This window comes from Cricetulus griseus (assembly GCF_003668045.3).
Source record: "Cricetulus griseus strain 17A/GY chromosome 1 unlocalized genomic scaffold, alternate assembly CriGri-PICRH-1.0 chr1_1, whole genome shotgun sequence".
NCBI classification, from domain to species: domain Eukaryota; kingdom Metazoa; phylum Chordata; class Mammalia; order Rodentia; family Cricetidae; genus Cricetulus; species Cricetulus griseus.
Genome location: NW_023276807.1, coordinates 10,123,323 through 10,336,727, shown reverse-complemented (window position 1 = coordinate 10,336,727; position 213,405 = coordinate 10,123,323). Strand labels below are relative to the sequence as shown.

The 213,405-nt window shown below is 40.0% G+C and overlaps 5 protein-coding genes and 1 pseudogene across 18 annotated transcripts; 2 read left to right on the top strand and 4 right to left on the bottom strand.

Annotated features, from left to right (window-relative positions):
* Positions 1-2,288: 2,288 nt before the first annotated feature.
* Lyg2 (lysozyme g2) lies at positions 2,289-14,853 on the bottom strand. Its single transcript, XM_035452694.1, has 5 exons — positions 14,811-14,853; positions 6,311-6,451; positions 5,092-5,288; positions 3,878-4,013; positions 2,289-2,573 (listed from the first exon to the last, which is right to left on the bottom strand). The coding sequence occupies exons 1-5, from the start codon at positions 14,851-14,853 to the stop codon at positions 2,455-2,457; spliced, it is 636 nt and encodes a 211-aa protein (XP_035308585.1). The 3' UTR covers positions 2,289-2,454.
* Positions 14,854-36,604: 21,751 nt separating this feature from the next.
* Lyg1 (lysozyme g1) lies at positions 36,605-43,635 on the bottom strand. Its single transcript, XM_035452439.1, has 5 exons — positions 43,593-43,635; positions 40,925-41,029; positions 40,030-40,223; positions 36,909-37,041; positions 36,605-36,723 (listed from the first exon to the last, which is right to left on the bottom strand). Exons 1-5 carry the CDS (start codon positions 43,633-43,635, stop codon positions 36,605-36,607), a joined length of 594 nt encoding a protein of 197 aa, XP_035308330.1.
* A 24,246-nt stretch (positions 43,636-67,881) lies between these two features.
* Positions 67,882-80,222, bottom strand: Txndc9 (thioredoxin domain containing 9). 5 transcript variants are annotated; one of them, XM_027386816.2, is made up of 5 exons: positions 79,843-79,961; positions 78,403-78,611; positions 76,568-76,686; positions 71,377-71,631; positions 67,882-68,820 (listed from the first exon to the last, which is right to left on the bottom strand). In XM_027386816.2, exons 2-5 carry the CDS (start codon positions 78,589-78,591, stop codon positions 68,703-68,705), a joined length of 681 nt encoding a protein of 226 aa, XP_027242617.1. In that variant the 5' UTR covers positions 78,592-78,611; positions 79,843-79,961; the 3' UTR covers positions 67,882-68,702. The 5 variants fall into 5 exon arrangements, with proteins under 5 accessions (XP_027242617.1, XP_027242613.1, XP_027242615.1 ...); XM_027386812.2 differs by having other exon boundaries at positions 79,821-79,952; XM_027386814.2 differs by having other exon boundaries at positions 79,780-79,905.
* Positions 80,223-81,171: 949 nt separating this feature from the next.
* On the top strand, positions 81,172-135,862 carry Eif5b (eukaryotic translation initiation factor 5B). 2 transcript variants are annotated; one of them, XM_027386811.2, is made up of 24 exons: positions 81,172-81,353; positions 96,868-96,993; positions 97,087-97,171; positions 98,101-98,764; positions 101,006-101,223; positions 101,617-101,767; positions 111,833-111,931; positions 112,651-112,740; positions 113,508-113,582; positions 116,300-116,586; positions 116,996-117,103; positions 117,822-117,932; positions 120,925-120,992; positions 121,637-121,778; positions 126,613-126,744; positions 126,997-127,179; positions 127,311-127,472; positions 128,698-128,829; positions 132,040-132,171; positions 132,268-132,344; positions 132,433-132,597; positions 133,771-133,909; positions 134,800-134,961; positions 135,183-135,862. In XM_027386811.2, the coding sequence occupies exons 1-24, from the start codon at positions 81,319-81,321 to the stop codon at positions 135,288-135,290; spliced, it is 3,651 nt and encodes a 1,216-aa protein (XP_027242612.1). In that variant the 5' UTR covers positions 81,172-81,318; the 3' UTR covers positions 135,291-135,862. The 2 variants fall into 2 exon arrangements, with proteins under 2 accessions (XP_027242612.1, XP_027242611.1); XM_027386810.2 differs by having other exon boundaries at positions 81,173-81,353; positions 101,003-101,223.
* A 498-nt stretch (positions 135,863-136,360) lies between these two features.
* Positions 136,361-212,750, bottom strand: Rev1 (REV1 DNA directed polymerase). Of its 9 annotated transcripts, none has more exons than XM_027386802.2 (24): positions 212,633-212,669; positions 209,868-209,940; positions 194,393-194,456; positions 193,449-193,575; positions 183,132-183,300; positions 176,285-176,437; positions 172,695-173,401; positions 170,083-170,190; positions 168,208-168,324; positions 163,750-163,855; positions 158,851-158,979; positions 155,821-155,975; positions 151,338-151,457; positions 144,521-144,741; positions 143,154-143,326; positions 141,082-141,184; positions 139,974-140,139; positions 139,520-139,722; positions 138,697-138,930; positions 138,177-138,297; positions 137,622-137,836; positions 137,385-137,541; positions 137,148-137,250; positions 136,361-136,762 (listed from the first exon to the last, which is right to left on the bottom strand). In XM_027386802.2, the coding sequence occupies exons 2-24, from the start codon at positions 209,876-209,878 to the stop codon at positions 136,651-136,653; spliced, it is 3,774 nt and encodes a 1,257-aa protein (XP_027242603.1). In that variant the 5' UTR covers positions 209,879-209,940; positions 212,633-212,669; the 3' UTR covers positions 136,361-136,650. The 9 variants fall into 9 exon arrangements, with proteins under 9 accessions (XP_027242603.1, XP_027242602.1, XP_027242606.1 ...); XM_027386801.2 differs by having other exon boundaries at positions 163,750-163,858; positions 212,633-212,668; XM_027386805.2 differs by having other exon boundaries at positions 139,520-139,638; positions 163,750-163,858; positions 212,633-212,664.
* Positions 183,675-184,177, top strand: LOC118239621 (annotated as a pseudogene).
* Positions 212,751-213,405: the final 655 nt, after the last annotated feature.

Below are 213,405 nucleotides of genomic sequence, written 5' to 3'. Positions count from 1 at the left end.
TTACAGGTGGGGCAGGTAACCCACCCCTAGACTGGGGAAAACGAGGCCAGCCTGGGCTGCATAGCAAGACGGGTTCTTACATCAGATGGCGCATCAAAGAAGACACAAATAAAGTTTTATCAAAGCAACACACAGCAGGGGAATGTGTGAGGGAGCAGAGTTACTGACTTCATGGCGGTTGGGAATGAATGGGAGGCAAAGGAGGGGCTGGGGCTTGGTATCCACTTCAGGGAGTCCTCCATGGCTAGAAGACCTACCTCTCAGTAGGCCCCACCTCTTGAAGACTCCGCCTCCTCCTGCTGATGCCAAGTTGGGGCCAAGCATTTAACATAAGGGCTTTTGGGGGCCACTCCAGATCCAAATCATGGCAACTGTACTCACCCCAATTTGGAAAAAAATTTTAAAAGTGAAAAGTAAACTTTACAATGAAAAACCTGACTCATTATCTCTAAGAGGAACTCAGGCAACAAATATAAAGAAAATTGAAATGGATGAAGACACAAGAAAATTTAATGGTTCCATATTTGGTGATTAACATCTTTGGCATTGTTCTCAGTAAATTCCTGGAAATTCACTATTGTACTACAGATGCAAGACAAGTGGGGACTGTGATAGTTCGATTGTGTCTAATTAGTCGTTCTAATAGATTCTGCAGAAGCCCAGCACAGAAACCAGGAGGCATAGTAGACTTGTGTGTTCTTTCCAGATTATGTGTAACATGTCAGAGGTGCAAACAGGAAGTACTGGAACAACGTTCCCTGCTTTGTGACTCAGATGCTGTCAGTTCTTCCATGTCTCTAAATTCTCACTTGATCTGCCTGCTTGTGCTGCAACTCCTCGCTCTTGGAAATTTGGACAAGTGTTTTATATTTGTGCTTGTTTAGCAGATCAGACTAGCAAGAAGCCACACCCTCCCCATACAGGCAGATGCTTCATCCAGTGGCTTTCAGAGGTGCTGGGCAGAGACTCCAGTCCTGCACCAGTGAAGGCAGATAATTCTGAGATGAGTGTTTCACACGGCTCCACATTGATTTCCTGAAAGGTTGAATCCCATTGCTCACTAGGGTATTTGGCTTGCTGACACATGTTTTATTATTTTCTCATCCATATCATTGAACCACTCTATATCTGTTTTCTGGTCCCCCCTAAACTATTTGCACCCACATTTTTGTCATAGGTCAGGTTCTGAGGGAACCAAACCAAGACAACTTTAATACGTGGCCCTCTATAGGACACCTCTCAGTGTGTCAGTCAGAACAAGAACCCTGGGGAAATAGATTCAGGGTGCAAGTGTACTATTTCCGGTTTCATAAATTACTTGAAGCTTATCTCCCTACACATTAACTGTCTTTGCAACAGTGACATCAAAGGGGCAAGTGTTGAAGGAAATGAATGCTTCTAGGGGAAAAGTGAAAAGAAATCATCCGTGAGCAGCATGTACATCTGAAGAACACCTCCGACCAAACACATTTAGGGAGGAGAACGCAAATATTTAACAGCTGGTAAAGCTTGGGCTTTGTCAAATCCTAAGAATGATTACACAGCAGGCACGATGGCCCACAGTATAATACCAGAATTTAAGAAGCTGAGGCAGGAGGATTTCTATGAGTTTGAGAGCAGCATGGGATATAGAGTGAGGCCTTGTCTGGTTCTGATTTGGCTCCTTCAGGCTGGATTGGGTGCTCTTTGGGACAGAGAATGGTTCACCTGGATCTTTCCAAAGTGGCTAAAGGAAGGGTGGTAAAATTTTGGTTCCTTCTCATAAAGAGAAAGGACAGGCAGAAAATGCCCAGCAAATGTCTCCAACAAGAACAAAAAAAACCCAGAGTCACTTGGCAGGAACACGTAAAGCTTCACAATCCAACACATTATAGTGTCCTTTCCTGATGAGGCAACTAAAAGCCACAACCAGCACCCATCATCTCTTCTTCATCTGTTGCCTCAGAGTGGATCTGGCCTCTGAGACAGACACATCTCATGAGCAGAGTCCTAGCAATTGGGGCAGATACTGGAAAAGGGACAAAGGCTCACTTCTTATTAGTAATTCTGGTAGACAGAGTATAGGTGACCATTGAAATCATGGGCTGAAATGAAACCTGGCTAGAACATGCACGTGTTGTGTGCCATGTTCATATAGACCAAGAAATTATATGTACATCTATGAATATTTCCTAGGAACCATATGTGGACTTAGGGCTTTTTCTTTTCTTTTTTCTTTGTGATAAAGATGGAACCCAGAGCCTTGCACATGCTAGGCAAGAGCTCAACCAACTGAACTACATCCCCACCTCTCTTCCTTCTTTCTTTCCTTCCTTCCTTTTGCATGCTTTTATTAAAAAGTTTGGAGACAAACTTTCATAATTTTAACCATGTCTTTGTTCCTATTGAGTGCAATGGGCTAATATTAAACTTTGAAAGAGGGGCCAGTTGAGTTCCTCATCAATGTACCTCTGTCTAGAAGCCATGTCTTTTATAGAATTTAGCTCGGGCAATAATGTCATCGACTAAGTCAGCTTCTATGTCTGCAGGAGTGACAATGGTTTCCAATCCTGACTTAAAAGCAACCAGACCACCTGAAATGAAACACACAGGGTTAGATTACAATATTAGCTGTCAGCAGAGATAAGACATGAGCACCCAAAGACATAACTCACCACCCTCCAGGCAAATACTCCAGAGTAGTGAGGTTTCTGTTTTCTCTTTACAGAGCCCAGATCTGACAGAACTAATACAAGATGGTAACATTTTCTCATTTATTCAACAATGCACTCATTCATTCATTCATTCATTCACTCACTCATTCATGTTTTTAAAAGCACCTATTGTGTGTCAGAAGAGTCTCCTCACTGAGTGCAAGGTACCCAAGATTGATTTCTCATGGGGGCTTGTGTTCATGTATGTGCTATTTTTCCCAAAGTTCATCTTTGATCATTATTAATGTATTTTTAAAAATTGTGCTTTATGCAGATATTCTCCTTCCTGCCTTTGAGGACCTCGAGATAGAAAGACAAAACTCTTTGCTCAAAGTCAGACTGTTAAAGTGTGGAAAGAGAGTACACGTGTAAATATCCAAATCATGATCCTGTAAGAGGCAAACTGAGGAATTGGTGCGGCTGGAAGGATAGAAAGAAAAAGCAAGTGAGTCCAAGGAGAAAAAAATTCTTTTTCTGGCTGTGATGAGTGGCTAAATCAGTGTCTCTGAAAACAAAAATAAAATAAAAGCAAAGGGAAGATGTGGTGGTGGCCTAGTGAGTTAATTCCATCTGGGAGCTGCTGAACTTCAGTGCCTCTGAGTTCAGCCAAACAGAAATTTTCAGTTAGACTTCTTGGGGTAACTGAAGCTCTGAAGTTCCTTAGAGTAAAAGTTTATTCAAACAACTTGGAAAATAGTTAATAGTATTGGATCAGGAGGGAAAAAAAAGACCTATGAGAAGGTAAACAGTGTTTTTTGGTTTTCGAGTTTTTCGAGGCAGGGTCTCTCTGTGGCTTTGGAGGCTCTCCTGGAACTAGCTCTTGTAGACCAGGCTGGTCTCGAACTCACAGAAATCTGCCTGCCTCTGCCTCTGCCTCCAGAGTGCTGGAACTAAAGGCGTGCACCCCCCCTTCCCCCAGTGGTAAACTGTGTTTAACTTTTAGGGTATTAGGGTATTATTCAGTGACTTAGTAGTTGACCAGAAATTCAGTAAGAAACCTAGCATCTTGCAGGAGGGTAAAGGATAAGAAGTCATGCATGGTCCAGACGATGCTAAAGCATCCTTTAGACAGGCATGCCCTCCTAGCCAACCCAGTGGGGATGCTTCCAGGGGCCTGGGGCACAGTTGCTTTTAGTAGACTCATTCACTGCTCATTTAAGCAAAGCACTAGGCTTAAGACCTACCTCTGAGGTGCTGAGCCGCATTCCATGTGGGAAATTTTCTCTGGATTGCCTTAATTTTTTCTGCTAGAATCCCAACAGACTGTAGAAGGTGTTCTTTGCTGTCCCAGGAACCAATAGGATGGTGTGTCTTATCAAGCTAGAAAAGTCAAACAATGGAGTCAGTATCTGGGCAAGGTGGCACACTTTCTGCTATTCCCAGGTCACCCCCTTTGTATTCAAGTTCAAACACTGGGCCCAGTATCTTTGACCCACAAAAGTATATTTTAATGTCTTGTCTTTTCTGGACGAGAGAATCAGAGACCAGTTCAGGAGAATCTCACTGGGTGCTTTCTGATGCACAAAATGAGGGAGGAGGAGACCGAGAAGGAAAAATGCTTCAAAGTGAATAATTAGTATCAAACCTCTAGACATCCACAATGAAAATAATTATGCAGCTACTTCAAAGAAAATATTTTTTTTAGCTGGGCTTGGTGATACAGATAACCCCAGCACTAAGGAGGCAGAGGCAAGAGGGCCACCACAAGCTCCAGGCCAGCATGGGCTGGCTACAAAGCAAGTTTTGGGTTGGCCAGAGTTACACAGTGAGATGCTGCCTCAAAACAAATAAAGGGCCTAGAAACAAATATTTAAATAATTATGCTCCCCTTCCTTCAATTAATCCACATTCATGAATTTTACTACTCCAGAAACTCCAAGAGGTCAGCTTTATTTTTATAACATCATCAATTATTATAATTATTATTATATAAAGATTATTATTAAGCTTTATAAAATTTTCCCAATTGGCCGGGCGTTGGTGGCACACGCCTTTAATCCCGGTACTCGGGAGGCAGAGGCAGGCGGATCTCTGTGAGTTCGAGGCCAGCCTGGTCTCCAGAGTGGGTGCCAGGATAGGCTCCAAAGCTACACAGAGAAACCCTGTCTCAAAAAACAAACAAACAAACAAAATTCCCAATTGAAGTATAGTTCATGTTGTCTATAGTAGCTATAGATACAGGTATAGTTGATACATTGTGGTTATGATACACAGGAAACATTTTAAAGAAATGCCCAATGACTGCTAATTCTTGAATGAAACACTACAGAGCAAAGTGTCCTGAAGCCCCTATGCCCCGCCACTTGGGTATTCAGGTCCTGGAATGGACTTTAAGTTTGGGCTGAGCTTCTGCAAGAAGAGATAAAGTTGGGTTGATGGAGAGTCTCTGGTTATTTACCTGCATCAAGCCAAATTTCTGTCCCTTATGGTCCCAGCCATTTTGCAGAACAACTCCTCCATGGCTTTCTCTGGAGATGATGGCTGCAATGATAGCGGGGTCGATGCAGTATCTCTGCCCCACTTCTTTGATGAGGATACGGTAAGACTTGATGGCTTTCAAGTCCATCTCGGCAAACATTTCCGAACCGTGGATCCCTATGTTGGCAGAAAAGAAACCGTGTCCTCTATCCCAGAAAAGAACAGGTTCTCAGAGTTCATTAATTTAGTCTCAGCTTCTGACCACACCCACAGCTCAGGACCATAATTCTAATACAGCCTTCCGACCTCTTACTACAGAAATCCAGGCAGGTCCACCAACTCCTGCTAGATGGAGCCACCGCAGCTGCTTCTCCTTCTCCTTCCTGCCACGATGGAGCACCGACTAGGAGTTAGTGGAGCCAAGTTATACTCCAGCTCTGCAACCAACCAGTTCTGTGCCAGAGGATGTGACTCCTTGCTGAGCCTCTGCTCCGTGCATTGAGAACATGGGCTTACATGATCTTGCATGAGGAAGATTTTGAAATAGGGTTGCAAAGGAGGGAAGTTATATGAGACAGAGACTCTGCTTGCTTGGAATACTCATGCTGCAGCATGAACTGAGCACAACAAAGCTGGAATTGGACCTTTTATTTAAGGAATGGTTTTGCCATATCGAAATCAACACATCTGGACACAATTTGGAAAGAATCATGGAGGGGAAAAAAGTGGTTTATTAGGTTGGCTAGGGCACTTAAAAAAAAAAAAAACTTTTTAAGACAGGGCCTCCCTTGGCCGGGCATTGGTGGCACACGCCCTTAATCCCAGCACTCCGGATTATGCTGTGTATGGTGGTGCACACCTTTAATCCCAACTCTCCCAAGGTAGAGGAGAATGGATTTGAGGCTATACTCTATACTTTTGAGTTCTAGGCCAACCAGGAAGACCCTGTCTTTTTTTGTTTGTTTGTTTTGTTTTTTGAGACAGGGTTTCTCTGTGCAGCTTTGAAGCCTATCCTGGAACTAGCTCTTGTAGACCAGGCTGGCCTCGAACTCACAGAGATCCACCTGTCTCTGCCTCCCGAGTGCTGGGATTAAAGGCATTTGGTGTTGGCTCCTTTTCAAAACAAATTACCTACTAAGAAAAACTCTGCAAATGATAATTGTGATGGTGGACAGGACCCTGCTCTAGTTTGTACTTACCACAGTTCATCAGGTTGTTTATGTCACAGGGGGCCCCAAAGGTTTCCATAGTCATGATGTCTCCATAGCAGCCATGGTAAAGTCGGGGATGCAGATGAGGGTTCATGGAATGTGTTAATGGGTATGAGCCCCTGGAAGTGCCTGGAGAGCAGAATGATTATTTATGTGAAGCCTTCAAGAAAATATTGCTTGACTTGATCACACACACACACACACACACACCACAAAGCAATGCAACAGTAGAGACCATAAATTATTATTCCTGCTCAACTCCTTTTTCTACCAAGAATTCATCAAAGGCAAAAGTGACCCTTTCCCATTGATTCCAAACTTTGTTTTAACTTCTAGAAGTTATTCTAGAACACCATAAAATATGCGTGAAAATCAGTGCATATAGGTTACAGACACACACACACACACACACACACACACACACACACACACACACACACACATTGTAGTCCCCATCAGAATGAAAGTGGCCACAGGATTTTTCTCCCTGGTACTGAGATCAAACCCAGGTCCTCTCACATGTCAAGTATATTCTCTAGCATTGATCTGTGTCCCTGCCCAGCACAAGATTTAATGAAAGTTTTAAAAGCAACTTCTGATATAAACACTTCTGGAGTGTAAACAACTAAGTAAAAAAAGAAAAACAAGAAAGGTACTATGAGTAGTTGCATAGACTTTCATCTTGTGTCATGTTGATATAAGGCAAGGCTCTGGACCCATTTAACAACATTAGAAATAAATGACTTAGGTTACCATAACAACTTACATCAAAATTATGTCTGTTTTCTACTGTGTCATTGTGACCTAATTAGTTTGTTCAGGTCCCTCCGCTAAAGGAAATCTGACATTATTTCACATAATGTTATGAGTTTTCTCACATCAATCCAAGGCTCATTAGTTTATTTTGTAGTTTTGGCAATTTTTACATTTTATTCTTATTTATTTTTTGAGATTATAATATGATTTTATCATTTCTTCCTCCTTTCCTTCTTCCAAAAAACATCTACTAAGATAACTGTATTACCTCATTTATGCCAACAACTTTTTAAAGATAAGAATTGAGTTAACTTAGCCAGGTGGCGCATGCCTTTAATCCCAGCACTCTGGAGGCAGAGGCAGGTAGATCTCTGTGAGTTCAAGACCAGCATGGTCTACAAGAGCTAGTTCCAGAACAGACTCCAAAGTAATACAGAGAAAAACCTGCCTTGAAAAACCAAAAAAAAAATTGAGTTTGCCCACAATATATATAATTTTTATGAATATAACAGTATTAAGAGACTATACTTTATTAGAACTAGGTATATAACAAATAGAACTCTTCTTTCTACTATTTATTTTATTAGGAAACCAGAACAATTCTAAAGATTTTTAAAAGTATTTTAAGGTAAAATTCTGAAAAACAAATACAGGGATTTAGCAGGCTGTAGTTATATATGTAACTGTAAAGGAGAAGAGGTCCTGAATTTGAGAGGGATCAGGGAGGAAGACAATGGAGGATTTGGATGAAAAGGTGGAAATGATGTAAATTGTTATGTGAGATTTTTTTTTGTCCCAACTGGTCCCACTACCCTTCTCAGCCCCAAAGAAGTACAACGGATGCTATATTAGTTATAAATTTGTTGGCTGGTGACTAGCGTTTCTTTTTTTTTTTTTTTTTCTGAGACAGGGTTTCTCTGTGTAGCTTTGGAGCCTATCCTGGCACTGGCTCTGGAGACCAGGCTGGCCTCGAACTCACAGAGATCTGCCTGCCTCTGCCTCATGAGGGCTGGGATTAAAGGCGTGTGCCACCAACGCCCGGCTTGTGACTAGCGTTTCTTATTGGCTAGCTCTTTCTTAATTATTGACCCATTTCTATTAATCCATGTATTTCCACGTGGTCTTGGCTTACTGGGGAATGCTGGACCTGCAACTCCTTTGCCTGCTACATGATGACTGCTCAGTGTCTCTGCAGAGAAGAGAGCAATTTCCTGTTTGTCCTTGCTTATATCCTGATTCTGCCCAGCTACGTCACTTCCTGTCTGGCAATCAGCCAATAAGTGTTTTATTCATTAACCAATAAGAGAAATATATATATATATATATATACAGAAGAACATTCCCCATCAGTAAGTTGATGTAAATACAGTACTCATTAAAAATATTTAAAAGAGGACACAAAGTAGGAAGGGCATGGTTGTGGATCTTGGTGGAGTGGAGAATGAATATGATTAAAGTGTATCACATGCGTGTATGGAAGAATTAATAAAAACTGTTACTTAAAAAGAGCAACAAAAACACAAGCATAACCCATTTTCTCTAATTCACAAACAGACCGAAAAGGAATTGTGAATGGACCCAAAAAGTTAGGCAATGAAACCATTGCAGAAGTCAGGATACTGACAAATTATCCAGATGATAAAAACAGAAACCAGCAGAGCCATCAAGTACTGTGAGAAATGGATTTCTATGTGATACACAAAGCAGAACTACCACACAGCCCCTATCACACTATCTCCCTCTAAGGCTGTCTTTCTTGTGCCCATGAGGCGTGTAGTAAATATCAGAGACCTTCCCAGATTTGGTTTCTGCATATAGGAATTCAACCAACTATGGAAGGACTATGTTGTGTCTGTACTGAACATGTACATGCTAATTTTTCTGATCATTCCTTAAGAAATATAGAATAGGAACTATTTATGTAGTATTCACTATTACAGAATATTTGTTTACCCTGTGAAGATGTGTCTTTGCCAAGGTGCTTTCTGATTGGTTTAGTAAAGTGCTTTCTGACTGGTTTAGTAAAGAGCTGAATGACCAATAGCTAGGAAGGAAGAAGTTAGGTTGGATTTCCAGAGACAGGACTCTGAGAAGAAGAAAGGCAGAGACGCGAGGAGATGCAGAGCAATCAAGATGTTCAGGAAAGAGAGGTAACAGCCATGAGTCATGTGGCAGAATGTAGAGTAACACAAATGGGTTAATTTAAGTTATAAGAGCTAGTTAGGAACAAGCCTAAGCTATAATGTCTCCACGAATTGTTGGGACAGAGAAAGACTCATTACAGTTCACATTGCATTAAATATTAAAAATCATCTAAAGGAGCTGGAGAGATGGCTCAGCAGTTAAAAGCACTGAGTTCAATTCCCAACAACCACGGGGTGGCTCACAACCATCTATAGTGGGATCTGATGCCCTCTTCTGGCATAAAGGCATACATACAGATAGAACACTCATATGTAACATAAATAGATAAGTCTTAAAAATTAGGGCTGGAGAGATGGCTCAGAGGTTAAGAGCACTGACTGTTCTTCCAGAGGTCCTGAGTTCAATTCCCAGCAACCACATGGTGGCTCACAACCATCTATTATGAGATCTGGTGCCCTCTTCTGGTGTGCAGATATACATGGAAGCAGAATGTTGTATACATAATAAATAAATAAAATCTTTTTTTAAAAAAGTCTTAAAAGTTAAAAAAAAAACCTAAAGATGATTTAAAATACAAGAGGTGTATGGGTTCCTATGCAAATCATACTCCATTTTATTTAGATAAGGGATGGAGTATCCTCAGATATTGGTATTCACTAGAGTCATAAAACCAACATGCTGATACTTGGGAGCAAATGTACTTTTTAAAAGATACTTTATTTAGCTTTATTTTATGTGCATTGGTGTAAAAGTATCAGATCCCCTGGAACTGGAGTTACAGACAGTTGTGAGCAGCCATGTGGATGCTGGGTATTGAACCCAGGTTCTCTGGAAGAGCAGCCAGTGCTCTTAACCACTGAGCCGTCTCTCCAGCCTCACAACTGCACTTCTGAGTGAAAGAATAATGGATTCTCATAACAGAGATTCATGTAAAATCCAAAGTGCCTGGTTTGGGAATGAGCCTACAGAATAAAGACATCTATGCAGAAGCTGACCCCTTCTTCCTGCTGTGTACCACTATGGCCAAGACGGTGTCATTGCTTATCTGGAACTGTATAGGCCTCCTCGCTGACCTCCCAGCTCCACTCTCCCTCCTGGCCACCATACTGGGGACACCTATGGAACTTACCGGTCTTAAGCTTCACGAATTTCCATCACCATTCAGAGAGGTGGCTAAGTCTGCATACTTCATTCCCCTCTACCATATTTCACTGGACCCATGGCTCCTTTCCAAAGACCCCCTCCTTTTCTTGTATTCAAGTATTCCCTGTGCTTGTTCTTCGGCATACCGGCAGGCTTCTCTCATAAGCCCTTTGCACAGGTGTTCAGTTTGACCAGAGTCTACGTGATTTGCTACTGCACAGCCTTCCGTTATGTTCAAATATCACATGAACAGTAAAAGGGATAAACAGAATGCGTGGAGAAAAGAGAAAGCATCTTTAAACATACGAAAGATTGTCAAGCACACTAAAAGGAAGACGGCCAGATCGACACATTTCTACAACAGTATTTTCACACTCCATGTAAGAAAAGGAAAAAAAATGTAGTTATATGTTCATGTACAATCTACTTACATTTTCAAAGAAATAATACAAAGATGAACCAAAGACCAATAAGAATTGGTCGGGGAAGGTAAAAGGGCCAAAGAGACAGGGGTAGAGACTAGATGTTTCTAAATGATTTGAATGGTTTCGAATAGTTTTTACTTTGGAGGCATATAAATGCCGCTATAGTTTAAAAATGAAATTGACTAGGAAAAAGGAATTACAGAAAAAGAAAAACCTGACTCTATACAAAATTGGAAGACTAATTCACACATAAGAGAAAATTATTTCAGGTGAACTTATGCCAATGTAAATATAACCAAAACATCCTATGACATGCATATATGAATAGATTGGAGCATAAAGCAATCATAAATTATATTAAAAACTCACTGCTGATTATTTTGACACTCCTCTTCATAAATTGCAACATATATGCATTTAGAAACAGAAATTTTTATGTAACATTGCAGAGGTAAAGAAGATCTGGAAGAAATAGCAACCCTAACCAGTGGTGTACCCTTAGCTCCCAAACTGTAGTCTCTAAATACCGCTCCCTCCTAAGAGGATCCAGATCTTTTGGAAAAATGCCTGCTTCCTGACTTGGGACAGGAAATGTGAGAGTAAGCCAGGATCAGCATGTCCTGCCAGAAAAGGTCCTTACATTTAGCCGGTGAAATGTTATGTTTCTATTTTGTTTTGTGTATATGGTGTTTTGCCTGCCTGTCCATCTGTGCACCATGAAGGCCAGAAGAGGGCACTGGATCCCCTGGAACTGGAGTTACAGACAGTTGTGAGCTGCCATGTGATACTGGGTCCTCTTGAAGAGTAGCCAGTTCCTCTAACGGCTGACCTATCTTTCCAACCCAGGGCCAAATGTTTGATGATTTAGATTTGCTGCAAAAAACACCAACCAAACATTCATGTCACATACATACATGTTTGTGCATGCTTGAGCACACAAGCTCTCGCTCTCTCTCTCTCTTTCTCTCTCTCTCTCTCTCTCTCTCTCTCTCTCTCTCTCTCTCTCTCTCCTCTCTTTCTCTCTCTCTTACACACAGACACACACAGACACACACACACACACACAGACACACACACTCACTCACACATCAGACATCAAAGTCAAGCAAGGTAGGGGGCCAGGCTTGATAAAATAAGAGTGGCAAAGGGTTGAAGCTGCTAAAGTTGGTTATGAGCTTGTGAAAGTTCTGTTTTGTTGGTTTGAAATTTTCTACAGTTAAAAGAATTTGTAGGCCAGGTGACGTAGCTCAGTATACACCAAGTAGAGTGCTGGCCTAACTTGCCTGAAGCCCTGGGTTTTATCACCAACAAGATGTAAACTGCACACAGCACTCAATAAGATTAGGGGTATCAGGAGTTAAAGGCCATTCTAGGCTATCCAGGTGGTGGTCGAAGCCTTAGCTACTGTAACACTATCTTTAAAAAATATTTTAGAATATCGTTTCAAAAGTTACTTTATCAAAGGGAATGGGGTTTATTGCAGGGATAGAATGTGTGTTTGAAGTGAATGAAGGTTCAACCCTCAGTACCAAAAAATTTGCTTTATCAGAGAGCCTTTTGGTTCACCTATATTAAAAAGATGAACAAAATTATACTCATACTTCATTCCTTGGCTCCCAGTACCTTACATTACTATAAATATGTTGACAGGCTCACCCTCCATTCATAAAGAGGTAGCCTTTGTCATGTTCACTGTGTATCCACAGTCACTGGGATACTCATTTAAAATGCTTGCCCTGGGGCTCCTCATATCAGGTATACTAAATCAGAAATCTTATCTCCAAGACCAAAGAGCCCTCATTTTAAGTAGCATTCTTAGTTGACTTTTATGCATGCTTGAGAACCATTGCTTTAAGGGATCTACAATATGACCATGGACTCTTGTGCTAACATCAACATACCAGTCTTTTTAAAATTGGTCATCCTTCATTTGCACATAGATAGAATAGTAGCTCACAATTAATTCACGGGCTATTATACAACTCTGCTCCCAACTGGCAATTAAAAATGAATAAAAATTTAAAAACATGTTGCTCTGCTTTTAACCAAAAGTAACTGCAAATTATTGCCCTTGGGCTGGGTTCACATTTCCAAATTTAGAAGTAAAGACTGTCAAAGTACTCGTTTCTCAATTTAGCATGACAACTGGAACACTGCTTATAATGGGTCTTAATTTTTCTTTGTTTTTTGTTTGTTTGTTTGTTTGGTTTTTTGAGACAGGGTTTCTCTGTGTAGCTTTGGAGCATATCCTGGCACTTGCTCTGGAGACCAGGCTGGCCTTGAACAGAGATCCGCCTGCCTCTGCCTCCTGAGTGCTGGGATTAAAGGTGTGCGCCTGGCTTGGGTCTTCATTTTTCTTAAACTACTGTTTCCACGTTTTCTTTCCATCCATCCATCCATCCATCCATCCATCCACCTACCTACCTATCTATCCATCCATCTTTTTTGAGACAAATTCTCACTCTGTAGCCCAGGCTAATTTCAAACTTGTGGTGATTCTTTTGCATTAGCCTCCTGAGCGCTAGGATTATAGGTATGAGCCACCACACCTGGTTCATCTCTTCTTGTCCCACCTACCTTTTCCAGGACCACAGTTTGATTCCCAGCACCCACACAGTGGTTCATAACCATCTGCAGTTACAGTTTGGGGGTATCCAGTGTCCTCCTCTGTCCTACACAGGCATGTTCATGGTACACAGACATATACATGTAAGCAAAACACCCATACACATAAAATGAAATAATTGTAAAACAATTAAAAGAAATCTTCTGTTCTGACCTTACCAGTCAGCTCTCTTTATCCCAAATACTTCATCTCAACACTGTGCTTTTACTAAGTCATTGCTTCTGTCCATCAGGTTCTTCTCTTCCCATAGTAAATTGCCCTGCATCATTCACTCATTTTGTGACCTCCCAAAGGCTTTCAGGTCTGAGCTTCCTATATAGATGTGAACTTTTCATTCTAAACTCCAACACTAGTGGATTTTCCCTCTCCATGTACTCATCTAATAACTCTTATCCACTACCTGGCATGGAGAATTTTCTCTTCATGTGCCATACCCCTCTTTATAAGAATCCCAAACACGTAGGTGCATTGTCAAAGAATATATAGGCCAATAAGTATTTAATTATTTTAAATACCACCAGTATCTCCTTTGTGTGCTTAGCAAGCAGAATATACCCTTAAAATTAAGCAGTTGGGGACCAGGAGAGATGGCTCAGTGGTTAAGAGCACTGGCTCTTCCAAAGGACTCAGGTTCAATTCCTAGCACCCACATGGCAACTCAAGACTGTATCTCCAGTTCCAGGGGATCTGACAGCCTCATGTAGGCATATATTCAGGCAAAGCCCCAATGTACATTAAAATATATAAATAAATCTTTTTTTTAAATGAGCAGTTGGTCAAGGATGGGGGGATGCTCAGTTGCTTTGCTTATTGGACAAGTTTGACAGCTAGCTTGGCCAAATCATAAACTCCGGGTTCAGGGAGAGGCCTTGTCTAAAAAACGAGGGGCGATGATTGAGGAAGACACTTGAAGTCAATTCTGACCTCTCCCTCTGTTTGCATGTGAACACACACACACACACACACACACACACACACACACACACACACACACACACACACCTGTTCACATATTTATACACATATATAGATGGACACACACAAAGAAAAGCAAAGACAATCAATAAGCAATTGGTTGCCGGGCGGTGGTGGCTCATGCCTTTAGTCCCAGCACTCGGGAGGCAGAGGCAGGTGGATCTCTGTGAGTTCGAGGCCAGCCTGGTCTTCAAAGAGAGTTCCAGGACAGGCTCCAAACCTACAGAGAAACCCTGTCTCAAAAAAACAAACAAACAAACAAACAAACAAACAAACAAACAACAACAAAAAGCAGTTGGTTAATGGCCAGGCAGGTCAGGAGAGCCCACTCCTCTGTTGCATTTAATCGTTATCCTTTCTGACTATGCTAGAAAACAGACACCCTGCGAATAAGGGAAAATGCCAATCAACTACTTACCAATGAGGGCAACAAGTCCCCAAAACACCGCCGAGGGTAGCATGGTCGTGACCCTTATCCTTTGGGATCTTTACTGGTTTGAAATAGAAACAGATTAATTTTAAAACGTGAAAGTTTCTTAACAGGAAGTTCCTGTAATTTTTTAAAAAATGAGTTAAAAACCTTAGAATCATTTCCAATTCAACACCTATTTTCCTGTTCTCTGCCAGCATTTCTGCAGCTTCAAGCATGTGCATCCTCAGAGCTCTCTCCTACAGCGTAACTCCCAGTGCCTGTATCACGTCTTACATATATAACCCCACGCACACTTAACAGAGGTTTGCTGTATTCTATCTCTTCCCTTGGTTTTGTATACAAAGCATCTCTATGCTTCACAAGATACAGAAAGCTGGCGCTTACCTCCTTTGCAACCTCCCAGAGAAAACTCTCCTGTCTTCGAAGAAGCCTTTAGTGGCAGCAGCCTGCAGGTAAAGATTTCACAGAGTCGTGGCCTTTGCTGTAATATGTTTTATAACATAGTTGTAACAGTTGGAGAATTAATCAGGCAGTGGCTCGCTGTGCTTCTGGCTTCATCCAACTGAGCAGACCTCAGTGTGGCTCCACCACCAAGAAGGAAGCTTTTAAACACCGGTGCTTAGACTCACCGGCCTCGTCTGCTTTTGTCCTGTAGCAATGATTGGCAGAGGAGCTTTATATATGATTTAAAGGCCTCTCTTTAAACCATTGGCCTCATTAGACCTGATTATAGTCATACCTTGGATTTAGGTGGCTCCTTCCATAAAAGGACTTCAAAGTGTTTGTTGAGCATGATGAATTAATGAATCTAATGAACCCCCCGGGTTGTACTGGAGGCATCTATTTGGTGGACCATTTCTGGATACCTAAAATGACATTGGGCACGCATCTTCCAAATTTGAGAATCAAATACCGATAATTGGCCTAGGAAGTAGAAATAAACAGGAAATGCTAGCTCATTTCTGAATGGATAATTCGGGTAGAATACTGATTTCCACATTCTGGTATCACAGGAGTGCCACACAAAGATGTCACACAATCTTGCACCATTATGTCACTTGACTGTAATAGATGAACTTGGCTTCTGGCTCCAAGTTCATCTCTAACAGGGTAGCTGCCTGCAATAGAAGAGCAGGGAGTAGCAGTCTGGGTGCTCATTGTCACCATTGTTTTCTGTGTACACATGCATGTGTATGGAGAGGTCACCAGTCAGCATCAGATGTCTTCCTCTTTTGATCTCCACATTATTTTTTGAGACAGGGTCTCTCCCTGGACCTGAATTTCACTAATTAGTCAAGAATAGCTGACCAGCGACACTCTTGTCTGCCTCCCAAATATTAGCAGTACAAACGCATGGCACTGTGTCCAGCATCTTGCCTGGGTGCTGAAAATCTCATTTGCACTTTACTGACTGACGCTTCTCTTTAGCTCTGTTACTTCCCAAAGTTTCTAAGGAAGTAGGAGAAAAGGGTTTTTGCTGGCGGTAAATATATCTCCAAGGAGACAGCATCTTTTTCTTTTTTACACTTATAAGAGATGAAAGCACACACAGGAAATGGAAAGAACATTCTTACACTAGGCCAAGCACATTTCCCAGAGTGGGGGAAGAAGTCCAGGCTGCATACAATCCTTCCATCCACCAGGAGACAGAAGACAAAGGCACTGAGCTATCCAACTGTCCAGTTTCCTAAGAAGGAGGCAGAGCCTAGGAGAAGCTGCCTATATGAACCTTGGTCTCCCTCTCAGGACACCCACTTCTGTCCTGTGTGCTTTACTGCAGAGTAGGTACATTCGGGAAGGCAAGGCTGGGATGCTCTGAGCTGATGGCTGATCTCTGATCCCTGTCTTGAGTCTCAGGAAAATGACTCACAGAGGGCCTCCTCTATCTCCATTGTCAATACTGCAGTCAGGGCTGCTCATTAATAAAGGGTTTTGCACAAGACGAGCTGCCCTGAGGCCGACTTTAGAAACATGGAGGTTATTACTGGCAACAATGCCACCTTTCAGGTCACAGTGAGGCATTGTGTTTGTGGCCTTCCCGAGTGCCAGCCAGGGATGAGTTGGGCTCCTGATGTGAGGTTTCCAGGACAAGCACGAGAAAGCTCAGGAAAGGAGTAAGAAGGGATGGATAAAGAATTTAAAGGAAAAACTAGGTGGAGCTCATGCTGTCCCTAGATGCTCCTGGAATTACCAGGATTCATAGAGTACTGTTGACCATGAAGTACACCCTGGTTCTCTCCCCACCTTCAGAAGTGAGGCTGTGTGTGCATCTTTCTAGGTATAAGAATCACAATGTCCATGCCCTCTGCAACTTCAATTGCTTTCAAATGTGAACCCTTCTGCCTTACTCAAACTGGAGGGTTGGAGGTGGAAGAAAATTTATTTGAGAGTCTTCAAATGCCAGACTCCTTTGTATTTAGAGTATTCCATCCTCCAATAGGAGTGGGTATTGCTACTTTAGAAATATGGAACCCAGGTCCGTGAGACTCTCTGACCAATGTTTTACCACAAGAGCAGAGGGTCACTCTCTAAACTAACCACCCTGAAGAGTAACTGCCACAGAAGGTCTAAAGCAGCCTGCACCCAAAGCCTCACCTGTGGTCTGACTAAATAACACCAGTCCCAGAGAGTCACACCATTATCTCTGTGGGCAGTGCTGTGAGTTCTACGGCCCAGGTTAATGTGAATGGACCAAATCCGCAGTGCCCCATTTTCTCTGTAATGATTTGGTTAATATGTATTGAACTTGAGCAGTAGGCTTGGTAGAGTGCTCGAAAAGGCATGGCAGGGTGGCTGTGCGCATCAAGACGTTAATGCCTATAACCTACTGACCCAGTGGATGGCCAAATTTTTGTTGTTGTTTGTTTGGTTTTGTTTTTCTTTTTGTTTGTTTGTTTTGTTTTTCAAGACAGGGTTTCTCTGTGGCTTTGGAGGCTGTCCTGGAACTAGCTCTTGTAGACAAGGCTTGTTTGGAACTCACAGAGATCTGCCTGGCTCTGACTCCCCAGTGCTGGGACTAAAGGCGTGCACCACCACTTTCCGGCTTCTCATTTCATTTTTCAAGACAGGGTTTCTATGTGTAGCCTTGGCTGTTATGGAACTCATTCTGTAGACCAGGCTGGCTTTGAACTGGCAGAGATCCACCCTCCTCCTCCTCCTGAGTGCTTGGATTAAAGGTGTGTGCTGCTTCCATCTGGCCTGAGGATCTTAACAATATTTTGACATTTAAAAAGAAATCCACCAAATGATTCTCCCACACTTTCCAAGGATAGCAAGAGTGACTATTTTTAGGAGGGTCTTGAGGAGACCTTGGCACCTGATACAATCTCCACCAGTCCCTCAGGCTTTCCCAAATAGAAATGGAAAACATAGAAGCAACATCCTCGCTATGCAAACAAAACTGCCTGTGCCTAAGACTTTGGTGTAGCAATCTCTGGTAGCCTCTAATGAGTCTTGATATATTTGAGTGCTGGTCTTAGAAGTGGGGATCCAGTAGCCCCAGCATCTAACCGGCCCCAGAAATAGACTGAGAAAGATAACTGCAATTTCCACAAAACTGACTCTTTGGCCAGTCTCATTAGAGGCAGGGGTACGGCAAGAGGAGTCTGGTCCAGGTATCTCATCTGTGTCCCACACTAGCCAAACAATTGGTCCAGACATTGGTTTTCCTTATGTGTCTGGAGAGAATAGGCTGTACAAGAGCAGATGCCCCATGAGCAAAACTCTGCAGGCCAAACTCACTCTGCATGCCAAACAAGAGCTCTCTAGCAAGGGATACAGATTAGGGCTATGTTTTAATCCTCATCCAAACCTTAGTGACAGCTAAGTTACAGTGTGTTTGGGGTGGCTTTCAAAGTAAATTTTCTCCTCTATCTTGTAATTGATCAATAGTGGAAGTCTTTTATAACATGGAGGACCAGGATTTAAATTGAAGACCCCACTTTTTCCTCTTTTCATACTGAGAAGGGTGGTATAGAGCAGTTGTTCTCAACCTGTGAGCCAAGACCTTCCATAGGGGTCCCCAAAGACTATTGGAAAACACAGGTTTTTACATTGCAATCCATAACAATATCAAAACGACAGTACGAAAATAATTTTATGGTTGTGGGTCACCACAACATGAGGAACTGTATTAAAGGGTCACAGCCTTAAGGCATAGGGAGAGGTACTATTTGGTGACTTGATTGTTGCTCTCAGCCTTAAATCCCGATCTCCCTATCTGGCAGTCTTGGTCACAGCAGACAGAAGCATTGTCTCTGAAAGTGTTTAACCTCGAATGTGTCAAGAGTTACTTGGGAATTCTCCACATCAATGGAAGCACTGATGAATACATGGCATTGGAAGTCAAGATATTTTTCATCAAAGCTGTCAGTCCTGGTTGCTAGTGCTTATAATTTGAAGCCAGGTGGTGGAGGGGGTACAGTTTGGGTGAGTCTTTGTGGCACTAAGACTCCATTGCAGTTGTGCTCAAGTAAAAGTCAGCTGCATCTGAAAATTCTATAGAATTTCGACCTTTTCTCTTTGTGCCCTTCCCAGCCTCAAGTCGTATTTTCTCTAAGGTTTGTTGGATAGTACCATATCACTAATGGCTGAAAGAGACTTGTAGTGACATTGTTTTAAGGTACACTTGAGATTTCTTTATATCAGGGTATGTAATGCCTTGAGTCTTGTTTTTCCAGTGGATATCTAGTTAATTCATCTGGTGATCCTGAAACCAGAGAACAAAGATGACATACATCCCCGCAAAGGTCACTGTTTTTTATAGTAAAATGCAAACATTTGAAAAATCCACACCTTTACTATGGAGAAGAATGTGAAATCTGTATGGATATTTAAGACAAAAACAGCACCGTATTCAAAAGCATCTCTATCAGCTTTGTCTTGAGGCTTTGCTCCTAGTGCCCCCAGAGTGGCTCTAACAAGCTTCTACCATTGGAAAGCTACAATGGAAAAGCTTAGAGTCTATGGCCGGACTATCCTGAACATGCCCAATATCATCTGATCTCAGAACTAAGTATGTTCAGGCTTAGTTAGTACTAGCCTAATTAGTATGAGATCAAGAAGTACAGCTACTCCGGGCTAGTGAAGTCACGGATCTTGAAGGAGAACCTACAACCACCACTTTACCAAACCAACATAATCTCTAATTACTCTATAAATATTTGTCTAACTCCTCATCAAGGAAACTTCTCCTTACAATATACAAAGGCCATTACAGAAAACCACAGCCACTGCAGAGTTGTGGAGCCCAGTCCCAGGAGATATATCTGCAAAACACTCCCACACCTAAGGCTCATGGAACATTGTGGAAGAGGGGGTAGAAAGATTATAAGAGAATATCATGGAGCTTACTGTGAGATTGCCTCCTAGTAACATCAGAAGCTATGCCCATAAAGTCTTAGCATCATGACTGCATAAACACGAACTGAACAAAGACAACAACAATAGACACACTAAAGTGGATGAGGGAAAGACCGAGAGGCCTCAGCCCTACCCAAAGAACCACGGGCAACAAAGGAGTGCTGAGTGTAGGAGAAACAATGTTCTCCAGGGATGAAAATGCCAATTGGGTTGACCAATACCAAATGGTCAGCCCTGAAAACATACATACAAGTAGCATTATTCAGACTGAGCAGATTATATTTAGGATTGTATATGTACATACATATACATAAATGCATGTGACAACAACAAAAGGCCATGAATTTGGAAGACAGAAGGAAGGGATGTTTGGGAGGATTTAGAAGTTTAGTTGGGGCTGGAGAGATGGCTCAGAGGTTAAGAGCACCATCTGCTCTTCCAGAGATCCTGAGTTCAATTCCCAGCAACCACATGGTGGCTCACAACCATCTGTTATGAGATCTGCTGTGCAGATATACATAGAAGCAGAATGTTGTATACATAATTAAAAAAATCTTTAAAATAAAAAAAGAAGCCTAGTTGGTCTTGCACACCCCTCCCCATGGAGGCACATGCCTATAATAACTCTGACATCTAAGAAGTCAATTTAGGAAGATGAGGAATTCAAGAACACCTTTGGCTACAAAGAAAGTCTGAGGGAAACCTGGGCTACATTAGATCCTGTCTTAGAAACAAACAAATCAAGCAAAAAAGCATTGTCCTAACTAGATGCTTTTAAGCAATGATGAAAGCAGGGTCATAATTCATGCTCAAGGGAGCATACTGGGAGAGCTTCCTTTGTGTCCTGGCCTAGCCTTGGTTGGTATCCTTCAGGGTTGTATGGCGTCCAGCATCTAAAGCTCCCATTGTCCACCGTCCTTCATCCCCACCCACAAGTCAACATTGCTGTTTGTACCATGTTGTCATCTGTGAATCCCAGCCACAGACCTCCTTTCTCAGAAAGAACAGCTAACAATGATGACCATAGCACCTCCCTGAACCTCCCTGAGCCTTAATTTTCTTCCTCTGTAAAATGCAGATGATAATGATGCCTCCAGACTTTGAAGATAAAAATAAATTATACACATGGAAGCATGTTATAAACCACAGTGCCTCCTACACATGCCAGTTATTATGATGAGTTGTTCTCAGGCTTAGCTTCTTGTTGATTTATTCATTTGTTTGTTGATTTATCCATGGGCTCAGGAAAAAGAACTAAGGGTTGATTTACAGGGCAGGCAAAGCCTCCCTTTAGAGTCAAAGGAAATAGAGCAGGACACGTTGTTAGAACTCTGCAGTCCACCTGGTGGAACTCGAGGAAGAACAGTAGCAGAAATTGTCATACAGGTAAGGACAGCCAAAGCACCTGTCGCTCAGCTTAGACGCTGATGGAGGCATGCTGTCCAAGACATAGGACAAAAGGCAAGGCAGAAAGGGAGCTCTTTCATGAAAATCTCACTAGAAAAATCCATCTAAACCCTCACAATGCCAGTTTTAAACTGCTGATTGCTTGTGAAACATGACTTGTCCCAGGTAAACCTTTACATGAAAGGTGAGCTGTTGTATCATCTGGAGAAGTAGGTTTACACGGTGGTTTTACTCATCTGTCAGTCAAATACAGAGTCAGTCAAATACAGAATGTACATTTCAGAAAAGAAAATATACATATACAAAGATCCGAAACAGTTATGGGGGAGAATACCACACAGGGAAATGAAAATTTAGTTATTTCACATATTGGTAAAAATAAAAAGAACTCTCAAATACTATTGGGTGAAATGCATGAGCATCTGGCTGCTTTGGAGAACCACTTAGCATAAAAATGCCAATGTCATACAGCTTCAGAGAGAGACAGAGACAGAGACACAGAGAGAGAGATTATTCTAAGTCAAATATAAGTGGACATGACCCAGGAGCACAAATTCAGAAACCCTTGAGTACCATGCCCAACTGAAGAAGTGATTCCATGTCTTCCATGGTCACAGAACAAAAGATAATCATAAATCAGTGAGTTTCTCAAATACATTCTTGGGTCAGGCCTGCAGGCAGCCAAGCAGACAAAGAAAATGCTCTTGGTCCCATATGCTGTGGCAGTCTTAGCTTTGGGCTTGGTGGAAGCTAGTGGTCTCCTAAATGAAAACATTCTCAGTTTATCTAGTAACGAAAAGGATGCTAGGTCAGATGTAGGTGGTAGACAGCAATGGCTACTTAAGGGACTAAATACAACCCAAGATAATTTTGGCTCTCAGCATTCCAGCTTCCCACAATTACAAAATTCTAATCAGCCCATCTGCTGAAACAGTCTTTAACACAAATACAGGCTGTTTTCTCCAAAACTTATGTGAACAGTTTTCCCTGCCAGTAAAGGTAAACTGTCCATGTGAAACACAGCTTTCATCTCAAAAGTATATGAGTTAATTTGGAACCAACTCAAGCCCAGGGCTTGAGAACACAGATTCTGGCTGCCCTGAGTATTCTACCATGAAAGTGATTGCATGAACTTCTGTGGTCATAGAACAAAAGAGTCATAAATCAATGTATTTCCCAAATATACTCATGGGACAGTGGGTGGGCAGGTTATAGCAAAGCGGGGAAAACTCTACTGTAGGTCTCAGGTGTCATCTGAGGACATTTGTAGCTTTGGGGTTAGTGGAAGCTAGTAGTCTGCTAAATGAGTACATTGCAAAGGCTTTCCTGAAACTTGAAAGGATGCTCTAAGCGGGATGCAGAGGTGAACAGTAAAGGAATGCTAAAGGGACTAAAAATACCTCAAGATAATTTGGACTCTGGATCTGCAACATTCCTATTTTCCACAACTGCAAAATTCTAATAAATGAGTCGGCCTTTGTTCTGGACAGTCCAAAGAATGGTCTACAGTAGCCGAGCTTTCAGTTTTGAATGAGCAAGTTAATTAAGCATATAGGAAGTCAAAAATGCCTAGCAAACACCATCAAATCAGGACCTCACCACATTCAGGGCTAACGACTGCAGCAGCTCATCTGAGAGAGCAAACAGAAGGTAACATTGGGGTTTATGAACATCCAGCAGAAACAGATTGGGAAGCCCCATTGAGGCAGTCAGCTGGATTTCCCAAATGAGAGAGTTTTGGGTGGAGCAGAGTGTCCCTGTAGGCAACATCACCAAGTAAAAGAACAAATAGCAGCAGATAAACAGGTAACACCATTGCGTTGGGTGCTGATGCTCAACCAGCAGGAACAGAGTGGGCAAGTCGGGTCACTCAGCTGGAACTGCTGGTTGGTCGGTCAATCCTGGGTGATAGGTTCTCTTCCGCTTCCCCGTGGATAAGTTTCCAATGGCTGAAATGGCTTCCCATTTCCATGGGAGGTCTTTTTATATCACGGGATAAAGAATCATAACGCTTATTGGAAAGAGTTTGTCTTCTAGGTGCTTGTAGGAGCGCCATGTTTTTCATTCCCTAAGCTTCTTCTTGTTCTTCCTTTCCCTGTTACAGAGCAGGGAGGGGCTGGTTGGGGGTGGGGTTGTGGATGGGGATGAGGATGGGGATGCATCCTGACCCAGGAAAGGAAATTTTGGAGGACACTTGACGTAAATATGTTTGGGTCTGAAGTGGAAGCCAATTTGTTTCCAAAGCCAACCGTTTACCAATAAAGTATAGTATAATATAATACAATAAGGAGTTTATAACATGGTACTAGTTATTTTAAATGTTAGGTGTGTGTCTAGGCAGACACACAGTAAGTCAAATTGCATCTTCTATTATACCAGATAAGAATTGTTTTTCATGGCCTAAAAAGAAAACCAGGAGTGTTTTTCCACATGTGCACAAAAGTTTCCTTTTAGCAGACATAAACTGGGGAAATGTCTCACTTTACTGACTGAGGTTGGGCATCTTTTTTCCCCTTTATTTATTTTATTAGCATGTTGTGTGCATGTATGCTTGTGTATCACACGTATGTGCCGGATGCACAGGGAAGCCAGTAGGGCTTTGGGTCCCCTGGAACTGCTATTTGGTTGGTCAATCCTGGGTGTGGGTTCTCTTCCTCTTCCCCATGGATAAGTTTCCAGGGGCTGAAATGACTTCCCATTTCCATGGAAGGTCTTTTATTTTACCTTCTCTGAACTCCCTTTTGCACTGCATCAATAGCCTTTTTAAACATTTGCATTTCTGATTTGTGGGGGTGGGCATGTGAGCAGTGGCACACAGTGGGGGTCAGAGGACACTTTTGTGGAGTTGAATCTCTTCTTCCAACACCACTTGGATTTCAAAGATCAAATTTAGACCTCCATGCTTGCATCACTGGGTGGCAAGTACATTTACCCTACTGAAACGTCTTGTACTGGATGGGGGCTTTTGGGAGAGCCTGCTCCAAGGCTGTCTCCAGGGTAGGCAAAAAAAAAAAAAAAAAAGAAAAGAAAAGAAAAAAAATCCTCGCATGCAGTGAGGGCTAGACTTTTTCTATCTGAGGGGAATAAGAAACACACACCTTCTGATGGTAACCTTCTCTTTTACTTCATCTTTAAAAAAATCTCTCTTTCTTGACAATCTCTCTGCACAGCTACATCTCTTTACATACAGCCACGTAACACTTCTTTCTCCATCTCTCATACTTTGCTTCCTCCAGCAAAGCCTCTGGACAAATATGAATCACATTTTCAGGATCACACAGCACTTATTGAATAAACAATAAGAAGCAAAGTTTCTCTCAGGCTAGGGATGTCACACTCACTAACCAATAAGTATCTCTCAGCCATGCACATAGCTCTATGTTGTCAGAGTTCCCAGTCAGAAAATGACATTAAAATCAGGACTCAATAAACAGTTAGTTGGCTGAATCTTGAGGTTAGGAGTATGTGCAGAAAGGCCATTATGGCCGGGGGCTATGTCTACCAAAGTTCCTACATGCCTGAATAAACACCTGGGAGCTTAACCCTGAGCATTAATCTCCAGGAACAACCAGTCTGCTTTAAATTTGTTCTGAAGCCTAAAATTGGCTGTCTTTTGTCCTAGTGTTATTTCTGTTCATCAAATAGAAGTCATCTTCCTGATCAGCCACAGCTATAGGTGTGCCCATTAGATGGGATATCTACATGAGATAAACACACAAGCAGTAGGAAAACACCCATGGCTGTTTTTGGGGAAGGAATATAGTGGCAAATGAGAAAAATTACAGACAGAAACAAGTGATTCACAGTCAGTGACCCCACATTCTTTCCTAAGCTGGGCTCTCCATTAGAGAGTTATTCATCTAGTGGGTTGACTTGTTGAATACAGTTGTCACCTGCTGTATACTCCAACAGCCTGCAACAATCTTGCAGGTCTGAAAAGGAAGATTTCTTAATATATTACAGTTCACATTCCAGAAAAGATGGAGGGGGGAGGAAGGAAGGAAGGAAGGAAACAGTATAAAAAGAAGGAATTTTTAGCAAAAGATAAAATATTAAAACATAGTAATTCTCACCAGGCAGTGGTGGTGCACACCTTTAGTCCCAGCACTCAGGAGGCAGAGGCAGGTGGATCCCTGTGAGTTCAAGACCAGCCTGGTCTACAAGAGCTAGTTCCAGGACAGCCTCCAAAGCCACAGAGAAACCCTGTCTCGAAAAGCAAACAAAACAAAACAAAAAAAAATCCTGCTTTTTCTGTAAAGTTTGGCCAGGCATGACCCCAGCAACCTGATAACCACAGCCTGCATAGGGCTTCCATGGGCCCCAAGAGCATCTTCAGAATTCTACCCTCTTTGGTGCATGAGAAAGAGGAATAGCCAATCACAACTGTTCATACTTCTGGGGTTTAAATTGGAGGTTGAAAGGCTGAACTCTGAGTTTTGATGGAGTTCAATATAGGGGGGAAATAGCTTTATGTCCTCTTTCATGTCCCATGTAGCCCTTTGCCTAATTTACATCCCTTTTAGTCACCTACTATCACTCTCTCCCTCTCCTTTCTGAATTTAGGCTATACCCACCCTTTCTTTTCTTTTTTTTAGATTTATTTATTATGTCTACAGTGTTCTGTCTGCATGTTGCCTGCAGACCAGAAGATGGCACCAGATCTCATTACAGATGGCTATGAGCCTCCATGTGGATACTGGGAATTGAACTCAGGACCCTCTAGAAGAGCGGCCGGTGCTTTTAACCGCTGAGCCATCTCTCCAGGCCTATACCCACCCTTTCACAATTCATTTCCAAATCTGCTTTCATCTAAGCAGTGTCTAACCATCATACAAATGTTAAAACTGAAATCCATCATTTCCTCAAGTCTGATAAAGCTGTCCTTCGAGGTGTTCAACAATGAAATCTTGAAAGACTAAACCAACGATAAAAGGAGCAAAAAGGACATCCAACGTTTAGCCTTTGCCCTCCTGGGTTAGCCAGAGCCCAGGGAATCACAGAATCCTCTAAAAAGGCTCTACAAGGATTGCCAATTGTCTGTCTTCCTCATTAGAGAGGCCATGGAGAAACCAGGAGTTGGACTCTTAACAAATTCACATTCTTCAATGAAGAGGTGTGTGTGTGTGTGTGTGTGTGTGTGTGTGTGTGTGTGTGTGTGTGTGTGTGTGTGTGTTATCTCCTATGCATCCAAGGAAACTTACACAGTCAGCAGAATTCTGGACCATTCAATCAGATAGAACAATCAGCAAATAAAAAAGTCAAATGAGCAAAGGAGTCCCTCAGACTGTCTCTGAAGGGGTTAGCCACCTGGGTTCATTCAGCCCAGCTTCAGCCATTTTTAAGGGGACATTGCCAGCTCTTATTAAGCAAATCTATGGATCCTGATGTTGGAATTACCCAAGTGAAAGCTGCCCCGATAATACCTATACTTATCCTTACTGTGCCTCACTAGGCAAATCCTTTTTTATTGCTCTAACATCTTTTTCCAAATGTTTGACTGCCAAAGCTAGTTTGTCTGGCTCTGAGTAAATGAAAAATCCAACTCTCTGTTTAAGGTCTTCTTCATTATTACTAGGAAAAAAAACATCTCCATCGGAGCTGGGTCTGTCATAACCATCCTCAGGTTGGACTTGCACTCGCTGTTACTCAACTTTGAAGCACATCCCCGAGGAGCTGGAGAGGTTTGTTTCCTATCACCATATGTCAGCTCACAACTGCTGTAACTCTAGTTCCAGGAGATCTGTTATCTTCTCCTGATTTCCATGAGGACAAGGCACACACATGCCATATATACATACATGCAGGCAAAGCACCCAGGCACTTAAAATAAAAATAAATAAAAACTTTAAGGAAGTCGGGCGTTGGTGGCGCACGCCTTTAATCCCAGCACTCAGGAGGCAGAGGCAGGCGGATCTCTGTGAGTTCAAGACCAGCCTAGTCTACAAGAGCTAGTTCCAGGACAGCCTCCAAAGCCAGAGTGAAACTCTGTCTCGAAACCACCTCCTCCCCTAAAAAAAAAACTTCAAGGAAGATAAACATAAAGTCTACCCCTAATGTCCTCCTATGAGTCTCAAACCTCAGAAGATGCACCCCTACTCTAACTTCCGGCATCACCAATCATGATTATTTCCTGCCTTATATGGGCATCTGGGAGAAAACTAAGATTAAGCCTCTGCCACCATGGCACAGTGAACTCTCATCTCCCTCTATTCTTCACTAGGGAAAACAGCCCCTTCACCCCAGGCCTGGGATGCTGTTCTGTGCTCTATCCCCATTGCCAGTTTTGCCAGTTTTGTTTTACTGTTTAGATAGACATAGTGATGGCTTGTCCCCTCCCCCATCTAGTAATATCCCTTAGTCTTCAATGTATTTTTAGTCCTTGACTCCTCCGATGGCTAATCACATTTGTTTCTTCCACAATTTAACGGATGTCCTCGTTGGATGTCCCTGGTAACATCTCTAGACGGGTTTCAACTCCTTTCTTGTTTTAGTTCTGGTTTGTGATTTCAGCCCTCACTTATGTAACCTTCTGGTATAATTGGTATCTTTTGGATTGCCGGCCCTTGAGCTACAGAAGCAATTATCTTAGAGATATCCATCATTACCTTCAACACCAACACCTATCTCTAAATGAGGTCATGCTCTGGCCTTTTTGACCTCTTGCAATAGCCACTTCCTCTCCTCAAACTTAAGTCTTATGGTCCTACAACCTACAGCCAACCAACAATGTCAATTAGTGTCCTCTGGTGCTCCTGCCTTCTCAGCCCAAGGTAGCTCCAAAGACAGATTTTCCTCCCTTGACCTTACTGAGTAAATTCAGAGATGAAATGCTGGAAATCAAAACAAAATTCCTATACTTTCTCTAGCCTCAACATTTGGAGATGGACTCATTATGTCTTACATAAACATTTGGATGCCTTACACAAAAATGGACAAGTCTCAAGAAAAATACCTAGCTAAAAAATTTACCACTTACCAAGACAATGAAATGTCCATTTATTTCCTTTTATAGTGATAGGAGCCCACAGGAGCTCCAAGAAAATAAGGTCAAATAACCTCTTCCTCGGGTACTATTGAAAGATTTTAGTTTGCTGAGAGAAAAAGTTTTAAAAGATTTTAGTTCACAGAGAGAAAAGTTTTCCTCAGGCCTTGGCCCATTACAAGGAAGTTGGCCCCAGCCCCGGGCACATCCTATGGTTTAGACGGGGACAATCGCCAAGACAATCCTCTTTGGATCACACCTGGCTGGCCAACAGACAATCAAGGTCTTTCCAGGTTACGTTCTGTGGTTTTTCCTTTGTAGAAAAGCAGGTCATACCTGGGTGACCGCTCTAACATGAGATCATACTTTGTAATCACTCACTTTGTGCCCCTTGCCTGTATGCTGATCTGCAGTTTTTTCCTATATAAGGAGCCTGTAACCCTTGCTGGGGTGTGCAGCTTCCCCGATATTGCTGACACCCGAATGCACATTCGTTCAATAAACCCTCTTGCTTTTGCAGCTCTTGGTCTGGTTTCTGAGTCTTGGGGGCTCCTCAGGATCCTGAGGCCCTTAGGGGTCTGGGGGTCTTTCAGTATAAAAGAATTTCTGTTCATCAGTGGTACAATAACCTCTCCTCAGTCTGCTTCTGGTCTGACTACAAATGTTTGAGGAAATCCCTGAAAAACAGGCTTCCTAGGGGCAGAGTGCCCAGGATGTTTTCAGCATATACAACCCTACGGGTTTTATTTCTTCTGATAATAGCAGAAACCATGGATACTATTTTTATAGTTTCTTCTTCTCAGTTCCTATGTCTGGTAAAAAAAAAAAAAATGGTGCCATAGTCCTTTGTGTTTTCTTCTCAGTGATGATGCTCCTGGGTCAGCATTCAACTTAGGTGAAGAAAACCTGATCTGGTTAAAGGACACATCATAGAATCCCAGTGTCACTGTCAATGACGCTGATGCCACTGAAATGGGAGACCAACCAATCATACCTAGCCCTGTTCCTCAGGCAGGGTATGTCTCTGAGTACACATGAACTTTGTCAACATTCAGTTGACCTTTCATCTCCAAGAGGGGAAAGAGTGTGTGCTTAACTTTTATAATAATTTTTATTTTTGTAACTCAACAAGTTCCTACCACAGGTCAGGTCCTGCAACCAGCATTCATGTAGATTATGCCATTTAATCCTCATTGTGCAGATGGAGAATTCAAATAAAGAGATGCAATTACTTCCAAAGGTCATAATAGAAGCCATCTCTCTCTCAGTTCTTGAGGTCAATTGTCTTTGTTGAAGACACAGCAGGTATCCTTAACCTGTCTCATTAAATGTGCTTTGAGCTGGGTTGAATATGCTTTGAATATCCCCTGTGAGTAAGTTACAGAATTAAGGGTTTTTGTTTGTTTGTTTGTTTTTTGTTTTTTGTTTTTCAAGACAGGGTTTCTCTGGCACTTACTCTGGAGACCAGGCTGGCCTCGAACTCACAGAGATCTGCTTGCCTCTGCCTCCCGAGTGCTGGGATTAAAGGCGTGTGCCACCAACGCCCAGCCAGAATTAAGTTTTAAAACTGCCAGAATGGAGGTCGGAGCCGGTGGGAATCTGCTGAGAATGGATAACACATTCCTTCTTCCATTTAGTTCATATTTGAAAATATTATGGTAAAGGTATTCTGCCTTTTTTAGTGCACCTGGTGTCAGAATTCAGGCATTGTGCTGGCCTGCCCCTGTCACCTGTCAGAATGCACTCCGGTAGTACTCTGGTCAGCCCAGGGTTCCATGAGTATGCTCTCTTACTGTTCTCTCTGTTCTTACTGCTCTTTCTGCGCTCTCTCCTCTCCTCTCTTTCTGCCCCTGTCTCCCTCTTCTCTTCTGTCCTCCCTCTGTGTCTCTGTGTCTCTTTACCCCTTTCTAATAAAACTTCTCACTCACGCTCTGTCTGCCTGGAGTGTTTGTCCCATCCCCCACCCCCACCCCCATTCCCGTCCCTGTCACTGGCCACTGGTTTCCGCCATGGTCCCCCAAGCAGGATCCCCTTCCAGCTTTATCCTAGCATTGATGCAAAAGAACAACACCTGGTGCGTTTGAGACCAGTCAGATTTCAAGAGTGAGAGAGTAAAAAAGAACACACTATCCTTAGTTTTCTGTTTCCTTTTTGTAGCCTGTACTGGTCTCAAACTCGTGATTATCTGGCCTCAGGCTAAAAGGCTGGAAAAACACAGGTGGCCGGAGCTGAGTCCACAGACACACCCTCCGTGGCCTGAGAGTTTGCTAGCCCTGAGGCTGAAGCCAAACAACCTTGGCAGCCACTTGTCATCAGTCCCTTCCTTCCAACAGGTGAGTCACGCTTAGGATTCGAAACACTGCAAAGCTATGTGTGCCCAGCAGAGGCCCCTGCACACAAAGAAAAGCTGGTAAAGCTAAGCTCCAGCCCTCATCACTTGTCCAAAACAGGCCCAGCACTAGGACAAATCCCAGGGAAGACCAGAATTCCCAAATTTACTTCCAGATATGCTTGGCAAGACTCTGGTTTATACGGACCCAGAAAGAAGCCAGTCCAACAGGCTGTCGTTTGATTTGCTCCCACATGTGGGTTTTTTAGTGACATTTCTATTTCATTGTTTTTTGGTTTTTTGTTGTTGTTGTTTTTTTTTTTTTTTTAGTTTTGTGTTTTTCTATTTTATCCCCCTTTCTATATTTGACTAATCTGTCCACATGCTTATTTCCTTATTGGGCAATCATTTGTTTTCCCTTTTTTCTTTTCTATTCATTGTTTTCCTTGCAGTTTCCCAACCCCTTTTTTCTTTCTACTTTAACTAATATTTTGATTTTTTGAAACATAATTTCTTTATTGATTCTTTGGGAATTTCACATCATGCACCCCAATTCTTCTCACTTCCCAGTCCCTCCATATCTGCCCTTCACCCTTGCTGCATCCCGCTCAAAAGAAAATTTAGAAAAAATGAAAACCAAACCAAATCAAACTAACTAACTAACAACAACAACAAACACCTTTCTCCTCCTTCATTCCTACCGCTCCAACATTCCTTCATTTGTCTTAGTGGCACTGGGAGCTTCGTGGTGAGTCACACAGAATATCCTTTTGTCCTATCAGTATTACTTGCAAATGTTCTTTGCAACGAGTCATTGGTCTGGTTCAAGGCGTCTGGTTTCTGGCATACCATCATCATCACTGGATCCTCTCTGGAACTCCTCTAGGGTATCTATCCCAAGGCTGCCCTGAGTCATGGAGATTCTGTGACTATCATTTCACGGAACCACTTCCTTTACATGCTCTTAGGCACAGTATTTAAAAATTAAAACATAACTTTGTCTCTCATACTTGCCCTATCTCACACAAATAAATAACAAATGTAAAGAAAAACTTAAATAATCACCAGCCGGACGTTGGTGGCGCATGCCTTTAATCCCAGCACTCAGGAGGCAGAGGCAGAGGATCTCTATAAGTTCGAGACCAGCTTGGTCTACAAGAGCTATTCCCAGGACAGCCTCCAAATCCACAGAGAAACCCTGTCTGGAAAAACCAATAGTAATAGTAATAATAATAATAATAATAATAATAATAAATAATCATCTTTTTTTAAAGAAGACCTGCCAGATGGTATGACATGAAACAGAAAAGCTTCAGTACAGAAAAATGAATTATCAGCCGTAAATGTGCAGGAGACAGAATGAGAGAAAACATTTGACAATTATACATCAGAGTATTAATGTTTAGAATCTATAAAAAAAAACACAAAAGTTAAACACAAAACTTCCAAATCATCCAATTGATGAATAGTTTAATGAAATGAAGAGGTGCCTCTCAAAGAAAGAAATACAAATAATGCTCAATAAACACTTGAAAAAATGCTTAACACCTTGGCCACCAGTGAAATACAAACAGCAAGGGAAGACTTTAACGTCTGCCTTGTTTCACCCTTCCTAAGAGAATACTTGGCAGGCAGAAGATGTTCAATAGCATTTATTGATCATTGAATAATCAATACCCTATTTTTTTTGTTTCTTTATTTTATTTTATTTTTTTTGAGACAGGGTTTCTCTGTATTGCTTTAGAGCCTGTCCTGGCACTCACTCTGTAGACCAGGCTGGCCTCGAACTCAGAGATCCACCTGCCTCAGCTTCCTGAGTGCTGGATCAAAGGTGTGTGCCACCAATGCCCAGCTCATCAATACCCTCCTCCCTCCTGGACCAGCAGCCCATGATCCCTGAGAAGAAAGGAGACCCACAAAACAAGGTTGATTTTATCATTTTTTAGACCTATGGCAAAGCTGAAACATGATGGAAGCTTCTGGAAATGAAAGGGAGTCAAAGGAGGAGGTTAGGAGGCAGAGGGAGGTGGGAGAGAGACTGAGACTCTTCAGAGACACTCCTCCAGTGGCCAACTTCCTTCACTAGTCACTAAGCCCATTTAACTGTGAGTTTATCCACAAATTAAACAAATTATGATGCTACTGTTCTCATGATCCAATCACACTTCAATAGTGCCACCAGCTGAGGACCAAGCCCAAGGGAAGAGTTTAGCTGAGTGCCGGATCTTTTTTGTTAGAAGAAGATTTTGTGGTTTGAAGGGACCAGCTCCCCATTTTGGCAGCCATAACAGCCAAACACGTGCTTGTCTGACCTTGTCTTAGTCACTAAGGTCAGATGCATGACCCTTTCAGCAGCCATAACTGCAGAACACGTGCTTGTCTGACCTTGTCCTTTTCACTAGAAAGTCAGATGCCTGCATCGTGGCAAGCAACCAATCAGAAGTTAGCTGGTGGTGCTATGCTTTATGGCTCTGGGTGTGCTTTACGGACAAGTGGACAAGTGCACAGCAATGACGCACAGAGCATAGCAACCATCCTGGAAGGGCCTATAGGCCATAATAACCAGTTGACCAATCAACACAGGGCAAGCCCTCCAAGCCTGGAGGCACATCAATCCTGAGTCTGTGCATACCCCTAGACACTCCCCTTACGCTGCCCTATAAAATTTCTATGCAGACTCTTCGAGCTGTCTTTCCTAGCCATCCGCCATGGTGGATGGATGGAAGGCCCGAGCTAACGTGGGGTTGGCTCGTTAAACAACTTTAATAAAGCCTCGTTCAGTTTGCATCAAGCTTTTGCCTCCGCCTGGTGATTGGGGTGGCCTCGTTCCTGGGCTGAGATCCTGGAAGCCTGAGCTTTCCGGGGGTCTTACAGGTTCAGCAAGTAAAGTAGGAGGAAATTTTAGTGAATAAACAAAATGAGGACATGATGCTCCAAGATATGGTTGAGGAGAAGATTTATTGTAGATCTGAGGGATAACACAGCCAGAGGCATCTGGAAGGATCCAGATTGAACATGGCCGACACACTGAACCTGAACCAGGCTATGGGAGATAGGGTGCAAGAGAGGAGAGAGGAGAGGAGAGAGGTGGGCTAACAGTCCAGGAGTAAGCCAGGAGACTAAGAGCATTGTCTTAGTTAGGGTTTCTATTGCTGTAAAGAGACACCATGACCATGGCAACTCTTAGAAAGGAAACATTTAAGTGGGGGTGGGAGCTGGTTTACAGTTCAGAAGTTCAGTCCATTATCATCATGCTGGAGCATGGTGGTGGGTAGGCAGACATGGTGCTGGAAAGAGAGCTGAGAATTCTACATCTTGCAGGCAACAGGGAGTGGGCTGTGTCCCTGGGCGTGGCTTGAGCATCTATGAGACCCCAAAGCCCGCCTCCACGGTGACGCACTTCCTCCAACAAGACCACACCTACACCAATAAGGCCACACCTCCTAATAGTGCCACTACCTTTGGGGGCCATTTTCTTTCAAACCACAACAAGCACCAAAGAGGGCATATAGCCAAAGCTCAGGGTCTGGAGACGTTTAAGATGGGGGTTGGAGTATGCCAACCAGGGTGACTCTGTAACAGGTACCTGCATTGCTGAGAACCTGGCAGCTGGCGTCCCTTTGATATTTTAGCCATTTGTCTGGAGTTTGAGACCTAACACTTAGAGGATAGTGAGATGGCTTTGGAGTCAAGATGCTGCTGCACAGTTGTTAGCAAGTAACTTTTCCAAACCACTTTCCCCAGTATATATGACTGGTCACTGTTAGAACACAGGTCTACACCTTCAGGCTAGATCCTACAGCCCGAATCATGCTGTGCCTCCTTGGAGGTTTTTCTGAGACAGAGTTAAGAGGCAAGCAGTTGCTGGCTCCTGTTTATTTGACACATTACTAGGCTGAAGTAAATTGAGTCAAGTGGAACTTCTTGCCATCCCTAAAAGGTAATAAAAAGCCCAGTGGACTGACTTATAGGGGTGGAGTCTCTAGGCTGCAGCCTCGAGAGGCTCTTCTGGCCTCCCATAGCCATCCCTCGTGGCCCCGTCTCTCCCCATCTCTCCCTTATTCTCACTTATAATGAAGCTCCGTTCCAGGATTTATAGCAGTGGTTCTCAACCTTCCTAATGCTGTGACCCTTTAATGCAGTTCCTCACGTTATGGTGACCCCCACCCCCCAGCATAAAGTTTTTTGTTGCCACTTCATGACTGTGATTTTGCTACTGTTACGAATTATAATGTGAATATCTGATACAGAAGACAGCTCTATGTGACCTGAAGGGTTATGACCCACAGGATGAGAACCATTGCTTTGAGGGCAAGCCTCCCCTGCCCTTTAAGGCCTCACTATGTTTAGATTTTCCACATATTATATATATTTTGAAAATATACTCCTTTCCACCTTAAGACCTAACTGTGTCCTCAAGGTCTTCTAAATCTAAGACCTCATTGCAGGGAATTGTGTCAGATTCCTTTTCAAACCAACTGTCCATGCTTCATCTTAATCACCACCATCTTACCCTAAAAAATTGAATTTTTTCAGTTAAACATTTATCTAAGAAGGAAATGGTGCCGGATGGTGTTGGCGCACGCCTTTAATCCCAGCACTCAGGAGGCAGAGGCAGGCGGATCTCTGTGAGTTCTAGACCAGCCTGGTTCACAAGAGCTTGTTCCAGGATAGGCTCCAAAGCCACAGAGAAACCCTGTCTCGGGGGGAAAAAAAAAAAAAGAAGAAGAAGGAAATGGCAGAGCAGCTAAGAAAAATAGAAGAAGCCCACTTAAATTGGAATTTTAGACAGTGAATAATTTCCTAGTGCAAATTTTGTTCCAAATATAGTATGAAGTTTATACTAGAAATATTGTTTGTTGGGGATAGGATGTTAGCTCAGCCGTTAAGAGCACTTGATGATCTTCCAGAAGTCCCAGGTTCAATTCCCAGCACTGACAAGGTGGCTCACAACCACCTGTAATTCCAGTTCCAGAGGATTCAATGCCCTTTTCTGACCTCCACAGGCATTGCATGTTCACAGACATACATGTAGGCAAAACAGCCACATGCATTAAGTAAAAATTAAAAATCTTGCTGGGTGGTAGTGGCACATGCCTTTAATTTTAGTACTCGGGAGGCAGAGGCAGACAGATCTCTGAGTTCAAAGTCAGCCTGGTCTATAGAATAAGTTCCAGGATGGCCAAGGCTACACAGAGAAACCCTGTCTTGGAAAAAAAAAACTTTAAAAATAAAAAAAAAATATTAGTTTTCATTGAGGCTGAAGTAGAGTGAGCCCAGTGGTAGAACAAGTGCTCAGTATACATGAGGCTCTGGACTCAGTTCCCAATGCTGCCCCAAACTCAATGCTTAAATGTGATTGACATGTAACCTGGGTTTCCTGAGCCTTTATTTGCTGGACTTGGCATTTGGATTCCTTGAGACATAGGAGTCATCTCACAGAAATCCATACTAGAGCTAACATCTGGGGAAGAGTTTTAAGACACAATTCATATTAGAGCTAACATCTGGGGGAATGTTTTAAAAAGACACAGTCTATGTATAGTGCAGATAATGACTTTTCTTTTATTATGATTCATGATATTTTGACAGCTTTCAGATCCAACTCAGATTCGAGGTTGCAGTCTCCACCCGCTAGCCAAATGAGTGGAATAGGTGAGCCTCGTGTATGGGTAATGAACTTGAGTTGCATCTGAAGTGCTAGAAGCCGTGGTTCTTGAAGTATTTGGCTCGTGCAAGGACATCATTGCAGAAGTCACAGTTCAGATCCTGGTTGCTTCGGACAAAGCTAGGACCCTTACTGTAGGCACAGAGTCCACCTGAAATTCATGTGACAGGTTAATCCTCACCCAGCTTGAGAACACTCAACAGGAAGCTCAGATTCCCTTTCCTGGCTGCCCACATCAGGCAGCTGTGGCCTGGAGAATCTGGTTTTTATTAAGAGATACACTTGTATCTCTTAATTCCAGGCTAAGAAACAACTGGCCAACAATGGAACACATACCTCTCAGGTACTGGTCGGGGGTCCAGGTTGGAAACCTAGTCTGGATTTCTTTGATTTTAGATGTCAGAATCTCAGTTTTCTGGGAAACCCAGGACTCACTCTTCCAGGATGTGGGAGGGTAGAAGTTTGGGTCCTGGAGGGATGGAGGCAGAGGAGAGGCCTGGTGAGCATCCTTTCCTGAAGGATCCCTTCATCTCCCTTCTGTTCTCTTTCTACTTTCCATCTCCCCAGAGATTAAGTGAAGAAACTACCTACATTTACAAGAATTACTATCCAAAACACTTAAGGCAAATGTTGTCAAGGACATGGAAAAATTGGAACCCTATGCACTGTTGATGGGAATGCAAAATGGTGTCACCACCATGGACTAAAATAAGGGAGAAAAATAAGCTACATCGTTTAGGCTAAAGAGGGACAAGCAATCATTTCTCTGTTGCCTCAGTGTAACAGAGAGAGGTCAAGTCAAAGGTCATATAGAGGTCTGTCTTTTCAAAATTAAAATTAAAAGTGCCATACAATCTAGCAGTCCCAGTTCAGAGTGTTTATCCAAACAAATTGAGATCTGGAACTCTGCCCACGGTGGTGGTGCACACCTTTAATCCCAGCACCAGGGAGGCAGAAGCAAGGAGATTTCTGGAGTTTGAGGTTAGCCTGGTCTACAGGGAGAATTCCAGGATAACCAGAGCTGTTATACAGAGAAACCATGTCTCAAATACCCAGGGAAAAAAGAGAGGGGGGGGAGGAGAGACGCAGAGAGAGAGAGATGGATCTGACAGAGATAAACACATTCTCCTGCTTATTTCAGCACTACTCACAATAAATAGCCAAGAGATAAAAATGACCTAAGTGTCCTTGACAGATGAATAGATAAAATGAGATATATACACACCATATAATATATTTTAGCCTCAAAAGGAAGACAATTATATTGTGAAGTACAGATAATTTAGATGAAATGTGAGGGTGTTATATCAAGTAAAATAAGCCAGTCACACCACACACATACACACACGCCCTGCATGATTCCACTTACATGAGGGGCATAAAAAGTCAGATTTATAGTTGCCAAGAACTGAATAGGGTGACCAACAGTGGCCGGTGGTAGGAAGAAGTGCAGTTGCAGGTTAAGGTGTCTAGACTTTCAGTTCTACAGTAAAGCTTTTCTAGAAAAATCTGGTGTACAATATTATGTCTGTAATTAACAATATTGTGTGACCCAGAATTGTGTTTTAAGTGAAACCCATTAAGAATCTCATTTTACACATTCCTATCAAAAATAAGGAGGGGGATAAACTACAGGGTTTAGGCTAAGGAGGTGTAAGCATTCTCTCTCTGTTGTCCCAGTGTAACAGAGAGAGGTCAAGGCAGAGGCCAAGATGGCTAATGCATTTAGAATCCAGTGTGACGCCCTTCCTCCATGCTGCAACTCTAACTCCAAATGAAGCAGGAAGAGGTCCTTCCTGCCTGTGCTTCAGGCCCCCCTGCAGGCCACCAGAAGGTCTGAAGGTGATTCTAACCCTTCTTGGATGCCATAGGTCACCATTTTTAAAGAGATATCATCAGACTGAGGAGAAATGGCTGAATTTAGGGGATTTTTTAAAAATTTTATCTCAAAGGAGATAAATTGATCCTTCCCCCCAAGGAGTAGATTTTACAAAAGAGAAAACCAAGCACAAACAGGGAAGTAGATGACACCATTCCTAACAGCACAAGGTGTCATTGGTTCAGGTTCTCTCTTGGCCAGTGTAACTTGACAACAGTGACTCCTCTGTGAGCTCGTTTCCTTATTGGTGGCTCACTGCCCCATCTCATCAGATTATTGAATGTATCCACAAATCAAAACGAGATAAGGTATCAGGAGATACTTTTATTTTTTCTTGGTTTTTTCAAGAGAGAGTTTCTCTGTGTAGCTCTGGCTGTCCTAGAACTCACTCTGTAGACCACAATGGCCTCAAACTCACAGAGATCCAGCTACCTCTGCCTCCTCCTCCCCAACACTGCCAAGAACAAACTGAGTGCTGGGATTAAAGGTGTGTGCCACCATTGATTCTTTATAATTCAACTGGAATGGCATTTAGAGGCTGGAGTAGAGATCAGTAGTAGAGCATCTGCTTAGAATACACAAAGTTTGGGGCTGGAGAGCTGGCTCAGAGGTTAAGAGCACTAACTGCTCTTCCAGAGGTCCTGTGTTCAATTTCCAGCAACCACATGGTGGCTCACAACCATCCACTATGAGATCTGGTGCCATCTTCTGGTGTGCAGATAATACATGGAAGCAGAATGTTGTATACATAATAAATAAAATCTTTAAAAAAAAGAATACACAAAGTTTAACTCCCCAGCACTGCCAAGAACAAACTGGGCAACAGGCCCAGTGAACTAAGATGACCCATTCAAGGTCACACATAAAGACTACAGAGCAGAGATGCAATCTGTGGTCTTTCTCATGAACTAGTTAGTGCCTCACAGGGAACCCAGAGTAAAGTATCAGGGGTGGGGTGTCCTAGAAATAAAGCAATGTTCACTCTGAAGAGAAACTGTGGCTCCAAGTGCAGTGGAAATGGTCCCAGAATTGCTACAGCTCTCATAGACCCCAGGCGGTACCGTCATTCACTCTGTTCTGTGCCACTGTGCCGTCTGCAATGAAACCACAATCATGTTCCCTTGGAGTTGTGTCACAAAGCAGAATGGCCATATTCTCATTCTCTCTCTCTCTCTCTCTCTCTCTCTCTCTCTCTCTCTCTCTCTCTCTCTCTCTCTCTCTCTGTGTGTGTGTGTGTGTGTGTGTGTGAGTGAGTGTGTGTTCAGATGGAATACATGTAGGTAGATGTGCGTGTGTGTAAACATGCCTGTGGAGCCCAGAGATCAACACTGAGTATTTTCTTCAATCTCTTACTGAGCCTGGAGCTCACTGATTTGTCTAGTCAGCTAGTAAGCTCCAGGAATCCATCTGCCTCCACCTTGAGAACACAGCATCGAGATTTCGGGCACACACCACCATGGCTGGCTCTCTGGATGGGTGTTGGAGAGCTGAACTTAAGTTTTCATGCTTTTCCAGGAATCACTTTGCCAGCTGAGCCATTTCCTCAGCACCAAGCCACCTTGACTGACGGTGCATTACCTGTATCACCCCGATTCCATTGCCCACGTTGTCCATGTCGACCACAAAATTGCCACCCTGAGACTCCCTTGACAAGACGCCAGCGATCACTGCAGGATCCATACAGTATTTCCGGCCAACAATTCTCATCGTGGGTTGATATCTCAGAAGATATGGCCTGTCTATTTCAGCCAGCCTTTCAGAGGCACGGACTCCTAGAGCAAACACAGAAAGGACTATGTGGCTGAGTGAGGCTGAGTTAGCCTTAGACTTAGATCTGAAAATAACAAATTTAAACCACTAGTAGCCATTTCCTGACCTCATATTAAGACCTTTTCTGTAAAACAAAATCCTCACTCCATGCATGCATCTCCTGATGCTAGAGATCTCTGTGGTCACCAGTGGCTATGAGCTAAGCTTCTCCCTTCCATGACAATTCTGTAGGCACAAGCACCAGTGGTCGAATCCTAAGAACCCCAGAGAAGGTTTCATGCCACTGCAACAGGTCACTGTGTGAAGGAGAAAGTCCCCTAACCCTCTAGTAAGTTTTGGCAAATCCCCCTGGACAATTTTGCTTACAACTGCCCCATCACATCACTCCTATGTGGTGGCAAGAAATCATATAAGTTTAAACTATGAAAATGATACCAATTTACATTACACTGTACAAGAAACTAGAAACTAGCTTTGGTTCTAGTTTCTTCCACAGTCCGAGAAGCACTCTCACCCCATGATATAAAAGTTTACAAAACTTGAAAAACTATATGGTTTGTTTAAGAAGTAGAGCCAGGGCCCTCACAAGGGCTTTGGACTCCATGTTCAGTGCTCTTTCCTTCCACTCCTTCCACCATGAGAAACAGTAGGAGTCAAGAGGACATGTCAAGAGGAAAGAGTAGACACAGAGATTATTAACTACCACAATAAGGCAGGCCATGGCGTCTTCCAATCACGCAAGATGCTCCTGGGGTATTCAGGGTTCGGATGTTTCCGTAGCATCCCCAATTGCTGCTTTCAGAGGAACCTGCAGATTGAGGAAAGTTTAACCTGAGGTACTGAGCTAGAAGTCTGTGAATGAATTACATCAATAAACCAACTACAATAAAATCAGCGGAAGCTCGAGCAACACTCTACATTTCAACCTCCTTGGGAATTTAAGTAGTAGTATCACAACACTACTTTGATTTGAAATTCTTACCTCCTTCTCTGCAGACACAAGGAACTGTTGGAGCAGTTCCTTCTCTGAAAAGCTCAAGGGTGTCTCATAGCTCACTGGTCTGGTGAGGTATTCATGTTTGCATGTATTGAAACATGTATTTTAAAGCCAGAGTCTCCTTAGCATCTCCATCCAGACCCCAAGTAAAAGTATGGTCTATAAACAGGGACCAGAGTTGGTTTCAGTTTCTCCCAGAGCATTCTGGGCAGGGGGCAAAGATTACAAAGACAGTGTGTGCAGACCAGTTATAGGATCAGATCTCTATATAAGGTCCCCTCTTCCTGCATCATTCTTTTTCGGTCTTATCTCCCAAGAGATCTGTGTTATTTTAGTCATCATGGGATAGGAGACATTGCTTTAATTAATTACTTGACTAATGTTTTTTGAAACAGGATTCATGCAGCCCAGATTGGCCTTTGTGTAGGCAAGGATTATCTTGAACTCCTAGTTTTCCTGTCCCAACCTCCCAAGTACTGGGATTACAAGTGTGCAATGACCAGTCAATTCCAGGATCCCTCCTGTCTTAGCCTCCCAGTGTCATCCAGGCCCCTATGCCTTGATGTTTACATAGGTGAGGATCAAACTCAGACCCTCATACTTGCCTGGCAAGCACATTACCAGTGGCCTTATCTCCCTAGCCTCTAGACTGTTCTTTCAGAGTAGATTTCATTCTTTGACTAAGGTAAGTGGTATCATTCACTCAATGACTGTCAGTTCTTGGGAATTCTATGTATGCCACGACATCATATGATCCCTACATGTTTCCATAAATGCATTTTAAGATTATATGTTTTGTGCATGTATGTGTGCACATGAGTTTATGTGTACCACATGCAAGCAGGAGCCTGAGGAGGCCAGAAGAGGGCACTGGATCCCCTGGAACTGGAGCTACAGGCGTTTGTGAGCTGCCACGTGTGTCAGGAACTAAATCCAGGTCCACTGCAGGAGCAATAAGTGCTTTTAACTGCTGAACCGTCTCTCCATCACCAGATTTTGTTTTTATAACAGGTTCATGGAGCTGACATCTGAAAACACTAGTATTTTGGAATAGATGCTTCTACTTCATAGATGTGGATGAGTTAATCTGAGAGAAATGTTATTTGTGGAAAGACCTTGTGATTTGTGTATATAGTCACAATAAAAAAATAATCAAGTATCCCTTCTAATGTCTTAGGCAGTCCATTTCTGTCTTCATGATTGTTGACATATGCCCGTAATGTGGCAGTTGATGGTGTCATTGCTCTCTCCCTCACTGACCTTTCCCTAACCACACTATACCATCCTCAGAGTTCCTTGTAGTTAATGCTTTGCACTTTGTAGGAGCTTTCAAATATTGGTTGAATGAATTAGCTCATATACAGCAAATAAATAAACCTTTCAAATAAAAAACGAATACTTTCCCTTTTTGCTCTAGCTGAAACCAACGTTAGAACCAAAGTTGAAATTAAAGACTGTGACTATGTGCCCATCAGTTCTGTCACATGTGGATTCTCTTGGCGCTGCTTTCCTACTTGAATTATGTTAGTCATACGGCAACCACCCAAATCTCTCTTTGGAAATATATAGTCTCTAAACAAATTCAGTAGTGTGGTGTTGGATGATGGATTGATCTTTAGTGCCTGGTTGATGAAGATTCACAGTTTACATGGAAGCAAATCCCTCATATGTCTGAGGGATTATCCAGATTAATTGAGCTGGGAAGACCTATGCTAAATGTGGGCCGCACCATTTCATGGAATGCTGTCCTGGACTGAATTCAAAGGAGAAAATGAGCTGAACACCAGCAATATCTCCCTCCTCTCCCTGATAACAGATGTTACGTGACCAGCCATCTCAGATTCCCACTGCCATGACTCAACCACCATGATTGACTATAATCTCAAACTGTGGTCCAAATTTAGCCCTTCCTTCCTCAAATTGCTTTTGTCAGGCATTTTGTCCCAGCAGTGAGTAAAGTTACTAACAGGGTTTAAGAGTATTTATAGCAGCAATGAGTAGTTATAAAGATGAATATTTAAAGCCTGATTTTGTTTGTTTGTTTGAGACGGGGTTCCTTGGTAGCTTTGCAGCCTGTCCTGGAACTCTCTCTGTAAACCAGGCTGGTCTCGAACTCACAGAGATCTGTCTGCCTCTGCTTCCCAAATTCTGGGATTAAAGGTGTGTGCCACCACTGCCGGGCCTTTTATGAGACTCTTGGAATAGGCTGCTATCAGTTGTTATTCCTAACTCCAGGATTTATCAGACATCTTATGAGAAAAAAAAAAAAAACCAATGCTTTCACTTTGGTTATACAACTGGAAGGTGTAGCTTTACCTTCGTATGCTTTTTCTATCCATTTCCAAGTTATCTGGGAAAAATGAAACACACTCACCGGTCAAGGCCAGGAGGCCCAGAAGCAGCCACAGTGGAGACATGTTGAATAGCTGGTTCTAAGGCACCTGCAATACTTTTAAAATTAAAATGAGTTTAAAGGAATAAAACACTGATCCTTGTCATAACAGCACACTATCTCTATCAGGAGAGGTGTGAATGGAATGAGCGTCCCACATCCAAAGTAGAAAATGAGGGATTGGAGTCATAATGGAGAAGCAAAAATTGGACGGGTGCACCATTTAGCCTTTTAATTAGTTCATGGGAATGCCGAGATACTTGGCTTCTCAGCACCGAGAAACACAACGACCCCACTCAGGATGCTGAAAAGTCATTTACATTATGAAAAGCAGCATTTGATAGTGATGGTTTCCATGAATTGGGCCCTTCTCTCTTTAGGTGGAGAAAAGGACACACCTTCCCCGGTGCCTTGGGATACACCCTGATTCTCTACTTTGGATGAAGGAAGGAGGGAGAAAACTTGACTTGCTGCTCTGACCCTCATCTGGGGAATCTCAGGTGCCCTGGGGCCCCTTGAACTGTGTTCCTCGTTCTCTTTTTGTAGCACTCCTGGGTGAGAACCCAGGGAGGGTGGATAGACAAGGCCCCAGAAAGTAGGTCATAGGCAGGGCCCAGGGCTGGAATCATGAGGCTCTCAACAGGAGAACTGGTATCAAGCATGTGCTGCCATGATGATTCTCTTTCTCACCCCAACCAGTTCTTCCAGAAACTTTCATAACACCTATGTACAAGCAGTTGTGGTTCCCTCCAACTAGCACACTACACAAATGTCGCAAACCCCACCCACTACAGGTGCTTGCTTCCTATCATCTCCCCTGGTCAATGCCTCTTTTAGGTTTATTCCTAGATGGGTTCTTCCAAACGTCAAGGATGAGATGTCTCCAGATGGAGAGGCATTCAGGGGAGAGCATGGGATGCTCCAGCAAATCATACTTTCTGCTGATCTTTCCCACAGCTCTGAAATGGTCTGTCTGATTTCCCTTGGCTCGGCAGACAATGTTATGTTCAGTGGTCAGAAATGTTTAGGAACTTGGAATGCAGGAGCACTCAGCACCCTTCCCTCAACAGAAAGAAACCATGTGCCCAGTGTTTCTGGTCTCTCAGGAATGAACGAAAGAGAGGACAGTGGATCTCCAAAAAGAATTGGAGAAAGAGCTTAGGTGCAAAAAGAATGTTCATAGTCTCACAAAAACATGCCCTTTCTCCTAGTTTGCTTCTGTTGCTGTGATAAATGCTTTGACCAAAACCGATTTGGAGAGAAAAAAAAAAGAGGGGTATATTTCATCTTACAGCTTAAAGTCCATCATTAAGGGAAATTGGGGATAGAAACTCAAATAGGGCAGAACTCCAGAATGGCACAGACTTGAAGCAGAAACCATGCGGGCACACTGCTTACAGGCTTGCTCTCAAGTTCACACTCAGCTACTTTTCTTACAAAGCCCAGAACCACCTGCCTTGGGATGGCAGTGCCCACAGCAGGCTGGGCGTCTCACTTCAATCATTAATCAGGAGAATGCCCCTGCCCCAGACATGGCCACAGGCCAATCTGATGGATTGAGTTTCCCACATATTCCTCAGTTGAGGCTTCCTCTTCATAGGTGCGTTAAGTCGATAACTAAGATTAGCCATCAACTTTATACAGATATCTCATTGGCTTTCAGAAAGGTCCTTTAGAAAAACAGCCCTGCTCACACTCAGATGCTGACTCTGGGGCATTTCAAGTGTTTTTACTGCTTTTCCAGGAAAGAAAGATACTTCCTATTGGAAACCCAACAGGAAAGATGTAGTAGCTTCCATTGCAATATAGGAATTGTCCTGTTTTCCAAGCATGGAACCAAGTATCTGTGTTGAGCGTGCTCCAGGCAGTCTATGTAAACACAGGCATCAGTTACTTAGCAACACGAAGTCACTTTCTGGTGCCTGCTGCAGTCAGATACGCAAAGCAATTACTTTCAATTGTATTAGGTTCAGAGCAAAAAATGACAATGGATTTCTTGTATGGAAAGATAAGGTAGGCCATTCATAAACAGCTTGGAGAGTGACTCAAACTTCATGGCCCATTTTGTCCAGGTGTCAAAATGTACTCTATATTTAAAAGCTGAGGTGTCTCCGGGTGTGCTCAAGGAGTGTCCATTGGCTACGTATGACTCATTTGCTAGAACCTCGACCACTCCCCATACTCAGAGTCGTTTTGAAAATGTCAGCCACGGTAAGTATGATGGATGGCCTGATATCCTTCACAATTTTTACTATGACACTGTTTTCCCAATCTAAAGAACTAAAATGTAAAGGCGGAAAGGGAGTGTCAAGCTGCAGCAACAGGCCACCTTTGGAAAAACAACCTCAGAGGCTATCTGACTTTCTTCATGGCCTCAGTCAGGACTGTCTTTTTTTCTGACTTTTCCCCACTGAGTATTCTGTAATCCCCAAAGCATTGTATTGACCTTTGATGGATAAAGACCATTTCTTCCTCAGCTCTTAATAATTGGGGCACATTTATAGTCGGGAAGTCCCAATCATTTTCTATGAATGTCAAGGATCTTCACCCTAACCTTGAAAGATAGAAAGTCATGTCCTTGGGGCCCTCCAGCCAGCCTGGAAATGTGCTGCCTCAACACCCTGGCGTCTGAGAGATGAGTGTGGCCCTGCCTCATACCCCTCCTGGTGTTCTGTTCTTCTCCTCACTTTTAACTCGTGGTAAAGACCCAGTGCCTTGCAGACTGCTTTGCCCGACGGTCCTTAAATTAAAATGACAGTAGCGGTGACAGTCATAAACATAAAATGCTTCTGCCACCAGGGTTGCATTTCTAGAGAAACAAAATCTACTTTTTAGACCACAGTATAAAGGCGGCAACATTTCAGATTTTTGCTAGCTTGCATTTTGTGATTGGGTTTCATAGCTTGGTCTAAAACTTGCCATATGGCCCAGGTTGGCTTCAAATCTACAGTGTTCCCACCTCTGCCTCCTGAGTGCAGAGATTACAGCTATGAGCTACCATGTCCAGCTTGATTGTATGAGATAGGGTCTTGCCTTGTAATCCAGGCTGACCTGGAACTGGACATCTTCTGGCTTCACCTTCCTTAGTGCTGGGATTGCAAATGCGTGCCCATGGATGTTTTAGACTGTTTCTGTTCACAGATTGTATTTTTCCACCATTCCTGATCGTGTGCACCTGCTGAGTTTGGATTATGAGCTGTGAGCACCAGCCAGGAGAACTTAGAAGGTTTGAGAAAGTCTTCTCCTCTTTTTTGGCAGATCCACGGACACTTACTTTACTGTGGAGACTGTCTGAAAGGGGCTTCTTCTGTCTGTGTACCTCTGTTCTTGCTCTTTCTCATTTTGCCAGAGTTAAGAAAGAAGATGGGAAGACCATCGCCCTGTATGAGCTTAAGAATACCCCCTTCTGGATATTTGATCAAATAGATCCAGGCTTCTTCCATCATAGATTCTTAAACTATGCCTGTCTTTTAACTCTGATAGCCAAGACTTAAACAGTTAGACCAGCTGTTCCCAACTGTGGATCACAACCCCTTTGGAGGTGGGGGTTGTTAAATAGCCCTTTCACAGGGGCACCTAAGACTATCAGAAAACACAGATATTTACATTATGATTCTAACAGTAGCAAAATTACAGTTATAAAGTAGCAAAAAAAAATTAATTTTATGGTTGGGGGTCACCACAACATAAGGAACTATATTAAAGGAATGAGGAAGCATGAGGAAGGTTGCTATTTCACAGTTTCAGAAAAACTAGGACTTCGCCCCCCACACACTTGTGATGTCTGGGTCAATGTTTCATTCGCAATATTGAGCATGAAAGGAGAGAGGCTTGCCACCTGGCAAGGTACCAACGTTTTTGTCCATTGGTTTTAAAAGAACAAAAGAGACATTCTATTTGATCTATTGTCAGCAGTGGGAGGGCAGACAGACACACAGATCCATATTCTTACCCTCAGCAGTCTGAGGAAGTCCTTTAATCTTTTAGAGATCTCAACCCAGGCAAACCCAGGCTTCACGGCTTTGACAGAGAAGAATTGTAGGACTAAAGAGTATGATGTAGAGTTGTTGATTTTAATAAAAATGTTTTAATATAGGCTGTTAAGCATAAGGGTTAGGAGAGAGAGAGAAAGGCACTCAGGAAGAAAATAAGGCATGCCTAAGTGTGGATATTGGCTTCCCACAAGAGAATAGCAAAAATTAGGACATGGCCAGACGGTGGTGACACTTGTCTTTAGTTCCAACACACAGGAGACAGAAGCAGGTGGATCTCTGTGAGTTCAAGGCCAGCCTGGTCTACAGAGAAAGTTCCAGGATAGTCAAGGCTACACAGAGAAACACTACCTCAAAAAAAAAGAGAGATTTAAGACATATCCAGGTATGGATATGGGCTCCTCAAGGAAGAGCTTCAAATAAATGTTTCATGGTTAGCCATATATGCCGTTTTGGTGACTCTCAACTTATATTTCAGAAGATGGTTAGTAATCCCCCTTTTCTCTCTCTTCTGATAAATGAGATTATAAGGCAGCTCTGGAGATGCCTTGAATGGAATTATAATCTTATGAGGTGAAGCCAGAAGCCACTAAGATTACCCACGGCATTCAGGACATCTTTCCATCTAAATGGGTTTCTGGTGAGGTTTCTAGAAAATCGTGGGCTTAGAGGTGGTAAGGGGACAAAGCTGATCATGCTGGAGTTCTTGCTTCTCTGCTGGTGAGAGACCTCAACCAGGCCCCAAAGTGAGGGGCTCTTTCCCTTATCAATGGTCCATAATTTCCCATCTTTCTAAATGGCCCCACGATTACTGTTAGTGTTAAATGAATATATATTTCTGTCCTCCTATGCCTGGTCTTGTGTATGTGCACATATTCAGAAGAAACCCTGCACATACATCAAAAGATATATAAATTTATGTAACAATTGCACTGAGTAGGGAAGAATTATTGTATCATCTCACTTTTCTAAAACTTGGGTTTTTCTTGCAAGGTACTTACGTTTCATTTGATTCAATCTTATTTACTCAGAAGCAGAGACACAACCATTATCAACTGATTAGCATATCCTGGAGTTTTCGTTCTAAATAAGGTTGGAACAAGTCCAGTGTCCGTTTAACACTCACCTGCCTTCAGTCAGCTCTTCTTCTTGGAGTCAGTGAGCACACGGCACTTTATATAGGGTCTCATCTTGCTTCCTCTTCTTAAAAGTGTTGACCTCATCTTATTATGAGATTTACAGCTAAATCTCATAAATTACAGTAATAATCATAATAATTACAAATACTTTGAACTCATATAGGGATTTATTCAAGAATGTCCTGGCATTCTGCACACATCAACCAATTAGTTCTTTACCACACCTTAGAGGACACATCCTAATTGCAGGTTCAAGATGGCACATTCAGGCCCAACATCTGCCTATATTCACACCCATTTGTTGGTATGGTGTCAGGCAAAGAAGCAAGACAGGAAGGGATGGAGAAAAAGGTAGAGGAGGGGAGGGAGGAAGAAAAGAGGAAAAGGATTTGGAGGTTCATAAACTCCTAGTCTGTACTGGCGGTGAGTAGAGCTTCTTGCTGAGGAGTTTACAATTCAGCACCCTCAGCTCAGATTTTGAGGATTTCTGTCCAGGTCTAAGCTCAAATGCCAGGAAAAGAGTTGGGACTACAGCACTCGGGAGGCAGAGGCAGGCGGATCTCTGTGAGTTCGAGACCGGCCTGGTCTACAAGAGCTAGTTCCAGGACAGCCTCCAAAGCCACAGAGAAACCCTGTCTCGAAAAACCAAAAAAAAAAAAAAAAAAAAAAAAAAAAGGGTTGGGACTATAGGAGGCTGAGATATTGAAGAGAACATGAGGAATCATAGGTAGATAAGACATACTTTATTCACCAGCACACAGTCTGTCTGACTGTGAAGCAGACAGACACCAACAAACACCCAGGCACATATCAACATGTGGTCTAACAGACAGACAGACCTACAGACAGACAAAGAAGACTGTGAAGGTGAAGGAGAAGGCCTCTGATCTCAAGGCCATTTTTTTCTTCTTTTTTGTTTGGCTGTTTCAAGATAGAGTTTCTCTGTGTAAGTCCTGGGTGTCCTGGAACTCACTCTGTAGACCAGGCAAGCCTTGAACTTCAAAGATTCGCCCGTCTCTGCCTCCCAAGCGCTGGGATTAAAAGCGTGCACAACCATACCCGGCTGAGTCCATTTTTATACAGATTCACACAAAAGTGGCATTCTCCCAGAAATATTGCAGATTATGTTACTGTTTACTTTGGGGTTCCCAGGATATTCAGTGTCAGCCTTTTATTTCAGACTCATAGCTCCCCATGTCCAGTGTCAGCCATCTTGGCCCATGCCAGATATCCATATCAGTGCCATGTTGTCTAAACATAAATTGGCCATTAGGGCCCTGTTCGCTATATTCTATTCACTTTAGACGAAATTGCCTTATTAGAGCAGGCCCCTGGGGATATAGTTTAAGCCCATAATCCACAGTGACAATATAGAAAACTTTTTAAAAATGGTCTGTAGGATCTCAGAACCTCTAGTTTCCAGGCTTTCATTCTGTTGCTTCTATAAAACAATCTGACCAAAGGCAACTTGGGAAGGAAAGAGATTGAAGTCAGAGCAGGAACTAAATCAGAAACTACAGAGGATCAATGATGAATGGCTAGATATCTGGCTTGTCCCCTGACCTATGCTAAGCAACCTTTTTTTTTTTTTTAAGATTTTATTTATTTATTATGTATACAACATTCTGCTTCCTTGTATATCTGCACACCAGAAGAGGGCACCAGATCTCATTACAGATGGTTGTGAGCCACCATGTGGTTGCTGGGAATTGAACTCAGGACCTCTGGAAGAACAGTCTTAACCTTTAACTTAACCTTAACTCTCAACCTCTGAGCCATCTCTCCAGCCCAAACAGCTGCTTCTTCTTCTTCTTCTTCTTCTTCTTCTTCTTCTTCTTCTTCTTCTTCTTCTTCTTCTTCTTCTTCTTCTTTTTTTTTGAAGCAGGGTTTCTCTGTGGCTTTGGAGGCTGTCCTGGAACTAGCTCTTGTAGACCAGGCTGGCCTCGAACTCACAGAGATCCACCTGCCTCTGCCTCCCAAGTGCTTGGATTAAAGGCGTGTGCCACCAACGCCTGGCTGCAACCTTTCTTAAATAGCCCACCTGCCTGGGCTAGACCCTGGGCCCTCCCACAGTAATCATCAATCAAGATAACCCCTCATAGCTATAGCCACAAGTCAATCTCATCTGGATAATCCCTCAATTGAGATTCTCCCAGATTACTCCAGGCTATGTCAGGTTAACAGACAAAGCTATTGGGAACAGATGGCATGGCCACAGGCTGGGACATTATGAGGATGGTTATAGACTTGAACACCCAGGCATTCCTGAACTCTGAGAATGAAGTATAAGAATCCATGGTTTTTCCTTGCTATTGGCAAACTTGGAGCTAAAGGGGTTGGGGGCAGAGATCATGTACCTCCCTGAAAACCATCTCCCTCTCTGCCTTCCCAAATAGGGCCTAGGGCCTTTTCTCTATTTTGTTCAGAAGCAGCAATTAGGACACACAAGCAATTCAATTTTTTATTACACTGTGGGGAAATTTAGGAATTCCCTGGCCCCACCTACAAAGACACCACATCATCTACACCAAGGGCATACTGGCGTCCTGGAAATGTGACTCTGGTCAGCAGCCAGCATGTTGCCTGGCAACAGCTCCACAGAAATGATGCCCATCTTTTATCCTCGGGTTTGTTCAGTTCTTGGACAGTTCTTTCCTGTATAATCGTCCTCTCAAAGAGGACAAAGGGAGGAGTCTACTGTGGCTGTAGAAAAGGAAATGTAGCTTGGCTTAGTGATCTACACTATAGTCCCAGCTACTGGAAAGGAGACAGACAGCGGGAGTATGGCTTGAGCCCAGAAGTTCAAAGGCAGCCTGGGAACATAGTGAGGCCCTGTCTCAAAAGTGAATGAAAGAGTGAGGGAGGGGGCAGAGTAGAGTGGAGGAGAGGAGGGGAGGAAAGGAGAGGAGAGGTGAGGAGAGAGAAGAGAAAGCAGGCTAAGGTAGAAAAAGGAATGGCTTGTGTGGTGGCACATACCTATAATCCCAACACTTAGGAGGCAGAAGCAGTAGGATTACACATTTTGGCTAACTTGGGCTGCACACCAAGAAACTAACTTAAAAATAGCTTGAAAGAAGCATGCTTCACTTGGACTTAGGTGAGAAAACTAGAAACAGCTCAAGATATTCTCTGCTTCAGCCCGGGACCAGATTGGGGCGGGACAGGCTTCCCACCCCACCTTCTCCGTGTTTGTCTTACTTCACAAACCCAGGATCTTCTACTCAGTTTGAGTTTGTGTCTCAAAGCTGGGTTCTGCACTTGTCTACAGCCTCTCAATAAACGAAAAGCTTTATAGAAAATTATTTGGAGGAGCTCCCAAAACAGAATTGCTCTACCCATGCCAAGAACAAACAGAAAACAAACAAAACAAAAAAGCTTCCTAAAGGAGCTTTGCTTTTCTGTCTCTCCAAAGCAGCAGAGAGTATCTGTTCCTACTCACTCATGTTTTCTCCTCTGTAGAGTCTTGATAGCCTCCTCCTCAGTCTCCTCACCTCCCAACACGTGGTATCCCTCTGACTCTAGTAATGGAATACATATCACACAATTCCGCTGTGTGCAAATTTATTTACTCTTATTTATTTATTTTTGATTTTTCAAGACAGGGTTTCTCTGTATTGCTTTGGAGCCTGTCCTGGAACTTGCTCTGTAGACCAGGCTGGCTTCAGACTCACAGAGATCCACCTGCCTCTGCCTCCTGAGTGCTGGGATTAAAGGCATGTGCCACCAATGCCCAGCTTACTATTATTTATTATCTGTGTATACTTACCCATTATTGACCTATGCTCCATTTATTCATTCAGAAATTTCTTGGATAGCTTGCTTTGTATCAGGAGTGATGCCAGAGATGGGAGATAGAGCAGGGAGCAAGACAGTCATAGTCCATGGCTGTGTAAAGCTGACACACCAATATAATGAGTTTGGTTTGCAGTTTTGTGGGAGACATCTAAGTAAAGACATTACTATGGCAGTCACAGCTCAGAAATGAGGTTGGATACTATAAATTTGAGAGTCATTGCTATATAAAGGGATTTAAAGACAAAGAAACAGAAGTCATTGCCTAGGGATGTTAAGTAAGAAGCAGAGTGTGTTGTAACCCGCCCTGGGAGAACTCCAGCATTTTAGGATTTGCTAAAGGATTTAGTGAAGGATATTGGATAAGGGAGAACATGGAGGAGAAACCCCATAGAGTATGAAATCAAGGAACTCAACCTAAGAGGCTGAAGGGGTGAAATGTGTATTTTTTGTCAAGTACTGATGAGCAGGGAAGACATTGATTTATTTTTTTCTTTTTTTTCAAGACAGGGTTTCTCTGTGGCTTTGGAGGCTGTCCTGGAACTAGCTCTTGTAGATCAGGCTGGTCTCGAACTCACAGAGATCCACCTGCCTCTGCCTCCCAAGTGCTGGGATTAAAGGCGTGTGCCACCAAAGCCCGGCAGGGAAGACATTGAAAAGAGACCATTGTATTCAGCTAGGTGGAGGTGGAGATCGCTCTTAAATAGGCAAGAACAATTCTGAAACAGGAACATATGGATTTGTTTTGTTACAAGAAACTAAGAGTTGGCTTAATTGACTAGCACACAAAGGAAGATTTCTTAGGCTGGGGAGTTGTCCTCTGGTGCCTGTGTGCATGCTGTGATGTGGGCTTATACTAACACTCGCATACACACCTGTACTAACACAAACATAAACACACCAAATAAATAATTTAAAAGAATAGATGTCTTAACTCGGCCAACAGGAAGTCAGAGGTAGGATGAGTTTCAGGGATAATTTGGCTCAGTGATTCAACAATGTCATCAGGGACCTGGAATCTCGTCTCTCCACTCAGCTTTCTTGAATGTCAGCTTCATGCCAAGGTTCTCCCTTCCCCCTACTAACCACCCAGGATGGCTATCAATGACTTCTGGGTTCACACTTCCTCATCTCAATCCAAAAGAGAAAGAAATGATCTTTTTAGAAATTCTCAGAAATAATGAGTATGTATATTTCCCACAAAGAGTCAGCAAACCCTTTCTCATGGCAGACTGGCTCCAATTGAATCAGATGTCCCTCCCTTATTGGTTACAAACAACCAATATAACTACCTAGGAAATGTGATATTGTGATTAGACGAGACCTGGACTTAGAGTCTAGACAAGAAAAGATTCTAAAATGAAATCAGATACCCCCAAAGTACCTGAACTGTATGTCAGATGTTCTTGGACAAGCCAAAGAACAAAGAGGGACAGATTGAGGGTGAAATTCTCAATAAGTGTGAAGTTCTTTGAGTAGGCGTGGCTATACTGAGAAGCAGACGGATGGATGGTAACAGAGATGGAGAGACAAGCACTTTATCCCTTACTTTTACTAGATCATCTCTGAACACTAAAAGAAGGAGCCCACCCAGCAGCCAACGCTCAAATGCACCAAGGACACAAGAAAAAGAGCAAATTGTCTGTGAACATGAGAAAGTGTGGACTTTTGAGATTGTGAAGGGAGCTAGTTTTTACTGGGAAAGGGGGCAGAACACTGAATTTGAAATTGGAGTGTTTGGCTGGCCACGGGCAATTTCGTGTATTTGAACTGGGTCTTTGAAACAGAGACATGCTCTTATCTCAGGGGACTCGATGAGAAACAAATGAGACAATGTAAACAACTCAATGATATTTTCTTTTGCATAGCTTCCTTCACACCTTCTCTTTTTTCTCCCAACTCTGACCAACTCCACTAACTTCTTTTAAGCCAGTGGCAAACATCTTGTCTGACTAAGTGTTAGGTGGGGTGTTGGGGTTGGTGAGACAACGAAGGAAAGGGACAGAGGGGAGATGGAGAAGAGATGATAGAAACTCACATTTGCAAAGCATTTGTCATTGAATAAGCTCCAGATTCCTTACCCCCTGCCAAAGAAAATCATCCACAAAGTCTGTGTGGAGTTCTCAGAGGTGGCAATTAAAGACATCCTCCTGACAGGGACACTGACTATCTGGAAAAGCACGCTGTGGGTGGCGTCCTTCCCAGATAAAGGAAGAACCAAGGTGTTATTATTCCATAGTCATTTCTAGCTTTACTAGCTGCTGAGCAGTTCTGACCACAGATGCCAGGAAGAAAATTGAAGGATAGGAACCAGGAAGGAGAAACGGAGGATCCATCATCAGTACCGTCTCTGGACACCACTAACTTGCTTTGCTTTTCTGTGGAAACCACTGAACTTCTTGTGTACTTACTTCCTGCACAGCACACCAGACTGAACTGAAGAGCTGTCAGCGAAGGGTACTTTGAGCGTCGTGTTTTTGAGAATGTGTTGCTGTTATTAATACTTTTTCTTTCTCTTTCTTTCTTTCTTTATTTTTATTTATTTATTTATTTATTTATTTATTTATTTATTTTTTTGGTTTTTCGAGACAGGAGACTGTCCAGGAACTGCTCTTGTAGACCATGATGGTCTCGAACTCACAGAGATCCACCTGCCTCTGCCTCCCAAGTGCTGGGATTAAAGGCGTGCACAACCAACGCCCGGCACTATTAATACTTTTTTTCAAGATTTCTTTATTTTTAATTATTTGTTCACATGTCTGTATATGGGTGTGTGCCTGAGTGCAAGCAGAGGCCAGGATGCAGAGGCCAGGATGCAGATCCCCTGGTGTTGCAGTTACAGGCTACAGGTGGGTGTGAGCAGCCTGATGTGGGTTCTGGGAGCTGAACTTGGGTTCTTGCAGGAGCCATCTCTCTAGCCCTCACCGTGCTTACTTGAAATGTGCAGTTGACTACTCTGTAGGAAGCTCCAGTGGCTGCAGTCCTGTGTGGCCTTTTGTGTTATACACATCCGAGTCCAGAAATGTTCCTGGTGGCATTTTTACAAGAGGCTGCTGCTTGGGACAGATGCTGTGGTGTGCTCCAGTAACACCTCCTGGGAGAAGGTGCAGCCTCTCTCCTTGCTCACTCCTGAGGCTGTTGCTAGATGCAGGTTTGGGGTCCAGTTTGCTAGTTTACAACTTTCACCAGGTGCTGTTGGGTGTGGCCTGTACTTGCTCACAGCAGGCCGTGAGTATTTTTAACAGACAGGCTGGGGGCTTTCCTGTTCCCATACCTTGAAAAGACTTATCAGTATGAAGGGACCAGCTCCCCATTTCGACAGCCATATCAGCCTAGCACATGCTTGTCTGACCTTGCCTTGGTCACTAGGAGGTCAGACGCCTGCCTCGTGGCAAGGAACCAATCAGAAGTTAGCTGGTGGTGCTATGCTTTACGGCTCTGGATATGCTTTACAGACAGGTGCACAGCAATGTCCTGCAGAGCATAGCAACCACCCTGGGAGGGCCTATGGGTCATAACAACCAGTTGACCAATCAACACAGGACAAACCCTCCAAGCCTGGAGTGTAAGACCCCTGGAAGCTCAGGCCTCCAGAATCTCAGCCCAGGACCTCGGCCACCCCAGTCACCATGCGGAGTCAAAAGCTTAATGCAAGCTGCACAGGCTTTACTATAGTTATTTAACGAGCTATCCCCATGTTGACTCAGGTCTTTCATCCACCCACCATGGCGGATGGCTAGAAAGACAGCTCGAAGCGGCTGCATAGAGATCTTATAGGGCAGCGTAAGGAGAGTGTCTAGGGGTACGCATAGGCTCAGGATTGGTGTGCCTCCAGGCTTGGAGGGTTTGCCCTGTGTTGATTGGCCAACTGGTTGTTATGGTCCATAGGCCATCCCAGGGTGTTTGCTATGCTCTGCAGGTCATTGCTGTGCACTTGTCTGTAAAGCACACCCAGAGCCGTAAAGCATACCACCACCAGGTAACTTCTGATTGGTTCCTTGCCACGAGGCAGGCACCTAACCTCTAGTGACCAAGGCAAGGTCAGACAAGCTTGTGTTCGACTATTATGGCAGTTGAAGGGGGCAGGCATCTGACCTTAGTGACCAAGACAAGGTCAGGCAAGTGCGTGTTCGGCTATTATGGCTGCCGAAATGGGGAGCTGGTCCCTTCAGGAGGCACACCAATACTGAGCCTGTTTGTACCCCTAGACACTCCCCTTACGCTGCCCTATAAGATCTCTATGCAGTTACTTCGAGCTGTCTTTCCTAGTTATCCGCCATGGTGGATGGATGGAAGGCCTGAGCCAACTTGGGGTTAGCTCGTTAAAACAACTACAATAAAGCCTTGTGCTGTTTGCATCAAGCTTTTGCCTCCACCTGGTGATTGGGGTGGTCATAGTTCTGGGCTGAGATCCAGGAGGCCTGAGCCTCCGGGGGTCTTTCAAGTGTTTTCTGAGGACATAGTAAGGAACCAGTCTGACCCAATGTGCATATTTATCCTCTGGATCTATTGGAAGGGACTTGATGGCCATACGGCTTTATAACTATTTATTGAAACATTGGGAATGATACACTCTACAGTTTCCTCATACCTCAAATACAGAAGTTACAGATTTATTTTATGTATGTGTGGTCATATGTAGTGTGTGTGTATAGTGTGTGTGTCTGTAGTGTGTTCGTGTGTGGTGTGTGTGTGTGTGTGTGTGTACATGCACATGGATGCCACAATGCACACACAGGTCAGAGGAAAATTAGTAGGAGTCAGCTCCCTCCACCCACCATGCTGGTCCTAGGGATTGAATTCCAGTCATCAAGCTTGGTAGCAGGAGCCTTTCCCTGCTGAGGCATCTCGCCAGCCCAAACTGATGGAATTTTTTTTTCTTATTGCTGTTACTCAAAAGTCTAAATGTGACCAGGGATTCTCATTGTAAAATATCACATTTCTCCATTTTCATTAAACTCAGTAAAGGAAATTGTAACCAAAACCTTAAAGACAGTCAGATTACTTAACACTGAAAAAAGGGTGTGTCTTAGTTTTCTACCAGTTACTAGAAAGGTAGTCAGAATTTTGCTTCTTTTCTTGTGAGTAGTTTCTGGGCAAGAAACTGACCAGTCTCTTTCAGCAGGAAAACCTGCGGCTGAGCAGTGTTGCTCTCTTCACAATCAAAACTTTTGTTTTGTTTTTACTCCTTTGCTGGGGAATAATTCTCTATATTTCTACTTTTTCTTTCTGATTGATGCAGGGTCTCATTGTGTAGTTCAGGCTAGTCTTAAACTCGATCTTTTTCTACTTCAGCTTCCCAAGTGCAGTGATTACAAGTCTGAGCTACTGTGTCTGGCTGCATTTCAGAGTTTAGGTAACATCTCTAAATTGTGCAGATGTGTTAACACTGAGTACTCACATGGGTGTAGGCATACAGTGACCTTCTGCTGGCTTTTCTCTTATATCTAATGGATTCTCCAAGGGAGACACTTTTCATTAGTTAAAGAAGCTAAAATCATATGGACTTGAACTTATCTTTGCCTTGAAGCGTCAGAGAGAATGCCTATGCATGATGCCATCTAGTTTACATGTAGAGAAAAAATAACAGATTGAGCAATTGAATGATCAAACTGATACTATGTGTGTGTCTGAAGTTTATATCCATAGGCTATCATCTACACATACTTGTGTGCTAATAAATGAAAGAAAATGCTAAACCAATGTGACCAAAATGTAATAAAAATAAGGCAAATAGGACATGGCAGCACCGTTGCCCATGTGAACTACAGTGGCTGCATAAACAAGACCAGGCAAGAGATCAAGTCAGTCAAAATGCCTGCATGGGTAGGGGAGGGGCTCCTGAAGCTCCACACATAGGTGAAGCTATTGGTACTTGGTGGCTGCCAAGGAAGGAGGAATCAGTTTTCTTCTGGGATACAGCCCCTGAGGGATTACCCAGGCTCTAGTTGATGGTCCTACAGCCATACACACATGCATAGCACTAAGGAGACTCGTAGTATTTTTTTTAAGAGTTACATGAAGTTGGAAGTTGTTGGGAGGACAGGGGAGGAACTGGAGGGGAGAAAATGGGGGTGGTTTTAGCAAAATACATTATATGAATGTATGCAATTATGAAACAATAAAAAGAGATTATAGGATAAGGCAAATAATGAACAGAGTTTAAACTGGCTATGAAAAGCAATTGCAGAAAGCAAGTCAACAATCTCTCCCATGTATTTCCTTCTGTTTACCAAATAATGGTTGACTTAGTACCCACTTCATGCCAAGCACGAGCTCGTAGTAGTAGGCATACCTGTCAAATAAGACACAGCTTCTGTCTTCAAGAAGTTCAGGGCCAGGTAATGAATGGATATTTATGACATTGCCCAATTTTGTGTTGGATTAAGTAGGGTTAAATCACTGGTTCTCACTAGAGCCAATGTCAAACCTTTATTGCAGATCATAAAACTCCTTAGAATCTGGCTAGCAGCAAGAACCGATGAGGAAACACGATGTGAAGTTCTTCCTTGTCCATAGGCATGGAAGTGTGAGATTCACCCAGCAACCAATAAAGCTGTCTTTGATGCTGTGACTCATATGGTTTGTCTAAAATACCTTAGACATGGGAACCTGTTCTGGGGATTACCCCATCATACCTCACAGTGGTTGACTACTTTCCAGGCTACAAAGCACTTTCACCTATTCTGTTGTAACCCCATGATGAGTGTAAGGCACATATAATAAATGCTCATACAGATGACTGAACTGTGATATTCAATAGTAGAATGGATTTTCCAACTTAACAGCATGTGGCCAATGGTTGGGTTGGGTAGGGTGGGTCTGTTTGCCTTCGATCACATGTCCTGTAACACCTCAGAAAACATAGAAAGCTCTTTCCCTGGATCTTTGGGGGAACATCACGATTTGGGAACTACTATCAACCAAAGTCATAAATCTTGGTTATTATGTCGGAGCCAGTGTCCTAGATAGCTATATGGGGTGATTGTTCTCAAATGATGTGGGACATTTCATATGCATAAAAACACCAACACCCAATGGAGTCAGAACAGGCTGGGAGTTGCCTTAAGAGTGCCAGGGGCATGGATATAAATTGCACACTGTTTTTTGTTTTGTTTCATTTTAAGTCTGTAATCCTTACAAGTCCCCACATTTGATGTCTGTCTGCTTTGCAATTAACCAAAAGTGTTGTGTCGTCCTGTGGCCTTTCAGAAAGGACTAAGGTAGAGTAATTGGTCCACTTTTCATGTGTTTTCTCCTTAGGGCATCATGGGAGTTTTCCCTATAATTTTGCAGGTTGGGATCTTTGCTGTATTTGGGCATGGGCAAGGGCAGTAGCAGATTTAAAGGTTGTTATTAGTCAGAGTTCTCCAGAGAAACAGAACCAATAGGCAATGCCTACAGAAAGAAATTTATTTTATTGTCTTTGAAATATTTAATTTGTCTTAATCTAGTTGTTTCTTCTTTTCTTTCTTTCTTTTGAAATAAGATCTTACTATGCTGACCAGGTTGTCCTTGAACTCATAATCCTCATGACTTAACCCCCCAAGTAGCTGGAACTACAGACATGCAATCAGATCAGACGTTTATTTTAAGAATTTGCTCACAATTATGGAGGCTAGCAAGATTAAAATCTATAAACCAGAGGCCAGGAAAACCAATGTTGCAGTTAAGGTTTAACACTTCCTGTTGGTAGAGTTGCTTCTTGCTCAGAGAAGGACCAAGAGTTTTTTTTTCTAGTAGGGCCTGAGTTTATAAGATGACACTTCCCCCAAATTGTGTGTATGTGGGGGTATATTTTCCACAGAATCTACTGATGGAATATTAATTTTATCCCTAAACACCCTCACAGAAACAACCATAATAATATTTGACCATTGTAGAGGTCAGTTTTTGTTGTACATGACTTTCCTTCAAGCCAAACAAGCCCCATCTTCTGGAGTTCAGTTGGGCTTGCTTGCAAAAGATCAGAATTCCCAGCTGGGCTTGTTGACTGTTTGCATTGCCTCCTAGGAGGAGGGGTGGGGAAGGTCACAGGACCTTTGCCTGAGTGTCCAGCCACTCTATACCACCTGCCATATGCAATTCTCCCCTTATTTTATGTGGCCTTGGAGAGAGGCTAGAGTTTATACACCAAGGGAGACTAGAAGGGTTCTAGCTATGCGACTATGGAAAAGGCATTATCCCTGCTGGATGTAGGCTCTCTGATGCAATCTTTGGAGAGGGATCATACACACTCCTGTAAGTAACCCCTTCCTTATGTTCTATAAGTAATCCCAATAAACTCATGGGTTCCTCTGAGCGACTTCTGGTGAAATTGCACTCTGTTGGTCAATGGGACCTTATATTTCTACTTGGCTCCGTATTGGTAATTTCCCACTATATCTGGTGTCAGGAGTGGGATCTTGGAAACCTACACCCCATTTGGGACAGGCTGTGGGTTCCACTGAGCCTGCTGCCTTGGCCAGGAAAGCTCCATCTTTCCAAAGGTGCTCCCGGCTCCCAGCCAACCCGCTGCGGCTGAGCTGCTCAGAACCGTCCGCCCAGCCTGGAGACTCACACAGACCTCCTATGGTTTTACCACTGTGCGCTCGGGACCAGCTCGGACTGTGGCCTAACAGAGCCCACCTACCTCAGTCAGTAGAGCATGAGACTCTTAATCTCAGGGTTGTGGGTTCAAGCCCCAGGTTGGGCACCATTTTGTCATGCCTGCTTAGGGGCTGGCTACAGGTTCCCCTACCTATGGTAAAAGTCATTTCCCTGAGGCCAGCTCCATCATAGCAGGCTGCAACTGAGACATGATTCTGTGTGAGACACACAGATATGTTCAGACAAACACACTCAGCACAAGGGGCACTTTGTGGAGGTACTCTTTTCTGACACTTAAAGTTTTCAGTATAGCTTTGTTAAACCTATGACAGAGGCTCTTGGGAAATAAATGATCAAGTCCAGCCCAGTGCAGCCCAGTTCACAGTATTTTGTGGAAACATCTGCAGTCTCTGTAGAAATTCATTCTTAGTGAGGAAAGCAGGGGCAGGAGACAAAACTCTCCAAAGAGTGTGGCCACATTCTAGATCATGCTGGCCATAAAGCTAATTAGTCTGTGATCCCTCTGCAAGAACAGATGGAGCCCCACTCTCCATGAATAGGTGGATTGTAGAGGTTGATGATGTCATTGGCAGAGAGTTTATGAGAAGGTCTGTAACTCACACAAGTTTCCTGAGAACAGAGCAGGCCCAGGCATGTATAGGGTGGCTGGAGTGGATAGAGAAGTTACCCTGACTGAGCCTTTGCAGTGGTTGAAGTAGGAGCAGAGAAGGTTCTCATATGGTAGGTAGCTGGGAATCTACGTGGTTTGGATTTTTAGCTAGCACCAAATCTTCACTAACAGAAAATGAAGACAGAATAATCCCAGAAAACTAACTCAAGTTCCTACTTTTTAAAATGCTCAACTTCATGGTACTGCAAGTCTGACTAATAGCCTAGGCTTGGAGAGATAGTAGGCCCAGGAAGTGGGCATGTTTCTGATGGTTAACTAAACCAACATAGCAGCTTTTAAATACCTTTGTGTTTACCATAGACAAGGTGGCTCCCAGTAGTTGCAGAAGCCCATTCTTACAATGGGCAGTGAATGCAGAGCCTCATGACTGTCCGGGATGCAGAGCATGAACAACAGGTATAAGTCCATGCATAGACAATCACTTAACCACCCTCAGCAAGGCCCAGGGAACATTGTGGAAGAGGGAGCAGGGAGGATGTGAGAGCTTAAAGATAATCTGAAAGGCTGTGATACACCATTTTCTAGGCTCTCCAAAACCATTGCAATCACCAACTGTAACATGTATTGGGCACAAGCCAGGATATCACATGGCCTCAGGTGGCCACTCAGACCTATCTGTTCCTCACCACGTCTCCAGTTCCATCTCTCTCCATAGTACACAAACCACTCGGCTCCTCTTTCTCTCCCATTTCTCCACCACAGATTTGCTCATTGCAGTGACACCTGGCTGTGGCTGGGCCTCTAGCTGCTGTCTTCTGGCTGCCCACACCATACTGCAGTGGATGGGCCTATTTCTTGTTTTGTTTTTCTCCCACCTCTTTGGGGAAGATTTTACAAATAGGGTTTTTATAGTGATTTCATTCTCAGCAAGTTTTTTCTTTATAAAATCATATCAAATTTATTTCAACATTTAGTAGTTTCATTTCTATTAAGACTATTTGAGCCAGGCGGTGGTGGCGCATGCCTTTAATCCCAGCACTAGGGAGGCAGAGGCAGGCGGATCTCTGTGAGTTCGAGACCAGTCTGGTCTACAAGAGCTAGTTCCAGGACAGCCTCCAAAGCCACAGAGAAACCCTGTCTCAAAAAAACAAAAAACAAAAACAAACAAAAAACTATTTGACAATTACTGTAACTTAAAATTCATTTCTTTATTTCTCAGAAAGTTTTCATCAGGTAGATAGGAAGGCCACTGGTTTTTGTATGTTGGCTTTGTATCTTTTTACTTTCCTAAGAGCATCTGCAAGTTCCAAGAGAGTTCCAATCTCTTCAGCATCAGATCATGTCTTCAAACAAGAGTGACTTGATTCCTTCCTTCTGTTTTGTCTCCTTTTATTTCTATCTCTTGTCTTATTGCTTTAGCTAAAATTCAAGCACCATATTCAATGAGAACAGCGACACTTGTCTCATTCCTGGTTTTAGAGAAAACTTTCATTTTTTCCTTGTTGGTTGTAAGTTTTTCACACACCTTTATTATGTCATTATGTTCCTTCTGTTCCTAGGGTCTTTTTTAATCAGGAAAGGATGTTGAACTCTGTCAAAGGCCTCTCTTGTGTTTATGGAGATGATTATATGATTTTTGTCTTTTAAGTCTGTTTATGTGTGGACTAACAATTTTCAATTTTTTAAATATTTATGTCTCTGTGTGGGGGACTGCGTGAATTTATGTGCACCATATACATGCAGGTGTCCTCTGAGTTCCAGAAGGTGTCACATCCCCTGGAACTAGAGTTATAAGTGGTTGTTTTGAGTCACCTGATATGGGTGCTGGGAGCCAAAGAAGAGATCCTCTCTAAGAGGATATACACTCAACCACTGAACTATTTCTTCAGGCCCATGGGGCATAACATTTGATTTTATGTTTAAACAACCTTTCAACCCTCAGATGAAACCAGCATGGTGATGGCTTGTGATCTTAAGATGCTCTTGAACATGATTTGCATGCATTTTATGGAGGATTATTTTTCTGCCTATGTTTAAGGAAGTTGACCTATAATTTCTTTGGTTGTTGTGTCCTTAACCAGTTTTGGTATCAGGATGCTGGCTTTGTTTTTTTGTTTTGTTTTGTTTTTGCCTCAGGGGCTAAGAAACCTTTTGTGTGTGCATGCATACACACGTTCCTGTGTGTGGATGTGAGGATGTGATGTGTATGTGCCTACTTGTGTGGCAGTCAGAAGACAACCTTTGGGGTTTGGCCGCTCCCTTTCTGCCTTGTTTGGGGAAAGGTTCTTCATTACAGTGTGCAGAAGCTAGTTGGACCACAAGCTTTGGTAGAGTCTCCTGTCTGCCTTTTATCCTAGGGGCGCACTGGGATTGCTGCTTAGTGCTACCACCCCAGTGTTTGCCTGAGTTTTGGGGATCAAGCTCAGGTTGTCTGGCAATGGCAGCAGGTGCCTTTACCCACTGTCCCAACCTTTCATGGCCTGAGTTCAACCCTCAGAACCCACACAGTGGAAGGAGAGAACCAACTCCTGCAAGTTTTTCTCTGACCTCCACACATGTGCTGTGGTACACACACACACACACACACACACACACACAGTTTAAAAAAACTGAAATATAAATCTTTCACCTTGGTGGTAACCATGTTGCCTTGCTTTCCCCATCTCTCCCATATTTCTGGTGTTTCTGTGATGAAATTTATATATCTTTGGTTTGGTTAGCTCTTTTGGTTTTATTTGCAAATTTTAGTAAGCAACCCATTCTTGGGACTCAATCTCTAGTACTACCCAGTGTGGAGAAAACAAACGATTATAACAGCAAAAGTACCACATACAGAAATACACCTAAAATAACTTAAAGTGCATTAATATATCACATGTGACCATTAAAACAGAGAATGAGAAAAAGTAATATAGGATGTTATGAAGTTAAAAATAATTTAGGTTAAATGTGGCAATAGCAAATAGATGAGATAAAGGAAGAAGGCAGGGAAAAGGGGAAATAGAGAAGTAATATTAAGTGAATGAAAGCAAAAGAAGAAAAGAGAAGAATGTTGAAGGGAAAAGAGAAAAACTGGAAGAGAAAAAACAATAATAAAAGCCTAGAGTTTGCAATAATGATAGCATTCAAAAACAAAATTAGATAAGTGGGCATGGTGGCAGCATGTTTAGTTCCAGAATTCGAAAGGCAGATCTCTGAGTTCAAGGCCAACCTGGTCTATATGGAGCTACATAGCATGAAACTGTCCCAACCTCTCCCTTCAGAAAAAGGGAGTACAAAATAAAAACAAGAATTTTAAAAACAACAGACTAAAGAGTATCCCCAGCAAGACTAAGTCAGCATACTTCTGAGAGTCTAGTTGAGAGGAACAAAGAAAAAAAGGATTGCCTATTAGTGAAAAAAAAATGCATAATCAAAATTGGACGACTCCATGAAGAACTAAAAAAGAAGAAATAACACAAAACATTAAGAAATAGGATAAGTAAAAGAACTTCTATGAGTTTAAGAACAAACACAAGGGAAGGCCAGGAGGTCAAGTAAGGATGAAGAGTCAAGGGACCTTCTTTCAGGGCCTAAGAGATGGTGCCTGCTGCTCCTGTGTGTGGGAGTGAGGGCTGCTGAACTGGAGGGCTCTTTTCTATGGTTCTTCAAGTGTCTGAAGTCTGTCCGTAGGACCTCTCTACTTTAGTAGCTTCCCTTCTTTGTGCAGTAGGGTCCTCTACTGGCCATACTTAGCTTTGCAGTCTGTGGGCTGATAGTCTGTCATCACTTTCCCTCCCCAGATCCTGGCTTCACAAATGGATGTCTCCAAGGCACCGGGAGTATGGAAGCAACCAAGATACCATGTTCTTTGACTCTGTATTTTCACTCATTTTGCTGTGGGAGCTTGCCTGCTGGAGCTTCAGTCTCCAGGTTTTGCAGCAATACTGCTACCTAGATAGATAGCATCTGTGTCCACCTGCTGACCACAGGCATAGGCTACACAACTCCAGGTTTATTTTCAGTTGATGTGATCGGATCCTTGCAACCAGGGCAGGACTTTTGTCCTGTGCACTGTACTGCCCTAACTTCTGTTTCTTGTACTGTTAGCTGTCAGCATGTAGAGAGCACCCCCCCACCCCCATTCTACATAGCCTCCTCCCAGGGTTGTCTGTCATTATTGAACCAAATCATAGCTAACTAAACTTGGGCTCGCCATTGTGTGGTTGTTCTCCATGCTCAGGCTTCCAGTGTAGTTCAGTTCCCTGTCAAGACGGTGCCTGGATCCTGCCTACTGAGTCACAGAGTGACAGAAATGGGAGTCCCCTCTACTGCAGATCTGTCTGCTGGAGGAACCAGGGTCTCATTAAAGCCCACAACTGGGTCTGAGAGCTGTGGGCTTCCCCGGAGGTAGTGCTGCTGCTGGTCTCTTCACCAGGACTGACCCTCTTACCTGACATAACCTCTTGCCACTGAGTCACACATATGCTTGGGTTGGCTTTTCTCTCACTAGACCTTTTTGACATGCTTTCATACTTCCTTTGTGGGTTTCTGAATTGCTCCCCATCTTTATCTTTAGAATATAGACTACTTTTCTTCTCACTCTTCTTTGATGCGTCAGAGACAGCTTTGGGTCTACTGTCTACCGCAGAGCCTGTTGTGACCTTTTTGTCTCTGATTTTGCTTTAGGTTTGCTCTGTCAGGGTAGCCGTTCCTACTTGCTTCCCAATTGCACCTACAGGACAAATTACATTGATTTTTAAAAAGATTTATCAGGCAGTGGTGGTGCATGCTTTTAATCCCAACACTGAGGAGGCAGATCTCTTGAGTTTGAGGCCAGCCTGGGTTACTGAATTAGTTACAAGACAACCAAGTATATACAAAAAAATCCTGTCTCAAAAAACCCAAGAGTCTGCTCATTAAGACTTATTTCTAATTATGTGTGTTTATGTCTGTATTTGGGTATATGTATATGTGAGTGTGATTATAAGATGCAATCTTGTTTTCTTATGCTGCTGGGTTTCAGTTTGTTAGTATTTTTGAGTATTCAGAAAAGTCATTGGTCTCTAATTTTTTGATGTTGCAGTCTGGCTCTGGTGTTAGCTTAATACTAGCCCAAGAGCAGGAGATAGTCATCCCTCATGCTTTAGTTTTAAAATTTGTGAAACCTGATGTTAATTATTCTTTAAAAAAATGTTTTGCTGAATTATCAATATAGTCATCTGGTGTTAGGGATAAAGTCCCTATCAGTTTTAGTTCTGCCCAAATTGAAAAAAAGAAAAAAAAAAAAAAAAAAAAAAAAAAAAGGTTTTCCTTTATGTATGTCTGAGTCTGCACTTGTCTGTGCAGGTGCCCGCAGAGGCTAGAAAAGGGCACCAGAACCGTTTGGAGCTTGAGTTACGAGTGGTTTTGAGGTACCAGTGACATGGGTGTTAGGAACCAAACCTGAGTTCTCTGCAAGAGCAGTTATGTGTGCTCTTAACCATTGAGCCATCTCTCTAGATACCTACTCAAATTTTTATTTCTTCTTAGGTACTTTTTTAGTTGGTCTTTCTAGGAATTTGTTTTTTAAAATTTATTGGTATAGAGATGTTCATAATCAGCATTTCAATTTTACTTGAATCTTTTCTGCTATGTCTTTCCTCTCAACTGCTCAGAACAGGTGTGTTGCTTTCAAAGAACTAGATTTTTATGTATTTTAAAAATTAGATCCACCTCAGTTTACATATACACATCTTGTCTGAATGTATGTATGTGCACATGTGTGCTTGGAGCCCATGGAGGTCAGCAGGTGGCATTAGATGCCCCCGGAACTGGAGCTAGTGCATGGCTGTGACCACCATGTGGGTGCTAGGATTCCAACACAAGTGCTCTTAACTGCTGAGCCAACCCCTTTATGTCATTTTCAATTTGTTAATGTTTGTTCTACCTTTCCCCCCTTCTTTCCTGCTTTACATTGTTTCCAAACCCCAAGCCACCCTTTTAAATTCAACTTGTATTTACTGGAATTATGTGAATATGTTACATGACAACTTGCAGGAACCATTTCCCTCCTTCCAAGTGGATCCTGGGGATTGAACTCAGGTCCTTAAGTTTTGTGGTCAGTGCCTTTCTACACTGAACCATCTCATTAGACGCCACACTTGCTGTTCTTACCAAAACTTATTTATTTCTGGGCACCAAACCTAAGAATTTGTTCGCCACTGAAGATCAATCTTTCTTCAAGACTTCTTTTTTTTTGTTTGTGTTGCTGTGTGCTCTTACCAAATACAGTCATTTCCAGAGTCACACTTTTAAAAAATAACTTTTACCTATGGTAAAACTGTTTCACTGAGCAGCCATTGGAGTTCCATATGCTGCCACTCAAGAACTGTCTCTTAGTTATTTTTTAGTGCATGTCTCAGCATATGAGCAATGAGGATCCTTTACATAAGGCAATCAATGTGTTTATAATCTGAGTTTTCTGCTGGTATCAGCACATTCAACATGCGGCATCCAGAATACATGGGCAAATCTTTAATGGTTCCTGAAACACATTCCACCAATGACGTGAGAAATCACTGACAAGCGCATGTACACCAGTAAATGCCACCCAATCTTTTCCATAGACAGCACTCAGTAAATCCTGGAATAGGTGGCTGAATTTCTGTTTCTAATTCAGTAGATTAAAAACACAAGTGTGAGTGGTATAAAGATAGAAGAATTATGTTATGATAAACTCAATCACAAAAATAGAGAATCCAGACCCTTTCCAGCTAACTTATATTACCTGTTTCTCAAGTTACACACGGTGGCCAAAGACAAAATAGTAATTATGATGCCCTTCCATATGGTGAAGTAGTGTAAACGCTAGGATTCAAATATTAGATGGTCAATGGGCCTAAATCAAGTGACTTTAGAAACAACATTTAACATTGAAGTAAGCAGACAGACAGACAGACAGACAGGTGGTTTACAAGTATGGCACAGTCTAGTCATCATCAGAATCTGAATCGTATTTCTTTCCTTGGATAGTTTTCTTTTCCAGCTTTGTGAAGTTTGTCCCAAATTTCTTTTGGCTCTGAAACGGTGGCTCCATTAAATTTCCACTAAAAGTGAAACAAAGTTCAAGAGCATTTATTTTTTATGATTTAATACCCTTGGGATGCTAGACTGTAAAATGCATTAATATTAAAGATTAATAGTTCACACCTCACTTAACTGTATTAGATCAACATTTGAGTTTCTTGTGTATCATGATCATTATCATAAACAATTTGGGGGTGATGAGATGGAGCCTCACCATTCCGAAGCAGATAGGGAAGAGTGTTTTGGAAGCACTGACCCTGTGCTGAACCCGTACTAATGATAATGACAGGCTACACTGCTGTGTTTGTGCTCTTGCTGGGACTCTTCCTGTGTGGCACCCCAATGTTTACATTTCTACACACACTGGTAAAACCCATGGAATGCACTATTGTCAGCCTGGAATTGGCATAAAACTTAATTTTCTTTTTTTTAAAATCCTTTCAATGATGCTAGAGAAATAAATGATCAGATAGTTTTGTGTATGTGTCTGGGGAACCTGGCATCCAGATGTTAGTTTTGGAACATCATTTGCTAGGAAGGTATGGTGCCACATGCCTGTCATTCCAGTTGCCAGGAGACTGAAGTTGAAGGACTGTGAGTTTGAGAACTATTTGGACTATATAGTGAGAGCCTGCCCTAAATAAACAGCAAATAAATCAGTCAATAAATGAAAAAAAGGAAAGAAGAAACTACCATTTGCCACTGACAGTAAGCACAACTTCTTAGAAATACAGCTTATTTTAGAGAGAGAATACAATATAAGCTTTCCTAAAGCACTTTGCTTGGATCACAGAGGGAGGGTTCGAAGGATAACAGAGTCTTACTGACTACAACCCACAGAATAAAATCATTCATAGCCCAGACTAATCACTAAATGGACAAATAAATAAATACAAATTATACAAAAGTTCCTTATCAAATTACTACCTGACATGGTAGTATTCAACCTAGTGCCATAGCACTAAAGAGAGACAAACCATCTGATGGTGCACTAAGAATGCAGGCACTGACTCCCTCCCGTAGCAACCAGTCCTGATACAAAGACCTGAGTCTCATGCTGAGATACACACATAGACCCGAACTATGGAACACCTGAGAAATTAATTAGCTTATACTTGAAAAGTATAAACTTGAAAAGTATAACCTTGAAAAGTAATTTAGAAATTGTTACAGAAACTAAATGCAATAACTAAGTGTGACACATTTTTCAGACATGGAGAATAAAAGGATGGTGGTACATTTGAGTAGGTTCTATAAACTACATCACTGCTATTTTAGTAACTGAACTGGGTTCAGGAAAATGTCCTTATTCTTAGGAAATATACATTCAGAAATAAAGAAGTATAGTCATATCGTTCTGAAGACACTTTGTTATGTATCTGGCATAAACATTTAAAATGTGGGCATATAGTAAAGACTATGTAAGAATTCCTTTTGCTAGTTTGCAACTTAATTGAAATCTGAAATCGAAGTTGGGCATGGTGGATCCCATCTGTAATCCCAGCACTTGGGAGGCTGAGGCAGGGGGCTTAACATTACTGGACTGTAGAGTCAGACCTTGTCTCAAAAGACAACAAACAAAAGAAAAAAAAGTCTGAAATAATTTCAAAATGTAACATTTTGTTGAACAAATGTTAATGTATGTTAATATTAACAAAAAGAAATGGACTTCCATAGTACAGGACGATTCATTCATGTGTAGTGGGGACTCAGAGCAGTGAGGGGAAGCAGAGGAGAGAAAAAGATGAGATTTTCTGCTTTGAAAGACACAATTTTCCTTGTCTGTCTTTCTCTTTCCCTTTTTTCTTTTTAAAGCAAAAATAGGCACAAAACACAGGTGGCACTTTCAATTTGGAAGGGACAAAGCCATGCTCAAAAAATGGAAAATGGATTTTAGACTGTCCCACAAATAAGACCATTCTCCAGTTATGGGAACCTTTTGTATTTTCAGATTGGGCATGTGACATATACATGCCTATAAAAAAAGCCTGTATTTTAGCATGGTTTTCGGGACTAGGATTATTGCTGTGGTGTGGTAGTGAGGCACACAGCTAATTTATATAAGGTTTCACCTCATACTGCAAACATGAAATTACAAAAGTGTATGACCTCTGTAGCAGTATGTTTTATATTTTAATTTCATCACAAAGAACCACTTAAGTCAGTCATAAGTTGTGGAGGTAAGGCTTAGGGTATAACTCAGTGACAGAGAACTTGCCTAGCATGTGCAAGGCTCTGTGTTGAATCTCTAACACCATAAAAAACAACCTCCCACCCCCTAAAGGTAATCTGTTCTGGAATGTCACTTTGGGTTTCCAAAATTAGTTTCAGTAACATTTCTTATGTTGAAATCTTCTAGGCTGCCTCCAAACCTCAATTTTTATCTGTAAATTTGGTTTCGCTATAAGATCACATTGTTCTATGCCTTAAGAAATGGGCTTTTCCCAAGCTGTCTACATCTTAGCCAACAGGATTTAATCTCATAAAATAAAACAAAATAAACGTTCACATACAAAATAAAGAAATAAATCTCAAAACTACCACTTATTTTTTGGTTTGTTTTTGCAATAGGTTACCTGTAATTGATAACATCAGAACAACCAAGTCTCCACTCTAAAGTTTCCGTATTGAAGTCATCTGTATTTCCTAGGTCGGTGAATCCGACAACATAGTCTTGCGTCTTGCCGTCTCTCAGGAGTGCTAGTGTGGGGATGACTTTGATCCGAAGTCTCTCACAGAGGAATGGTGCCTTTTCCACATTTAGCTTCAAAAACTTGGTTTCAAGATGTTTTTTGGCCAGTATTGCCAAATGTCTGTCTAGTATTTTACACCTGTAAGTTAACAGCAGAAAGGTAAAACCTAAAGGGAGTTGACAGAATTCACAAGAGGCAAAAATTCAGCTGGTGTCAATTAAAAACTGGAATCACCAGAGCTGGGCAGTGTTGCCTCACAACTTTAATCCCAGTACTCAGGAAGCAAAGGCAGGCCACAAAAGCAGGCTAATCTTTGAGTTGGAGGCCAGCATAGTCTACAGAGCAAATTCTAGGATAGTCAGGGCTAAGCAGACAAACACTATCTTGAAAAACCAAAAACCAAAACCTCCAAAAAAACTGGAGTCACCAAGAACTCCCTGAATCATGTAACTCTATCAGGAAGCTTATCTGTTAAAGGTTATATAATACTCTTTAAGTATGGCTGTGTGAGCCAGGCAGTAGAGACGAATGCCTTTAACCCCAGCACTCGGGAGGCAGAGGCAGGTGGATCTCTGTGAGTTCGAGGTCAGCCTAGTCTACAGAGCTAGTTCCAGGACAGTTAGGGCTGTTACACAGAGAAACCCTGTCTCCAAAAATCAAAAATAAATAAATAAATAAATATATATGGCTAGTGTGGCCCTTAATAAATGAGTGATATCAGTGTGATTCCAACTTTCCAGTGCTAGAGACTGAACACAATAAACTTCACTTTCAGCTCTGTAGTGATTTTTATTGAACCATCTACTGAAGAGAAAGTGACATTTTCTTTAAATTAAAAATCTATTTTAAACAAACCAACCTCCTAGTGTTTTTGAAGCACAAGTATTCATTATAGTCAAATTTTATTTATTTATTTTGTTTTTTTGAGATAGGGTTTAATCAGATTTCAATAATCAGATTTCAGAGCTAAGACATGGTGGTAATGGCACACACCTTTAATCCCAGCAACTGGGAGGCAGGGACAGTCAGATCTCTTGAGTTCTAGGGCAGTCTGGTCTACATAGTGAGTTCCAGGACAGCCAGGACTACATAGAGGCCCCGTCTTGAAAAACCAAAATAGCAAACAAGACAAGATTTTAGAGATAAATGGTAAGAGAATAACAGGTTTTAAACAATGATCTAAACAAATAGTAAATTTGTATGTAAGAAATCTGTACATAAACCTATTCCATTTTTTTTGTTTTGTTTTGTTTTTTTGAGACAGGGTTTCTCTGTGGCTTCAGGAGGCTGTCCTGGAACTAGCTCTTGTAGACCAGGCTGGTCTCGAGATCCACCTGCCTCTGCCATCCCGAGTGCTGGGATTAAAGGCATGTGCTACCACTGCCTGGCTCCTATTCCATATTTTAAATGTAGAAGGAACCTATTTCAATTAAGTCTATGCACACCATTTGTTAATTAACATATTTTGCTGTTGTTTTGAGATAAGATCTTAAGATGCAGCCGGGCATTAGTGGCACACACCTTTAATCCCAGCACTAGGGAGGCAGAGGCAGGCGGATCTCTGTGAGTTCAAGGCCAGCCTGGTCTCTAGAGCGAGTGCCAGGATAGGCTCCAAAGCTACACAGAGAAACCCTGTCTCAAAAAGCAAATAAAATTAAATGAAATTTAAAAATTACTATTTCCCCTAGTCTAAAGGGAAAATATTAGTTCTTTTCATTGGGTTATTATTTACTCTCTGTGTTTGCCTTTGCTTACTCTTCTGTCAAAACATCCAATAATAATAGTTTTTAAAAGTCTTGTTCAATGACTAGAAGGCTGAGTTCATTTTCAAATAAATTTACTCATCTCACAGCAGCTACTTGGCAAGGGATTCACAGACGTTGAAAACCATCTAGGGGTGAGGAATGCTCAAACTCTTCATACGAAACAGAGAAATAATATTTACAGCACAGACTATTGTAGATACTGGAGGCCATGTTATGTATTACTGAACCATTGCCGTTTATCACACACGACAACTTATTCCCTGTGGATCATAGGTTTATTATGTTGACAATGACCTGCTAGTAGTCATTTGCTGCTAGACTAGTATTTGGTGTCCAGTAACATGGGCAGAGATTCCTAAATTGGCAGACTACCTTGGTTGCCATGATCCACATGGCCAAGTGCTGATGAATGAGATCGGGAGAATGGCCCTCGCTCTAAGAAACAAGTGCTGGCCAATGAACAAAGTCAGGAAAGACTCTGAGTTCATTCTCACTCTGAGTTCATTCTCACTCTCTTCTGTCGGTCTGTTTAATATCACTTCTTCAAATCTAATCTAAGTACTTCTGTATCAAATCTCTAATCTTCCAGGTGTTCTTAAAGAAAAACAGGAGTATCCTGGTTTATGGAAACGATTCCATAAAATTCCAGTTGATGAATTCAATACTAAGGAGCGTTACAATTTTTTGTAATCTCTGTGAGTTTGAGGTCAGCCTGGTCTCCAGAGTGAGTGCCAGGATAGGCTCCAAAGCTACACACAGAAACCCAGTCTGGGGGCGGTGGGGGTGGGGAATCTTACTATGCAATCCCAGCTGGCCTCAAAATTGTGCTCCTTCTTGCCTCAATCTCAAAAGCAATGAAATTACAGGTGTTGACGACCATGCCTGGGATCAACCCAGGTTGTAGAATACTAATTTTAAGATGTATTACATCTGGTTATGCTGTGGAACATTTGTTTAATGATGCAAAGATGTGTTACATTCTTTTATGTTGCATTTGCTCAACTCTGTGAGGCTGTTACTGTGCCTGTTTGAAACACCTGATTGGTCTAATAAAGAGTTGAAAGGCAGAAGAGAGAAATAGGTGAGGCTGGCAGGCTGACAGAATAAATAAAAGGAGAACATTAGAGGGAAAAAGAAGCAAGAGAGATGAGGGAAAAAGAAGCAAGAGAGATGAAGGGGTGAGAAAAGAAGAGGCCAGCCACCCATGGAGTAAGAATGAAAGTAAGATTACTGAAGTAAGAAAAGGAAAAAGGTAGACGGGACAACTTAAGTCAAAAAGTGGCTAGAAATAAGCCAAGCTAAGGCCAGGCATTTGTAAGAAATAATAAGCCCCTGTGTCATGATTTGGGAAGTGAATGGTGGGTCTCCCAAAGAATAAAGAGTAAAAAAAAAAAAACAAACAAAAAACTACAAACCTATTCTTTAAAACTAGCACACCCTTAATTACAACACTTGGGAGGCAGAAGCAGGTGAATTTATTGGAGTTCCTTGCCAGCCAGAGCTATACAGCAAGACCCTGTCTTAAAAAATAAAGATTGTGACACGCATGAAGCTCAGGATTCGCTCTTTAACACCACAAAAAACACCATCACAAAAAAGAGCCTCCACAAAACAAATAAATAAAAAATAAAAACATCCACAAAAAAACCCCAAACCAAAAAAACCCTTAAAACATTTAAAAATCCAGAAGCAGGGCTGGAGAGATGGCTCAGCAGTTAAGAGCACTGGCTGCAAAGGACCCAGGTTTTGCTGCCAGCATCTACATGGTAGTGGGTCACAACCATCTGTGATTTTAGTTCCAGGGGATCTGATTTGATCTTCTGATCTCTGTGGGCAGCAGGCACACATATGTTGCAAATAATATACATGCTGGCAAGACACATTTGTACACATAAAGCAGAATAAATAAATCTAAAAATAAAATACAGAAGCTTGTATGTTAGTAATGTTAGTCTCAGGTTTACAACATAACATGGATTCAAATCTCTTCTATTATTTAGTAGCTGAGTCACTTCATCTTTCCATACAAGAAACAGATAATTAGAAGTCATACCTCAAAGGGCTACTATAAACGTTTGATTAAAAAAAATGTATAATCAAGGATGTAACAAATTTACTATCTCCTAGGACTCTGGGCGTTGTTTACAAAAGTTAACAGGGTGGTGTGAATATTGTTTTCCCAGTTCTGACTAGAGATGAGCATTCCAGTTGTTCAGTTTCTTATCCTCGAGATACATTTACTTGGCTTCCATTTTATGTGTCAGCATTTCTGCTCCAGAGCTAGTGACAGGTAAATGCTCTGCTTGTGTAAAGTCAACCATGGAATAGAGAAACTCGTATGACAAGTGAAAACAGCATCAGCCTCATCTGCTGCTGTCAGTGACCACCTGACAATAACTGCTGCAGGCTGGGGCTTAAGGAAAGTGTTTAATGCTCTTCTGCCTTCCTAATTCTTCTCCGTATTTGCTCCCACTATCTTAGCGAATGCATCTGAGCCACTCAACCTCTGAAGGTGTTGTATGGGAGTCAAGTTACTGTGCATGTCCATCTATGGAAGGATAGGTCTGTTATCAGCTTTTCTAATTTTTAAAACTTCTGAAATCTGGCTAATTCTTAAACAGCTAATTTTTAAAGGTTGAAGTGGGGGGAAAAAACCCAACAACACACATACACATATACACAACTCCCAAAATTGAGTCCTCTGTTTCAAAACATAACCTCTTGGGCTAGGACTATAGCTCAGTTGTAGAAGAGCTGCCTAGCACATAAAAAGCTCCCCCTCGGGCAGGAGAGATGGCTCAGAGGTTAAGAGCACTGACTGTTCTTCCAAAGGTTCTGAGTTCAATTCCCAGCAACCACATGGTGGCTTACAACCATTTATAATGAGATCTGGTGCCCTCTTCTGGCCAGCATGCAGGCAGAATACTGTATGCATAATAAATAGATCTTAAAAAAAAAAAAAGCTCCCCTCAAAAATATAACTTGGGGGCTCATGTGTGCTACTTTCCCTAAGGGGTTCCTTAGATTCACTAAGGAACTTTGATCCCAGCCAAGCCTGGCAGTTCCAATGAAGTGGTCAAGTCACTCAATATCTCCTTATCAAGAGGACAGAGTGAATGGATAAACACCAATTATGAAAGCTGTTGCCCTCCAATTCCCAGAAAACACAGCACAGTGAGAAAGCAATCAAATTAGTGTTTTGGTAAGAATTCTAAGATGTCATTAGAGTTATAGGGCGGAAACACGGTTGAGGAACAATACACCATTCTCATAAGAATACTGACTTTCAAGGATGGAAGCAAAGTTACCTGAATGTGGTGTCTCTGTAGAAATGGCAAACCACTTTTTCACTCTCCTTTACTTCTTGAAAAAAGTCTCTCTCACTGGCAATTTCTCTGTACTCCCCATGTCCTTTAGAAAGCCATTCCTAATTTCAAGAGAAGCATATGACCCAGCTGAAATGTCTTTTGGTGATATTTGGTATTTTAAGTGTCCTAATCACTGTACTATTTCCTAAAGAAATTAATTCTATCTCATAGAAAAAAGCATTCCTTGCAGCAATTAACTTTTCTATGATTCTAGTGGCAGTCAATGCAAACTATTCTGTGGGCATTTATGACTGCTCTCCTTAGCATGGGTTGAATTAATATCATTTCCTGTCTTAGTAATTTACTTGCTTCATTAGAAGTTTCACAGTAGGAATTTAGGTTTGAGAAACATAATACAAAAATACCCATTTAACTTTTATGTGTGTGTTCTTTAAACTACTAAAATCAGGATCATTTGATCCAAATTATTACAAAACAGTTTTTTTGTTTGTTTTCTTAAGGGTTTTTTTTTTTTTTGTTGTTTCTTTCTGTGATGCTAGGGACTGAACCTAGGACCAAGAGCAAGAGCTCTTCCACTGAGACACACACACACTCAGGTCTATACTTTAAAAAGAATAATGTTCTTACAGGAAACTACGGAATGCTGAGAATGGAGAAATAGTCTTCTCTAGGGAAGAGCACACCAATTGGTTATTCAGTACCAAATGGTCAGCCTTTAAAATGTACATGTGAGTAACATCCTACACACTGAGCAAACTAACGATATTTAGAAATACGTATGCATATATACACTTATGGATGTAACAACAATCGATGAAAACAGGCCATGAATCTGAAAGGGATGGTTTGGAGGGAGGGAGAAGGAGGGGGAAATGATGGAACTGTATTATAATCTCAAAAATAAGAAGTAATTAAAAAAGACAAAAAACAAACCACCCCATGAAATAAACCTGTCAATTTGGGGGGTACAGTGTGGTTACTGCAGTTCAGCAGCTTAGGAACCCAATGATCTCCTTCTGATAACAATCTCAAACAGGCAAGGGCTTCTAGACTAGCCATCAGTGAACAAACTCCTCAGAAGGAAAAGTATTCTACTCATGGGGTGTCCAGAACCAAGGAAAACCTCACATATAATTCAACTTCGAAACCCAAGGCACACACCCCTATTAACCAAGCCTGAGAACTCTTTCAGCCCCTTCCACCTTTCCCTTGGCAGAGACTTTGTCACCTCAACTAGACGCTCACTATGCCTTTCAATACCCTTCCCACCATTTACTGAACCTTAATGACCTTTCTGAGCCTTCATTTTCTCTTTTGCAACTGGATATGATAAAACAATCATCTCACTGAGTTTTCGTGAAAATAAATGACAATGCAGAACTGGGCGTGGTGGTACACGCCTTCAATTCCAGCACTCCTGGAGGCAGAAGCAGGCCAGTCATGGCTGCACAGTGAGTTCTAGCCTGCCACCTCCACTCCTCCAAAACAGACAATTTAATAAGAATGCACACATGCTTAAACACTTAGAAATATCTTTTCCCATGGAACTACTGTATGTCTTCAATTTGATATGTGGACCCTAAGATTGGTCTGAAAGAGAAGTTTTAATCTCTCTCTTTACATGCCAGCTCCTTGGTTACATGTTTTATCTTGCCTAAGTCTTCCCTCAAGTTTTATTCCTGGGAAAACATTCAACAGTGACAGAGAGTTCAATTCAGAACACCCTGAAAATGAGGAGGGAAGGTCACATGACAGCACACTGCAGTCAGGAGCCAGTGCCAAGGCGATTTCAGGGAGCAGGCCAGAGGGGTTACTTGTTTCTGTTGGTGGGCCTTCCTGAGTGCCGCCAGCCTCTTTTCTTTGAGGAGTTCCAGCTCATCTTCACCGATTTGATCCAGTTTCTGAATTTCAGAGTCCAAGTGACTTTCCACGAGCTTAGCAGCCTGGAGGAACTGGTTCTCTATGACCTCTGAGAACATGTCGATGGATCCATTACCTTCCATTGTTCTAAATCGTCCTGATGCTGGGAGAGTCAAAAACAAAAACAAAAACAAAAACAAGCATTTCATTTACACTTTGGGGGTTTTGTTGTTGTTTAAACACAGGGTCTTGGTAACAGGGCTTGAGACAGTATCACAGTAGAAGTCATTTAGTCATTCTGAGACCTTAGAACCTAGCATGTAGGCCCCAACACCTGCTGAAACCGGGATAAAGACCCAGTCCATCAAAGACCTGGTCCACAGTTCCAGGACCCAGGGAAGTCTCTAATTGTACTAACTTCCTTTATGGCTTCTGTAAATTTTAGCCATTTTTTTTCATGGACATTGCCATAAGGAGTTTCATTCCTATACTTCCTCAGAAATACCCTAACGAAAAACAGCTATACAGGAGGTAGGTTTATTCGAATTGGAGGCCAGGAAAAGTGAGACAGGAACAGAAGACACTGCGTCCAATCATAAGCATAGAGAAACGAACACCTGCATGCCTGCGTCCAGCCTCCTCTCTACACCTAATCTAGGTTTACCAATTCGGGGAACAGAACGGTGCTGCACAGATGGGCAGGTCTCCTTGCTTTAATTAAAGCAATCAAAACCATCCTCACTCCCCACTAGCCAGGCCCACGGTCCAAGCCGATCTCACAGACGTCTCAGAAACACCACAAAAATCATCTCACAGACAAAATTATCCCCGCAGGAGAAATATATAAGAATATAAGGCTCGGAGCTGGAGAGATGGCTCAGACAGAGGTTAAGAGCACCGACTGCTCTTGCAGAGGTCCTGAGTTCAACTCCCAGCAACCACATGATAGCTCACAACCGTCTGTAATGAGATCTGGTGCCCTCTTCGGATGTGCAGATATACACGGAAGCAGAGTGTTGTATACATAATAGATAAATAAAATATTTTTTAAAAAAAGAATATAAGGCTCTGCACTCGGGATTAAACAAATGACCGGCCACGAAACGAGCTCGTCAGAATGTTGACATTATCTAAGCACAGCATTCGCTTATCCACGGGGGAATCTTTTTACAGGGAACTTTTGCATTGAGGTTCGGAGCTTCACGAGAGCCGCGCTAGGGCAGGCGGTGGTGGTCGCTGCCTTAGACGGGGGCGGAGGGGTCAGGAGATGGATGGCTCAGAGGTTCCCCATAACTTCCTGTTGACTGAACCAGCCCGAGTATTCTTCTTACCGATGAACTAACTCGGGGGCTGACACCTAACAAACTCCTACCCGAAACCCCGACCCCAGGTACCGCTCTGCAGATTCTTGGCCACTCCCTGAGCTCCAGAGACAGGTGGAGGAGTTCCGGGGGGACGATACTCGGCACCACCTGGGGCCTGGGGCGCATGCGTCACAGCCTCCGGCGCACACACCAGGCTGTCCCGGCCGCGCCCTCCCCCCGCCCCGACCCCGCCCGGCCGGGTGTGCAGCCGCGACACGGCCTTCAACCCTGGAAAGCGGCTCCTCCTTTGCGTTACCCGGGCTATCGGTGATGCCTACGAAGGGAGGAAGTTGCAGCTCAAGAATGCCGATCGGGTTCACGCAGGTTTCAGCCTCGCAGCGGTTGTTAAGGGCGAAGGGTCTGCCGGCTCTTCCTTTTCATTGGCTAACGTCCTCTCGCGATGCACGGTGAGACAACCGCGGAAGGGGCGGCTGGCGAGTGACGAAAGCCTCGGAGAGTGCGAATCTCCTCCGCCACCCGGAACTACAAGATTGCAGCCCCACGCTTGTGGGCTAACGACCGGAGGCATGAGCGCTAAGGACGTTGGGAATTGTAGTTTTCCTTGTGCGCAGGCTGCGCGTCCGCACTCGCTGTGCTCCCTCGAAAGGAGCCCGGTCTTGCTCCTGGGCGACCATGGGGCTTCGTTTCCTTTGCGTTTAATGGTTTCTAAAGTTGAAGCGTAGCTCACCACAGTGCACTGTAACTACGTAGCTCACACCAATCACACCGCCCCACACCAGATGGAGAACATTCTTACCGCGTCAGTCTTCCCTCCTGATTTCCTGCAACGCATGGAGTCTTTAGAGCTTGCTCACACGAAGGATTCATATCGTGGGAATGGTCGCTGTACCCTTGAGTCTTTCCCCCTTAATAAATGTGCACAGTGCTGCTAAGTGTACGAAGTGTTATTTTATACACGAGTGTTAGTTACCGAGGGGGACCCCCTTTTTTTTTTCTGGGTGTTACGTTCCCTGGGGAACCCCGGAAGGCTCATCATGGGCTCCTTGCGGTCCCGTAATGGATGAAACTCCCTGCCACTGAGGAAATGCAGGGTTGAGGGAGTTTTCAGTGCCAGTCCCGAGTCGAATGCCAGCCCCGGGGAGGGTGCTGACGTGAGTGGGAAACGAAAAGCCTCATTGTCGACAGGGCTCTAGGTTCTAGAATCCGGGAGCTGCCGGGCGTCGGCGCGCGGCAGTCCCCTGCGGCTAGGGGGCGCTCGGGTTCCCACCTGGCCGGCGGGTCCACTGAAGACGCTCTATCCGAAGCGCCGCTCTCGATGAGCCGCGCCCTGCGTCCCCACGCCGAGGCGGCGGGGCGATGCGCTTGCGTACTGAGGTCTCACACCATATGTGCCCTGTCCCAGTGCGCGGGTCTGTGGAGAGCCGGGTGCGAGAGGCGGCGGCGCGAGGTGGACAGAGCCGAGCGGGCATTGGAGTCAGCAGGGAGACAGTGGCTGTGTGAGACCCCGAACCGAGAGGCCGGATCCGCGGACGCCGCTGACAAGCGATGGGGAAGAAACAGAAAAACAAGAGCGAGGACAGGTAGGCAGGCAGCGGGCTCGGGCCGGGGGTCCCTCCGGGAGTCGCGCGGGGCCCGGGGCCCTGAGTGGGCGGGCCTCGTCGGGACGCGTCCCGCGGCCGGGGCTCCGGCCATTGCCCGCTTCTCGGGGGCCGTGGCGCTCGGCAGTGGTTTGGGCGTCCGGCCGGTGTCGGGCGGTGTTAACCCAGGCCTACGGCCCAGGTGGGTGCGAGCCGAGCCCCTGAGCTCGGGTGGGGTGGGGCGGGCCGGGAGCTGCCCTCTCGCTACTTCTGGCCCGGTGATCGCCTCCTGGAGTTGCTCGGAGTTGCGGAGAGGTAGCCCGGCGGCTCCCTCCCCTTGTATGCCAACTTGGAAACACTTCTGGGGTTATTTAAAGTGCTGCTTGCACAGACTCCATGCGTTCTGGCTTCCCCTCTTCCGGCCTGTCTCCCGGCAGGTTTATCGGCTTCCTAGCTCTTCCTTTAATAAAGGAGGAGGTCGCTTCTTTCTAACAACTTAAAAAAAAAAAAAAGCCTTTCTAGAGGAGGGAGTGTGTATCGATGAGTTGCTTAGGCGGAGATTTAGGGAGCCAGTCTGTGTGTCACGTTTGATGAAGTCCTATCACCCTTTTCGGTCGAGTTTACTTCCTAGGAGCCAGCAACCATCTGTTTGTAACTTTTCGTCTTTACGCAGTAGCCGTTCAACTTAGTTTAAAACACCAGAGGTTTTTAAACACTGAAGACAAAACCACGTCTGTGGCATTTCATCGCCGTGGCTCACACAGACGATGTTTTTGAAGTTAAAGTTATTGACTGTAAGTTAGAATAATACCCTTAGGTTTACTTCTCAGTTGGCTAGCTGATGAGTAGAAATAAATAGTGAGCCTTGTATTTCGCTTTTAAGTCTGTGGGAAAAACGTAAGCTGGTTTGGAGAATAAGATTTGGGTTTCTTGTGGCAAAGTTGAGTTTGTGAAGAACAAGTTTGTATTTTTAAAATAGATTTAAGTACCGGCATTAAGATTGGAAAGAGCAGAGAGGGAGCTGTAGAGCAGGGAGCTGTGCTTCTAGAATGCAGGCAAAGGTGCTTCTCAAAGAGTTGCCTGAAAGTCACTGTTAATCAGGCCAGGAGAATAGAAAAAAAATAAGCAGAATTCTGGGTGGTGTAGTGAAACACAAATTTCTGAACCTTTGATAAGATTTTTGGATACATGAGTTACATTTTTTCCCCCTCTGAGGAAAAAAATTGAGTATTAAAGCCTCACATATGTTTTACCTGTGTGCAAACGTTATCATCTTGTGGCCAGTTCTATATTACCCACTTGTTGGATACTCTGGACCAAATCTAAGAGGCCTTTCCTCTGTAAACCCAACAGGTGTATCTGAAAGATAAACAGTAGTAGTAGTGCTGGGGCACCACAGAAATTAAAAACCACAGCTTCGTTTGTTCTAGGAATAGTTTCTTTTCTTTTCCTTTTTTCTTTCTTTTCTTTGTTTTTATTTTTTTATTTTTGGTTTTTCAAGACAGGGTTTCTCTGTTTTGGTTTGGAGCCTGCCCTGGAGCTCGCTTTGTAGACCAGGCTGGCCTCGAACTCACAGAGATCCACCTGCCTCTGCCTCCTGAGTGCTGGGATTAAAGGTGTGAGCCATCAACGCCCAGCCAGGAACTGGTTTCTTACCAATATCCAAAACAATGTTCCTGTTTTCCCTGCTAACCTCTTCTAAGTTGTTAAACAGTGTCTCACATAGCTTAATCTGACCTCCAACACCGTGTGGCCAAGGGCTACCTTGAACCTCTGGATTCTCTTTCACTTCTTAAACTCTGGAATTGCAGGAATGGGCTGTACACATTTATATTATTCAGTTTCCAATTTTTACTTACTTTCCAGGCTCTTTAACGAATTTTTTGTCTGTGGTTTTAGTGAAGATTGGTTACCAAAAGATTTCCATAGGTGGTGTAAAGAGCCTGTTGTCAAATGGCTAGTTTGTTAGTAAACAGATAGTGGATCTGGGTCCGCCTCAATTCCCCCCCTTTTTTGGGGGTGTTTCAAGACAAGGTTTCTCTGTTACTTTGGAGCCTGTCCTGGAATTCTCTGTAGACCAGGCTGGCCTCAAACTCACAGAGCTGCCTGCCTCTGCCTCCCAAGTGCTGGGATTAAAGGTATGTGCCACCACAGACTGGTTCCCCCTCCCCTTTTGAGTAATCTGTGCTTCATTTTTGGCTCTTCTTGAAGGGAAATGATAGCAGTGTAGTTTCAAAACATTAATTTCCCCTGTTCCAGTGTGGCGTTTATGTTGCATGTTGAACCAGTTTGCTGAGGCCTTGCTTAGGTGCCTTTCAGCTTGTACTAAGAAGTCTGGTGCTTTGCCCTTGTGACTAGAATTGCCTGGCTTTTAAAAGACTTTTATCTCTCAGATGAGCTGTCAGGGTTGAGGAAGGGAGTTCCACAGCTTTGTGAGTTTGCTTTTTTTTTTTTTTTTTTTTTTTGGGGGGGGTATATTTAAATCATTCTTAAAATTTCTTTTTAAAGGGACAGGAATGAAGACTAGAAAGAAAGTCTAAAAAGAAAATGTCCTATTTGGGGATTAATATTCTTCTATAAGATGAACTATGTCTAGTTTTAGGTTCTTCTTGAGGAATTCTGGTTTAGAGCGTTTGTGTCATCACACCTGAGGCTTCTCCCAGGCTCTCTAAGCCAGCATGTTTCTGTCCAGGCAGAAGTAGGTGAGGAGTGAGCAGCTGCTGGGTAGATTACTTGATAGTTCTTGTCCATGGCCCTATATTTAATCCTTATTTTAACTTTTTAGCCATTCAATATTGGGTTTCAATTAATCTTATCTGATTTTTACATGTATGGTATATGTTTTATTATATTAGCAGAGATGGTTAGACTATTTTATCTGCATCTTTGAATTCTGGAATTCTATTTGGGGTTGTGTAATTCTGAGAATGAGCAAGTTTCTTTGGTTCTTTTTTATTGACTGAGAAAATTTGATTTGACAAAAGGTAGGATTCTGTATTCACCAATGAAACAAAAGATGAGGCAGTATTTATATTTATTCCTATAACCTTCCCTGTCATGCAGTTTTCATGTTGCTATTGTATGGGATAGTGCATGCTTTAGTGATAGCCTGTTATTTCTGTGTACAGTATAGCAGATGGTCTCTTACTGATTATATGCTACGAGAACAAGGATCCAGATTATCTGCCTTTAAAAAAAAAAAAAAAAAAAAAAAAAAAAAAAAAACTAGCCAGGCTTTGGTATTACATTTGGGAGGCAGAGGCAGGTGGATCTCTGTGAGTTTGAGGCCAACCTAGTTTGCAGTGCGAGTTCCAGGACAGGCTCCAAAGCAATACAGAGAAACCCTGTCTCGAAAAACCAAAAAACAACAACAACAAAAAAACTATTAGTTTTTTCATCTCCCAATATATTTAAAGATAATAACTAAGTATTGTAGATTTTTTAGTTTAGAAGGAATCTTGTCTTGTTTACCTTAATTAATGGAATCAAAACAACCTTTTCCCAAGCTTCCCAAGTTACAACCCCTAAATACAGAAGGAAAGAAAAAAAAATTTATCTGTAAGTCAGGATGTCATTTAGGAAATAGGTGTTTGGGAGCCAGTGTGTTAAAAAGCCAACCTTTGCTTTTAACCACCCATGTTGCTCTGAAATTATAAACAGATTCCTCCCTTGTAGGTGTTCTGCCTATCATATACAGTACCTAACCTTAGATGATGCCAGGCATTCATCCAGCCAGGTATAGTAAGGTTGACAAGATGTCTGTGATAGAAAGTGTGATTTGTGGGGCTAGAGAAATGGGTAAGAAGAGCACAGTGAAGCCATGGTGGTGGTGGTGGTGGTGTAGGTGGTGTAGGTGGTGTAGGTGGTGTAGGTGGTGTAGGTGGTGTAGGTGGTGTAGGTGGTGTAGGTGGTGTAGGTGGTGTAGGTGTACCTTTAATCCCCACTTCAGGCTGATCTTTGAGTTGGAGGCCAGCCTGGTCTACAGAGTTTGTTCCAGGACAGCCAGAGCTACACAGAGAAAGAAAAAAGACAAAGGAGGGGGTGCATAGTTTTCTGGCCGACAGCCTGCGTTCATTTCTTAGCACCCATCACAGGTACTTAACTCCAGCTCCTGGAGATCCGATCCTCTTCTGACCTCATGGTTTATAAACTTCACCCAAGTGCATAGTGCCCAACCCCCCATCTACATAAAACTGAAGTAGAAAATGGAAACTGTATAAGGAATTTGTTTCAGAAAGATCTGTGATTGTGGGGCATTATAGTACAAAGCTTTTTCCCTAAAAGAAGTTGAACATCTTTAATTGGAAAAAGTTTGAAATCCCAAAGTTTTCAGTACCAGCATACCACATGTAGAAGGTTCCACACATGTAATGTGTCATAGTCCAAATAAAGGTGTGCCCCAAACAGTGTATAAACTTGCCTTCATACTGTGAGTTTAAGATATATATGAAACATAAGTGAGTTTAGGGTTTAGATTATTGTTGCATCTCCTTTTGTGTGTGTTCAGATACTGTAAAATCTGAAATCTAAAATTTTTCTGGTCCCTAGCCTTTAGATAAGGAGACAACCTGTAGCTTCCTTAGGATGATTCAGCAAATCCATTCTTACTTGCCTATATTTCAACTTTTTTTTAAAAAGTAATTCATATTTGTTTAGATGGTAATAAAAAAGGAAATGTGTAATCTAATAATTTTCTTGGCTTAGGTTTTTACATTTTTGCTTAAAATTTTATTTATGGGTTCATAAGTGAGTGTGTGTGCCTCAGAGACCAGAAATAGTGCATTGGATCTGCCAAAGTTGGAGTTACAGGTGCCTGTGAGCTGCCTGACATTGGTGCTAGGAATTGTCTCTGTTCCTCTACAAGACCATAAGCTCTCTTAAACCCTGAACTACCTCTCCAGCCTCTCAAGTGACATGCAAATGACTTAATTTGTGCCTTGTAGCAGATAGGTTCTGTTAAGAGATTACAGTAAAAACGTCTGGCATGGTGGTACATGTGTTTAATCCTAGCACTCCAGAGGCAGAGGCAGGCACAACCTGGTCTACATAGCAGATTCCAGGCCAGTCAGAACTACACAGTGAGACCCTGTCAAAAAAACAAGAGTAATAAATAAAAATAATAAAGAAAAGGATTATAGTAAAACATACACTGGATTTTATTAAGCAGTATCTATTGAAATTATCACTTATACTATTTGCCTTAGTAGTTACCACAGTATAATTTTAATAATTAACACTGTCAATGCAGAACCTATGGTGTTTGTGGATTTGGGAGGAAGAGATAAGTGGCTATAAGAACTATACTATCTATTGCCCTCCTTTTGTTGTGCTGGGGCTTAAGCCTTAAACCTGACTGTGCTAGAGGTAAGTGCTCTACCACTGACCCATACATAGCCTTGCTCTATTTTCTTGATAATATCCTTTGTAACACTGAAGTTTCATATACTTTTTGTCTATTATGCATGTGGTAGATTATGATTTCTCCTTTTTTTTGGTATAATGAATCAGTCTTGCAATTATAAAATAGATTGATCTTACTTGGTCGTGGTTAATAGAATTTAGTTGATACTACATTACTGATTGTCTTAATTACTTTTCTATTGCTGTGAAGAAACACCATGACCAAGGCAACTTTTAAAAGGAAGCATTTAATTGGGGGCTTGCTTACAGTTTCAGGGGATGAATTTGTGACCATCATGGTGGGGAGCATGGTGGCAGGCAGGTGTCGTGCTGGAGTTGTAACTGAAAGCTTACATGTTAGGACAACCATAAGCAGAGAAAGAGGGAGGGAGGGAGGAAGGAGAGGGAGAAAAGAGAGGGACTGGACAGGCAGACAAGGCCTGGTGTGAAACCTCAAAGTCCATTCCCAGGAACACACCTCCTTTCCCAAAGCAGTCCCACCAACTAGGGACCAAACATTCAAATATATAAGCCCGTGAAGGCCATTCTCATTCAAACCACCACATTGATGGACACATATTTTACTTTTAACCTTTATACAGTTGGTTTAAGTCTGACATTTGGCAAATAAGTTGGTGATTAAAAAATAATTTTGACCCTGTCTCTTTTGTTGTTACTGTTTGTTTTGAGACAGTATGTAGAGCTAGCGAAGTACTAGCTATGTAGCTCACCTGAACTCTAATTTGCAGCTTCCTCCTGCCTCAGCCTCTTGGGATTGTAGATCTGTATCACCATATCTAGCTGATAATGTGTAACTTTAGCGCTTAAGTCACTTAACATTGCTTGTGATTGATGATTTGAAGTCATGATTCCTTTGACATTTTGACCAGCAGTATGCTTACTGCATATGAAACTGTGGTCCTTCAAGATTGCAGTAGAACAGAGAAGTTTTTTTTTTTTTTTTAATCTCAAGGACTCTTAGTGTGTTTGTAAACATCACTTGTACAAACTGTAGAGCTGCCAGCCATACAAAAGTAGAGCATGTACATTTCTGTATATATATATAATATTGCATGATAAATGCCTGCTGCTGGGTTATGTACTTATGTATTACAGGTTTTACTACTTTAACATGTATTCTTTCCCCCCAGCCTAGACCACTACTTACCCTTTATTAAGATTGGATGTTGTCTTCCTTACAAGGCATTTGTAGGACTGAGCTTAGGCATATATAGATTAATTTTCTCTTCTTGTATAACTTTAATTTGCTCTCATATAAAATAATTAACAGCCAATGAAAGTTGAAAAATGAAATATTGGGACTCCATTACCTTCTCAAGCTCTAAAAATTGACTGAAAGGTATTAGACCAATGTTTGTTGTTGTATCTCAGAAGGATTTTTTAATTTTCAGTGCTGGAGATTAACCCTAGGCCTTGCACTGACTAGGCAAGTGTGCTACCACTGAGCTATATCCCTAGCTCACAACTCACAACTTCAAAAAAAAAAAAAAATCCTGTTCTATTAAAAAAAAAAAAGTATTCAAGCACATAGAAAAGTAGTGGCATCAGTGTATCAGTGTAATGAACTCCCTGTGCAGGGTCTCATTCTTTAGCTCTGGCTCCACTTGCACTCACAGCAGTCTTCCTACCTCAGTTTGCCCAATACTGGAATCACAGGTGTGAGCCACGATAGCTGATATCTTTTTAAAATGCTTTCCTGTATAACACAGTACACTCACCCTATCCAGTACAGTGAACACAGGTTCTCTATGACATCTATTCCATATTCAGAACTTTCAGCTCATCCTGAGAATAGTTTATATGTGGTCTGTTTGACTATGTAAATGAATTTATATTGAGTTTCCTTGTGTAGCTTATAACTTTTTTTTTAATATTTTATTATGTATACAACATTTTGCTTCCATGTATATCTGCACACCAGAAGAGGACACCAGATGGTTGTGAGCTACCATGTGGTTGCTGGGAATTGAACTCAGGACCTCTGGAAGAGCAGTCGGTGCTCTTAATTGCTGAGCCATCTCTCCAGCCCCATAGCTTATAACTTTTAAGAGTTACACTAGAATTATAGGCAACTGACTAAAATTATTACTGCTTTTTACTGTTATTTATTTATTTATTTTTCTCAGCCTGTTATAATGGAGGAAGCCTCTCAGTGTCAGTTTTGCTGTGCACTGTTTACCACAGTGCTATCTCTTTGCTTCTATGTGCAAACCTATAAGCTCACTAGTCAGAATGATGAAGAAACTATGTTCATTTCTCCAAGTGGTATGAATACATAACTAATTTTGTGGATATGTTTGAGATGAAATTCATTTAGGATAGAAGTATCAGTCTTAAATGTATAGTCTGTAGCATTTAATATATCCCCAGGATTGTGTCATCATCTTCAGTGTAGATCCAGAACAGTTGCCCTGGAAAGAGATCCTCTGCCCACACACAGACATTCCCTCATCTCTCCAATGGTTTCTATCCTTTGATTTATGTATTCTGGACATTTCATATTCATGGAGTCATACCGTGTAGTGTGGTCTTTTGTATCTCAGTTTTTTTACTTTGAGTGTAGTATTTTGGAATTTGGTTCATCCAGTTTGTAGATCACTTAGTGCCTCTTTTATGGCTGAATAGCACTCTATTGCTTTGTGTATTTATGGGTTCTGTCCATTGGTGGGCATTCTTTTGGTTAATGTACATAATGTTAATTAGGGACATTTGTTTATAGATGCTTGTTTGAACACTTGTTTTTAGGTTCAATATTTAGGCATTGATAGGTTATAATAATATTATAATTATATTATAATATTAATGTTATATTAATATATATTATATATTATTACATATATTATAGATATATTACATGTTATAGATATTATATTATATATTATATTGTAATATAATAACATATTAATATATAATATTATAACTTGATAGGTTATAATAATAATTCTTTAAGTCTCCAGTTGTTCTCTAAGTACCTGTACCATCATCAGCTATGTTTTAGACCTCCAGTTTCTTAGTATACTTGCCAGCAACTTTATATCCTCCCTCCCTCCTTCCTCTCCTCTCTTTCTTAAGTGGTCAGCTTTAGTGGCTGTGTGTAGTGGTGGCAGTGGTGTTTGGTTGTGTTTTTTTTTTTGTTGTTGTTGTTGTTGTTTGTTTTAATTGTGACAGGGTATAGCTCATAATGCCTTGGGACTCCAGGTTCTCTTGCCTCAGCTTCCTGAATGCTGGGGTTACAGGTGTTTGTCACCATGCCCAGCTTCCATTGTGGATTTGATTGTCATTCTCTAGTTACTCCATGTTCTGTTGGTCATTTTAGCTTTTTGGACACAAGTCTCTGGGAGTGCTTTGTCCAGTTCTCAATAGGCTTTCTTTTTATTGTTAAATTGTAAGATTTTTTTAAAAATTTAAATTAGAAACAAGCTTCTTTTAAGAATTCTTAATATAATTAGGATAATATAGTCATTGTGCTTGATTTCATTTATACTCTTGTGTGTGTTTACTGTCATATACATTATCATTTATGTATGTAGATTTGTGTGTCTATTACCGCAGTTAAGATGAAGAGAGCATCACACCTGGGATTGGTCATATTCTCTCTGTGTTACAGCATCCATTTCTCACTGAGATCCTGCCTCTGCCTCCCCAGTGCTGGGATTAAAACAATGGATGGATTTAATTTTTGGGCGGGAACTGTTGTTTCTTTCGACTCATCCTGATTGTCTTAAGGTCCATCTAACTTGTTGTATAAATAGATAATTTGTTTTATTGCTGATTGGTATTTCATATAATGTTATTGAACCATGGTTTGTTTAACCATTCACCTACTAAAGGACATACATTAATTGCGTTTTTACACATACACACAAATACACAATGGGTGGACTGTTTTTCAAAGTGGCCAGCTGTGCCTGAGCCATCCAGTTCTTTATATTCTTACTGGCATTGTTATCACTTTTGGGAGTGTGGCATTCTGATTGGTGTACATGGGTTTAACTTTAATTTCCCCAAATGACTAATGTAGAGTGCCTTTAATTTGCCACCTGTATATCCTCTTAAATAGAGTGTCTTTTTATATCTTTTGCTTATTTTCTAATTGGATCATTTGGTTTTTTGCTGTTGAGTTTTGAGGGTTTTTATGTGCTTTGCAATCACCCCCCCACTCACTCTGACTCTGGAGCTTGTTTTCTTTATTATACTTTTATGGTCTTTCCAACTGCAAAAGGTTTTAATTTTGATGCATTTCATTTTTTTTCCTTGTATTTTCCCCAGAGGTTCTGTTTTAAATTCACAGTGTGCTTAGTTGTACATAGACTGAGACTGCAGTTCTTTTTTTTTTTTTTTTTTTTTTTTTTTTGAGGATGTCATTTGCACCAGTTTTGGGGGAAGGTGAAGCTCACTTTAAATGGCTTTGCATCTTGTACATAGCGGGTAGCCATACTTACATGGAGGCTGATTTTGTTTTTTCTCTTCTGTTCCAGTGATCTGTGTTTTATCAGTATACCAGTGTGGTTTTGGTTATTTTAGCTACAATTGTAAGCCCTGAAGTTTGGTAAAATGATGCCTCCCACCTTACAAATAAATAACAATTTTTGTTTTCTTAGTTATTCTAAGTCCTTTGCCTTCACATATAAACTTTATAGTTTTCTGTCCTAGCTGTGTTTTAAAATTCTTGCTGGGGTTTTCATTAACCCTGTATGTAATTTTGGAGAGATTTTTGCTGGTGTTGTTAAGTCTTCTATCAGTGAATATGATTCCTCTCTCTCTGTATTTCTTTCAGCATTTTATAGTTAACATACTAGTTATGTGCACATTTTGTTAAATTTAATATTTTTATTTGCTTTAGAGTAGATATAAATGACATGATGGCTTTCCCCTCTTCTGGTTAGAAGTTTTTAAAAGTTAACTTTTAGGGAGCTGGAGAGATGGCTCAGGAGTTAAGAATGTGTACTGCTATAAACACCTATAACTCCAGCTACTAGAGGTCCAGCACCCTCTTTTGGTCTCTGTGAGCACCTACACACATACCTGCACATGTCTGCACACACACACACACACACACACACACACACACACACACACACACTTAAAAATAATAATCTTAAAATAACTTGAAAATTAAAGAAAAATTGGTAATGATAGTACAGAATCTGTATATTCAAACTTGACTTCCCCTCCCCCCTCAATGTAGTATTTACTTCTCTGTTGCTGTTGGTAAAACACCATGACCAAGGTAACTTACAAAAGAAAAAATTTAATTGGTGTTGAGGGTTAAAGAGTCCATGATAGTGAAGGAAACTCATGGCAACAGGAACAACTGAGAGGTCACATGCAGTGGAGAGAGCAAACTCAAAATGCTGCAAGTCTTGTGAACCGTCAAAGCCTGCCACCACTGACACACCTCCTCCAATAAGGCCTAATCTTCCCCAAACAGTTCACTAACTGAGACCAAGTATTCAAAGATGTGAGCCCATGGGGCGGGGGCATTCTCATGCTCTATTAACATCAACATGATGTACTTTTTCCAGTTAAGAAACTAGTATGAATTTGTTTAGATTTCTTTTGATTTTAGATGTCTTTTGATCTTATGGCTGCATTAAATCTGTACCACATGTTTTAGGGCTCATTTTATCTATGATAGTTCATCAGATTTCAGAATCTTTTTGTTTTGTTTAAGACAGGGTTTCTCTGTGTATCTTTGGCTGTCCTGGAACCCACTCTGTAGATGAGGCTGGCCTCAAACTCACAGACATTTACCTGCCTCTCTGCCTCCTGAGTGCTAGGATTAAAGGTGTGCTCAACCATGCCCAGCTAGATTTCAGTATCTTGTTGATGTTGGTAATTTGACCAAGCTAGTAATTTTCAGATTTCTACTCTGTGAAGTTATTCTATTCTTTCCATATTTAGTCTGTGGAAGGAAGTCATTGTACAAGGCCCACAGTATTAGTAATGGGAAATTATTTTCTTCCCCCTGGAGTTTTATGTAGTTTATTTAGCCTTTCTTACTCATTGACCCATTTGTTTATCTCTCAGCATGGACTAGTGGCTATTAATACTTTTTTTTCTGTTTTTGTTTTTTGAGGCAGTGTTTCTTGTGTAGCTTTGGAGCCTGTCCTGGAACTAGCTCATGTAGACCAGGCTGGTCTGGAACTCACAGAGATCCCCCTGCCCCTGCCTCCCAAGTTCTGGGATTAAAGGTTTGGCTTCATTTTATTACTTTGTCATTTAAGTCAGATTTCTTTGCTGTTTTGTAGTCCTAGGGATCAAATCTAAGATCTCACAGGTATAGGCAAGCATGCCAGCAACCACTGAGCTATTCCACCAGCCCTTGACTTAAAATTTAACTCATTAAAAAAAAAAAAAAAGGGCCGGGCGGTGGTGGCGCACGCCTTTAATCACAGCACTTCAGAGGCAGGCGCATCTCTGTGAGTTCCAGACCAGCCTGGTCTACAAGAGCTAGTTCCAGGACAGCCTCCAGAGCCACAGAGAAACCCTGTCTCTAAAAACAAACAAACAAACAAAAAAAAAATTAACTCATTGCTCCAGTTAACTAATTTGCTATTTTCATTGGTCATTGGGTGCTCCTTGAGTTGTTCATATTCCCAGGTGTTACATAACCAAGATTCTGTGTGTGTGTTGACTTTCCTCAGTTTTGTTTAGTTTATTTCTGACTTTCTGGCACTCCAAGATGCTTCAAGCTTAACTTACCTGTGTCCTTTTTGGGGGGTGGGGGGTTGAGACAGGCTTTCTCTGTATTGCTTTGGAGCCTGTCCTGGAACTTGATCTGTAGACCAGGCTGGCCTCGAACTCACTGGGACTAAAGTGCACCACCACTGCCCAGCTTATCTGTGTTTTATATTAGCCTGATAATTAGCCATTTTTGTGTTTTTATTAGCAACTGATACTTTCAGTTACTTGGATTTTAGCCTTTGGAATAGGTGTAGAACACCATCTCCTTGTTTTAATTTGCTTTTTTCTTTATTGAGCTTTTCTTTCATTTGCTTCTTTTTCAGTGTGCATCTCTTTGGCAGTATAACTTTATATCTTTTGCCCATATTTAGTTGGGTGCTCTTGAAGAGTTCTTTGTATATTTTAGATACAAGCATTAACAACATAGCATTTTGCAAATATTGTTCCCTGTTTGCATTTTGTGTTTTCATTTTTTAGTAGTATCTTCTTCAGAAGTGTTTAATTTTTTTTAAAACTGGTTTATTTAAATTTATTTTATATGAATTGGTGTGAAGGTGTTAGATCTTCTGGAACTGGAGTTACAGACAGTTGTGAGCTGCCATGTGGGTGCTGGGAATTGAACCTGGGTCCTCTGGAAGAACAGCCAGTGCTCTTAACCGCTGAGCCATCTTTCCAGCCCCATTAGTGTTTAATTTTAATAAAGTTGTTATTTTTCTCTCATCGATGTGGGCTTTGTTTGTTTGTTTGTTTGTTTGTTTTTTGAGATAGGGTTTTTCTGTATTGCTTTGGAGCCTGTCCTGGAACTCACTCTGTAGACCTGGCTGGCCTTGAACTCACAGAGATCCACCTGCCTCTGCCTCCCGAGTGCAGGGAATAAAGGTGTGTGCCACCAACCCCCAGCTGGTTTGAGCTTCTTGTGTTTTGTCTAAAACCTCATTGCCAAGCCTCAAGGCCAAATTTGGGGTTTTGATGTTTTGTTTTCGTCTTTTTGTACACCAGCTGAAAAGGAATTTTTGTTGTTTAGTTGCCTTTCCTTTTCTGTCATGTATTAAGTAATTTGGTATGTATATTAGCAATATATGTTTTCTCTTGCCTGATAGCATTCTGCCTTAATAGCTTCATTTTAATTCTTAGTATTAGATAATGAATTCTCCAACTTTACTCTTCAGTATCTTATTGACTATTTATTCTAAGTTGTTTGATATTCCTTGTATGCATTGACTGAGTGTAGTAATGCCTGTAGTCCCATCTACTTAGAAGATGGAGACAGGAGAATCACAGGTTTGAGATCAGCCTGAACTGTGCACAGTTTTAAAAATAGGAATAGGACTGAAGATGTATGGCATTGTGTTCAATCCCTATTATATATTGAAAGAACACTTTGGAAGTATTCGGGCCAAGACTTAGTCATATTTTACTTGATGGATATAGCTATGTTTGAGTTCACTGAAAAATCAAGCTAAATTATTTCCTATTGTTTTATGAAGACAATATAGTAAATTTGAGCTTGTTACTGGGGGGATGTTTTCTAATTAAATGGCCTTTATGTTTATCATATTTAAGCTTCACTTCATAAAATTGTAGTATTAAGAGAGACTGTGTAGTGTGTGTAGCAATTGGTTATCACAATGCTTGAATGTTTGGTAGGCTTGATACCATACAAAGGTACTGTTATTGTAGGGTTATTTGTTAATGAATACTCTGGGATGATAGAGAAACAAAGAAAATTTTCCTTATGTTCTTTTGATGGGACAAATATGTGAGGGTTGGCAATATTTGGAGGTGAAGTGCCACACTTCAACCTTCTTTTTCTTTTAGTTTTCAGAAACTGTTGTGGTGTGAAATTGGTAGAGGTTCCTTTAGGGCAACTCTTCGTTGCTCAGGGCTGGCCTTGGATTCTCATTATCTGATGTGACATGAACATATTCTTTGATTCTTCCCTACTCCCTTTTATGTATGTCTAGATTTAAGTGTTGCTGATTCCATCCTGCTTGCATTGGTACAAGTCAGATGCCCGTTATGTTCTTACTACAGTTACTTACTGAAGCTCCCTCACTGGGTCTCTTGCTTCCTAGTAGTCGTGACTGTGCCTGCTGTACCATCCTCTTTGCCGTGTTAACATCTTTCCCTACTGTATTGCTTGTTTTCTAACTGCTTTACCAGGATTGGACTTCTCCCTTTTAGATGTGCAAACTGTTCAGAGTCAAAGTGTCTAATGGGACATATTTTAATTCTCTTTAACTATTCATAAAAACATTAAGTTCTTTTTTTTCTTGATTTGCTCTCCTCTCTAGTAAGTTTAAGTAAAATTCTGTATTGTTGATATTTTGTTAGTCTTTTCACTGTATAGGAAGATTTATTTTTCTTCAAAAGTTTCTTTACCAAATTAAATAGACAGGTGTTCCTCTGTTCTGTAAATCTTTTAATGCCTTTAAAAAAATAGTACTTTATTTTATGTGTGTAGGTGTTTTGCCTACATGTATGTCTGTACACCCATGAGTCCCTATGTTGGAGGAGGCCAGAAGAGGGCATTGGATCCTTTGGAATTGGAGTTATAGATGGATGTTGGGAATCCAGGTCCCCTGGAAGAGAGAGCAGCCAGTGTTCTTACTGCTGAGCCATCTCTCCAGTCCCCATCTGTTGGTGTCTTAATGTGTCATTCAAATGAATTTAACATACTGTTTTGTACTTGTACATTTCAGAATAACTGACCTTGGTTTTCTGTAGATTTTAACTTGACTGGGACTTTGGTTACTCCAAATAAGATAGGTGAGGACATTGTAGAGTGGAGTCAGAAATGTGAAAGATTGAAAGTAGGTTTGGTTCTGGATTGGGCCTGGGCCTGGGCCTGGGCCTGGGCCTGGGCCTGTGCCTGTGCGTGTGCGCGCGCGCGCCCACGCTCGTGCACTAAATGTTTTATTTAGTGAACCATACTTAACTCTTGTAAACTTACATGTGCAGTCATGTTTCCTTATGGTATTTTAGTTTTCTCAACTAGTAATATTAGATAATAGACTAGTTGGTTTCTCAAGTTCTTCTGAACTCTCTAATTTTTACTGTTTTAAGTGAAAAATTATAAGGGTCCAAATATTTAGTTGTTGTAGCTAATAGCCAGAGAATAAGGCCTGTTTTATATTTTGGTTCTTTTGTATTTTATAAAAATAACTCCATTCAGGTTTAGGGTTAGGGACTTCATTTACACATTCTGGCTTTGGTATACTGACCTTTATGGAAGAAGACAGAGGAGTTTGGTAAGTGTGCGACCATGGTAATTGTGATAGAACTTGATGAGTGTTTGTTTGTGCTGCTAATCTGTGAAAAGGGTGCAAAAATACCAAGGGATCTGTGCAAGGGGGTCTGGTAGATTACTTGCTGTTGAGTAACATTTTGATGTTTGTTTTCATTTAAGTACCAAGGATGATATTGATTTTGGCGCCTTGGCTGCAGAAATAGAAGGAGCTGGTGCTGCCAAGGAACAGGAGCCTCAGAAATCAAAGGGGAAGAAGAAAAAGGAAAAAAAGAAGCAAGACTTTGAGTATGTTTTTAAAAGCATTCAAATTTTCATATCTTGAGTTTTGGAGTCATCTAATGATTCCAGTGCTTCAAAATTGTTTTACTCCTTTTCTAGTGAGAATGATATTCTGAAAGAACTGGAAGAATTGTCTCTGGAAGCCCAAGGCATCAGAGCTGACAGAGAACCTGCTGCAGTAAAGGTGAAAAATGTTACCATTCATGTCTCCTGATCTGTGTTTTCTTCCTAGTGATGTTTTGGGAGTTGCATGAGGAATCCTGTGATTGTATATGTTAATAGTTTGTATAAAACAGGTTAAAGGGAGGAACCAAGTTGTCTGAAAGAAGCAATGTTCTTTAAAACCTTTGACAGAAATACACTTTTTGGGAATCTAGAGGTACTTAATGCTGTATTGTCTTGATAAAATTGGTACATTCGGTAACAGTGTGCCATTTCCCATCTCCACTTTCATTTTTTTTTTTTTTAAGATTTTATTTATTATATATACAGTCTTGTGCCTGCATGCCAGCAGAGGGCACCAGATCCCATTCAAGGTGGTTGTGGTTGCTGGGAATTGAACTCAGGACCTCTGGAAGAACAGTTAGTCAGTGCTCTTAACCGCTGAGCCATCTCTCCAGCCCCCACTTTCAGTTTTCTATGTAATTTTTCATTATTGTTGCAGGGCACATGGATTTTGAGGTGTATGGTTGAATATGAATTGTATAACAGGCCTACCCTATTGTCTGTTGTGTGGTTTTTTTCTTTTCTTTCTTTTTAGACTTATTTTATATGTATGAGTGTTTTGCCTGCATATATGTATACACACCATGTGTGTCCTTGGTGCCCACAGAGGTCAGAAGAGAGGGCATCAGATTCCTTGGAGCTGGAGTTGTGAGCTGACATGTGGGAACCAAACCTGGGTCCTTTGCAAGAGCAACAATTGCTCTTAACTGTTAAGCTGTCTCTCCAGCCCCATACTTTTTATATTTTTATTCAAAAAAGATAAAAAATTCATGCTTCCATGAAATATTTTAAAATGTGTCCTGAGGGAAGCACTTGATTCTGAGGAGGTCTCAATTATTTTTAAGGGGTGACAATCTGTTGATATTTCTAACAAGGGAAACTTTTTAGCCTACAGAAAACAATGAAGAAGAATCTGCCCCAAAACAAGATAAAAAGAAGAAAGGACAAAAGGGCAAAAAAACAAGTTTTGATGACAATGATAGTGAAGAATTGGAAGATAAAGATTCAAAGTCAAAAAAGACTGCAAAACCTAAAGTGGAAATATTCTCTGGGAGTGAGGATGATGATGATTCTAATAAACTTTCTAAAAAAGCTAAAAAAGCTCAAAAATCAAATAAAAAATGGGATGGGTCAGAGGAGGATGAAGATAATAGTAAAAGAAGTAAAGAGCGTTCTAGAGTAAACTCTTCTGGGGAAAGTGGTGGTGAGTCAGATGAGTTTTTACAGTCCAGAAAAGGACAGAAAAAAACCCAGAAAAACAAGCCACTTCCTAACATAGAGAGTGGGAATGAAGATGATGACTCCTTCAAAATTAAGACAGTGGCCCAGAAGAAGGCAGAAAAGAAAGAACGCGAGAAAAAAAAGAGAGATGAAGAAAAAGCAAAATTGCGGAAACTGAAAGAAAAAGAAGAGCTAGAAAAAGGTAAAAAGGACCAGAGTAAACAGAAAGAACCTCAGAAGAAATCTGAAGAGGAAGGTTTGAAACTCAAAGTGACTCTTGATGCAGGAGCTGCCTCTGAAGAGAAAGGAGACATTCCTACAGCTGTAGAAGGTTGGTAATAACCACAAAAGCCTTTGACTTATGTCTAGTTTAAGTTGTGATCATTATGCTGTGATATTATTTTGTGACATGTATGTGTGGGTACATTTTCCTGTACATTTGAATATGGAGGCCAGAGTCTGATTGTAGGTCTACCACCATCACTCTCCAGCCTACATTTTTTTAAAATTACTATTTTTAAATATTTTTTATAATTGTAATTAGACCAGTTTTAAATTGGAAACAAGCCTCTTTTTTAAATTATTTTTTGAGATTATAATATTATGCCATTTCTCCCTTTCTTCCTTCTAAACCTTTCCATATAATATACCTCTTTACTCTCTTTCAATATTTTATTTATCTATTAATTTATATCTCTGTATCTATCTGTCTTCTATTTATTTTTTGAGACAGGGTTTCTCTGTGTAGCCTTGGCTGTCCTGGAACTCACTGTTTAAAACAGGTTGGCCTCGAACTCACAGAGATCCTCCTGCCTCTGCCTCTGCCTCCTGAATTATGGGATTAAAGGGGTGCAGCACTGCCGGCCTCTCTTTCAAATTTATGACCTATTTTTTTTTCTTATTATTAGTTGCTGTGCGATTGTCTCTCCCAGGAGTGTCAGAAACTACTCTCATAAAGTCTCACTCACATGATTGCCTAAGCATGAGTTGAATAAGGACAGCAACAAATAGACTTGCTACAGGGGATGGGACAAGCCCACGCCTCAACCCTACACAAGGAACTACAAACAACTAAGGAATGCTGAAATCATGATAAATAGTCTTCCATCTTAATTTTTCAGACAAGTTACCTCACTGAACATAGAGTTGAATGTTGAAACACCAGGCTGACTCATCATCGAGCCTCAGGATCCCTGCCTCTCTCTCCCTTCCGTTGTATTGAATTTACAAATGTGTGCTGCCATGCTTGGCTTTTTATGTGGTTGCTAGGGATATGATCTGCATTCCTCATGTTTGCATGGCAAGCACTTTGCTGATTAAATGATTTCTCCATGATATTTATTTATACACTAGAAATTTAATTTTATTATGACCATTTTTGCTGTTAATGACAACCAAGTGGCCAACGGAAGATTTTCCTTCCCAAAACTCATGGCTAATGAGATCTCTAAGTTCTTTCCTTTCTATTAATTAAAAGACTTAAATTAGTTAAACACTTAAGTAACAGTGAGCTTGCTTTTGTTTCTTTTTTTAAGCAAATTTATTTCATTTATTTGTTTTTCTGTGTGTGTGTGTGTGTGTGTGTGTGTGTGTGTGTGTGTGATGTGCCACTTTTTTAAGTTTTTGAGACAGGGTTTCTCTGTGTAGCCTTGGCTGTCCTGGAACTCAGTAGACCAGGCTAGCCTTGAACTCACAAAGATCTGTATGCCTCTACCGCTCAGCTGTATGTGCTACATTGTATGTGTAGAATTCAGAGATAACTTTTAGAAGTCAATTCTCCATTTACCATGTTGTTTCCAAGGATCAAACATAGGTTTTGAGGCGTGGTAGCAATCTCCTTTACCTGCTGAGCCACGTTATTGGCCCCACTTTTGTCTTTTTCTGTAATTGAAATAAATTGATCAATAATTGAAATTTAAACATTCTAACTGATTGCTTTCTCTTAGAATAAATATATATACATATTAGCTGCTTTAAGATTTTAAAAAATAATAGTTTTTCCTTAGTCTAGAAAGCTTTTAGTCACAAAAGTTGACCTACGTTTTTAGCCACTGAAATTTTTGTCTGAATTTTGAGGAGAATCACTATCACAGGAATATCACCAATTTTACTTCTTTAATGTTTTTGAAGTATAATTATATTTTTGTATTTTGTTTCAATATCCCCATACTCTAGGTATCATTTTTATCATCCCATCTAACAGAAGTGAAGTGGGCATGAGTTAATTTGATTCTTTAGAATTGTAGACGTGTGCTGTGATTACCAGCCTGAGAGATATCTGAAATGCAGGGTCTGTTGCCTTTTTCCTGCTGATAGGGTCTGAGTGTCATCTTGTGTTTGTCTGGAGGAACACAACACTAGCATTACAGGTACCCCAGTAGGCCAGCTGTTATGTCTGATGTACTCAGTACCAATGTACTGAGGTACTCCTGTCTCAGGACACCATAGTGCATGTTAGTCTAGAGCACTGGTGTCAGAAGCCTTGTCTCATGGGGGTCCTTGAATTGTGGCTACCGTTTACTCATTGATAGAGAAAACAACTTGAGTGCTTTGCCTTTATTCTTTTTAGTAGATGACAATGAAGGAGACAAAAAGAAAAAAGATAGGAAGAAAAAGAAAACAGAAAAAGATGAAAAAGAGAAAGAGAAAAAGAAAGGCCCTAGCAAATCTACTGTTAAAGCTATCCAAGAAGCTTTGGCTAAGCTTAAAGAGGAGGAGGAGAGACAAAAGAGGGAAGAGGAAGAACGGATTAAACGTCTTGAAGAGCTAGAAGCCAAACGAAAAGAAGAGGTATGTTCTTTGTGAAATTGCAAAAACTGATGGTGAGTTTTACTTGCAGTCTGTTCTCTATAAAAAAATTCTTTAAGGTACATCTAAAATTTCAGAGTTGTACAAGCATTTCAGTTATACTGACTGATCTGATATAAATAATAAGATGGAAACGGTACAAGAAAATCTTACCTTCGGCTCCGTGTGTACAGACTAAATTGCATGTGTGTTATGACTAATAGTATACCCTGGTGTTATTTAAGACTAATGTACAACATTTAAATATCTTCATTTACAACTTCCCAACATAATATTTTTCATGCATCTCAAGAGTTTGAAGTTTGTATTGCTTATTTTAAATTTTATGGTTCATTCAGCTGGTATAATTTTTACATGCTATGTACTCTTGCATAGGAACGATTAGAACAAGAAAAAAGAGAACGGAAAAAACAAAAAGAAAAAGAAAGGAAAGAACGCTTAAAAAAAGAAGGGAAACTATTAACTAAATCTCAAAGAGAAGCCAGAGCCAGAGCTGAAGTGACCCTTAAACACCTCCAGGCTCAGGGTAAGTAATGATCTTTTTGTTTGTTGTTGAGACAGGGTTTTTCTGTAGCTTTTGGAGCCTGGAGTCCTGGAACTCGCTATGTAGACCAGGCTGATCTCTATTGAACTCACAGAGATCTGCCTGCCTCTGCCTCCCAAGTCCTGAGATAAAAGTAGACTAGAGTGGGTGGCCAGTGAGCTCAAGGAGTCTGCCTGCCTATAGCTCCCGTTGCTGGGGTTACAGGTGCGCACTACTTAAGATTGGAGTTTTTGTTTGCTTGCTCTTTAGTGTGAGTGCTGGGGTTTGAACTCACATTCTCATGATTGCCCTGTAGGCGTTTTCCCAAATGAGCCATCTATTTTTCCTCCAAATTACTTTTTCATTTCTGATTTTCTTTGTGTTTTCATTAATTTCCACCTATCTTTCAAAGGTCTTACAGATGGGTTAGTTTAAATCTGGATCCAGATGTGAGCCATGGATTGCATTTGGTTAGTAGGATTGTCCATTTTGATATGCCATTTACTTATAGACAGTACTGAAGAGTCTACTAGAATTTGAATTTGTCTAATTATATTCTCTTGGAGTTGGTAAAGTAGTGTGCTTTTTTATCTTGTAGTTTCTGAGATCACACAGCTTGGCTGCTGTTTAGTGGTGCCGTGTACTTCTTCACATCAGGTGATACCAAGTGGGGCATTCTGACTTGTAGCAATGTCAGGTCTGACAGCAGCCCTGTTAACAAAACAGTCCAGACACCTCAATAATAGTTCTGATGTCCAGTCGGGGGTGACCTTTTATTCAGTATTCTTTAAGCATTACAACATTGGTAATAATGTAGTTTTGCCTTTTAGTCTATATTGAATTAGCCAAGATCTCTAAAAAGAAACTTTTCCTGAAACATAGCTTTCATACAGGAATGTCACCATTAAGTGCTTACTTCTTTCCATCCTAAGGTTTCAAAATAATCATTCAGTGTCTGACAACCTTCAAAGGTGACCCATGAGTTTAATTTTGTTTTTCTGTTTCTGGGAATATATTTAGTGGACATAATTGATTTTATCTCTTGAAGTCATAATGCCTTTGGTACTCATAGTATCATCTTTTATCCAGTGCAAGTCCCTGTGACTTTTTCATACAACCGAACTGTTAATTAATTGACTTCTTCTAGGTTTGCTGATTTTCTTGTTGAAGATCTGGAATTGGCTATTTACCCGAAGAGCCTGTCCTAGTTAATGGAGTTTAAAAATGACATGTTGGTCATATACTTGTCTTTTTAACAGTGGGACTTAAAATAGTGTCCTTACTCCGTTGAGAATATTTTACTTCTGGGTCTTCCCTAATTTCCTCCTTTTGTTCAATAACTTTTATGCTATCGTCACATAAGAGACTTGGTTAGAAATATATCAGTAGCTCACTTATTGTGTACGTTGTAATGGATGCTGTAGTGATCTTTGACATTGCTTTTCCCTCATAGAAATCTTAGCATTTGAGTTCACATAGGAAATGGTGATGCATTGAACTTAAGCAATTTGCTCAACGTTCAGAACAGAAATTTAATTTTTTTGTGATGAATTCTTTATTATGTTTGTGCTTAGATTTCAGAAAATTTATTCTTATTTGGGGATATTGCTTAAAAACCAGTAGTATTAGAAGGTACATTTGTATATAGTTAGTACCCAAACTTCAGATGTGACTGGTGACTATCTAGAAAACTAAAGGCCCTTAGGAGATATTTGAATAGAACAGGAAGAGAATGAGAATACTTTCCTGGGCTCAGAAATGCTGTTTTATGGAGTAGCTAGAGATGTAATTAGATGGAAATTAAGAGTTTTTAATTAGTTTGGTATCAGTCTTTAGAACCTGCTTGGAAATGATGATTTCTCAGGAGGCACTTTTGGGCCTAGTCTCTTTTCTCAGTCTTTATAATGCTGCCTAATGCCTGGCAACTTCTGGTTCACGATTGTCTAGAAATAGGAAGTTTGAATTCTTTAGCTTGATATGAAAGGCTCTAAGTTTAAGCATGTGAATCATCTCAATAAAAGAACCTTTAGTGTTGTCTCACTGTGTCTTTGAAAAGCAGCTCATTGAGTAGAGATAAGTTACCACATCCATTAACTTGCTCATTAAATCGTGTTCTTGGATATCTGCAGGGGCTTTCTGATAGTTCTGTGAAAATTGCTGTAGGTTTTCAGTCAACTGCTAAGTTCGTTGCAGGGAAGCGCTCTTGGAGAACTTGAGTGTGAATGCACAGACATGCTGGTGTTGATCACAAGTGTAGTATTTTAAGCATCCCTGTCTAGAAAAGAAAAGTCAATTGATTTAATCTGGGGTGGTATCCAGCCTGCAATTTCCTTATTTGGCTTAAGCTTTTTACCTGGTGGGTGTGGACTACAAGGCATGGAAGCTGTACTGTTTACTTTATATGCATAGCCTCTTTTCTTTGGCTTAATACATTTCTTTAATCATAGTTTTAACACTGATCTTTGCAATTCTAGCCATTATCAGTACCTACATGTATGTACATGTATTCATATTTTAAAGTTAAAAACATTCTTAGTTTTATTTTTTACTTTATTCAAAGTTCATACCATATAATTGCTACTGTTGCCTGTATCATAAAACTTCTGACCAGATTGAGTGCCTGTGTTAGCTGAAAGGGGTTCTGAGTGTCTTCTGGGTGTGTTACAGGAATAGAGAAGAGAGGTTGTAGTATGCAACCATTCACTTGTAGGTCTGTACCTGTAATCATAAACTGAGAAATGTGTATTTCCTTCATACGTAGTAATGTTACAAATTAGATTTGAGTGTGGTTTGCTCTATTGTCTCAATTTAATAATACCTCTTTACTTCCTTTATTTGGGAGAAGACAAAATAATAAAGATGATAACCATGAACTCAAACAAAAATAGACAATGACTTGAAATTAGATGTTTTTACTTTGGATAAGTTATTCAATTTTACTTGCATTGTTTTTTTTTTAATTACAGCAAATTACTACTTGTATTCATATATATTGACAAAAAGCTCAGGAGATACAGAAGCATTGTTATGACTGGTTTGTAAAGAGAATGAAAACTTACACTCACTTTGTAGAAGTTTTCAGTATTTCCATGGTAAATTACCACAGACTTACTACTTAGAAACACAAATTGTGTAGCATTTAATTCTGTAACTGAAAGTCAGAATTGGACTGAGGTGTTGGCAGGACCAACTTGCTAAGTAAGAATAAATTCTGTGGTCTTTTCTGGCTTCTAGAGGCCATCTCCAAATTCCACTGCTAGAGAGTTTTCTCTGTCTTCAAAGCCATCAATGTTCACTCTTAACTTTTCTTGTTCAGCCATATCTTCCAGTGACATCAGACTCTACTGTGAAAGACTGCGTGCGTGCATGTGTGCGTGGGCGTGTGCGCCCAGACTCTTTACTCATGAAGAGTTATGTGATGAAGTTGGGTCTACCCAGATAATCTAGGATAATTTTTATACTTGACACAAGTACTTAACCTTAAATCATGTTGTTGTAGTAGTCATCTTCATTGTACATCTCCTCCTCCTTTGCCATATCATTGTCTCCACTTATGAGATGCACGTGAGCATCTTTTTATCATGATCCTTGTTCTGCCTTCCACAGCTAAAATATGTTCTCATTTTCTTTGTGCAGTATTTTATTTGTGTCACATTTCATTCTGTCAAAGATCGTAATCTTTTGTTGACTAGAGATGAGTTAGCATATTACTCTGGTATGCCTGGTATGCCCTGCAGGACTGGTTGTTATTGTTTTGTTATAGTCACTTGTGTCACTTTAGTCCTTCAGTTTAGTTTAGGCATTGGTGAAAACAGCTGATTTATCTTAAGAACACTCGAGACAAATGGTGGTAAACTTTGTATTACTGAGGATGTATTTTAAAGAGTAGATATTAAAATATACCCTTCTTTTCTCTTTCTGGAATCCATGTGAGGTTTTTAGAGGCATATTAAGTTTATCTTTTGTCAGTTGTCCCCTAAGTATTATGCTTCAGTAATTTGTAGTCCCAGTTTATGGACTATATCAAAATGGTGAAGGTTTTTGTGGTCTAGGGAATGAGAGGAAACCTAGCTCTGGCCTGTGTTTTACCTTGGTGTCTTTTGGAATAAAGAGACCTTAATCTTACAGTATTGCATAACACTTCATGCTTAATGGTGGCCAAAGTTACTGAATAAGGGATCCCTAATAACAGAAAAGTTTGAGGGAATTCACTTCTACTTTAGTGGAGTGTTAGCCAAAACTAATACTAGTTTTATGAATTTAGAACACCAAGAGACCACCCAAACTCTGTGGAGTTGTAATTAGCCCATCCCCAGTCCCATGTTTGGATTTGGGGTTAAGGCCCAGCTAAAAGGGGAGAGCTGCTTTTAAAGGCAAAAGGCATCTTTGTGCAGATGTGTGCTTTCACAGGTGTGAACCATTTCGGGCCTTTTGCATTCTTGGAATGGCCTTACGTTTCTCACAGGACTGGCCTCAGACCTATGAGTCTCCAGCTGTTAAAAGTGTGGAACTTCTCAGGAATCTCAGAACAGACAACTCTAAAAGAACTTCATCTTTTCAACAGAGGAACCAGTAAAACAGTCTCCCAAGAGGCATGCTGTATAGGGGAGATTAGGGGAGAAAGCTGGAGAAAGAGGGTCTTACAGTGGTGTTCCTACCTGCCATAGCTTTGATACACCAGGGAGCCATGAGTGCTTAGAACAGGCTCATGTGAAGCACAGCCAAAGCTTCAAAAGCTGAGCTGTGATGTAGACTAATGACAAGACTGTTTATCCTAAAGATGCAAGGAGAAAAACCACTGACCCAAATCATCATGACCAAATTAATTAAAGCAAGCTTTTCTAAATTCATGTATGCTGCCTCTCCCTAAGGCAGAGTTCAAGAACTTGGCCATAACTGCTATCTGAAGCAAGGTGGTCATAAGGTAGTCGTAACAAGGTGATCCTAACAACAAATGGTCATAACAGCCATTTAAAACAAAGGCTTGGTTGCCATTTCCTGGAACAGGCCGTACAGAACCATTTGTAGTTAAGGTCAGGCATGGCTCAATACTTAAGAGATGGATTTAACTATAAACACAATGAACCTAGTTTGTCTTGACTATAATGGCTTTCAAGCCCAAGATGGAGGCAGGCTGGTTCATCCAAGTCCTTGACTTCCTAGTTTCTCAGGTACCAGATAAAATGTGCCAAGTATACTGTGAACAGTTGGGGGTGGATACTAATCTTTTGATGGACAATACTGTCAGTTAATACAGAAACTCAATAAATAGGTAAGTTGAGGAAACAGCATGAAGCAGATGGAACGGCCTAAAGCTAACCACACTACCAGTCATGTTAATTTGTAAAGGTAGCTTGACTGTCAGTTAAAGGAAGCCCACTTTTGCTAGAATGATCTAGAATAGAAGGACAAGTACATGATTTGGAAGGGGACTGCAGTTTTATATTAATATGAAATACGTTTCAAAAGGCATGAACAATAAAAAACCTTTCTGAAAAGGATGGTCCTGTGTGTGTGGGCACAACAAATTCATGCCAAGGTAGACTGTTTTTTTGAACCATAAAACAAATTTCAGGTTCTTTTTTTCCAAAAAGACTAAGTACATGCCATGTTTTATTGTACCAAAAACAGAATTAAGCTAAAAATTAGTTTTAGACATCTATTGGGAGCTTGGCGTAGTAGTACAGACCTGTAATTCCAGTAGTTGAGAGGAAGGACAGTTGTGAGTTTGGATCCAGCCTGGGCTACCATAGCAAGTTCTAGGTTAGTCTGAACTACACTATAGGACGGACCCTATCTGGGAAAAAAAAAAATCCCCCCAAAATAAATATGTCTGGGGAGAAGTCTACGTATTTTAGAAACTAAACAATACATTTATTTCTCCTTACTCTATTCAAAGAGGAATGCTTACTTGAGATAAGGAACACTTTTAAAAGGGGGTTGGGGTTGCGTGCAACTATCCACTTTGTGACTTAAGAGCTAGTTCTTAGAAATGATCAATAAAATAGATAAGCCACTAGCTGCATTGACTTAAAAAACAAACATTCAAAGCCAATATCCTTAGTGAAATGGAAGATGTTATTGTGAACAATTGCATGCCTGTATATTCAAAAGAATGCAATAGAACAACTTTAAAAAGGTACAAACTGTCCATAAACACAAACTTGCAGTTCTGGGGTCTATTTAAATTTTACTAAGTTAATTTCCAACAAAGAAAACAAGCTCCCAGGGAGTACATTGGACCAGTTATGCTTACTATATTCCAGAAATAGCTTACATGTTTTTTGAGGATACTTACACACTGAGATAAAGGCATTTCAAGAAACATTATGCCTCCAGGCTGGTCTGAAATTCCTTTCAATCCTTCTGTCTCAGTGTCTTTAGTATTGGGATTATAGGTGTGAGCTATAATACAGGTAATCTGTAATTATAAATTGGGTATTAATCCTGGGAATGCAAGGTTGACTCAATATTTGAAAGTCAATCACTGTATTTTCTCATATTAGCAATCTTAAGAATTAAAGTTAAATGATACATATCAGCAATGTGAAGCACAAAATTTACATGATACCTATCAGTGAATTCAGAGGAGCCATTTGACAGAATTGTCATTCAATATAATATTTATAAACAGTATCCGTGAACTTCCTAACCTGACATTCTAAGTCATCAGTCTCCTCCTGCTATCCCTATACCCCCATGAAAGGGCACAGATGTTATATAAGTGGTGAAAAGTTGAAAAAGAAGCCGGGCGTTGGTGGCGCTCGCGTTTAATCCCAGCACTCGGGAGGCAGAGGCAGAGGCAGGCGGATCTCTGTGAGTTCAAGACCAGCCTGGTCTACAAGAGCTAGTTCCAGGACAGCCTCCAAAGCCACAGTGAAACCCTGTCTCCAAAATCAAAAACAAAACAAAACAAAAAGTTGAAAAAGAAACCTTAACAGTGGGCTGAAAAGATGACTTGGTGGGTAAAGAAAACTTGCTGCCAAGCCTGACAACTTGAGCTTGATCCATGAGACCCACCCACATGATAGAAGGAAAAGAATGGATTCCCACAAACTGTCCTCTGACTGACTTGCATATATATGCTGTGGTGTGTGCCTGTGTGTGCACACAATGTCCTTACCTGTGGAATTAGGCTAAATAAATAAATAAATGGCCGGCAGACTGGAAAGGGGCAGTGAAACTGTTTCTGCAGGTTATAATTATCAACACAGAAAAATGTTGTAGCATCTCCTTCAAGACTACTGTAGAACTAAGGATGAGGGTAACAAGGCTGTGAATGGCAGATCAATATGTAAATGCCAGTTGTATTTTCATGCTGTCACTAGTTGCTGAAATTTTTTTTTTTAAAAAGCAAAATTTGAGCTGTAACATTTACTGAATCAATCTAAAAAGAAGGTGAAAGAATTATAAACCCATTATTTATAGTATCTGAATCTGAAAAACTACAAAACATCAATGAGTAAATCAAAGTAAGGTCTGTGTAAAACATATCATTTAACCACGAGACTCAAAACTGTGAAGCTTTCCAAAATTAATCTGTAGATCCAGTGGAATCTCAGTTGAAATCACAGGCTGGCACTTTATGGTGCTCTGTTACCTGTTCCTAAAGTGCATATGTGATGCATATGTGACGAGATTGAGATAGAATAGCCGAAAAGACTTTGGTTTAAATACCTTTTTAGGTTTGTTTAAGATGGACATAGTGCAGACATCTTTAATTTCCTGTACTTTGGGAGGCAGAGGCAGGGGGGATCTGAGTTGAAGACCCCCCCCACCCCTAAATAAATAGGTTTATTTATCATGTGTGTAGGTGTTGTTGACTGCATACGTATGTATGTATGTATGTATGTATGTATGTATGTATGTATGTATGTATTATGGACATGTGTTGTTTTGCTTGGTGTCCACAGAGGTCAGGAGAGGGCATTGGAACTAGGGTTATAGATAGGTTGGTTAAGTGCTGCCATGTGGGTACTGGGAACCAGACCCTAGTCCTCTGCAAGAACAAGTGCTCATAACCACTGAGCATCTCTCCAGCCCTACCAAAAATTCTTCTGAAAGAGGAGAGTAATTAGGAAGTCTCAAAATACCCAGTTTCAAGATTAACTCTAAATAAAAATTTAAAAATACTCTAAAGCCTCAAGAATCAATATAGTGTTATGTTGGCAAATGGGCAGACAAATAGGTTAACAGAATAGCATCTGTATATGACAAAGTGACATTATTTTCCCTGGTGTCTGAAAATTCAGTGGATGAAATGTATGTATGTTTTTTTGGTTTTTTGTTTTTTGGTGTTTTTTTTTACATATATAACAAAATGGTACTTAAAAACAATTGAATTTCTCTATGCAGAAATTTGTCTGTATTTCCACTTTTTATCTAAATATTAATTCAAAATGGATCTTAGTTCTAAATTATAAACCAAAAGTTTTTAGAGATAATGTTAAAAGTATAATTCAGGGGCTTGGAAGACAGCTCAGTGAGTAAAGGTCCCTGTCACCAAACCTTGATAACCTAAGTCCATCTCCTGGAAGCCATATGGTAGGAGAGAACCAACTTCCACAAGTTGTCCTTTTACCTCCATATGTGCCCTGTGGAATTATGGGTGCCTACATACACACAGATGTAATATAAAAGTAACCCATAAAAGGAAGGAAAATTCATAAACACCTTCCCATTGAATATTTTATAAAGACTACCAAAAGTTTGTAAAACTTGATCATTCAGTAATTGAAAAACCAGCAACTTCATATAAAAGCATACAAAAGATTTCAATGGCCACTTTAATCAGTAACCATGAATGAAGAAAGAATGCTCTATCTTAGTGCATTTTGAAGAACAACTGACAGTTTTGAACAAAATTAAGCACATCTGCTTTCCTAATAATTATTGTAGACTAAACATGATCAGAAGCCCTATAGCTATTAAATGGATTAATGAACTGGTGTGATACAATAACTCAGCAATTAAAAGATGAAGTACTGGCCAGGCATTGTGGGCTCACTTTTAACCCCAGCACTCTGAAGGCAGAGGTGGTCAGGTCTTTGTGAATTTAAGGATAGCCTGATTTACATGGTGAGTTCCAAGTTAGCCAGGACTACACAATGTGACTTTGTTCAAAATAAAACAAATGAAAAAGATGAAGTACTAATGATTTACATATCCATTTTGATGACAAAAGCCCGAGTGAAGATGCTACTTATTGCATATTTTGGGAAAAGCTGAACGGTATGGTTAGAGAACTGATGAGTCACACTCCGACTAAGACTAAGCGGGGTTTGGCTGCTTAAGATAGTAAATGGTAACAGTTGCTCTGCTTCATGGCAGTGATGTTTGCAAGACCTGTGCACTTGTTAGTTCTCAATATGTTTAAATGTAAATGTACAGATACCCTGTGCAGAAGCCATAGGTTTCTCCCTGAATCCTCTTATATTTTAGGATGTGTATCTTTGAATTGAATAAAATGTCCTTTTTTGGTTTCTCTAGATGGGATTTCTGTGTGTAGCCCTGGCTCTCCTGGAACTCACTCTGTAGACCAGGCTGGATGTGAACTCATGGAGATCCACCTGTCTCTACCTCCCAAGTGCTGGGATTAAAGGCATGCCCCACTGCTGCCTGGCTTAAAATGTTGTCTTTTTTTTTTTCTTAAAGATTTTATTTATTTATTATGTATACAATATTCTGCTTCTATATATATCTGCACACAGGAAGAGGGCACCAGATCTCATAACGGATGGTTGTGAGCCACCATGTGGTTGCTGGGAATTGAACTCAGGACCTCTGGAAGAGCAGTTAGTGCTCTTAACTTCTGAGCCATCTACCAGCCCCCTAAAATGTTGTCTTTTAATTTTTTTCCCCTTTATTAGAAGTGTTGAGATGAAGCAGGGTCTCACATGTAGCCCACATTGACCTTGAACCTAATAGAATGGTGGTCCTCCTACCTTAGCCTCTCAAGTGCTGGGATTACAAGTATGCTACCATGTCTCATATTTTAAATACTTTCCCTCCAGTATCAAGTAAACCATATAACAGTATAACTCTTAACACCCCCCCTCCCCGCCCCAGGTGTTGAAGTGCCATCAAAAGACTCATTGCCAAAGAAAAGGCCCGTTTATGAAGATAAAAAGAAGAGGAAAACACCACAACAGCCAGAAAATAAAGAAGGTTTGTATATAAAGTATCCTTTAGTTTAGAAAGGATTACATGTATCTTTTTCTCACAGCTTACAGCAGAAAGTATCTTTCTACAAGCATGCATGTATGAGGGATTTTGAGGACTGAGTCTAGGGCCTTGCTCAGCCAAATTGGTTCTTTTCCCTAGCTATATCTCCAGCCCCCAGCACTGCATTTTCCTACCTGTCATTTTAATCATTTTCACTTGATTCAAATGAGAGGCAAAAAGAAAAGTACTTTAGGGGTTAGAAAAGAGTGCTCAGTAGCTTAAAGTTTTTGCTGCTTAATCATGAGGACCAGAATTAGGTTGCTAGCATCCAGGTGTAACAAGCTGGATGTCCCACAAATGCCTAGAATTACAGCTCTCAGGGATCCAATTCCTCTTCTGGCCTTTACACAGGTGTGCACACACCTAAACCTTCAAAATAGTCACACACATAAACCTTGAAAAAATGCTTTAGATTGAAATATCTGCATCTCATTATATGAGTAGTATTGTTATGTCTGAAAAACAAAAATTAAGTTACTTTTCTTCTTGCTCTCTGATTTTTATTTTCTAAATGATTTCCTTTAAGTGTTATCAGATGTTTCCCAGACTTAGGAAGACAAGTATTCTTATATCAGCGATTCTTATACTGTGCTGAATAGGATGTTTGAAGAGAAATTACAAACTGCAAAATGTGGCTAATATACTTTCTGCTCCTCTTTTAGTATCTGAAGCTTTGGAAATAAGTGTTCCTGTGGAAGTCGTGGAGCAAGTAATACCAGAAAAAGAAGAGATACTCCCTTCTGTTGAACCAGGCCAGTAATACCAGGTTTTCATTCATTCGTATTACATAGTATTCATGGCTCATAAGCCAACATCCATTTGGATCCAATATTTTGGATCCAAAATATTACTAGCTTAGATGGTTTTCTTCATCCATTTTATTTTTTTCTTTAGCCTATCTCTTTTCATTTTCACTTCGAGAAATATCCAAGCGCTACTTTAATTGGTTTTGTTTTTCTTCAGTAAAAACGTCTGTTAGAGACACTGAAAGGTTTTGGAATGTCTTTGTTTTTATTTATGGTTTAAAAATCTCTCAGCCTAAAGTTTTACCTTATGGTGTGAAAGCAAATTACAACCACCTTTAGTTAGAACACTGTAAGAATCATAAAACATATTTTGAAACCTTAGAGGTTAGCTCCTATGTACTAAGTCTGATAAGAGCAAAATAAAAATCCTGTGTACAACATGTGGGTTGAAAGTTTTAAAGAACTGAGTTTATTATTCACACATCCTTTTAAAATCTAAGCATTTTGTTGTTTAGGTTTCTAGTTTATTCAAATACAAAATCTGGTTTAAATTTAGTATGATGTATTGAAACTATATTAAGAAATTTTGAAACATTGAGTCAGAGTAATTTACAGCATTCTAGACATATTGAAAAATAATTCTAAAGAAAACTGTTGTATAAACATTTTTCATAATTGAAGCTTGTCTTTTCCTATGTTCAAGCATAATTCAATATGCAGTCTCTTACTCTCTCCAGTACTTTCTTGTCATTAATAGCAACTTGTTCTTACAGAGGAAGAAGAAGAAACTGAGGACGCTGGCTTAGATGACTGGGAGGCTATGGCCAGTGATGAGGAGAGAGAACAAGGTAACCAAGAGTACATATTGATAAATCCACCAGTCATGTGTCACATGTGTTTCTGAAGCCAAATGAATGTGTTTTCAGAAGGTTGTATTTAAGGTAATAGCTGCCCAGAATGCACTTGCCTAGACATGAGTAGCTTGTCTAAAGCTCACCTGCCCAAAGCCTAGCAGCATAAGGCAAAGATTGGTGCGGTGTTGCTCACATTGAATGAGATGTTAATCTTTTGGTTATTACTCTTGCCTCATATGACTAAAACCCCTTTTTTTTGAATTTAATTTTTTACTTTTTTCTTTCCTACATTCTTGAGCACGTTTGGCTCTTTGATTTTTAAGGTCCCTCATTTTTTTTTTAAAAACTAAAATTTTTAGTTAATCAAGGGTTTCACCAAATTTGTAAGTTTTGATGTTAATATTGTCTATTTTCCAGTCTTATAGTTTACCTAATTTATTTAGTGTGTTTCTTAGCCTACATAATTTGGTGACCAGAAAATACCCATGATTCTGTGCCTGTATGTCTGTGTGTGCTGAACATTGAACCCAGGATTTTGCATTTACAGGTGTTCTACCACTGAGTTATTTCTCAGTGATTCTTTGGTTCTCTCTATGGAAGTATGGTGACTCTTGACTTACAAGCCAGTGTATGCTCAGATATTTTGTTTTCAAATGTGATTAGAAACTAGTTTGTGGAAGTTGTCTTGTTTTTTGTATTGAGACCAAGTATGCTGATTGTCTTATTCAAGACTTTATTATTCTGAGAGTTAGTGTGTTTACATGTGAGCTCACATGTGTATGCATGTTCTCTTACCAGTCGACATGTTGAAAAGTCTTCCACTGTGATTGTTTCTTTTCAGAGTACTGTTAATTTTTGCTTTATATATTTTATTCTGTGTTCTGTGTTATGGGGTGAATACAAACTTAGATCTTTCTGGTGAATTGGGCCCTCTATTGTAGTTCTGTTTCCAAGTAGTGACTCTTAATTACCATATTAAGTATCTCATATTCAGCTAAACTCCCCTTGACTTAAAAGGATGTTTTCTGTCTGTATTCTCCTTAAACCATTAAATGGCTTTGCCTGAGTATATCATTGCTGACATAGTAAAACACTGATTGTATGAATTGTCAAAAATAGAGATGTATTTCCTAGATTTGGAATCTAAGAATCCAGGATCAAGGACTGACATGGGTAGTGAGGGTTCTTCTCTATTCCAGGGAGACACTTTGTTTCTGCCTCCTCAGAGGGAGTGAGCACTGTTTTCACTTGGTGGGAAGGATTAAAGTGAGCGTTGAATAAAAGATGTCTTAGGTATACCAAGCACTGATGACTTCACTTCCCCAAGGCTCTATCTACCTTTTTGTTTGCTTTTTTGTTTTTGTTTGTTTGTTTGTTTTGAGATAGGGTTTCCTATGTAACAGCTCTGCTTGTCCTAGAACTTGCTTTGTAGACCAGGCTGGCCTTGAGCTCACAGAGATCAGCCTACCTTTGGCTCTGGAGTGCTGGGACTAAAGGCACCACTTCTTAATAGCACCATGGTGGAGGGGACAGTATAGTTTACCTGGAGTACTCAAAGCAGCGTGTTAACAACTAATATTAACATTCTCTTTTAAACTTTTCATTTTCATTCCTATTTTCATCTGTTTCTGTTTTTCTCTTTTCATTTGTTAGATTTTGTTATTCATATTAGTTCATTCCCCAGCCCCCTTTACACAGTTTCTGAGATAGGATCTCATTCTCTAACTCAGGCTGTTCTAGAACTTGCTATTAGAGATTTTTAACTTGCACATTTCAACTAACAATATCTAGTGCCACCTGTTTCCAGGCTACTTGAGAGTACTTGAGCATTTATCCAACTCCCAATTTATATACTATTGCTTTATTTCTTTTCAAATTCTGTTCTTTAACCTCCATTGTTTGTTCTTCCTTTTTTTTATATATGGTAGATTATTTCTCTGGATAGAAGAAAATTTTAATGTCTTTTCTTTCATTTTTCTTCAGGCTTCTTCAAATGTAATTTGATACCTTTTTATTTGAAACAGAGTTTCAGTATCTGTGATTTGTCTTGAACTATAGATACTTGAGCCCCTCTATCAAAAGAGGAAAAATAGTTGGCATTATTATTTTTGGAGAATTTCGGATTTGGGGATTTTTTTTTTTTTTTTAAGTTAAGGGTTCTCAGTCTGCACACCAGCATTTTGAATAACAAATGCATAGCCTCATTTCATTTTAGATGATACAGTGGACAGTTCATTTATTTCTTATCTACTGTTATTTCTAGGGTATATAATACAGGGTTTTAACCACACAGTAACAGTATTCTTTAAAACCCAGTGATTGCCAACTTATCCCTTTCTGTCCCTCCCTCTCTAGTCTTTGTAGGTCTGGACTCCTAATGTCTGGCTGTTAACCATGAGGCAGATGTAACTGCTGCTTCCAGAATTATCAAAGCACCCCAAGGGGAAAGTTGTGCTCAGCATTATACTCAACCATCCATGTTGGCCTGCTATGAGTCCTGGCATAGTAATGTTGCCTCCATTCTTAATGCTCGGTGGTAGTCTTCACTGTATCAGAAAAATGTTTGGCATTTATTATGTATGATGTTAAGGCGAGTGCTATAATTAGTGTATTTTAACAATTTTCCTCTTACTTTATGGTCTCTATTCTTTTGATATAAATCTATGATGTAAGCTTTCATTTATTTTAAGACCAATTTATTTTCCTCAAAGAGGGAAATACAGTTCACATAGAAGTACAAGAAAAACCTGAAGAAGAAGAGGAGGAAGATGAAGAGGAAGAGGAAGAGGAAGAAGAGAGTGAAGATGAGGAAGAGGAAGGAGAAAGTGAAGGCAGTGAAGGTGATGAAGAAGATGAAAAGATGTCAGATGAGAAAGATTCAGGGAAAACATTGGATAAAAAGCCAAGCAAAGAAGTTAGCTCAGACTCTGAATCTGACTCTGATGACGACCGAACAAAAGAAGAGCGGGCTTATGACAAAGCAAAACGGAGAATTGAGGTATTTGTTTTCTTCTTGTCTTTGTGCTCTTCCTTCTTAGTCCTTTGTGTTTATTAGCATACATAGCTAACAGTTTTGAGTCAGTGCTTTAAGAAAGTATTATCTTCAGGTGGAGACACACGCCTTTGATTCCCCCACTTGGGAGGCAGAGGCAGGTGGATCTGTGAGGAATCCAGCTTGTTCTACAAAGTGAGTTCCAGTAATACACAGAGTAACCCTGTCTCACAAAACAAAACAAAACAAAACGCTAGTATCTCTCCAGTTTTTGTGATTGGTGTTTTTGACACTGGTCTAAACCAGGAGTGCCCCCCCCCCCCCTTAAACCAAAGTCAAGATGGAGCATAGAGAGGACTTGAAGCAGTACTTACTTTGTGGTTTTGATTTTTTTTTTTTTTAACCCCATATCTAGAAACGACGACTTGAACATAGTAAAAATGTAAATGCAGAAAAGTTAAGAGCTCCTATCATCTGTGTGCTTGGACATGTAGATACAGGGAAAACAAAAATTCTAGATAAGGTAAGAAAATATGTATGTTAATATTACTTGAAAAATAAGTAGTATCTTTGAAGCCAGGTGGTGGTGGTACATGTCTTTAATCCCAGCACTCAGGAGCCAGAGGCAGGCAGATCTGTGTGAATTTGAGGCTAGCATGGTCTACAAAGCTATTTTCAGGACAGCTAGGGCTGTTGCACAGAGAAACCCTGTCTGGAACAAAACAAAAGTAGTTGAAAAGCTTTAATATCATTCAGCATGACAGGTCCGTAAATCTGCTGCCTGTTTCCTTGTATTTCTAAGAAATTAGGAAATAGAAATTGGTAAAGGAAAATGGATTATAGATTTATTTACAAGTTGGCCAAATAGGATCATGGGAAGAAAAGTGAACCTGTTTTTGAAAGATTTGCAATGTATCCTAGGGGTTTTGTAATTCCCACCTTGAAGAATTCTTTGTCCATAGCCTCTTCCTTTAATAGGTATAGTGTGGGAAGCCTTTTGTTCTTTTCTAGCAGCTCAGCTTCAAGGTCAGGACTCCTGAGTACTCAGTAATTTTGTAAATGAATAAAGGTGACAGCCTGAAGTTGAAAGGAGGGGCATACTGTCTGTTTTCTTGAAGCTTTAGTTTGGGGTCATTGTGATGCAGGCAATGTACAAAAAATGAGTTGCCAATTTCTTACTGATTGTGATTTTATCTTCTTCCATGCCAAAATACCAATCTCAATTTGCTGTCTTCTCATAGCTGCGTCACACACATGTCCAAGATGGTGAAGCAGGTGGTATTACACAGCAGATTGGTGCCACAAATGTTCCTCTTGAAGCTATTAATGAACAAACTAAGATGATTAAAAATGTAAGTTATGTTGTTACTTATTTTGTTGATATAAGAAACAACTCTCACCTCAAAAAGCATATGATAGTTTATTTTCAGACCAGTTATAAGTGAGCATGGCTCAGAAACAAACTCAGATGAATGAAAATTGCTACATGGTAGCAATTTTAGGAAGTTTTTATTTTAATAGAACAAGTCATAAATCAATACACTTTTCAAATATGTTGGTGGAAATTCCAGGTATGAGAAACTTCTTTAAACCTCAGGTCCTTTCTGATAATATTCATAGCTTTGGATACATTACCAAAGGATAGTCAGAAGGATGTTCAGACCCTTCTGTCCACCACTCTTAATTGACATCTTTATTATTTTGCTCCAGATCCCTTGCCATTTCCCCCCTTTCTCAAGGCATTCATTGTTCTGAAATTACTTCCTTTCATATTTTACTACCATTACCTCATCTCAGGTTTGGGGCCTAAGAGGGAGATTATCTTTTTTGATAAGAGACTTATTAGAAGAGTTATTGCTAAGTAAGGAGACCCTGTCTGGGAAACCAAGTGTGCTCAGTGAGCGAGTGCTTGTCTGTTTTAATTACTCAGGGCTCAAAACCAAAAGACAGACAAATTGGGGGAAAAAAAAAAAAGGCTGAGGGCACAGCAGCAAAAGTTTATATTCCCAGTGTTTTGATGTTGGAGGCAGGAGGATTACTGCATGTTGGTGTTCAGTCTGAGCTTCCTAGCTCTAGACCAGCAAATTAAACCAAAGTAGATAAATAAGCCAACTAAATGTTTTGTCTGAATGTTTGGATGTCTTCAAGGTTTCAATGTTAAATAAAGTAAATAATGCTTAATGGATCTTATAGTAAAACCCTGTGAGTGACCTATTTGTTAGGAAAATAGAACCTTGCTAGTTACCTGAGCCACATAGAAAATCCTTAGTTCACCTTTTGTTTTTACTTGAGTGTAACTCCAAGTTTGACTTCCTTCTTGTAGTTTAAGTTTGATCATGAGGCATGTGGCTGTTTTGTATCTTGGTGTTGGTTTTTCTGGCCAGTTTTCCAGTTAATGTGGTGTTGTAATTTTGCAGTTTATTGTTTTGAATCTTTAATTTATATCTTTTCCCTATAATCCCGGTTGGACTTGAACTTGGCTAGTCCTGACCCTGCCTTCCAGTTGATAGTATTGCAGACACAAAGCACCGATCCTCACTTAACTGTATTTGTTTCCATCTCTCTAGCTCTGGGATCACACTCACATGCCAGCACACCAGGGTTAGGGTATCATAATGAGGTCCTCATACTGGATAGCAGGCTGTTTGCTAAGTTATAGCTCTCGGTCCTGGTTCACTATATTTTAAATAGTAGTTCTTTTTAAGTAAAACAAAACAAAAAATAAGTTGTGTGTGTGTGTGTGTGTGTGTGTGTGTGTGTGTGTGTGTGTGTGTGAGTGTGTGTGTGTGAGTGTGTGTGTGTTGCTTTTTGGTCGGTCTATATACCCTGTCTATTTATGTAACCGCAGAGGCTAGAAGAGGCAGTTGGATCACTTGGAACTGTAGTTACAGGCGGTTGTGAACTACCCAATCTGGGTGCTGGGGCCCAAACCTGGGTGCTCTGGAAGAAAGTGCAACCAGTGTTCTTCACTGCTTACTGAGCCATCTTTCCCGAACACTTAAATAGTATTTGTGTGTATTGCTTGTTGGAGGATTCTTAACAGTTTACTTTCAAGCTGGCAAAACTTGAAATCTGATTTTGGCGCATAAAGACCAAACTCACCATTAGGCCTGTACTCTAGCTCTCAGTACAACTAGTATATTTGTGATTTGCTCTTTGTATTCAAGATACTGAAATGAAAAAAATGGTTCCCAGTAAATGTTCATTTAAGACAAAAATGCAGATTTGAAACCTTTTCCATTTGAATCATTTTGACATAGAAAGAGATAACCTTTTGAAAAATGAAGAGTAGGAAAATGCACAAAACGATTAAAACAGTTTTGTTTGTGAGACTCTTGTTTATTATTGTTATATCAGGATGAAGGGGCATGTGCTGTGGGGGGTGTGGTAGACATGCTTTTAATTTTAGCACTTGAGAGGTTGAGAAAGGGGGTATTGCATGTTGGAGGCCAGCCTGACCCATAGGGCTGGGGACGTGCATCATTGCTAGAATGATGTCCAGAGCCCTGGATCCATGACCCAACACTGTAGAAGGAGTAAGTGAATTGATGAACTAACTGTATTCATGCACTTTGTCCAGATAATCAAATGCATATATTTAAGCATGATAGGCACATATTCTTTTAACAGTTTTGATCCTCCTGACAAGTATAACATACTTATAGATTGCTTTGGTACTTTAGATTTGCTTAAAATTGAACCAGATATTTATTGTGTGTCTGTGTGTGGGTGAGCACATGCCATGGTGGGGACAATTTTCAGGAGTTGATTCTCCTGAGATCTGCTGATCAAACACAGTAGTTCATCATGCCTGTGCAGCATATGCCTCTAACCACTGAACCACCCAGATCCCAGATAATTCTGTAGATACTAAGTCAGTTTTTGTAGATGATGTAGATGGCTGCTCTTCTCTGCTTTTGTATTATTATTAATTAATTAAATATTAAGATATTTGCAAACTTACATACAACTTCAACAAGAATACTTTTTTTTTCTATAAAGCTTATTTTTATATATGAGTACCTGTATTTGTATGGGTTGCCCAATGAGAAGCTAAGAGCAGGTATTGGATCCTCTGGAGCTGGTGTTACAGATGGTTTTGAGCTGCTTGATGTGACTGCTAGGAATCACATTTTGATCTGTATGAGACAGCAAGTACATCTCCAGCCCCTACAAGATTTCTTTTGATATTAAAGAGAATATTAACCATTGTACTATGTGACTCCTGTTGTAAGATGATTCATTTGGGAAAAGTAATGTTCAAGGTTGGAGTTAATTGTTTTGTAATGAAGCTTTCATTGTTTTTACTTCTTTGAATTCCTCATCTTTCTCTACCATTTCTAGTTTGACAGAGAGAATGTACGGATTCCAGGAATGCTGATTATTGATACTCCCGGACATGAGTCTTTCAGGTAAGACCAAGCCTATTGTCATCAAGAAAACTAATTAACCCAGTAAGCCTAATCATTGGGATTTAGTCATTAACTTTGAATAGTTCTTTCATATCTGCAGTGTTGTAATCTTTTGATCATCATTGGTTTTATAGTGTTTCATGTTTTCTTGGTTTTTATAGAAGAAAGGCTATAATTGGAAAGAACATAGCAGCTGTTCATAGAGCACTCAAACTGCTGGTATTGCAGTTGAGTCCTCTTGCCTGATGTACCTGGCAGTGGACAGGTTTCACATTTCCTGACAGTTTCCAGTTAAACATTCTAAAAGTCTAAAATTCAAAATGCCCTCAAATCTGAAACTTTACCCAGAGCATCATACCTGTTCTTAGAAGGTGTAGGATTTTGGCTTTTTGCATAAGGGATGGTTATCCCATGTATGTAACCTAGCGGTGACCCTGTGTGTCTATGAGGATTGTACAGTTTATATGCAAATACTGTGCCATTTCATGAGACCAGATAGATCATCATGAATTTGGTATCTGAGATGATCCAGAGACTGCGCCTGTTTTCTTTTGTTAGTTTAGGCGTTACAAAGAAAGTAAACATTCAAATTTAAGAGAAATACTGAGAAGATTTCCACTTACATGGCTTTTTCTTTTTGACAGTAACCTGAGAAACAGAGGAAGCTCTCTTTGTGACATTGCCATTTTAGTTGTTGACATTATGCATGGTTTAGAGCCCCAGACAATTGAATCTATCAACCTCCTCAAATCTAAAAAATGCCCCTTCATTGTTGCACTTAATAAGGTAAGCAAGCCTCATCTGAAAGTATGTTTTCTAAGATTTATGTTATTTTTGATGAACTTGTGTGTTCTTGTACATACGTGCATTTGTACATATGTGAATGCTGGTTTCCAAGGGATCCAGAAGAGAGTGACTCCAGTGGAGCTGGCTTTATGGTTTGTGGACTTCCAGACAAGAGTGCTGGGAACTGAACTTGGATCTTCTTGCAAGATAGTGTGAGCTTCTAACTGCTGAGCCATCTCTGTACCCCATATTCTGATTAGGATGAATTTTTTGTGACTAAAAAAAAATCGTATTATATTCCTGTCCACTCATGTTTTTATCACAGAACTATGTATAGTCAAATTATGGACTCAGCTTATGTACCAATTAGTGGATGAGTGGATAAAGAGAATATGCCATATGTATAAATTGAAATATTAAGTTATAAGGAATATTAAGTTATAAGGAAGAATGAACTGGGGTCAATGGTGGAATGCTTGCATAAGGTACACAAGGCTGCAATCTCCAGTACAGCCAATCCATCAATCAGTGAGAAGATGTCATTTTCAGAAAAATGGATAGAGCTGGATGTTAGTAAGCCAGACTCATAGAACTGCTCCTTTTTTTTCTCTCATGTAGATTCTAGATTTAATTTTTAAAAAGCAAAAATAGAAGAGGAACTATTTAGAAAGAAGAATGGAATCAAGAGGAGAGACAAGGAAATAGGGAGTGATCAATTTAAAGTACAAACACATGTATGAAAATAGTTACTTATACAGTTAATACATGCTTATTTTTTAAAACAAGATAGAAATTTAGTGTAATGTATATGAAACCACTTGAGAATAGTTGTAGTACTTAGTAAGCTTTGTCAAATCCATACATCTGTGTGAAACCATCACTATCCAAAATGTAGACAATCTTCCGTTCGCATGGGGTTCTCTCACTTCTTTGAAGCCAAGCCAGTCTTGCCCCTCTAGCTCCAGGCAAACGATAGTTTAAAAAAAAAAAATTATTTAATCTTTGTACTAGTTTTGATAGGACTGGAGTATGTGGTCTTTTCAGTTGTCATTTTGTTGTTCCTGTTGATACAGCTTTTTATTTTTTCATGTTAGGTGGGTTGTAACTTTTTTTTTTAAGATTTCATTTACTATGTATACAACATTCTGCTTCCATGTATATCAGCACATCAGAAGAGGGCACCAGATCTCATAACAGATGGTTTTGAGCCACCATGTAGTTGCTGGGAATTGAACTCAGTACCTCTAGAAGAGCAGTCGGTGCTCTTAACCTCTGAGCCATCTCTCCAGCCGTGGGTTGTAACTTTTTTATTTATAGAGTAATATTCCATTTTAGGTAATACTACACTTGATCAGTTCCTATTGGATATATGGGTTGTAGTTTCTACTTATTTATTAGTGAGGTAGGTGTGGACATTGTATATAGTCATTTATTTTTGTTTTGAGTAAATAGCCATAGAATTGTTGCATCATATATATAGATGAATGTTCAATTCTATGAGAAACAGATTATTCCAAAGAGTATCTTTCATTTTTAACAGGATTCTGTCTGCATTCTATACAACCTGGCCAGCATTATTTTGGATCTGTTTTTGGGTTTTGGTTATTTTGAGATATGATCTCCCTATGAAGTCCGGACTGGACTTGAACTTGTAATTCTTTTGCCTCAGCCTCTGTGTGCCATCACATCTGGCTGTCAGTTTGCAAATCTGTGTCTTTTAGAGAACTACATTTTTGTTGCATTGGTATTTTTCTTTTTCTAACACCACCTTTAAAGATTTAATTTTAGGGATGTATGTGTGCGTGCGTGCTGTGCACGTATACATGTGTTGGAAGGATTTCAATCCAGGAACTGAACTCAGGTCCTCTGTGAGAGCAGCAGATGCTCCTTACTACTGAGCTTGCACCTACTCACCTGTTTTTGTTCTTGGGGGGGGGGGGGTTGTAAGGCAGAGTATCCCTTGAGATCTTCAACTGACTTTGATCCTCCCATCTTTGCTTACAAGTGCCCCTATGCCAAGCTTCCACTTTAAGCATTGCTCAGATGTTGTTTTTATTTTCAATTGGAAAAAAATTATTTATCTTGTGTTTGTCTTTGATCTATTCATCATTCAGAAGAATGTTAACATGTAAATGCTTTTTGGTTAGAGGACATGCACTGTAGGAGTCATTATTAGGATCTGTTTCAGTGGTTGCTGTGACCAGCCTTGCTGTGTGATGTTTCACTTGAATATCTATGCTTCCTGTTCAGCCTAGTGTTCTGTACGGTTACTCATTTCTTCTGTATTCTTATTGGTGCTTGTGACTGGTAAACCATTGCAGATGTTCTGGTTTTGCTTTTACTTTTGTCTCCTGACAGTTCTGTGCATATTTACTGAATGTATTTTGAAGGTACAGAATTATGGTACTCACACAATTAAGATTGATTCTTCTCTATGCACTGCTTTTATGTGTTCATGAAGTTTTTTTACCTTCAAATCTTCTGTGATAGTATGGCTACTTTCTTTTCTTAGGATTGCATGCATGGCATTTTTACTGCCTTCTTCCTTGTTTTTTGTATCTAAAATGGCCTTTTTTTTGTAGACAGTGTGACTGTCTTATCTGTCCAAAGTATTAACCTTTCACTTTCAGTTACATCGTCTGTCATTTGCATCCAGTGCACCTTCTGGCACAGTGGTGTTTAGTTGTTCTACCCTATCTCACTTGAGCTTGTTTTCTTCCATATTTCCCCTCGCTTATGTATCATGTGGCTATTTCTTTGGATTACAGTCAATACTGGGATATGAATGCTTTATGTCTTTTGCCACAGGTTGACTTGGGTTTACAGTCTGCATTTTTAAATTCTGTTATACATCTCTTTTGAGGTTGTGAGAACCTTAACAGTGTCACTGTTCACTTTCTCCTTTTTGCTATTGCTTCTTTTTTCTTAGTTTATTATAATCCCACAATTTTTTATTTTTAACTTTAAATGCTCAATTGTGTCTTTTAAGGAAGTTTTAAAAATAGCAAATTAGGGCCTGGATAGATGGTTCAGTGGTGGGTTCTTTTTCAAGGGACCTGGGTTCAGTTTCCAGCACCTGTGCCAGGTGGCTCATAGCATCCTCTAATTCCAACTCCAGGGGATCCCAGGAAGCCTCTGTACATCTTAGGCCCTTGCATTCATATGCTCACCCCTCACAGACAGACACGCAATAAGAACAAATGTTAAAATATAAAGCGACAGAGTCAATCTTTGTATTTTACTCCTACATTTACCATTGGGACCTCTTCATATCTTCCTAAGGATATTTTTACTGCCAATATCATTTTTGATAAAGAGTGATAAAATTCACTCTTAAAATTTAAGTGTATTTTAAGCTTTAAAAAGTATAACCAAACTAATAACAATTCCTGTTACCTTTTTATGAAAAAAAAATGTGTTATTTCAAAGCCTTCTATTCTTGAAGGTATTTGTGTTTCACTTGGTGAACATTCTTTTTTTTTTTTTTGTCTTCCTTTTTTGTTGCTGTCTGTGTCTTTCCTTTGTTCCTATGTGCGCATGTCTTTTATGTTGCTTACTTTTAGAATTTTATCAGTGTGATTGCATAATAGTTTAGTTTTTGTCAAACTTGAGTTTTATTGGATTTATTATGTTAAATTTATAGTCTTTATCTAATCTTTATCATTTTTGGTGATTATTCAGCTATTCTTTGCTAAATTTTCTTGTTCTATTATTTAGCTATTTGGTACAGGACAAGCCTGGTATTCCAGCTACTTAATCTTTTCACATGGCAAGCCAACTAAAGTGATAGAGTATTCTCCCCCCAAAATCATTTCCTGTATGCTTCGGTTTTGCTAGATTTTAATGCTCTGTCTTCAAGATCCATAATATTTTCTTTTTTTCTAGTAAGATTGGGTTTTAAGTTTATCCTATGGCTTTCTCTTCAGGTCTACAAATATTAGGCCTTTCTCTTTTTTTTCCCCCTTTCAAGGTTGGAACTTTATTTATGGTGAGTGTATTTTTAGAAATTATTTTAAAGACCTCAAGCTACAGTAATTTGATCCTGTTGATTATCTAAGGTCTTTTCCTCCTTGACTGGGTTTTCTCTTAGTAACAGACGAGCTTGCCTCTTTACATTGTCAGCATAGGCTGAGCTCAAATGCCACACATTGTTTTAGTGATTAATTCCCTCATATTCTCACTTACCACTCATGGGGGAGATATAGATTGTAAAGAAATTAATATCTTTTAAATCGATGCATAATTATATAGATTATGGTTCAGTATATCTTGATACGTTTGCAATTAGCACTTTAGTCACAGTGGGAAATATCCCACAGGTTGACAACTCAGGGAAAGAAAATTAGCCTATTATTAACTAATCAGACTTATTCCTAGTTTGAACAATAAAGCAATTGTGCTGTAATCTTCCTGACAATGGCACTTGCTATAAAGCCCTTGTTCCTATCTGCTGATTTGCCGACTCATTTTGAACTTTGAAAACAATGCACTCTAATGTTCACAGGACAATTCTAGGACCTTCCGTTTTGCAAAGAATAGTTTTTTCATGAACTCACTGGAGGCTAAAATGGACAGCATGTTACCTCAGCAATTTCTTGTTTAAGAGGTTCTGTTGTAGCCTACAGGGGCCTTTTATACAATAAAATGTTTAAGTACTTTACACTGTGTGTGCGCGTGTGCGGCAGAGAGAGAGAGAGAGAGAGAGAGAGAGAGAGAGAGAGAGAGAGAGAGAGAGAGAGAGAGAGAGAGAGAGAGAGAGAGACACATACTAGGATTTTCTGGAGCTTACACCCTTTAATGTTGCAGATTTGAAGTGTCTGATAAACGTTTCCAGATTGACAGGTTATATGACTGGAAGAAGAGTCCTGATTCGGATGTGGCTGCCACTTTAAAAAAGCAGAAGAAGAATACAAAAGATGAATTTGAGGAGCGTGCAAAGACCATTATTGTAGAGTTTGCACAGCAGGTAGGAGAATTTCTGAAGAACCTATCAGGATGTTTGTTTCTTTTATTATTATTTAGGGAAGTCACCATTTTCATTAATGCAAATCTGTTCTCCTATCACATGGGTAGTTTTTTGTTGTTGTTGTTCTTTCATTTTGGTATTTTGTTGTTATTGCTGCTTTGTGGAGTTTCAAAATGACCAGTCATCTGCCTTCTGTTTAGCCATCCTTTTCTACATGCCTCTTCTTACACAGTGTTTTCGGACTATTTCTAGGGTTTGAATGCTGCTTTGTTTTATGAGAATAAAGATCCCCGTACTTTTGTGTCCTTGGTACCTACCTCTGCACATACTGGTGATGGCATGGGAAGTCTCATCTACCTTCTTGTGGAGTTAACTCAAACCATGTTGAGTAAAAGGCTTGCACACTGTGAAGAGCTTCGAGCACAAGTCATGGAGGTAATCATCAGGCTTCCTTCCCTGCCCTGCACCCCTTTAATAGGTCCTTGGGTAGTAGATATGTGCTGCTTTTGTATTTGATGTTAGAACCATCATATATGCTTTGTTTCCTTTAAAAATATGTCTATTAGGTCAAAGCTCTTCCAGGAATGGGCACCACAATAGATGTTATATTGATCAATGGACGTTTGAAGGAAGGGGATACAATCATTGTCCCTGGAGTAGAAGGGCCTATTGTCACACAGATTCGAGGCCTCCTTTTACCTCCTCCTATGAAGGAATTACGTGTGAAGGTAAGCCAAGATGGGGTGAACGTGGCCAGGGGTCTTCACAGTGTTTGTTGATGCTCTTTGAGGTCTGCTTAGCTTAACGCACAGCACACATTTGTCCCTATCCTTGTTTTATTGCAGAAGTGTACATGGGTGACAGGATCTGTTTATCAGACTAGGACTTCCCTAAGGATAGACAGCCTTGGGTGCTACATGAGTAGTATTGACTAACAGAATTTTAGGAGGTGGCCAGAAGCTCGCTACATGCTTTTTCCTGATTGTAGTCTCAGCTTTTGTCCTAATAGTTAATCATAGTAGTGTTCTTCTAATAGTAAATCACAGCCTAGCTTTTCTTTATAGTATCAGTTTCTGGGCATGTCTTGCTAAAAATGGGTGTAAAAGTAGTCATTCTTGGTACTTGCTGTTGCACCTAGCCCTTCTGAACTAAAAAATAATTTCAGATTTAATATTCCACTGTGTGACTTTGTTGTGATGTCCATTCATTCTTCTGGGCATGGAATGTGTGTGCTTCCATGGTATGCCATCGACTTCCTTTCTGCACCTTCTGCTGAACTTGTGCATGTTTCCCCAGGGTGTGTGGGACCCTCCAGGCTTACTGATGTCTGTCTCAGCGGGAGTTACAAGTCACATTTTCCAGTGTAGCTCTTCACTCTTTCACATCTGTGCCTGCTTTGTGACATCATCACTTTCAAAACTTTCAGTTCTGGTGGGCATTTAGTTCATTACTGTTGGATTACATTTACCTCTGTCAGTATAGCCACTGCTTTGTGTTCATTAGCTGTTTATTCCCGCCCACCCTTGTCCTGTTTTTCACAGATTTTATAGTTCAGATTGGTTGTCCATTTTTACTTTTTATATGTAGCTATCTTCTATTCGGACTTGTCTTTGTTATTTTGAGAAACAGAAATACTTAAGTTGGTGCCAGTTGTTGGTGGCCTTTAATCCCAGCACTCGGGAGGCAGAGGCAGAGGCAGAGGCAGAGGCAGGTGGATCTCTGTGAGTTCAAGGCCTGCCTGGTCTACAGAGCGAGTGCCAGGACAGGCTCCAAAGCTACACAGAGAAACCCTGTCTTGAGAAAACAACAACAAAAAAACCAAACCAAAACAACAACAACAAAAAGAAATAAGTTGAATTTATCAATTGGTTGTGTTGGACACTTCTTTCCAAGGTTACAAAATACAGTAGTGCTGCCACCAGATAATTCATTGAAAACTGTTTTTGTCTCTAGAACCAGTATGAAAAGCATAAAGAAGTGGAAGCAGCTCAGGGAGTGAAGATTCTTGGGAAAGACCTTGAGAAAACACTTGCTGGTTTACCTCTCCTTGTGGCTTATAAGGATGATGAAATCCCAGTTCTCAAAGTAAGGTCATTAACTGTGATAAGTTTTTTTCTTCAATGCTGTGTGGACTACCCAGTTTCCCTTCCAGTTGCCTAGACTAACTTTGAATTCATGATCTTCCTGCTTCAGCCTTACATTCTATATTTTTATTCACTGTATTTTTATTTTAATTAAAGTATAATTACATCCCTTTTCCCTTCCTTCCCTCCAGCCCCTCCTATGTCTGTCCGCCTAGCACCTATATATTTCCTCCCCCTTCATTCTCTCTCAAATTGATGGCTTTTTGTTTCTCTCTCTCTCTCTCTCTCTCTCTCTCTCTCTCTCTCTCTCTCTCTCTCTCTCTCTCTCTCTCTCCCTCTCCCCTCTCTCCTCTCTTCCTCCCCCTCCCTCCCTCCCTCCCTCCCTCCCTCCTGAATTCACTTGATGTTGCTTGTGTATGTGTATGATTTCAGGTGTGATCACTTTGTGTATTGCATAACCAATTTGGGATTTGTCCCTGGAAGAGTAATTCCCCTTCTCTCATGTCGTCACCTGGCATGTTTCAGCCTTAGTCCATGAGGTTCGGCCTGAGTGGGGGTGTGTGGACCTGGAAGCTTCCAGCAACCCAAAGGCGATAAAGATCAAACACAGGCATTTTGTCATCTTCAGAGAGCTCTCAGTTTCATGTTGTAGAACTAGAGACATTTCTTCTGGTGTTTCTTAACCATCCTACCAGTACCACGAGGGAACCATTTCTCTCTTTGTTCCCTCTCTGCTCTGGCCGCTCAGGCCTAACTACTAACCTTCTTCCATCCTCACAAGTTAATCACATACCTCTAGCCCCTCTGCCCAGGTGAGGGCCTATTCAGATGCTTAGGCCCACAGAGATGCAAATAAGAGGCACATTACCTTGAGGCCTTGGTAAACAGTAGTAGCCCTACTGGCATTAATAATACAATAGTGGGCCAGAGTTTTTCCATGCTCCATGTTTAATGAGACCAAAGGTTGGATCTCAAAATATTCCATAGTGGAAATACTTTGGTCCCCCACATTCTCAACAGTCATTAGTTGTCTGTAGTTCATTGTCTTGGGTAATACTCCTTTCTTGTTATCAAGTCTGTTGATATTGTGATTCTTTGGGTCTTATTTAGGCAGCCATACTGTTTAGTTATCATTAGTAGTTGGCTAGGTTTCTAGTATGACGCATGAATTCCCTCTTGTTGAGTTGGCCTTAAGTCCACTTAGACAGTTTTTGTTTACTACCAACATATAGAATGCCACCATTGTAAACTTTTAGGAACATCTTGTTATGCTGGTCATTGTGGTTCATAGGCATCAGTGCTGGACAAGAGTTCTGGTTGCTTCCCTCCCTTGGCAGCTTGCATAGCACCTTTGGTACAATGGAACCTAGAAGTAGGACTCCTGTTATCCTGTTGTTATGGCGAGTGTGACCTGATTCTACCACTAAAAGTGGCCTACAGGCCTCTAGGAGTTGATGGTTCATTGATTAAAAGTCCTCTTGCAGAGGACTCCAGTTTGATTTCCAGAACCCATGTGATGGCTTACAACCATCTATAACTCTAGTTCCAGGATATCTGACATCACTTCTGGCTTTCATGGGCAGTAGACATGCATGTGGTGTACACACACACATACAAGCAAAGCATTCATACTCATAAAGAAATCTATTTTTTTAAAAAGACATGTACATGTATTATTTGTAATTTTAGGTCAATATAAAATATTCCTTAAAGCTTTATCAAACATCCTCTTGCTCTTTTCTTCTGTACTGACCTTTCTTCCCCATCTCTAATTACAGCCCTCTCTTTCCATATCCTGCTGTTCTCCTTATCACTGAGTTTTGTTGTGTATCAACCATGTATGTTAGGGATGCTCACGAAAATGGGTACCTGGTAAGGGATATCATCTGCTGTCCCTTTTTACAAAGTTGCTTCCACATTGTTTATACTATCATAGGGAGTTGCATAAATTTATATGCCTGATTCCAAATGTCTATTTTATCCGAATTAAAAAAATAAGCCAATGACTGGTAGTGTTCAGTTGTTAATGTGCTTGTACTCAATGAAGCCCTGGGTTGGATCTCAACACTGCAGAAAAACTGGCATATGATCCAGCACCTGGCACGTAGAGGAAGTAAGATCAGAAGCTCATGGCTGTCATTGACCCTGGGTTTCATAAAACCCTGTTTCAAAAATGGGGTGTGAGGGTGCCAAAGTGTCTAAAAATAAAATGGGCTCAGAAGATGGCTTAGCAGTTAGGAGTGTATTGATTGGATCCCGGAAGCTCTGGAAACTCTGGGGGATCCACTGCCTCTGACCTTGAAGGGAAGGAAGCAGCACTTGCATGTATGCATCCACACACAAGCATACACATACTCTTCTTTTTTAAAACCAGATGTCAGTAGTTTTTTTTTTTTTCTTCTGTTTTTATGTTTCTTTCTTTCTTTTTTTTTTTTTTTTTTCCCTTTTTAAGTTGTGCTATGTATATAGCTCAGGCTGGCCTCAACCTTGTGTTGTTAATCTGGTCTTGAATTTGAGATTTTCTTGCTTCAGCTTTCTATGTGCTGGAGATGTAGCATTGACTTTGTCTTTTTAAAAATTTCGAGACAGGGTTTCTCTGTGTAGCTTTGGAGCCTATCCTGGCTTTGACTGTTTTTAAGTATTGTAATACTAGTAGTATTTTAAAGCCTGTTTGTCTAATGGGAAGATCAATTGGCCCATATCCAATGAACAGCATGCTGTAGTCATAGCTTATTTGCTTGCCAACAAGAAAATAGAACTGTTGTAAGTATGTAGCTTGCTAGGTATACATTTCTGTAGACCACCTTTAAAATTTAGGCAGAAACAAGTCACATCATTAAAGAATACATCAGGCCTGAGTGTGGAGTGATTTATCTTTAGAGAAGTAATGAGTTAGGTGATCACAATTGAAACAACTGAACTTTGGGGCTCCCACTTATCTGTTTGGTTCTCAAAAGGATGACACTCTTCCCAGTCATCTGCTCTCTTTACTCAGTGCTGTTGAGATTTTAACAGTCTTCCTATTAGCTTAAAGCAGAGAGATGGAATGGGTATGATAGACTGTATGGCCATAACCTAGCACTGTCTCATTTAGAACAGACTGCATGCCTTCTGCCCTTGTTTTCAGATGAGTCATTAACCAGAGGAAACAGTTTGATCCTAGGCTGCTGAAGTTAGAGATGTGCTTTGTCATGTGTGATTTCTTTTCAAGGATGAATTGATCCATGAGTTAAAGCAGACACTAAATGCTATCAAATTAGAAGAAAAAGGAGTTTATGTCCAGGCGTCTACACTGGGTTCTTTGGAAGCTCTTCTTGAATTTCTGAAAACATCAGAGGTGCCAGTAAGTAACTTCCCAGGTTTGTAAGCATGTGGTCCTCATGATGTGTTCCATTATCTGCTGCATGCGGGTAAACTTGTGGAAACTCTTCTTTTACAGTATGCGGGAATTAACATTGGCCCAGTTCATAAAAAAGATGTTATGAAGGCTTCAGTGATGTTGGAACATGATCCGCAGTAAGTATTCTTTGCTTCTGATTGTCTTCAGGGTGTCTGGTGTGACTTTACTTCTCATTGAGTGATCCTTGATGTTTCCATGTTTCAGGTATGCAGTGATTTTGGCCTTTGATGTAAGAATCGAACGGGATGCGCAAGAGATGGCTGATAGTTTGGGAGTTAGAATCTTTAGTGCAGAAATTATTTATCATTTATTCGATGCCTTTACAAAATACAGACAAGACTACAAGAAACAGAAACAAGAAGAGTTTAAGTAAGTTTGTGTTTTACTTTGAATCTTTGCTAATAATGCAGCTTATGAAGGATTTCTAAATACTGACAAGGAATGCAGACAAGAAAAGAATGGCATTTGTTTATGTCCCTAGTGCTGCATCCTGAAGTTGTGTTATAGTTCAGGAATTGCAGTCAGGGCAAATATCCCCCCCACCCCTTGTGTGTTTGTGTCTGTCTGTGTGTTCAGATCGTCTCTGGGGCCTTTTCATTTATTAATTTTCAACTTGGTGGTCTTAGGCATTCTATGTATAAACTGGGAAATAAGCCAAACAATTCTAAGGGAGACAAAGCCATTCCTCTACAGACTTTCCAAGTTGGTTGTGTCCCTGCTTCTTGAGGAGTCTGCAGGGCCATAGCTAGGCTTCCTTGGGCCTTTCAGGGTATCTGTCATAGAGAGGCAATCAGCGATTGTACAAGTAGAGATGAATGCTGTGAAGTAGATGCAGAGATTGGGTATCCATTCTGGGCCGATTATTGGGAGTAACAGTCTAAAGCAGACTAAGTAGTCAGGAATGTTTGGAATGCACAGGCAGAAGAGCACTTAAGGCAACCAAGCTCCACTGGCAGTGTGTAACTTGAACATGGCAATTTGAAAGTTGGAGAAGTAACATGGTCCTTATGTTATAGGAGTAACCTCCTAAATCATGGGAAAGATTGAGCTTTTTCTGGGTTTATTTTTCCTGCTAAGATGTGTAGTCATGATCATATTGGGAGATACTCTACTTACATGGGCCTGGATGGTTAGGGAGTCAGTGGCAGTTGCCTTGTCAGGAGGCTTCCATTTCCTAGGAAAGAGATTACCAGAGTTGCCCTGGGTGCAGTAGCTCAGGACTTAAATTGGCCTAATGTGCTTCCAGGATGTGATTTTTGGAAAACATTTGGGATATGTTGGAAAATATCATATGGATGGATAACTCCATGCTCTCTAAAGTTGATTACTGTTTTGACATGTCAGCAAGTTCTGCTTGTGTTCTAAACTCCAGGATATGACAGGCAAAATGTTCATCTTCATCAAATGTTCCTTGATGTGACTTTGAGAAAATGAGACAAGCTTCTGCAGAAAGTACATTCATCTAACAAATCTAATAGTCAGCTACATTTGCTTTCTGCTTAATGTTTTTGTGAGATTTTTTTGCTTTGTCTTTACTTTCAGGCACATAGCAGTATTTCCCTGCAAGATGAAAATCCTCCCTCAGTACATTTTCAATTCTCGAGATCCAATAGTAATAGGCGTCACTGTGGAGGCTGGTCAAGTGAAACAAGGAACACCTATGTGCGTTCCAAGCAAAAATGTAAGTTGCAGGCCTACATCAATGTTCTTATCTCGACTGGGAACAAAATTTTCAAGCAAAGTATCCAATCTTCTATAACTGTTTATTCTGAGCCCTGGCTCTCAGTGTTATCCCCTAGGTAGCTTGGCTTCAATAATCCGTCATTTGCAATCATCATTCATCTCTCATGTGTTTGCTTGCTCCATTCCTGGGCAGATTTATATTGGAATTGCAGTCAAGAGTTACCCCCCCCCCCTTGAAGAGTCCTGGTCAAATGTGTTACCAATTTACTCACTTTGTCTGTTCCCTCACTAGATAGACTTACTGAAATCAAACCTATAAGGGGTTCTACCCACCTGCACTATGCAGGTCATGTAAACATTGTTTCTTGGTGACTTTTTTACCCAGTGAACTTTTATGTAAATGATTAGAAACCTATGTTCTCCTTCCACTTCCCAGTTTTGCTACAGAGCTCCTACTGCCCTGGAAGCATGTGGTAGTTACTCATTATGCTTAGCATTTGGCAAATGGGTACTGGTCATGGTGTTAGCTATCGTTGACATGGTGGCCTTTGGAGTGACATATTTTCTAAGCTCATCTAGTACTGTGCCTGTCTAGGTGGTGGCATTAAGAACTTGCTAGTGGCTTTGTAAATCGAATCCTTTTCCACTTGTAGACACTCCTCTCATGCCTTCCACCTTTGGTGTATGCTATTCCTTTCTTTCCCAGTCTGAGAGTTTATAGCGGAACCACAAAGTGACACTGGACCAGCACACATGTAAATCTTCAGAGCATGAAGGATCTTTCTGGTTTTGCCGCCATCTCATGAGGCAGGATAGATGGGTGAAAAATTTATCTGCCATGGAGCCTCTGGAGAGCCTGAATCTGACATTATCTTTCTGTTTTTGTAGTTTGTTGACATTGGGATAGTAACAAGTATTGAAATAAACCACAGGCAGGTGGATGTTGCAAAAAAAGGACAAGAGGTCTGTGTCAAAATAGAACCCATCCCTGGGGAGTCTCCCAAAATGTTTGGGAGACATTTTGAAGCTACGGACATTCTTGTGAGCAAGGTAAGTATTTTAGCAAAAGTGCCTTTTATAGATTTGGGAAAATCAGGGGTGCTTCTGGTGCAACTGACAACCCCAGGAACTCCATAGCCACAGCTCACAGTTGTGGGTTCTGCCCCCTAAAGCAGGCTGCAAAACACTGCTTCTTGTGACATCTGGGGCCACTGACTTTCATTGGCATACCTTACCTTTGGCTCACCCTGTTTGTGCCTTGGCCATTGCAGATCAGCAGGCAGTCCATCGATGCACTCAAAGACTGGTTCAGAGACGAAATGCAGAAGAGTGACTGGCAGCTTATTGTGGAGCTGAAGAAAGTATTTGAAATCATCTAATTTTCCCACATGGGACAGAATTTGGAGTAAATGTAATATTATGCTGTGATATTACCAACGGAACAGACATATTTGGACGCTGATGGACATAAGTGTATAAAATGTTTTCCATGAGAAACCAAGCAACTTACACTGGTTTGACAGTGGTCAGTTCCCTGCCCCACAGTCCAGCGTGCCTGCACTCACCCCTCCAGACTTGGCTGCTGTTTTAAAGTTTGCCCTTCCTCAAATTTGGATTTTTATTACAAATCTAAATCTCTTTCAATTTTATACTGATTAAATCAGTCCTACAGTATTTGATTAACCAAGCTTCTACAGATTTTGTGATTCTTGGGACTTTTTTGATGTAAGAGATATCTTTATGGGTATTCTTTCCATTTAGGGCCCCTACTTCCATCCCCAGCATTCTTCTGCAATATGCCCCTTTAGCAAGTTTTCTAAGTAGAAGATAAATGGCTGTCTGCCATTTCTTTATCTGCTTTTTGTGCAACCAAGTTAGCTGCTTTTACTAGTCATGAGCATTCTTTGTAATCATCACAGTTCTGAACTGCCAATAAAGACAAGACACTGCAGCTCAGTAAGCTCTGCTAGGCTCCCGTGTTAGTGGAGCTCTCACCCTTAGCACCTGTGAACATGCCCTAAGAGGGACATTTGTTTTAGTACATTCCTCTGTCTTCTGTTAAAGAAAAGTGGCAGCAAGTTATTGGAGGTCAGTGCTTCTACATTGTTAGGCCTCAGTGATTTATTCACAACAGTCTCATAACTATACATAGATGTTGTCCTTGCATTCGCTACAATGGAATTTGACGTGTACACACATACATGAGAGAAGGAAGATTTGAACAAACTATTTTAGCTATTCAGTTTTCTCAACACTGTCTAGGACATAAGGTTGTATATGTGGAGATGGGGAATAAATCTCAGGCCAGGATTTTACTGGTTTTCCTGGCTCAAAAAAACCAGTAATATCCTGGCTGGGGTGCCTCAGTGATGTCATAGCTTTTTGTAGTTCCTAGAGCTGTTTTTTTCTTTCTTTTTTAAGGATTCACACACAAAAAAAAGCCTGTACAAAATATACATACAGTTCTTTATTATTAAACAACTGTAAACACTTCACTGTAAAAATCCATAAAACTTTATAAACAAACGTTTTGTAAATAGAATCTATGCTACAAGTAAAAGAAGTAACACAATTATTTACATGCAATACTGACAAATTTGGCACTTTTTGAAAAGAAATGTACAAAACACTTGCTTAAAAAGAAATTTAAAATTATAAAAACTCAGAGCATCACTATCATGCACTTTGCAAATACCTCACAAGCACTGCTGGCAGAGAGCACCAGGCTCTCTGGAAGGTTTAGGTAACTTTCAGTGTGCTTCCATAAGTCTGTTGTAAAACCACCTGAACATTGTCAAGAATAAAGTCAAACGCCATGTTCCAAACTGACTCCACCGACTGCTGCATCAGCCTGGAGAGGAGAAGACCACCATTAAATAGGAAAACCTCCAACATACATTGATTGTCTTTTCTTCCAGACATATAGCTTCATGCTTGCTGGTTGTTACTGGACAGGGTGTGGCTGGCTCCTACAATCTGGGCACTCATGAGACTGAGAGTAGGAGAGCTACTGGGTAAAACCGATTCTCAAGATGATAAACTAGAAGTATTTCAACTTGTATATTGGATAGAACCTTGGGGAGTGGTTATTACATTTTAACTTACTACCCTGTCAACATACATTTCCTTCTATGGTAGGGACACAAAATTCAAAACGATTTTTTTTTTAGCATCAAGAAAATTAATCCAGGAAGCACAAAAACACAAAAACTGCTCTATCTCTAGACATACATTACCTTTTCATGTATTTTATAACTAGATCTAGTTTTTCCAAGTCTTTTTCCTCTATAAGGTCAGTGCAGTATTTCACAACTTGTAGGATGTCTTCTTCCATTGGATCTAGAAACAAGGAAAACCTCTAATGAGGATTCAGTGTATTTTTGGAGAGTTAAGAAATCTGTAATTGACTATACCCCCAAAGTCTTAAGACTTTGGAGCTGTTGCTTCGTGTTCTTGAATGGGGCCATACCAACCTGAGATAGTAGTTATCCATTCTTTGAGCAGGGTCTTCACATCACCGAACTCAACAGCTCCAGCTAAATTGGGGGCAACTGGTCTAACACAACTGGGCTGGTTGGGCTGCAAACTAGAGGGGTTCTGCACACCAGAGGTGGAAGCTGAGAATTCTTCCTGTTAAAGGGAAAAATGCTGTATTCAGCCAATGTCGGGTACATTAAAAGCTAATAAAGGTCAGTATTTTTTCTGGTTACCAGGGGTCTCTCGGCAGCCATTCCTTCATGTTTTAGAAAACTGTCCATTAACTTCTGTGGGCTCCCATAGCCCCCTGGCAGAGTTTTTGCAGGACTGCTAAGCAGCTTATTTTTCAAAGGACTCTGAATCTTTCTGGGAGAAGCAATGGGGTTCTTCTTGTTTCTCTTGTCTTTCACCGCTGGTGGCTTTAGCTGAAGTAAAGGATTCTTCGGCACTAAAAGAAGAAGCATGAGATCCTCATAATGAATCTAGGTAATAACCCTGAGTTCTCCATCCTTCCAATACACCCTACTACAAAGAGCCAGGAATGCAGTGACTTTAGGCTCTACAATTCCTTCCAGCTCAGCTGTACAACTTGGTACTTTGACTTTGGATATGCTGTGTATCTATAATCCAACGGGCTTAATAAATGTAGGTTCAGGGACTCATATCCAGAGATTTTGTTTCAAATAAGACTCTCAAAGGACAACTAGCGTGACATGTATTCCAAAAACTCAAGAGTCCATCAGCACAAGTACTAACCAGCAAGGACTATCACTTATCAGATGTCTTACCAGATGCACTGGCTGTCTGCTGATGAGCAGTGTCCTCTCCCTGCCTTTGTCTTTGATCATATGCTGCTTTCAACTCCCTTTGAAGCTCAGCAGGAAGAGCATCGAAGACATCAGGGTCTACCTGGTACGAAGAATGGTGACTTGAGTTAATTCTAAATGATAGCTAGACTGTTGTGAAGTCACTCTTACGGGTCCCTTAACCCTCCAAAAGATCATAGAAAATGAGAAATCAAACTTATCAAAATGGGAAGCCAAGAAAAATGTGAACACAAGGCTGTGTTACTCTCTCCTTTGTGCATCTTCATCCTATTTATGTGATCTTCATGGGCAACTACGTGTGTGTTTCTTACAGACTTTTGACCCTTTCGAAAAGGGTCAAGTGGCCAACCAATGTTGCAGGTGGTACACACACTGCAAGCTTCTCAAGAATTTTGTAGGTACAGAGGAGAGGAAAGTGAGAACTAAGCTAAAGTGGGACAGGTGAGAAAACTATGACACAAGGCACCTAACATTAACTTACTTGTGAAAATGCAGGAAGGGCTATGACGTTGATTCCAGTGTCACTATTAGATTCTTGAGACTCTGGGATTTGTAACAGAACTGTGCCAACAGGATGTGGCAATACCGCTGAACTGCAGCCATTTACTGGTTCTTTCTTCTTGGTACTACGTGGCTCTCCTTGTTGAGCAGCATAAACTTGTTGTATTTGTTCCCGGAGATCAGGTGGTAATGCTTCCAAAACAGACTGATCAATCTGTAAAATACCAAATGTGAACCTGATGCTCAGAATTGAAGAATTGAGAAACAACAAAAGTGCAGACCACCAGACTTCAAAAAGCTAGCCTCTTGCAGCAGACAGACAAGCTGTTGAAGCCTGAGTGTGAAGGTGAGTGAACTTTAGGAGCCAGTAGCACACACTAGTCCACATAACAATCATAAAATACCCTGCAGTGAGAATTTGTTCATGGAAAGGGAATAGAAATTTTTCCTATACTTAAAAGAACAAGTTGAAAAGGTGCTTATAGAAGCATTACAGAATCCCTTGCTCTTTGGCCAGCCCTTCCTTCCTTGTCACCATCAAGGGGGAATCTAATGTAAGCGTGAGAACTGCTCCTTTCACTATATCTAGAAGCAACAATTGTATTCCATGTGAACAGAAGCGGAAAGGTGGTAGATACCTGTGAGAAAGTACAAGGCAGGACTAACTAGCAAGAGAACCTGCAGAAATGGGGGGGGGGCATGAGTGAGAACAGTATAATACACACATGAAGATGACTTTTTATGCCAACCTACAAAATTTTCCATTCTTAAGCCAGTTTTATACTTAGGAGCAAAAAACATACCTGGGATGGTGATGGGACCTCTATACTCAGATTAAGTCTTGACTGTCCACTGACAGGAGAATGCAGTCCATTCCATTTCCTTGAACATTCGCCTCTGTTAGTGTCAGTACTGACACTAGCTGCCAGATGTGTAGAAAAGGGTGACAATAAAGTACACGGTTTAGAGGCAGGGGCTACTTCCAGATCCACAGCAGCCAGAAATACTACAATTTTAGGAATCAAAATAAAAATCAAATGGCCTCTTGAGCTCATCTGAGGAAAAAGCAAACAGGCTGATAGCCCTCCCCCGTCACTGGATTCTTTGTTCCTTCCAAATACCTTTTTTAAAATCATAATTTAGAATGTGATTTTACTTATTTGAGTAGAGTATGTTGGCAGAGACCTATGTTAAAATGGATTTACTCCCAAAGGACTTTGTGGGACAGAAACGAGAAGCTGCACACTTGTTACCCACCTTCCTTGTGTTGCTCTTCTGTGGGTTTCTTAGCTTTCTGAACTTGGATGAGATTATGGACAGAATGTGATCGACCAGGGGAGAGGCTTGACTGAATTGATGGGCGACTTGAACTTGTGGAAGGATTTGGATTAGTAGGAACCAACTGATTCACATGAATCCCAACCTAGAACCAAAAGAAAATGTTTAGTGAAAAGTAAGAATGCAACTAAGCAAAATTCTCAGTTAATCTTTTGGTACTACCATCTAGACCCTTTTTCTAGAATAAAGGAAACTATGCCCACAAATGACTTGTGGGTGAGCAATTTAAGTAGCTTTTCTTCTGAGAGGATCTGATTCTACCCTAACATGGTAAGACCTTTAAAAATGGATTCTCTATTCCACAGGTTTTCTGGTTGCCTAAGGTTTACTGCATTTATTTATTAGAGAGTAGAGGCTGTTACAGTGTGAGGTGGAGATCACAGGACAACCTGGGCTTGGTGACAAATTGCCTGTATCTACTCAAGTATTTAAGCAGCCCCAGCTGAGGCTTTAAATAGGATCCTGTCTTTGAAGTTGGCAGGCTGAGTGGTATAACATGTACTTACTTAGCATAATCAAGCTAATAGGTTCAATTTCTCGATAGTAACTTTATAAAGCTGGGTCAATAGCTCAGGGATAGGGATGCTGCCTAATGCTGGGGATGGAGAGGGCAGGAAGAAAAAAAATAATGCAAGATTTCAATAATATTCTACACAGAAAACAAGTCTTCATAACAAATCTAACCTCTCAAAACTAAGATGATGAGGCTTGATGCGAAGTTCGGTCTCCCTCCTTAGATAGCAAGTAAGAAGTTAAAGACCTGCACATTGTACCATGACCAGGCTCAGATGAAGCCCAGGCTTCACATTACGGGAAAAAGGCTTCATTGTGGGCACTAGAAAGATGGCTCAGAGGTTAAGAACACTGCTTGCCCTTCTGAGGTCTAGAGTTCAATTCCCAGCAACTACATGGTGGCTTACAACCATCTGTAATGAGATCTAGTGCCCTCTTCTGGGGAGCTGACATACGTGCAGGCAAAACACTATACATAATAAATCTTTAAAAAGGGCTTCAATGTGATACTCACCCCTCTCATATCCGATATGTTTAGTTTCATCGTATGAAACATGTTTAGAGTAGCCTTTCCAATTACTTTTGCACTATCAGTTGCCTGGTCCAGAGTTATAGTCCTGTAAGTATTAAAATTACTTTCCTAAGCAAATAAATGTACATTCTATAAAAATTCATATTATGGAAACATTGCAAAGAGTTGCTAAGTGCATAAAAATGAATGAATAATCACCCTTACAATAACCCAGCACTACCACCTACAACCATAGAAAACATACAGAACACTGATACTTTAAACAAACCAGAGACTTGATCAAAATTTGATTTAGGGAAGGAAAACTTCAGTTACTGTACATCACAGAAGAAGTGAATCAACTGAAGAAGAAATGGCTCAGTGGTTAGGAACATTTGCGTTTTCAGTTCCCAATGACCTGAAACTCCCACCACAGGGAATCTAACACCCTCTTCTGGTTGCCACAGCGCCAGTGTGCATACACACACATATGCCAGTGTGCATGTACACACATATGTATAGAACTTGGAAAAATGTATTCTTAACTACTGAACCCATCTCTGAAACCTCTGGTATTTCCGGTGAGTATTTCCAACATTTAAGTATCTTCACTCCAATGCTACTTTCTCTAACAGCTTTTATAAATGCATAAAAAATGTACACAGCTATTATGACAGCTACTACAACAAATACTGTTATAACCTGGCATAAAAGCCAAAGACTAGAATGGAAGACTCTAGATCTGTAAGGAACCTTGAAGGACCTGTTATGTAGTAGCAATGGTTTTAACTCATTGTAACATCTTTAGTAGTCACGGGGAATTCTTTTGCATGAGCACAGTGGCCCATTGCAACCAAAATTACAGCATCACATCGTTCACAGTTCATAGAGACACTGTATAAACTGGATTTGGTTATTGTATTCCTCCTGCCTGCCCACAAAAACCATGATCGTTACATTTAATTTCCATGTGAAATATATATACACCATTCTTAAACATTTTATAAATTATGTTGTTTGACTCTGCCTGTTTCCACAGTATGTAATGCTTTTAATGACTTGAGTATCTGTATTTGAGATTTTATAAGATCACAATACGCAACTATGTTTGACCAGAGCTGATCTTTACTGAAAACCCTTAATATATAATAATATAACCCTTACATATAGATCTTGTTAAAGATTTTACCACTTTGGTTTGTCACTCTAGCATTAAGTGATGTACAAGGCTTTAAAGAAAAGCTTTCCACCACTTTCCAGAGATGATTCTGATCTGATTGCTCATTTCACAAGAGAAATGCTGCCTATCTGAATAATTTACTCATGGAAATTTGGGGAATCCCCAATGTTTCAACAACACATCAGTTCTCTTGGCTTACTAATGTGTAGCCCTTTCCTATCTACTCACTCTTAACAGCTTTGAGACGATAAAAGGAGCCACAGGCTGCCAGATGGCTGGACCTGAGTGTGCTAGTGATTTGGGTGTGGTCGGTTCAGTCATGTTGGAAACTTGATACTCAGTATGGTGGGAGTGATTTAAAGGATCTAAAGAGCCAGGTACAGAAACTGACTGGGTCACTGCTCTAGGAAATAAGTGTTGTTGTCATGGGCACTTGGTTAGTTGAGATAATTGTTACACAAAGCAAGCCCCGCCTTTAATACCTGTCTAGCTTCCTGTTTCATACCTTGTGATTGTTGTCTTGCCTATGTTCCTGCCATTGTAATGCCACTGGCCCACAGAGAGTTCAAAATAGTGCCAGATTCTTGAATGACTAAGAACTGTGAACTAAATACTTCTTGACCTTCGGTGTTATGGAGGTATTAAACCTAACTCCAATGACCATGGGCTATGGCCTGGCTCTACAGGATACTAAAACTACTACTGATTTTATCTTGTATGGCATAATAACTTGCACAGAGTCTAACAAACACAAACACTCTATGTAGCTTTGTAGACCAGGCTGGCCTTGAACTCACAGAGACCCACCTGCCTCTGCCTCTCCAGTGCTGGGACTAAAGATTTGTGCTTACCAATGCCTGCCCCCCTTTTTTAAAATGAAACAGAAAAAGGTTACCTGGCAATGTTATCACAAATTCCATGGCCTCCAAATTTTGCAGTTTCTACAGGGGCCCCTGGCTTCCGTACCATGATTTTCAGAGTAAGACGTTTGCCCTTCATGCCAGCAGCTTCAAGTCGTCTTTGAATTTCTTCTGAAAGACTCAGAAGGAAAGCTTCTGCCTCTTTTGGCTACCAAAAGACAAAGATGAAAAAGGAAAGCCACTTCCATATTGTTTTCCTTAACCTAATAGTTTTTCTCAAGTATCTTAGTTCTGAATATTGAATATACCTAACTTTCCTTCCCTAGCATAAGTATTTATTTAAGAGAAACACTGTGCATACACCTTGAAATGTGTGCTAATATAAATGCTCATTTCCTTTCTTGTTTTTTGATGCTATCACTGACCTGTTTTAATTCTTAAGTTCCCTGATAAAATGTGAATTCTAATGCTAAAGCAGACTCCTAAATGATAGTTCAGAAGACCAAGAACTTGCCAGATTTCAAATCTTGATGTACAGTATATACAGAACTACATTCCAGAGTCATATTAAGTTCAAATGCATTTTTTTTTTTTTTTTTTTTTTTTTTGAGACAAGGTTTCTCTGTGGCTTTGGAGGCAGTCCTGGAACTAGCTTTGTAGACCAGACTGGTCCCAAGTGCTCTGGGATTAAAGGCATACTCGACTACCGCCCAGCTCAAATGCATATTCTTAAGGAAAACAAACACTAATCCATCTGTACTACCAATATCTAGAATAATGGTTCTCAACCTATGGGTTGTGACCCCTTTGAATGTTGAAAACCCTTTCACGGTGGTCTCCTAAGACCACTGGAAAAGAGTAGCAAAATTAGTTACAAAGTAACAACAAAACACAACAATAGGAATGTATTAATGGGTCACAGCGTTAGGGTCACTATACTAGGAGCATGAAAAATGAGGTAAAGAAGACTTTTTAACTATAATTAAAAAAAATTAAAACTCAGATACCTGTCTGGCCCTTTCCTCTTCATTGGCAATGAGAATAATTACAACTCAAAATCACTTTTGACCCCCAAAACAAAATATTTTGTCTTTCCTTAAGACCTGGGTCATTTTTTTCTTCTTCTGGTGTGTGTGTGTCCTGAGACAGGGTTTCTCTTGTGTAACAGCCCTGGCTGTCTTGGAACTTGCTCTGTAAACCAGGCTGGCCTCAAAATCCACCTGCCTCTCCAGTGCTGGGATTAAAGGCTTGTGCTACCACTACCAGGCAAAGACCTGGATTTTTAAATTGGGGATCTACCTTCCAAGTCTCCAAGGTTCTGAAACTACCAACGGTTTTATTACTCATTTCAATCATCAAGAACTTTAGAGGTTAGAAACAGGAGCATGTAAAGACATGTTACCTGGGTGAATCTTATTCCATAGTTGATCTCAGCTGACACAGATTTCCTTTCCTTTTCTGTTCTGACTGGTCTATCATCCAAACCACGGCAGAACCTATATAGCATCTGACCTGTTTTGGGGCCAAATTCCTTCTGGAGTTTTGCCATGGCCATACACTGCAAATCTCCACAAGTTTTAATTCCTAAAGATGCTAGCTTAGATTCCATTGAACGTCCAACACCTAGAAAAAGGAATACATAAACAGTTGGTGACAAACTTACAATTTTGGTCATTTCATTTATTTACCCATGCACAAAACAAAACTTAAGTTTTATATAAAAAACAATTTTTCGAACAATTCCAAGATTACTATCTTATTCACAAATCAATAAGTAAGCAGAGACTTTTTTACGAATTTATGGTTTGAGTCTATAGCCCAGATATAAATACTACCCAGTACAGGGTAAGAGCTGTACTGTGATAAAATTGCAAATATCCATGATGGTTTCACCACATTTACTTTGGACTAGAACTAAAACGGGAACTGATGATACATGCCTATATCTCATAAGGAACAAAAGTGGAACCAGTGACATGGGGACTAAGGCTACTAAGCAAGGAATGGTAGTGTAGGAAGGGAGGGAGACCCATTTATCAAAAGCTAACTGACCACCTTGAAGAGGTAACAATCATTCCTACATTTGGGCCAGTCTCCATGTTCTCCCATACACTGTGCACAAAGTTTCAATGCTATCCAGGACGCTGATGAGTTCCACTGAACTACACCACATCCAAAAAAAAAAAACGTTAAAAAGAAATACACATTTGAGAAAGCAGTTTAGAGTAACTCAGGTAAACTATAATTCGTATTTAAATGACTTAACATCAGTTACTAGCATCTGTGTGCTTTTTATATGTTGTTAAAAAAAAAAAGAGCAAAGTCTACTGCCAGCTCAATGTAGTTATGTAACTTTTTCTTCTCTCCTGAGTGGTCTTCAATGGCATTAAGAACCCAGGTGCATGCTCTGCCAAGAGAACCCCTGGAGACAGTAAAATAGGATTCAGGTCAAGAGTTCCTCATGTAGTGGTGATCCCCAGCCATAAAATTACTTCATACCTGTAATTTTGCTCTTATGAACTGTAATGAATATTTCTGGAAATAGAGAACTGACAAATGGGTAGCGACCCGAATGTTGAGATTGCTAATCTATATCCTATTGGATGCTGGCTCTCACTTGTGCCATTTACAGTCCAAGTCAGAACTGAAGCGAAGCAAGTCAAACTGCACTGTATATATGTAAATGTGACAGTGTGGGACCCACTGCTTCAGAAGTCATCTGTGACTACTCATATTTGAAACATCACTAAACAGATCACAATCAATCTAATCTAATGGAATCATTGAGGAATAAAAGTTGCTGTATATGGAGAAACATATGGTGAAACAAAATGGTCCTGTAGTGGAAATGGGGAAGGAAATGATGAAATTCCAAGACAGGACCAAAACGGTTGTTAATTCAATGCTATGCATCTCAGAGTTCGTAAGGAAAAGTAGCAGGGCTCAAGGCCTCACTACAGCACAACCAACCAAGAGGGAAAAGATAAAAAGGGAAGGCACTGCCTTAGAATCTGCTTTGCAACAAAGAGAAGAGCTGTAGAAGCCCCTGTTCAAGCAGCTGGGGCATAATCTGCACCTGCCCTCGAAGAGAACCATAATAAATATGGGTAAGGCTTCCTATTTTGCCAGACCTCGGTGGTTCACTTGATACAGGGGAGAAAAATGTCAAAGAACCAAGTCTTTGTCCTCAATGTTAGGTGTGTTCAATGAAACATCAATGGTGACAGACATGCTTGTGCCTGTGCTGTTAAACGCAGTAGTCACTTGAAGGCCTCAGAGTACAAGAAATAAGGCCAAGCCAAATGAGGAACTAACATTATCTGTTAACTGTGAATGTAAGGTTGCACATCTTTGTGAACAGTTAATGATTATGCAGAGTTGGAAGTGACAAACTAGATGTAAACCCCAGCCCTGACCTTGTGTGCAGGGTCCATAACTGAAGATTACACCCACAGGGTTAATAGCTTTGTAAAGATCTAATAGGGTTAAGTACTGAACCAGTTATTAAGGACAGTCTTTTCTTTCACGATGTACCTACACTGAATTAAGTAATATATTTGTTCACATAACACATAATCATCTTGTGGAGTCCCCAAAAATCAATGCTGTCCTTTTACTGCTTATATCTACTCTGAAACTGTTTCCTAGTCTACAGAGCATATTATTTGCTAAGTACACAATGAGTGTACAGAGCTGAAGAGAGGCTGGGGTACTATCAATAAATTTATTCTAATTATCAACTGGAGAGCAAGTTTTCTTGAAAGTAGGAGCCACAAGATAGAAAATAGTTATATTCACCAACAAACATCACTGGGAAATTTCTTGCATTCAGTAAATTAAATAGGATTCTTTATTATAATGTTTAGAATTTCTAATGCACAGGGCCCCCAGTCCTTTTTCAAAAGCCAGACACAGGGCTGAAGCAATGGTTCAGCAGGTAACAGTACTTGTTGATCTTGCAAGAGGACTGGGGTTTGGTTTCCAGCACCCACAAGGCAGCTCACAAGTCCACAACTCACATGCCAGGAGACTCAATGCCCTCTTATCATGTAGGCAAGTTATCATACAAATAAAACTTAAAAATAATAAGTAAAACTAAGCATGGACATGTAACCTTACACTGTGAAAAGGTGGTGGAGGAAGACAAAACAGATGCGTCTTAGGAGCTCATTGGCTAACTAGCCTATCCAAATTGGTTTTCAGGTTCAGTGAGACTATCTTAAAAAATAAAAGACAAAGACTGACAGTTTTAAGATACTCCACATGCTTGGGCACATGCACTCACTCACTCACACACACACACATTCTGCTTCCCAAAGAATGCTACTATATGTGCTCTCAAACATACTCTGGGAAAAGACGGGTAAAAAGCCGTCTTTAGAACAGAACAGGGATGACATGCAGAAGACTGAGTAAGTACATACCAAAAATAAGTCAGTTCAAAATTTGGGAATTATTATTATTATTGGTTTTCCAAGACAGGGTTTCTCTGTGTAGCCCTGACTGTCCTGGCACTCACTTTATTCTATAGACCAGGCTGGCCTTGAACTACCTGTCTCTGCCTCCCATGTGTTGGGATTAAAGGTGTGAGCCATCACTGACAGACAAAATTTGGGGATTTAATAGGAGCCAAAACACAAAGTCCATTTTGAATGGTAAGGACATGAACAGGAAGCCAATCTTGTTGGCCCTATATTTTTGGATGTCAATGAAGAAATAAAACACTCTATGCCTCTAATGACAGGTCAGGATATATAACCTCACAGGGGCCTGTTAAGGAATCAAATATGTGGGCTGGAAATGGCTCAGTATTAAGAGTTATGGCAGTTTGAATGCAATTTGCTACCGTAAGTTCACAAGAAGTGGCAATACTATAGTAGGATGTGTGGCTTGTTGGAAGTAGGTGTGGTCTTGTTGGAAAAAGTGTGTCTCTGTGGAGACCAGCTTTCAGGTCTTATATATGATCAAGCCACACCCAGTGAGACAGACCACTTCCTGTTGCCTGCAAGTCAAGAGGTAGGACTCTCAGCTCCATTTCCAGCACCATGCTGGCCTGAATGCCTCCACGATGATAATGGACTAAACCTCTGAAACTGTAAGCCACCCAATTAAATATTTTCCTTTATATGAACTACTGTGGTCATGGTGTCTCTTCACAGCATTAGAAACCAATTAAGACACAAGGGCATACTGTTCTGCAGAGGGCTAGACTTTGGTTTCAGCACCTACTATGTAGGGCACAATCTCTTGTAACGCCAGCTCAGGGGGTTGGACACCTCAGGCCCCTGTGGGCACATGCATTCACATGTACACAAAAATACATGCACATAACTAAGAAACAAACATAAATAAATCTTAAGACAGAAAATAAAGTCTTCCTAATCAAGTGTGATAGTGCACACTTGTGATCCCAATAATTAGGATCTAACTGAGTGGCTAACTGAACCTGAGCTACATAGTTTTTAACTCAAGAGCCAGTTGCAAAAACAAAACACAAGAAAAGTCTTGCCATCTAGAAAACAAATGAAGGTTAGATTGAAGTACTAGATTAGGGAGCTAGAAATTATTTCTAATTTTAAAAACCTTATAACTTCAATTCAGTTGGCAGATAACATTTTATATTAAATTCTGTCTTCCTCAAAACATGCTGAAGTCATAACATAACCCTTCATTTAAAAATTTCCATTTGTGACTGAGTTTGGACACAAGTAATTAAGGTAAAATGAGGACAGAGTACCAATAATTGACGCCCTTATAAAACGAGACTAAGACAATACAGATTTTACATGGAATAAAGACCATGAGGCACAAAGAGAGGCGGCCTTGGAAGCAGCAGACCCTCCTCACACTTAAGATTTTCAGCCTCCATAAAGAAGGCATAGTGGTATGCAGTGTAATCCCAGCACACGGGAGGCAGAGGTAGGAGAACCCAGAATTAAAGGTCACTCATAGCTACACAGGAAGTTCTAAGCCAGTCTGGGCTATTCAAGATCCTGTCAAAGCAAACAACTTTCCAGCCTCCAAAAAGCACATCAATTTCTATGAAGACACTGACGTCTATGGTGTTTTGTCACTGCAGCACAACAAGCAAAGTTAGCTAGTATAATAAGCATGAAATTTATACACAGCTTTGAATATACCTACTCAAACTTAAAACTGTAAAATGTGCTATTACACCTGTTTAAATTGTGCTAATGAAGTAATTTGCTATTTGATCTTATAAAGCTAATTACTTCTGAAATTAAATCTCAAACAGAACATCAGAAATTGACCACACACTTAACAGTACTACAGTTATTTATGAGGACCACAGTAAGCTTTCAAACTAGTCTACATAAAATGGCATGGGTCATTTAAAATTTGACATAACAAATTTCTAAGGTAGTTCATAGACATTTTCATTAGGTTTAAAATATACATCTGAAAATTCTACTAAATCTACTTGTACACACACATCTCTATCATTGTTCTCTATCTCTAACATTTTCCTGCAAATACAAAAATTTTTAAATCTAAAAAATATATATACAAAAGCATTTACAAAACTGACGGAATGGATTATAACTACATAAAAACATCAAAACAAATCCCTACACCCTGATAAAAAAACAAAAAACAAAAAAAAACCTTCCAGGTTTAACTTTTCCTAATAAGGCGCATCTATTTTCTACTTTTGAAATGGACTATAAATTCAGAAATCTATCACTAACCTTAAAGATTGAGTTAAATATATATACATATTTCAAGACTAGGTTTCTCTGTGTGTCCCTTGCTGTCCTGGAACTCTGTAGACCAGGGTGGCCTTGAACTCACTGTGATCCACCTGCCTCTGCCTCTCAAGTGCTGGGATTAAAGGCACGTGCCACCATGATCAATGAGATAAATTTTTATTTTTCTTCCTCATTCCCTCTTTTTATGTTTTGCTGAAATGGGGGCTCATGCAGCCCATGCTGGATTTGAATTCCTAATCCTCCGATCAACAACTCCCAGTTGCTCATGTTACAAACATATGCTACAAGGCCCAAGTGTCCTTTTTTCTTCTGGAATTTTTCTCTTTTAAAACCAGTGCTAGGTGGGGTTAAAGAGACAGTACAATCATTAAGCACATTTAATGCTCTTGCAGAGGATCGGAATTGGTTCCCAGCACGCAAGGCAGGTATCTCCAAGACCTATCGCCTCTGTGAGCAACTCACTCACATGTACATATCCCCACACAGACACACATTCATAAATACAGTTAAAAATAAAGATTAAAAATCAATCTTTAACGTAAGTGCTAGGAATTAAAGCCAAAGCATCACACATACCTGCTGAGTGCTCTACTACTGAACTCCATCTGCATTTCTGAAGCTTCATCTCACAAAACAGACGAATACATTTCTTAACCTTTGTTTTCAGCTTAGAAATATACTATTTGGATTATGGGTTTAAAAGATGGAAGCTGGGCTGGTGAAATGATGGTTCACTGTGAAAAAGCCCTTGCCTGACACACCTCATGACCTGAGTTTAATCCCTAGAACCCATAGTTGGAGAGAACTAGTTCCCCAAAGTTGTCCTCTGACCTCCATACACCATGACACGTACATGAGCAAACACAGACACAATAAATGTTTTTAAAGACTAAGTTAATTTCATATTTCCTTTAAAACTATTTCTCAGAATCCTTGGTGTTATTATTTAAGAAGTCTTGCCACTGATTGTTTGCTTTTGCCCAGGGTGGTCAAGTGCTAGCTGCGCCTCAAGATACTGAACTTTAGTCTCCCAGCTTCCACCCCTGGAATGCCTGGGATTATGGGTCTCTGTGCTAACAGGTGACTTTTATGAATGTGATGCTGGGGATGAAATTGGGGTCTCTGGCATGCTAGGGTGTCCACTACCAACTTAGTCACATCATTGAGTAGAATCCACTAGAAAAAACCTAAAATGTGTAATAAATCAATGTTCAATGTAGTACTTTGTTTTTTTCATAACCCTTAATATTGTATTTAAAAAGAGACAGAAGAAAGAAAAATGAGCATAGTAGCACATGCGTGTCATTCCAGCACTTAGGTGCTGAGTAGGGATGATCCAGACAGTCTGAGACAATCTCAAATCACATACCAAGACCCTGCCTGAAAACAAATAGCCCCACAAGAACAAAAACAAAGGCACGAAAAGTACTTATAAATGTCTGTAATAATCTCTCCTAGCCAAATGCTTGGTAAAAGACGTTTACTTACCCGGTAGGCGAGTAACAAGCTGACCTCTGATGAAATCATCTACTTCATCTGGTTGCAGGTGGTACTGCCCATCTGGCTTTGCTTTTCTAGTTGCCATTCTAGCAAGAAGAATATTAGAACCTATGAAATTGAAAGGGGAAAAATTGATTATTATTTCTTAAAATTTCATACAAAGAGACATGTAGATTGTGTCATTCACATATCTTAAAATGATGAAACTAATTCAATTTTGATAAATGTAAACAAGGTATATACTTGATAGTTTTATTTACGATACCAGAATATGACCAATATGGTTGCTGAAGAAAGGTTTTACTTTATTTTAAAGCAAGTATTATTTCAGTGTCTATTCCTGATGTAGAACAGAGAAAGCAGCGTGACCTTACAGGAGGAGGGGTTAAGCTGGGTGTGGTGACTCATGTAAATAATCTTAATACTCAGGAGGCTTAAGAAGTTCATTGCCTATGAATCTGAATTGGCTACAGTGTGAGAGATCCTATCTCAAATCACCTCCCACTCAAAAGTGTGGTAGATTTAGAGAAAACCAAAGCCAAAATAAAAACCAGTTAAATTTCTCAACCCTAGGATCAATGTTATATGAAGAATACAGGTCAGCAAATAATAGAAACAAAGCTGACAAATCAAAGCATTGATGTGAGAGGGCTTTTAAGGTCTTCAAAGTGCAGGTGAAGGCCAGAAATGAAAACTGTGGTGGAAGCATGGCCCTCCATTGTAACATGGGAAACGGACATCAACACAGTCCCAGCCATGTTGATGAGGGTGGCCTAGGAGGCCAACTGGGGTCACGTTGGTGTCCATGTTCTGTGCCACCTACGAGGACTATCACTGGGTTCCCAGTTCTGCTGAAGCTGGGGACCATAGTGATGTCCAGACCTATGATGCCAATGGAGGCTATTCGGATGTCTGTGGTCTGTGCTTCTGCTGCCACCAGGACTATATTGGTGTTACTTGGCCCATGTTACCCTGGAGGCCATGTTGATGTTCTTGGTATGTGCTGCTCCAGAGAGCTATGATGGTGTCCTTCATCTGTACTGCTGAGTAAGTGGCAAATGCCAGATACCATGTAGAAGTCCAGGATCTATGCACCTCCTCAATGTAAAGGGCAAGGAAACTACTTGTGCAGTGTAATGGATGACTGGAGCCTCACAGCTGAGAAAGAGGGTCATAAAAGCTTCAGTGACAACTTCTACCCCTACCCCTACCCTCAAAGTAACACCCTAGACAGGAAACCATCAAAGACAATTCTTAAAAGTTGTGATAAGAATGTTTGGAAGTGTAGCTCTCCACAAATGAGGGTGTCTGGAAGGGGGTGTTGGGGGTTGTGTAAGGAAAGACTTTTCTTTAAGGGGTTGGCTACTGGGAGTTTGACCATGTTTCAGTGGGTATATAGGCAACACAAACTGGATTTTTTTTCTTATTGGGGAGAGGATTACAAGGGGGGAAGTCTTGAAGGACTGGTAAGTGCATGGGGTGCATAATGTGAACTTCTCAAAATAATAAAAATACATTAGGGAGTAAGAGAAAGCTGTGGCAGAGACATGGTCAGGCACCATAAAGACATCAGGGGGCCTGGGCCTACAGAGAAGGGCTGCTAGGGACTGGAGTTTGATTGATAGGGAAGCTTTTCCATGAATGCAACACCAAGATATAAGGGAAGTCCTGTATTAACAACATATGGAAGAATCATGTAATAACCCACATTTTCAAGTTTAGCAAAGTCATATCAAAATGCTAAAAGTGGTAAGGGTGAGGGCTAGTTTTAATCCCATTCTAAAACTGAAAATATATTTACACTATCACTTGCAGATTAGAAGTAAGTTTGATTAAAAACAAGAAATTAAAACTGTATCTGACACTGAAGTACAGAGGTGGGTAGGGAAAAAAAAGGCTGAGAGGGACCTATAGGCCAACAGTAGTGAGTGAAAAGGCAGGAGGTCAGACAGTACCTGTATGAACAATGCCAATGTAGTCATCTGTTTTTAACTTTCAGTATCCTATGATGTTTCACATCTTAAGAATATTGCTGGAAGATGTACTTATAGTGCAATTAGGAATGACTACTACGGGGGTTAAACACTGCTGTCTGATTATATGTGAAGGCTGCTCCATGGGGACAGAATTCTAAATCTTACTAAATCTCATAGCTGGGTACGTCACAGACCAGGGTGGATGTGAGACTGTATAGCTAGTATTGCTGTTTTGCTAAATGGTCATATTGTCAAACTACTTGTCACAAACATTTATGTTTATGCCCTAAATTATTTGAGGTACTCTTAACCTTGGTCAAAGAAGTTTCTTTCTAAAGTGGGCAGCAGTGAATGAAGAGACTTAATTGGTCAAAAGTACCAAGAATCAGTGACTGCTGAGTGCTCAGCCATCTAGAGTGCCATCACCATCTACCCCAAGGCTCTGGGAATGTCTTGGAAAGCGAAATTAAGAGCTGGCCAACAGGGAGGAATGCTGAGAAATGCTCTTTTGCACGTGACAAGACGCAATAAATGCAAGAACTCACAGTAGCTGTGGTTACTTACTCTCTTAAAGACCTACTTGGTCAAAATTCCAAAATGGACAGTCTCACCCCCTAGCTGAGAAACTACTGGTGGTTAGGGGTAAGTAAATTTTTTTCTCCCAGGAGTTTGAGATGCTGATAGGTTGTCCACATTCGGGTGGATGGTCCCACAACCATGTGCATGTACATGGAATCAGAAGATCATATAAAATGCACACAAAAACAGGGCATAAAGATGGGAGGGAAGCTGGTGGTGGGTATGATCAAGATACATTGTATGAAAACTGTCAAAGGAGTAAACAGAGTATTTCTAACTTAAAAATACACTGCAATGAGATGAAAATTGCCTTTTGAGCTACCAGATTTACAGGGAAGTAAATCTCTCATGTGCATATAGGCATTTCTAACCACATCATCATCACAAATCACACACCAGCTGTGGTGGTTTCATTGATCTCAGGTTGGTAGCATAAAATGGCACAGGAGGTGTTGCCCAGTTGGAGGAAGTATGTCACTGGGGACAGGCTTTGAGGTTTCAAAAGCTAGGTTCCATGTCTAGTTCATTCTCTCTGCTTCCTGTTTGTGGTTCCAGACGTGGACCCTAGCTCTCAGCTTCCAGCTGTCATTTGTGGTGCCTAGTGCCATGCTGTTCCATTATGAATCCCTAACCATCTAGAAATGAAAGCTCAAAGTAAACTCTTCAGTAAACTGCCTTACTTTTAACCACAGCAATTAAAAAAACAAACAAAAAACCTAATATACCAAGAAATTAGTATAGCTTCTCTTTCTTAAATCACCTCAGTGCCAGGTACCAGGCAAGTAAGACAATCCCTTCAGTGCAATGCCTTTGCCACTGAAATTTCAATGAGAATTTTGCCCCAGTTTCCCAAAGCTTTTCTTCCTTACGCTTCATGATCATCCTAGTGGTTGCCCCGTGCATCAGTACCATGTTTGTCCCCCAGAAATGTAAGTCACTGGTCCTTTCTCTCCCAAACCATTTTGAGACAGGGTTTCATGGTCTGTATTTCCCCCTGCCTCAGTGTCCTAAGTGCTGGGATAACAGGGTGTCATCACACCTGGCTTATGATGTCACTGAATTACCAATCTAAATTCTATTGATTCAAAAGACAAGAATTTGAGGGAAAAGCTTTTATGAATGAGAATGTTGGAACAGGTGGAACCAAGAACAGCATACTTAGAAAGCTTTATTACTACCTTCCAAGCCTGCAGGACAGTGTGTGAAGCTCTCGAGCAGGCTGAGATAGGCAGGAAAAGGTGACACAGAAAGTCTACATGCATTTCAATTCTGACTGGTACAGCATAAAGTCAACATAAGGACAGGTGGTGGCAACAGTTGAATAAACAAAAAACAGAATGGAGAGAAGAGGAGGAAGAGCCTGGAATTGCAGAGAACATTGTGATATTAGGAAAACAAAGGGAAGACTAAAGATGAACTTCAGTTCCATGCCATAAACCTATTTAAGGTACAGTATCTGTTCAAATTTGAGGCAAACAATAACTGAGATTTAATCTTTCTCGTTTTTGAGAACAAGAATTATTCTACCTCCCTCTCTGCAAAAATATTTGCTAACCATTACTTGCATTTCCAACATGTTTATCTGATTGCACATCTGTAAGCAATGCTAAAAGGGAAAAAACAATTCTGCAACATGTAATAAGTTATTAAAACTCCTTTAAATTAAGGGATATTAAAGGATTCCAAACTCTGAGTAAAAACAAGGACATGACAAGAGAGATACCAACCAGGACTGGAGAGATGGCCAAAAGGTTAAGAGCACTGGCTGCTCTTCCAGAGGACCTGGGTTCAATTCCCAGCAACCACATAACAGCTCACAACTATCTGTAACTCCAGATCTGACACCTTTACACCAACGCATATAAAATAAAGTTAAATAAATTATTTAAAAAAAAAAAAAAAAAAGAGATACCAACCAATTCCAACAGAGGCAGTACATTTAGTCTTGTCTTGGATTTCCATTCGGAGGGCACTTGCAAATTCATCAGGAGTAAGTTTAGTCTCTGCAAGGATGTCAGTGATGTCCATCAGGGCTTCATCACAACTGACAGCTTCAATGTTGTGTGTATAGCTATCAATACAAAGCAAAGGCAATGAATCATAATACCCTAAGGCCTGCTCTGGGAGACATTAAATATTACAAAACAGACAAGGCATTTTTAAACACTGAAAAACAAACTTCTCTTAAATAACCCATCCAAAGTACCACTATTTAGTTATCACATTTTTGACTACAAAGTTAATTACTGTTTTAATTCCATACCAAAACTATTATAGTCGAAATGACTGTACTAAAGATGCTCTCTCACACACAAATAACTACAAAGTGGTAAATGGATCACAACAATCAAAATCTCTAAGAAAATTTAAATATGGCTTATCAGAAACTTTTATGAACAGAAGTGTGCACACATCAGTTCAACAACTGCTGTTCATCTAAAAGCAAAATACAACCATTAAATATCTAAATCTATTAAATCCCTGAGAATGCAATAGGACAAAGGAACCATGGAACAGTCTCAGACCAGAGATAGACAGCTGAAGAGTCCTTACAATCATGTCCTGTCTTAATCCACTTGCTAGTACACACCTTTTGGAAGGTACAAAATCTACTCATTCAATAAAGAAATGCTACTTGGGCTAAAAATTTAAGAACAATGCTTTGTTGCCACTGTTGTTTTAAATAAAATGAATGACTTTGTTTTTCTGTGAACAGAAAGATGCCACTAAAAAGTGCTCACACATTAAAGTGTAACAGGCCCCCAGCTCTCCCTCAATTCTTTAGTCCACAGTCACAAGCAAGTCATCTGCTCCAGGATGTGGAACTGGGAACACAGCAGCACCTCTGTCAAACTATGCTCCGCCCTCCTTTGGATGCTATCAATGCCCTTAGCTTCTGAACAGCATTTAACACATTTGTAACACAGTAACACCAAAACTGCTGCATTTGTATTACGCTGTGACTGGTGATAGGTAACTGAAATCTTTCCCTGTATGTTTCTTTTCTCCACTATTAAGACAGCTTCCACAAGGGCAGAAACTGAACATTGTTTCTCTTGGTGAAACCAGCAGAAATGAGGCAGCTACCTGGTACTGGTTAACAGTATTCAGGATAAAGCTTAACAAACAAAAAGGCAGGCCTATAGAGATTGTACCAGGGCCTCTGCATGCATGCACATACATAAGCACACGCTCACACACACACACTCACTCACTCACTCTACAGCTTCCAGTTTAGGTTTGTTTGTTTGTTTGTTTTAGGGGGGTTCAAGATAGGGTTTCTTTGTGCAACAGCCTTGGCTGTCCTGGAACTCACTCGGGAGAGACCAGGCTGGCCTGAACTCACAGAGATCCTCCTGCCTCTGCCTCCTGAGTGCTGGGATTAAAAGCGTGCACCACCACTGCTGCCCAGTTTAGTACTTTTATGGAACTCCTGAGTGTGTGAACCAGTGGGTCTCTGGTCCTTGCATTTTTTTCCAACTATTGGTTTGCCTTATGCAACTTTGATATGATGCTTTTTGTTTCTTATTATATTTTACTTTGTAATGTTTGTTATCTCCTAGAAGCCAATACTTTTCAAACAAGAGACAGAAGAGGAGTGGATCTGGAGGTGAGTAGAGGTGAGGAGGAACCGGGCTTGTAGAGAGACGGGAAACTGTAAAGAGGATATATAGTATGAGAAAAGAATCTATTTTCAATGAAGGGGTCGAGAGCAGGGGTAAAGATAGTATGTCTTAGAATGACAACGTATCTCTTGGACAAATACTAATCACATTTTCACTACAGCAGGCCTGAGTTGGTAATTTACATCACTAAAAACTTTTTTAATTTACAGAGTTAAAGACTTCTTCTAGCCCTTTACATAGAAATTACATGACTGGCTTTAGAGTATGTATAAGCTACTAAATAATTTTATTTCTTTTTTAATACTGCCTTAGTATTTAAAAAGTCTATGTTGAAAAAGTATTTATCTCCTTTCCTCAATTTAATTATTCAACTATTGTAAAGCAATTACCACAGACTCACTTTTATAAAACCTAATCTTTTGGCATGCTTAACAATTTTAAGATGAAGACAGTTTTTTGGGTTTTTTTGTTTTGTTTTTTGGTTTTTGGTTTTTTTTGAGACAGGGTTTCTCTGTAGCTTTGGAGTCTATCCTGGAACTCACTCTGTAGACCAGGCTGGCCTCGAACTCACAGAGATCTGCCTGTCTCTGCCTCCTGAGTGCTGGAATTAAAGGTGGAAAAAAGATAGATGCCTGTTATTGACACATTGCTTTTAATTTTATTCAATTACAATACAGGGTTCTCCCTCCACTATCCTGGTTGGTATTGAAATTCTGGATACAGTACATACTATTACACCTCACTCCGTGAATTCCAATTTTAAACAAATTATAATTCAAATGTAATAGAAGAGAAGAATCAAGTGAAACAAAAACAACAACAAAATACCCCAATTCTTTCTCTCTCTGGTTTCATGGCAAAGAAAAACACGTCCATACACTGGCAGATTTCACATGACAATCAGTAGCACTCGAACAATGAGGTAATGCAATTTTTCCTTGAGACTAAACTCCCAATTACTGAAGCAACATAAAGAAAGGCAGTCATCAAACTGGAAGGCTGAGAAAAAGGATCACAGGAGACAAAAATCCAATGACTCTCAAAATGCTTAAAACAAACAAACAAAACAAAAAACAAAAAAACAACCTGGACTCTTTTTGTTTTGTTTTTTCAAGACAGGGTTTCTTTGTGGCTTTGAAGGCTATCCTGAAACTAGCTCTTGTAGACCAGGCTGGTCTCCAACTCAGAGAGATCCTCCTACCTCTGTCTCCTGAGTGCTGGGATTAAAGGCGTGTGCCACCACGGCACCCATGGACTCTTTAATAGTAAATCAAAGAAGTAGAGTAAAAGAAATGAACCTGAGAATATCGTACACAATACCTTGCCAATGTTTCATACATTGCTTGGGCAACTTCCTTGTATGCATGAAAATCATATGGAACAGCTTGTAGATTCGGACATAGCTGTTTAGCATGCCCAAAAAACATTCCGTTCTTAATGCCAAATTGTCTAAAAAGAAGAGAAAATACAGTGGAGATTACATCAGTAAGTCTAAAGCTGACAACCAAATAGAAAGTATGTTTGATCTCCCCATGCCACTAATACACAATTTCCATGTAACTCCCCCTCTCGTTAGGGGTCAGCAATAGGCATTAGGATATTTACAAGTTTGTCATTCCCCCCAACAGAAAATAATACAATTGTCTCACTAGAGTAAATGACATCTCTTTTGTCTGTAGCTAAACACTTCTAAAACTTGACCTCTGGCCCCTTTGCAGAGATGCCAGCATGCCATATGCTGGTGATATCACAACCACCACAGAGCAGGAATGTGCTGTCAAAATGGTTTTCTTCTCCTAATACATGGCACAGTTTAGCCAGGACTCATCCCCCAAAGACAAAGAATATGAACAAAAGAACTACACAAAACAGTGCTATGTGACAAACAGACAAAATGTACTCATCCTATTACCACCCAATTCCCAATTGACCAATTCCAATGCTCCTCAAGTAGCTCCGCAGTGGTTGAGATGCCAACAGCATTGTATGGTAGGACATCACTCTGGGCAGGAGCCAGGGTTCCAGAACTTTGAGGGACCTAATTGAAAATGGTAAATTTTAAATCTATTCTGTGTCTCAATGCCCCACATTACCTTTGATATTTGGAGCATTCAGCATAAAACTACAATTATGGAATTATACATAATTAGTAAAATTCCATTTTATCACTCTGTAAAGAATCAAGAAAAAATATCACAGTAAAAACACAAGCAAAATAAAGCAATGTTTCACCAGATTATACAATATTGTACAGAATGATCATGGTTAATCCATTCATTCATCCAGTAATATTCACCAAGTATGGACTTAGTTGGGGGTGTGATGGCTTAACAAACAAATACAATTATTTTTTGGCCTCCTGTTTAAGATCAAGTGAATTAACAGTCTTCTATTGCTACTCAGAGGCCTCTGAGACTCTCTTAACATTCAGATCACCACTGAGAACTACAAAGAATTAAGAAACCTCTCAAGTTATTCAGAGACAAATCTGAATACATACTTTTTTTCATGTAAAAAAACAAAATAAACTATTTTAGTATCAAGTGTCAAATGGCCAGCATATGGAAGCAAACAATGATAGGAAAGGAAGCAGTGATTGACAGTAAAGGTGGCTGGAACAGCTACGTGCAGTTACATCATCAAGTGTTCTGTAAGGTGCTGGTGTGTGTCCCACAAACAGACAGACCCCAAGATCTCTGAACACGTCTCTCCATCTACTCAGATTGACCTTCATTAGTCAGCAGGCCTTACTAAATCAATATGCTTATCCATACACGGAGAAGTATAAATACAATAGTTTAGATAAGTATATAGAAAAATTAAAAATGTTTTTTTCTAAAGCTTAGCTTTGAAAAAGGGTAAAATTTTGACAATAAAGCTATAAAATATGTAAGTTCAACATTCAAATTAAAGGCAATAACCCAGTCTTTTAAAGGCACATGTTACAATGATCCTACAAATATTTTTTCATTTCCTTTTTAAAATTTATATATTTAAAAAAATTTCAAAAATATAACTTAGAACAATATGCTACTTCTACTTAGATACTCAAGCAACTTTCTCAAAAGGAAACATTCTATGGTTAGCTTCGGATGGAACTTCTGATCCACCTGCTTCCGTCTTTCAAGTACTGCTGAAGTGAAGGTGCTGCCACCACACCCAGTTTTTGCTGTGTTTAAGGATCTAACCCAGGGCCTTGTGCATGCTGGGCAAGCATTCTTCTAACTGAGCTACATCTCCCAGCATAGAGGAAAGTCTGAGACCACTCTGGCCACCATAAAGAAGTTCTAAACTAAAGAAACAAATGCAGGAAGTTTCCCATAACTAAGGGAAACATACACTTTCCATAAGTAGATATATGTTCAGGAGATTCAGGATTTGTTACACAGAAAACAAACCAGTAAGGACAATCACAAAAGAAGTCTGCCAGGCATCATGATACATAGTGGAACTGCAGCACTTAAGTGGTAGCAGAAGCAGGAGGATTTTGAGTTTGAGGGCAAACTGGGATACAAAAGCTTTTCAGACCAGCTGAACTATATAATGATAACCTATCATAAAGCAAACCAACCTCAAAATGAATCTAACAGAATGATTCATGTGTTCCTCTTAACTAAAATCCATGAAGAATAAGTTACCAAAGCTATACTTTTAAATATGTAGTAGAAAATAGAATTAATGTCCCATTTTAAAGTATACAGCACACATTCTTACTGCAATATGCTTGGCTAAGACAAAACTCTTTAGGGTTGAATTAAAAACATAAAAAGAAAAAAGCATCTAATCACTATTGATGATCAATATACTATATAAATCCATAATCATTAAGTAACAGTTAAAGGTTCATATAAACGCATTTGGAAAACAGAAGTTAAAAAATTCTATTTCTTACTTTTGAGGGGGTGTATTTGAGGTACAGCTTTGAATGTAGAGAATGGACATTCTTGGATATACAGAATGCACAGCCTTGAAAGTAGCAGAAAATGACACTGAACTCCTATTCCTGCCTTTGATTCCCAAGTGTTAGAATGACCATCCTGCACCAGGTCTGTCGCTTAAGTTAAGAATAAAAACCTCCTTTTCTTCAACATATACACCTTCTCATCATGTATAACACTTTTTCCTTAGTGCATACAATAGGCACCATACACACAGTCCACTGTCAGGCATGGGCACCATCTAGTCACGCTTTATTCTTTGTTACTTCACTATTAGTCTATATCAAGCTCATCAATACACAGAACTAGATTGATCATCTCCATAATCTATCACTCCAATCTCAAACAGTTCTCTGATAAAATTACTAAATTTGGTTAGAAAAAAAGGGGTAAGAAGAAATTGTTCTGAAGACCTGCTTTGGGAAAATCATTCTAGAAAATAGAAAATGACAGTAAAAGTGGTTGTACAGATGTGTGTTTACGTGCCTTTGGTTTTCAAACTCACTGTCATCTTTTTAGTCAAATCTGAAATAAACACTTGCTATTTAACTAGCACTTAGGTGTCTTGCCACAAACAACTTGGTGCTCATCTACTGTAACCCCTATTTTGCTCTTCGGCATGGTAGTCACCACCTGTGGGTCAATACAAATATACCACCTAACACATGGCAAGTAAGTTCAGAGCTGCCAGAACTGAGAACACACCTACTCGGTACAAAACCTTGGGACTTCCACCCAGCATTCATCTTTGAGGTAGCTGGTGCTGACCAAGACCCTAAAAAGGAAGTGAGGCAAGGCCCAAGTTCTCACTTTACCAACTAGCACTCCTGGGCAGCTTCACAACTGTCTAGCTATTAATAGCCAGGTTACCATTTGATATATTCTATACATTAAGCTCTGAATTGCCGATGCTAAGTACAATTTCCAACAACCCCAAAGCATTTCTTTTTCATTTTATTATTTTTAGTAAGTTTCAAATTTTTGGCCATATTACCAATTGTCATCAGAGTAAAACTAATTGTCATATTCACATATAAGTAAACTTAAAAATGGATAAGAAGAGTGCTTTATATTTATACATGTTTAAATTTTAATAAAACTACTCTGATTATACCACGTTTAGCTCAAATATTTTATGTTCAGATCAGACCTCCTTAAATAACCCCAAACTTGGAAATACTGAAATATCTAATTTAACACCTTTTCCCATAACTATTCAATTCTTTAACATGTAACAATGATACGTGAGTGCTCACTATATTATAAAGGTGAAAGTGTCTGAATTCAATTAGTGAAGAAAAAAAAAGATTTCTCTAACAAATATTACTCCTACTTATATGACTGTTATAATTATTCTTAATTTTTCATTTATAAAATGATGTGTATATGTAGGTACACAAGCCTCGGTATGGCTGTGGATGTCAGAGAACAATTCTGTGGAGTCAACTCTTTCTTCTTTATATACGAATTTCTAGAGACTGAATTTAGGTCATCATGCTTGTGTGGCCTCTTTAACTGGTCCTTACATAATTTTCTGACATAAGGAACACGAATATATTCCTTTCATATTAAAAGGGCAGGTTATAATTATGGTTTCAGCTTACTGTAAGACAACTGCCTACACAAAAGTTAGTGGTAACAAATTTGTTCATTTTTACTAATTTGAAGTGAGAATAGGTCTGATAAAAGGAAATAACTTTTCATGATTTAAAAGGCTATCAAGTTTAAACTTAATTTATGTGCATGTGTTTTCTTTAACACATGTCTCTGTGTGTGTATGCCTAGTGTTTACAAGGGCCAGATGAATGGCATTGCCTGAAACTGGAGATATGGACAGTTGTGAACCACCATGTGGGTACTAGGAATTGAACCTTAGTCTTCTGTGAGAACAACTGCTCTTAACTGCTGAGCCATCTTTCCAGCAATTATCAGTTTTATAATGAAAGAAATTTTTCTTATTTGTAAGAAAGACTGAATAAATAAGGCCTTCCAACACCATTTTAAAAAACTCTCAATTTTATGCCTGAAGACAATAAATATGACAATGCCTAATTTCCTTTTGTTTTAACTGCAGAACCTATCATGAGAAACTATTACATTATTTTAAATTATTATCATGGTAGTGTAAATGATGGAACTCAAGCTAAAAATATTAAATGTATATTATGAAAAGCAATATGCTGAAATCAAAGGCTTGACTTGCAAGACTTAATCTTTCTAGAAGTATATAATAATAATTAGCTATTCATTAAGAATTAGAACTCACTTAGCTTCTACATACCTGGCTTCATAACTACAAGAAGCAATTTCAGCTTTTGACAAAACAGAATCAATTCCATTTGTCTGTGTAGAATGTTGATTCTCCCATACTGATGAATCGGGTATATCTGCTTTAAAATAAAATTTAATTATTATGTTAAAAATTTATTATTTTCAGATGCAAATGTTTAACTTCCAAACACCTATTTCAATTGTCATTATTTCTGTATTTAGTACAAAACTATTAAAATTATTTTCTTTCATTATATTCTTCATCAACAGTCAGATAGAAACGTCATAATAAATTTAAATTATCCTGTTGTAATAAATGTAAAATATCCTGTTATCCTATAACACACAGTCGTTCAGGGTGAATAAGAATGAAAGTGATCAGGGAGATGAATTCCCTCCCCTGCTTTAGGAGAATTTCATACCTCACTGTAATGGGAAAAAGTTAACAGAAAATACAAGATTGCTGGAACATTTTTTGTTATTTCTTAAAGTACTCTCTACAGAACTTAAAACTAATATGTTAAAGAGAAATCAAATTTCTGCTAGCCATTTGATAATAATAATAATGCTTTTTAGAAACCTTGGTTTCTTGTTCCTCATATTCAGAAATTAAGCCAGTGTAACCTGATAATTTCATCTATATATATAGATAGATAGATATACATACATGCACACACATAAATATGTATATTATATAAATATATCCTCATATACTATAAAAATATTCATCTTAAAATTAAAGGTTTTTCTTTTAAAAACATCAGATAAAAACAGCCTCACAGCATTATTTTCTACTTTTCATTTAACAATTGTACCTTCATTTTAAAACTTGATCTCAATTACAATCAATAATAACTGCTTTACAGAACATAATTCTAGCCTCAACATTAACAGCAGCTCACTAACATTTCTAATATCCAAACCAAATTTACAAATTCACCCAAGCATATAAAAGTAAAGGCCTAGAGAGGATACTGGCTACATGACACCTAAACCATACTGACATTTACTAATAATTAAGAAGTAGATTTAAGTTTTGATCATATATCTCTGGATAATACTACCAGGTTAAAAACAAAGTTTGCTTTTATCGAACTTTTTATTTAAAAAAAAGAGAGAGAGAAAAGAACCCCATATTCTGAAAATACAATCTCAGCCATGTCTCAAGTCTATGAACAATATGGTTTGTAAAGACAGACCCAAACCTAGCACATTAGTTATTTCCAAACAACCTATATACCATAATAGGACAAAGCTAACAAACTCAGTACCTCTTTTCCATTTAAGAGACTCAATGTTCCATGAAAATCAGCCAAGCTATTTCACCACCAGGAAAACACAACACAGTATCTGGCTTTATAGTCTACAATAACTCTTCCTTATCTGACTAACAGCAATGAACATTTTTACCTAATACGCAACCCATACAAGTATTTCCAGAATCTAGCACCTATACATGAACACCATGAATACAAGCCAAACTCAGAATTGGTATCTTGGTGGGAATTAAATGCTACTTGCATCTAAAAATAAAAACAAGAATATGCAATGTGAGCTATGATTTCTGGTAAAATGTAAATCATATATGCCACACGCTTACAAACTCAAGACAGAAAGTGAATAGATTAATCAGTGTTTCTGCAACAGTCCATTATCTAATCTGTAAGAATTTAAGGATTGTCAATAACAGACCAACAGAGAGTGCCACTAAACAAACAACCACAGCCACAATCTGCTTTCTTTCAAAGTTATAACCATGAACTGTGCTTTTAAAGGAAGTTACGTGACCTTTATATTGGGAGGATTACTTAACCTAGGAGTCTCATTTGGAAATTACAGAAAGTTTATGTTTGAAGTGAGAATAGAGTGTGGTCCATGCGCCCCCAATGCCCTGGCCTGAGAGGCAGCACCATGGTGTTCCTCTTCACTGGGCTGGCTGACCTGTTCCACAATGCAGCAGAGTACGTGGGTCTCTCCACCAGCGGAGTGAGTTGCTTCATGTGAGATTCGGGGAAATGCAGGGACACACTGTCCTCACTGGAGGGCAAAGTAGAGAACTGCTGATCAAAACTTGACAAACTAGACGGGCACATGGAGAATGTGGAGGAACGGTTGGAGAAATCAGAGGCCAGGACACAAGTCTGTGAAAAAGAAATCGCTGAGAATAAATCTATGACTAATACGATTTTTTAAACTGTTGCTCTTTAGAATGAAAACTGAAGTTGTTGAAGGGATAGAAAACATCTGCATCCTGGGAATCCAGGAAGGGGTAAAAGGCCCCAAAACCATGAAGTGCAGAGGTTAAATGGTTCTGAATGAAATCATCAATGAGATGATTCAGAAAACAGCTTACAAAGGAAGTCACAGATGGATGAAATACCTTGGTTACACTAGCCTAGTTTCTGAATATAAGGAACAAGAAATCAATTTCCAAAAGACTAAAGATGCTTTTTTTTTTTGGTCATAATATCTGCCTAACCTAACCACACAAGTCAATATATTAGAGCTGATTTTTACAAAGCTAGTGTGTAAAAGTCAAAGAGTCTACTCTCTAAACTGATCCTTAGTACTTTTATTTTTAGTGCTATGTCTAATAATGGTCCAGAGAAAGAGATCAGGGCAAGCAGAACAAAAGCTTTGGAAAACAGGTTCTGGCTGGGCACAAGGCTTGGATATAAACTTAATAAAAGACCATCCTTTTATGTATAGCAAATATTTTTATAAGCTCCAAATGAGTCAAAGTGCTTAAGATACAAACATGAATGTCATCAAGTTAAAACAAGAATATCAAGGTATTATAGTAACCTTTTCTAAGGAGAGGAAAATCTGTTTTGTCAATTTTCAATGGCAAGTAGAACTTAAACATTTCCTCAATTATTTGGCTTCTGGTGCACCACTCACAGAAGTGAAGGAGATATGAATTGTAAAATATGAAAATCCAGTGGCTACAAAGATGAAGATAGTAAGTAAGTAACCAAAGAAAATATTCTGCTGCAAAATCATGTATGGCCAGACAGTGATGGAAAGCAAGACAAAAGAAGACAAGCTCCCTGCTACTTTCAAAGAACAAGTGCCTGCCAAGGTCAGAATCTAGATGCAGACTGCTCAAATAAGCAGCAGGCTTAGATACTATCCATGAGAATCTTGAGCACAAAGGAACTTAGAGATGCCACCAAACATATACATCTGTATCTTTATCTTACTTTGATAGTTGTTTGATAAGTATTCACATGTGACAAGTACTGTGATTTTCTTCAGCTATGTATTTCTTGCTTTCTAGATCAGTTTTACCTTTTTAATAATACCACATAGAAAATACAGAAAGAACAACCTTGTACAAAACTACACTTAAGAATCTAATAACCACAGACCACAAAGCGAAGTCTCAACAAGTTCAGTAAGTTACCCCATGATCGATTGACACAACACACAAGAACCTCAAAAATCTCTGAAAACATTTAACAACTAATAAAAGCCATAGAAAACTTGAGAAATGGAAACATATAAAAAATAAATGGGTCTATAATTACCCTTTTCAATGTCTACTATGTAAGCAAATGATCACAACCAACAAAAAGACTAATTCTAGAAAAGAAATTCAGAGGTCCAGACTCTACTCTTGCTTCATTAGGGTCTTTTCCAAAATATGTCCAATGTTTTATATCTGACAAAAGAAGGGAACTCAAGTGACTGGGATAAAACCAAAATAGATCTTTTCTAATGAGCTATAGGTCTTTCTTCCTATTAATATTTTTCTAAAAGAATGATTTTTTAAATTTTGTTTTCACAAGATATTCCAAAAAAAAAAAAAATCAATGTGAAAGATTTTCTAAGTAAATAAATACTCTTTGGAACTTTAAGATAGGGGCAATAAAATAAAAAATGAAGATCTTATTGTGAATAGAGTAATTTTCCAAGATAGTTATAAAAATGTTTCTTCTAAGAAACAAGTTCACTTAAAATGAAAAATAATTCTGGCATTTAGATTATGATTCCAATAGAGGTTTGTCTGCTTTCTTGAATCAGGGTTTCCCTGTTCTCTAGGCTTCCCTTGAAAGCATAACCCCTGCTGTCCTCTCCCAAATGCTAGTATTAGAAACCACCATGCCTAGCACTGTAACATAGCCAAACGGCTAATAACTCAAGTCCAGATCAATGTTTCTACAAAACGGTCATGACTTTCATTCCCAATCTAAATTTATAAAAAGTAGATTAATTGCCATTTTAAAACCTCACTGAGTTCCAGGACAACATCACCATCCAGTTTTAGAAAGCATGACGATAACCTGTCATCTGTTAAGATTCAGCTTTTGGTTTGCTTCAAGTTGTCACTAGCATCCTTGAAACCTTCAAACTTGAAAAGAGCTAATTATTCTAATTCTGCTTTCAGTTCTAAAACACCAATACCAATAGTAGTATCTTGAAGTCATCCATAGGAGCATTATGGCTTCAAAGAACTCATTTGTACCTGCTTTTCCTTTCAGGATTTTATTCTGGTAATACTGCCACTCCAGCTGGGGGTTAGCACCTGGACGTAAAGGCGCCCTTCCCGTGCCTCTGTTACTTGTAACAGCCACTGGTTTTCCTGTGAGAAAAAGATTAAATTGTTTCTCTAAGTTCAAAAGGATGTTAAAAACATGTAATGGAATTTTTTTCATGGGATTCTAATTACATAACATTTTTTCCTTTAATCACTTAGGCATTAAATCTTAAAGATGCTAATATACTCAACATCATCTAGCATCACCTAAGGTTTTTAGTTAACCCCCAAAATGGACAATTTCAGTGACTTTTTTTTTTTTTTTTTTTTTTAAAGACAAGGTCTCTCTAAGTAATTCTGGAATCCTCTACATAGACCAGGCTGTCCATGAACTCACAAAGATCCATCTGCCTCTGTAGTGCTGAGATTAAAGGTGTGTGCCACCAAGCATGGCCCTAGGGATATTTTTTCTGATAAACTGACTCAATGTAAAACAACATAGTCAGTTTTCCATGGCTTTTGATTTCTTACAATGAAAAACAGGCAACTCAGATCCCAGGCTCAGAATGTAGACAATGAAAGACAAACTATAGACTTCAGATAGTTCTGGCATATATAGGTTCAACATCTATACTTATCTTTTTAATTTTATAGCATGAGAAATAAATTAGAGATTCATGCATAGTAATCAAAACCTGATTTAAAATATAACCAGGGGCTGGAGAGATAGCCCAACAGTTAAGAGCACTGGCTGCTCTTCAGAGGTCCTGATTTCAATTCCCAGCAACCACATGGTGGCTTACAACAATCTGTAGTGAGATCTGGTGCCCTCTTCTGGCCTGCAGGCATACATGCAGACAGAACACTGTATACATAAAAAATCTTTAAAAAAAAAAAACAAACATATAACCAAGTATGAGTTTTCAGTCCCCCAGTTTTTGCTTTGGTTAAGAACATTACTTTATCATTTCCTTTTGTGTGTGTACTATGTTACAAGACAGCTATAATGTTGTAAAATGGTAACATAAACAGAAATTGATTTGTGAAGCACAGGCTTTAAAAGGCAGGAGGCTCAGAACAAAGAAAACACATATGCACAGAATCTTCCCTGCCCCTCCACACAAGCTAAACAAACCCACAAAATACTAGACAGTAACTTATGCACAGGCTAAAATCAATTATTTCACATCCTAAGAACATCTTTCAGAACTGGAGTAACAACTACCCAGGACAAAAATAAAGCCCTGTTGGAAATATAGGATTTTTTAGAATTTTCAATGACCTAACTACTATTTCTTTACATAAGAGAAAACTGCTTTCAAAAGAAAATGCTAATGTAGTTATCTTCTCCAGAAAGAACTACTGAAAAACCCTGAATAAATATTTCTAATAGTAGTAAGCATCATGAGAAAAACAAACAAACAAACAAAAACCTGAAATTTTACTAGAACAGACAGACTGCCCAGATGACTCAGTAATACAAAATTACCACAACCCAAAAGTTAGGATGTTTACCTATGTCAGAGGAGGAGAGTTACTGAACAGGAGAAATAACAGAAGTCTACAGACATAGAATATCACAAAAAATCCAGGTAACAATTAAAAAAAAAAAAAGGAAAATATCCAGAACCTGGCCCCATCTATGCAAGATAAAAGAGCTCTTAGTTTAAGATATTCTTCTCTGCAGATTTCAACTTACATCAAACAGAGGTTTTCTAATTTCCCTATACCTCTGACAATTTGAAGAAACTGACCTGACCAAGGAAAAATCAAAATACTTTTCAAGAAAACACTTTGTTATCATACACATATATATTCCCATAACAATGTATCAACTTCCTTAGAACAAACAAGAATACAGACCTTTGAGATCTGGTCTATCTCGTATACCCACTGACACAAAGAAGCAATCCATATCAACATGCATTACACAGCTCTGATGTCTGGATGAGCTCATTACTGACATATTGCCTAGAAGGAAAAACAGAACATTCAAACCCCAAACTAATTCTTCTCATTAAAAACAGGTCTAGTTAATTTTAGAAATCATATTTCAGAAGAATGACATCTTAACATAATACAGAATAGATTATGGAGCACCTCTGTACCACACCTCAATAAACAGATTTCAGTTCCTTTTGTTTTCTAATTTTAAATCGTCTAACAATACCATGGTATCATTCTACTTTCTAGCAGTCTTATCTTAAAATTTTGATCTTATTAGATAAATCTATGATTATTTTAACAATTCTGATATCTACAGCTACGTAGTTACATGGAGCTAGGTAACCTTTGATAAGCTTCATTCCCCACATTTTAAAAACAATATTTAATGAAGTAACAATTACAGTGGCTACTACTACCCAATGCTGCTGTTAGGTGTGTAGACATGAGAGGTTTACAGGGGTTAATCTAAATTCTCACACAACCAATGTGTGCCCAAGTTGGGATTTAACTCCAGTAAGTCTGATTTCCAAGCTCTTAAACTATCACGCTGCTGTTATAAATAGACATGCTTCAGAAAGTTGTCCACAAAAAAAAATCTACATACAAATGGAATTTTTCTTACACCATTAGTTGTTACTAGTTCTGCAGCAAGTTTATTTCATTTACGTAGATGAAAAATATTATCTCATGAGAACAACTAATAGCTTTGAATAACCTAAGATGTTTTTAAAAGTAAGGGCTATTAAACCCAACTATTAGAACATTGTCCGTCCTTCCTTCCTTCCTTCCTTCCTTCCTTCCTTCCTTCCTTCCTTCCTTCCTTCCAAGACAGGTTTCTCTGTGTAACAGCCCTTAGCTGTTCTGGAACTAGCTCTGTAGACTGGGCTGGCCTCAAACTCTTTGAGATCCACCTGCCTCTGCCTCCCAAGTGCTGGGAATAAAGGCGTGTGCCACCACTACCCACCCAGCTTGGAAAATATTACTTTATAATAACATTAATACTATTACTCCTCCTGGTGCTCTAAATGTAATAGTATAGTACCTAAATTTAAGAACTACGGCTTGCAAGAAGTTCTGATCTCAGAGAATATTCTTGATTGTCGGCTTTATGATAGTTTTTTTTTTTTAAACTTACTCCCTAGTAATTGTGCTACTTCACATATTAACTGTAAGACATTTACTTTGTCTCACTATGTGCAAGGCACTGAATCTTCATGTTATCTTCAAGTGGATAACCCATAAGCTGGACATCACTGATTCCTATCACTCCTCTTGCAGAGAAGAAACAGGCAAGAAAGGCAAATGCATGTTCCCACGGCACAAAGTGGCAGAGTAAGGATTTGGATTCAAGCTAAGCTATCTAACTCAAACCCTTGCACTTCCTTGCCGTTCTCTATGCTACCTTCAGAAAGATTTATCAAGTACATTTTAACAATCATAATCTTTCTTTCTTTGGCAGTGCTAGGTATCAAACTCAGAGCCTTGCACATGTTAGGCAAACAACAATCGCAATTCTACTGTATAAAAACATGAAACAAAATGTAAACAACCCAAAATAGTATTAAATATTCAAGGGATACAGAATGTATAAACCAAATACCTACCAAATGCTTTCTTACAACATAGAAGATTATGAATTTATTCCCATCAATAGACCTAATTCATAAAAGTATTTTAAAGCTTTCAAAATTAAGTAACCTTAAGGTTGTAAAGACCAAGACATAAGAACTATGGCATTACTCTGAAATATTTCAGAAATACTGAAAAATCATTTTGACTAAAAACATGTTGAAATATATATAAAACCAATATAGCAGCAACAAAAAACTCACATGGATCTAAAACACCATTATCGTCTTTCTCTTTATGCCTCCCTTTCCACAGTTATAAAGATTATCACATAATCTTGGAACTTTGTGCCACGCCCACAAAAGAAAAAAAACGTCAAACCCTTTGTCAAAAACAACTGAAACTTCAAACTAGGTCTAAACTAGACTCTAGTTTAAGTAATGACTGTCACAAAACAGCTTCCTGTTGGATTTGGATGACAAACATTAAGCCACACACAAATTATCAACAATCTACACAGATGTGAAAATAATCTCACTAAGTTTACCACTCTAAGTACAATAATTAGGTCAGTGTTTAATTTTTTAAAAGTGAATTATGAAGTAAGCTTCAAGAAATTCACAATTACCCTTACCAAACAACTTCATTCTCACAGATTAGGCACGGAATATAAAATGTTATATTTATACAGTTCAAAACTTCAACAATGTATAAAGTCTACATGAGGAAGGAATACTTGAAATCCCAGTTCTGACAGCATTGAAATGGCCTAATATTTTCAGTTAGCCACAGTTAAATCTAACATAAAATAACAAAGTTTAGTGTTATACTTACTGTTAACTTACATAACCTGGCATTCCTGGAGGCTTTTTATACTAAGAAGTTTATAATGATTAGAATACCAATGAAACAAAATCATCAAATATAACTGTTTTGAAGAAAACAATTTTAGTATCTACCTGTGTCAGTTACAACAAGGGAAGACCTGCCTGTTTTCAGTTTTTTTAACTTTTCCCTTCCTGGAAAGATACCACTACTTTGTCTTTGTAGGGTATTGACAAACTCAGTCAATTCACACTTCCATGTTGAGATGTGATGGAGTCTTGAATGAGAATAGAAATCTGAGATAAAATTGTAGTCTGATGGTTTGGATGGCACTGAAGAGTCACAACAGAAGTGCTTACTAAGAGTCACAACAGAAGTGCTTTTTGTGCTTGAAGGCCCCTGAACAGTGGAGTGGTGAGCACCATTGATTTTAATGTTACTGTGCAAAGACGATGAGAGAGAATTAGTTCTGTGTGGATTCCGCAAAGCATCTGTATTTCTGGTGCTCTGCTGCAACTGCTGTACTGTGCAGTCTCTGAAGTCAGTGTTGCTCTTCTCTGCCTTCTCCTCCTGGGCAGAATCTAAAGAAAGCCTGCTAGCAACACTATTGCCCACAGGCACCAAGCTATCCTGTGTCTTTAAGGCACCATTAGAGCTATGAGAGTGTCCATTAAAAATGACAGAGGTGTCTCTGGGATGCAATATTCCATTTTGTTTCCTTCCTGGAAATGTCTGTTCCAGATCCACAAAACTAAAATCATTTGTATCTTCTTCATTCCAACTGCTCAGTCCATTTGCTTTCACTTCATTTTCTGTCTCAATCTTCTTAATTATGTGATTTCTAAAGTATAAGAAGAATTAAGTTAATGTATCTAACTTGAAAGCTTAAATACAAATTTTCTTTGTGATTTACTGTTTCCCTCTTAAATACTGAAAAATTAAACCATAAACACTATATTCTTACTTGAACAAACAATAATTCTTAGCCAAACTAAAGAAACAAGAACTTTTTCTTTCTTCTCCTTTTTTTGTTACTTACTTTTTTGTGAAAATAGGGTCTGAGTTACCGACTACTTACACAGCCTTTTACTTAAGTTTATCAAATACTGAAATAACAGGCATGCACAGGCCCTATGTCCATTGGTTTTCTGCAACTTTTCCCACAAAAACTAACTAGAACCTATTACCTCTAAATTCCAAAGCACAGTAACTGTCATTTACTGTGAATAACATCTATTTTTCATAAAATGAAAAAAAGTTTTCCCTGAGTTCCTTCTTCTGGTTTTACATTTGGTTTTCATGTAAGTAATTCTCTAACACATGAAACCCAACACCACTACATGGGATCAGCACCCTGATTCTAGTTAGCCTTTCAGTCAAGATGAGAACTGACATGACTGTATTTAAGCACACACTGGGCTTACTACTATTCCAGATGATATCATGTAAGAATCAAGTGTGTGCTAGCAACTCCGTGTACAATTTTTAATAAGAAAAAAGACAGCAATTAACCGGAAAAGTGTATTTAGATGCCACAGATAACCAAGGCAATCTAAGTCAAATTTATAGTCCCAAGTTTAACAAATGCAGACTCTATGACATATGCTATACTCAATTTACATCCTAGCTACTCTACATTTTTAAATACTAAAGAAGACAATTCATTTGTATTCATAAAAACATCTAAATAACAAAAAATACAAAAGAGGATTTTATCAGTGATTCATTCTTTCAAATGTCTATAGCATTATTCCAATTAGTTGGGACTCCAGATAATGGGGTAACACACACAATACCATACATACTAAGGGTCAGATTTCTGTCACCACCACATGTTGTCTTAAGGTAGTCACCCTAATGTCAATTTGACTTATTAGTAATGATGGGCTGACTACATGGAAAAATCATACAAGTTGGATGCAAAAAATAAACAAATAAATCCCCACCCATTTCTACTTGTCTCAGGTTCTGGCTGCATCTGTATTGTTCATGGACTATGTTATGATAGTCAATTTTGAGTACATCCAACTCTCATAAAAGGCCAGTGAAAGAAGAACACAAACTGAAAACAATTAAAAGAAAGACAACTGATTCAGAAGAAGACTGCCCCTTAACATAGAGCAGGAAGTGAAGAGCCACTTAAATTTATTTAAAATGCAAACGATAGCTGGCACTCATCAAAACATCAGAATTTAACTAAACATAAGTAAACAAAACTGACAGCTATGTTTTCTGCATCAAAACATTATTGACTCTTTATATGCTCAATAGTAGTATATGCACCAAAAATGCATGTATTACTGGCAAGAAAATATACTGTTAATAATACATTCTTTCTGTGCTGATATCCCAGACTAGACAAATGCACATTTGGAAAACAGTTGTGTAAGAAATATAGTAAAACATATGTTTAAGCAAGTAAAATTATTGTATTGGTATCAAGAAGTCAGATATTAAAGGTAAATTCTTTCTAAAACTGTTAACATAAATAAACTTGAGAAGAAATCATTTTCTACTTGTATTGATATAAGGAAAAAAAATACGTGTATTTTGTGGATTTTCCTTATGCTACTAGTGTATTTTTTGACAATATTTTTAAGACTAATAGTTTGAAGTATATTTAAAAAAAAAAAAATTGGAGGCCGGGTGTTGATGGCACATGCCTTTACTCCCAGCACTCGGGAGGCAGAGGCAGGTGGATCTCTGTGAGTTCGAGGCCACCCTGGTCTACAGAGCAAATTCCAAGACAGGCTCCAAAACAATACAGAGAAACCAGTCTTGAAAACAACAACAACAACAACAAAAATTGGTGTTAGAGTTCTAAATAAGTATTAGTTAAATAACAAGTGACAAGACAAAAAAATTACAGAAGGCAGTGATACTGGATCCTCCCAGGTTAGATACCCTATCTTTTGGAAAAAATATATCCAACTCCCAATGCAAGCAATTTAATAACAAAAGAGAAGGCTAGTGAATAATGAACCACTTGATGTACCAGCAGTTAAGGCAACACACCACTTTAACTGTGAAACCAATTAACTCAGGATTGGTGCAATTAAAACTTAAATGAATATCTACTTCTTAAACCACATAATAAAGTCTAGATTCATTCCATATTTATAACTGAAAGTCAACAGCCATATATTTACACACTTAAAATTACAAATGTGTAATTTTTCAAAAGTAACCTGAAAATGTAAGCATTTTCATTATTTTTCTATGTATGGATCATAAGTAAAGTTTGTTTTTTGAGAAAGTACCAATATACAGAAAATTGCTTATGAGAAAATAAGTATTTTCTTTCTTTCTTTCTTTCTTTTTTTTTTTTTTCAAGACAGGTTTTCTCTGTATAGTTTTGGAGCCTGTCCTGAAACTCACTCTGTAGACCAGGCTGGCCTCGAACTCACAGAGATCTGCCTGCCTCTGTCTCTCAAGTGCTGGGATTAAAGGCATGTGACACCAATGCCCAGTGGAAATACTTATCTTCATGAAAATTCACAAAAAATGAAGAGAACTACTAAGAAGAGAATCTAGTATAATCAGAAAAACTTGCAATGTACTTCTGAAACTTTACTATAAAACTGGTTAATTTATAGGAAAGATAGCCCGGCACATATTTTAATGTTTATTAAAGATGAATGCCCATCTTGTAAAGTATTTTGATTTTATCTTCTGTAGAACAGGGACTATACTCACTGCTAAAATCATTTTTACACAAACTTACACCCTGTTGTTGAGATGTCTGGCTATATTGCTTGGACCTGGTACAGGATCCTCAGGTTTGCATACAGGATTGAAGTTGAGACTCTTTTGTGCACTGGATGGCTTGGTGTATAGCTGATACGGAATGTAGGACAAGAGTCTCCCAGCTTTGATGCTGAAACAAAAAGGCAACACCAATCAGTTTCAGAATGGGTGAAAATGAATTTCAAGAAAAGCAAAAGTACAAGGATTTCATCAGCAAGAGGTAATCTGTTTCCTAGTTTATTTCTTCTCCTCTTTCAGTGGTTTTAATATATACTAGATACATTAAAAGTAAAAACTAAAATTAAAAGAATTACAGGACAAAATAAAGAATTTCAATATTAAAATGATTAATTTATAATTTTTTGTGTACCAGAGTTGTAAGAGAAAAGAAATTTTTTTGGTATGATCTCTAGGCTTACAGAAACATGTTTAACTCCAAATGTTCATTACAGTCAAATACCGACTACAATCTAAGTGAACTCTAGTACTTCAATATTGAGTGATACTGGCACACTCCTTTTATGCTTCAAAGCTAACACGAATCTGTTACTTGAAGCAGCAAGAGTCCCATGTAGTTCAGGTTGGCCTTGAACTCATGATCTTCCTGCCTCTACCTCCCAAGTGTTGGAACTACAGTTATATGACACCCTATCTATCTTCATTAAGCTATCTTAAATTTTTGCTTGCTAGTAAATTATGAGTTAAAGTGGCTACTATCTATCTTTAAAAGTGTCATTTCACTTTGAAATTTCAGATAATTGACTAAAAATGTTAAGGCAAATAACCATATTTTAAAACAAGTGGAACTCTAAGAATTAGGAAATGTTTTTCTTTTCATTTTTAAATCACATATGAAGGGGAGGAGGGAGGGACACAGAGACAGACTGAGACTAACAAGCTCAGTGGAAGTCCAAGGACAAATTTATGTTGAGTCATGTTCTGATCTTCCACCAAGTAGTCATGGGATCAAATTCAGACATGGTGGCAAGAGCCTTATTACACAAGACATCACTTCAGCTCAGTGTATTTTTTTTTTTAAGTAAGTCTCTGGTTTACAAACCAAAATACATACTAAAAATTATTTCTTTTAAATTATTTAAATTCCTTTTAAAATTATTTAGGAAACCTAAATAAACTTTTGCCACATGAAACAAAGTCTAAACATTTTTATTTTCTTAAAAATTTTCTTCTATCTTCCACATAGCTTGAAAGAAAGGGAAAGAGAGGGAGGGAGAGAGGGAGTGAGGAGAAACTGGGAAATAATTGTTTTATAGACAACCAATTTTTAAAACATGATTCAACAATTATAACAAAGGGAACGATCACCCTCATAACACACTCTAAAAAAATGAAACTTAATTTTACAGTCTTCGTCCTTTGTGTAATTATATTGGGATACATTTAATAATCCTACTGAACATACCTACACTATATCCAAGTGCAAAAAGTACTAAATCACAACAATAAAGAACATACAAACCATAAAATATTTTAATTTTCATTTAACTAAATGGATTATCAAACTATACCAAAATTACAACTTAACATTACAATACCAGAACCAAAAATCCTGAGGGCAGACATTTATTTATTTGGTTTGTTTTTGTTTTTGTTTTTTAGAAAAAGAGTTTCTCTGTGTTAACAATCCTGACTGTCCTGGAACTCACTTTGTAGAACAGGCTGGCCTCAAATTCAGAAATCCACTGCCATCTGCCTCCCAAGTGATGGGATTAAAGGCATATACCACCACTACATGGCTATCATTTTGTTCTTTATCAAATCAATTTCCCCCTTTTAAAATTTATGATCTTAACTGCTAAACTATGGATTTACCCTGTTATAGTTTTATTCATGGTAACTCACCTGCTCCCTGCATCCTCAAGCAGAGACACCCAATACATCAATGGAATCCACTGTAATTCTCTACCCTTTTCATCATGGATGATAAGGAAGGGACAGCACGAAATCACACCCATGTACAGCATTTGCACATCTTAAGTAAAACCAACAGGCAAAAACAAAAGAAAACAACGACAACAAAAACCCCAACAAATAAAATGTCCTAATCTTGTGCTTACTCTCTACCTTAATGATCTAATGATAGCAGGCAGGGTGACACAGATTCTAGGGTCAACACTGAGCACTCAAGTGTCTAAAACCTCATTCAACTCCTATGTGGCCCAGCAGAATTAGTCTTTTAAGTTCACACAGTGTCAGAACACAAGACAGACAAATGAAATACTACTGCAGGTCTCTTTCAAGTCACAAATCCTTAAGAGATGACTAGTAAAAGGAATTAAAGCCCAGAGCACAATAGTACATAGTAATGTTAGCCAAAAAAAATCTTTATAATGTGACACCCAAACCATATTATATCACTGTACACTCAATTATCCCTGCTTATCTATTAATTAATCTTCATGTATATGGGCAGAAACATCATATAAAAGTGTATTTTTTTAAAGTTTGCTTTTTTATTCTAGCCAGGGAGATTGGGACAGTCTTAAGTGAGGACTTGAGTTGGATCTCAAGCACCCACAGAAAGTCAGTTGTGGTGATGCCATTTATAATCCTGGTTCTAAGAAAGCAGAGACATGACTCCTGAAACTTACATCAGCCAGTTTAACTGAAATATAGTTGGAAGCCCAAGTTTTAGTCCATGTCAAGTATAAAATCTACATTACGAGTATATTATTAATAAGCTAGTGTAGTAGTGTTTGGACATTTACGGGAGAAAAAGGATAAACCTTAGGAATCAGTCCTGCTAGCAAATTTGTGAGTTGGGCATAACTTGTAACAAACCAAACAGCACCTTCACCTATCTCCACTCACATCCAATCTATGTATGAACTTAACCATGGAAGACCGATTCCCATGGTACCAAATTGAATACCAAGATCCTACCTAAGAAAACCAAATGCAATCAATAAAAACTTATGACAAAATTTCTGAATTATGCTCCCATGGCACATGGGCCAGTAGGATGGTATCATAAGAGCATCTCTAAACTATCTTTCAAAGTTCACATTAAATTTGTCTCATGGAGGGGCTGGAGTGATGACTCAGAAATTAAGAGCACCGACTGCTCTTAACCAGAGGTCCTTAGTTCAATTCCCAGCAACCACATGGTGGCTCACAACCATCCGTTATAAGATCTGGTGCTCTCTTCTGGTGTGCAGATATACATGGAAGCAGAATGTTGTATACATAATAAATAAATAAAATCTTTAAAAATAAATAAATAAAGAAGAAAAAAATTGTCTCATGGAAACAGCCAGACAAATATTTCAGTGAAAAAAAAAAGTTATACTTTAATGTACACAGACTTCTCATTAAAGGACTCCCCTGCCTCTTGGAAGTCAAGGCATTATAATCATGCCTATTTTAGTTCAGGTTTAGTGGCACACTTAGGGGATTCTAATGAAAGCAACACTCTATAAACACTTTTAAAACTGCTCCAAGTTAAAGAGAAAAACCAATTACAGAATGGTATTTACTAGCTATAAATAACAAATATGTATAACAAAAATCTCATTCAAATGCTGCTGAAATCAACATGTCTATGAGTAATGACCCAGTTACACCTGTGTCTATTCCTCTATACCAATCCCAGATTAAACACACAGGAGTCAAAAAATTTTAATTCTAAATCTAGCTCTATTTCTTGGGCAAACCAGTCAAAATTGACTTTATTTTCTCATCCAGAAATGAGGCCAATAGGCAATCTAAGTTACTTATACTCGTTTAATAAAGCCCTGTTTTAAAATGTATAACATCTCAGCTGCTTTACCTATTGTGGTATCTTCTTAGCTGTATTCTGCAAGGGCTGGTGAGAAGAATAGCCATAATAATGAAAAATATTGTAAGCAGATAAAGTCCAACTCAGCAAGAGCCATCTCTTCTATGTTTCTTACTATCAAGTTTCCCTCGATCTTTTGAAATGAAAGTATTACAAACTCAGATCCAAATTCTAGCCATGCAACAACAGAACTGTCAGTGACAACACATTTCTTCACTAGAGCAAAGCTAACTTCTTACCCTGAGAACTTTTTATAAGTTATATAAGGAGACACATGGCTAACAGCCACAATTTTCAAGTCTACATAACAGAACACAGTACAAGAGAAGGAATTAGTGGGATGGTCTAGGGATGGGCCTTCACTACTTACCAACATTTATAGACTTTAGACTTTAATCTGCTAGATATGTCTCACTTTCTACTAGTAAAAGCATTTTTGAACTTTTAGAATTTAAATACTAATTAAGGTTTATTGAATAAAAGCCAATGACAGTAGTTTCTTGTTTAGTGTGCTTTGCAACATGCCCAACATTATGCTTAATCTGCACAAATGATTTCTAGTTTTCACATAACCACAAAAGACATAAATAACATCAGCTTTTTACATTTATTAGAAAAGAGAAAAAGTGTGTGTGTGTGTAGGCATAAAGGTCAAAGAACAACTTGCAGGAGTCAGCTCTTGCCTTCTACCATGTAAATCCACAGGGACCAAACTCAGGTCCTTGACTTGGCAATGAGTGACTTTATCTGCCAAACCAACTCTCTGGCACCCACATTCTTTTACAAAAGAGGAAGTAAAAGGAACTGGAGCCTGGAGATGGCTTGGTGGTTAAGAGCATATATTACTCTTGCAGAGGATCAGAGGATCTAATGCCCTTTTTTGGCCTCCAGGGGGCACCTGCAAGCACATAGTGAACATAAATTTATTCAGCCACACACACACACACACACACACACACACACACACACACACAGAGAGAGAGAGAGAGAGAGAGAGAGAGAGAGAGAGAGAGAGAGAGAACAATTGACATAGGTAGTTTCTAAGCTTGCTTCATTAACACTCCATTATACAATTTGACTATGTTCTTACTGAAATATTGTGTGTGTGTGTGTGTGTGTGTGTGTGTGTGTGTGTGTGTGTGTGTGTGTGTGCGCGCGCGCGCGCGCGCACGGGCATGTATGCAAGCATTCCTGTTGTCACAGCAGCAGTCTGAGGTATTTAGTCCTCACTTTCCATCTTCTTTAAGGCAGGGTCTCTTCATATGCTGCTTGTGTATACATAAAACTGGCTGGCCCAAGAGCTTCTCAGTATTTCCATTCTCTGCCTTCCATCTCCTTATAGGAGCACTGTAATTACAAATGTGTGCTACGGATATGACTTTACATGGGTTTTGAATACATGAATGAAGGTCTTCACACGTCTGCTGCAAGCATATTACTGAGCCATCTTTTTTTTTTTTTTTTGGTTTTTCAAGCCATGGTTTCTCTGTGTAGCTTTGAAGCCTAACCTGGCACTGGCTCTGGAGACCAGGCTGGCCTCCAACTCACAGAGATCCACCTGCTGGGATTAAAGGCGTGCACCACCAACGCCCAGCCCCGAGCCATCTTTTAAGCACTTCATAATACAGATTGTAATTTATCCATGTGTAAAATTATGATTTTTAGTATTATTAATTCACTTATAAATTTATATATTTTTAAATTATGATATATATGTATATATACATGTATGATATATATGTATATATCATATAATTTATGTTTTGGTTCACCAAAGTACCAGAAAACATATTTTAAATTATAAAATGGTAACTAAATTGGCTCACTAGTTACATTTTATATTTTTAAACTAATAGCAGAGATAGGACAGTGTGATCATGAAAAACTAACGAGCTAAATGTAATAATTCCCCGTACACAAGAGACTGATATAGGAGGATTGAGATGAGTACAAGGTCAGCCTGGGTTACTAAGACTCTAACTCAAAAACTAATAGAAAATTTTTGAAAAGAGGCCAAGGGTTGTAGTTCAGTGTACATCCTGGACAGTGGCCTAGGATCTACTTTTTTGTTTTTAGTACTTCTAAACTAAACAAAGTAACAGTACTGCAAACTCTTCTCTCTTGATCCTACTCTCAAAAATCTTGTCCACATTAGCCTGCTATATTACCAGAGTAAGGGTTTTGTTTGTTTGTTTGTTTGTTTTTTAAAGCCATTTACTACTTAGTTTGCTCTCCACTGCTCTAAGAAACACCATGACCTGAAGCAATTTGGAGGAGGACAGGGTTATTTCATCTTACAGTCCATCATGAAGTTAAGTCAGGGCAGGAATTCAAGACAGAAACCTGGAAGCAGGAATTGAAGCAGAGGCCACACAGAAATGTTACTCAATGGCTGGCTTTGTTACACATCCCAGGAGCACTTCCCATGAGCAACAAGGTCACACTAGACTGAACCATCCCACAAATCATTAATAAGAAAATGTTCCAGATTTGCCTATTGCCAGTCTGATGGAGAGAATTCCCTGAAGTTCCCTGTCCCCAAATGACTAGTCTGTGTCAAGCTAACAAACATTAACCAACATAAACATACAATAAAAAAAATACAATTTAGTCTGTAAGAAACTGACTCTTTTGTCTCTCCCAAGAGAATGAAAACTTCATGACATAGTGAAAGAATTTTTGTTAAGTACTACTTCCCAGGTACAAACAACTCTACTTAGCACCTAAGTACATAAATGTTTATTAAACAGATAATACACCCTAGTCAAGTCCTGCTTATAACTGCTTCCTGCAGCTTGTTTGTATTCTCCTCTGCTTTCTGACAGCTGAGGCTGCAACACTATTTGCTACATTGTTTTTATTTAAAATGCCCTCCAAAGAGTACCATGTGTTTAGACTTAGCAGATAGCCATGCAAAGGTAGAGCCTTTAAGAGGTAGGGCCAATTTTACAACAGAAATAAAAAGCAATACAATTTTTAAAAAATTAACTGGAGAAACTAAAATTTATCCAAAAGTTAAACTTACCTTTCCACAATCCATTCTGGTCGAATTACTTTTTCCCCCTTTAATTCTTTAATTTTGGCATTAGGAAGGTTTGTAGCAATAATGTGTGTTGTTTTGGATCTAGAATAATACACATGGTATTGACCTCCATGCAACATCATTAGATTTCTCAATTCCTCAGCAGAAGGATCTGTAAAAACAAAAACAAACAAAAAAATAACCCAAGTATTAAAATACATTAACAGTTTAATGTACAAGGCAGCAGAATGTTAGGTTGACAATCTCTTAAATAGAACTGATTTGTAGAACATTGCTAGGTCACTTTCTCCTTGGCTATATTGTCATTTACTAAAGCTGGGAGATAAAATAACAGAGTGTTTGATATTTCTTCTGGCTCTAAGAGACACCAAAACAAAAACATCTACTGCTAAATGACATCTAGCAGACCAAACAGGAACCAAATACTAATAAAGCAAATGTTTAAAACTTTTTAAAACATCTAGCATTTTTTATACTAAGAGTTCATGTTTTTAAAAAACTAACTAGCACCGCCCTTTCTGTCTTCTTTTCCCTGGGAGCAGCTCCTCTGCCTTGACTCCTCACCCCTGAAAATGTGTGCCTGCTCCAAGTTCGTCTCTACCTGCTCCTTCATCAGCAGCACCTCTCAGCTGCTGAGGTGTCTGCAATCTGAAGTGAAGTTGAACCAACCACAGGCATTGACATAAGGGTCTCAGCAGCTTGGCAGTCTAGTATCCTCTGACTTTACTATCCATAGCTGCAGCTTTCAAACCAGCTCCATTTCAAGAGACATCGGCACAGCCACCAAGTTTATTGGAGTGGGGGCTGCCCCAGTTTGCTGCTATAGTTGGGGTGGCTGGCTCTGGGGCTGGAACTGTTTTGGGGAGCCTCATCACTGGCTATGCCAGGAACTCTTCTCTTAAGCAACAGCTTTTCTACACAATTCTAGCCTTTGCCTCTCAGAGGCTATGGAACTCTTTTGCCTAACAGTGGCCGTCCTCATTTTCTTCCCCGTGTGAAAGGGCTGTCTCCATTTCCACGGCCCATAGTTCTTTCATATCCCACTTGCCCTTTATGTTCCTTTTCCCATATCTCCCCAGCAAGTCTGGAGAAAGAGCTTGGTTCAGGGTTTGACAGAGAGAAGACAAATACTGTATTAATAAGAACATCAAAAAATTAACAACTATAAACTCATGGCTTACTTTCCAGGCTTTAATTCATAAACTACTTCAGAGGGGTATATGGAAGATTTAGATAATTACTTATGTTTACTATAAATAGACTCATTATAGGGCTTGTTAATATATTTGCCTCTTGTGAAAGCTTAATAAAAATTTTTACATGTTTTAAAACTATTTATTTAAAAGTTATTCATTAGTTAATATTATCCAGTTACCTAAAATTATAGCAAAGGCAAAAAAGTCCACCTATGTGAAAAATGAATAAGAAATATCATTTAAATTTTTGTTATTATGTGTAGTGTACCTGATGTGTGAGCTTGATCTGAGTCCATGTCATATAGAACTAGCCTATTTCCCATAAACAGTTGTTTATCAGCCCCTGTGATAGGGGCCATCTCTTCTAAATTTTTAAGAAAACTAAGTTACAATGTCTATGAATAACTAGATTTTCTCTTATGTGTGTGACCACAAAGTATGAGTGTCTTATGCTGAAGAAAATAGAGATGAGTGGTGCTAGATGAAGTAAGTATTACTAGATAGCCAAAGCCCTATTCCTGATTGTATAGCCTAACAAGTTACAATCAAACTCTGTCCCATCTTTCATATTAAAGCCTCAATTTTTAAAAAATGCAAAATATTAACCTTAGGACAACAAAATGTCTTAAATGACAATGATCAACATCAGCCATGGCACTTCATGCATTCACTGAGAAAGGAGCTTTTGAAATAACCAAGAATTACCACTCTTGCTCTATAGCCGTCCCTGCTGCCAGCCAGAATGCTTTTTGTGTTGAAATGTCCTTAAGGCTTCAAATAGGTTATTCCCACTGTGTCAGAGTAATCCTCCTGGGCATTTTCCCCACACATATACACTAATAAAGGGTCTACTCTCTCAAAAGCCCCAGCTTAATTATAATATCATTTACTTTGTGGAACTGACTTTACCCTTACCACTTTCATGTGGGGTTTTCCACAGGATCTTCGGAAGAAAAATCCTAAAAGGGAAAGCCATTCCACACCATGAATGGGTAAGGAAAAAAGGACTACTTTGCCCCATGAATGTCACTCACCTTATGAATACCAAAACTTAAGTTCCACAATGAAGATTTTACTGTACTGTTACCCACTCCCCTTCAAGGGAGCTATCTTCAATCTCTTAAGAGACAACCTCCAGGTTATCAGTTGCTGTTTCTTTTTCTTGGTTTCACATTTCTTCCCTTGTTACATTACTCAGATTGACACCATGTTTTTGGTTTTTGAGACAGGGTTTTTTCTGTGTAGCCCTGGCTGTCCTGGCTACTCTGTAGACCAGGCTGGTCTTGAACTCACTGAGATCCTCCTGTCTCTGCCTCCTAAGTGCTGGGATAAATGGCATGCACCGCCACAGACCAGCCAAAAAAGTTTTAACAATCACAGTATGGTATCATTTTATAAAGGGGTAATCTTAGAATGGTGTTGTTCTATACTAGAGAAAAATTAGTAAAATTTTAAAGTTTGTTAACTGTAATAAATAAAAGGAAAAGAGAAGAAGAAGAAATGGCAATTCACATAAGCATATGATGAAAATATTTTTAACATACTAATATATAAATACAAAACCTTTTTTATCTTTTTTTTCCCCTCCACTAATACTAATTAAACATAAATGTTATGGTGACTATTGATTATCAACTTCATTGGATTAAGGAGCACCTAAGGAATTAATAAAGCACATTTCTGGGTGTGTCTATAGTAGGCATTCCAGAGATAATTAGAACATGAGACCTCTATCTAATTAGTGGAATTTATAGTGATAGGTCATTATTAGTAGAAGGTAACTATCTGGAGGAAGCAGGACATGGGGGCAAGTCACTGAGGTGATTATCTTGCCCAATCCTCTTGCTGTATTCCATGCTGCTTCTCTGCCATGAAGTAAACAGCTCTTCTGCCACAAGTTTCTGTTATCATTATGTCTAGTCCAAAGACAAACCAAATCCTCTCAAACTGTGGGTTAAAATACCTGTTTCCCTATCTCCTTAGGTTGTTTCTATCAGGTATTCTGTCACAGCAGTCCAAGAAACTCTGAGAAGCCGACTCAAGCCTGTGTCCTACATGAAGTCAGATAAACAAGTCTAAGCCTAGTACATACCATACACGTAATGAAGAGACATAAAGCTGGGCTGGGGCTCAGCAGCTAGAAGGCAGTCAGAAGGACTCCTTTAGGAGTAACATTCTGAAGGGATGTGCACATAAAGACAGATAGCAAAAGGAACAAAACAAACAAAAAAGGCTTTGGGATGCTCTCTAGTCTACCAATTCACAAAAAAGGCTTTCCTGACAAAAAGATGAAACTCAGGTTTCAAAGAAAATGTTTCTAGTAGTGATGACACACAATTAAACACTATAGACTGTCTTAGAGAAACGATAAATCTGATTTGATCTGGGTCTTCATGGAGAACTCCCAAAACCAGTTCACAGAAAAGGGGAGTAAAGGGAATTTTCACCAGAGGTTAAGAACATAAACAAAACTCAAGTACAAACACAGGTTAATAAAATCTGAGTAAACCTGTTGACAAAGATTGTAAAATTTAAGAGCAAGAATCCAAGTAACACTATCAGGCCGTTAATTATTACAAGAAAATACTGATTTAACTCTTATAGGTTTCCATAACATTTTCCCTTTGTTCACATTTAACTCACAGACTTTGTTACCAAACCAACATTCTCTATCATCCATTGTATCTTTTCAAACATATTCCCTAATATTCAAGGAGAACCTAAAATATATTTGTTCTATCAACTAAAATAGAATGAATTGGGAGAGAAGATTCACTGGCTAGAAAAACATAGTTAAGATGCTGATTCTACCAACTTATGTACAGGTTTAACACTAGCTACTATCCAAACCCTAGGCAAGGTATTTTGTACACATAAAATTCTGTTTGGCACCAAGCCTGACAATCTGAATCTGACCCCGGAGACCCACATGGTAAACTGAAGAAAAACTGATGACTACAAATTGTCCTCTGATCTCTACGGAATGTGTGCACCCTCCCCTAACAAACAAGAAAACATAAATTTAGGAAAAAAAAAAAAAAACACAACACTGTTAAGTTTAAAAAGTGGTTAAATAGTCACTTACTATTCACTAAAATTGTATTTTTGGCCCAACAAATCAATGTCAAAACAAACAAACAAACAAAAACTTGAGAAATCAGCAAACTACAAGCACAACAGTAAGACCTAGAGTATATTTTAAAAAACAAAACAAAACCAAAAAAACACCTAACAAAACCTTGGGGGAGGGGTGGAGGAAAAATGTGCTGGGTGTGATGATGCCTGCCTTTAATGCCAGCTCTCAGGAGGCGGAAGACAGGCAGGTCTCTGTGAATTTGACTGAGGCCAGCCTGGTCTGCAGAGTGAGTTCCAAGTCAAGAGTTACAGAGAACCCCCCACCCCCCCAAAAAAGAAAACATGGTTTAGGAAAGATAAGAAAAATAGTAAATAAAAAAATGTTCAATATTGATGGCTATAATAAGTATGAATATGAAATGTAATCCCCCAAAGAGTCATTTGCTAGAAACTTCATAGCTAGTTGATGGGACTACTCATGGTAATTGGAAACTTTATGAGATAGGAGAATATTCCTAGATGTATTATGGTCATTGGGGAAAGGGACCATGTCCTTCCTATTTCTTCTCTTTGTTTCTTGTCCTCCATAATGGGAACGATTTTTCTCTCCCAGGCTATCTACTGTCATGTTTCTGCCAACACTTCTAAATCTGTGAACCAACACAAATCTTTCCTCCTTAAAACGGTTACTTTCTGGCATTTAGTCATATCAATTAAAGTCTAACACATTAACCACAATGGGAATGCAAATTAGAACCACAATGAGCGCTAAGGAGACAGTTCAGTTAGTAATGTACTTGCCATGAAAACATAAGGATCCAAGTTTCATTTCCAGAACCCATCGGAAAAAAAAAAAAAAAAAGCCACTCCTGGTGGTACACACTTACAACCCAAGCACTGGGGAAGCCAGAACATAGCTTGGGTTCTCTGGCCAACCAGCCTTGTAATTTAGCAAGTTAAGAGAACACGACAATTCCTCAAAAAGGTCTTGAGGATTAGCTGAGATTGTCTTCTGGCCATGACATACCACAATACATCTCTAAAAACTATCAACAAAATTAATAAAAACCAAGGATGTCGAGGATGTGGAGTGAATTGGATTATAAACTGAAACTACAGAGAGATATTAATGCACAGTTACTAAAATGGACAAAAAACAGTAAATGCTGGCAAGGATGCAAACCAGATTATCCATACTGCTACTGAAAATGAAAACTACTACAGCTTAGGAAATACTTTTTTTTTTTTTTTTTTTACAAAAAATAAAAATTCAAGTACTTCTGTGTTCACGCAAAAACTTACATACTAATATAGCAAAAACTAAGAATTACTCCAATGTTCTTTAGTAGCAAATTGTTAAAAACTGTGGCACATCTAAAATATGAAATGCAACCATATGATACAAAGGAAATACTGATGCATTTAACAATTTTGATAAATTTAGTAAAGAACTAAACTGAGTAAAAAAAGGCATACCAAAAGAGTACAGACTGTGTGTCCTATGTGTCCAAACATTATTGAAGAGAGGACACTATCCTTGTTGGGGCATTACATTCTTCTCTGTTATTGTTAGAGCAAATAGTTCATGAGATCTCTGTGTAATTTCCTTCAAATCTTCAGGTCTGGTGAGACTCTTGTCTCAAAAAATTATACAGAGAGTAACTGAGGAAGACACCTGACGTCTATCCTTGTCCTCCACACACATGCATACAGGCCTTCACAAACACACACATACACAACATAAAGAAAAACTGGGCTAGCAAAGGCAAAAACGATCTTCTAAGTTCAACTCATTCAACTAATTGGGTCAAAGGGCTAGAGTATGAAAAAAGTACAGGTGGTTGAACTGGGTGCTTTACTGGGAATATTAAAAGTCTATAGGGAACATAACAGACCAAGAAAAAGGCACCTTTTTCTAGTCCATTGTTATCTCTGAAGAGGGGCCATGTGGTAGGGAGGTGTTGTTATGTATCCTTAAAACTTTCAAGATTACTCTACTCAGCCTCTTAAGTGCCAGAATTACAGGTGGGCACCAACCCCATACAGTCTAAAACCTCATTATTTTTAAGATTTTTTAAATTATCATTTTGTGTAAAAATATTTTGTCTGCATGTGTGTATGTACCTGGTTCCCAGAGGCCAGGAGGGGGGTTGTCATATCCCTTGGGATTGGAGTTAGATGGTTGTGAGCCACTATAAGTATATGGGGATCGAACTTAAGTCTGTCTTCTCCAAGAGCAACACAACAAATGCTCTTAACTGCTGACCCAACTAACAAACCCCTAAAACACTATTCTTTAATAGAATGGTTAATTCATTACACAAAACTCTGTCCATTGCTCTATTTGTAAAACTACAAAGTACTTATTAGAATTTTTCCTAAAAACAGTCACCTTATATCACAGTAAAATTCAGCAAAACTACAAGGAAGACACTAAAAGAGACAAACCTTGTCCCCTGGAGAAGGGGAAAGGGTCACCATCTCCTGAGCAAATTGAGAACATGGGAAGAGGTGGGAGGAAGCTAGAGTGAGAAGGGAAGAAAAGGAAGGATGCAGAGGTCATGAGGAAGCAGAAATTTTGAGTCAGGTGTATATTAGAAGAAACGGCATATGATAGATAGGATTTTATTTTTTGGGGGGGTGGTAGAGGAGGAAGGGAGGGAGAAGGGAACTGGGATTGTCATGTAATTCAATCTTGTTTGTAATTCAAATATATAAAAAATAAAGATGGTTGACTAACCAAAAAAAACTTACAAAATTAGCATATGAATAAAAGACATGGGCAAAATGGAGGGCTGGGAAGAAAAAAAAATTCAGCAAAACTATAGCCGAAGAACAAAAAATTACTATCACTATCTTAAAGGTAAGAAAAATAGTGACTCAACAACAAGAAAAAATATATATCAATCAGAACTCCATCCAAATCATCAATCCAATAATAATTACAGCAATGTTTTTCTCCTTCACTTCTCCCATGTGAATAATGGTTCTCTAGTGAATTAGGACTTTCTTAAATAATGACTATAAAAAATGGTGATTGTTTTTATTAACATTGTACTGGCTGGTGTTGTGTCTCAACATGATACAGCTAGAGTCATCAAAAAGGAAGGAGTTGCGGAAATGCCTACATGAGATCCAGCTTTAAGGCATTTTTTCTCAACTAGTGATCAATGGAGGAGGGCCCAGCCCATGGTGGGTGGTGTCACCCCTGGGCTGGTCCTAGGTTCCATAAGAAAGCAGCTGAGCAAGCCAAGGGAAGCAGCAAATCAGTAAGTAGCACCTCTCCATGATCTCGACATCAGCTCCTTTTTCCAGGATCCTGCCCTGTTTGAGTTCATGTCCTGACCTCTTTTGGTGGTGAACAGTGCAGTGTTAGCATAAACTAAATAAACCCTTCTCTCCCCAATTTGCTTTATGGTCACAGAGTAGAAACCCTAACTAAGACAAATATTTTTAGTCTTTCAGAATACATATGACCACAGTCTATGGAAGTTAAATTTTCCAAGGTACAATGAAGATAATTTTTTATTTTTTACAGGTAAACTCTAAAAGCTGTACCAGCATCTACTCTGAATTAACACTTTACCAGTAAAACTTAAAATTACAGCCAGCATGCTCTGCCCTCACTAAGCCAAGCAAGTATGTCAACTGATTAACACAGCAAATCTTTGTAACTCAGCAAATCTTTCCTGAAATGGTTAGGTTCAGTCACCACAGAGGTAATAGTACAATACAACAGAAGGAAAATGTAGCTCTTGCTTTTGTCTGTGTAACAGGGAACCACACACACTAAGGTCTAATGAGTGCTAATACTCAAATACATTAACAGCCATAGCCCCAAAGGAACAATGTGAAATCATCAGTATGAAGATAATCAGGCAATCGAGAAAAAGTGATACATTAACAGAGACCTTCAACAATGAACAGATATCATCAGCAAGCTGAGCAGCAGGTTAAAAAAAAATCATAATGCTGATATAAATATTAAGAACTATTCACTGCAGGGAGGAAACATACACAAAAATGATCATAAGACTCAAGAGAATTAAGAAAAATTTGGGGAGTAATATTCAATAACCAAAGACAAGTGCTAACTGATCAGAAGAAAAAAAAAATAGGTTGGGTAAATGAAACCCCAGGATAAGGTTACTTGGTGTCAAAAGAAAGGAAAATAAAATAATTAATTTGGGGAAAAAAAAAAAAAAACTGATGGAACAGATATATTACATGTCCAAAAGTGGGCAAGTAGGTAAGTCTTAACGCAGGAAGTTCATAACTGAAACTGTATAAAAATTAATTAGAATTAGGTATCTTCTCCAACTCACAAGCAAGATAAACTACTCGTCCATTCCAGATATTAGACTCAGTAAGAGCATATGCAGCTGGTAGAATAGATGGCAACAACAACAAAAGGGTAAATGAATGACACTATTTCCAAAACGAGAATTATGGCCTAACTAAAATGTTCTCAGCTATGTGTATACCTGTGGTGATATTTTGTTTATGATCTTGCCTGAAGATCAGAGTGCAGAGCTAGCCACACTAAGTTAGCCATAGAGACCAGGCAGTGGTGGCACACACCTTTACTCCCAGCACTCAGAAGGTAGAGGCAGGCAGATTTCTGTGAGTTCCAGACCAGCATGGTCTACAAGAGCTTGTTCCAGGACAGGCTCCAAAGCTACAGAGAAACCCTGTCTCAAGAAAAAAAAAAAAAAAAAAAAAAAAAAAAAAAAAAAAAAAGATTTCGTGCTACTTATACCCTTTTACAGGCAAAAAAAGAACAAATTCTTTTCTGGGAAATCACAAGCATACAACCAAAGGACCTCAGGCCAACCCTGATCTTGAGTACCTTCATGAAAGACCTTAGAGGCCATCTCATGAGGCTCTAAGCTGTAAAAGTGAAGCCTGGTTGCAGTACAGACTCTAAGATGTTGGAGGTGCCAAAGCTGTGAGACATCTGCCAGGGAGAACTGCATGCAAGGAGTGAAACCAGCCTGTGAGAGAGATTTTACAGGCAAAAAAGCTGGAAGGGTGGAGCCATCTAAGCCTTCTGATATCAGATATGGGAAGCTAGAGCAGTGGTTCTCAACCAAATGCTGTGACCATTTAATACAACTCCTCATGTTGTGGTGACCCCCAATCATAAAGTTAATTTTGTTGCTACTCCCTAACTCTAATTTTGATACTGTTAAGAATTGTAGTGCAGATATCTGCTTTCTGATGATCTTAGGCGACCCCTGTGAAATCATCTCCACCCACAGGTTGGGATCTGTTAAGGTAGAAGATTTGGAGGTCAGTCTTGTTTGGTCCAGCATTTCTTTTTTCTTTTTGGATTTTTGAGACAGGGTTTCTCAGCCTAGCTTTGGCTGTCCTGGAACTGTAGACCAGGCTGGCCTCGGAAATCAGAGGTCCACCTGCCTCTGCCTCTGCCTCTGCCTCCCAAGTGCTGGGATTAAAGGTGTGCACCACCACCCAGTGATGCAGCATTTCTTTACTATGCCCCCATTCCTCTTTTTAGGAATATTCTGTGTCATTGTATGCTTGAAATGATTTGCTTTTAGAATTCACAGGGTTTTATTGAGTCTGTGGAAGACTATGGGGGCTTTAAAAGTTGGATTAAATGCACTTAGAATTATTATAATGGCCAGTAAGCCTTTGGGGGACAGGAATGGAAGGTAGTGGTTTGAATGAGAATGTCTCCCATAGGCTTAGATATCCAAATACGTGCTTGGGGCAGGCTCTGAGTATGTAGCCTAGCCCTAATTCCAGTTCAAGGTTGAAAATGTGATCTCTCAATTCCCTGTTCCTGCTGTTGTGCCTCCCTGCCATGAAGTCTCATCCCTTTGGAAATGTAAGCAAAAATAAACTCTGTCTTCTATAAGTAGCCTTGATCACAGGATTTTATTACAGCAGAAGAAAAGTAAATATACAGATGATAAATTGAAGTTAAAAAAAAAAAAAGAAAAAATTTCTCAATCCTGAAAGTTCATGATAAAATTGGGCATCAAAAAAGTAAAAAGTACTCAACCTGTGTATCCATTAACATAGATGGCAACTCCACTAAATATTGCAGATGGCGTCCCATCCTTCTGCTTAGCAGCATCTGACCGGAACTGCTCCTCCAGCTTCTGGACTTTGGCAGCCATGTACCCACCCTACAACCCAAGAAAAGACATACCAATCAACTACAGTTACAGTATTCCCCTGCCACACATTTGTAACTTAAAACAAAACAAAAAAACACCATGACAGATTTATGAATACAGTCTCACTTTTTTTAACCTTAAAATAATTAGGCTTGACTATTTTGATGATTATGTCTTTAAAGCAAAACTATAGGTGACAACTAGTGGTACACAGTTTGTCCAAACTGCAAATGGCTTGTTTTCATTATTAGAATTATATATGCTCACAATAATTTTTTTTTCAGAATATAGATGTAAAAAGAAAATTAAAACTGTTGTAACCCCATTCACTAACATTTTGGGATGCTAATCTCAAGCCTTCTTTCTACATCTCACAACACTAAATTAGAATCACATGTAATACTTCTTTATTAACCACTGTTTTAATCAAGGCTATCATCCCAGGTTAAAACACACAAAGCTAAGTAATAGCTGCACAGTGTTTTACTATATACAGATGATTAATATCTGTATAACTAGATACAGATGATTAACTGACAACACCCTACTTACTAGATACTTATATATTTTCCTATATGTCAGTATTATTAGCAATGCTGAGATAAACTATATTAAATTGTTGTGTCCAAGAATATTTACTTCCTAAGGTCAAAATCATTGACAGTAAAATAGTTTGAAGATTATAGTTTATCAACAGTGTTAAGGTTTTCAATGCCTTATAGAAACAGAGTTGGTATATAAAGTCACATGTTATACTGTAAGTCTTATAACTAAAAGGAACAAAAATTATCTAGACATTTAAATATCTTTATTCATTAAAACACACCCATTTTTCCCAGCCATCATTTTCAGCTCGCTTCCTCCATCCACCTCGCCTCATGGTGGAGCTTCTGTATTGGAGAGGAAAAAAGAGAAGTCAATTTTATACCATAATGTACTCATCGATTATTTTATCACAGAAAATAGGAAATTTAAAACTTCAAATGCCTAATTAATGCAAGACAAAAGTAAATGCCAAGTAAACTTCAAAATGCATCATTTTCAGATTGCTCTATAAGTGAAATCTGTTCATAGAACATCAATCCTTACAGATTAAGCTTCATATTTAAATGTTTTTCAACTGTGTGTAGAGGGTGGTTGAGGGTGAGGATCTACACACTATTAAATACCACCACCAGCTGCACTTACTTGTTACCACTAATTAAACAATCTACTAAGGTATTTCCTTTATCATCTGTCCTGTAATGGCTCTAAAACTGTGTCATACTAGACACTCAAGAATGCACACACAACTTAACAAATCTGTCCTACAAAATGTCCCCCAGAAGTTCATTAAAAGAATACATCATATGGGAATGATTATCCTGATAATACATTAATAGATCTGGCATTCCTTTTTTTTTAATAAGTAATTTGTTTTTATTTTATGTTCACTGGTATTTTGCCTGCACATATGACGGTTATGAGGGTGTCGGAAGTAATGGAACTGGAGTTACAGTCAGGTGTGAGCTGCCATGTGGGTGCTGAGAATTGAACGCTGGTCCCCTGGAAGAGCATCAGTGAGAACCCTCCCCCCAAATCTGGCATTCTTAAGGCAGCACATCATCAACTGTACTATATACCACACTAAGATTACCAAAAGATGTGTCTTGTCTCAAGCTTCAGGGAATAGCAAGGGAATAGGGAATAGCAAGACAGTTAAGTAATTCTTAAGTCAAAAGAGGCACTAAATGAACCCTTACAAAGTCAAATTCCTCCAGTTACAAGTTGGGCTATAGCTGGTCAGCATTCAGGAGGCAAAGGCAGGTGGATTTCTGAGTTCAAGGCCAGCCTGGTCTACAGAGCTAGTTCCAGGACAGCCAGGACTGTTGCACAGAGAAACCCTGTCTTGAAAAAATCAAACAAAAAAGTTGGCCTGTCACTGCATTATCTTTCATAAATACAATTTTTTCTGCAATTACATAGTTTTATATCAAAGATTATTATATAAAGTCTTATATACACCATCAAAGTAAAATCAGCTTTGGTATGGTTTATGAGAATCTTTAATACTTAAAACATGATATTTTATCCACACACATTAGCAAATACTTTGTTTCAAATACTCCTGGTTCTTGAAATGCCCCATGATTTGGTTTCTCTTTCTGACATTTTTATTAACAACATATTGTACACATAAAAGATGACTAAAAGGTACACAGAAATTGTCAGCTAAGTTCCAGTAGTGAGATAAGCAACTTAAATGTTTTATGGGCATATGTAAAGCGCCCTGAGAATAAATTACTAACTCTGTGGACAGAGAATTTTGCTTTTTAAGTTTGCTCTAGGTAGGTGCAGGAGTGTTTAATGATGTATGCATTATCAAGCCCAAAACTGTCATGTTTCTCTTAAATGTTTACTCTCCTTAAGTAGCTTACTTTGCCAGTCCTAAAGACTTCAACCAAAAATTCATAATACAAAATTCCTGGTGTCAAATAAAGTCTGAATCTATACACCTGCTTTTACAAGCAAATAACTTGGGCATTCTGGCTATTATTTATATGCTAATATGTTGTCACAATAATTAAATGTAACTGTTTGCAGTCAGATATTTGAACACCTAGTCCCTAGCTGGTGGTGCTGTTTGGAAGGACTAATGGGTGTGGCCTTGCTGGAGGAATCTTTGAGAGGTTAAAAACTGTTGCCATTTTCAGTTTGCTTTCTCTGCTTCATGCTTTGTGGTTCAAGATGTGAGCTGTGAGCATTCTGCCAACCCTGCTGCTTGTTGCCATGATTCCCATCATGATGAATTGTAAGTCCAAATAAACTCTTCCTTTTTTTTTTTTTTTTTTTTTTTTTGAGACAGGGTTTCTCTGTGTAGCTTTGGAGCTGGAGCCTATCTTGGTACTCGCTCTGGAGACAAGGCTGGCCTCGAAATCACAAGAGACCCGCCTTTAATTTAAAGTTGGGCATGGTGGTATACACCTATAATTTCATCATCTGGAAGGTGGAAAGAGGATCAGGAGTTCAAAGACAACCTCAGCTACATAATGAATTCTGGGCTAGCTTGCAGCACAGACACCCAATCTCAGTAGAAAAAAAAAGAAAACAATTCATTTGATCACTCATTTAAGAGCACCTTATGACGGCCAAAGTTTCTGCTGTGAAAAGCCAGAAAGAAAATCCTTACAGGTGGTGAGAGTAAGGAGAAGGCAGACAAGTATAAAACTGAGATAGATGCTAGACTATGGATATGACACTCTCTGGATGCTACAGCACTTGCTTTACATGTGTACATACCACCCCACCACCACCAAGCACATGCCACACACATACATATACATATAATTGAAATAAAAACATGGAATCTTTAAAAAAAATCTGAACACTCACAATCAAATTCTATGCTAATAGTTTAACAAATAGTACTATCATAAAAATCTCCTCTCCTAAAAGTGGTACAGGCAAAACTGACAATTAGACCACGTTTGATACCAACTACAAAGCAGATGAGAATTAACTAAGAATCATTTACAGGATTGGCAATATGGTGTCAAATAAGGAAGATGCTAAGGAAATCTCTATTCTTGTAAGTTGTAATGTGTCATGATATAAAGGCATAAATTTCCCCTAATCCATAAAGATCATCAAAAAAGAAGTGGTTTATCAATGTCTCTTCAGTCTTATCTACAGAAAGGTTCTCCATTCAAAGAAACTGGCCTGTTTATTCAAATAAGACTTTCTCTAAAGAGAGGAGGGCAATGGATCGAGATACTAAAAACCTAACAAAATATTCTTAAAAAAGAAAAAAAAAAAAGGAAGAAAAAAAGAGCATCTATAATTGCAAGACTCAGATGACTGATGCTGAAGGAGGATAGCCAATATGGGTTACCTAGTAGTGGTAATGGTGGTGGTGGTGGGGGTGGGGAGAAGGAAAAGGCAAGCAAGCCAGGTGTAGCAATCATACCTGTAATCAAAACACTCAGGAAGCTAAGGCAGACAACAGAGAATAGCTATGTAGTCAGATCATGTCTCGAACAAATAACCAAAACCAATGCAACTGCCTTTGAATAACTTTTAATCAGTCTCATTACTCCAGTCATATCTAGACATAAAGTGCTATCTTACCTTTACTTAATGGTCTTAAGAAATATTATTGACTAAAACAAATATACAATTGAATGTGCACCTTTCAGTAATATGGCATAATTCATAATGTGACACAAATATAAAGTCGCCTGTGGCCACCCCATTTCTAGGAAAGGCTAAAATAAGCTTGGTTTGGGCTCACTCCCATCTCTCATCTCGCTACTCAATACCTTTCTTTTTTTCCTTGTGTACCCCAGGCAAGTGCTCTGCCACTTAGCTACATTCTCAACCCTTGGTTTTATGAGTCAGAGTCTACGTAGCCCAGAAAGCCAAGAACTCCTGATCCTCTTGCTTTCATCTCCCAAGAAAGAAAATAAATGTTGAAAATAGGAAGACTGTAACCCCTTGTGCTCTACAGGCGCAAATATAAAATGATGTTTCTGGTGTGGGAAAGAGTGGCAGGAATTCAAAGTATTATAGCAGATTATTTCTATGTGCACTTCTGAGTAGGTAGCAAACAGATTTATCTAAACATCCACATTCACAGCAGCACTCACAGTAGGTAAAAAGGTGGAAACCCCAAAGTACCTAAAATAACGTAAATAAATAGCATATACACATACAAAATATTACTTAGACTTAAGAAATTTAAACATGATGCAACAGTCATAAAAATATTATGCTAAGCAATAGCAGTCATTTGTAAAATTAATAAAGATAGTGCATTTTTTAAAAAGCAAAGCAAAAAAAGCTAGAGGAAAAAGGTAAATACTCTATCAGCCCATTCATACCAGATACTTCAAGTAGTTAAACTTAGAGACTGAAAGTAGAATGGTGTGTTTTGGGGGTGAGGGTAATAACAGGAAGTATCTTAGGTCAAGATCAAAGGGAACCAGAGATGAATGGTGATGGCTGTTACACACTGTACTAATGCTGCTGAACTTCATATTTAAAAATGGTTGGGACTGAAGAGATGACTGAGCAGCCAAGAATACCGGCTGCTCTTTCAGAGGACTGTGGTAGGCTCCACTGCCAGCACCCACATGGTGGATCACAATTGTCTCTAACTCCAGTCCCAGGGGCATATCCTATTCTTTCTTTCTGGCCTCTGGGGTTAAAGGGACAAACATAATGCAGAGACATACAAGCAAACAAAACAACTTCACTCATAAAATTTTAAAAATTAAAAAAATTCATCAAAATGGTCAGTTTTTATGTTTTAAGTATTTTAATATAATTAAAAAAAACTTTTTTTAAGTCAGGAAGTTAGAAGCATGCCACAGGAACAGAGACTGTCAAATAAGAGGGTGGGGAGTATGAAGCTGGGCAAAGAGTCAACCTCTCCAAGAAGTGTGTGCAATAGTACCTATGACTTTTTCCTTGGAATCAGAGGCAGTGGGAGACTAAACACAAAGACCATGTACTACCCCTTAGGAGTGGTTAAATAAATGGGAGTACAAACCCATAGGCCTAAAAGAGTTCCAAGAGTACCTGTACCAATATACTCTTACTTTGCCCATAAAGACTGGAAGTTTTAACACCAGATCAGCAACCTTCTGTGATGTGTTTAAATACAAAAGCACTGCTGCTTTTTCGGACTTTGTTTTGTTTGACTCAATCATACAGACCATCAATGTCTCATGGTTATGGTTCTCAAATTCCTAAATTTTAAGAGCAGTACAGACATTCTTCAATTCCATACATCATGAAGCATAGCTGATCCAACCTATATATATGAACATTAGATTTTTGTTTTATTTGAAGGGATACATATCAAGCTATTTAAAGTGAAAACAAAAGCTATACACCCAATTGAAAGGACCTAGTAACTATTTCCATAAAATTACAAATACTAGTGCTTTCATTTCTAGACTTATATTTGGATTGTAAGCCAAGATATAATGCATTCTACGGGAAATGTTATGTGTAAGATACCCTTTAGAAAAATATGAGTAGTACAATGCTGGGATATTTTAGTCAGATACTGACTACCTCCCCTATTCTTTAATTATGGGATTTCTTCCCCCCACCTTTAGTTTCCTGTGATCCCCACACCCCACTAAAATAAAGCAATTCCTATACTAAAAAAAAAAAAAAAAAAAAAAATACTTTTTTTAGGTTTTAGGTCAGGGTCTCCTAATACCTACCCTAGCCTCCCAAGCAGCTAAGACTATAGACAAGTGCCACCACACTCAATAAAGCACTATCTTGATCCACAGCATTTAAGTACAGAGCTCTGAAGACTATCAGTAACAGTGGCTACAAGCACTTACCAAACCCCAACTAAAATAAGAGAATGGGACTTTGGCCTTCCTCGGGTCCTTTTCTGGAAGTGAGTCCCATCTACCCTTTGTTGTGCATATTATTAGACTCCTCCCATTACTGACTGGTGTTCACTCAGTGCACTGTCATGTTGACAGTCCTACTATGTATTCCTTATTAAAAACAGTTTTCCCTTTGTTTCACTTGTATAAAAGCATACTTTAAAAAAAAATAGAAAAAAAAAGTAGCAGGAAGGAGCAGAGCAAATTACTCATGTTTCTACCTTATAAAAAAAAACTCATTTTCACTAAAACTTAGTAGTTTCTTTTCAGTGTTCCTTAAATTATTAGCATTTAAGTTCTTTACATTTACACCAACTACTAGTAATATTTTATTTCAATACCCTTTTCTAAGGATTCTATATCTACAACTGATCTTTACAATATACCTATAGAATAGACAGGCCAAGTACTACTGGCTTCTAGGATAGAGAAGCTAGAATATTGATGAAGTTGAACTGCTAGTTTATAATACAAAATCATACTTTTGTTTTTTGAAACAGGATCTCACTAACCTGGAAACCTGCCATGTAGACAAAGCTGCCCTAAAACCCAAGAGATCCACCTGCCTCTGCTTCCTGAATGCTGGATTAAAGATTTGTGATATCAGCCGAGCATTGGTGGCACAAGCCTTTAATCCCAGCACTCGGGAGGCAAAGGCAGGTAGATCTCTGTGAGTTTGAGACCAGCCTGGTCTACAAGAGCTAGTTCCAGGACAGCCTCCTAAACCACAGAGAAACCCTGTCTTGAAAAACAAAACAAACAAACAAAAACAACAACAACAACAAAAAGGATGTGATATCATGTCCAGTTATACTTATTTTTTTTTAAGATTTATTTATTTATTATGTGTATAGTGTTCTGCCTGCATGTTGCCTGCAGGCCAGAGGAGGGCACCAGATCTCATTATAGATGGTTTTGAGCCACCATATGGTTGCTGAGAATTGAACTCAGGACCTTTGGAAGAACAAGCAGTGCTCTTAACCTCTGAGCCATCTCTCCAGCCCTATACTTATTTACTTAAAAATTAATGTTCCCATATTTTCAAAGGAGAAAGTAAGAATGACATTAACCCGACTCCCTACCTGACCCCCCCCAAAAAGGTTATCTTGTAGGGAGCCGTCCCTGCATTCTCCATTACAAGATGGCGCCTGCATCCGGCAGGCACTGAATGTAAACAAGATTATTGCGCAGGCGCTGGGTAATTTTCCATTCCTTGATCTCTGCCTATTCCGTGGCGTCATATGGCCGGATGAGCTGCAGCCAATCATGGGGTGACACGTCCGAGGCGGCGGTTGCCAGCCTTTATTAGGGGACGGGATTCTTGGCTCGGGGTCTCCGCTCTGGGAAGCTTATGCTCTCCACTCTCAAGATGCATTAAAGCTTGTCTGCAGAAGGATCCGAGTGTCCCGTGTATGATTTCTTGCTGGCGAGAAATACAGAGCGCGCGGGACATATGGTGCCGAAACCCGGGAACATGTGAACATCTCCAGCACCGCGGAGACCCCTCTAACGAGGCGGATTCAGAACTGCAGGGTGGTAAATTCGGAGAGGTATGATTTTTCTGGACTTTGGCTTGGGAATGTTGCTATTGTGGGAGGTTAATATAGAGGCTTCTATGCTTTTACTAGGAGCTATTTTGACTTTTCTCACTGTTGTAGCAATCTTAAAGAAGTCCAGAATTACATATCAGAAACCGAATGTGGTGAGAGATGGGGCGCGCCTAACAATAAAATATAAGAAAAAAGGACCTCCCGGGATGTCTAGTGACAAGGGAGTGAATAATTTGTTAACAGAAAAAACAACAAATAAGAAAAAAGGACCTCCTGGAATGTCTACTGACAAGGGAGTGAATAATTTGTTAGATGATTCTGTAAATAAGTTTAAAGCTTTAAATCTTTTAGAGTCATTAGAGCTATCAAGAGATGGGGTTTTGGAAGGAACAGCTCAGCTGGATGAGGGAGAGACAGAGAAGGAGGGAGAGAAAATAGGGAATAACCGGTCACACCCCGGTAAATTTAAGAGACCTGTTAATCCAGCGGGTGTACTTCCATCAGCACCCCCATTATTTGGTACCGACTCCTTTTTACCATTAGAGGAGCGGAGAAAATTGCAGATGGCTTTCCCAGTCTTTGACAGGGGAAAAGGCCGCGCATGTTATTCGCTCAAGTAATTTATGTATGCTTGTTTTAAAATGTTCTATTTCCTGGTACGGCCATTTTGTAGCTGGTCACATGACTGACGGTAGCCATTTTGCTAAAGTTAAAAAAAGGATACTTAGACCGCCATCTTAACTAAAGGTGACCGCATGGAAATTAGAAGTACCATCTTAGAAACAAGTTTTTCAGTTAAGATTTAAAATGTTAATGCTTCTATATATTACAGAAAGACCTTAAGGAAATTTAAATTTCTTTTTAAAACCAGTTTTCAAATGTTTGATTTTATTAATGTTTATACTTAAAGAGCTTCAATTTAGAATTTTTAAGCAAAGCCTGACAATGTAAAGTTCTTGTTTTGTAAAAGATGCTAATCTATTATGTTGGTAGCACACACCTTTAAGCTCAGGGTGTTGATGACACACGCCTTTAAATTGAGGGCGTTGGCGGCATACGCCTTTAATCCCAGCACTAGGGAGTAAGAGGCAGATGGATCTTTATGAATTCAAGGCCTGCCTGGTCTGGCAGATCAAATTCAAGGACAGGCTCCAAAGTCACAAAAAAAAAAAAACCTGCCTCAGAAAGAAGTTAAGCTACTGTTTAAGGAAGTTCAGCTGTATTACAGAAATAAGACTTTACCTAGCCACCTGTGTGCTTCTTAAAAACAGATAATGGGCCGGCTTATACCTCTCAAAAGTTCCAGCACTTCTGCAGACAGATGGAAATTACCCATCCAACTGGCCTACCTTATAACCCTCAAGGACAAGGCATTGTGGAACGTGCCCATCGCACACTTAAGTCTTATTTAATCAAACAAAAGGAGGGAATGGGAGCATCCTTACCCTCGGTGCCAAGAGTTGCAATATCCATGGCACTCTTTACCCTTAATTTTCTAAACACCGACGCTCAGGGCCATACAGCGGCCAAGCGTCATACCTCAGAACCTGAAAGGTCTAAGGAGATGGTAAAATGGAAAGATGTCTTAACTGGTCTTTGGAGAGGCCCGGATCCTATTCTCATAAGATCCAGGGGAGCGATATGTGTTTTTCCACAGGATGAAGAGAATCCCCTGTGGATCCCGGAAAGACTCACCCGAAGAGCCTCTTTGGACCCTCAAAAGTCGGAACTCCACCCTCTCCCCGGGAGTTGAGAGCCGCTATTATCCAGATTAACTCCTGTCCTTGACGGAGGGACTGTCATCATGGATTGCTTCAGCTGTCTCCTATTTTAAGGAATGGGTGGAGGTGGGATTGTTTGGTGCAGCCGTTTGCTGCGGATTGATGTTGCTTCTCTGGCTGGTCTGTAGGCTCAGGGCTCAAACTAAGAGAGACAAGGTGGTTATCGCCCAAGCGCTTGTAGCTTTGGAACAAGGGGCTTCCACTGATATTTGGCTAACTATGCTTAAGCAATAGGCCGCTGGCCAGACAGCTCTTGCACACCCGGAGCCTAGGCTCATTGCACAGGGTAGAGTGCCTGGCTTGAGCAGCCCATGAGGGATGTCGAGCAAGGCATCGCACAGAGAGTTGCCCAGTATGCAGGCTTCTCTGGAAGGCATGTTGTCCTGCATAAGAGTTGCCTGCCCTAGTCTCCCTTTCCCAGAAAAAACGGCAGAGGACAGGTCGAGAGCGCTTTGGGTCAAGCTAACAGCCTGATGGTGACTCTTGTACACAGTCTTAATGTTTGATTGGGAAGGTACAACCTCTGCCTCTATCCCTCAACATTTGGGTGACCTATTTGCTTGTAAAAATATAAAGCCTTATCATTAATTAATAAAAAAGGGGGAGATGTAGGGAGCCGTCCCTGCATTCTCCATTACAAGATGGCGCCTGCATCCGGCAGGCACTGAATGTAAACAAGATTATTGCGCAGGCGCTGGGTAATTTTCCATTCCTTGATCTCTGCCTATTCCGTGGCGTCATATGGCCGGATGAGCTGCAGCCAATCATGGGGTGACACGTCCGAGGCGGCGGTTGCCAGCCTTTATTAGGGGACGGGATTCTTGGCTCGGGGTCTCCGCTCTGGGAAGCTTATGCTCTCCACTCTCAAGATGCATTAAAGCTTGTCTGCAGAAGGATCCGAGTGTCCCGTGTATGATTTCTTGCTGGCGAGAAATACAGAGCGCGAGGGACATTATCTAGACAAAAAACTGGCATTATTTTCTAATTTTCAGTCTTTCATGTTTCTTACATTTTTAATGGGATATAGTTGGCAACTGTAAATTACATTTCCTAGGCTCCTCTAAAGTCAAGGGTATGCATGTCACTAAGTTCTAGCCAGTAAGATATGAACAGAGCATAGGCAAAATTTTTACCATATTCTTTTTACCCTCCCTCATATTGGAATCAAATAGCCTATATTCTTAAAGAAAACTGCTTAATTCTTTATCAAGAATGCATTTGTGAAGTAAAACAGTTTGAACTGTAACCCTTTCAAGAATGGCTAGCTAAGCATAAGCCTATGAGTGGGCAACAGAGCAAGACCAAGAGTCCAAAGGAGTAAAATACCACTAACCTTGGAAAAGCACAAGTAATCATCTGTAAGAAGCTTCAAGGTTGCAGTAACTCACAGTAAACTTTGAAATCATAGGATTTCAAAGGTCACATACAAGTCTAATAATCGGGACAAAGCAGGTAAGGAACAGAAGTAATATCAAAGAAGCGGATTTTTCTCTGGAGCAGTAGTTCTCACACCTGAGCATCAGAATCATATAGTAGGCCTATGAAACAGACCACTGAATTCCAACTTGAATGATTCAGACTCAAAAACTGGGTGTTTGATTGGGCAGGGCTGGGAATTTATATTTCTAAAAAAGTTCTCAGGTAATTTAGAAACTGCTGGACATGGGCTGATTTTGCTGATATTTATAGTGTATGCAGGGGAGAAGTGAACCTAGAGACTACGTAAAGAGGGTCTAAGAAAAAGAGAAAAATGTTGCCACACAGTTCTCTGCCTGGAAAAATTCCATGAGTATACTACAGGTGACAGCCTCTCACTCCTCCTCCCCTCCAAATCCAGATCAGATTAATAGATTCCTTCATACTCATTGGCATTTGCAGGTTTCAAGGGAAGTAAACTAAGTATAAACCATAATGAAAGGTTTAACCAAAGAATAAAATACTAGATCCTACATTAGAGGACTGACAGGATGCAATCAAAGCACAGAGAAAGCAATAAAACTCAGGGTGGGGAGGAAAACCAACAAACCAGCACGTAAAAGGAGATAAAAACTTTAGACAACAATAAAATAATATGTGTGCTTTTAAAGGTAGAAGAAGAGAGCAGGGATGGAGGTAGCAGTAATGTCAAAAAGAAAAAAATTCATAAACCTACAAAAACTTTGCAGAGATGCTTAAGGCAACATTCTAGAACTGGGATGGACACATGACCAGATGCAGTACATGAACTTAGGTAGCTGAGAAATTAACAGAAGGCATTGAGTATTAACCTCAGAAGCTTAAATTTTACTTTGCTTATTTTAGGGAAAAATTGGTGGGAGAAATCTTCATCTTGTGCATTCCACCTGTATATTTTACTATCTTTCTAAAGCTTTGTAAATGAACACCAACAATATACAACTAAAAATAAATTCCATGGAACAACTGAACTTCAAATATATGATCGAACTTGGTGTTGGGGAGATGGCTCAGCAGCAAAATGATTGTCCTTCAAACATGACACCATGAGTTGGGGTCACAAGCACCCACATTAAAGAAACCAAGCATGGTAGCATGTACTTTTAATTCACAACTGTGAAGTGAATCTCTGGACCTCACTGGTGTCTGGCCAGCCTAGCCTAGCTGAATGGATGAGCCTTATAGGTTCAGTGTAAGTGCCTATCTCAAAAATTAAGTTAGTTGGGGAGGATACCAAACACCTCCATCTAGACTTCACATGCACATACCCACACAAACACCTACATACAATATACATATTTATACACACACACTTTCCTTATCTGTTCCATTTTCTGCAAGTCTCTTTTCTCACTAATCTTTCGATTCAATGTAATTACAAATGAATATAAAAAGGAAATTTTCAGACAACTGAGTTTTTTAAAAAAACAATGTATCTATAAACCCAACTTACAACAGAAACTATGTAAGTAAATTGTTTGACAGGAACAAACCATCTCAGGTTTTATATTCTATCAATAGAAATGTTACAATCCTCAACAGAAGGCAATCCTTTCAGAGTATATGAGGCAGGGGGCAACAATTTCCTCTGAATTCAAACAGTCCCTTTTGGAGAAAGGAGAGGAAGCGAAACCCAGGAAGTGAAGCTGAAATTTGGAAGTTTCATGGGACCGTTCCCCAAGGTTGCACAAGCAGTAAACGATTTACCAGAATGTAGCTCAGTGGAAGAGCAGATGCCTACCAGTCTGCTTCATAGTTTAATTCCCAGCACCACACAGAGATCCTGAGCACAAAGATTCAAAATCAAATCCCAGCTACATAATTCAGTGCCTAAAAAATAAAAATGAAATTAAGTCCATTCTTGGTAAGCTCAGATGTAAGAATGTTGGAGTTTAGAAAATACAAAACTGCCAGACAGTGGTGGCACGTGCCTTTAATCCCAGAACTTAGAGGAGGCATAGGCAGGTGGATCTTCATGAGTTCGAGGCCAGCCTGGTCTACAGAGTTAGTTCCAGGACATCCAGAGTTGTTACACAGAGAAACCCTGTCTTGAAAAACCAAAAACCAACCAAAAAAAAAAAAAAAAAAAAAACCACAACTATTGTTTTATGACTAAACCTTCAAGAAAGACTAAGTCAGAAAGCAGCATTCTGGTTTACTTTCTAATATCAACTACAGACCTTTTTTGTCCATCCTTGCTCACATGAGGACTCCATGTCCTCCCTGGCCAGCCAGCCTAGCCTACTAGTTCAATTCCAAGCCAGTGAAAAATCCTGTTTTGTAAAAAGAAATGGAAGGTCCATGAAGAACAACATTCAAGGTTGTCCTCTGGGTTCCACATATGCAAGCACACAAACATGGCCATGGGGCCAAAATGGCCTTTATAAAAGATTTCCATGAGCCAGTGAGACAGCTCAGTGGACCATGCCTGGTTCTCGAAGCCAAGCCTGATGAAATGAGTTTAATACCTGGGACCTACACAGGAGAAACCCAACTCCTACTAAATGTCCTCTGACCTCTATATACAGGCCCACACATAACACACAAATAAACAAACTTTTAGAGAGGAAAGGAGGGAGACAGCTCAGTGGGATAAAACACTTGCCATCAAGCATGAGGATCAAAGTTTGATCCCCAGAACCCACATGGTAGAAGGACCAACTCACATGTACACAAAATGAATAAATTAAAAAAAGGGGGGGGGTTCTTAAATAATTTCTACCTGGCCAGATAAGAAAGCACAAAATCTAACAGCGTTATATAACAAAAATTTTAACTACTTCCTAGTGCCAATTTTCTAAGACTACAGTTCTCAGAACAATGTAACTTTAAAAGCCACAAAATTATCATCCATATAACTGTTATGACATTTAAATGTTGACACTCTCTCTTGAGAAGCCCAGACTCACTTCTCTTAGATTTACTAAGCTTGCATACCTCCTTGCCTGCCTGCCAGCCGGCCTTCCCTCTGCCATTCCCTCAAGCCTATTTATTATGCTTGCATGTTTCCCCTCCCTTAATGTCCACATTTAAATCTTTATTAAACTCTTTATAAACTCCAAAGTTATAAGCTTTATATAGCTCCAAAGTTAAAAGAACTTGCTGTGTAATCAAGAAGCCTGGAGTCCAAATCCGAGCATCCTGCAGATACCTGTAACTACAGCTTCAAGGAATCAGACACCCTCTTCTTAGGCACAAAAAAAAAAAAAATTCAAAACTGCCAGTAATTAGGAAACATAAACTTAGAAAATATATGACAAAAAATACAAATCTCTGTCCTTTTTAAATGTGGCTCACAAAAGAGTTAGGACACTGGGTCATGAATCAGGTGGGAGTAGGTAAAAAATCCAGGTTCCTTTTGTACCTTGCCCAGCCAAGTAATATCTCTACGAATCTGTTTCTTTATAAATGTGCCTACTTTATATGGTACTTTTGAATATTAAAGGAGAAATCACTTAGCAAAGAGCCCTGCAACATAGTCCATACTTAATAATTTACCAATTATTATTACATTTTGGAACAAATGTTGAACAGACTAGTAGTTATTTCATATTCTTTTTTAAGTTTCAGGCACAAAGATTAAATTCCTATGACTTAAAGCTGAGACTGAGATATAAAACAAACTACAAAATGTCATTTTGCCAAGCATTTTACAAATGCTAAGTAAAGAAGAACTAGTATTATATAAGTGTAATTGTCATAGAATAACTCAAAGTATCATTACAAAGTCATGGTCTCATTTATTTCTCTAAACACTAAAGGAAAAAACCCACAAAAACAAGGTCAACGGCAGGTATGTAGAATGTTGCTAGACTGCTTTAAGCTCCAATTTAAGAACCAAAATACAACATGAAAGAAAAACTCCTTGTGAAAGATGGCAGAAAATCACACATGATAAAATACCTGTTTCCTAAACACTACAAAAATCAAGACTTCCATGAGATCAAGAATTTCCTCTCTGAAGACTAAGAAGCCTCTAGGAAGTTCTTTCATAGCCAATCAATTTCTAGCAGAACCTCAAAGCAAAACCTATGAAAACCACTCTGCTGGGTGGCTGTTGGGATAATCACTCTTAGGCATCTTCTTTAGATTGGAAAATAAAACCTTACATACACACTAAGATTAACGAGGCCACTCATTCTCAACAGTTTTATTTTCTATCTTATTTAGACATACAGAAACTATTTAAAATACAGAAACTATTTAAAAAGTCAAATTCTGGCAGCCAACAAAATTTCATTAAAAAAATATAAAAACTAATTCAATTTTATCTCATGGCAACAATAAAAAATATGTTAGTACGTAAAGAAAAACTTTCAAATGTTTTATTTTTTAACGCTGGGGAGAAGGCTCAAGTTTGCAATCACAAGGACCTGAGTTCAGATCCTTAGCCACATAAAACCTGGGGCAGTGGTGCACTTTTCTTTCTAACTCCAGCACTTTAGAGGGATAAGAGAAAGACCATAGGAGCCATCCAGTCAAGTCAAAATGACAAGCAAGTTCCAGGTTCAGTGAGAGACTATGACCCAAAACCTAAGGTAGAGACTGGACATAGACCTCTGATCTCCACACAAAGTATAGGAACTTTAGACCTATGTTCATTACATGTATTAACTCAATTACTCATTATAATACTGTAAGGTAGGTGATACAGTCATCAACCTGTCCAGGGTCACACAATCAGTAAATGGTAGCCAGTACCATCTTGACTCAACCTGTCAAATGTTGAAATTGACTACAGCATTCATTTACTAACAATTTTTACTAAGAGCTTATTAGGTACTAGGCACAGTACCTAATAAGGTATTAGGTACTAGGTATCTAAGTACTGGAGATAAAAATCTAATAAATTCTCTAACTTGTAGTTGGGAAGAGTGAGTCAACAAGGCTAATGGAAAAAAATTAACAAATGTAAAACATATCTGATAATAAGTACAATGGAGAACAAACAAAATCAAAAATAAAATTTAAACTTAATTTAAAAGCAAACAAGGTAGTCTAACAACAGGAAGAGAGAGACTTGCTTCTATTTTAGGGACGAGGAGAAGGTTCCCTGAAGTAAAAAACAGCAATGGAAGACAAATAACTGATATCACCCAGAAGAGGTATCCAGTGTTAATTACCTGGGTAGCATCCTGAGGCCAAGGAGTGAAGAGGCACAGCGTTAAGTTGGCAGATGACAAATCATTCAGTATCCTGATGGCAAGATAAGGGACTTACATTCAATTCTGTATTTAACCCAGAACTTTGGGGGGAATTTTTAAGCAAGAAAAGATCAATCCAAGTTCTTTCTCAAAAGATCATTCTGTTACGTGAGGAACAGCAAGCTAAATAAGAACACTAGTGAAGGCACCGATCCCACAATCCAAGGAAGGTAAACAAAATCTTCAGACTTGGATCTTCGTGTGGTTTACAAGTAGATGAGATACTAAAAGAACCTGCAACTTGTCTCTCAAGACTTGAATTATACTCTCATATTGTGCTCAAAAACAATTAAATTAGTAAAATATCCATTAGTATCCACATTAATGTTTCAGCTGGCAGTTATTACAAGAAAGAACAGTACACTGTAGGTCTTTTCTTCATTTTTCAATATTGTTTAACCTATCCTGTGATTTATTTTGGTTTCTGTTTGAGAATAGATCTTACTATGAAGGTCCTAACTGGTGTGGAGCTCACTCTGTAGACCAGGCTGGCCTCAAACTGTCAGAGATCCATCTGCCTCTGTCTCCCTAGTAGTGCTGGGATTAAAGGTGTGTGCCACCACCACCCAGTTTATGCTATGATCTACAATTCCTTACATTCTAACAAAGTAGAAAGGAGTCACACCAACCTTCAGAATCTTCCCTGGTAGACAACAGGTGCCTAAGGTCTCCTGTAATTCTGTTTATGCTTTCTCTCTAGCAGAACAGGCCCTATTTAGGGTACCGCTATAAGAGCATACCACAGGAAACACTGGACTCATAGTTCCATTAAATGCCTTTCATTTAACAACTAATTTACTAGAACTAATAAACTACTACCCAAGCTGAAAAATAGTGTCTTCAAACTAAGAATGAGAAGCTTGTCCAGGGTCATACAACTGGCAAAGACAAAAATTCAAACACCCGTCTAAATGATTTGATTTTTCCACTTCAGAAGTCATTAAAGATTACATGTATAACTTAAGTATAGATAATCTGTAGTCATTGGAACTCATTAACAGTGGCTAGTTGTTGAGAGAATGCTTTTTCTTTTCTTGTTTAGAATCTTGGTTTTCAATTGGTCTTAAGGAAATGGAGGTATGTATTTAAGCACATTAACTTTGAAATTTTTTACTTCTACCTGAAGCAACATAGACATTCTCAAAGTGATTCCCAGGGGCGTTAGTAGTGCATGCCTTTAATCCCAGCACTCAGGAGGCAGAGGCAGGTGGATCTCTGAGTTCCAGGCCAGCCTGGTCTACACAGCAAGTTCCAGGACAGGCTCCAAAGCAATACAGAGAAACCCTGACTCGGAAAAAAACAAGCCCAACAACAAAAAGTGATTCTCATTTTAAAAAGTGAAATAATCTTAAAAGTGATCCCCACATTTATAGTGAACAAATAAGCATTATTTATCATAAAAAAGTAAAGTTTCATGCCAAGATACAAGAATTGGTACAGACTAACCCCAAAGGACCTAAAAGACACAAACGAGAAATCACAGTAATTCAAGAAAAATGACAAATAACTAGCCTAAAGCAGTGAACAAAGTGCATTTTTGTAGACTGTATTGCTGGATGGAGAGCTTAAAGTAAGATTTCGAAGTGTCCAGCACAGGTAATATTGGAAGAGAGGGAGTGGTACTCTAGCAGCACTTGCCTGGGCAAGCCCTGCCAATGTAGGAAAGGTACTACCTTCTGAAAGCCCATCGAAGATAACTTTATGCTGACCTAACGTGCACCCCACAGGAGCAAGGTTATATAGTATGTCTTACTCTACCTAAAGGAGGAACTGACAAGCTCAGAAGTCTAGAGAAGCCCGAGACCAGACAGATATTCTAAGAGTTGTTACATAGCCCTTAATAGTTTACAAATCCTTTTTTTTTATGATGTGTTTCTATGTTTATCTGTATACTATTTCTACTTTTATACATGGCCCGAGAAAAACTGGGGCAAAATTCTAATTAGATGCGTATCACCTGTAATGTTTTTCTAAACAATTAAGGAACGCTACTACCGGAAGGTCGGAGTTTTCCAAAAGGGGGGCGGGGGTCAGGAAAGGAAGAACCTCCACACACAGACAGGTGACCCTCTCCATCCACAGCTCGGCTGCTATTCTAACAGCACATACAAGTGTGAAGGGAGCACCTGTAAAGACACTTGGGGACAGGTGTCCTGGAAACGATAGAGACAAATAAATAAAAAAGGGGGGGGGGAGATGAGTGAGGAAAACACTGCCTCCGGATACCGCCTCCGGGATGCCTGAGAGCGAGGGAGAGAAGGCGGCGCACCGGAGCCGAGCAGTGAGCCGAGGCCGGGCCCCGGGCGCCCGTGCCCGTTCTGCAAACGCTGGTGGAGCGAACACTCGAACGCGCGAGTGAATGAATGGCCGGCGACGCGCCGGCGCAGGGAAAGAGTGAGTTGCGGCGCCGGCGACGGCGGGACTCGGAAGCAGGGCCGTGGGCGCCCGGGGGGCGTCGGGCGACGGCGCGCGGGAGGCAGCGCCGGGGTGGCCGCGCCATGGCGGAGAGGGAACGGGAGGTCACGCGTTACATAACCCGGCGGCCTGAGGCGCAAGGGCGGCGCGGCGGGCAGCAGGCCTCGGAGCAGCGCCGCGGGCTCCGGGCCTCGCCCCGGCGCCTCAGGCCGCGCAGGCGAGCAGCGGCTCGGCGCCCCTCCCCACCCGCCAGCCCGGGGGTCGCTCACCTTCCGCGCCGCCCCAGGCCACCATGCCCGGGCCCGGCCGCTTCCTCGGGCCTCGTCGCGGGCACCGCCGCGCCGCCGCCGCCGCACACTGTCCTCGCCGCGAGAGAGCCGGGGAAGGCGGCCGGTCAGCCAGGAGCCGAGCCGCACCGCGCCGCGCCGCGGCCCACGCTCCCTCAGTCACGGCCCCCACCCCCGCCTCGCGCCTCCGCCGCGGCTCCCGCCCCTCCCCCTCCGCCCAGCTAGCTAGCCAGGAGCGCGCGCCTGGGCTCCCCCTCCCGTCCCCGCTGCGGCCCCGCTGGCCGGGATCCGCTCGCACTCACCGGCGCGCGGCGCACGCGCGCTGCTCGCGCCCGGCCCGAGGCGACCCCGGCCCCGCCCTCCTCTCGCGCCGGCGCCCGCAGGGGGCAGCGCCTCGGCGGCACGTGACTGTGTGGCTGGCTGGGCGGGGGAGCGCGGCACAGGACCTGCCGCATCACCACGCTGCCTCCGCGCCTCCCGCCGGGGTCGCGGTGCCCGGACCGGCCGGCCGAGTCCTGCTGCAGCCCCGCCCCTCCCCGCCCCGCCCGGGCTCCCCAGCCGCGGAGGGTGCGGGTGCCGGGACTAACCCGGTTTACCGCCGCTCAGGGTCTGTGGAGGCGCGAAACACGCCGCGGCCCAGCGCTAGCAATTGATTTGCAGCGCCAACTAGCGGCGGCCAGGACGCACGCAGGCTAGCACATGCTCGGTCCGCGAGCGTTGGAGAATCGCGGCCCACACACTTTAGCGGGAATGCG

Bases quoted from the DNA above. Each gene is read 5' to 3' on its own strand.
- Lyg2 (XM_035452694.1), bottom strand. From the start codon at position 14,853: ATGCTACCCTCGGCGGTGTTTTGGGGACTTGTTGCCCTCATTG. The intron at 5,289-6,310 runs GTAAGTACAAAC...CTGCCAACATAG, and splicing joins AAACAACCTGATGAACTGTG to GGATCCACGGTTCGGAAATG. The intron at 4,014-5,091 runs GTAAATAACCAG...TGACTTTTCTAG, and splicing joins AGAAATTTGGCTTGATGCAG to CTTGATAAGACACACCATCC.
- Lyg1 (XM_035452439.1), bottom strand. From the start codon at position 43,635: ATGTCTCCACTGTGGCTGCTTCTGGGCCTCCTGGCCTTGACCG. The intron at 41,030-43,592 runs GTGAGTGTGTTT...CTCAATCTGCAG, and splicing joins GGGCCTCCTGGCCTTGACCG to GTTCCTCTGAAAGCAGCAAT. The intron at 37,042-40,029 runs GTAATGCACCGT...CCATCCCTCCAG, and splicing joins ATGGAATCGGGGTGATACAG to GACCCAAACTTCTACCCTCC.
- Txndc9 (XM_027386812.2), bottom strand. From the start codon at position 79,938: ATGCGCCCCAGGCCCCAGGTGGTGCCGAGTATCGTCCCCCCGGAACTC. The intron at 78,612-79,820 runs GTAGGAGTTTGT...TGACTCTCCCAG, and splicing joins ACCTGGGGTCGGGGTTTCGG to CATCAGGACGATTTAGAACA. The intron at 68,821-71,376 runs GTAACCTATTGC...TTTCACTTTTAG, and splicing joins TCTGATGTTATCAATTACAG to TGGAAATTTAATGGAGCCAC.
- Eif5b (XM_027386810.2), top strand. From the start codon at position 81,319: ATGGGGAAGAAACAGAAAAACAAGAGCGAGGACAG. The intron at 97,172-98,100 runs GTGAAAAATGTT...GAAACTTTTTAG, and splicing joins GAGAACCTGCTGCAGTAAAG to CCTACAGAAAACAATGAAGA. The intron at 132,345-132,432 runs GTAAGTATTCTT...TCCATGTTTCAG, and splicing joins ATGTTGGAACATGATCCGCA to GTATGCAGTGATTTTGGCCT.
- Rev1 (XM_027386801.2), bottom strand. The intron at 176,438-183,131 runs GTAAGTTTAACT...TTTTTGTTTCAG, and splicing joins CCAGAATGGATTGTGGAAAG to CATCAAAGCTGGGAGACTCT. The intron at 158,980-163,749 runs GTATGTAGAAGC...TCTTCTTTTTAG, and splicing joins TCTTGTAGTTATGAAGCCAG to ACAATTTGGCATTAAGAACG.